A 288358-nucleotide genomic window follows, 5' to 3' on the forward strand; every position below is an offset into this window, starting at 1 on the left:
AGACGGAGAAACTAGAGAGAATTTTGACTTACGCGAGTTCTCAATATCCACCTACCTTAGGTTCCGGGCCCTCGGCGGGGACCCAAGGTAGTACAAACCAAGACCCAAACATAGCGGCTAGTGACTCTTCCTCTGACTACGACGTCATGGAGGGTTTCCCAATGCCTAATCCTGATAGCTCAAGCCAAGACATGCATGCCATGGGTCCACGGTCCGGGCCGGGCGTGCTTAGCCACGTGAAGGAAACCTTTAGTAGAGCCACTCGCTCCAAACATGGAGCTAATGATGTAAATGAGGGGGGTGGGGAAGTAAATTCTCCATTCATGACCAACGTAGACCCTATGCCCTTAGAGAATATGCATGTGAATACTTCATTCACTGCACCTCCTGATTCTTCAGAGCTATTCCCGTCCGAGGTCATATTAACCGATGGTAGAAGCCTTGCCGAAGTGCAAGAGGTTGAGCGATATATCATTGTGGCTAGGGAAAAGGAAGTCGAGAGCTTACACAAGGCGGAGCAACGAAGAGAGTTAAAAGAAAAAGCCCCTACGTCAATATCCTTGCTAAGAGAGAAATCGAGTGCTCCTGACTTAGCAACCGCTAAGGGCCAACCCCTAGAAAGCAACATTGCATCTAGCTCAAAGGACATCCCTAGCACCTCAATCCTAGATGGAGCGTTCCTAAATGAGAACTGGGAGTACGAACTACAAAAGGAAACTCTAACCGACCTATACACAGGTCACACCTATCACGTGGGTTGGTTAGATGTCCTACAACCCACAATGGGTGCTACTAGTGTGGAGGATCAACAACCAAGAGTTTGTGAGGTCATCCATAGGGTCATTGAGTTAGAGAGATAGAACAAGGGGATCAACATGCCTTCAACGGGTCTCATGAGATTCTTGGATACAAGAAAGGCTAAACAACCGACCTTATCACAAATGGAGACTCCCTCGGTAAGTCCGATGGATCCTCCATATGTTGTTTCTCCAAGGGTTTCAGTGCAATCTGAGCCCACAAGTGATAGCTTTACCTTTCCAAGTCTAGCTCATCTTTCCCTTAATGACACCACGGCTACCATGCCTACCCCAATTATGGGCATGCCGAGAAACACGTCATGGACCTCATTTGTTAGTAAAGCACCACTACATGGTAGCTCAATGTCTGCAACAGTACCTACAAGTGTGTACCAATCGTATATAGATCCTCGTACTCATGTAGTCCCTACCCCTCCCATTGTTTCAACTACCTATGCTCCACAACCACAACACACAAGTTCTTATTTCCATGGGACTATACTGGCTAGCATTAGCATGTCACATACGACGTCTGCTATGCCTAGGGCCACACATATGAACTTTGGGCTGCCACATGGCACAACACCGTACCCAACGTGGAACCCAAGGGCTTCCTATGCGCCAAACCCAATGCCAATACCTACACCGCATGTAGTCTCTGGAGCGCCTTCACCCACGGTGCCTGCTCACTTAGGTGACTTGGCAACATTTGCTCAAGCTATTGGTCGATCTATTGCTGAGAATATGCATAACACGCATGATAGTAAGAGAGCCTAGAAGAGACAGGGATGTGAGAAAGCATATCGAAGTATTTGAACAAATATGTGATTCTCTAGGAGAACACAATGACCTGCATAAGAGTAATGCTTTAAGCCTAACCTTAAGTGGGAAGTCAGGGGATTGGTATAGAACCCTAAGGGTGGAAGAAAAAACGATTTACCCTACTCTTAGGAGACTATTCTTGAAAGAATACATACGAGAGGGAGTGCTTTGGGGAGTAGCCTCTCAACTCTAGAAAGCCCAATGAGAGGAAGGAGAGTCGGTGAGAGACTTTATTAGTCGCTTGAAGCATTTGAATTCTCGTCTTAATGCAAATGAGCGTTTCAATAATAACCAATTTCTTGATAGATTCATTAGGGGATTACGACTTGAGGATATCTACAATGGCCTAATCATTAGAGGTATCATCACTTGGGAAGCAGTCACCACCAATGCGATCCAATTGGAGGATAATTTAATGATTCAAGGAGAAAGAGTGTCTGTTGAGCTTAAATCTATTAGCTCGCAAGCATCAAGGCATCAGCCAATGACCCTAAAGCCTATTGCTAAGGAGCCAAAGATATCTAAGATGACTTTAGCAGATCTCACCAAGGCTATTCAAGAGAGTCTTAGAGACAATCGTGCTCCGCAAAACAATCATATGTATCCAAGAAGGGAGCAACAATGGTGCTCAGTATGCTATGGACCGCATAGTATCAGTGAATGCCCTACTTTTAGAGTCAAATTCAATGGTAACTGCAATGCCTGTGGAAGGTATGGTTATCAAGCTAAGGGTTGCATAGTATTTAAGCGTGTAATGGCCAATAGATCAACCTTAGCATGGACAGACACACCTCGAGTGCTTGCATTGATGCAGGCCCCACCTCTTGAACAAACGTCACAACACATGGTCCCTAGGGCCCAAAATGTTGTTCAAACAATACCCTTACCACCTCCAGTGCAAGAGGCCAAAATATCAATTACACTGCTAAGAGACCACCTCTTCAATGCTATGAGTGTGGAGGTCCACATCGTGTAGCCGAGTGTCCTATTAGGCTACAAAAGAATGCCACACTAATACAAACCAATCAAGCGAGAACGTCTACAATGCTGATACTCATGTGTAATCGATGTGGCATAGATCATTCGATTGCCCAATGTCCAAATAATCCAAATGCACCGAAGATCACTCCATTAAACTTGATTGAAGTTACCGAGGAGCCATCACAAAGTACACCTGTGGTACCAGTAAACATACTCACACAATCGATGCTCCAAAAAAAAAAATTATATTCTGGAGGAAAAAGACACGGCATCAATTGCCCAATCTTCAAAAAAGAAGAAAACACAATGGAAGAGATTGCAAAAAGCAGCGCAGTCAGACCCCAGTTCAAAGACCAACATAGGGACTGGTGACGACCCCGTATATATGAACGACACTGAAGAGGATTTTGATTCAGGTGAAACCATGGAGACCAAAATGACCACTAAGATAGAAACCAACAAGGAAGATCTTCATGAGCCACAAAGGCCAAGATCCAAAAAGAAGATAGGAACTTATCCAAACCCTATAGAGGAGATCGAGCGAGTCAAGCAATTAAGGAGTTTGGTAGAAAATACCCAAAGGGATCTAGAACCACCACCTAGGCAGATCCAGATTACAGACACTGTGTTCTCTACGCAACAACAACCTCACCAAGTCCATAGACCCTTAGCCATACCTAGTGCCATCCAAGAAGAAAGTGACTTAAAGTCATGGGAAAGTGGGCGTACTCACTTCTTGATGGAAAGAATGTTTACAGAGGGACTACCTGATCCTATCGAAGAAATGGAGATCCCATATTCCCACATCAAGGGACTAAAGTCCAAAAGGTGCCGTTAAACATTGCCAAATTGATGGATTTCATGTCTTCAGAAGTTAGAACCACCATCATGTCCAAACTATATAAAGAACCTGAGCTAGTCTCAGCTCTTTGAGCCTTCCTCAATGGAAAACTAAAGTGTGGGCTACGACAATTTGCACAGATGGATGGAGCTGGGGAGATGCCAACAGAGGAGGAACACTTAGATCCACAACCCAACGTCCTAGATGAGAACCTTCTTATAGAAATACCTGTTAACAAGTTGGGACAATACTTTGAGGGTGATGAATCCAATGCGGCCATACCAATCACTACTAAGGGATTAACTATGAAGGGAATCCTTGATGGTGGCATTGGGGTTAGCATTGTGACTAAAAATTGCTGGGAAACTATGGGAAGACCTCACCTTGCGACCACAACCATAGTAGTGAAGATGGCCAATGGGTCTATTGTTAAACCTATTGGGATGCTAGAAGATCTCAAGATCAAGGTATTTGGACATAAAATAAGAGTTACCTTCATTGTTATGGATTTCTCCAAGCACACTATGGCATCGGAGATGATCTTAGGATGTCCTTTCATGAGGGAAGCAAAAATGGTGCACGAATTGTCTAAAAACCATGTCTACCTGCAGTTCCAAGATTCTGTCATTAGAGTGGATCTTGTAACTGGTCGAGCACATCCTCTAGGAAACAGGTTTATAATTGATCATAGATCTGACACCACAGTTCACTCGGCCCCATTGCAGTATTGTTGTAAAGCGGACATGGATGTTGGGGAAGATTCTCCTTATATGGATGTACTACCTGGGATGACTGAGTCGGACAATGTGGATTGGGTCAACCATAGACACTTGGTAAAACAGGGGGACGACCTGGGTAACACCTGAGGGGGATGAAATGCCACCACTCATGCCCTTAAATATGCTACAGGCAATGCATATAGCTTATGACAAAACTCATCCTAATATAACAAAGAAAACATACAAGTGGGCCCCTAAAGCTTCTTTAGCGACCATAGCTAGTGCTAAAAAACAGAGGCTTGTAAGAAATGTCCCACTCGCCCCAAGGAATGTAAGAAAAGGTTGCATTGGATTCCTAAACGACTATTGGAAGCCCAAGGCTACTATCAAGGAAATGATCAAATCTGGGTGCCAAAACATAGATTATGTTCTTACTTGTCACCTGACCCATGTGCACCCAATCTTGTAGCTCCAAAATGAATCAACGATCGCGGAAATAAAAAAAATCACAGAATGCTACACACCCGCTCCAGAGCTAGTTTGCGTACCGAAGAAAGAACGATTTGTTCCACCTAGCTCAGGAAGGGGGGAGTCCCATGAAGCTTCTAGCTCCTCATGTAATGCATCCATAGAGGTAAAATCTTCTCCATAGCCTCCACCTACAATAGTGGACCTCCATAAAGTTACAAAGGAATCCACACCTCCCAGTGTTCAAGAATCATTTGATGAACCACTTCAAGTTCGATTCTGGGAGAGTACCTTACCACCCTTGCAACTCGATGAGGCACCTAAGGTAATAGAAAAATACTGGAAAAAATCCTCACCTATTACCAACTGGAACAATTGGTTTCAAAGGGTGACGAGCACATTTCAAACAGTATGACCTACCCAAGGAAGGGGGGAGTGCTTGCTGACAGTCATCATTCACCCACTCCTCTCTCAACCTTCCTCCCTGACCTCTCAATCTCCCAATCTTAGGGAATGTATATATAAAGCCTTATACTAACAAAAACCAAAAATAATATAAAGAGCAAGAGCAATTAGCAAACTAGTATGCACAATAAAAGTCAAAACATTGACCATACCTACACATTCACATCCGCTACACTGAAACAGAAACTTATGTCATGAAACACCTTTGATCCTCATGACTCGAGTGATGGAGAGTAGGTAGGATAAGCACGATAGGAGTGTTTCTGTTTTAGAGTTTAGTGATCAGCAAAGTTCCTTCTTCCCACTGATGTGCCTCCTAGAGGTATTCTTTGTGTTTCCTAGTGTGTACAGGAACGTGTTGCTGTGGTTAGGATTTGGACCTTCATGGAATCTTTCTCTCGTTCACACTTCAAATCAAGTGTGACCATCAACACAAACAGGTGTTTCTTGTCCATTAGTATTGCCCCTTATCTTTTTGCACCCATGTTTGTCTAATTTAACTGTGATTGGTAGCATAATATCCAGCACATTTTCTTAGTATCAAACATTAGATTCAATGTAATTTTTTGTCATAATCACTTGTCTAAGTTTAAAAATCAAGCAGTCCGACTAAGCTAGTTTGACCAAGCTAGGCGTTAGAGATCTTCTCTTAATACCATGGGGAATGCCTTCCTAATCATCAATGGTTACTTAGGTTCTTAATCCGATTTAGGCAGCATTGTGTGAATTGTACTAGGGCTTTCTAGTGGGCGTAGTCCCTATTGACCTTTACCTTAAGTGTTATAAAGGGAGTTTACTAATGTGATGAGCGTGGGGAGGGTAACAGTGATATATGACCCCCCAAAGTTACAAAATTAAAATGTTGAAGACGTACAAAAAATAAAAAATAAAAATAAAGTGCCACAATGTAAAATCTTAAGCTGGAAGAGAAATCTCAACTTGATTTGGTACTTCACTCACATGTATCGCCTATGGTACTAGAGCCCTAGAAGTTCCCAGTGTGGGCGCTTTTCCTTGAAAAGCAAAAAATCCAAGGCATACAAAATAAGCACACACATCAAACTTGAATCACTGTGAAAAGACTTTGGGGAGTCAAAGAAAAGGAAATCAGTCAGGCGATGATTTCATGAGAAATTTCTTTTATCATAGCTTAACTACAAGGTCTTCTAGGTATAGCCTCTAGTCAGCCCTCGGACATAAAATACTTGGCTCTCGCGATTAAACAACTTAATTGACCAGAGAAAATTGAGAAGCTTATCCATGGTATTAATAGTCGATCTTTACTACCTTTCGACCATTAAATTAGTGACCCCATACTTGTTTAATTTTTTATCTTTACAACTATTTATGCATTTGATTACATTGCAATTTAATGTTTATTGCTGACAAATGGTTTAAAATTCTGTTACCAATCAAAATCTCTGCCTACAGCTGCATATGCTTTTTAATTGTATATGAGAATGCAATTACTGTGTCAATGTTGTATGATTTTGCAATGATTGAAGAAGGTTAAGGACATTCATCTCAAACGCTCTTCCACCTCGACGAATGAGCTTCAACTCAATAGCTTCCGAGGATGGAATCTACATCAGGAAGGGGGTCATGTTAATCCTCACGGCTCACAGACACCCTATCACCTACGACAGACATTGTATCATTTACTTGGTAGAGTCAGGTACCGGGCTTGTCGGTCCAATAGGAAAAGGGTAAGAGTGATCGCCGATGAGAGGTGCACTCTACCTGGAACATTCAAGGGATTAGTTGGCTAAGCATGGGCGCCCAAGTGTGAATGGGGCGAGCTCATATAAAAATCAACTAAACCTAAAATTCACTCATTCTCTCATTTGTGCAATTGAAGAGTGCGCTTGCTCCATCTCCATCTTCTTCTTCTTCATCTCCTTGTGTGTGTGTGTGTGTGTGTGTGCGTGAGAGAGAGAGAGAGAGAGAGAGAGAGAGAGAGAGAGAGAGAGAGAGAGAGAGAGAGAGAGAGAGTGGGTGCAATCAAGCATTGCGGTGGCACGACGGCGGTGGTGAGGCGGTTGAGCGCGGCATAACGGCGTCTCTTTCTTCTTCGCGGCGAGGAATCCTCCACAACAGCAAGCGTAGAGCAGTGAGTGACACACCATCGCCATCTTTGAGCTTACTAGTTTAGGCTTGTTGTCTGCTTGGAGCCATTTATGGCTCGCACACAGTGTATCGGCAAGTTCCTTGCATTGATAAGTGCGACATACGCGCACAGGTACACACTTGTAGGTATTGTTGCAGGCATTGAGCTACCATGTAGCGGTGCTTTACTAACAAATGAGGTCCATGGTGTGTTTTTTGGCATGCCCATCATTGGGGTAGGCATGGTAGCCGTGGTGTCATCAAGGGAAAGATGAGCTAGAATTGGAAAGGTAAAGCTATCACTTGTGGGCTCAGATTGCACTGAGACCCCTGGAGAAACAACATATGGAGGATACATCGGACTTACCGAGGGAGTCTCCAATTGCGATAAGGTCAGTTGTTTAGCCTTTCCTGTATCCAAGAATCTCATGAGACCCGTTAAAGACATGTTGATCCCCTTGTTCTGTCTCTCTAACTCAATGACCCTATGGATGACCTCACAAACTCTTTGTTGTTGATCCTCCACACTAGTAGCACCCATTGTGGATTGTAGGACATCTAACCAACCCACGTGATAGGTGTGACCTGTGTATAGGTCGGTTAGAGTTTCCGTTTGTAGTTCGTACTCTCAATTCTCATTTAAGAACGCTCCATCTAGGATTGAGGTGCTAGGGACGTCCTTTGAGCTAGATGCAATGTTGCTTTCTAGGGGTTGGCCCTTAGCGGTTGCTAAGTCAGGAGCACTCGATTTCTCTCTTAGCAAGGATATTGACATAGGAGCTTTCAATTTTAACTCTCTTCGTTGCTCCGCCTTGCGTAAGCTCTCAATTTCCTTTTCCCTTGCTGCAGGATTATACCGCTCAACCTCTTGCACTTCGGCAAGGCTTCTACCATCGGGTAATATGACCTCGGAGGGAAATAACTCTGAAGAGTCAGGAGGTGCAGTGAATGAAGTATTCACGTGCACATTCTCTAAGGGCATAGGGTCTATGTTGGTCATGAATGGAGAATTAACTTCCCCACCCCCCTCATTTACATCATTAGCTCCATGTTTGGAGCGAGTGGCTCTACTAAAGGTTTCTTTCAAGCGGCTAAGCACGCTTGGCACAGACCGCGGGACCATGGTAGGCATGTCTTGGCTTGAACTATTGGGATAGGCATTGGTAAACCCTCCATGATGTCATAGTCAGAGTAAGAGTCACTAGTCGCTATGTTCGGGTCTTGGTTTGTACTACCTTGGGTCCCTGCCGAGGGACGGAATGCAAGACAAGGGAAACTAGGGTATGAGAGTCCACCACCCAACCAACCTTTTAATAGGCAAGCCCCTGGCCCTTTGCCCTAGTTGGACTCCTTGTTCCACACTGCCTAGCCGGGCCCTGCCCTTGTCTAGTCCGGCCTTGCCGGTGTCCTGACATTACTCCCCCCTTAAGAAGAGTTTTCGTCCTTGAAAACAAAAGTGGGGAACTTCTTCTTAAGAACACTAATGTTTTCCCAAGTGGCATCCTTTATGGATCCAGTTGTTTGGTTGACCGGAAAAAGGTTCAGCAGGAGGTTCAATGAAGCCAAAAGTAATATCTTGATTTTTCACATTGTTGTCCATATGCAACCTTCTTGTGTTACCAATTCCTAGCCAATAGTGTGTAGAATCCATTTAGAACACACATGAGTATGCAGAAACGAGTTATCACACAAAGATGTACCCTAAAGAGTACCTCTTTTCACTTTCCATGAAAGTAACCTACTAACATGACCAAGTTTAAGTCCTTGACTTGTTTTCCAAGTTCCAGTAAATAACCCCACTATAACTAGTGTTCAAGGTTGAGAACTTGATTTAAACACAAAGAGACTACACCTAATCACAAACATGCTTAAACTGATGGTAAGCAAACTCCAAGTAGAGCGATAAATGCTTACTAATTGGATCATGTGGTGTTAACGTACGCACTTGCATATCCTTTAGCACAAGATTACACTTTGTAATCTGCATATCCCCTTGGACAAGTGACAGTACTGAAGTGTGTTTCCCTCACGGTTTACAGCCAGTCGTTCTAGATGGCTAGTAAACGGGGATCACAATATCGTACCACATTGCTGAGAAATCAACAATGGAATGAATAACCCTCATGGATAACTTGAAAAATCTACAAGACTCCAAACCGAGCCATGACCTCTATTGGTGATTGGTAGACCTAAAAAGTAATCTCATAGAGATATTGCACTTGGAGTGCAAAATGCTTCATAAGCAACAACTTGAGGAATATGCTTACCGTTCCAAATCAGCCTTTGCTAAACACTAGGACCCATAACACCTAGTGTGCATGCATTTAGCAAAAACAGATCCGAACCTATATATCCTTGATTATCCTTGCCAATACTTATGGAAAATGTGATGTGCGTAGCACACAATAAAGAGAAATGTAAATAGTTCCAAACAGAAACTAAATAGTTTCAGTGGTAATCAATTTCAAGCCTTGCTGAAATGTTTGAACCATAATAGAAGGTGAAACAATGATTACTTCTAGGTACAAACAATGAAACTTTTTCATTAAAAACTTAGAGCGTTGCTATATGTATAAACAACCATCTATAATGCTGTTTAGCAATACTTGTAGCTGAACAAGTCATAAGTATCCGACAATTTCTCGCCACTGAAATTGCTTCTGATACGTCGTGCTAAAAATGGTCTAGAATACAGATTTGACCAGCACTTAGGGACTTTGTCGTGAAACATATTGGAAATACTGGCGCCACTATTAGTCCAGAGACTCATATTCTCTACATGTGACGATGTGTAAAAAAGAACATCCTTTAAGTACAAGATGTACTTGTGTGTGGAGGTAACTCTAAACACTCTAGGACAAGAGTGAGAGAGACCCTCATTCAATGCTCCACACTAGCTAAACTGAACTCCTTGAGTCCCTAGACCATGTTGTATCCCACGTGACAACATGTGCCAAATTGAATCCTACAAGTGGATTCATAACAGCACAATGTCCATTGGACACTACAACCCAAAATACTTGTTTCGACATGCCCTTCGCTTGGCCCTAAAATATTCAAGCGTATTTAAACGACTTGAAAAAACCAAGCAATGTATACTAAAAACTGGAATAACACCAAATCAATAGATGCGTACTTGGAGATTGAACTGAATGTGCTCTTACTCGTATTCAAGTACAGAGGAACACGTCGTCCATGTGTGAAAAAACAAGCAACATTGCATTAGAAACCCTAGGTGTTGCCTTCGCAATCCAAACCCGTTGGGTAGAAGCTACGTAGTCAAACGCCTTTGTAAGACCCTTTGTAGAACTGTGCAACTAGCAGGTAACGGTAACCAACCTAGTTAACCGTGTACAGAATGATGAGAATCAGCTTAAAAAGTTGAATTTTTCCGCTACCGCTATCGTGTGGTAGATTGCAGAATTCTTTCCTTGAAAGTATAAAAGATCAAACTGTGATCCTCAATGCATATGGGGTGATTTAGTAATGAAAGTATAAAAGATCAAACTATGATCCCCAGTGCGTAGAGGGTGATTTAGTAAGCATTTGCTGGGTCGTACCCCAAAACTGTGATGCCATAGACAGTTGTAGTGCTATAGAGAGAGCAAGAAATCCACACAAGTGAGATGCCTAGCTCGTATCAACAACCATGCTCTCTCAATTGTTTGTTGCGTCTAGACTCCATGGTATAGATCAGCTGATGTAAGTGCAAGAGTATCAAAACTCAACTTGAGCGTCGCACTAGAAACATATAGTGCAAAAATGACACCCTAATCCTCCGAAATGACAAGACTCTTACTCGTCCATTAACGTCGATATGTTCGATGTGTACTCCACTGGGAAAATCTATTCGATCCTAAGAACAATCACCCAAGGAATGCCAATAGTTGGGTCTTACCCAAGATCTAACAATGGCTCCTAGCCAGCCTATGTGTGGCTCCGAGCTCTTATGATAATGAATGTTCAATCGATAGATCAATGAAAACTAATGTGAATGGAATCTTGGCCCATTTCTAGCTGAGAGTTAGAGCACCTTGGCTCATGCTGACTCCCAAACAAAACATGTATGAAAAGCTTCTTAGAAAGTTTCCATTATTCTTGAGAGAGAAAAAAGTGAGAGAAGAAGAGCATGCTGGGCTGAGGAACTTTCCTTAAATTTGTAGAGTGTGTGCTTAGAATGTGTGCTCTTAGACATCTTATTCCTGGATTGCAGCTTATCCTATAAGCATACCACAATATGCTGTATGACGCTCTCATCGAGAGAGGCAACAGAAAACACAAGTCAAGTCTTGACCATCTACCGTGTATGAGTCGTGACTGTATGAGGAGGACTTGAAAAGGGCACCTTGCCGGTTAATCTAATCAAAATTTTACATTCTTTTTAGTGTTGTTGAGTGTTGATAGCAACCAAAAATCATATTAAACAATCCATCCATAGTCTGTCCTTGACAGAGGTGCCAGTGTGTTAGCGGAAGCGTAATGCATGAAGCGGTAGAATTGAATCCACTTCACTAGCATGCCTCGCATGAAGAATTGTAAGCCCTTGCGGAGAGTGATGGCCTCAACCGTGAGAACCAAAACTATAAGTACCTTGCATAGTTTAGACTGGTAGGGATTCTGTGAGCTGATATTTCCTATTTTTCTATTTCCCTGAAGCTGTGCTTCCTATAAAATTACCAAAGCACTTTGCTTTGCACAATGACAGTAATTGCAAAGTAAAGTGTAAACAGGAAAAAACAAGAAAAACTTAAACTTGGCTAACCTGGTCGTTGCTGTAACCAGTTGGCCCGATATTCTGTGGAAGAAAACTTCGCTTAAAAATGGTGCATAGCCATATCTGCTGCACGAGTGTGATCTGTTTTTGTATCATACGCCCGTCTGTTTCTCCTGCTGGCATATTGTCAAGTCCGTCCCAAGTTTGTATGCTCATAAAGTCTTGTCTTTGCCTTATACTTTTTAGTAGACCCACTTTGGATGCTACCATGCCTCAGAGCTACAGATACTCTTTCTCATAGACAAATGTCCTAGTAAAAGAAAGTTGACTTTGCACCTGCTTGGCTTGATTACGGAGACGAATCCTTGTTCTAGTGAAAACAAGCCCTAACAATTTGCTTGACAGATTCCTGAAATGGTCGTTAATGGTTGGTCCTGTCTAGCACCTGCTGCCTCCTGTATCAAGATTAGCAACAGGCTGTGCTGATCGCCAAGAGATTCTCCAACACTACCATGCTCTAGCCTTTGCAAGGCTGGATAGAAGCCTTGTTGTGAAACTCAAGCAAAGATACTCCTGACTGTTTTGCAGGTTTGCAGGCTGTGACGAATGGTCGGCCATGCTGAGCACCTTTGCCTTACTGTAGTTAGAACACGTTCTAGGCATAGCCAGGAAATGGTCCTTGTCCTTGAAGAAAACGTGAATCGTTGATGGGCGTGCTCTATCCATGCACTCAGGAGAAGCCATGCTTCTGATTGAGACTGTGTGTATTCAAGCAATGCTTGATGCGGGCTTGCCACTAATAATTGGCCCTTGCCAATAATGTAGGGCAAATATATTTGAATGCTTCAAATAATTGTCACAAGCCGTGCTTGCTTGGAGTGCTTAATGTGTGCTCACTTTTGTTGCATGATATAACTATGCAGCATTTGAAACATTGACCAAACAAACGGAAGAATCTATGTATACCTTGTTAATCATGCGACTCGACTTGCCATGCCGTCGAAGGTTTGCATGATGCATGAGCATGCATGCTAAACTTTTCATCTCCGTGCAGATGTTCCTTGCCGTTGAGTCTTGAGTGGTGCTGACGGATATACCATGGTAGTTTGTAGCCTTGTCGATCAATGCTTCGATGATCCGTGAATCCATAACAATATTGTCCGTGCCGGTGCCAGGGTTGTGGAGTGGAGAGAGATGAGAAACTTGCTGCTTAAAACCCCAAACACCAAGTCGTCAACCCGCTGTGCCCGGCCCTGCCGTCGGATTTGACCCTTAACTGGGTGTGGGTACCCCAAAATTAGGGTGCCCAATTTTTATTTTTTTTGAATGACCTCCTGCAGCCATGGCAGCCGACTATGCAAGCAAGATCTTGATCATCTTCGCCTGTATGGTGATCTCACGGCTTTGCAGCAGGAGCGAAATTTGCTCCACAAGCCAGCGCGCATCCGTAGATGCTTTCCATGCAATGTATGATGCAGGTCGAAATTCGACCCTTCCTCCTGCTAAGCGACCGCTCCCACAGTAGTCGATCCCCCGGTTCCTCCTAGGGAGGCCGTGCTTCTCAAGGCTTTACTTCTCTGTCGAAATTGCCTTGCAAGAGGCCATGTGGAACTCACGTCGCAAGAGGCCATTCCCGTGCTACTCCAAGCTCGACAAGGAAGACAGATGTTGCCTTGTTCTTTGATAGAGAGAGAGAGAGAGAGAGAGAGAGAGAGAGAGAGAGAGAGAGAGAGAGAGAGAGCACCAGCATGCTTTCATGCAACCTTCCCCCCTCCTCCATGGCTCCTTCTCCCCTAGCTCTGATACCAGTGTAAGACAAGGGAAACTAGGGTATGAGAGTCCACCACCCAACCACCCTTTTAATAGGCAAGCCCTAGGCCCTTTGCCCTAGTTGGACTCCCCGTTCCACACTGCCTAGCCCGGCCCTGCCCTTATCTAGTCCGGCCTTGTCGGTGTCCTGACACGGAACCTAAAGTAGGTGGATATTGAGAACTCGCGTAAGTCGAAATTCTCTCTAGTTGCTCCGTCTCTAGGACACGACCAGATCCTAGATGCATGTGCCTTTGGCACGCTACAAGCGTCGGCGAATAACCTGGAAGGTTAACCACTTACTTTTTTAGGCGTCCGTTTTCACGCATTTTTTTATGCTTTTTCATGATCGGTTTTTTATTAAAGTGTATGATAGCTCAAAACGAGCGTATCACTCAGACGGTCGTGATGTGCTTTACAACACAACGTTCGGTCACTTGAAGCTCTGTTGGTCCTCAAAAAAGTCAATTTTTAGCTACGTGTGAAGCTAAAATACGTAATTTTAAAGGGCGGTTGAGGCCTGAGCCTGAGTGTGAGCTTGGGCTTGGGTCTGGGAGATATTCCCGATGCCGGTCCTACCTTTAAAAAAAATTTATTATTATTATTTTGGATAAGGTCACCACGGCCTGTGCGCAAGCACACACACACTCTACCTACCTACTTGCAACTAATACACCTACTGTTACACACTAACATACTTCATTAGCTCTCACAAATCTACTTCCTACTTACTGTACTTTACATTACACAGAACTAACAACCTTAATACTAAGACCTTATCACAGAGAAAACACAGTAACCTTTCAAAACTTCATTAACAAAGAAATACACAGTAGCAATACAAAATCCTTCTTTTCAACACACACACCTTCGTTCCCTAGAATTGAAATTGCACCACAAAAGAAGCACAGAGTGTCATTCAAGCTTAGTGTATGGCATTCCCCAGCAGCGGCGCCAAAAATGTGTGCGTCTGTCGCACGTGTCAATGCAAGGAACTTGTCGATACACTGTAGGCAAGCCACAAATGGCTCCAAGCACACAACAAGCCTAAACTAGTAAGCTCAAAGATGGTGATGGTGTGTCACTCACCGCTCTATGCTTGCTTTCGTGGAGGATTCCTCGCCGCGAAGAAGAGGGAGATGCCGCTACGCCGCGCTCAACCGCCTCACCGCTGTCGTGCCGCCACAATGCTCTCTCTCTCTCTCTCTCTCTCTCTCTCTCTCTCTCTCTCTCTCTCTCTCTCTCTCTCTCTCTCTCTCTCTCTCTCACGCACACACACACACACACACACACACACACACAAGGAGATGAAGAAGAAGAAGATGGAGATGGAGCAAGAGCACTCTTCAATTGCACAAATGAGAGAATGAGTGAATTTTAGGTTTAGTTGACTTTTATATGAGCTCGCCCCATTCACACTTGGGCGCCCATTCTTAGCCAACTAATTCCTTGAATGTTCCACTTAGAGTGCGCCTCTCATCGGCGATCACTCTTACCCTTTTCCTATTGAACCGACAAGCCCGGTACCTGACTCTACCAAATAAATAATACAGCGTCCGTCGTAGGTGATAGGAATGTGCGTGAGGGTTAACACCTTGGTAGCTCTTAGTCAGTCAGCTAGCATGATAGTATTGGTAGCTACCAGGCTGCACAATAGCTATTCTTGTTTTACTTAAACCTACTCTCCAAAATTCAAAAAAATATATCTTAGGTTTAGTATACAATCCAACATAGACAAAATCCTTGAAAAAATATGCTTTAAAAAACTTTACATTCAAGGAGAAGAAATATGCTAAATAGAAATCAAAACCAACTAGGAATGCAAAGGAGTGTTATTGTGAATAGCCTCATCTACTTTTGAGGGAAGTAAGAATTTTCTTTGACATCCCACTTTTTGCATTGGGAACTTAATATCATGTACAAGGTGGTATTGCAAGGCAGCTTCAGGCTTAGAAATCAATAGCTTGAACTCGTAGGGGTTTCCTTTTGCTTGTTTGTACCAAAATCCCTTGACAACAAATGAGCTAGCATTGCAAACATCCCCCCATTCATCTTTCAACAAAGTTTTAGTTCACTGCACATTTCAAGACATAGAAATCCACATTGTCATTAGGAGCTATAATAGTAAAATTCCACCAGCACAAAGTGCATCAGGTAATGCATTATGGTGCCCTTCATATAAAAACTCTTCAATCTCATCATCATCTGTAGGCTCAAGGATAACATGATCCCATGCAGGAACATGTGCTTTATTAGAGCACCTCCTCCAGCTGCCTTGCATATAAGCAATACAGAAGCATGAATTGCCTAGACATGAGAGCTTTTCCATTTGTCAAGGAGTAACCACTAACACAATGTAACCCACGTGCATTAGGAAAATGTTTACAATCCCAACGTTGGCTTCTATCCATGTCACTTTCCTTGACCTCCCAGAACGCTCAAGTAACTAGTCGTACCTGAGAAGAATACCTGGTTGTAGCCCCCATTGGACATGGTCTGTCTCAAAAACGGCACCACATCTATTGCACATTGTAATTTCATACATTGTGACTTTAGTTGCTCCTGGGTGAGATGTCTCCTAATAACAACACCTGCACCAGGAAAGTACGTTGAAAGGCAAGCGATTGTATTGTTGCTTTGTGGACTTTACGAAAGCCTTTGATATGATTTCACGTAACAATTTGTGGAGAAGGATGGAATAACTCCAAGTGCCAAGTGAGTTTGTGCTTGCCGTTTCTCAAATTTATGAGAAGGTGATGTGTCAATTGCGCATGGGAAGAGGAATTTCAAAAAAAATTGCAGACACTATTGGGGTTAAACAAGGATTGTCACCAACTCTCTTTGGTCTATGCATTGATCAATTGGAGAAAATGATACTTGAATTTATGCAAGAATAAGGCATTGAACACTATTTGAAATGCAGTAATCATGCTTTTGTTGTATGCGGATGATGTAGTGCTTCTAGCACACATTTTAGAGGATGCACAAAAGCTTATGGTTGTCCTTGAGATCTTTTGCTTGCATAGTAGGTTGATTGTGAATGAGTCCAAAAAAAAGGTTATGCTTGTGAAAACCAACCAAAAGAAGAGGCCATGCATTGTGTAATGCCAAAAATATCAAATGTTGGGTTCTCAAGAAGTACCTTTTTGACACATTAGTGACACCGGCTCTTCTTTATGGAGTTGAAATGTGGGGCGGAATCATCTCAAAGTCTACTTGGAAAGATTTTGAGAATGTCCAAAAGCATTTTAATTTCTCCAAGTTAAGACACACACACCATATATGCTCCTACTTCTTCAATCGAGATCTCTGCCAATTGGGGTTATGGGCATGGAAGGGGTTGCAGAGTACATGATAAAGATGCATCCAAACCCCTCAAATCGACTTCCTAAAATTGCATGGGAAGCAAGGAAAAAAGTTCAAAAGATGTATAAAAGCAAGACAAGATCATGAGCCAGAGATGGATGCAAGACATAAAGAAGTGGTTTGGGAGATGGGATGCATTACACTTGCAGGATCTATTATTAGGATGAGCTCTAGGAGGTAAAGGTTCCTTTTGGCCAAAGGAATAGTCTACTAATAGGATGTTTGATTTAATAATTAAGCTTGTCATTAAGTTTTTTTTTCACAAAGAGGAAGTAGTTCCATATATGAGTACCAGATTTGGTACTTATCAAGTGGATCAATTAACTTTGTGCAAGGTTAGAGAGAAAACATTGAAATTATTAATGAGAGTTATTTCATTGATGTTGTTGGACAAACACTCTCCTTTAAGGAGGATTAATGTCAAGACAAGGGTAGGACTAGCGGGGCATGCCCCCAAGGCCAACTAGGCATGCATTGTCAAGGGATCCTAAAGATGGGCTACAAAATTATAAGAGGAGATGGTTGGGTGGAAAAGTGCATGCCTCGGTCCCCTATCCTTTCATCCACATTAGACCTCTCCAATGTTGAGACACCAATGAAAAATCTGGTTGCTTGTAGCCATAGGGAGCCTCAATCTTAAGCCTCAAACACCCATTTTGTCTTATTTGTGGAGGCAACCAAAATAAAAAATCATCTTGGCAATCAAGCCAAGATTCTCAAGAAAGAACAAGAGGAAAGAGCTAAACTAAATGAGAAGATTGATGAATTGAAGTTAAAACTCCAAACAACGGGAGAGGAGATGGTTGCTAGAAATAGAGGTGCAGAAGAGTAAGCTTACCATGTCACCATGCAAGAAACAATGTGCAAGGTAGAAGAAGCTACAAGAGCAATCAATGAAGATATCAAATTGAACAAATGGAAGAAGCAAGGGAAAAGGGGGTTTAAGAAGCTAAGAGTTTGAGAAAGAGGTTGGAAGAGGACTAGTTTAAGGAAAGCTCACACATACAGGCTTTACAAATGGGGCCACAACCTTTGCTCATGGATTTTGATTTGGTCATTTTTTATGACACTAGTAAAACCCAGAAGAATCAAGACTGCCTTGGAATTTTTCTCTAAATGTCCTTTGATGCTCTACAAGCAACTCAAAAGAGACAAGTGGTACACCAAGCTTTTGGACACCATAAAAGATCTTTGTTTCTACCAATTGGATGATAATTCCACCTATCCTGTGACAATTCTAAAGAAGAAATTAAAGAGGGAATATGAGGACTTAAAAATCAAGCAAGCTACTCCAACATAGGGACAATATGACTTGCCTAATGATAGTGCAAAGATGTAACCAAAAGCTTCAACAAAAACTTGAGTGGAGGATGGAGTGAGAAGATTCCTAGGATTTTTCCAAGTCTACTATGACTCTATAGCCCATGGTTTACAAGTTAAGGGCGAGCAAGGTATGCCTTTTTGATCCAAATGACCTATTTGTGGAAGAGTACATCATGCGAGGATTCTTTGCAATGGTACAATTCTTCCCCAACCATTACCTTGTCACAGTCAAAGAAATAGTGCAAATATGGCTCTTTAAATGCTTTGGAACCCATGATTCTTTCAAAAGCAATGCCCATCCACTACATAGGTTAGAAGCTCCATGTCAAGCACTAGACGAAAGGCCAGCATACCTTGATTGGCAAGGAGATGCAAAAATAAGAAGGAGATCTAATGAAGTCATTCAATCCTTGGAAGCATTCAATCCTGAGAGAGTTCACTGGCCCAAATACAATTATACTTGCTTGCTAAGATCAAGGGACACATTGAGTACTTGTAGCAAGGTGATCTAGAAAAGTGAGACAAATGGTCTAGCAACAAGAGTGTCGCCAAACCACCTTTGAATTTGGCCACAATTGTATCCCAAATAAAAACAAGCCTAAAATGTAAAAGCCGCTAACCTAACCATCACCACCACTAATAAGGCCTCAAATTTCTATGGTTGACCCCCGTTTCTTTACTCTAGTCACCACATCATCAACGGAGAGGTAGCTAGACATGTGAAAGAAAGGGTAAAGCTCAAGATCCACCACATCTTCCTCCACCAAAGTAACATTTAAATGACCTCCAAAGATGGAGTGCCAACTCAACAGGGGGGAGTTTTCATGCCGAAAAGTTCTCACATGGTGGAAATATATGTTAAAGCCACAAAAAATTAGCTAAACCTTTGGACTGAAGAGGATGAGTGATTCCAAAGGAGTCACCATTTTAGTCAAAAAAATTTCTTGAAAGACACTATTTAAATAGAGTATGTACATCATATAGGTCTTATTTTTGTTTCCAACTAATGACATGAGCTCCAAAAGGAAAACTAGAAGGTCATATCAACAAGCCTTTGTCAAGTAATTCAATTAATTGTGTATGGATTTGAATGTAATTCTTCCTTTAGGTTGGCTACATGAATAAGGCCAATTCTATGATCCTTGGGTCTAAATGGAGATAGATGTGGAAGGTAGTTTGAAGGAAAAATTTCTTAATATTGTGAATGCTACAAATGATGTGATAAAGAAATTGGAGGAGAAGAACATTCAACCTCATTAACATAAACAAAGTATCAGTTCCTATGATTGCATAATGCACGACAAGCTTGTGTATTCTCCATATTTACACTTCTAGACTTATTACCCTTTTGTGTTCTATTAAATTTTTGCCTTGAAATGTAGTTTAACTTATATTGAGATGAAGAAGTACTCAATTTTGGATTATTAAAAAGCCATTGAGAAATGCAATAATGAGAACCTTCATCATCATGCAAAACAATGCTCATAGTTTCATTAATCAAATTAGGCATACAGAATAAAGAGTCTATGTTTTTAGAGTCTATGTTTTTAGGCTGTGGGTGTAGAGTTTCTTGAGGACATCCATACTTGCATGCATATAGTTTACAAAAGAAGCATAAAATTTGAAAGTGAGATTCTTTGTATAAGGTTTAGTGTGGCAATCAAGACTGATATGGCCACAAGGCTTACACTTGAAACAAATAGAACGAGTGTCTACTGAATGTGGATGTGGTTTTATACTATTGTGTCAAGATCAAGAATTTGGTCTAAGTTGGTCAAATTATATCTCTATACCAAGAGATCGTGTCACATTTAATCAAGGCAAAGTTACTCTAGGCAAGATAAGCATGAAGATGAAATCGTGAGGTAAAAAGGACTCCTTGACTTGAGCTTGGAATTTATTCTATCATAGCATATTTCTTTCAACAATGTAACTAGTTACACATGTAATCTTTTCATGCTCTAAAAGCATTTCTCCATAAAAGTGATCATCAAATTGACAAATCCAAGAAAATATATTTTCTTACCATCACACTTCTCGAAAGTAAGGGCAAAACTATTGATCTTTGAATTTTTGATAGTTTTTTAATGCTCAAAGCTTATGTGCAAGATCTTTACAATTCTTCAATCTTCATCATCATGGTTGGCACCACGTTGCTTGCCAAGAGTACCCTCTAAATCCGTACATCAATGTGGTGTCATCAATGACCCATTTGTTGTAAGACTATGGAGAGTTCTCCTATGCAATAAGTATAAAATAGCACATGAATTGTAGTCAATGGTGCCTCTGAGTGGTAGCGCTCTGTTAAGTCTATGCCTTGCTGATAAGACTTAAGAACACGTTTGCAAGGTTTATGGATCCACAATGATGAAGGAAATATTCCCATAGGCAGTTTGCTATTGTTGGCTTTCATTTACAACGAGCTTTAATACCCACTTATATGTGTGGCGATATGCAAGCACAATATGATCATACACAAAGATGATGTCATAAAATCTAATATCTGACCAAACCAAATGATTTTCTCATATTAAACTGATTACTTATTGTGGGAGAATAAATGAGAACAAGGGTTATAATATAGACATGTGTTTTCAGATCTATCTCAACACGGGGCCAATGGAAAAGGGGTTTAAATGAGAGATGGTCTGTCAAAGAGCAAGTTTAGCTAATGGAGCTTAAAGAGAGAGAGCTTAGGAGGCCTCTTAAAGAGACCCCCAAAAGAATACTCTCTCCCATACAAGAGGAGGAATCCAAAGAGCAAGAAAGTAATGAAACTTTAAGTTCCTCTGAAGATGTGGCTCCACGAAGACAGCGGTCTGGACGATCACCAACTCCTCCCAAGAAGGAACGTTCAACCCACAGTCCTTCTCCTCGTCACTCCAAAAGGGAAGAGAGGAAACAAAGGAAGAAAAGGGCAAGAAAGAGGTCACCCTCTTCTCCTTCTTCTTCACCCTCCTCCTCTTCCAGTGAAAGCTATGGCTATTCTTCAAGAGAATACAAGAGGGGAGGACATCGCAAATCATACCCTGCATGGCAAAGGTCACAAAACCTGAAGAAGTTCAAAGAGGGAGGAAATAGTATCTCTTTTCTCACCTCTGATGGCACCTTTGGTGCTATTGACAAAGCGTTGGCCTTCATCCAATAATTTGATGCGGCCTTTGGAGACGAGGGCTTCACGGAGTCCTCCAAGCTACAACATGTAGCTATGCACTTCCAAAAATCAGCTCGTCAATGGTGGGCTAGCCTTCGTGGCAATGGCAAAGCCCCAAAGACATAGAGAACTTTGCGAATTTCCATCATGAAGCAATTTCTTGCAAGCGATGCAAAGGAAAAAGTGCTTACCAAATGGCACAATTTGAAGCTTCTCTCCCATGAGTCTATCCACAAATACGTAGACAAGTTTTGGGACTTACATCTCAAGGCTATTGTGTTCCAAAAGATAGACTTTGTCGACCAAAAGCAACAGTTTTGTGCGGGATTACTTGAAGAGATGGTCGAGTATGTCAACTCTCAACGGCCTGGTTCTATCACCGAAGTAATCCACCACACCATGGTTGCTTCGCACATCAATTTCCAACAAGGGGCTAGACGGAATGTCAAGCCCATGGAAAACAAAGACAAAAATTATGCAAAGGGAAAAACCAATGCCCAAAATTCTTCCCAAGGCAATTCCAACAACAACAATAATAACAATCGATCCAAGGAGAAGGGAGTTTACAAAGGTAAAAACAAAATCTCTCCTGAAGAGCTTGAAGCTTTTCGCAAGGACCATAAGTGTTTTAAGTGTGAGGAGAAAGGACATGGCTATCGTTCTTGCCCCAAGAAAAATGCTCGCAATGAGACTCCTAGGGCTTCCACCATCAAAGCTCCAAAAGAGGATGTTCATTGCAAAGGTGCACCTCTCTCCTATGCTTGGGGAAAGGTAAGGGAGCATGATGCCTTCATCTGGTTTGACCTTGGCTCTACTCACAACTTCATATCAACAACAGAGTTGGCCACCAAGTTGGGCATTCAAGCTTTCGAGATTGGAGATGTTGTAATGGCCGACACTGCTTTCAAGGGAAAACGAGATTCCTTTACTCCCTTGATTGGGAAGTTGAAGCTTCATGTCCAAAGCTATGTCGACAAAGAAGACTTTTTCATCTCTCCTCTCCAACACGAGGATGCTATCCTAGGGGCACCATGGTTCAACCGCATGGCTGCCAACATGAAATTCCCTAAAAGGAGAATCTTCTTCACCTACAGGGGAAAGAACATGTATATATATATGCTAGTGAGTTTGGTCATACTATACCACTTGTAAATTCGTCTGCTTTTGATAAATCGATGAAGAGCTCAGTTTTTGCGTACATGATTTTTGTCAAAGAGTCCCTAAAAGGTCCTAATGTTTCATCAAATGTAAATGGTAGGAATCAAGAAGAGTTAGACTTGTCTAATTTTCTAAAAGGATTCTAAGATGTGTTCATCGATGATACTCCTATGGACTTACCTCCAGAACAAGGGGATGCTGACCATCGAATTGAGCTCCTACCAGGGAGCTCACTGCCTAACAAGCCTCCTTATCGAGTTTCCCAAGCTCAACAAGAGGAGATCATGAGGCAAGTACAAGAATTGGTTGACAAAGGGATGGTGAGGCCTATCTCCTCTCCCTTTTGTTCTCCAGTTCCTTTTATTACAAAAGAAAGATGGTACATACCGTATGTGTGTGGACTATCGAGCACTAAACCATATCATTATCAAAGAACAGATTTCCCATGGCTCGGATAGAAGATCTATTTGATAAGCTACAAGGCTGTACCTACTTCAATAGGATTGACCTTAAAAGTGGCTATCATCAAAAAAGGATAGGGGATGAAGATATCATAAAGACCAAGTTCCATACAACGTTTGGTCTTTATGAATATCTAGTCATGCCTTTTGGCTTGACTAATACACCATCCACGTTCAATCGTCTAATGGAGAAAATCTTTAGACCCTACCGCAAATTCACTAGAGTGTTCTTTGATTATATCATCTACTCCAAGTCTTTGGAGGAATATAAGCAACATCTCCGAGTGATTTTCAAGCATTGAGGGAGAACAAGCTTTTTCTCAACCAAAAGAAAAGCAAAAATTTTCTTCGAAAGATTCAATAGGTCATATTATCTCTCAAGATGGTATCCGTATGGATCCATCAAAGTTAGAGGTAATAAAGGCATGGCCTAATCCAAGGAATCTACATGAGCTAAGAAGTTTTATTGGTATGTGTGCATACTATAGACGCTTCATAGAAAAATTTTCTCAAATAGCAAGACCATTACATGACTTAACTAAGAAGAACGTTAAGTATTGATGGACTGCTAAGGAGAAAAATGCTTTTGACAAGCTCAAAGAGAAGCTTACCTCCCAACCAGTCCTCATGCTTCCGGATCTCTCAAAGCCATTTGAGGTCCAATGTGATGCTTGTGGTGATTGCCTTGGAGTAGTCTTGCTTCAACAAGGGCATGCCATAGCATATGAGGGCAGCAGGTTCAATACAGATGAACGTGTCTTAGGCATTTATGAGAAAGAGCTATTAGTTGTTCTACATGTCCTAGACACATGGATGCACTATTTATTGGGGACTCCATTTATTCTACGAACCGACTACCAAATTCTCAAGTATTTCATGACGCAAACCAAGGTTTCCAACAAACAAATGAGGTGGGAAAATTTTCTTTTGCAATTTAAGTTTCATATTACTCACATTTTTGTGGTAAGCACAATCAAGTGGCCGATGCACTTTCACGAAGACCAAAAGTTATCTATAGCAACTCACAATGATCTATCTTCTATGATAGATGAGTATGCTACTTACCCTGACTTTAGAGACATAATGTCAGCTCTTGCTTTGGGGAAGAAAGAGGAACCATTCACCTTGCAGGATGGTTATCTTCTCCACAGCAATAGGCTATGTGTTACCCACTCCCTTCGTGAGAAATTCATGTATGAATCACATGCTCCTCCCTATGCCGGGCATAGAGGCATTCAACCTACTCTTTGAGGAGTAGAAACGTACTTCTATTGGCCTACCATGAAAGTGGAGTATGTTTCATAATGTGTAGTATGCCAAAAGACCAAGTATGATAGAGGAAAGCAACCTGGATTACTCCAACCATTGCCTATCCCAAATTCACCATGGGAGAGTATATCCATGGATTTCATCTTTGGATTACCCAAGTCTATCCATGGGAATATAGGAATATGGACAATAGTCGACAGGTTTAGCAAGCAAGCACACTTTATTCTTGTCAAAAAGACTATTAAGGCACACCAAATGGCAACTCTCTTCATATCACAGATTTTCAAACACCATGGATTACCAACATCCATCGTGTCAGATAGAGATCCTAGAAAGACCATCAATTTTTGGAAAGGTCACTTTGAAAATCTACAAGCGGATGGCCAAAGTGAGATAAACAATTTTACGATACTCGATCTACTAAAGACTTATGTTACCGAAGTAGATCAACGCTCACAATGGGAAAAGTACTTACCTCTTGTAGAGTATGCCTACAATAATACTGCACATACTTCTACGGGAAAAACACCTTTTGAAATAATTGAGGGAAGACCTAAGAGTCCCTTGCTACTTAAAGTACATGGGAAGATCTTCGATGCCAATGAGTATAGCCGTGACCTACAAGAATCTTTTCAAAATATTAAGGAGGCTATATCCATCTTTCAACAAAGGCAAAAAGTTTGCTGACAAGCACAGAAGGAGCTTAACGTTCAAAAAAAATGATTGGGTCTTACTTAAGTTTCCTAAGGCTCGATTGAGGCAAACGACGGGCAAAAATCCTATGCTAAGCTAGCAAAAAGATACTATGGTACTTTCCAAATCTTGAAGCCCATCAATGAGATGGCTTATCAACTCAAGTTTCCCAACCATTGTCTCATACACAATGCTTTTCATGTGAGCCTAATTAAGCCCTACAAAGGAGAGCCACCAAGTGAACCAATTATTGAAGACCCTCCCGAAATCGAAGACCAAGAAGAGGTGCTACAACCCGAAGCTATCCTTCGGCATGAAAACAAGGTACTACGACATGGTAAGATTATCCGACGGTATCTTATTAAGTTCCAAAATTATCCTTTTGAAGATGATAGATGGATGCAAGGAATACAGCTTAAGGATAGCATGAACCTTGTCAATGCTTACAATGCTAAGCAAATGTACAAATTTTTTTCAAATGATCAATGTTTTTGTCTTATAAGACTAATTTTCGTGCACAAAGTTTAATAGTATGCATGCTTAGAATCATGTTTGTGATAACGACGTCTCTCAAACACCAGGTAGAATTTGTCACTCTACTTGGGAGAATGAAATGGACTAAAGAGCATACATGCTTGCGGTAGCTATGTCTCCCAAGCACCAAATGGATTAGTCATCCATCTTGGAAAGATGTCGGCTTAGCGAGCTCAAAAAATAAGAGGTACATTCTAATTGGGTTAAAACTAGCATCTACTTTACCTAAAACATGGTAAAAGAGAGGTTTGCAACAATGAGCTAAGAGCTGATTAGAGGTTATACCGAAGAGAAGATCACAGGAAGGGAATGAGTCTTTCTTGTTGTTGGCAACTACTCACGTGCAAGTCCACATTAATCACACATGACATCATAATTTTTTTAGCAAAATGTATGAGGTGGAATAAGAATAAAAACTAATTATTTAGTTCCTATTTTCATGACATTAGTGTGCTAGTCAAGCAAAACTATAGGATGCCTTTGAAGCACAAAGACAAGTGGAAGTCCACAACGTTGTGATGGTGACTTGCGTTTTATAGTGTGTAAAAAGTGAGTGTCAATAGAGTGTTTCAAAATTCACGCTTGAAACAAAAAAGGGATGAACGGTGAATGGGATACAATGTTCGGGAAAAATGTGTCTCAGCTTAATATCATGTTGTTTTCCATTTCAAAAATGCCGGTTGAGGGCAACTATGAGCACTAGTAGATTTGACCAATGACATCTTACCAAGTCTTTCCTTGTAAACTAGTTCTACAACACGTTTGTCCTTGAGATGGCTCATGCATGTACCACATATTTGTGTAGTCTTTTGACTGACCAAACATAAGTGTGTCCAAGCTGCATTGAATCAAGTATGTTGGCTATTGGACATTCTCAAAATATTAACTCTCTTTGTTTTAAGAAAGAGGTTTTTGAAACAAAGCTGATTTGTTATGTAAGAGGGGCTTCATCGAAAGTTATGCAAGCAAATTGTATTGTCCATCTCCCATGTATACCAAAATGACAAAGTTGAGGACTTAGGGAATTTTACACACCGAAGCGCCGCTTGCCATCCCAATTTGAAGATAGGTGGAAGGGCGTTACAGCAACCTAGTTGTTTATGCTTGAAGCTGTTGCATCATAAGAGTACAAGGAAAAACCTAGGTTTACTATATTATCACCTTCGAATTTTTAAGATTTACCTCTAAATTTTGAATTTGAAGGTGAGAAAGCCTAAGAAACTAGTACGGCCGTCCGCCTTTCTCTCTCCCACTTTTGGAATGTAGCCTTCACATGTAAAGGGACTCCCCTCCGCCATATTATGGTAAGTAGATTTAGTGTAATTTAGTATAATAAAAATCTTCAAACTTTAGTCAATTTATCGGTTTGGTATAGAAGATTTTGGGTAAAAGTGTCCGGAGCTTTGTAATAAAACCGAGGTCTGCTCGAGTTACAATCCACACGTCTGGACAACGTGTGTCTTTTCTAGTACGGCATATAGATGCTGAAGAGCAGCAGCAGCAGCAGCAGCAAAACTGCATGGGTGGAAACTTGCTAACGGTTTCTATCGACATTTCAACACCATGTGTAATTTGTAAGCATTCTCTTCTCTTCTTTGTCTCTCTGTGCACTCGTATGCATATTTTGTGTATATGCTTTTGTGGATTACAAGCGCACATCTCTTTCCTCTCTCTCTCTCTCTCTCTCTCTCTCTCTCTCTCTCTGTCTTGTTCTTCTCTGTGGGTACTCTTCCTTTTCTTCTTTTGCTCTTTTCCTTTTTGGGTCTCTTTCCATCTGTGCCCGTGTCCACTTTGTATATGCAGTTTATATGTGGTGTATATGTGTGCATATGGGTATATAATCTGGTCGCATGAGCACCGTAATCCCCAATTTCTGCAGCCTTTTGTCGTTTTCGCTTTGTGTCTCTTTCAAATCGATGCGCACATGTCTAATCTTGTATGTGTGTGTGCAATGAGTGTTTGCGTGTGTCTGTATGTAATTTGACTTCATGAGCCTATGATTTTTTCAGGATGAATTCTACAAGTCTTATTGGCAAAGGTTCAAGATTAAGCATACATAGCCTTTCAGTTCCACCTTGGAAGGTGCATCGTATATGAGAGAGGCCTACATGTAACAGTGTTTGAAGCTCCCTAGATGCATACACATAGAAATTGTAATGTTATGTATGCAAACTGAACAGAATACACGGCTCCACCTTTGGCTTACTTAACTGTAAAATCTATAGTTTGATAGGAGCAATCCATTGAAGCTATTTGATTGAAGAAGGAAAGCACATCAAAATGAAGGGCTTTCTGTTATAACCTCTGGGGTCCTTGTTTTGATGGATAGTGGCAAGAACAGAGTGCTACGGTTGCAGTGCGCTATTAAAAACTATGAATGGGGACAAAGAGGTCAAGAAAGTGCCGTTGGAAGGCTCTATGCCTTGCAATCTGAGGCCCCTCTCGATCCAGACAAACCATACGCAGAGCTTTGGATGGGGACGCATGGTTCGGGCCCCTCCTTTGTGGTCTTTGATGAGGAACATGATGTTGCTGGCACATGCAAAACAGTTGGAAAAATGAATGGCTCTTTATCTCATAATGCTAGGCATCATATTGGTGATCAAAATGTTTCCGGTGATGGAAATGATTGGCGCGCTAATGGTCCTTACAATGGTAATGAGCTACCACAGAGGTCTATGCTTCTCAAGGACTGGTTTTCAGAAAATCCCAAGGTGTTGGGCAACAAAGTCGTAGCAGAATGGGGAATTGATCTGCCATTTCTCTTCAAGGTGAGTATTTCTGTACAAGTTTCTCACCTTTATACTAGTCTTTTTCGTTCCGTATGAGAAATGGCAACGAGCGCTTGTCGCGCAAATTTTGCGCATACAGGTTCTCTCAGTCCGGAAGGCTTTGTCCATACAAGCACACCCCAATAAGCAACTAGCAGATTATTTGCATAGACTCCAACCCAGTATCTACAAGGATGCAAATCACAAGCCAGAGATGGCTTTTGCAATCACAGATTTTGAAGCGTTGTGTGGTTTTGTGAGCCCACAAGTAAGATTTATGATGTAAAATGTTGCATTCGTTGCCATTGGGAGCATTGAAAGAACTCATATCATTCTTGCATGCAGGAACTCCAAAGCATCGGAGAGACAGTTCCGGAGCTACAACGTGTGCTAGGAGCATCTCTTTTACGTGCTCTAATGGACGTGCCAAAGTCGTGCGAGAATGACGTCAAGACGACTTTGAAAGCAGCCTTTACTGCAATAATGTCTGCGAGTAAAGATGTGATCACAGAGGTGCTAACCCATCTTTTGAGAAGGCTTAGAAAAGCACAACAGGTGAGTATTGTGTCCCCTTTGGTTTGTGGATTGCTTTTGCTTTTCTTAAATCTGTAACGATTTTCATAGGAGCACAGCTTGACCCAGAAAGAGCTGCTTGTTCTACGTCTTGCGGAGCAATATCCTGGTGACGTTGGCATTTTGTCTGCACTTTTCCTCAATTATATACGGTTGAATCCAGGGCAGGCACTTTATCTTGATGCCAATGAGCCGCATGCGTATTTGTCTGGCGATTGCCTTGAATGTATGGCGACATCTGACAATGTGGTCAGGGCTGGACTCACACCCAAGTACATTGATATCAAGACTCTATGTGACATGCTTACATACAAGCAGGTAATAATCATGGTGTTCTACCTTAAAAGGATGAATATTCAACAGGCTAATTCTCTGTGTATGCGCAGGGAATGCCCGAGATTCTTTTGGGTGCTGACATCAATATATACACTAAACGGTATTCACCACCATTTGATGAGTTTGAGATGGACAGCTGTATGCTGCCGATTGGCCACTCTGTAGAGCTCTCATCCATTGAAGGGCCCTCTATTTTGTTAGTGCTTGAGGGCAGCGGAACCCTCTCAGAGCTACATGTGAAGCGTCCATCCACATTCAGATTACAGAGTGGGGACATTTTGTTTATATCGGCGGGTACCCATTTTGACGTGACAGTAAGTCCAACATCAAGGACAGGTCTGCGTTTCTACAGAGCTGGAGTGAACTCTAGATTTTTGTTAAAGAGCTAACCTAGCTTTGTGTTCGGGATGGTGTAAAGCTAAGGACGTTATCACTTGTATGTAGCCTTCTCACCCATTTTTTTACCTTCAATACAGCACCCCTCACATTTTGATACATTCTTATAAATCACCCTATGACCTTCACACATGTAACCATTGATCTATTAATGCACTCTCAAAAAGGAGCGATTGTACAGAAAATACACATTGATTAATTGTCAATTTGTGGCATTCTAGGCTGTGTTATTACATTGGACTATTACCTCTCAATGCGTTAGTCTATTCGGAACTGCACTTTTTGCATACTTCAAGAAAGATGATGCATGGTAACTCCGGATCGATTCCACAGAAAACCATATTGCATAGAAGATCTCAAGTAGGAAAGGAGAAAAGTTTCTATCATAATATGTATAATTAGAATACATTTGTGAATGTATTTGGTGCTTGATATAGTATGTAGTAATTTTTTCCCTTATATAAGACATATTCAATGCCTATGAGAGTATTGAAATTGACTAGCATAGCTTATGAGAGTATGGCATTCGATGCATCTTGGTAGACATAAGATAGACATCGACTTTATGTGACTGCCAATTTTTGGTGTTTGGAAAACCTAGGACAAATTCTTGGATCAGCCACAATAGAAGAGATTCCGGTAGGTTCCAAGTATGGGAAAATGGGAATTCTAGGAGATGGTCAGTTTTTTTTTTTTTTTTACAGTGAATCAAGAACGCACATAAAAACTTAAGTTTTGGAAATCAAGGATATGTGAGGTAGAGAGGATTTCCTTCTTCATATCCGTCAAGGTCGACAGTCGGGGGGCTGCAACTATGCACCGTCCATCTGACTGCTATTCCTCAACGTATTCTGTACCAACAGTCGTTTGATATCCGACACATCAGCACCCATCATATAAAAATAGCGTGCATCAACCTCCTTAGCTCAACCTGCAGCACGTCAGCAGTTGGAATTGCACCAGCGACGACCAACTCAGCTGTCGGAATGGATCTCTTTTGTGAGCATGCCACCTCAGCGCCCAGAACGGAGACAGTCTGCAGTCCGTGTGTGACCTGCTCTGTGCTGGCCCCCCTCATGCCGACTGTTGACGGGAGGGAAAGGTCCTTCTTGAGGACCTTTCCTCCATAATGCATGCTCCCAGCCTCCGCCGGTCGCCAGGTGGTCACATGCATTATGGAGAAATGTCCCTTGAGGACCTTTCCCTACAAAAGAACGTGGAGGTTAACTTGCATCGTGTTGTCTTCCCCTATCTTTTAAATTGATGGGAGGTCTTTTGGACTTGTGGGGAACATATCATTTCTAGCTAGGACCTTATAGCGAGAGGAAATAAAAAGTATATTTTAGGTGAGAGCCTAGGAGCAACTCTTGGTGGGACCCACACAAATAGTCTGCTAAAGTTGATAGCCTAGTGCTCAAGAATTACATCTCTTGGGCATTGCATTGACCTTGAGAAGATGCATTACTGTTTGTCACCATCCAAGGCAAGGAGGAATTTCCCTTGCTAGTCGCCCCTATATATTGGAGGGATTTGTCTCTCTCGTTCTTTCCACTTTTTGTTGGCTCTTTTTGGTGCCATGTTATTCCTTGTAAAACATAAACCAAAAGAATTTGAAGCTTACCTTGTATAATTGCCTAGTGAAAGAATCCGACAAATATTCAATGTACGCTTTGAGTGTAGACCCAAAATCACAATTTCAAGTGAAACTCTCAAGTGACTTGTCCAATTAAAATGCCAATGATGCACCGCATTTATAATGTATCTTACTCCAAAATTTGAGTAATCAATAAAACAACGCAATATATAAGTGTGCATCTCTAGATGATGGCATAAAGAGAGTGGCCTACTTTCCTTCAAATAACAAGTGTATTATGCTAATTGGCTCTCTATTGGCACATGTATATTGAACTAGATGCTACAACACATGCACTATCTTGTTTTGGGCGTCACTTGATTTAGACACAAGAAACACAAGAAACTGTGCACCACCCTTTGATGCAGTTCAAATCGGACAATTCTACTTGAAAATAGGGTAGATGTTAAGAGTTCTCATCCATTGAAAGCCCTCTATTTTGTTAATGCTTGAGAGGGAACTCTCTCAAAGTTGAACGGGAAGTGTCCATTCCCATTTCGGTTGTAGAGCAGACACACTTTGCTAATGACATGATGGGAAGTCTTTAACCAAAGACAACTCTATGTTTTTACATGGTTGAGGTGAACTCTGGATTTCTAATTTTTTAAAAACAAATCACTTACCAGCAAACTTCTCACTTATACGTATCGTTCTCATCCATGTTTTACCAATTTAATAAAACGTTCTGCACTTCCATTACACTGACCTTTCAACGTGTAACCATTGATTTTTTATATGCTTTGAAAACACACGTTATATCTCAATTTGTAGATTTCTGTGATGCATTACTAAGTCATGCTAACCTCTAAACGTGTTGTTAATCTATTTGGAAAAAAACTTTCTAAAAAGTCTTTTGAACATCTCCATACTTCAAGAAAAATGATGCAGGTAGACCACTGGTTAATTTTGAAACAAAAGTATTAGGTCTTTCCAATCTCGAAAAATAAAAATCCTTTCAAAGCATCTTAAGTGCGTAAGTGAAGACTTGAGTGTAGAAAATGAAAAGACCCACAAAGGTGGAAAGTCAGAAGACTTTTCGTGTCCGTATAAAGAGATTATAGACTTCATATTGGTACATTTGAGTTTTTATTCTCCTTTATTTTCCGTTTGGCGTTTTCTTCTCTTTAAAATATCTTGCACTATGTAAATAGTGATTTTTTTATTTTTTTTGAAGCCATTAGGAATACCTTTTATAAAACTATGTAACAAAAGAAGATCTCAAGTATGATAAGGACAAAAGTTCCTATCATAGAATATATGTGATAAGTATACATTTACAACAACAAAAAATTGCTCGTTATATTATACTTTAGTAATATTTTTTTGTGTCACAAATTCAATTTAGGTTCTTAATTAGATAATGGCTTGATTAAAATTGACTTGTATAGCCTACAATAGCATTGTATTTGATGCATTTCAGTGGACAAAGTGACACTAATTACAATTGTGATTGCAAACTCTCAGTGTTTAGCTATCTTTGGATGCATTCTTGCTATTCAACTACCACTGTAGGCCCATAGTTCTAAGGAACTTAAAGCCACAAAGCCTACTATTGGACTAAAACATGTTTTGATAGGTTCATACTATAGGTATTTGGAAATTCTAGTCTACTTTGAACTTTAAATTTTTTTCTCATTTCTTGCTAGGACATTATATATAAAGGAAGTAAAAGGTATAGTTACATTAAAGCCTAAGAGAAACTCGTGAGGACATTCACAAGAGTTTTGGTTTCTGCTAGAGTTGATAGATTTGTGTTTAAGAATAAGATCTCTCAGGCATTGCGGTAAGATGCATACCCATTTTTCACCATCCAAGGAGACGAAGAATTTCTCTTTCTAATTTCCCCTATGTGTCATACTAGTCTATAAAAAAAACAAGAAAAATGTTGGGGAATCATTTCCACCATCATTCAAATAGATTCATAAATTCTCAAAGTCCAATTTCATGTGATGACAATAAAAAATGTACGAGATGATATTATATTGGCAATGCCACTAGCCAAATAAGTTATAGAAGTACATTAGAACTCGAAGCTCGAACTTTTAACTACCTAGTGAAAAATAAGACAATTATAATCCAATCATCCATTCTCCTTAATAATTTAAGAAACATAAACCCAAATTCACAATTAAGAGCAATATCCCTATTCACGAACCGATTTGACTTGATGTTGATGGACCATATATTAATTTGGAATAATGTGTCATCCTAGCTACGTCAATCCCTTGTGCAATAAGGTGTCATGTTGTATTCCATCTTCGAAGGATATTAAGCCTCAAGCTCCACTTTACATTTCAAGTGGGCATGCGAGTGTGGTGAAGTGCAGTAGGAGACCAGATGCGGTGGAGCTCTCGGTGAGAATTACTCACCACTTCCTCTTCTTTTGTTATATCAAAAGAATAGAGGGTTAGTGGTTAGTGTTAGGAAATAAGACGTAGCTAAATAGATAATTGAGTAGATTACTTAATGGAGAGAGACAGATTTATATACACGAGATTATAGAGTAGAGAGAGAGAGAGAGAGAGAGAGAGAGAGAGAGAGAGAGAGAGTACACACGATATACGTGGTTCACCCAATGTGGGCTACGTCCACGGGAAAGCAGCCACTCAATGTCTTTAGTACTTCAAAATAAGAAGTAGTTTACAAAGGGACTATACCCTTAATGGAGCTCCCGCCATGCTTCACTCTCACCACCTCACACTCACCTTGTTGCATCAACTTCACACTATAAAATGTGTGTAGAAATGGCCTCCTTTTATAGGCCAAAAGGGCTGCCCTCTCTTATGAGAGACACCCATGTGTAGCCACCCTTGTGCGAATAAGTCCAAATCGGACCCTCCAATCCGCCCATGTGTGGCCGCCCTTGAGAAGACAAGTCTGCTTTTGAATTCGGCCACCGGCCACCGGCCATTGACTTCCGACTACCGGCCACCGGCCATTGACTTCCGACCACCGGCCATCGGCCATTGACTACCGGCCAACGGCCAACCGACCGGTTGTTTTCCGACCACTTTCCGGCCGCCGTCCGGCCATAATATTCCGGCGAAAAAAAAGTCTTTGGGGCCTCCGCCCCCGAGGCCTTTAAAGTTGCCCCTGATTCTTGTCCGTGAAAATTTTGGTTTCCGATGAGTGATTTTCCTTCACGCACGATGGCTTCTCCTCATAATGGGGGCCTTACAAATGTGCGCTTTTACCAGAGAAAATTACAAGGGTAAATCAGGCTCCATACTTAACAATCTCCCACTTGGAGACTGATCTCCAAACCAAACCTCTGACTGCTTTCCATTCTGGCTTCTTATCCTTGAATGCCGATTGAAGATGAGCAAAAGCTCAACTTCTCCTTGTTGACCACCTTTGTAAACATGTCTGCAGGATTTTCGCTTGTATGCACCTTTCCTAGCTTTAGTTGTCCCTCTTCCAAAAGAGTGCGTATGAAGTGATATCTCACCTCAATGTGCTTTGTCCTTGAATGAAAGGCTGAGTTCTTCGCAAGATGGATAGCGCTTTGGCTATCACTGTACAAGACACAGTTGTCTTGTTTGAATCCAAGCTCTTCTAAGAATCTGTGAAGCCACATAATTTCTTTGCTTGCCTCAGTCATTGATACATACTCTGCTTCTGTGGTAGAAAGTGAAACCATTTTTTGTAGCTTTGAAGCCCAGCTTACTGCTGTGCCTCCAACCGTGAACACATAGCCAGTAGTGCTCCTTCGAGTATCTTTGTCACCTGCCATATCTGCATCAGCATACCCTTCTAGAAAAATATCAGTTCCTCCAAAATACAAAGCATTTGTTGTTGTCCCTTTTAGATACCTAAGTATCCACTTCATAGCTTGCCAATTCTCTTTACCTGGGTTTTTCATGAACCTACTCACAACTCCCACTGCATGTGCAATGTCTGGCCTTGTCCAGACCATAGCATACATTAGAGAACCTACCGCTGCAGCATATGGAACTTTAGACATATATGCTATCTCCTCTTGTGTCTTTGGACACATATCCTTCGTTAGTTTAAAATGACCAGCTAAAGGTGTAGAAACTGGTTTTGCATTTTGCATTGCAAACCTTTCTAGTACCTTCTTGATGTAATCTTCTTGAGATAGCTTTATTGTCTTCTTCGTCCTGTCCCTTGATATTTTCATACCAAGTATCCTCTTTGCAGCACCTAAATCTTTCATTGAAAAAGATTTGGACAACTCCTCTTTTAGGTCTTTGATGTCTTGCATGTTAGCACTTGCAATCAACATGTCATCAACATACAACATTAGGATGATGAATTTCCTATCTCCCAAATTCTTCGTGTAGACGCAGTGATCCGAGTTGCATCTTGTGAATCCATGATCCAACATCCATCGATCAAACTTCAAGTACCATTGTCTTGATGCTTGCTTTAAACCATGCAAGCTCTTCTTTAATCTGCAAACCATTTTCTCCTTACCTTTTACTTCATACCCCTTTGGTTGAAGCATGTAGATTTCCTCCTCTAAGTCACCATGAGGGAATGCCGTATTTACATCCATTTGCTCGAGATTCAGATCATGAGCAGCCACAAGGCTTAAGACAAGCCTAATTGAGTTCATTTTTACAACAGGAGAAAATATTTCATTGAAGTCAATACCTTTCTTTTGAGAAAAACCTTTTACCACAAGCCTAAACTTGTACCTTTTCTTCCCACCTTCTTCTTCCTTTAGCTTGTATACCCATTTGTTTTGAAGTGCCCGCTTACCTTTAGGCAACTCAACCAACTCCCATGTTTGGTTGCGATGTAGTGAGTCCATCTCCACTTGCATGCTCTTCGTCCATTCTTCTTTGGATTCATGTTGCATAGCTTCTTCATATGATTCCGGCTCTCCAGAATCTGAGATCAAGAGATGGTTGAAGGAAGGAACAAACCTTTCTGGAGGTCTACTTGCTCTTGTAGATCTTCGGGGAATAGGTTGAGGCTCGTCATTTGGTTGACTTTGTTGCACATTGTCACCGTTTGCAGTCCTTGAGTCTTCATCGTCCTCAAGCTCCATGTACTCATCACCTGTTTCTTTTGTGTGTTTTCTTTCCAAGTAATCTTTGTACATATTTTGTTCGTTAAAAATTACATCCCTACTCCTTAAGATTTTACCATCTTCAGGATTCCATAGGCGATACCCAAAGTCTCCTTCTCCATAGCCAATGAAGAAACACTTTTTGGACTTTGCATCTAACTTTGATCTTAGGCTTCTATCTATGTGCATGAAAGCCTCACACCCAAACACTTTGAGAAATGCATAATTCACCGGTTTATCTGTCCATGCCTCTTCTGGAACTCCCCCATCCAATGCCGTTGAGGGTGACCGATTGATTAAGTACACATACGTACTTACAGCTTCCGCCCAAAGCTCAAGCGGTAGGCCTGCATGTAGCCGCATGCTTCGTGCTCGTTCCATGATTGTCCTGTTCATCCTTTCCGAAATCCCATTTTGTTGAGGTGTCCTTGGGGTTGTCCTTTGCCTCCGAATGCCATTGCTAACACAAAAGCTTTCAAAAGCTTGGCTGCAATATTCGCCTCCATTGTCGGATCTGAGGCATTTAACCTTGGTACCTGTTTCATTCTCCACAAAGGCTTTCCACCTTTGAAATATGGAAAATGCATCGGATTTATTCTTCATGACATAAATCCATGTTTTTCTAGTCGCATCGTCTATGAATGTTACATAGTACAATGAGCCACCAAGTGATGGTGTACTTGCAGGACCCCAAACATCAGAATGAACCAACTCAAGTTTTTTATTTTTTCTTTCATTTCTTGATTTTTGAAATTTTACCCTCTTTTGTTTACCATTAACACAATCTTCACAGAACTCTAAGTCCACTTCTTTCAAACCTGGTAGAAGCTTCTTTGTTTGAAGGATTTGCATTCCTTTGGCACTCATATACCCAAGTCGGTAGTGCCACACCGCACTGTCAACTTCTGTAGTTGCTGCACAAGTTGAAGGTTGCGTGCTAACAGTACACAAGTAAAGTGTACCGACTTTTTCACCCTTGGCAACCACCAAAGATCCCTTTGAGATCTTCCACCGTTTGTTTTTGAATGCAATGTTGTGACCTTCATCGTTCAATTGTCCTGTAGAGATCAAATTTTTGCGAAGAGAAGCAACATGCCTAACATCTTTAAGCTTCCATTCATTTCCGTTAGCAGTTTTGACAGAAACTGTACCTTTGCCGACAATCTCACAAGCTTCATCATCTCCCAAGTATACATATCCAAAATTACCTTTGGTGTAGTCTTGAAAATGTTGCTTGTGTGGTGTCGCATGGAATGAAGCCCCGGAATCTACTATCCAGGAATTAGACACATTGTCTAATGAGAGAATTAGAGCATCTTGCTCTACTTTACCTGCCACATTGGCCTCCGATGTTGGCTTGTTGTCTTGAGACTCTGTCTCCTTCTTCTTCTTGGACTAGCAATCCTTCTTGACGTGGCCCTTCTTTCCGCAGTTCCAACATTCAAGAACTGACTTTGTGCGTGACTTGCTCCGCCTTGAGCGATCACGACCCTTTTGGTTTTTGAACCTCTCCTTAAGTCTTCCTCTTGTTTCCACTGATAGTGCAGCACTTGATGATTCTCCTGTGCTTCTCCTTCACATTTCCTCGCTTAGGAGAACACCCACAACATCATCAAACTTAAGAGTATTTGTGCCAGAGATAGAATTACTTACAGCCATCACAAGGCTGGCCCAACTATCCGGTAGAGATGATAGTATAAGGAGAGCTCGCACTTCGTCATCGAAATTGATTTTCACTGATCGAAGTTGACTTATGTTTGTGTTAAAGTCATTTAGGTGTTCTGCAACTGAACCATTCTCTGTCATCTTTAGATTGAACAAGCGCTTCATAAGAAATACCTTATTGGATGCCGATGGTTTCTCGTATAAGTCGTCAAGTGACTTCATCAAGTCCTCCGTGGTCTTCATCTCCGAAACATTAAAGGCCACCGTTGACGCCAAGCTTAACCGGATTGTTCCCAGTGCCTTTCGATCAAGGACAATCCATGCTTCATCTGCCATTGTTGCGGGCTTCTTCGCAAGACCGCCTAGTGGCAAATAGAGGTCCTTCTGGTAGAGATAGTCTTCAATCTGCATCTTCCAATGTTGGTAATTTTTGCCGTTGAACTTCTCAATCTTGAGCTTCCCTTCCTCCGCCATAATTCCCACTCACTTCAAGGAATCCTTTCCTTGAGATAATTTAGCTACGAGCAAACTTTGCTCTGATACCAGTTGTTAGGAAATAAGACGTAGCTAAATAGATAATTGAGTAGATTACTTAATGGAGAGAGACAGATTTATATACACGAGATTATAGAGTAGAGAGAGAGAGAGAGAGTACACACGATATACGTGGTTCACCCAATGTGGGCTACGTCCACGGGAAAGCAGCCACTCAATGGCTTTAGTACTTCAAAATAAGAAGTAGTTTACAAAGGGATTATGCCCTTAATGGAGCTCCCACCTTGCTTCACTCTCACCACCTCACACTCACCTTGTTGCATCAACTTCACACTATGAAATGTGTGTAGAAATGGCCTCCTTTTATAGGCCAAAAGGGCTGCCCTCTCTTATGAGAGACACCCATGTGTAGCCACCATTGTGCGAATAAGTCCAAATCGGACCCTCCAATCCGCCCATGTGTGGCCGCTCTTGAGAAGACAAGTCCGCTTTTGAATTCGGCCACCGGCCATTGACTTCCGACTACCGGCCACCGGCCATTGACTTCCGACCACCGGCCATCGGCCATTGACTACCGGCCAACGGCCAACCGACCGGTTGTTTTCCGACCACTTTCCGGCCGCCGTCCGGCCATAATATTCCGGCGAAAAAGAATATTCCGGCAAAAAAAAAGTCTCGGGGGCCTCCACCCCCGAGGCCTTTAAAGTTGCCCTTGATTCTTGTCTGTGAAAATTTTGGTTTCCGGTGAGTGATTTTCCTTCACGCACAATGGCTTCTCCTCATAATGGGGGCCTTACAAATGTGCGCTTTTACCAGAGAAAATTACAAGGGTAAATCAGGCTCCATACTTAACAGTTAGTGATGGGAGATCGGCTAGTTGGCTTGAATCCTGACAATCTCCACTTGAAGGCCAACATGGCCTAAGTCGCTATAATTGTAATGGTTAGTATGTACAACTATACAAGTGTGAAGCATGACCATAGATTCACCCTATGTCCATCATCTCTATGCAATGTGCAAGCTAATTTGAAGATAAGCTCTTTGTTAAAGCATTTTTTGAGTTCTCATCCGTGTGGACTTTGGCAAACTCAATGTGTTTGCTAGCCAAAATATCTAGTATCACATGATACTTGACCTCGATGTGTTTTGACTTGGAATGAAACACGGGGGTCTTTGCTAAAACAATCGCACTCTAGCTATCAAATGTAACACTGGAGTTTGGTGTAGGTCTCCCATTAGACGAGATAACCACACAGCTTCCTTGTTGGCACTAAAAACTACAACATACTCAGCCTCAATGGTGGAAGATGAAGTACAATTTTGGAGACATAATCTCCAAGATACTGAAGCTCCAACAAACAAGAAAATAGTCAAATGTGGACCTACTAGTGTCCACACAACCACCACAATCAGAATCAGTTTATCTAACTATGGATGCATCACTCTTTTCAAAGCGTAAGCACTTTCTGGCTAAACCCTTGATGTATCTCAAGATATGCTTCACTGCTTCCCAATGCTTCATGCCCGGGTTTGTTATATACCTATTGACCACTCCCATTGCAAATGCAATGTCTAGCCGCATGCTAACCATGGCAAACATGAGACTTCCAAAGAACATGACACTTTTTCATCTCTACATTTTCAACATCCGATTTGGGGCAATATTTCTTGCTAAGTTTTACATATGCTGCCATTGGGGTACTCAATGATTTTTCCCCTTGCATGTTAAAATGTTGCAAGACCTTGTGAATATACTCTTCGTGTGATAGTTCAAGTATTCCATGCTTACAATCTCTCTTGATACGCATACCACGAAAATGATGTGCATCACCCAAATCTTTCATGGAAAACTGCTTGCTTAAGCCGTCTTTGAAAAGTGAAATCTCATCTTTTGACTTTTCGACTATAAGAATATCATCCACATACAAGATTAGAATGATGAAGGAACCATCATTCAACCTGCTTGTGTACAAGCACTGATTCTCTTGGCTCCGTACATAACCTTGGGATTGAATGTACTTATCAAACTTGACGTACCATTTTCTTGAGCCTTGCTTTAGTCCATACAAAGTTTTTTTGAGTCTACACACCATTTCCACCCTTGTCAACAACTGCTCTAGCTTACCTCAAAACCTTCTTGATACATCATGTAGAAATCTTCTTCACGACCCCCGTGAAGAAACGCCGTCTTCGCATCCATTTGAACCAATTCCATGTCATCTATGGCTTCTAAACCAAGCACAAGACGCAATGTAATCATCTTGACCACTGGGAAAAAGATCCCATCAAAATCGACGCGTTTATTTTGCTTTTCCTTTAGCAACCAATCTAGACTTATACTTAGGATTGGGATCTTCTGTCGTGTTTTTCTTTTTGTCAATTTTCAAATCTCATTGGCTAAGATCGAGTTATACTCAAGAGTGCATAGCCTGCTCCCACTTCACACTATCTTCCATTTAAATAGCTTCTTTATAAGAACTGGGCTCAACGCAGCCAATGAATAACAAATAGTCCAATCCTGCTTGAAAACACTCAACTACACAAGATACACTAGTAGATCTTTTAAGTGCTTGACTGCTTGATTCTGCTCTCTCTAGAGCAACATTTGTTTGTGTACTAGTGGAAGGTACATCACTAACATGTCCAACATTCTTCGTAATTGGTGGTGAGGCAACATCCTTAAATCTTACTTTGCGATATTCAATCTCTTTCACTGGCTTTCTATACATCTTAGATTCGTTGAATATCATATGTGAGCTGTGTATGATCCTCTTAGATTCTTGGTGCTAGAGACGATATCTCATCTCTCCATCCACCGATGAAGATGCACTTGTGTGATTTTGGGATCCAGCTTCTACCTAAGCTCTTTTGGCACATGTGAAAATGCCTCACACCCAAATACACATAACTTATCGTAATTAGGTTGTTTTCCCATCCACATCCCCTACAAAATTTTATACTTCAGTGGTGTATTAGGCGGCCGGTTTATCAAGAAAACAGTTGTCATAATAGTTTCACCCCAAAACTCATTAGTCCTATTCATCCTTTCTGCCACACCATTTCGAGCGGACATGTAAGGCGTTGTGAGTTGTCTTCCAATGCCTCATTTACTGCAAAAGTCCTTGAACTCAGACAAGATATACTCGTCTCCATCGTTAGTTCGCAAAGCTTTAAGCTTTCTACCTGATTGGTTTTTTACCATTGCTAAGAACTTCAGAAAGACATTAAAGACTTTTCTCTTCTACTTCAAGAGATAAACCCGCACTTTCCTGGTAGAGTCATCTATGAATATTAGGAAGTATAATGCCCCCCAAAGACTAAACATGCATAGGTCCGTATATGTTGCTATGAACAAGATCTAGAGAGCTTCCTAACTCCTTGTCTAAAGGCAATGAGGTCAACCTAATGTATTTTCCATAAATGCAGTGCTCACATAAAGAAAAATCACAGTAATCTAATATAGGGATATAACCAGAACGCTACAATACCTTCATTCCTTTCTGACTCATATGTCTCGGTTGGCTATATCACAACTCTGTAGATGGCAGCTCAACGACACAAATAGAATTATCTTTCACTGAAAGGACATAGAGTGAATACAATGAGCCATACTTCTGACCTTTAAGCATGACTAAGTTTCCTTGCGAAAATAGTAGTGTAACCCAAATCGTCCAATTTCCTACAAAAATCAAACCCTTTGTCGATTTGGGTACATGTCTGACACTGCAACATAAACTCAATGCCATTGCGCGTACAAAGCTTTATGTCCCCAATACCACATACATCAAGCTGATAGGAATTACCCAGCTTCATTGTACCATGTGTAACAGTATTTGTGGAGAACCACTCCTTATGAGGAGTCACATGAAAGCTAGCACCTGAGTCCACTATCCAATTCTAAACATAACACTCGTCAAGAGTTAACAATGTATCAGGGCTCACATCTGATGTAAAGATCAACACATCATTAGTTACATCAAGAATAGTCTTAACAGTTGGAGACTCAACAACATTAAGTTTTTCTATTTTGATTGTGCTCTTAGGTGTGTCACACTTCACATTTCCCTTGTCCTTTTCACTATCTAATGCATGTCAATCTTTCTTCAAGTGTCTCTTTTTATGGCAATGATAACATTCAGCATTCTTCATGTCTCTTCCACGACTCTTACTACGATTGTTCTTGGGATCCTAAGAACAATTGTGACTACGACTATGCTATTGCCTTGTCTTGTCATTGTTGCCACTAGCCATATATGCATCACCATGCCCACTCGCATCGAGAGACTAATGTCTAATTTCCTCACTGAGCGACGCGTTAGTAAGGTCACTGAACACTAGCTTCCGGTCGAGTACTGAGTTACTTATGGTTGTATTGAACCTATCCCATGACGATGGCAGTGAACATAGTAAGAAGATGGCCTTCATCTCATCATCAAAGTTAAGACCTTTGGAAGTAAGCTACAAAAAAAACATTGTTTAACTCATTCAAGTCAGAGATAGCACTGCTGCCTTCTTTCACGTTCATGTGCATAAGTTTTTTCATGAGAAAGACCTTATTCGAGGCACTTTTATTATCGCATGCTGCACATAAGGTATCCCATAAATTTTTGGCACTGGTCTCATCCATTATCGTGAGGTTAATGGATTCATCGAGGTGTAGGTGAATGGTCGCCATAGCACGCTCGTTCAAATCTTTCCATTGATCATGAGTGTATGCATTCCTTTTTCTCTCACGCAATGGCGCTATTCAACCTTTATTGATCAACACAACGCGCATACATTGCTTTCAGAATGCAAAGTTTGTGCCATCAAACTTATTAATGTGGTACTATCCTTGTCCAAACCACTACTAGCTGCCATAGTTCAAGAGAATGTAACCAAAAGACATATGAAAAAAATTCTGGGAGAATTTGGACAGAGTTTGTTATGTAACGAGAGAAAAATCTCAAAACAATATGCAGCAAAATCACTACGTGAACAATCAAGTCTGCCAAGAATGTGTATGGACGACTTGCGAGAAAAATTCTGCACAATCTTCTGTGTTTAGAGATCAAAATTGCAAGCGTGCTCGAGCTTCAAAAACCCTCATGCAATGACCCTCACAAAAAGTTATGCATACTCGATGCCTAGCCACAGTCTCAGAAAGGGCTCTTTCGCACCAAGTCTCAGAAACGGTAGGTAACTGTCAAAATATCAAACCAAAAATAGCTCCACAACGTCGTACAGTGATTATCTGCAACTCAACTTACATGTAACGATAATCACTGTTATTGTAGCAAGATCTGTGTTCAAACAGACGCCAAAAGATTGCAAACAGTTTGTACTGACCTCTCCCTACAAGGAGTGAAAACCGCTCTCAACAAAACACAGTAGCACGATAAGTGCTAATCGCGCATGAAGCTCCCACTAGGGCAAGAATTTGCCAATCATAGCCAACTAGGCTAAGCATGTAACCATAGATGCCATACACGTACCAAAACAAATATGGCAGTAACACTCTCTCTGGGAAAAGTGTGAAGCAAATAAACACATGTAAACATGTCTCCACATGTCTCTACGAACCGACACGGCTATACTAAAACTCAGAGAAAATCAATCTTTGAACAACAATAATCGTACATCAAGAAGTACTCATGTGTGTCAAAACACCGCTCGTTGATGTCGATTTCAATGCCGATTGCCGATGCCGAGAAAATGTGTGTGTAAGAAGAATATCGAGCAGATCTATGTAGATGATGTGGCCTGATTTGTGTGTGTTGTGGATAGCCTCGCTCCGCACACACCCGCTTTATACGCGATGCCGAGAGAGGGGCGGCTGAGAGCTTTCCTCTGTCTTCTCTCGCTTCTCCTTCGTTGCAGAGAGTGTGTATGTATAGTTGCACACAACTCGTTGGTGCCGGTTGCGTACACCCGAGAACTCACACTCTCTATCATATCTCTTCGCCCTCCTTGCCGTCTGTGTAGCACGACAATAAAAGAGAACTTCAACGCTATGCTTCCCTTGCAGAAATTCCAACGATTTGCTTCAAAATCACCAACGTTATCTTTTGCAAATTTCAACGCTATCTGGTGCAGCAAAATCCCAACGCTACTTTATTGCTCACTCAGCGTTACTGTGTAAGCTCTTGATTTAGAAACAAAGCTTAATTCTATTTGATTTGATGTTACACAATCCATTTTATTCACTTCGTTGTCAATCTTTGTTCCAATCCAATGCAAAGAGGTTTTAATTCAAGATGTCAGTTTATAAAAGGACTATAAAAGAAGCTACTCTCTCTCTCTCTCTCTCTCTCTCTCTCTCACTCATTCATTAAAATGGTGGCCTCTATCGTTTCTAAAACATAAAAGGCCAAAAGTGGCATTATAAAGTACAACCATAGCCAAATATCAAGATCCAACCACAGGCCAAAAAAACCCTCAGATCTGCAGGGATTTTGAAGCAGAGGGGAGAAAGTTAAGGATCAATGCAAGAATAAAAGATGCATGTAAATGAGGCAAAAGAGGAAGCTAAGAGACGAGGACCCGCATGTGAAACACATAGCTTCAACCAATGCACTGCTTTGAAGAATCATGAGCTCCCTAAACTAACCAATGGTTAAATCACCGGGGCAACTGGTTAAACATGAAGAGCAACCAATGCTGAAGGTCTTGGGAGTAGAGTGAAATAAATCTTTTGGTAAGCAACAAAAGCAGAAGCAAGTACACTCACAGAGGGGTCGACCCATGGAGAAGCGGGCATGCGGCATCAAGGATAGCTAGTTCATGTACAAAATGCAGGGAATTGCAAAGCAAATATACCTTCAAGCCTTAGCAATCCTCTCTCTCTCTCTCTCTCTCTCTCTCTCTCTCTCTCTCTCTCTCTCTCTCCCCCCTACTCTATTTGGTATGTATGTGGATGAGGTTGCTGACTACATTGAGAGAGAAGGTGATACAGGTGCACAACTGGCAGGGACATGGATTCCACTATTGTTATATGTTGATGATATTGTGACTCTCCGGAGGGGATGCAACGCCACTTGGATGCTTTGCATAGGTTTGCCCAGGAAAGTGGTTTGTCCGTCAACCTTGGTAAAACCAAGGTCATGGTATTTAATACCACCCCACAGTGGATCAGGAGGTCAGCGCCCGCATTCACTTACGGCCAGGAGACGGTGGAGTATACAGATGCCTACACTTACCTTGGAGTGGTTTTCAGTGGGCCAGCATTTTCATTGAGGAGAGCAGTAGAGACTAGATTGACCAGAGTCCATGCAGCATTGGGTAGATTGGAAAGGATGTGTTCGTAGGTTCAGTTTCAGGAGCCTCGAACAAAGCTATGGCTCTTTAACACTTTGGTGGCTTCTGCATTGCTTTATGGAGCTCAGATTTGGGAACCTTCATTGGATCATCACGGGAGGACAGGCCGCAGTGATGGATGGGGGGACATGGAGAAGCCTCTGGTCTCTATGATCTCGCGGCTCATTAGAGCCAAGGCTTCAGTACCACGTGCTATTGTACGAGCAGAGCTAGCTGCCCCCCCACTAGTGGTTGAGACGCTCACCAGATCTGTCTCCTTCATACACCGCATGTGGGAACTTCCCATAGACAGATATGCCCGCCTTGCGCTTGAGTCCTCTCGACAGTTAGCCATGTAGGAAGATACAGCATGCTGGTATGGGGAGATGACATCATGGTTTCAGGCGCATGGGTTCAACATAGACAGATTGCCTCCATTCCAATACTCACTGGATGCGAGATCACCAGGCTCATCCGCCAAGACTTGACTCAGCTAGACACCAAGAGGACATGGAATACAGCCAACACAGGAGCTGGGCACGAAGATGACTTTCTACAGAGAGCATCTCCTCCAGCTTACGGAGGATGGGTTTGTGACGAGTCCTAGATACATGGACATCCACTTGTCTCATGGGGTACGATGTGCTATTGGCCATATATGCACATCTTCACACCAGCTGCGGATCGAGACTAGGAGGTATAGTGGAGTACCGGCAGAGGCCAGGACATGCCCCTTGTGTGACATCGAGCCTGAGACAAAGTTGCACTACACATGCCACTGCCGCATCTACTACCAGATACGAGGCCGCTTCCATTGCTTGTTCAGAGAGGGCTTTGGACCATTCTCTAGAGTCATGCGGTACGATGATCAAAGATGCCTGGGCTTGTTTTTGCTTGAGTTGCGCAGACACAGAGAGAGCTTGATGAGAGGAGAGCCTAGCCAGTCTCAGAGACAAATCATAGACTTCTTTAGAGCTACCAACTGGACACCCGGAGGAGTTACTACCATAGCGGAGTGAGTCGCCTCACGCCAGAGGCACACTGATCGACCGAGCGACTAAATTTTGTCATTATGTCATTTTGTCATCTTGTTCCTCTAACTTTGTATCAGATCCACCACATTGTAACTTTCTGGTCTCCTAGGTCACTTTGGCCTTTTGAAGAAGTTCATATAACATTTCATTTCATTTCATTTCTCTCTTGAGTAACAAGTCTCGAGTTCAACTCTCCTCATCATGATTTTTAAGGTCTCTTGGGATAGTTTTCTACAACGTTAAAACAATCTTCTTCTCGGGTGTGTTGTGTGTGTGCGAGCTAACAAAAAGAGGAAAATGGTATAACCTTTCTATCACCCGTATGTCATTTCCCTCTTGAATAACAAGTCTTGAGTTCAACTCTCCTAGTCGGATAAATCTTTAAGGTCTCTTGGGATAGTTTCCTACGACGTTAAAACAATCTTCTACTTCTTCTTCTTCTTCTTCTTCTTCTTCTCTCTCTCTCTCTCTCTCTCTCTCTCTCTCACACACACACACACACACACACACGCACACGCACACGCACAAAAAAAAACAAAATAATAGTAGCGCTTGTACCCTTTATATTTACACAAGGACACAAAAGGATGGATCGAAGCAAGCAATGCCACCTGGCGCAATCCCAAGACCAACTAGTAGTTGTCTATTGTGAGAAGGTTAACCATTGGATAATGGCCTATGGTCATATAATTATTATGCTACTTTCATCTAGACATCAATTATCAGGATTGGCCTATGCCAAAACAGTTTTCAAAGAGATGGCCTAACTTGCTTATGACACAGTTTGTGCGCGAAAGATAGTGTTTTGACACTATTCAATCAATGCATCTTTCAATTTCGTACGGGTTTCTCTGTGGCATGAATACTGACCGTATGACATAACATAAACCCCATTTTTACATACACACAGTACCAATGGCCAAAGAAAACCGTGTGTAGCACATGGAGGGAAGGTCTCACACTGGCATCACTTCTTTACACCAAGGCAAGCAAGCATCCCTCTCTGGCGATGAGGGACCACAGCCTTGTGAGCAGTCACATGACCATAACCACCCTTCCAATTGAAGAGGGAGCGACCTTCAAAACAACTAATTCACCCACCCTCATAACAAGAACATGAGTCCATGGCTATACAAGGTCCCAGTGCACAATTTATATGAGAGTGCAAGCAAAAGGAGACACTTTCTAGTTGTATATCTCACATACAATGCCGTTTCAAGCATTAAGGCTAAAAGTGAAATGCCTTCAAACTCACATTCACAACCATTCAATTGTGGTCAAATCCAATGATAGGAGAAAAATCGTGCACCTGACCAGTCTCAACAGAGACATTCATAGTTGAGAAAGAGATTTTCAAAGCGATAAAAGCATCCTTTATAGTGCAAAAAGTAACTCTTAAAAAGCATAATTGACCAGAGTTAATGCCATGACGAAACCAATTGACATTTACAAGTTTAAAAGGTGTATATATATGTACACACACACACACACACACACACACGCCATGTATGTATGTATGGTTGGTTGTATTGTTATGTATACACCTAGATAAGCCTAGATTCACCTTTAAAGGAAAGTGCAAGGTATAGACTCTATTGTAATCCTCCACAAGACAAATCACCAGCTCCATCATGCATAGTATTGATAGATACGACGACATCCCAACTTATGGTGCCAAGTACATGGCAACAACCTGGAAGAAATTTGCATTCACACCTCAATCAACATGTAATCAGATGTAACTCTATTTTTAGTTGACACGATGAGCCATACCAATCGACGTGGTGCCCAATATTTTTTAAGTCCACCATTTTAAAACATCAACAGATCCCTCGCCATGTTACCGGAAAAACACAGAAGAAGAAGGCTAAGAATATCAACGTCGTAGAAAACAATCCCAAGAGCCCTTCAAGATCTATCCGACAAGTCTTGGTCTAGATACTCATGATGGAACCGGGATAGTCAATCTACCACACTTGGGCAAAGTAGATATATTAGCATGAAACAGGGCAAAAGCCATCAATAACAGTCCACAGCCCACAAACACCAGGAGTAGCCCATCATTCTGTGTATTAGGATTTCTCCAAATCCTGAAACTCTACCTTTGGAAGCCTAAGGCCAACTCTTTCTGCTGTATTCCTCATTCGTTCTTTTTGCTCTTCAGTCCGGTCAATTGCTATATTATATGAGAACAGCAATGCCTGCAGGACACAGTTCCCACATAAAATCTTTAGTCACTATTGAAGCCCTCAAAGAAGCACCTCTTAAGCACAATGACATCCACAGAGTTTCATCACCAAGGATAGACTAGCTAATTAATTGCTCTCATGATGCTGCATGTACTGAAACCCCTCTCATCAACAGGCGCCTTGTCACATAGCTGAACCCATTACAAACACTTTGCAACAACCTTGTTCAGTCGTTCCATAATTGAACAGTTTTTATTTGCATGCTTATCAAGTTTATCTGAGAAACAGCTGACGGCATGTTCTCAAATCCTGAGAAGAAGTTACGAAGGCAAGTGACTTGCATAAATGTATGTCTGACAATATCTGAGAAAAACGCCCTGGACGATTTTCACCTTGATGAAAATCATAAAAGGCCACATACTATTCTGCAAAACCACCTTGAACTAATCATTTGAAATAAACAGGCATCCCATGCTATTAAACTTGCGGTTCAACACAACCTAAGTTGCTGACCATAATACATATCTTTCCGAAGTTTCTATGAAGGGGAGAGCTTATGGCCTGAATATATAGACATCTTAGGGTATACAAGATTTTTTTTAAATTTATTTATTTTTAATGGATACAATCCCTGCTCTCAACCAGATTAGTTTGATTTTGGGTAGATCCTTTTTCATTGTTCATGCTCCCAAAAGATTTTGAGCTTGCTTTGGGTCTACCTTTGTTTCCTTCTTTTTTCGCATCCAATGTCTCACTGAAAATCACTCTTCCGAACATACAAGGAGTGACAACGGTTTGTGATCATTACTGCAAAGAGGCAAGAGCCTCTTGTACAGGTACCAGATTAGCTAACTGCTAATCCCCCACAGGTACAGATTGATTCGGAGAGATTTCATGCAAGAAATCTCGTCCAAATCAAAGGGCAAGTAGCCCTACACATGCAGGAGCTTGAGGGCTTGCTATAGATGTGATCGGCACCCGAAATGGAGCCCGAAACAGCAAATTACAGCCTGCTGTCTTTTTGCAGGATTAGGGTTTTGACCCTTTTTGTAGGTTTAGGGTTTTGACCCTTTTTTATCCCTAATATGTTGCACCACTCTGTTGCTTCATAGGTCTAGGTCATGCATGGGCTAGTGTGCCTCCGGGCTGGCCACCCTTTGCGTATGCATTTAGACTGCACTGTCCATCCACCCACTTCTGGGTCGGCTGTCCACCTTGTCCGGGCACCTTCATATTTCATTTATTTCTTGTTGGGTCGTGGGGGATTTTTCCAGGCTTTGCCCTACCTCCCCTTGGGCACCTATTAATGGGGCTAGGGGGGTACCCACTTCCACACATATACTGATTGTTTATTGGGTCTTCTTGCTCTGGTAGTCAGTGGGGGGCTGATCGCCCCCTCTTCACCATCTCTGCCGTTTGTGTTCTCCGTCTCTCTCTCTCTCCTCTCTCACGCTTCCGCACACGCGCACTCTTACATGGTATCAGCCGCCAGCATTGAGGACGCATCTCTGCATCAGGTTCTCCTCCCAAGGGCGGGATCACATCAGCCAGCAATCAGCAAAAACCAGGCAAGCGACGGAATCTAGAGCAGTTTTTGTCGCAAGAATCCACAATTTTTCACCTACGTTTTTGCTTCCTCCATTGGTGATCACCTGCTGGCTATCAACACTACCATTTCTGGACATCTTTGTCGTGGAAAACCCCTCCATATCCATTTGCGTTTTTTACCTTCATCTGCGTTTTTGGGTTTTCAGCCCATTTTCGGCGGTTTTATTGGTCACTTTGTGTCGTTGACACCTTCCACAAGTTGTTGGGCAGCTAGGGTACCCACCAAGCCTTTGTTTTTTCAGCAAAAATAAGTTTTTTGGTGACAACAAGTGCGGCAAAAGTGGATTGTAAATTGACCTACGTTTTTGCAGCAGGAGGGCAGCGCTCAGCTTCTGGACCCCGGATCTTGCCACCACCTACCCGGCCTTGGCATCCGATGCCTTGACGGTGAATTTCCTCTTCAAATCTACAGATTTCAGCAATTACCCCTTGCTGTTTTCTCTGTTTTCAGCCCATCTGGGGCAGTGACAGTGATTCACCACCCCTCCCTACACCCTTTGCACTGCTCCAGACCCTGCAGGGAGTGTACAAGCATGCTGGAAATCGCTCGACAGCAGCGTTTTCATCACCTTGCAGTTGTGTTTTTGGGTGGACAGCAGCCACATGGTTTGTGTTTTTCACAGAGGATGAAGTCACCTCCTGCTAGGACACCATCCGATGGTGGTCCGTGCGGTCTCTCAGTGACTGCTGCAGTACATGATATCTTCGACATCGGTTTGATCATCAATGGGCGTACGATGATTGGGAGATCCATTCATTCCAGCCATCATTCGGCGGTTGCATACTCCGAGGGGGTGGTGACTTGTGGTTTGCAATGGACACACCTATGCACTCATCTGAGGAGTTCACACGAGATATGGCCATGCTCATGGCATATGGGATTGAGACATTCCCAGAGAATACCACCATCTTGGGTGGACAGACACTTACCACTTGATCTCGACACGTCGGATCACTTGCTTACACAAGAGCATCTACATGGACTTAGGGAGATGATCTTGGACCTCTTCTTGGACAGGTTCATTGCTTGGATCTACAGACTGGAGTGGGACTTCAGTGCTTTGGACTCTCTTGGAGAGTTTACCCGCAAGATGCGGGGGATCAGGCATCATTATGCAACTACATCCAAAGTCACCCAAAGCTTGGCTTGGATGGTGGTGCAATTGCTCTTCTACACTCCTGATCATTTGGATTGCTACCTTCAGAGTTGCTTACACTCACCCTCGGTTACCTTACAGCGGACTAATCCCCCGACTTGGATAGTAGGCCACTCCCTGCTCATTCACATTGAGAGCCACACCGAGTTGTGGTTTGGTGGCGTTGTTGGCATGGATTCTATTTTGGTTGGCACCGGAGGATTGGAGGCAGGAGATACAGGCAAGACGGCGCAGACAGAAAGATCTAGCCTTTTCTCTTCTCAGAGGTCCTTCACAGTGCACACTGTTGAGTCTTGCTTTCCCCTCATCTTGGATTACCCTACCTATTGGTGGTGGTCCGTGCGGTCTATCGGAGACTGCAGCGCTTACGGTAGCTTCTACAGTGCAGACTGTGATGAGCGCGCGGCGGTGTGTGCAAGTGAAAGAGCACGCGAGGAAGTGCAGTGTGTGTGCAGAGAGGGGAGGCGCAGGCCAGCAGGAGAGGAAGCGCTAGCAGAAGAGAGAGGGCTCACGTTTTTAGGGAAAACTCAATAAGTGAGTTTTGGGTTTTCCCACTTTTATTATAAGTGACCTTTAAAAAATGTGTCCAGGTTCATATTGAACCTGGACAAAGTATAAAAATGTACAAAAAGGGGTTATTTAGGCCTTTAACCCAACAACAAAGTGATACCGCACATCAATATGCTTTGTGCGTGCATGAAACATGGCGTTCTTTGCCAGACATATAGCACTCTGGCTATCACAACCAAGCATAGGTGCCTTGGCAGGCAAGCCAAAATCACTGCATAGGCGTGCTAACCAAATAGCTTCTTTGGAAGCCTCAGTGGCTGAAATATATTCAGCCTCTGTAGTAGACAATGCAACAATCTTTTGCAATCTAGAACACCATGAAACAGCACCTCCTGCAAGAGTAAATATATAGCTACTTGTGGATTTCCGTGTATCCACATCACCAGCCATGTCAAAGTCACAAAATCCCTTCAACTCCATTGGTCCTTTACCATAGCAGAGGCATTTGTTTTTAGTCCCTTTCAAGCATCTCATAATGGACTTCACTGCATCCCAATGCAACCTGCTTGGATTAGCCATAAACCCGCTTACAACTCCCACTACATGGGCTATGTCAGACCTAGTAGCAACCATAGCATACATAAGTGAACCACAAGCTGAAGCATAAGGCACACTTTGCATGTCATTGGCTTCTTCCTTTGACTTGGGACAATCATCCTTGGAAATTTTAACATATGGCTGTAATGGTTCACCAAGAGGCTTTGCTTCAACCATGTTAAATCTGTCCAGCACCTTTTCAATGTACTTTTCTTGCGACAAATACAATAGGCGCTTGTCTCTTTGCCGTGTAACACGCACTCCAAGTATATGTTCAGCTGCCCCAAGGTCTTTCATTGAAAACGCAGATTTCAGCTACCCTTTAAGAGCATCTACAGTGCTTCTTTTCTTTGCAGCTATCAACATATCGTGTACATAGAGCACAAGAATGATCGGGCTACCATCCTCATCACGTTTGGTATACAAACAATGGTCTGCATGGCTTCTTTTGTAACCATGTTTAAGCATGAAGTGATCAAACTTCTTGTACCACTGTCTACATGATTGTTTCAGCCCATACAAGCTTCTATTGAGCATACATACCAAATGTTCCTTGCCAGGGATGACAAAACCCTCAGGTTGCTTCATGTAAAGCTCTTCTTCCACATCACCATGCAAGAAAGCGGTATGTACATCCATTTGGTCCATTTCCAAATCAAGAGCAGCCACAATGACAAACAATACACGCAAAGTGGTCGTCTTCACAACAGGAGAGAACACTTCTTGAAAGTCTATGCCCTTAGTTTGAAGATATCCCTTTGCCACAAGCCTTGCCTTATACTTGGGTTTTGCATCAACAATTTTGATTTTATACACCCATTTGTTAGGAATAGCCTTCCTTCCTTTGGGCAATTCAACCAAATCCCAAGTATGATTAGCATGCAAAGCTTTAATCTCTTCTTGCATAGCAAGCTCCCACTTGTCGCTGTGCTCACATGTCTTTGCCTCTTTGTACGTAAGAGGCTCTCCCTCATCTGTCAACATAATGTAATGCAAAGAGGGGTCATATCGACTCACAAGTTGTCTTTGACGAGTAGATCGCCTCAACCAATGATCCACATCATCCGGCAATGGGTTTACATCAGGTGGCACTACAAAATCATCAACAATGGGCTGCTGTACATCATTTTCAGCACCATTTTCAGCATTGTTTCTTGGCTGCAAATGCCCTTCAGGAGCCTCAATTTGTTGTCCAACATCATCTGGCTCAAACACCACTGGATCATCTACATTTTCAGCCATTTGTGGTGCATCCTGAGGGTCAAAAATAAGCCTAACAGGTGGCTGGTCATGCTGAAATTTCACCCTTTTATGGTCATGCTTTGAGACACAATTGTTTTGAAGCGGCCTTGCCTCATTAAAAACAACATCCCGGCTGCGTACAACCCTTTTGAGCTGAGGTAACCAAATCCTATAACCCATTTCGCCTTCTTCACCATATCCCATGAAGAGGCCTTTAATGGACTTCGCATCTAGTTTACTCCTCAACTCAGGTCTAACATGCACAAAAGCTTCGCAACCAAAAATACGTAAGTGATCACATGAAGCAGGCTTGCCAGACCAAACCTCTTCAGGGATGTCACCTTTCAAAGACATGTGAGGGAATCGATTACATATATGCACTGCAGTTTTCAAAGCTTCTCCCCAAAATCCATGAGAGAGATTAGCTATGGACAGCATGCATCTCACCCTCTCACAAAGTGTCCTATTGAATCTTTCAGCCACACCGTTAGAAGAGGGGCTGTATGGCACAGTAAGCTCCCTCTTAATGCCCAAATTTTCACAAAACTTGTTAAATTCAGCACTTGTGTACTCCCCCCCATTGTTTGTACGCAAGCATTTTAGCTTTCTACATGTTTGGGTGGTCACAAATATATGAAATCTCTTAAACGCAGCAAAGGCTTCATCCTTAGACTTAAGCAAATAAACCCAAATTTTCCTAGAATGATCATCAACAAAGGAGACAAAATAACATGCACCACCCATAGACTTAGTAGGCATGCTACATACATCGGAATGTACAAGATCAAGCACACAAGATTTACGAGAGACACCAGAGTAATAAGAACGCTTTACTTGCTTGCCATATTGACATTCATTACAAAAGTCAAGCTTTGTGCCTTTAGCATCAAGCTTGTTCAAAGTACAAAGCTTAGAAAGGCCCTTTTGGCTCATATGGCCAAGCCTCTTATGCCACAACTCCATGTGAGAGTTAATTTCAGCCAATGCAATAAACTTGTCCAACACGGCCTTTCCATGCATGCAGTAAAGTGTCCCTTTCTTTCTACCCTTTACAATCAGCCTTGAGCCTTTGGTCATTTTCCATGACTCTCTCAAACAAGATGTTGTAACCATGCATATCCATCTGACCAAAGAAAGCAGACTCTTCTTGATTCCCGGCACATATCGAACATCATGCAAGACAAGCTCATTTGTGCCATCTATGGAGAGATGCACAGTGCCAATACCCTCAATGGAATATGCATGATTGTTTCCAAGGTATACATGGCCACGCTTGCCCGCATCAAAAGTCGAGGAACACTCCTTGATAGGAGTCACATGAAATGAAGCACCGGAATCAACAATCCAAGTCTGGGACAATGCATCATTAACAGTCAACAAAGCATCAATAAGATCACTCTTGGTGATCTGCATGTCCTGTGAATGAACATTAAGAGAGGCATCATAGTCATAAGCATCATCATCTAACAAAGTGGCACACAAGATGTCCTCTACATCTGACAGCTCCTCAATCACGACACTAGCAGCCACATTGGCCTTCTCTTTGTCCTTTGAGCTATCCTTTGCATCTGCCTTGACTTCCTTCTTCTCTTTCTTTTTGTCTCCGCCATTCTTTTTCCTTTCTAACTCAGCTTTATAGTACCTGCAATCGGGTTTCTTGTGACCTTTCCTGCCACATTGATAGCAAGTCACATCACCCTTGCCTTTGCTCACATTTCCCCTTTCTCTACTCTTACTCTTACTCCTTTGTGCATAAGCATTCTTCTTTTCTGTCCTGCCTCTAACCATGTTGGCAGAGCTGCCTCCCTCTCTACTTGCTTTCCTCCTGATTTCTTCATTCAAGATAGAACCCCTAACACCATCAAAGGTCAAATTGGGGTTATTGGACAACGAAACCACCAAAGTTCCCATGACTCAGGTAAGGTCTTAAGCAAGAAGATAGCTTTCAGCTTATCATAAAAAGGGTCTAAGCCAGAATCCTGTAACTGCGACAAAGTACCTGCGAACAATGACAAGTGCTCTGCCGCGCTCTTGGACTCATCTAGTTGCATGCCAACAAGTTTTCGCATCAAGTGCACCTAGTTGACAGCCGTTGTATTTTCATACATTCCCTTTAACTTCTCCCACACATCAAAAGCAGTCGTGAGACCTTTCACATCAATGACGGTCTCATCTGTCATGGCCATTTTAATGTATGTAACGGCCTTCCTGTTCATGCTAACCCATGCTTTATCTGTCATATTTTGTGGCTTCACCTGTTCAAGTGTCCCTTCGCAATCCTTAAGAAATAGGATTCCCTGAATCCTGTCTTTCCAAAGATCAAAACATGTACCATCAAACCTCCTAATCTCGAAGAGGTTCTTCACATCCGAAGAAGATGAGGCCATAGTTGCACGAAATAAGAGGGATAATACGCTGAATTTTTGGACAAAATGCGCAAAAATCGGAGTATAGCCTCATAGAGATGTGCACTACAGCTCCAAATGGTCATAAAAGCAATTTGGGGCATACTAGGACGATTTGGGCACAAAATTCAATTTCTGAAATTTATGCGCAGGAAATTTCAGCGAGCGAATTTGTGCTCGAAAACAACGAATTTAGTTGTTTTTAGCCTCAGAAGACATACATAAGGATAATACACAGCTTTTAGAAGCATGTAAGCACAAAAGCCCCAAGTTGTAGCATCAAAATTGCATGAAATTGAGCCACAAATGGTCATACATCGACAAAATTTGTCAAATGTGCGTAGATTGCATCAATTTGCACTTTCCCAAATGTAATCGCACCATAAAAACACTTGCAAAAACCTGCATAAATCTGAAATTTGCTTGAAACACCTGTTTTACAGCTTGTCTTACGGCAATTTCAGGGTTTTCGGGTAGCGGGGACTTAGCAAAAGTATTCCCACACCTTAATACATCATTTGCAAAACCCGTATTTTGCTGTCATAACCTGTAATTTCCTGTTTTTGACCTAATTTCAGCCTGTTTTAGGTCAATTTTGGTTGCCGGGAGCTCTTTAGTGTTCGAGGACGAGTCCTTTGGCGACGAAATTGCAAAATCTCACGTGAAAGTTGACCTTCTTGGCTGAAATTCAACGTTTGCAGGTTTGGGGGCAAACCCTAATCAGGCTCTGATACCAATTGATGAGCGCGCGGCGGTGTGTGCAAGTGAAAGAGCACGCGAGGAAGTGCAGTGTGTGTGCAGAGAGGGGAGGCAAAGGCCAGCAGGAGAGGAAGCGCTAGCAGAAGAGAGAGGGCTCACGTTTTTGGGGAAAACTCAATAAGTGAGTTTTGGGTTTTCCCACTTTTATTATAAGTGACCTTTAAAAAATGTGTCCACGTTCAATATGAATGAACCTGGACAAAGTATAAAAATGTACAAAAAGGGGTTATTTAGGCCTTTAACCCAACACACTGCTTAGTCTAGCTTTTCTTGATTTGGAGGACATTTACGGTGCAGATTGCTACATCTGGCCTTCGTGGAGTTTTGCGCAGCTTGGCCACCTGACCACACTAGGTTACAGGTTCATGCATTAAGAGGCTTCCGTGTATTCTCATGACGGTTGTTGGGCTTCTCCATTTTCTCCAAACGGTTTGACTACAGACACCACAGATCCTATCAAGCACGACACTTACAGATCTATTGGCACTTCTTTTACGACAAGGAGTTGTTTTCACACTCAGTTTGGGACCTCCACGCAGTATCTTCACACTGTATCGGCGGAGTACAGCAGTTTGCTACACTGCTCGTGACGGCATCTTTCCACGGAGATTTCTTGGCAGTTGGAAACCCCAGATTGCTACAGATATCGCAGCAAACATATTCATCAATTGCCTCACATCTTCGGCTTCATGCGGTTTGTTCAGCATCCGGTGCTAAGAGGGGGTGTTAGACTTACACCACTCTGCTGCTTCACACGTCTAGGTGATGCATGTACGGCTGCTTCACAGGTCTAGGTCATGCATGTACCGCTAGTCTAAATGCATATGCATTTAGACTGCATTGTCCGGCCGCCCACTTCTGGGTCGGCTGTCCACCTTGTCCGAGAACCCTCATATTTCATTTATTTCTTGTTGGGTCGTGGGAGATTTCTCCAGGCTTTGCCCTACCTCCCCTTGGGCACCTATTTATGGGGCCAGGGGGGTACCCACTTCCACACATATACCGATTGTGTATTGGGTCTTCTTGCTCTGGTAGTCAATGGGGGGCAATCAGCCCCCTCTTCACCATCTATGGCGTTTGTGTTCTCTATCTCTCGCTCTCTCCTCTCTCACGCTTCCGCACACGCACACTCACATAATAGTCCCAGGAGCTTCCGCATGCTTCCTGGAAGAAGGTGCAGAGAATGAGCCCTTAGCACATATTTAAAGGCCCTTGGCCTATGAAAAGCAGTTTACATGAAAAGCCTTCAAACTCAAAAGCTTCTAGTCCAAAAGCGATGCCCAAAAGCTGCCAGCATAAATCACGGAAATCCGTACAATCTACTATATCAGCAATCAACGCAACACGCGGAAATCCATACGGTTTTACCACATCATCAATTCTCCACAGAGTCTTCTTTGTGTGAGGGTCCAGCTTTATTTTTTATGCCTTTATGTCACTTGGGCCCCATCGGACGGGGTCCCATAAGTTGGTAGGACTTCTTCTGCTGCTGTTGCTTGCTCTTCTTAGGGTTTAGGGGCCCTCGACCGTGATCTGAAGGTTTGCTATGTTCTTCACTGACTTGACACGTCAGCAGTTTGTGACACTCACTGGCATCCGCGTTTGGCCTATTGCCCACTATATCTGGCACTAAACCTGTCGTGGGTTTGGGCTTCTTCCCTTTCTTGTCCTCTGAGTCAATTGGCCTCTTCCTCTTTGGACCATCGGTAGCAAAATGATGAGACTAAAGCCTTCTTCTCTTCGAACGACTTGTGCACAAAAGGCTTCTTCTTTTGTTTCTTAACCTATCCTCCAGACGTCTCGACTGAGTCCTTAGCTTCCTCTATCACAAAGTGATGACGTGGCATGTCCGCCTAGACACATTCTAGAGGAACTAACTAGACTCATAAGTATAAGTTGTTCCAACTTATGGGGTCCCGTCCAATGGAGCCCACTGGACACTACCCATTAAAATAAAGCAAGAGGACAAATCGTGTGACCTACTGACATGGCAGGTTTGTACGGAATCCCGAAAATCTCTAAGCACGTAACTACGCCCCAGAGGACTGATACAACCAAACGCTCCCAAGACTGTAGTCTACATCGCTTGGAGGTTTCAAGCATAAAACGAAATGCTCCTTAGACATCCCGTCTGCGTCGTTCGGAGGTTTTCGAGCATACAATGAAACGCTCCCTAGACAGTCTACATCATTCCGAGGTTCAAACAATACCAAAACAACATTTCTCACTCATTCACTTGTCACAAACTGCTGATGTGTCAAACCACTGAAGAACGGAGTCAACCTGCACATCCCCGCCGAGGGGCCTAAACCCTAAGAAGCAGCAGCAGAAGAAGAAGAAGCATGATGACATGGCAGCAATATGGATTTCCGCGTTTTGCATTGACATGTGCTCACGTGGCAGTGTATGGAATCCCTTGTTTTTCGTTGGCAGCTTTTGGGCAAGATGCTTTTGGCATAGTTACAAGGGAACGGGATTCTAGGGCTGTGGAACGTCAGAACGCCGTTCGGCGGGTGGAGGATCACATGAAACGGCTCGGAACGGGGAACGGCCAGCCTGGCCAAACCAGAACGGGGCTGCCGGAATGGCTGAGCAGCAATAGAAAATGGTCAAAATTTGGGGGCAGAATTTTCAGCTCCCCATTATAAAATGCACCCCCCCCCATCCCTTACCCCCACAAATACAAGGTTGCCACTATGTATCTACTATCTCAAGCTCCCTCTCTCAAGTCTCAAGCTCTCATGTATCTCTCTCTCAGAGTCTCTCAAGCTCTCTACTTCCCTCTTCCTACCTGTCTTTCTCTCTCAAGCTCTTAAGGAGTCAAGCCCACATGAAACACATTTTCCATTGAAGATTCGAGAATCTTCCGAGTCGTCTCAACTTTCAAGTCTACGAGGCCCAAGGCTCAAGCTCTCTTCTTCTCCCTCTCCCCCTCTTTCTCACATAATCCATGGCCTCATACTACCTTTATTTAGACAAATAGAGCTAAAGATTGCATTATTTGGATGTTTTTTATGCCTCCTGTTCCGCGCCGTTCCCGTTCCGGACCCCTCGGGTTTCCCCGTTCCGCGGGGAACCGGTCACCGTTCCCATTCCACGTTCCGAGTAACTATGGCTTTTGGACCAGATTCTTTTGAGTTTATATCTTTTCATGTAATTGCTTTTGAGAGACCAAGGACCTTTAAATATGAGCCAAGGGCTCATTCTCTGGCAAGCTTCTGCGTGAAGGTGCAGAGGATGGAGTACCGGCAATGTACTGAGTTGAAGCAATATAAAGAAATACCAAAAGGGGCGCCAGGGTTTGGGACCAGTGCTCTTTAGGGACGGAACTCCGCCACTCCCCATCTCGTGTGCCGTGCACTCTCTCTCTCTCTCTTTCAATTCAGTTGCTATTTGATGTGCTTAAAGTTGATCAGTCTGTTCTTTTCCGTTGGCACGTGGTGCCCGTCCCCATTACAATTTATGCAAGAGGGTTTCAAATCCCAAAACCCCAATCTAATGAACTCGTCTAAACATGCAAGTTCCGCAAACAGGCTCACAAAATTGCCAGCACTAATCCTCCTAGGATTCTAGACACTCCTATCTAGGGATAGGTGCAAAATTGGCTCTTGGAGTCGATGAAGCATGTCCATGTGGCACACAAAGCCATGTGCACATGACATTTTTTGATACCTGTGGATGATTTCTCCAGCAAGATACAGGTATTTTTTCTTGCTAAGAAGTTTGACGCTGTCTCTAACTTTCAAAGTTGGATAAGTTGAAAACCTCATTCTAAAGTCTCTAGCTAGAGAACTTCTAATGGAGGCGAATTTATATCATTGATTCATTTCTTCTTTCTAAGGCATTCCAAGGCAAGCTTCTCTCCCTTACAACCCCTAAAAGGAGTGGTGTCATGGAGACAAAGTATAGGACACTGAAGGACATGCCTCATTTTTTTGGAGCATCATAATCACCTTCTAGGTGCTTTACTTCTTGCTTACAAGCTTTCTCGTCTCACGTGTACTAGCCCTTGGTTGTGGTTTGGTCACTTGTACACGAATAGGATTGAGATTTCAAGCACACTTGGGATTTGCACCTGCACTTTGCCCATTTCAAGCCTGTTTGGGCCATTTTTCCATGTTTAAAATGAATTTATTATTTTCGGTCGTGGTATTGGATAGAAATATTTGTGTGTCCTTACCAGAGTAATAGGGAGTGGGCAGAACGGGCCCCTCCCATTCCCCGAACACGTTTCCAAGCTGGGCAATTCATCGAAACCGGAACGAGAACAGAACGTCGTTCCCTTCCCAAGCATAACCGGAACGGAAAACGGAACGCGGAACGGCAACACTCAAAATGCTCAAGTTTGAAAACATGGCTATTTGGAACAGCTCTTTTGAACTTTTTTGGAGGGGGTGTCTTCCCATCCTCTCCTATATAAAGAAGGGCTTTAAACCCGCTCTCTCAAGCTCTCAACCTCACCCTCTTCCTCAAGGCTTCAAAGTTCAAGCCTCAAGGCTCAAAGCCTCAAGGCTCAAAGCCTCAAGCTCCATCACTCTCAAGCTCTCAACCTCGCTTTCTCCCTCCCTCAAAATCTCTCCCCCTCTCCCTCAGGCCTCAAGGCTCCAAGCCTTCCATGAAGTTCAAGCCTCAAGGCTCACTCTCAAGTCTTAAGCTCCATCTAGCATCCCTCCCTCGTGTAAGCCTTAAGCATTATTGAAAAGCATGTCTATATAGGATTCTACTTGGACTAATGTGTGTGTGTCTCTCTACTAACATATAGGTTGAATCCAGCTTAATTTAAGCATCTTTTAGGTTTTCCGTTCCAACCGCCCGAGGGCCCCCCCGTTCCGGAAACATTCCACAGCCCCCCGTTCCCGCTCCGTGTAACTTTGGTCCTTACCCTGGCTCATTATATATGTGGCCTAGGGGGGTATCTATCCTGTGCCTTATATCATTCTTAGAGTTTTTCTTCTAGAGTTATTGAGCTCAGTAGCCTCTCTCTCTCTCTCTCTCTCTCTCTCTCTCTCTCTCTCTCTCTCTCTCTCTCTCTCTCTCTCTCTCTCTCTCTCTCTTTTTTGGAAAAATCAGGGCTATATATTACTGAGTACAATATGATCCCCAACGGATGCCAAAATAGCCTGTCACATGGGGTGTACAAACTGAATGTAAGGGTGAGAGCCACTATAGTGACAACTCGGCTAGTACAATCTCATGGTGGTCTGTGTGATGAGTGGAGTAGAAACCACTGAGGGGGGGCATAATGCCATATAATCTGACCACCTGTACGTGTGAAAAAGAGTGGAGCTCGGGCCCAACGCCGAAGAAAGGCAAATCGTCGAGCCTCGGCTGCTCTAGATGTACCTGAGGAAGAATCCCACTGCCAAATCAAGGTGTGAATGATGTCCAGCCAAATGGCAGTAAGGATATCTTGAAGGAGCTGTGGAGCCGCACTGAGAATGTGAAGACAACGAGCTCTCCAAATATTCCATAGTGTAATACTAGTGATGTCTGAAAAAACTTCATCACGTGCCTGAGGATCCCCCTGTCATGCGATCTGTGGTAACATAGCCAAAGTTCCTCGCCGATAACCAGTCGAGGTAAGCATAAGAGCTGGATCTGTGTCTGAGCCCTCATAGAAAAGATGCGGTCCGGGCATCGGCATCAACCATGAGACAGAGCCCCAAGTGAGAAATCCATCCTGAACACCTGCTCTGCTAAGTAAAAAGCAAACTGGTAGCCACACTATATGAGAAGAGGAGCATGACCAAAGACAGTGAGCTGGTGACTCATGTAGTCGCAAAGGACATCGAGTGCATAACGGATCATGACCCATAGTAGCTAGCCAAGTCCCAACTGGAAGTCCTGCATGTGCAATCATCCACATGAAAAAAGAAATACGACGAGCCGCATGTAAATCCCAGATGGCTGACCAAAACTGCTGCAGATAGGCATGGGAGAGACCTGAATGTAACCAAAAACGCATACGAGTGGTCTGCCATGGGTGTTGTCTCATCAATGCTAATCTTCCAAGTCTGACAGTGTACTCAAAAAATGATACATGTGCACCGGTGGGGTTAGAGTGAGGCCAATGCCACTCTCCTGGGTCCCAATAAAGCTGAGATAAGGCATGACCCTCCCACACCCAAAGCCTCCAAAGGGCGGCATCAGCGGATGCGAAACGGGGGTCAACACAACGACGCTTTTCGCGAGAGCCAACTACTCGTATGGCCTCCCATCGAGCGCCGGGGTAGACAAGGTGCGGAGAGGTGGTAGCAAATGTCAATCTAGCATGAATCCCCTGAGAGGAGTCTGAATCAACTGTGAACAGCATGGTGTCTAAACGAACTAATAAGAGAGTGCTCTGAGCAAAGAGACCTTCCCAGTCACTATGTGGAGGCATCTGAACCGTGCCTCGCATGACTGCATCCCACTGTGAAGGAATGGCGGAGTCAATCTCAAGAAGTCTGTCTGTCACCTCGCGACCAATGTCATAATGTTCTGCTACAAAATCTGCATCCAGCATACGCGTCTCATGAAACAACCGCATAGAGGCAGCAGGGCCAGTGTCCCAAGCAGCCCAATCAATGTGAGTCCTCTCTCCAAGCTGACGGGGTGGGTTAACCGAAGAATCAAGAACTGCATCATTCCAAATGAGAGGCTGGCGCTCAATCTCCTCACGACATGAGGGAGGTGAGCGTATGAGAGCTCGTCGCATGGAAACCCAAATCTGAAGGAGTGATCGGATGAAGGGTGAGAGAGTGCTGGTGGACAAGGGGGCATCCGTAAAGAGAAAACGATACCCTATACGCCAAGTATGACCATCTTTAGTGCCGAGGCGTGGAGTTGCTGTGCAAATAGCGGCCTGAAGAAGCATCTTCCAAGGTTCTTGGCCGGGAAAAAGACCTCGAACAATAAGCTTGGTAAGAAGGGCGCGACTCTGTAATTCTGGATCAATAATGCCAAGGCCGCCCTCTGACCGAGTTCGAATAATCGTGGACCAGCGAACTCGAGCACGAGTATCAGTAGTCCCATTTGTGCCACTCCATAAAAAGTTCCGCACTAGTCTGCGGAGCTGAGCTATCACTCCAGAATGTAGCATCCAACAAGAGGCCGTGTACCATACTGTAGCCAGAATGACCTGGTTCACGACCAATGCACGACCAACCAACAACAGATGACGTGAAGACCAATGACATAGCTTCCTGCGAATAGACTGTAGAACGGGTGCAAACTGCTGCTGTGAGGAAACGTCAAATCCAACATGAAAGCCCAGATATCTGCATGTCTGACCCGGCTGCAGCCATGTGAAACCATCAGCTACCCCCCAAGTAGGTATGTCATCACTGCCAACCAGTAACCCATAGGATTTATGCCAGTTAATACGTGCACCACTGGCAATGCAAAAAACCGTCAAGGCCTCCCGCATGGCATCAAGAGCTGCTAGCAAATAGTGCAACATCAGCATAGTGTCATCAGCGAACTCCTGATCGATAAGGTCCGGAGCCGAATGTACTGGCATGGTCAAGACACGAAATGCATGACTCTGAGCACGAAGAAAATCTGACATAGTCTCTCCAACAAACAGATACAGATATGCTGCTAAAGGACATCCCTGTCGGACAGATCGAGAGAGCTCAAAACTGCGACTGACACGACCACCAATAGTAATAGCACTGCTGGCAGTCCTGAAGAGAGCGGAAATGCCTGCGATCCATCGCGAGGGGAAACCCATCCTGGCTAATGATCCTTCGAGAAAGTCCCACTCAACACGGTCGTATGCTTTCTCAAAGTCAAGAATGAAAAAAGCGAGAGGTTCAGAAGATGATCTGGCCCACTCTACTGCCTCATAAAAAGTGAAGATATTATCCAGTATGCATCGATCCATGACAAAGCCTTTCTGAGAAGTATGAATAATATCTGGTAAGAACGGTCGCAAGCGATGGCTGATCAGTAACGCTAATATCTTATAGACCGAAGGGAGTAGGGTAATAGGTCTCCACTGACGGAGCTGAGTTGTGTCACCCCCTTTCGGAATAAGAGATATGAGACCTGAGCAAAGATTCGGATGCATATATCCTGATGCAAAGATGTCATGACAACCACGAAGCAGTGGTATATGCAATACATCCCAATAAGTCAAAAAGAAAGCTCTAGTGAGGCCATCCTCTCCTGAGCAAGAGGATGGATCTAGACTCTCGATAGCAGCATGAAGCTCTGCAAGTGTGAAGGGTGCCAACAAGATCTCGGCCATAGTATCTGTACAACGGCGTCAAGTGTGATGCCAGATCTGCTCACGGGCAAGTAAAACCTCAGTAGTGCATACATCAACAGTGAACAATGCCTCAAAATAATCTGCAGACATATCAAGAATAACATCAGGATGCATATGAAGTGTCCCCTGAGCATCGCACAAAGTCCGAAGGGTGGTGCCAGGAGGGCGCTCTTTATGCACAGCGAAGAAGGCTTTATTCATTCGATCAGCTTTAGCTATCCAATGAGATACTGAAGCATGATGAGTGAACTCATACCTAGCCTCCCGTACGCGATGAATTTCCTCTATGAGCTCTGTCTGTCTAGCAGCGAGATAAGCATCCTGAGGCCACTCCTCAAGCAAGCGCTGTGTGGAACCAAGAGGAATGTGAAGATCAGACTCGCGTACTCTCAACTGTCGATGAATAATAGCAGTCTGATCACGGCAGTAAATACTAGACTGAGTAATGCAATGAGCAAGGAACTCTCCAGGGGGACCACAATAAGCACCCGTGGACCATAAGTCACGAATCTGTTGCTGCAAAACTTCAGTGGTGAGAACACTGTCAGGTATGCGGCAGCCCCGTCTCTGTGCAGAGGATCTAGTGAAGGAGATAAACAATGAGATGGGTAAGTGATCTGAGAGGCAGGTCCCTCTCCAAATAGTAGTAAATCCACCTAGAGCTGCTGCCCAAGGGCCAATGTAAAAACGATCAAGTCGCTCTAATAATCTCCCCTGCTGTCTCTGAAACCCCCACGAGTAATGAAGTGTAGCAGGGTGATGACCAAAAGAGGGTATGTGCCATGCATCAACACCTTGAATAGCTAGAAGAAATCGATCCCAATCTGACTGCTCATCGGGAGAGATGGATGATAGAACAGGAGGAGTGATGGATCGCCAATCAGAGTCGCTTTCGACATTGTTGAAGTCGCCTCCTACAACCCAAGAGTCTACAGCAGGTAGAACAGTAGCCAAAGAGGCCCAAAAGGTAGCCCTCTCCCGAGGAGTAGTGGGTGCGTAGACTGACATAAAACCAATGATAGAGTCCTGAATCTGAAGAGACACGTAGATTGCTCTGCCAGCGACAAGGGTGCCATGCTACTGAACTGAGGCCAAGTAACGTGGCCCCACTGAAATGCATAAACCACAACTCTGTCCATGAATGCCTAGAGTAGGCTCCCAAAAAGTGTGAGCGCCGGAGGGCATGAGATTACCAAAGGGGGTGGCAATCTTATGCTCCTGTACTAGTAATATATCCACAGTGCCTACTACATGAGCGTCTAAATCTCTGCGAAGTAAAAGCTTGCGGGAACCTCTTACCCAAGAAGTCTGTAAACCATTAGCATTCCAAGAAACTACATGTAAATCCATAGTCTGCATGAAAGAATTGGTAAAGCATCTGACTAACTGCGCATCTTCTTGGAGGCAGCTGAGCCATCCAAGGGGTGAGCTTCGAGCGGTAGGAAAGCAACCCGCAAGCCTTCTCTAAAATATGGCGTCTCATTACACCAACTGCGAACCTCAGCTAGTTTACATTGCATTACTGATTTTGTAGCTTTGACACCCCAAATGCGCATAGACATAGGAAGCACCACATCTGAGGATACATGAATGACCATAGGCAATGAATAGCAAGCATAAACATCACTCCATTCCATAGCACCAATACAGGAAGGGAAGTGTGGAGACAGTACATCCGGAGCGGAAGTAGACAACCATGAATGAAGCTGAGCCATAGATTGAGCATACACAAAATGTAGAACCTGATCCTCAGACCATTCCTGAGCTGCGAGGAATGGAAGGAAAAAGGAATGGGTGGGCTGAAAGCGACTGCCTATTAAAGAGGGAACACAACCTGGCTTGTGATGCATAGGGTAGAGCTGTACCCGCAATGGTCCTTCTGAGTCACCACACATTTCAGCCCGATGAATGCCCCAGGAAAGAGGACAGGAGCTGAGAAAACTGCGAGGGACGTAAGTATGAGCGGCTGAAGGAGGGGGAGGACCAGAAGGTGGAGGGGGGGGAGCAAGGGCGAGAGGGAGAGGAGAAAAAGGGAGAGGTAATAGCGGGGAATGATCCATCTGCATGGGAATAGGGATCTCGGGCAGAGGAGAAGGAGCGGGCGGGAGAACGGCAAGAGAAGGAGGAGCTGGTAGCAGAGGTAAGTGATCCTGTGCTGAAGAGGAAGAATGGCGAGGAGAAGCAGGGGGTAATGGGGTGGTGGAAACTTGAGAGGGAGCAGGAGAGGTAACAGTGGGGGCTGCATGCGGTGTAGGTTGCTGACGAGGACAGAATGAATGGTTACGACCCACTGTCTGCCATGCATTCTTAGTAGGAACTGAAGCGGAGGGAGGGACATGGAGGGTCGAAGCTCGAGGAGCACCTGCAGGCTGTCGAGGTGCTCGAGTAGTAGTAGGAGGAACCAGTTGTTGACGCTGACCACGTGACTGAGCATGAGTGCCAGGAGCTGGCTGTTGTTGTCGCCGATGGCGGGGCAGGGTGGGGCAATCTCGTGCCAAGTGTCCCATCTCGTGACAGCGTAAGCACTGCCCTGGGCGACCAGTGACTACCATTCGGCAAGAGTAGTCTCGATCGCGCACAACCACAGTAACTGTATCTGGTAATGAAGTATCCCCAAACACCAGGACCTGAATGCGAGGTGGACCAGAGGAGAAGATACAGGATCCTGGAACTACTGTGCCAAAATGAGCAGCAATCATCTGAAGGAGATGCTCATCAATAAAATGGAGAGGCATATCCGGGAAGGAGAGCGTCAGAGGGAATCTGGGAATAAGGTGTCGACTATCAAACTCCTTAGTAGTAAACTCGGGATACCACCTTGTCAAGTATATCATCCTGCGATCAGAGAGTATCGGAGACTGAGCCAGGAGAGCTGAGGCAGTGGCGGGATCTGAAAGATGTACCATGAATATGCCTCTGCCAAGAAACATAAGCTCCGAGACCCGTCCCTGAGTAGTGCCCAAAGCAGACTGACACCAATCACGTATGGAAGAGCGAGGTGGAGACTATCCAATCATCCGACCAACCAAGGCATGCTGTGCCAAGTGTTGTATTTTGGAGTCAATGAGTGTCAACAGGTCGACAGTACAGTCCACACGACAGGCAAGTGGGGATGGAGCGACGTGCGTAGCACTCGAGACCGGCAAAGCCGCCATGAAGAATGGGCTAGACTGTCGAACGGGAAAAGAAAGACCCGAAAGGAATCTTGGACGCTTTCTCTCTCTCTCTCGCTTTCTCTCTTTCTCTCTTTCTCTTGCAGGTGGTAGTCAGGGTTTGACGCTGAGGCAGGTATGGTGTACGGGATTAGGGTTTCAGGGAATTAGGGTTAACGGGATTAGGGTTTGCGGCGGAATTAGGGTTTGCAGAGGCAATTAGGGTTTGCAGCGGAATTAGGGTTTGCAGAGGCAATTAGGTTCGCGAGGCTGACAGGGTAGGGCTCGCACAGGCAGCAGAGCAGAAATTGGTGCACAGCAGGCAGTAGCAGGTTTCGCACGAACTGTGACAGGCAACAGTGCGCGTGACAGGGGGGCTTGTGTTGCGCGCGCAGACAGTGCAGCAAGTCTCGCGTCGCGGCAGGCAGTCCAGCAGGTCGCGCCGCAAGGTAGCAGCGGGTCTCTCTCTCTCTCTCTCTCTCTCTCTCTCTCTCTCTCTCTCTCTCTCTCTCTCTCTCTCCCCGCGCTGGGTCACGTCTAGCTCGCCCCCTACTAAGGGTGGCGCTGCATTGCGCCCTGCGGGGTAGCCTCAAGCCACGAGCTTACCCAGCTCTGCAAGGCCGTAAGCGGTTTCGGTATTACACAAGTGCAGGTCTTAACACAGCAGCTAGCAGGGCAGCGTCCTCTGCGTGACAGGTTGTGCACAACAGCAGGTAGCGGGCCAATCCCACAGAGGGGGTCGCGGACAACAGGGGATCGTTGCTCGACAGAGAGTAGTGCAGGACGCGAGGTTCTCCCACAGAGGGGGCCACATCAGGATTGAGTCAGCGCCTTGAGGGGGCTTACATCAGCAGCGAGCTGACCCTACTGGGGGCCGCGTACATTCTCTGCCATTACAGGTGCAGTTTGGGAGCAAGCCCCGCTGGGGCTGCGTCTTTTGCTTTCGACAGTGGTATATGCTGTGCCTAATTCAGAGCAGAGAATTTCATAAATTCACAAAATTTTATAAATTCAGAGCAGAAAATTCAAAAATTCACAGAAACTGCAAGGGGGGGAATTTGTATGCGAAATGTATGCTTGATGCAGGAGAAAATGTATGCATAAGTGTGGAAAGTTCTGGAAACAGCTGTGTGTTTAGTGTGGCAGGTCATGAGCGCAAACCCAACACTTCCCAAGAGCTCTAGCCCCTCCCCCTTGAGTGGTTTGCATGCAATGGCATCACCAGCAATGAAGAAATCAACTTTTATGGCTACCAGAAAGAGGTTAGCAAACATGGAAAAGGAGATGAAGGTGTACAAGACAGAGATGGAAGAGTGGAAGATGGAGAAGGCGGTCTTTCTTCAATGGAAAACAGTGAGGCCGAGCTTCGAACTGTGGAGAAAATGTAGCATCGGGCCGAAATTGAAGACCTCAAGAATCAGATTTCAGCCCTCAAGAGAGACCTAACCGAGGCAAGAGCCAATGGTGGACTGGAAGAGGGAGAAATCCAACCCTCAGTGATAGAAGAACTTAAGGTAATCAAAGAGAAAATGCAAGCCATTAAGGAAGAGGAGAAACAACAGGAAGCAAAAACGTCTTCATAGACAGATATGATTACCAAAACCAATAAGAAAGTGGAGGAAGCGGAGAAGTGAATTTCGGTCGCGAAGAAGGGCAAAGGCAAGGAGGTATCAATCCCCACTCCCACCATCATCAACATGACACTTGAGGAGGAACAACGAAGACGTATGAGGGCTTTGCATGTGAGGGTTACCGGCCTCAACGATCGGGACAAAATTGATGAAGAAGTACAGGAGCTCATGGTACTAATGGGGATGCAAAAAGCGACACACACAAGAGCATGGAGAGTTGGTAAGAAAAGTGGAGGCACGGGGGAAACATCGAGAGGAAGAGCTCTCATATTGCGCTTCCCCTCTATTGAGGAGAAGGAGGCCCACTCTCAAAAAGACTAGTATCTTCCTTGGTGACGATCTCACCGTCTCACAGCTTGCCCACATGCAACAAGTCATGCCAGAGATTAGGGCCGCAAGAGAAAAAGGGAAGGCAGCTCTTTACAGAGAAGGAAGAGTGGTCATTATGGAGAGACGCCCTACATGACGGTGCGAGACCTATGGGACCACACTGAAGATGGCTACTTGGAATTGTAATGGGTCTATGAGGTTGGATGTCGGGGCCTTTGAGACTAGTTTCAGAGACAGGGACATTGTTTTCTTCTCTGAGACTCACCAAGCGCCTGGACAGGTGATGCCACATGTGGGGGGATATAGATGGGAGACAGCCCACAGGACAGTCACGAGATCTGAGCATGGGAGTAGAGGTCCAGGAGGAGTAGCAGTGCTATTTAGAGAGGAGCTACAGCCACTACTACATATTGTACGGAGAGATGAGCATGCTAGATACATGTGGGTGAGGTTGAGAGCTGACACAGGTCGATTTCTATACATTGCCATATGTTACTTCCCTCCCAGTACGTCAGTATATGCTGCATCCAAAGGGCAGTCGCCTTTCTCTATACTGGACGATAATTTAAGGGAGTTTTCTAGGGATGGTGATATCATCCTCCTAGGGGACTTCGATGCCCGAACGGGCAACTCTTAGACAGTCTTCTACGACACTTCAGATGAGATGCTTAGAGAGCTGGATGTGGGGGAGTTAAGGCTTGACAAACGTCACATGACAGAGAGCAGACGGAGTATGAGAGATACCTCACATAGATGATGACTACACATGGGTTAGCCATACTTAACGGCTTACACCAATTTCCTGGAGCAGCCGGCTTCAGATGTTTTCCACACAATGGGGCCAGTACAATGGACTATGTTATGACACAGCCGAGCTTTATCCCTTGCATTCAGGATTTTACAATGGGAGCAAGGCAAATGGGAGTAGCAATAGATTATGCTCTCTTGACACTATCTGTTTCATTCCAGTATAGTACAGCCCAGACATCAGGAGGCAGGTCACACACTCGTTATACATTTACACCAAAGACTGATTTTGTTTATACAGAGGAGATCTGGGACCGTCTATGGAAAGGCACAATTGGCACAGATGGTACAGGCCTCTCAGTGGAGAAGTGCACCACTTTATTGACTAAGACACTGCATGGTGCTACATCAGTGGCATACCCACACACCCAACCGGGCTGGAGACCACATTCTGGGAGTGGATTTCCGCAAAGCATTTGGCATGGTACCGAGAGCTCGATTGATGAGCACACTACAGGAGATGGGGGTGCCCATAGAGTTGATCTGGGGGATTATGGCTTTGTATAGATCAGTGATGGGACACGTACGCACTCCGGAAGGGGTATCTGATCTAGCTTACTCTACTATTGGGGTGAAACAGGGCTGCCCATTGTCTCCTACTCTATTTGGTATGTATGTTGATGAGGTGTCTGATTACATTGACAGAGAGGGTGACAGAGGTGCCTAGCTGGCAGGGACGTGGATCCCATTGTTGTTATATGCTGATGATATTGTGTTGATATCTGACTCACCAGAGGGTATGCAGGGACATTTCGATGCACTACATAGTTTTTCAGAGGATAGTGGATTGTGTGTAAACCTTAATAAAACCAAGGTTATGGTGTTTAACACCACACCACAGTGGATCAAGAAGTCAGCACCTACTTTCACATATGGTCAGGATTTTGTGGAGTATACAGATGCGTACACTTACCTGGGGGTAGTCTTCATTGGGCCGAGATTTTCTTTGAGAAGAGCAGCAGAGACTAGACTGACTAGAGCTTATGCGGCTTTGGGAGGACTAGAGAGGATGTGTTCGCAGGTTCAATTTCAGAAACCTAGGACAAAGCTATGGCTCTTTGATACTTTGGTTGCATCTACTATGCTATATGGGGTGCAAGTTTGGGGACCTTCTGTAGGCCAGGATGGTTGGAGACGTATGGAGAGGCCCTTGGTATCTATGATCTCTCGGCTAATTAGAGCCAATGCGTCCGTACCACATCATATCATTCGAGCGGAGTTAGCTACCCCCCCTATGGAGATTGAGGCGCTTACCAGATCAGTCTCCTTTGTACACAACCTATGGGATACTACCAAAGACAGATATGCCAGGATGGCCCTAGAGTCCTCCAGACAGCTAGCTCTACAGGGGGATACATCATGCTGGTATGCACAGATGACATCATGGTTTCAAACACATGGCTTCACCATGGACAGGCTGCCTCCTTTTCAGTACTCTCTACAGGCACCCTTGATGTCTCTGACACGGGTGGAGATTACTAGAGTCATTCGTCAGGATCTGATCCAGCTGGACACGAGGAGGACATGGATAGAGCCGGTACAGGAGTTGGGCACAAAGATGGCTTTCTATAGAGAGCATCTTCTCCACCTCACAAGGGATGGGTTTGTGATTTGACCTAGCTATATGGACACACATCTTTCTCATGGCTTGTGTTGTGCCATTGGCCAGATACGCACATCCTCACATCAGCTCGAGATTGAGACTGGCACTGGCAGATTCAAAGGGATACCAGCAGATAGCAGGATCTGCCGCTTATGTCATCTAGAGCCAGAGACAGAGTTATATTACATATGTCATTGCACAGTGTACTATGAGATACGAGGCCGTTTTCATTGTCTATTCAGAGAGGGTTTTGGGCCTCTATCTAGGGTCATGAGCTATGACGATCAAAGATGTCTTGGACTATATCTACTTGAGTTACGCAGGCACAGAGACACTTTACTAAGGAGAGCTAGAGAGAGACGGTCCTAGAGACAGATTACAGATTGCTTTACACTAGATATTGGACCCCCAGAGGAGCAGCCAGAGGAGCAGACACCATTGCAGAGCTCTGTCCGCACTCATACTACCGCTACTGGCATTCTCATAGAACGAGCATTGGAGCTAGGGAGATCTAGACGCCCACGATTGAGGAGAGGAGCTACACAACATCGACGGAGACTACAACAGAGGATCCGAGCCATACTCTCTCGACGTCCAGAGTGCAGATGAGGATAGATCTCCACCATATCTCCCCCCTTCTTTCATTGTACAACACATTGTATTGTGTTTCAGTTCTTTTTGATTCCGGACATGGTATCAAATTCACTATGTTATAACGGCTAGGTCTCACACGTCATTTTGGCCTTTCGAAGACGTTAATATATCATTTCATTTCATTTCTCTCTCTCTCTCTCTCTCTCTCTCTCTCTCTCTCTCTCTCTCTCTCTCTCTCTCTCTCTCTCTCTCTCTCCCCCCCAATGATCAAGTCTACACAAATCTGCCAAAGCTCTGACCACCTTGCGCGATGTAGCAAAAACCATCAAGTCCAATGTTGTTGTCACGTGCATATGGCTCTATGTGCCACGTGGACATGCTTCCTCGACCTCTAGAGCCAATTTTCTAGTTTTGGAACCCTCTTGTATAATGGATTGTACACGCATTTTGACAGATGTTACACTACGGTGGGCATCTGCTGATATGACGTGCATATAGTTTTAGAAATCCAACAAGCCATTCCCCACGTCGATCGGATTCCTGGGTGGGAAGATATGCGACAATTTCACCCCGAATTGGCCCCTGGTCAAATTTATTAATAATTCATTTTTATGATTTATTTGTTGGGTTTGGTGGACAGTTTGCCCTATCTAGTTTTTTAGAAGATTTAGAAACTGAATTCCTAGCCTATAAAGGAAGCAAGAGCATTTTCCGTGACTTGCAGATTGCGCTAGCAAAGGGAGCAGCCAATAGCCAGCGTTTTTGCTCAAATCAGCCTGGAGTTTTCTGAACAGCCTCCAACCCTAGAGTTTTGGCCTTGCATCGCCAGATCAGCCCTAGCACTAGCACCAGCAGTAGATCAGCCTCAGCGTTTTCAAATTTCAGCCCTTCCCCTCGCCGGAAAGCGGCTCGTATCTGCCCTTGCGAGTTCCCCGTTGCCGTCCATTCCTTCGGTAGGACATTCCCTCGCCGGCATTGAGTGCTTCATTGCTATCCATCATCATCATCGTCAAGATCTGCGTTTTCAGCCCTTCATTCCTCTCACATCGGGAGCACAATTCAGCCCTAGATCTACCCCTTGGTGGCCACCCGCAATCCCACATCGAGAAGAATCCAAAGGTGCATCAAATCATCCCCAGAGATGTCTCGTCTTGAGGAGTTACCGCGACGACAGTCATCATTCAAGTCAGTAAAGTCTGCACATTGCATTGTGTGTGCATTCCATTTACGCAATCTAGAGCAAATACGTACACATCGGCACCGGTGTAAGGGGCTCTTGAGAGGGTTGGTCAGGACCCCACCGGGTGTCATTCTCCTCTTCTCTCTCTTTCTCACTCCCTATACACATCTCTACCACACTCTCCCATTCCCTCCCTTCAAGGAAAAGTAAAACGATCGCTCATTCAAGTTCAAAGGAATCACTAACACAAGGAAAGACAGAAAAGGACTTGTGGAAGTGTAAAACGTAGATCTTCACCATTTCAATTCCATTGTACTTGACATTGGTATCAAAGCTTTGTGATTCTTTTATTGGCCTAAAATGCGAAAAGATGTGTTTCGTTATGTCACACAGTGCACTATTTGTCAAAAGGTAAAAGCTCCTCGAGGTACGCAGCAAGGCCTCTTGCTTCCGCTGCCTATTCTCGATGGACCTTTTCAAGATATTTCCATGGATTTTGTGACTAATCTTCCACGTAGTTTGCATTCAACGAACACTCAATTTTTGACAATTATTGATCGTTTCAGCAAGTTTTGCATATTCATTCCTTTTAAGACCACAATCACCGCACTAGATGTGGCACGATTGTTCATAAAGCATTGGTACCCCCTCTGTGGTTTGCCAAAATCGATTGTTTCTGATAGAGATGTTAAGTTCACGTCTCGCTCACTCTTTGAAAATTTTGGCATTAAGTTGAATTTTTCATCGGCTTTTCATCCACGGTCAGAAGGTCACACAGAGATTTATTACAATCAATTGGCTTTTGATGTTTTATAGTCATGTCTCTTTTTCCTCTGCCATTGGTTGAACTCCGTATGAGGGACCTTTTGGCCGTCCGTTCCAGTCACTTTTGACTCACTCAACAATCAAATGCCTGATGCCAATGCTGAAAGTCAGTCGTTGGATGAGATTTCTGAGAGTGTGAAGCTTCGACTAAGCAAGGCTCAGGAGTCTTACTCATGCCATGCTAACAAGCATCGTCACGATGTTTCGATCAAGGAAGGGGATTGGATGTATTTAAGAATCATGAAGCAACGTCTTAAGCAAGTTGGAAAGAAGTGTCCAAAGTTGTCTTTCAGAATGTATGGTACATTTCCTATCATTAAAAAGATAAATAAGGTTTCGATGAAATTGCAATTACCTAACTCATGGTCAATGCACAACGTTTTCCATGTTTCTTGGTTGAAAGTGTTTCAAGGAACACCTCCACAGGACATTTCCTAAGAAGTAGAGCCGGAGAGAGAGCCGGAGATCATCAATGAAGCGGAAGTCACGGAGCCGGAGCAAGTGTTGTTGCATCGGTTTCGCCATGGTTCAAAGAAGCAAGTGTGAGACAGTACTTTTTGAAGTTCAAGGATCAAGGAACTCAAGAAGCAGTGTGGGTTGATGAAGAATTTTTCAAAGATTTTCCCGAAATGTTGGCAGCCTACAAGGCAGCGATGCAAATCGGTACCATTACCTCACTTTAAAAAGGAGGGGATGTCACGTGCACATCTAACCCTATGTGCATGTGGACAAGCTACTTCATGACAAGGGTCAGTCAGCGTAGCTTAGGAAGTGTTTTGGCACTTCTGTGAGTCTGTTCGCAGACCGTGCATGCCCAGACACTTGAAGTAGATGCATATCCTCTGGTTGCACACAGCATGATCATCAACATTACCATCAGAATCGGTCAGGAGCATTTTACAGGGCACAGAATCTATTTTCCCTATTTTAGCCATTTTTCACTTATTATTTTTTTTTTTCCGAGAAAAAGATCCTTCTATTAGTTAATGAAGACTGCCCATAGGGCTACATCCACCTCTGCAAGAGAGGGCTACAACAAGCATGATGGGGAGACTCTCCCAATGAAAAAACAGCATATATACAATGGGGCTAAATCAAGAGATGGGAGGAGGGAAAAGCCACACAGGTGGACAGTAGTGCCATCTGAGCTCCCCCTGGACAATGGTGTAGAAAGGCCCAGGGCGCCAGAGTCGAAGGAAAGCCTCGCGGCGCTCCCGGATGCGGTCGGAGCTGCCCTGTAGTCCCTCAAGCTGTCCTCTGAGAGTATGGATCAGCTCCAGCCATAAGTCACGAACAGTCTCTCCTCGTGGCACAGGGCGAGCCTCAAAGATGCGGAAACAACGAGCCCGCCAGATGAACCAGAGAGCTAGGCCGCTGATGAGCTCCCAACACTCATCTCTCTCACTGCACCACTCCTGTGGAGTAAGGTCTGTAGCAGGCTGGAGCGTAGGTCGCCCCCCCTTATCACTATCATCCTGCTGGTGGAAGATAACTCAAACTAAAGTGCCGGGCCCGTGAGGGTGGACCAAGCCGCTGTCCCCCAAGTGTACTGTCGAGCCGTGGAGATAGCAGGCATCAGCCGAAGAACTCGTAGCCACACCTGCTGGGCCGAGGGACAGTCCCAAAGACAGTGTCGCTGACTCTCCACCAACTGGTCACAGGCTGTACATACGGCCGAGAGACCACTATGCACAAGCCAGCTCCCTACTGCTGTGGCTCTGTGTGCAACCAACCACTGGAACAAAGTGACGCGCCTCGGCTGTCTGGAGTCCCACAGCCTCTGCCAAAAAGCTGCCAAGAACTCAACTATGAGGCCCTCCTCCTGCCAATGACGTGCTGCAACGGGGCGGGCCTCTCTCTGTGCTGCAAGTATATGACGTCCAAGCCGAACAGTGTACTGAAAGAAAGGGACTCCTGGGCGGTCTGCAGAAGAGAATGGGTCCCTCCATAGCCACTCACCAGGATCCCATTGTACTCGTGCCAGTGGACAGCACTCCCAAGCCCATAGCCTCCAGTGTCCTGTCTCAAGAGCTGCTGGGACAGGGTCTATGACGCAAGTCCTCCAACAGATGCCCACAACTCGGATCCTCTGGAAACAACAGATCGCCCGGAAGAAGTCCTCTGACGACGAACTTCCCAAGAAGGGCTCTGCTCTGCTGTGCTGGATCAATGATCCCAAGCCCTCCCTGAGAACAAGGAAGTGTGATGACCGACCAAGCCACCTTGGCTCGGGCAATCTGAGTGTCGCGACCTGACCAAAGGAAGTTCCTGATCAGCCTCTCTACCTGGCTGATGCAAGAACTCGAGAAGATCCAGCAAGAAGTGATGTACCACATGGTCGCCAACAACACCTGGTTGGCAACTACTACTCTACCAGCCAGCGATAGTCGTGCTGAGCTCCAATGTACCAACTTTCTCTTGATGGACAGGAGAAGAGGAGCAATCTGCTGCTCGGGGGACAAATCCAAACCAACCTGACAACCCAAGTACCGAACTGCAGTCCCTGGAGGAATCCAACTGAAACCCTCTCCTGGCATCCAATCTCGCACAGGAGCTATGCCAATCGAGAAAGCTACTGTCTTTCTCCAGTTGATCAGTGCGCCCAATGCACAGCAGAAGGTCGCCAAAGCCTGCTCACATCTGTGTAGATTGGCCTCCTGGCCCTCTAAGTACAAGGCTGAGTCGTCGGCAAACTCAGCGTTCAGCAGCTCATCTCCCCGTATAGGTAGTGCAAGGCCCCTCATACCAACCTGCTGAGACGCCAAAAATCTGCTCATCGCCTCCGCATAGAATAGAAAGAGAAAGGGGGCAAGAGGACAACCCTGTCTGACCGATCGTGTGAGCATGAAGCGCTCACCTCTACCTCCTGCCAAGAGCACCTGACTGTGAGCCTGTCTGTACAAAGCTGACACCCCTCTGATCCAAGCATATGAGAAGCCCATCCTACGTAGAGTGCCCTCTAGAAAGTCCCAGTCAACTCTGTCGTATGCCTTCTCAAAATCGAGAAGAAGAATCACAAGGTCCTCCCCACGGAGCCGTGCCAGGGCAGAAGCCTCCCAGAAAGTGAAGATGTTGTCAAGGATACTGCGTTCCTCGACAAAACCTGTCTGAGTCCCATGTATAAGACTCTCCAAAAGTGGCTGAATCCTCAAACTCAGAGCCTTGGCAAGAATTTTGTAGGCTGAGTTGAGGATGGTGATGGGGCGCCACTGTCGAATCTCATCCAAGGATCCACCCTCGTTCGGAATGAGGTAAATCAGGCCCTCGCTCATGCTATCCGGCATCACTCCTGTGTGCAGGATGTACTAAAAGGCACTACAAAGATCTGGGCCAAGCAGGTCCCAGTACTCCAAGAAGAAGCTGGGGGTCAGCCCATCCTCACCTGGAAAGCTACCACGAGGAAGGGCCCTTAGAGCCGTGTGTAGCTCCTCAAGCTGAAGAGGTAGCTCTAGCCTCTGGCGCATCTCCTCAGTCACAAGGCAAGGCATCTGCGCCCAAACCTGCTCCCTGCATGCATCCTATCTCTCTCACTGGGGCTCAGCCGGCAGTAGCTCACGGTAAAATTCAGTAGCAACTGCACGCATATCCTCGAGCTCACAAGCAACTGACCCATCAGGTCTCCTCAGCTGATTGACCTTGGCATGCGAGTGCCGAGGTTCCACTGTCTCAAGAGAAGCACCTGTCACTCTGTCACCCACCTGAGTCCACTGAGATGCCTGTCGGTGAAAGGCAAACTCATGGCGCCTCTCCTCTGTGCAAGCAAGCTCCTGTCGAGCCTGCTGTAACTGCTCCTCCAACCATGGACTGTCTGGATGCTACTCCTGCATCCTCTGTAGTGAAGCAATGCCTCGTCTGAGACGCTGCTCCTCCTCTCTCTCTGCAGCCCGTCGAGCCAAACACTCCTGGAGAAAAAAGTGGCTAAGCTGAGCTAGGCATAAGGCCACTCTGCCTGCAGGTAGAGCCTGCCTGTCCATGCCCTCTGTCCAGAGAGCCTCTACCCTCTCTCTGAGTGCTGAGTCCAACAAGACCCGCTCTGGGATGCGAAGCATCGTGCTCCCACTCCTCTGCCTGTCTGCCACTGTGAGGATCACTGGTGCATGGTCCGAAAAGGATGTCCCTGCCAGAAAGCCCATTGATCCCCCCAAGTCACTGAAGTGGTCACTAGTGTAGAGGCGATCTATCCACGATAGATTCACTCCTCCCACTCTGCGGTCCGATCTAGAGAAGACAAGACTCTCTGGAGGCCTCACAAAGCTAGAATTCTGCCATGTATCCGAGACCCTCAAAAGTCATACACAACCTCTCCCAAGCTGCTAACTCGACTCCATGTACAGTAGCATGGCTGCCTCCGATCCAGTCAGAGGGGTCCTCCAACATGTTGAAGTCCCCTCCTACACACCAATGGTCAACCTGTGGCAAAGACTCAACAATCTCTGACCAAACTCTGCACGAGCACTCGCCACATTGGGCGCATAGATGTTCAGGAAGCCCACAAGGCCACCCTGAACCTGCAAAGTAATCCACTGAGCCCTTCTTGGCACAATAATCCCTCTGCCCACAATGGCATGCTGCAAAGAGTCCGCAATAGTCATACACACCCCACCCTGGATGCTTCCAGGTCCAAAAGCAGCTGACCAAAAGGTATCATAACGTCCACGCAAAATCTGACCACGTCGCCGAATGCGGCTCTCAGACAAATGGTGCTCCTGAAGCATAAGGAGATCAATCTCTCCTCCCACAAGGCAACGCTGAAGCTCCTGACGCAATCGGCCCCGCTGTCGCTGAAACTGGGGCCCACCTAATCCCTGCATGTTCCACGAGACGACCCTCATGGGGAGCGAGAGAGAACAGATGCTGCCGCAGCAGCAAGACGGGCTATCTTCGAGGCAGGCTTGGATGGGGAGTAATCCGCATCCGAGCGTCCTCTAGATAGGCGAGCCTGTAGTGAGTGCCTGGCCCAAGCCCATGCAGAGCGAGCCGTGCGTAAAGCAACCTTCTCTGTCCAGGAGTCCTCATGAATGTATACATAGCAAGGCAAACACTGCGTATCAGCAAAAAAGTACACCACAATGTGCCTACATCCTACAGAGTCTGGGGGTGTCACCGCAAACTTGGCCAGTGGCCACAAAGTCTGCAGCAAATCTGTAACTCCAAGCTCTCCCATGTGGTGAGAGAACTCGAGAACCTGTGTATGCAACCATCCCACCACTGAGTCTAGGGACCACTCTGTCTCGGTCCGACCACAGAGAGGAAAAGAGAAACCAACTGCTGAGTCCAAGGCCTCTGTCCCCCTAGCGGCGAGGAACAGAGCGTGGACCCTGAAGCAGGCTGCCTCGTGGTATGCTGCGGAATCGCCGAGAAAGCGAGTGAATCCGTAATCGAAGAAATCCCAACGGCGTCGGAGGTCAATGCTCGTCAGACCGCGAGGGATAGCTACAAGGGAAGATGTCTGAATCTACAGAGGGGGCCGCAAGAAGGGCCGACCCTCTATCGCTAGGCAACTCGTGGCAAAGGCGCTGCCAAGAGATCTCCTAGCCGCCGGCGAGGGACCAGTCTCCTGAGTCGACTGAGGCACTGAAGCAGGAGGAGGGGGAGAAGGAGCTGGGGGAGGCGGAGGAGAAGCGAAGCGGGGTGGGGCGACAAAGACAGGGGGGCGAGGTGGGGAGTGGGCGGGAGCAAAGGGCGGGGGAGGGGATGAGGAGGAAGAGGGGAGATCTGAAGGTGGGGTGGCTGGCGAGGGTGAAGCGGAAGTGGAGGCTGGCGTAGGGGGCTCCTCCTGCTCAAGAGGACCAACGCGTTTCCCCATGGGAATCCACTGCTGCTGAGTAGGCACCTAAGGGCCACTCTGAGTGCCTGGCTGCCACTGTGGCCCCTGGCGTGGACGGCCACGGGCCTGCTGCCATCCCTCCTCCGCTGGAGCCCCAGGCTCGGAGGGTGGCTCAGAATCTGTGCGTTGTGCCGCTGGTTGTGGCTGCGGCCCAGCCTTGGCAGGCTAGGGCTGAGGCTGAGGTGCAAGTCGTGGCCTCCTCCGTGGACAGGCCTTCGCTAGATGGCCCATCTGTCTGCAAATGAAGCACTGGTTCGGGAGACCCGAGTACTCCACACTGTCTAAACCAACCCCCACTCACCCAAGGCAGAAGGATGACCTTCGGGAGCGTGTGGGTATCTCTAACCAAAACTCGAATTGAAGGGATGCCAGCCGCCTTGGCAGCTACTGATGCTGTTGTACGAGGTGTCTCCAGGACAGTCCCGATGGCGGAGCCAATCCTGGAGAGAAGTGGAAGGTACTCCCTCCGTAAACCCGGAAAGCAGACTGAGATGGGGATGTCTACCTCCTCTACTAGCACATCCGAAGTCGGGTCAAAACCATGTCGCCACTGTCGAAAGTGGGCACGTGATGCTCGGATGGCCAGTGGACTCATAGCTATGACCTTGGAGCATAGTTACCCGGAACGCGGAACGGGAACGGGAACGGGATCCCCGCGGAACGGGGAAACGGCTAGGGGTCCGGAACGGGAACGTCGCGGAACGGGAGGTATAAAAAACACCCAAATAGTGCAATTTTTAGCTCCTTGGGTTTAAATACAAGGAGTATTAGAGTGCTTTCACTCTAATACTCACAAAAAACTTGTTTTGAAGACCATTCAACCTTGCTATGACTAGATGATGAGAGAGAGAGAGAGAGAGAGAGTGAGATGGAGAGGGAGAGATTTGAGAGAGTGGGAGGGAGAGGAAGAGAGCTTGAAGGCTTGAAGCCTTGAGCCTTGAGAAAGTGAGTCTTGAGATGGAGAGATCTTGAGAGTGAGAGGGAGAGAGCTTGAGCCTTGAGGATTAGCTTGTGAAGAGAAAGGGGGAGGGGGGTGCATTTTATGAGTCCTTGAGGCCTTGCACACTTTCAAAAGAAGCCCAAACATTTACTTCAATTTTTTCAATTTTTGCCAAATTTGTTTGTAGCCGTTGGCCGTTCCAGGGGCATTCCGGAACGGTCCGGGGGCGTTTCGGAACGTTCCGGAACGGCCGTTCCGGTTTGCATCGGCCACCCGGAACGTCAGACATTCCGGGACGTTCCGGAACGTTCGGGAAGGGAACTGCCCCCCGGAACGCCGGAACGAAGGCTAGGGGGAGTTCCCCGGTAACTATGCCTTGGAGGCCATCTCGAAAGTCTCAAACTCGATCTGGTAGTACCCTCGTCCGAGGATCTGGACATCCAAAATCTTACCCACCTCTGCGAGAAGGCGGGCCTGGAGAAGGTCTCGCAACTCTCCTCTGCTAGGACGGGTGCCGAGAACCTTGCAGATGACAAAAGTCGCCTGCAAGCGCTCTACCTCTGGGGCAAGGCTCGCTTGCTCTTTCGGCGAAAGAGCAAGTCGAATGGTGGGCTCAGCGGGGTCGGGCGAGGGGGCTTCGGATGAGTCCCTCTGACGGAGTTGGAGCCTCTATCTGTGTCTACTGCTGTGGCGAAGAAGCGGTCGGTGAAGGCACTCTGCAACCGAGCACTCCGAGCACTGCTTGAAGTAACAGAGATGCAGAGCCAAATGCAGGTCCTTCAGGAATGTCGAAAACCGGGGGGGGGGGAGAGAAAAAAAAAAAGGCAGCAAAGCAAGGAAAAAGGGGGGAGCGGGGGGGGGGGGGGGGAGAGGGGGGGGGGGGGGGGGGGGGGGGGGGGGTTGGATGGCGGCGTGAGAAGGGGGGGGCGCTGCGGGCATGCGGGGAGGCAGCGGGAGGCGAGGCAGCAGGCGGCTGCAAGAAGGGTTAGGAGGGGCGGGCTGGAGACGGTGGCGCGCGCGAGCGGGTGGGCAGGCAGGGCGGCAATGCGAGGGGCAGGCAGGGGACGGGAGGCAGCAGGGGGGCGGGGGGGGGGGGGGGGGGGATGGTCTAGAGGGGGAGGGGGGCGAGCAGCAGTAGCAAGCAACCCGTAGTCACAAACACAATCAACTTTTTCACTTATTATTATTAAGTGACTGTTGGGAAACTGGGTAGTACAAATTTGCTAAGTTAATATAAAAGAAAATTGGTAGTCACTCACTAGACCAAAAGAAGAAAGGGGAGCACAGGAAACCTCTTGCAACAGGCCCTCTAGCGCGGCTTCTCAAGCAAGAACCTTCCACAAAGGCTTGGCGTTTTAAGAACCTCCCACTTCAGCCACAAACTCAAGCAAGTACCCCACTGCAACGTTTGGGATCATTCAACTAACACCAACAAAATAGCAAGATTCAGCCAACGTTTTGTTTTCAGATCACTGCAGATTCAGCCCCAAGATTAGCTAGCGATAACCCTTGTTGCAGATCCCTACCGCAACGGTGTCCTCGCAAAGAAACCTCAGCACTCCTAGCATGTTTACAGCCTGTTGTCCAGCAATTTCATCCATAAAAAGCAACGTTTCTTTCAGCCATCAACTTAGCAGATCAGCCCCCGACTTGGTGCAACAGTTACCGAATCGCAGCGCATTCAGTTCTCAGCCTTAGCATTGTCATTGTCGTCCTCACCGTTGACATCGTCATAGCATCATTTAGGACTCACAACATCAGCACCTTGTATCAGATTTGTGCAATCAACAGTGTCATAAACAAGAGCGCATAACAATATAAACTACATTCGGATAAATAGAATTTATCACTTATTACTGAAGCCAAAGGATATAGAGAGATAGATAGAGAGAGAGATAGAGAGTGAGAAGATCGACACAATACTGGGGACCAGAAGATGCGCTGGTCCCCCCCCGTAATAGTATCTTTATTACTGACGACAAGTCTATACAAGCACTTGAACCGAACGTATTACCACGTTCGTTCTAGAATAAGACTTGATGGTTCCCGCAAGCCTCGGCTTCCGATTCCTAGGGCAAAACCCTATTCCAAGGAACTTCCGTTCCTTATTCCAAATCCTCGAGAATCAAGGTTCTCGCCTCTGGATCTCACCTTCCAGACACAAAGCATGGCATCCCTGCAACTCTTTTCTAACTCTATTTCCAGAGTCCTCTTCTCGAAGAACAACTCTGCTTTCCCGGACGCAAGGTCCTTACTTGGGAATCTCAACTTCCGGATCACAACTCGAGAGACTACCTCTCTCCGATCGGTGGATCTACTTCCCAAACTTGGGTACGAAACCCTTGGGCTGATCTGGCTCTAGTTCCTCATAGCACTTTCTCCTTTATAGAGGCTCATGCCTTCCTCTGCTCCTACTCCCTCACGTAGAGGAAGTACACTTGCAATCAAATACTCAGAGAAAGTTTTTTTTTTCGTTGTTCTGCCAGAAAAAGAGAGAGAGAAAACGTTGGCTAATCTATGGCCTTATTTATCAGATGGCTGCCCACTTATTAAATGGGCGGCCGACGTATTTTAAAAATAGTCTGAATATGCCCAAAAACTCAATAAAACCTTATAAGTTAAAAACAATGCTTTAATAGCACTTCCTAGGCGTCCCTGGATGCAATCACACGCACAGTTGCAATGCAGACATAGACTTTCTCGCGGGAAAGCATCTGCTTTCCCGAAAAGCAATCCCGCTTACTCAGAAAGCATCTGTTTTTCCTCAAAGTTTCCTCTGAACCCATCTTCATTCAAGTGCTTGCTTTTCCTTGTGCACAATTCTAACATCATTCGGAATTTCCTCTTGACTATGGATATTCCCTTTCTGATGCACCTGTCACCCACCTTGTGACGCATCAGGAATACCCATCACCTAATCCTTTCCTACCGAACTTACAGTACAATCTCCTTCACGATGCTCTATGTCACCCATCCTATGACACATCAGAGATGCCCGTTCCCGGATGGTTGGAAACTTCTTTCCGATGCTCCCTGTCACCCATCCGATGTGACGCATCAAAAGTACCCGTTCTTGGTGGCCTTACAAATATTCCCGTTCTCAATGCTCCCGTCATTACTTTGAATGATGCACTAGGAATACTCTGTACTCGGATGTCTCCAATGAGAAAAACCCTCTCACTTAAAATTCCAGTAATTCATTTGGAATTATTTTTCCTCGTGTTCCAAGCCAGAAAACCCTCTCACTTATAAATCCAATAATTCATTTAGAATTATTTTTATGTCAGATAAAGCCAATTTAGCAACATCCCTCTTACTTATAAACAGTTTTCCTCAACTGTAGAGGTCTAACTGAACTGCCGGGGAGAAGCCGGGAAAATTCCAAATCTTGCTCAATGGTGAGTTGAGCTAGTCCTTTCTCAATACAGAACTTAAAATGTAAATTAAACAAAAATTTCATAATTCAATACTTACCTTACTCGTTCATGTCGTTCCTCTAGTACCTCGAGGATATCCTTCACCATTCATCAAACTAACGAGCCACGTAAGAACTCATCATTCACGTCTTTCCGAGAATCTGTTAACTTGATTCCGTCTTCTCAAATTCAAGAAGAATAATCTTTCTAGAAATCAATCTAGGTATCTGTCCTTGCGCATAATCCTGCGTTGGTAGTCCAGAGGGTATTAAACCTCTTGTGTCCTCCCACATAAGGAATGTCCTCCCACATAAGGAATGCCCAAGTCATAGTGCATTAAGCTCGATGTTTTTCTTTCACAAACAAAGTTTGCGATCACCTTAAAGAAGGTTCTTGTTCCGGGCCGTCGCTCAACGTAGACGGACGGTTCCAATCCAAAGATTCCTTGTGCACGGCGGCACTTTCTTCCAATCTTTTCCTCCTGCGAGTTATTATCACCATCAATGTTTTCCAGACGCCCATTAGTACAGAATCATAAAAAATGATTCACCTTGCAAGCATCAATGACGCCTTGCAAAATCTCAGGCAGATAGGATTCTAGCCATAGCATTTCTGAGCGTACGTTCAAACCCGGTTCACAATAGAGCGAACCCTCTTTGATTCTCAGGGATGTTCTCCCATATGTAATTCTTACCATTTTGAAACGGTTGGCGAATTATATTCTTACGAACAGAATAGTTCGAATTTATACCAGCAGCGTGTAAATGCTACTTGACCTGCTCATGGAGAAACATATATCACAACCAAAAGTTGCTATTGTGATGGTAAAAGCACATAGCGTACTCAATGATCAACGACCATCAGAAAACCTCTTCTCCGTAGAGAAACTCAAATTCCTTCTACCGACCACATCTCAAATAGAGATTCTCGTGTCGGAATATCCTTGCGCGCAAAAAGGCGCTCAAAAGAGTATAACAAACTCTCGTCCAGTTCCTTGGCATAGGTCTGCATCTTTGTGTGTTATCCATGTACTCAAAAATGTACATAATTCTTAAGCTGTGTTAGAGTTTCAATGAACCTGGGAAATTACCTTCCCTTCGTAAGATCCTTAGAGCAAAGACGCTAAACTTGACGATCCCTTGGCTCGATCTTAGAGAAAAACCCGCTCATCAAATAATCTAGGATTTCAATCCTTGGATTCCGAGCACAAGCCGTAGTCGTTGCTTGTTCCTTCCCTCATAAAGAGTGTTCATTCACTTGTGCGTAAAGCACTACCATATCTTCCCTTACCGGTTAGGGGGTGTGGGCTTAAAGAGTATTCAACTTAATGAAAGCTTTTCTTTGCTGGAAAGCTCAGAATGGTTCCTTCATAATTTCCTACCCGCATTAGCAAGTAATCTATTCGAGAATAACCGGATACCAGATCAATAGTTGACCTTCCGGCTAGTTAAGCAAACCAATTCATCTCAGGAAACAATGTTTCAATTTGATCCTGCTCTCATAAACACTCGAGAGTGAATAGTCCCGGTTAGACATAACCATACCTCGTGCAAAAGATCAAACAAGCACAATGCACTTTATGATGTAACGTTGATTAAAAACCTGTCCTCTCACTTAAAGTTCGAGGGTCTTCTATTCAAGAACTCAGGAGTTAGATTGAATTCCCTTACTCCAAACTTTTTCCGGATAGCAATGTATCCTTCGAGGATAGGTAAAAAAAATTCGTTGTTTCTGTGTTCAATGGTTTTCGTCCCACTACAGGGATTGTATTCTATGTACACTAAGGTGTACACTTTCAGCTTTTATTGCTGACTCCACCATCTGCTGCAAAGTATCTTGCAGATGCGTTTACAAACTTCCGGCAAAAAGAACGCGCTCGCTACTGCTGCTGCCCCCCCCCCCCCCGCTGCGCCATCGCTGACCCCCCCCCCCCCCGCTGCGCCATCGCTGACCCCCCCCCCCCGGCTGCCCCTGCGCTGCCTCCACTCCCGCCTACCCCAACGCGCTGCCCTACCATTCCCGCCGCTCTTGGGCACTGCCCCACAGCCACCCGCTGCCCCCCTCTTGGTATCGCGCAGCCCTGCGGGCCGCCTGCGCGTTGCCATACTCCCCCCCCCTTCTTTTTTGTTCCTGAATTTTGGCTCGTTTAGCATTTGTCCTTTTGGGTAGGTTCTCGGCGCTCGTCTACAGACCTTCTCCACCGCTCGTTCGTTTCGCCACAGCAGTAGACACAGATGGAGGCTCCAGCTCCGCCCCAGAGAGACTCGCCCGAAGCCCCCTCGCCCGACCCCGCTGAGCTCACCATCCGACTTGCTCTTTCGCCGACAGAGCAAGCGAGCCTTGCCGCAGAGGTAGAGCGATTGCAAGCGACTTCTGTCATCTGCAAGATTCTCGGCACCCGACCTAGCAGAGGAGAGCTGCGTGACCTTCTCCAGGCTCGCCTTCTCGCAGAGATGGGCAAGATCCTGGACGTGCAGATACTCGGACGATGCTACTACCAGGTCGAGTTTGAGACCTCTGAGATGGCGTCCAAGTTCATCGCCATGAGTTGACCATCCGAGCAGCACGTGCCCACTTTCGAGAGGTAAGACATGGTTTCGACCCTGCTTCGAATGTTCTAGTACAGGAGGCAGACATCCCCATCTCGGTCTGCTTTCCGGGTTTGCGGAGGCAGTACTTACCACTTCTATCCAGGATCGGCTCAGCCATTGGGACTGTCCTGAAGACACCTCGTACAGCAGCATCAGTAGCTGCCAAGGCGGCTGGTATTCCCTCAGTTCGAGTTTTGGTCAGAGACACTCACACGCTCCCGAAGGTTATTCTTTTGCCTCGCGTGAGTGGGGGTTGGTTTAGACAGAGAGTGGAGTATTCGGGCCTCCCGAACCAGTGCTTCATTTGTCGACAGATGGGCCATCTAGGGAAGGCCTATCCACGGAGGAGGCCTCGACCTACACCACAGCCTCAGCCCCAGCCTGCCAGGGCTGGCCCGCAACCACAGACAGAGACACAGCGCACACATGCAGAGCCACCCTCCGAGCCTGGGGCTCCAGCGGAGGAGGGATGGCAGCAGGCTAGTGGTAGACGACGACAAGGGCGACAGCATCAGCCTGGCACTCAAGCGCCTACTCAGCAGCAGTGGGTTCCCACGGGGAACCGCTTTGGTCCTCTTGAGCAGGAGGAGGTCCCTACTCCAGCCCCCACCCCAGCTTCACCCTCGACAGCCTCTCCCCCCCCAAAGTCCCCCCCTCTTCCTCATCCTCACCCCCGCCTTCTACTCCCTCCGCCTCTTCACCTCGCCCCTCTACCTCTGTCGCCCCCTCCCGCCCCTCTTCTCCACCGCTTCCCCCAGCTCCTTCTCCCCCCCCTCCTACTCCAACTCCACAATCGACCCAGGGGGCAGGGCCTTCTCCGGCGGCTAGGAGATCTCTTGGCAGCGCCTTTGCCACGAGTCACCTAGCGAGAGAGGTTCAGCCTTTCTTACGGCCCCCTCTGCAGGTACAGACATCTTCCCTTGCAACTACCCCTCGTGGTCTGACGAGCATTGACATCCGGTGCCGTTTGGACTTCTTCGACTACGGCTTCACTCGTTTTCTCGGCGATCCCTCAACAGACCATGAGGCAGCCTGCTTCAGGGTCCATGCTCTGTTCCTTGCCGCTAGAGGGACAGAGGCCTTGGACTCAGCAGTTGGTTTCTCCTTCCCACTTTGCGGCAAGGCCCAGACAGAGTGGACTCTCGACTCAATATTGGGATGGTTGCATACACAGGTCCTAGAGTTCTCTCACCACATGGGAGAACTAGGAGTTACAGACATGCTACAGACTTTGTGGCCATTGGCCAAGTTTGCGGTGACACCCCCAGACTCAGCAGGATGTAGGCACATTGTGGTTTACTTCTTTGCTAATACACAGTGTTTGCCATGCTATGTGTATACATTCATGAGGACTCCTGGACAGAGGAGGTTGCTTTACGCACGGCTCACTCTGCTTTGGGCTTGGGCTAGGCACTCATTGCAGTCACGCCTATCTAGAGGACGCTCGGATGCGGATTACTCCCCATCCAAGCCAGCCTCGAAGATAGCCCATCTAGCTGCTGCGGCAGCATCTGTTCTCTCTCGCTCCCCATGAGGATCGTCTCATGGAACGTGCAGGGCCTAGGTGGGCCCCAGTTTCAGCGTCAACAAGGCCGATTGCGTCAGGAGCTTCAGCGTTGCCTTGTGGGAGGAGAGATTGATCTCCTTATGCTTCAAGAGCACCATCTGTGTGAGAGCCGCATTCGACGATGTAGTCAGCTTTTGCGTGGACGATATGATACTTTTTCGTCAGCTGCTTTTGGACCTGGAGGCATCCAGGGTGCTTCTCAGATGCTTGGATCAGAGGGGTGTCAGCCTTGTACAGACACCCTAGGGTCACAGTCAAGTACTTTTGGCAGGAGGTAGAGGTGATCGCTTCATGCTTACACGCTCGGTCAGACAGGGCTGTCCTCTTGCCCCCTTCCTCTTTCTGTTCTATGCGGAGGCGATGAGCAGGTTTTTCGTGTCACAGCAGGTTGGTCTACGGGGCTTAGCACTCCCTATTCGGGGAGATGAGCTACTGGACGCTGAGTTTGCCGACGTCTCAGCCTTGTACTTAGATGGCCAGGAGGCCAACCTTCACAGATGTGAGCAAGCTTTGGAGACCTTCTGTTGTGCATCGGGCGCACTGATCAACTGGAGAAAGACAGTGGCTTTCTCGGTTGGTAGTGCTCCTGTGCCAGATTGGATGCCAGGAGAGGGTTTCAAGTGGATTCCCCCAGGGACTGCACTTCGGTACTTGGGTTGTCAGGTTGGTTTGGGCTTGTCTCCCAAGCAGCAGATTGCTCCCCTTCTCCTGTCTATCAAGAGAAAGTGGTGTTGTAAGTTGTTACATTGGAGGACAACACCACTTTCTCTGGCTGGCAGAGTAGTAGTTGCCAACCAGGTGTTGTTGGCGACTATGTGGTACATCACTTCCTGCTGGATCTTCTGGAGTTCTTGTATCAGCCAGGTAGAGAGGCTGATCAGGAACTTCCTTTGGTCAGGACGTGACACTCAGAGAGCCCGGGCCAAGGTGGCTTGGCAGGTCATCACGCTTCCTTGTTCTCACGGAGGGTTTGGGATCATTGATCCGGGACAGCAGAGCAGAGCCCTTCTTGGGAAGTTCATCGTCAGAGGACTTCTTCCAGGTGAGGAGCCCTGGAAGGAGTTCTTGCTATAGCGGCTTCGTGCCAGGGTGCCTCAGTCAGGAGGCCCTTCGCAACCTTCGACCAGATGGATCTTCACAGAGATACGCAGAGTTGGTTTGAGCAGGAGACTGGAGGACCGCTTCACTGTGAGTTTGCTTCGATCTTGGGAGCTCTTACGGCGTGGTCTGGAGCAGAGACAGCCGACGTGCACGGAGGAGCGCCTACGGCAGCCCCTCGTCTGGAACCCCATGGTTAGCACTGAGAGTGGCCACTTGGTTGGTAGTCGGCCTCATGTTTCCTGGGGTCCCATGGCAGCATGTCCAGCGCGCTCTATAGGTGACTGGCTAGAGTTCACAAGTTTGTCAGAGGAGGTGCAGGGGCTCTAGCTACAGGGCATGAGAGGGGTGCAGAGCATGTCATTCCAGCTGAGTGGCTCACGCCTCTCGAGCCAGTAGCACCCCAGTGGATGGGAGCCTTACACACGACTGGAGGTTCTCATCTCAGTCAGGGCCTGCTCAAAGACTGTCCCAACCTTGTTCTTCGAGCTTCAGGGTGGGGGACGACTACAGCGAGTTGCAGTAGAGGCCCCGCAGGTAGCAGAGTGCTGTTTTCAGAGGATCCGAGTAGTGGGCATCTGTGAGAGGACTTGCGTCATAGACCCTGACCCAGCAGCTCTTGAGATTGGACACTGGAGGCTGTGGGCTTGGGAGTGTTGTCCACTGGCACGAGTACAATGGGATCCTGGTGAGTGGCTATGGAGGGACCCCTTCTCTTCTGCAGACCACCCAGGAGTCCCGTTCTTTCAGTACACTGTTCGACTGGGACGTCATATACTAGCAGCACAGAGAGAGACCCGCCCCGCTGCAGCACGTCATTAGCAGGAGGAGGGTCTCACAGTCGAGTTCTTGGCAGCCTTTTAGGAGAGGTTGTGGGACTCCAGACAGCCGAGGAGAGTCACCTTGTTTAAGTGGTTGGTCGCACACAGAGCTACAGCAGTAGGGAGCTGGCTAGTGCATAGTGGTCTCTCGGCCGCATGTGCAGCTTGTGACCATTTGGTAGAGAGTCAGCGTCACTGTCTTTGGGACTGTCCCTCGACCCAGCAGGTATGGCTACGAGTTCTTCGACTGATGCCTGCTCTCTCCACGGCTCGACAGTACACTTGGGGGGCAACGGCTTGGTCCACCCTCACGGGACCGGCACTTCAGTTTGAGCTATATTCCACCAGCAGGATGATAGTGATGCAAGAGGGGCGACCTACACTCCAGCCTGCTACAGAGCTTACTCCACAGGAGTGGTGCAGTGAGAGAGAGGAGTGTTGGGAGCTCATCAGTGGCCTAACACTTTGGTTCATCTGGCGGGCCCGCTGTTTCCATATCTTTGAGGCTTGCCCTGTGCCACCAGCAGAGACTGTTCGTGACTTTTGGCTAGAGCTGATCCATACTCTCAGAGGACAGCTTGAGGGACTACAGGGCAGCTCCGACCGCATGCGGGAGCGTCGAGAGGCTTTCCTTCGACTCTAGCGCCCTGGGCCTTTCTACACCATAGTCCAGGGTGTGCTCAGATGGCACTACCGTCCACCTGTGTGGCTCTTCCCTCCTCCCATCTCTTGATTTAGCCTCATTGTATATATGCTGTTTTTTCATTGGGAGAGTCTCTCCATCATGTTTGTTGTAGCCCTCTCTTGCAGAGGTGGTTGTAGCCCTAAAGGCAATTTTCATTAACTAATAGGAGGATCTTTTTCTCGGAAAAAAAAAATTCGGGCAAAGGTCCTTTGCTGAATATGTTAATCTTTCCTTCCTCAGAGAGGATAAAGAATGGAGCTACCTTGGCAAAAGTGAACCACTACTTGCTTTGACTCGCTCATGTTCCTATTGGGCAAACCAATCCCAATCTTCTTGAATGCCTTCCTCAAAGCGTAGAGGAAAAAAAATTCAGCCTTGAATTGTTGTTGTAAGTTCCTTGCAAAGATTTGGTATACCACCAAGTACTTCCAATCCCCCTTGAGGTGTTTGGTCACATGCCTCACCTTCGACACTTCTCAGAAATTGCCGTTTGCAAAGGCAACTTCAAATTGTGGAATGAAAGTAGTAGCTTTCAGGACATCTTCCCTTTCGTCAAAAGTATCAAACTTGACTGGAATGTTCCTAGGTCTAGAGACCTTCTTTATATCCTCCCCGAGATGACGGGATTTCTTGGCTATGGTTCTGGATTGATGTTCATGGATATCTTTTGGGTTCTGAACGATCTTGAGGATTCCGCTCCTTGGATTCTCTAGGTTCTTGAGCATCATGCTCTTGTCGCCTTCTCAAAGAATCCCAAGTCTTGTGTCGACTTCTTGCACAGAGAAAATTTTTTCCCAACTCTACAAGCTTTTCCTGCAGGGCTTAGGGTTCCGCCTGCTTACTTCTCTCTTGGCTTGTCATGGCTTCTTCCCGTATCTTCCCAGAGTCGTCCTCCTTAACAAAAAAAGAGAGGAGACCATGCTCTGATACCACTGTCACAAACGGGAGCATATAACAATATAAAATACATTCGGAAAAATAGAATTTATCACTTATTACTGAAGCCAAAGGATATAGAGAGAAATAGATAGAGAGAGAGATAGAGAGTGAGAAGATCGACACAATACTGGGGACCAGAAGATGGGTTGGCCCCCCCCGTAATAGTATCTTTATTACTGACGACAAATCTATACAAGCACTTGAACCGAACGTATTACCACGTTCGTTCTAGAATAAGACTTGATGGTTCCCGCAAGCCTTGGCTTCCGATTCCTAGGGCAAAACCCTATTCCAAGGAACTTCCGTTCCTTATTCCAAATCCTCGAGAATCAAGGTTCTCGCCTCTGGATCTCACCTTCCAGACCCAAGGCATGGCATCCCTGCAACTCTTTTCTAACTGTATTTCCAGAGTCCTCTTCTCGCAGAACAACGCTGCTTTCCCGGTCGCAAAGTCCTTACTTGGGAATCTCAACTTCCGGATCACAACTCGAGAGACTACCTCTCTCCGATCCGTGGATCTACTTCCCAAACTTGGATACGAAACCCTTGGGTTGATCTGGCTCTAGTTCCTCAGAGCGCTTTCTCTTGTACAAAGGCTCATGCCTTCCTCTGCTCCTACTCCCTCACGAAGAGGAAGTACACTTGCAATCAAATACTGAGAGATCATAACATGAAAATCGTTACCTTCAAAGTCTCGACGCTCGAACCGCAACTCGGTTCTCGAAAAGCAATTCCCCGGAAGAGATCTCTACATAGAAAATCCTCTCTTCCAATCCTACACACAAAAGAGGTGTGTTCTCGGGTTCCTTCTCGTAAATCAGCCTTGTCTATGACGTTTATGGGCTGAAAACAGAGAAAAACAGCAGCTTGTCGGGATGGAAACACGCTCCGTAGGCACTTCTTCCCGAGGGAGCTCGCGCACTTGGTCTTGGCGACATCCGGTACGCTTGGGACAATCATGGGCATGACCGGCAAACGTCTTTTTTGTGGGTGAACTTTGCAGCAGCATCTCCTTCTTGCAAAAACTGATCCTCCCCCTTGAGAGAGGGCATGCGATGCTTTTATAGCTCCTAGCCACAGGCATGAATAGCTACTGGCGTAAGAAAAAGAGAGAGAAAACACTGGCTGATCTGTGGCCTTATTTATCAGATGGCTGCCCACTTATTAAATGGGCGGCCGACGTATTTTAAAAATAGTCTGTCTGAATATGCCCAAAAACTCAATAAAACCTTATAAGTTAAAAACAATGCTTTAATAGCACTTCCTAGGTGTCCCTGGATGCAATCACACGCACAGTTGCAATGCAGACATAGACTTTCTCACGGGAAAGCATCTGCTTTCCCGAAAAGCAATCCCGCTTACTCAGAAAGCATCTGTTTTTCCTCAAAGTTTCCTCTGAACCCATCTTCATTCAAGTGCTTGCTTTCCCTTGTGCACAATTCTAACATCATTCGGAATTTCCTCTTGACTATGGATATTCCCTTTCTGATGCACCTGTCACCCACCTTGTGACGCATCAGGAATACCCATCACCTAGTCCTTTCCTACCGAACTTACAGTACAATCTCCTTCACGATGCTCTATGTCACCCATCCTATGACACATCAGAGATGCCCGTTCCCGGATGGTTGGAAACTTCTTTCCGATGCTCCCTGTCACCCATCCGATGTGACGCATCAAAAGTACCCGTTCTTGGTGGCCTTACAAATATTCCTGTTCTCAATGCTCCCGTCATTACTTTGAATGATGCACTAGGAATACTCTGTACTCGGATGTCTCCAATGAGAAAAACCCTCTCACTTAAAATTCCAGTAATTCATTTGGAATTATTTTTCCTCGTGTTCCAAGCGAGAAAACCCTCTCACTTATAAATCCAATAATTCATTTAGAATTATTTTTATGTCAGATAAAGCCAATTTAGCAACAAATAGCAATAGACCGCTCTTGCCATAGAGAGTGGGGCCTTCGGAGGAGGGTTTAACAACATTCTGGTGTCGTATTCTTCTCTCTCTATCTCTCGGTCTCAGCACCTTCATTTACAATGTTTACCCACTTTGTTTGTGATCACTTGCACTCTCTCACTAAAGGAACGGAAGGCTCTCCCTTGAGCACAGTTTGGACCACTCATCTTGAGCAAGTTCAACATTCACTTCCGTTGCACCTAACATTGGTATCAGAGCTTTGGCAGTGTTTTTGTATCACTCAAGGAAAGAACCACAGAAATGTTTTTGCTTGTTGCGGTCGCACGTAACCCAAGTCCACTTGGGTCGTGTCGATTCCTAATTGTGTTTTTGAGGAGTGACAGGAAACTCAAGAAAAAAGGGCTTGTCTAGCCTCCCCTTGTGCCTCTTTTTACTTATTGAGAGCGGACCGTGCACTTAGTGGCCGGCTAATTGACGTGAGGTGGGAAAAAGCAACCTTGGTGTGAGCGCAAGGCCGCCAAGGGGTGCGCCCGCAAGAAAGAGTAGAACTCAAGTAAGAGAAGATCCTTCTCTAACACAGATTGCAAGCTAAAGAAAGAACCTCAAGAACATCAAGCACTCAAGAACCCAAGAACCTCAAGACCCCAAGTCCATCGTGAACTTACGAACCCAAGATCTCAGTGTATGGTCGTCACCCGAAGCGGAATGGATTGGATACTTTGCATGAAGGTGATGAGCATGAGGGTGGTGAAGAAGAACTTTCCCCACCAAGAGGTTTTTCCAACCCTCCCCCTTCCCCATCTACGCCACGGTTTGCACCAAATCCAATGGAGGCTTTGGTCAAGTCGATGATGGACATGATGCTACAACAAGAGGCCCAAGTTGCAACGCGCCACCTTTGATCGCGAACGCGAGCAAGCACGCTTAGCGGCCGAAGAAAGACGGTTAGCAAGCGTTGGAGCAAGCGAGTGCGCTTGGCGGCCGAAGACAAAAGGGTAGCCTTGGAGCATGAGCGTAGGCAAGCGCGCTTGCCGGCCGAAGACAAAAGAGTAGCCTTGGAGCGTGAGCGTGAGCAAGCGCGCTTGGCGGCCGAAGAAAGACAAGCAGCCTTCGAGTTAGAGCGTGAGTCACAGAGAGACCAACGCATGCAAGAGTTGGTCCTAGAGGTACTCACCTCGAAGTCCGATCCGGTCAAAGAAATTGGTAGATCAAGTAGCACAAGCAGAGATTCAGACTCCAACAACCTCGTCACAAAGAAGCTGACGTTCAGTAAGTATGACGGTAAGATGGATGCTACTATTATTCATTCTTGGTTGCATCAATTTAATGCTTACTTTGCGACAACTAAGAAGACAGGGAATAGCAAAGTTTTGACAACAGCCATGTACCTTGCCGGTGATGCCATTAATTGGTACCACGCATAGCAAGAGGCAAAGTTAGCCGCGCACCTAAAGGCAGCCGACGAAGACGCGTCCCTTTCCTTCAATTGGGTCGACTCCCAAGACAAGCTCAAGGCGCAGTTTATGCCACCCCAATACCTAGGACGATTGGCACTGTCTCAAGCAAAATGGTATGCCCGTTATGTCTTTCTCTAATCCTGTTTTGCAGCTCGGCACCCAATTACGCAAATCCGATGTTGAGCACAAGGAGGCATTCCTTTATGGATTGGACGAGTATATCAAGTATGATGTCGAGGTACTCGATCCAATCGATCTCAACAAAGCGGTAGCGATTGCTCTCGCTATAAAGTGCAGCGGAAGTGAATGTTGAACTTTGCTCCGAACTGTGCTCAAGGGTTCCTTTTACTTACGGAAGGGAGAGCCTTCCGTTCCTTTAGTGAGAGAGTCCAAATGATCACAAACAAAGTGGTAAACATTGTGCATGAAGGTGTTGAGACTGAGAGATAGAGAGAGAAGAATACGACACCAGAATGTTGTCAAACCCTCCTCCAAAGGCCCCACTCTCTATGGCGAGAGCAATCTACTATTGATTGCACAAATCTCTACAATGCAATGGACTTGCCGCCGATGTCGACGCCGATGAGGACGACGACGAGACGGGCTGAAATCTGCAAATCTTGTATCTGCTGAATTCTGACTCTATGTCGATGCCGACGGCGATGACGGCGGTGTGACGACAACGCGCTGAAAACACAGATGCTGAAATCTGCGAATAGCCGGCTGGATCTGCAAACGCTCGCTGACTGACCGTGCGGCGAGGATCTACTGCAGGAAGGTGAGTCTGCGAGGTTCGGGGGCTGTTATGCGGAGTCTAAGTGCTGAAAACTGAAAATGCTAATGCTAGGGCTGATCCTGTTGCCGGGAATCTGCAAAACGCTGAGGATGATCTGCTGTTTGCAAAAACGCTAGGCTGATCTGTGGTCTGCTGCAAAACGCTAGGGAGTTTGCTGCAAACTGCTAACGCCAAGCTGATCTGCAACTGCAAAACGATGGGGCTGATCTGCAATGGCTCAAAACGCTGGCTTTTCTTGATGGCTGAAAACACTAAGTTGTCCGCCAGGGGTGCTTTCTGAGAAGGTGCACTGTCGAACATTGAGTCCCTGCTGCCTCTTCTGCCAGAAAGTGCTAGCGCTAGCTTTTCTTATATAGTTCCTTGGTCATTTTTCCCTACCCAGTTTCCCAACAAAGTCACTTATTAATAATAAGTGAAAAATGGCTAAAATAGGGAAAATAGGTCTGTGCACTGTAAAAATGCTCTTGATGGGTTCTGATGGTAATGTGATGATCATGTTGTGTGCAACCAGAGGATATGCATCTACTCTAAGTGCCTGGACATGCACGGTCTGGGAACAGACTCACAAAAGTGCCAGAACACTTCCTAAGCTAGGCTAACTGAACCCTTGCCATAAAGTAGCTTGTCCACGTACACATAGGGTTAGATGTGCACGTGACACTCGCACAGGAGATGAAGCACAATAAGGGAAAGCCTAAGGAGAACAAGACTTCTCAAAGTACCTCTCAAAACCCTCAGAACGGTAAGAATAGTAACTCTTCTAGCCAATCTTCCTCTAATCCTTCAGAAAAGAACTCACAAAATGAATCTAAGGGTAAAGCTAAAACACCTGCTAAACCTAAGCTAACCCCGAATGAAAAAGCCGCAAAAGGAATTATGGGAGGATACATAATGGCAGAAGAACAAGTCGTTTATGCTAAGGAAGGTCGTTGTTATCAATGTCACGTCAAGGGTCACATTAAAGCAGCTTGTCCTAAGACAGCAACCCCACCTAAAGAACCTAAAGAATCCACAGCTACCACAAGCACTTTAATGAATCAATTTGAGTCTTCACATGTCTCTGACACACACATTGATGAGTCTCTCATGAAGTGTTATGGTCATGTAAAGGGTCAACGTTTTGTCATTGTTTGATCCAGGTAGTATGCATGATGTGATTAGTGTCTCTCTTGTAGAGAAAGCCCGCCTAGAGGTTAGTCAAACATCTCCTCTCGAAGTGTCTGGCTTCGCTCCTGATATGGACTCTCTCATCACGCAAGAGTGTTGTGATGTGTTGTTTACGGTTCAACAAGCTGCCTTCCGTAGGAAATTTGTCGTGTCTCCTCTTTCAAGATGTGATGTGCGTTTGGGCATTCGATGGTTTCGTGAGCATAACCCTCTCATTGATTGGGAGGACAATACTCTCATATTAAATGCCAAAAGTGACTCTCCCATGATCATTCATGTTGAGGAGGGTCTGCATTCTTTGCCTCTCATTTCTCATGTACAGGCAAAGCGTGAATTACGACGAGGAGCATTCATTTATGCCGCTCCAGTTACCCAGAGCATTCAGGCTTCAAACAGGTATTCAGCTTTGTTTACCAAGTTTAAGCATCTCTTTTTGCAAGATGATCTTCCATCCCGTCTCCCACCCGAGCAGTCGGAGGACCATCGCATCGAGCTTACGGAGGGGGCATAGCCTATCAGTAAGGCTCCCTACCGTTTGAACAAGACTCGGGAAGAAGAGTTAGAACGGCAACTCACGGAGTTGGTGGCCAAAGAATTCATACGTCCTAGTGTAAGTCCTTTTGCCGCTCCTGTTTTGTTTGTCCGCAAGAAGGATGGTTCGTCTTGTTTGTGTGTTGATTACAGGGCATTGAACAAGATGACGGTCAAGAACAAGTTTCTGATGCCTCGCATTGAGTATATCCTCAATAGGCTCAATGGGGCAAAGGTCTTCAGTAAGGTTGATCTCAAAAATGGATATCATCAGGTAAGGGTATTCAAAGGCGACATCTTCAAGACCGCTTTTCGCACAGAGCGAGGGCAATGGGAATATGTAGTCATGCCTTTTGGATTAACAAGTGCCATGGATACATTCAATCGTCTCATGGTAGGCCGTTTTGGCGATATGGTTGGTATATGTGTATTCATCTTTCTTGATAATACTCTCATTTTTTCTACATCGTGGGAACAACATGAAAAGGATGTAGAAAGGATACTGACCCGTTTGGATGAGTGTCAGCTTTACATTGCAGCTAAGAAATCTGAGTTTTTTCTCACTGAAGTTACTTATCTGGGTTATATCATTTCTGCAGAAGGCGTCAAGCTAGACCCCGCAAAGGTGGAATAGGCACATAATTGGGATTTGCCCAAAACTGCATATGGTGTGCGTTCTTTTCTTGGATTATGTCAAGCAAATAGTTCGCACATAGAGAATTTTGCACGCATTGCCGCTCCCATGACTAATGTTTTGAAAGGGGTAAAGACTCGCTGACAGCACGTGAATTTACCCGAGGCAGCCATTGAGGCTTTCGAAGCTCTCAAGGTTGCAGTGCAGAAGCGCCGTGTTTTATCCTTGCCTCTTGGGATGACCCCTTTGAGGTATAGACGGATGCGAGCAATGTCGCCATAGGTGCTGTGCTTCAGCAGCATGCTCGTCCAGTAGCTTTCCTTAGTCGGAAGCTCAATAGTGCAGAAAAGAACTAATCAATTTATGATAAAGAACTTTTGTCTGTCATTCACTCTCTTAAGCATTGGAAGCATTTTCTGTATGGTAGAGAGTTCACAGTTCGCATAGTGGCTCCAATCTATGGCTAGTGCACATTCGAGTGATCGTCAAGCACGGTGGTCACAATTTTTTGAGCAATTTGAAGATTTGATTGAGTATGTGCCTGGAAAAGCTAACCCTATTGCAGATGCATTAAGTTGCAAAGGACAAATTTTGGCTCTTGAGTCGAGATCCACAGTTTTTCTTCAGGGTGTGTCTTTCAACACCATGAAGAACCAATATGCGGATTCCGAGTATGGTAAGCAATGGTTGCAAGCTCTTGCTTCCCAAGGACCAAGCAACTATATCATTCGTGATGGTTTGTTGTATTTTCATCAACGTCTATGTGTGTTTCCCTCTCTCAGGCCCCAATCATATTGCATGATGCACATGACTCTCTCACAGATGGGCACAAGGGAATGAACACGACTCTGGAAAAAATAGAAAGATTCTTTTATTGGCCTAAAATGCGAAAAGATGTATTTCGTTATGTCACACAGTGCATATTTTTCAAAAGGTAAACGCTCCTCGAGGTAAGCAGCAAGGCCTCTTGCTTCCGCTACCTATTCCCGATGGACCTTTTCAAGATATTTCCATGGATTTTGTGACTAACCTTCCACCTAGTTTGCATTCAAGGAACACTCAATGTTTGACAATTGTTGATCATTTTAGCAAGTTTTGCATCTTGAATCCTTGTAAGACCACAATCACCGCACAAGATGTGGCACGATTGTTCATAAAGCATTGATACCCCTTCTGTGGTTTGCCAAAATCGATTGTTTCAAATAGGGATGTTAAGTTCACGTCTAATTTTTGGCACGCACTCTTTGAAAATTTTGGCACTAAGTTGAATTTTTCGTCGGCTTTTCATCCACAGTCAGATGGTCACACAGAGATTTACAATCAGTTGGCTTTTAATGTTTTAAAGTCATATGTCTCTTTTTCCTCTACCATTGGCTGAGAGGCAGCTTTTGGCCGTCCGTTCCAGTCACTTTTGACTCGCTCCGTCAGTCAAATGCTTGATGCCAATACTGTAAGTCAGTCGTTGGATGAGATTTCTGAGAGTGTGAAGCTTCGGCTAAGCAAGGCTCCAGGAGTCTTACTCACGCCAAGCTAACAAGCGTCGTCAGGATGTTTCGATCAAGGAAGGGGATTGGGTGTATTTAAGAATCATGAAGCAACGTCTTAAGCAAGTTGGAAAGAAGTGTCCAAGGTTGTCTTTCAGAATGTATGGTCTATTTCCTATCATTAAAAAGATAAATGAGGTTTCGATGAAATTGCAATTACCTAACTCGTGGTCAATGCACAAAGTTTTCCATGTTTCTTGGTTGAAAGTATTTCAAGGAACACCTCCAAAGGACATATTTCCAAAGAAGAAGAGCCGGAGATCATCGATGAAGCGGAAGTCATGGAGCCGGAGAAAGTGTTGTTGCATCCGTTTCGCCATGGTTCAAAGAAGCAAGTGTGAGACAGTACTTTTTGAAGTTCAAGGATCAAGGAACCCACGAAGCATTGTGGGTTAATGAAGAAATTTTTCAAAGATTATCCCGAAATGTTGGCAGCCCACAAGGCAGCCATGCAGATCGGTACCAGTATCTCACTTTAAAAAGGAGGGGATGTCACGTGCACATCTAACCCTATGTGCATGTGAACAAGCTACTTCATGACAAGGGTTCAGTCAACCTAGCTTAGGAAGTGTTCTGGCACTTTTGTGAGTCTGTTCGCAGACCGTGCATACCCAGACACTTACAGTAGATGCATATCCTCTGGTTGCACACAGCATGATCATCAGCATTACCATCAATTCCATCAGGAGCATTTTACAAGGCACAGAATCTATTTTCCCTATTTTACCATTTTTCACTTATTATTAATAAGTGACTTTGTTGGGAAACTGGGTAGGGCAAATTTGCTAAGTTAATATAAAAGAAAACCGATAGTCACTCACTAGAGCAAAAGAAGGAAGGAGATCACAGGCAACCTCTTGCAGCAGGCCCTCTAGCGCGACTTCTCAAGCAAGAACCTTCCACAAAGACTTGGCGTTTTCTACAAACAGCCCTCAGCTTGGCATTTTTGGAACCTCCCACTTCAGCCAGCAAACTCAAGCAAGTACCCTGCTGCAAGATTCAGCCAGCGTTTTGTTTTCAGATCACTACAGATTCAGCCCCAAGATTAGCTAGCGATAACCCTTGTTGCAGATCCCTACCGCAACGGTGTCCTCGCAAAGAAACCTCAGCACTCCTAGCGTTTTTACAACCTGCTGTCCAGCGTTTTCAGCCATAAGAAGCAGCGTTTTTTTCAGCCATCAAGTTAGCAAATCAACCCCCGACTTGGTGCAACAGTTACCGATTCGCAGCATTCAGTTTTCAGCCTTAGCATCGTCATCGTCGTCCTCACCGTCGACATCGACATAGCATCATTTAGGACTCACAACATCAGCACCTTGTATCAGATTTGTGCAATCAATAGCAAGAGACTACTCTCGCCATAGAGAGTGGGGCCTTCGGAGGAGGGTTTGACAACATTCTGGTGTTGTATTCTTCTCTCTCTATCTCTCAGTCTCAGCACCTTCGTTCATAGTGTTTACCCACTTTGTTTGTGATCACTTGCACTCTCTCACTAAAGGAACGGAAGGCTCTCCCTTAAATAAGTAAAAGGAATAATTGTGACAGGGCCTCCTCGCTCGCTGCTGATGTCCCGTCCCCACCCCCTACGTTGCCTCGCGCTACCCCCCCGCGCGTTCCAACCCCGCCCTGCGCTGCTCCCTCGCCCTCTCCCCTCCTCGCTACCCCTCCCGCTGGCTGCCTCCCTGCCCGCCCGCCCGCCCTCAGCCCCCGCTGCCCCTGCCCCTGCCCGCCCGCCCCCAACCCTCGCTGCCCCTCAATCCGCTCCCCTCACCCCCGCTCGCTGCGCTGCCTATCCCGCCCTCCCCCGCCTCTCTGCATTCACTGAACCCCCCCCCCCCGCCCGCGGCTCTTTTCGTTTTTCTTTTCGCACGTCGGGATTTCTCCTGTCGATTGGCTCTCGCAGTGCTAGTTCTTTGACAATGCCTGCCGGGATCCCTTTGCAGAAGATTTGCTTTACCCACTCTTTCTCCGCCTCAGCAGTAGACACAGATGGAGGCTCAAGCTCCACCACAAAAGGACTCCACTGAAGCCCCTTCACCCGACGCCGCTGAGCCCACCATTCGACTTCCTCTATCACCGACAGAGCAAGCGAGCCTAGCCGCAGAGGTAGAGCGCCTGTAGGTGACTTTTGTCATCTGCAAGATCCTCGGTACCAGACCCAGCAGAGAAGAGCTACGTGATCTTCTCCATGCCCGCCTTCTCGCAAAGGTGGGCAAGATCTTGGACGTTCAGATCCTCGGACGAGGCTACTACCAGACCGAGTTCGAGACCCCCGAGATGGCGTCCAAGGTCATCGCCATGAGTCCATTGACCATCCGAGCAGCTCGAGCCCACTTTCGACAGTGGAGACAGGGTTTTGACCCTGCTTCGGATGTTCTGGTAGAGGAGGCAGAAATCCCCATCTCCGTCTGCTTTCCTCGTTTACGGAGGGAGTACCTACCACTTTTGTCCACGATAGGCTCAGCGATTGGGACTGTCCTGGAGACACCTCGCACAGTAGCCTCAGTAGCTGCCAAGGCGGCCGGCATTCCCTCAGTTCGCGTTCTGGTCACGGACACTCACACTCTCCCGAAGGTCATTCTTCTGCCTCGGGTGAGTGGGGGTTGGTTTCGACAAAGCGTGGAGTATTCGGGCCTCTCGAACCAGTGCTTCATTTGTCGACAGATGGGCCATCTTGCGAAGGCCTGTCCACAGAGGAGGCCTCGACCTACACCACAGACTCAGCCCCAGCTTGCAAGGACTGGCCAGCAGCCACAAACAGACACACAGAGCACACATGCAGAGCCACCTTCCGAGCCTGGGGCTCCATATGAGGGATGGCAGCAGGTTCGTGGTCGACGACGGCAGGGGCCACAGCGACAGCCTGGCACTCAAAGTGGTCCTCAGGCGCCTGCCCAGCAGCAATGGGTTCCCACAGAGAACCATTTCAGTCCTCTTGAGCAGGATGAGGTCCCTGCTCCAGCCCCCACCTCAGCTTCACCCTCGACAGCCCCTCCTGCCCCAAAGTTCTCATCCTCCTCATCATCCCCCCCCCCCCGCCTCTTGCTCGCGCCGCCTCTCCCCCTCGCCCCTCTACCTCTGCCGCTCCTGCCCCTCTTCTCCCCCTCTTCCCCCTGCTCCTACACCCTCCCCTCCCGCTCCAGTTCCACGGTCGACCCAGGGGGCAGGGCCATCTCCGGCTGCTAGGAGATCTCTTGGCAGCGCCTTTGCCATGAGTCGCTTGGCGAGAGAGGGACAACCTTTCTTGCGACCCCCTCTACAGGTACAGACGTCTCCCTTTGCAGCAGTCCCTCATGGTCTGACGAGCTTCGACATCCGGTGCCTATGGGACTACGACTTTACTCGTTTTCCCCTGCCCCTCTTCCCCCTGCTCCTACACCCCCCCCTCCTGCTCCAGTTCCACGGTCGACCCAGGGGGCAGGGCCATCTCCGGCTGCTAGGAGATCTCTTGGCAGCGCCTTTGCCATGAGTCGCTTGGCGAGAGAGGGACAACCTTTCTTGCGACCCCCTCTACAGGACAGACGTCTCCCTTTGCAGCAGTCCCTCATGGTCTGACGAGCTTCGACATCCGGTGCCGATGGGACTACGACTTTACTCGTTTTCTCGGCGACCCCTCAGCAGACCATGAGGCAGCCTACTTCAGGGTTCATGTTCTGTTCCTTGCAGCTAGGGGGATAGAGGCCCTGGACTCAGTGGTTGGCTTCTCTTTTCCCCTTTGCGGCAGGGACCAGGCTGAGTGGACTCTCGACTCAGTGTTGGAGTGGTCCTAGAGTTCTCTCACCACATCGGAGACCTGGGAGTCACAGACATGCTTCAAAATTTGTGGCCATTGGCCAAGTTTGCGGTGACCCCTCCAGATACAGCATGATGTAGACACATTGTGGTTCACTTCTTTGCTGATACGCAGTGCTTGCGCTATGTACAGATTCATGAGGACTCCTGGACAGAGGAGGTTGCTTTACGTACCACTCGATCTACTTGGGCTTGGGCCAGGCACTCGTTGCAGTCACGCCTATCTAGAGGACGCTCGGATGCGGATTACTCCCCATCCAAGCTCCCGTTGAGGATCGTCTCAAGGAACGTGCAGGGACTTGGTGGGCCCCAGTTTCAGCGTCAGAGGGGCCGAACTGTGTCAGGAGCTTCAGCGTTGCCTTGTGGGAGGAGAGATTGATATCCTTATGCTACAGGAGCATCATCTGTGTGAGAGCCACATTAGACGTTGTGGTCCGCTCTTGCATGGACGATGTGATACTTTTTGGTCGGCTACTTTTGGACCTAGAGGCATCCAGGGTGGGGTATGTATGACTATTGCGGATTCTTTGCAGCAGGCCATTGTGGGCAGAGGGATTATTATGTCAGGCAAGGCTCAGTGGATCACTATGCAGGTTCAGGGTTGCCTGCTGGGCTTCCTGAACATATATGCGTGGTGCATAGGGGGTGACTTCAACATGTTGGAGGATCCTTCTAACAGGATTGGTGGTAGCCATGCTACTGTGCACGGAGTTGAGCTGGCAGCTTGGGAGAGGTTTTGTATGACTCTGAGAGTCTCGGATGTGTGGTAGCACTCTAGTTTTGTGAGGCCACCAGACAGCTTGGCCTTCTCTCGTTCGGACCGCAGAGTGGGAGGAGTGAATCTATCGCGGATAGATCGCTTCTACACTAGTGACCATTTCAGTGACTTGGGTGGGACAATTGGCATCCTGGCAGGGACTTCCTTCTCGGACCATGCACCAGTGATGCTCACAATGGCAGACAGACAGAGGAGGGGGAGCACGATGCTACACATCCCTGAGAGTGTCTTGTTGGACTCTACACATAGAGAGCGAGTAGAGTCTCTCTGGACAGAGAGCTTGGACATGCAGGATTCTCCTGCTGACAGAGTGGCCTTAGGACTAGCTCAGATTAGTCGTTTCTTTCTCCAGGAGTCTTTGGCTCGCCTAGCTGCAACGAGAGAGGAGGAGAGGCGTCTCAGACGGGGCGTTGCTTCCTTGCAGAGGATGCAGGAGCAGCATCGAGACAGTCCTTGGTTGGAGGAGCAGTTACAGCAGGCTCGCCAAGAGCTTGTTAGCACAGAGAAGCGGCACCATGAGTTCACTTTCCATCGACAGGCATCTCGGTGGACACAGGTGGGTGACAGAGTGACTGGTGCTTTCTTCGAGGCAGTGGGACCTCAGCATGCGCATGCTAAGGTCAGTCAGTTGAGAAGGCTCGACGGGTCAATTGCTTCTGAGCCAGAGCCCAGAGGACATGCGTACAGTTGCTACTAACTTTTACCGTGAGTTACTGTCAGCAGAGCATCAGGATGCATGTAGGGAGCAGGTGTGGGCACAAATGCCTTGCCTTGTGACTGAGGAGATGCGTCAGAGGCTTGAGCTGTCACTTCAGCTTGAGGAGTTGCACACGGCTCTTAGTGCACTCCCCCGTGGTAGCTGTCCAGGTGAGGATGGCTCAACTCCCAGTTTTTTCTTGGAGTACTGGGACTTGCTTGGCCCAGATCTCTGTAGTGCTTTCCAGTACATCTTGCACATAGGAGAGTTGCCTGACAGCTTGAGTGAGGGTCTGATCTACCTTATTCCCAAGGAGGGTGGCTCCTTGGATGAGATTCGAAAGTGGCGCCCCATCACCATCCTCAACTCAGCCTACAAAATTCTTGCCAAGGCTCTAAGTTTGAGGATCCAGCAACTTCTAGAGAGCCTTATGCATGGGACTCAGACAGGTTTTGTCAACGAGCGCAGTATCCTTGACAACATATTTACTTTTTGGGAGGCTTCTGCCTTAGCGCGGCTCCGTGGTGAGGATCTGGTGATTCTTCTTCTCGATTTTGAGAAGGCCTACGACAGAGTTGACTAGGACTTTCTGGAGGGCACTCTACGCAGGATGGGCTTCTCAGATGCTTGGATCAGAGAGGTGTCAGCTTTGTACAGACGAGCACACAATCAGGTACTTTTGTCAGTAGGTAGAGGTGATCGTTTCATGCTCACACATTCGGTCAAACAGGGCTGCCCTCTTGCCCCCTTCCTCTTTCTGTTCTATGCTGAAGCGATGAGCAGATTTGTGGTGTCGCAGCAGGTTGGTTTACGGGGCTTAGCACTCCCTATTCGAGGGGACGTGCTACAGGACGCTGAGTTTGTTGACGACTCAGCCTTGTACTTGAATGGCCAGGAGGCCAACCTTCACAGGTGTGAGCAGGCTCTAGAGACCTTCTGTTGTGCATCTGACGCACTGATCAACTCGAGAAAGACAATGGCTTTCTCAGTTGGTAGTGCTCCTGTGCCCGATTGGATGCCAGGTGAGGGTTTCAGGTGGATTCCCCCAGGGGTTGCAGTTCGGTACTTGGGCTGTCAGGTTGGTTTGGACTTGTCTCCCGAGCAGCAGATTGCTCCCCTCCTCCTATCTATCAGGAGGAAGTTGTTACATTGGAGCTCCCCAGGACTGACTTTGGCTGGCAGAGTTGTAGTGGCCAACCAGGTGATGTTGGCTACTATGTGGTACATCACTTCTTGCTGCATCTTCTTGAGTTCTTGTATCAGCCAGGTAGAGCGGCTGATCAGGAATTTCCTTTGGTCACGGCGAGACACACTGACAACCCGGGCCAAAGTGGCTTGGTAGGTCATCACTCTTCCTTGTTCACAGGGAGGGCTAGGGATCATAGACCCAGCACAGCAGAGCAGGAAGTTCATCGTCCGAGGTCTTCTTCCAGGTGAGGAGCCCTGGCAGGAGTTCTTGTTACAGCGGCTTCGTGCTAGGGTGAAACAGTAAATTTAGCATGCTGTATTTAGGGTGGAGTTCTTGTTTTCGGCTTTCGTGCCCGAAAACAGTAAATTCAGCATGCTGTATTTACTGGTTTTTGCCCTGTTTTCAGCCCTAAACGGTCCCCTAACTCTCCTCTGCCAGTGGGGCACTATTCCCAATAGTTTTGGCATCCGTATGGCTGAAACATAGTCAATTTTCTGCACATACACAGCACTGAATACGCACCTGTACGGTCAGGTTACGACCCTCACCGGTGCCTGCTTTGGAGTAGCAATTAGCTACCCCTGTTCCTGCTCAAGGAGGCTCTTGCCTCAACACAAAAGCATGAACCTACACAGTTGTACATCAGTCAAGTGAAGAGCCCTCTTGTGGGGCATTACATAACTGCACGTAGGGGAGAGAGAAAGCAATGTGTAGCGTGCAGGCCATCACTCCTGGCACCACACTGTACATAAGAGGGAAAGAAAGCACTCCATAGCTCTTAACCTGTGACAAGTTCTCAATGAAGCATCCCCCCAGCATAAATCGAGCGCCCCCTCTTCTGCCCTTGACCTGTAATGCATCTGTGAACAAATAGATGCAAAAAGGGGAAGATTTCCATGGCTGCCAAAGCCTGTATATCGCTGAAAACGCAGAAAAACAGCCCTGTAAACACGCATCTGATGCCTTCCAATGCTGAAAATGAGCTCCTTGGACCTACGCAAAGTCATGGGAAGCTCAAAAGTGGAGAGAAATGGCTCCAAAAAGTCAGTTACGAGTTCTGTTCTCCCAAACTAGGTAGATTGGCAAAAAGTGCCACTTGGCACTCATGCATGCAATTTCCCCGCATTGGGCTTCCTGCTTAAAAATCTCTCAACTGGTGCATCAGTTGACTTTGCAGCAGAGTAATAAAATGTTGCCCTGGTCATACCGAAGGTACTGACGCAAACACATTTCACGGCCCAAAATAGCAGTTCCCTACATTTTAGGAGATGCTTCCGTTGGGCTCCCACTGGTCATCTGACCATCTATCCTCATTGGGACCGCATCCAAAAGTGCAATGTGGCCCAACTATCGGATACTTTCCTTAGGTGATCCCACCTTGACTTTATGCCTTTATTGAGTTTATTTCCTAGTATCCACCAACTTGCTAAGTGCGACGGGGGGACCTACATGATCTTGAACTGAGCCTAGACATCCTTTTACTTTACGAGTTCCAGTGCCGACCACCTTCCCGTCTGCGGGTGAAACTACCGTTCACATTGGCCATACAATGTCCGACCATTTGCAACTTCAAAAAGAGGGTCTCAAAAATTAAACAAAAATCATTGGAAAGAAACCAACAACTAAGGTTAACAATTGCCACGTCCTCGTGACAACCCCCCCTCTTGAAATCGCAAACGTCCTCGATTGCATACCATAAATACATGCCATTCATGATCTTGTGTTGTTAGCACTCTTTTATCATCGCATGTATCCGCAAGAAAGACTTTCAAAACATGTGTACAAATGACTTAATGAGACCTTCACACTTTTGTCAAACTGTACACTGTTGTTGCACTGAATCCATGAGTACATTTGATGTGCTAGCTCTATCATTATCCCTCCTCTGCAGACATTGGGTTGGGGCATACGTAGGCTGTAACCCAAAGGCCTAAAGGTAAAGCTGCAATACAATTGGTGACTCTAACAGTTCATGCTTTTCCATCCACTTTACATTCATGGGTGGATAGTTCTTGAACTTCACCAAGTAGCATCTTTGCAACCTACCCCTTAACTTTTACCTGTGTAAGAGGCTCTTGCCTCTGCAAACCAGCATAATTCCACAATACTGTGACGTACCACCCACGACCAAGCAAGCTCAAATTTCAAGATGATTTACCAATGCGTCATAGAATCCAAGCAATCGCCTCAGAGAATCGGCAAGCAGAGTGTCACCTGGCAAACCCACATCACTCCCGCAGGAAATCTAGTGGCCAATCTACCACCGTGAGACCTCTTCCTATCTCATCTTGGTTCATACTTACAAACCCTAAAACGCAGCAAAAAATCAGCCTTAATTTGACCATTGTTTGGCAGGGCGAACATGCAAAATTTCCTGTTTGTCCTGTGAAGAGGAACCCTCTTTCATAATGCCCTTCCCTTTGTCGGCCATAGTGTAATCCCGCTTTCCTGTACTCTGTGTCTTTACCCAAAACAACCAAGGCTCACTTCTTGAGGAAATAGTGATTGATATCCCGTCAATGGAACCTTGAAACAAGCCCATGGTGGGGCGGTAGGCGTTGGCTTTCACCCGAAATTCTTTACTTTAGACACACACACAGAGCACTTTGCAAAGGAAACCTGCGACGGGAATTAACACTTCATCACACACACAGATCGGAAGCTAGAATGCTCCAAGCGGATGCCGACAACCTGTAGGCCCCAAAATTGGCGCCCCTTTCGGTATTTCTTTATATACTTTGAGAGGGTAAATTTACAAAGTAGAGTCCTCGGAATCCTTTGTCTATATCCAACTAGATACCACTTGATTTGGACAAATTTCGGTAACATAACAACCCCAAAACTTTCACGAAACCAATTCCCTTGCTCGAACTCACTTCCACTGGCATAAACCCTCTGATTCTTGCCCAAAAACAGTAAATTCAGCACGCTGTATTTACTGGTTTTTGCCCTGTTTTCAGCCCCAAACAGTCCCCTAACTCTCCTCTGCCAGTGGGGCACTATTCCCAATGGTTCTGGCATCCGTATGGCTGAAAAACAGTCAATTTTCTGCGCATACACAGCGCTGAATACGCACCTGTACGGTCAGGTTATGACCCTCAACGGTGCCTGCTTTGGAGTAGCAGTTAGCTACCCCTGTTCCTGCTCAAGGAGGCTCTTGCCTCAGCACAAAAGCATAAACCTACACAGCTGTACATCAGTCAAATGAAGAGCCCTCTTGTGGGGCATCACATAACTGCACGTAGGGGAGAGAGAGCAATGGGTAGCGTGCAGGCCATCACTCCTGGCACCACACTATACATAAGAGGGAAAGAAAGCACTCCATAGCTCTTAACCTGTGTGACAGGTTCTCAATGAAGCATCCCCCCAGCATAAATCAAGCGCCCCCTCTTCTGCCTTTGACCTGTAATGCATCTGTGAACAAATAGATGCAAAAAGGGGAAGATTTCCATGGCTGCCAAAACCTGCGTATCACTGAAAACGCAGCAAAACAGCCCTGTAAACACGCATCTGATGCCTTCCAATGCTGAAAATGAGCTCCTTGGACCTAGGCAAAGTCATGGGAAGCTCAAAAATGGAGAGAAATGGCTGCAAATCACAATTAACAGCCTCCAAAAGTGCTCCAAAAATTTAGTTACGAGTTTTGTTCTCCCAAACTTGGTAGATTGGCAAAAAGTGCCACTTGGCACTCATGCATGCAATTTCTCGGCATTGGGCTTCCTGCTTAAAAATCTCTCAACTGGTGCATCAGTTGACTTTGCAGCAGAGTAATAAAATGTTCCCCTGGTCATACCGAAGGTAATGACACGAACACATTTCACGGCCCAAAATAGCAGTTCCCTACATTTTAGGAGATGCTTCCGTTGGGCTCCTACTGGTCATCTGACCATCTATCCTCATTGGGACCGCATCCAAAAGTGCAATGTGGCCCAACTATCGGATACTTTCCTTAGGTGATCCCACCTTGACTTTACGCCTTTATTGAGTTCACTTCCTAGTATCCACCAACTTGCTAAGTGCGACGGGGGGACCTACATGATCTTGAATTGAGCCTAGACATCCTTTTACTTTACGAGTTCGAGTGCCGGCCAACTTCCCGTCTGCGGGTGAAACTACCGTTCACATTGGCCATACAATGTCCGACCATTTGCAACTTCAAAAAGAGGGTCTCAAAAATTAAACAAAAATCATTGGAAAGAAACCAACAACTAAGGTTAGCAGTTGCCACGTCCTCATGACAAGGGTGCCTCAGGCAGGAGGCCCGTGGCAACCTTCGACCAGATGGATCTTCACAGAGATGCGCAGAGTTGGTTTGAGCAGGAGACTAGAGGATCGCTGTGGGGTTGCTTTGATCTTGGGAGCACCTACGGCGAGGAGTGGAGCAGCGTCAGTCTACTTGCACGGAGGAGCGCCTGCGACAGTCCCTTGTTTGGAACCCCATGGTTTGCACTCAGAGAGGTCACTTGGTTGGTAGTCAACCTCATGTTTCCTGGGGTTCCATGGCAGCGGGTCCAGCACGCTTTTAGGTGACTGGTTACAGTTTTTAGGCCTGTCAGAGGAGCTACAAGGCTTTCAGCTACAGGGCATGAGAGGGGTGAAGAGCATGTGCCAGGACATCTCAGAGGCAGTATGTTATGTCCCGCTCACAGGAGAGGGATTGTCAAGAGGACGTGGCAGTTATTAACCATGTCACAGAGATGTGGCAACTGCTAACCTTGGTTGTTGGTTTCTTTCCAATGGGGTTTATTTTATTTGTTTAAGACCCTCTTCTTGAAGTAGCAAACGATCGGACATTGTATGGCCAATGTGAACGGTAGATTCACCCGCAGACGGGAAGTGGTTGGCACTGGAATTCGTATGGTAAGAGGATGTCTAGGCTCAGAGCAAGATCATATAGGTCCCCCCGTCGCACTTAGCAAGTTGGTGGATACTAGGAAGTGAACTCAATTAAGGTGTAAAGTCAAGGTGGGACTTCCAACAAAAAGTATCCGACAGTTGGGCCACATTGCACTTTTGGATGCGGTCCCAATGAGGATAGGTGGTCAGACGACCAGTGGGAGCCCAACGGAAGCATCTCCTAAAATTTAGGGAACTGCTATTTTGGGCCGCGAAATGTGTTCGCGTCATTACCTTCGGTATGACTAGGGGAACACTTCACGACTCTGCCGCGAAGTCAACTGACGCACCAGTTGAGATATTTTTAGCAGGGAAAGCCCAAACTCGGAAACTGGGCGACGTGTCAGCTTGTGAGCGATTCTACCACTCTGGGAGGCAAAAACGAGCTGCATATCATCAAAGGGGGCGCCATTTTCAGCCACAGGCGGATTGTAACAGGTACAGAAGCTATGGAATGCTTACCTTGCCCTCTATGCACATTATGGTGACGGGAGTGATGCCCCGCACGCTACATACTGCTCTCTTTCTCCCCTACGTGCAGTTATGTGATGCCCCACAAGAGGGCTACTCATTTGACTGATGTACAGTTGTGTGGGTTCATGCTTTTGTGCTGAGGCAAGAGCCTCCTTGAGCAGGAACAGGGGTAGCTAACTGCTGCTCCAAAGCAGGCACTGGTGAGGGTCATAACCTCACCGTACAGGTGCAAAATCAGCGCTGTGTATGCGCTGTAATTTGACTGTTTTTCAGCCATACGGACGCCAGGATCATTGGGAATCGTGCCCCACTGGCAAAGGACAGTTAGGGGACTGTTTGGGGCTGAAAACAGGGCAAAAACCAGTAAATACAGCGTGCTGAATTTACTGTTTTTGGACAGGAATCAGAGGGTATACGACAATGCAAGCGAGTTCCAACAGGGGAATTGGTTTCGCGCAAGTTTTGGGGCTGTTATGCTGCCGAAATTTGGCCAAATCAAATGGTATCTAGGTGGATACACGTGAAAGATTCCCAGGACCTTACCTTGTAATTTACCCTCCTAAAGAATAAAGAAATACCGAAAGGGGCGCCAATTTTGGGGCCTACAGGTTGTCGGCGTCTGCTCGGAGCATTCTAGCTTCCGAGCCGTGTGTGTGTTTAAGTGTTAACTCCCGTCGCAGGTTCTCTTTGCAAAGTGCTCTGTGTGTGTGTATAAAGTAAAGAATTTCGAGTGAAAGCCAATGCCTACCGCCCTACGGGCCGGTTACATGGTTCCATTGCCGGGACATCAATCACTTTTTCCTCAAAGAGTGAGCCTGGATTGTTCAGGGTAAAGACACACAGTGCAAGAACGCGGGGATTACACTATGGCCGACAAGGGGAAGGGAATTATGGAAGAGGGTTCCTCTCCAAAGGACAGGCAGGAGATCCCTATGGTTTTTGAGATTGGCGAGAGCTCACGGCCACGTCAGTCTATACCTCCTGTCAACGTGAATGTCCCTCCAGTAGTACAGGGCTTTATGACAGGGCAACTTGAGGATGATGCGTTTAAGACTCAGTTAGTTGCCGCGGTGAATGTCTTTTCGCAGCTGGTGCAGAATCCGAGGTTTATGGAATTCTTGCAAGCGCCACCAGTGCAACATCAAAATAGGCAACCTACGCCGCGTACAGAGCTTGTTGAAGCTCAAGCCCAGGTACTTCATGAGGCGCAGGAGGAAAGGGAACACTCGCATGTTGCGGAGTCGGGGGCTCCAAAGCAGGTTCCTCCCGTGCTTGAACAGGTGGCTAGAACGCCTATTCCACAGGTTATGCCAGTTCAGCCCGCCACCTTTCAGAGCCAGCATGCTGTCTTGAATGGACAGGGAGCTGGATACCAAGCTATGCACTCAGTTTTTCCACCACCCACGGTACATCCTGGGTATTTCGGGGGTGGATCAGTGTTCCAAAGTATGGCTGGTTATGCGTCTGGAAGTCAGCCGTACATGCCAGGAACAGTGTTCGGGGGTATGCAAGGCATCATGCCAAACCCCATGTATGGTACTATCGGCATGCAGCAAGGTTTCCACGGCAACAAGGGCCAGTTTGGGGTGCCACAGGGTCATTTTGGCATGGCTGGTTTTTCTGGACAGCAGCCAGATATCGCACCTCTTACGCAAAATGTGAATGGCCAAGGCGTGCCGATCATGCCTAGTACAGTGCCCATGTTGCAGACCATTCCGTATGACAACTTGGGGGCACTAGAGAAGCCGAAGGCTTACAAAGAAGGTGGTGCAGCGGTAAAGTTCAGTACCTTCAGTGGTTTCGAGGACAAGACCAAGGCACTCACTTTCCTCCAGCAGTTTGATACAGCTTATGCGGGAGGGAATTTTACAGAGGCCTCAAAGGTCAGGAAAGCTGCCACTTTCTTAAAGGACAATGCGCTTACATGGTGGACGACATTGTTAATGCAAGGACAGGCACCCGCCACTTGGGTTTACTTCAAGCAAATGTTTGCATCTGCTTGGCTATCAAATGAATTTGAAGCCGATGTCTTGACAGATTGGCACCAGCTTACGGCAGCTTCGTGCAAGAGCTTGCTGGAGTACAATAGGAGGTTTTGTAAAGCATTACTCTCAGTGACCTCCTACAGATTTGTGCCACTGACAGAGCAGATAGAGAAGTATTGTTGTGGGTTGCCTAAAGGGCTTCGCGATTACTGTACAAAGAATAGAGTGGCTACCCTTACTCAGCTCATGGAAGTTGCGAACACTGGTCTTGCCCTGTTGAAAGGAGAGGACAGTGGATTTCCGAGCAGTGACAAAGGAGGGCAGCAAAAGAAAAATTCAGCGAAGAAGCCCTTTGTGAAGACGGCTCCTGATGCGTCACAGGGGTCAGAACAGGCCACCAAGGACAAGGATTCAGCTGGGACTTCTGGAGCGCAGGCAAAGAAACAGAAAAGGAAGCCTTTTGTGCGCAAGTCGCTCGAGGAAAAGAAGGTCCTAATGGCTGAAAACAAATGCTTTATATGCGAGCAGCCTGGTCATATTTCTATCCATTGTCCACAAAGGAAAAGGCCAGCTGACTCAGAGGATAAAGAAGACCAGAAAGGCAAGAAGCCTAAACCCACGGTAGGTTTAGTGCCAGACATGGTGGGTGACAGGCCCAGCACAGATGCCAGTGAGTTATGCAGGGCATGGGGTAAAGTTAGGGATCAGACGGCACTCATCTTCTTTGATCCAGGTGCCAAAGCCAACTTTATCTCACCAGAGTTAGCTATGAAGCTCGGCATCAAAGCTGAAGAGATGGGGTACACCGCAGAGGCAGGGTTGGCATGTCCTGGCCACTCAGAGTGTGTTACTCCCATCATTGGAAAACTGCGTCTGCATATTCAGTCGTATGTGGACACTGAAGAGTTTTACATCATGCCGCTGGAAGGTTGTGACGCCTTGTTGGGGATCCCGTGGATGTTCCGAGTGCATGGAGTCTTGGATGCCTACAACAAAAAGATCACTGTACAGCATAGGGGCAAAACTCACATCTTGGATGTAAAGCTTAAAGGAGAGTCAGTCCCTATTGTATCTGCTTCTGCTATCACTTCTGTAATAAAGAATCATCTTTCTGTGTACTTGATTTTTGCACGTGATGTCTCAGATAGGGATCAGTCAAATTTATCTGTGTTAGATAAAGAAAGGTCAGCATTTTTGCAAAAGTTTAGTGACTGTTTTTCTGATTCATTACCGTCGCAATTGCCACCAGAGAGACCTGAGGACCATCGGATAGATTTGGTGCCAGGGTGTAGCCCACCAAATAGACCTCCCTACAGGGTTAGTGCGGCGCAGCAGAAAGAGATTATGGGCCAGGTTGAGGAGTTATTAGAGAAGGGGCTGATTCAGCCTAGTTCTTCACCCTTTTGCTCCCCAGTGCTCTTAGTGCAGAAGAAGGATGGCTCATGGCGCATGTGTATTGATTACCGTGCATTGAATAAGAATACCATCAAGAATAGGTTTCCTATTCCTCGCATTGATGATATTCTCGATCGTTTAGAGGGTGCTGCAATTTTCAGCAGGATAGACCTGAAGAGTGGGTACCATCAGATTCGTATAACCCCAGAGGATGTGCACAAGACTGCGTTTAGAACGACATTTGGTCTTTATGAGTTTCTAGTGATGCCGTTTGGGCTAACAAATGCTCCTGCCACGTTCAACAGAATGATGGACCGGATTTTCCGCTCGCATCAACAGTTTGTTGGAACATTCTTCGATGACATGATTGTGTATTCGAAGAATGAAGAGGAGCATAGGCGTCACTTGACCATTGTGTTCGAAGAGCTGTGCAGTCACAGGTTACTTGTCAATCCTAAGAAAAGTGAATTCTTCCTTGAAGAGATCCACTTTCTGGGCCACATAGTCTCAAAGGATGGTGTTAGAATGGATCCCGCAAAGGTCGAAGCTATCAAGACATGGCCAGACTTGAAGACTGTGCACAATGTCAGAAGCTTCTTGGGATTGTGTTCCTACTATAGAAGGTTTATCAGAAATTTTGCAGAGATAGCATGGCCTCTTCACGCATTGCAAAAGAAAGAGGTCACTTTCAGATGGACCCAAAAAGAGATTTCAGCTTTTAGTCTCTTAAAGGAAAAGTTGACTTCAGATCCAGTTATTGTTTTGCCAGATCTCAGGAAGTCATTTGTGGTCCAGTGTGACGCGTGTGGCAGTAGCATCGGAGCAGTGCTAATGCAAGATGGACAGGTAGTAGCCTATGAAAGCCGAATTTTGCAAGGGCCAGAGAGGACTATGCAAGTCTATGAGAAAGAACTCTTGGCCGTTATTCATGCGCTTTCTAGCTGGAAGCACTACCTCTTAGGTGCTGATTTTGTTGTCCAAACAGATCATCAGACCTTGCGATACTTCTTGACACAGTCAAAGTTATCCGAAAAGCATATGCGATGGGCAAACATTCTTTCCATGTTCCACTTCCACATTATGCATGTGGAAGGCAAGAAGAATGTTGTGGCTGATGCGTTATCAAGAAAGCCACAAATTTCAGCTGTGTCAATTCCTTATCATCATGAGTTAGATGACATGAAGGAACAGTATACTGCTGATGAAGATTTTGCAAGGATCTTTGAACAGTTACAAGAGGGGCAACATCACGAGCACTACCTCCTCAGAGATGGTTTTATGATGATGCATGGCAGACTTTGTGTCACTAGGCCACTGCGACATAAGGTCATGGAAGAGAGTCATGTCCCACCGTATGCAGGGCATCGTGGCATTGATGCAACAGTTAAAGCGGTAGAGACGTTCTTCTATTGGCCTACCTTGAGGAGAGATGTGGATGCCTTTGTGCGAGCATGCATAGTTTGCCAAAAGGTCAAGTTTGACAGGCAAAAGGCACCAGGGTTGTTACAACCACTGCCGATTCCGGATAAGCCATGGGAAAGCATTGCTATGGACTTTATCTTTGATCTTCCAAGGACGCCAACAGGGAATGATGGTATATGGACCATTATCTGCAGGTTCAGCAAGCAGGCCCATTTTATCCCTGTCAGGAAGAAGATAAAATCTGATCAAATGGCACGCTTGTTCATGTACAATGTGTTTAAGTACCATGGTATGCCACAATCGATTATCAGTGATCGTGATCCTCGCATGACCAGTTTATTCTGGAGAGGATTGTTTGAGAACATGGGTACTACGCTCAAGTTCTCGTCTTCGTTTCATCCACAAACTGATGGACAGTCAGAAGAGGCCAATTCTACTGTCTTAGATCTGCTGAAATGCTATGTGTCAGATAATAAGGGCAAGTGGGAACAGTATTTGCCTATGCTTGAGTATGCGTACAATAATACAGTGCATTCGTCTACTGGCAAAGCACCTTTTGAAATTGTTGAAGGCGGCAAAAAGGTTCCTCCCATTTTGCATACAAAGGACAAGATCTTTGAGGCAGATCGATATGTTGAGAACTTGGATGAGATGTATAAGAAGATTAAAGTTGCCTTGGAGAAGACTCACGCAAAACAGAAAAAGGCTGCTGATCGTCACCGTCGTGAATTGCTACTATCACCTGGTGATTGGGTTCTCTTAAGGTTCGAAAAGGCAAGGTTAAAGAAGATGAAGGATAAGGAACGGCTGTTTCCTAAGCTCAGCATGCGTTACTATGGGCCTTTTCAAGTGCTTGACAAGATCAGTGATGTGGCTTACAGGCTGAAATTGCCTGATGCATGGAAGATTCATAATGCGTTTCACGTGAGTCTTCTAAGACCCTTCGTGGGTGATGTGCCAGAAGATATGCCAGTTGAGGATCAGCCAGAAGTTGAGGAACTTGATGAGATCCTGGTACTTGAGCAAGTTTTGGCACATAAGGACAGAAAAGTTAAAGGACAAGTTGCAAGACGCTATTTGGTGAAGTTCAAGAACTATCCGCCTATGGATGCAAAGTGGATGGAAGAGCATGAACTGTCAGAGTCACCAAATGTATTGCAGCTTTACCTTGAAGCCTTTGGGTTACAGCCTACTTATGCCCCAACCCAACGTGTGCAAAGGAGGGGTAATGATAGAGCTAGTACATCAAATGTACATATGAATTCAGTGCCATAGATGGAAATGGCAAAAGTATGAAGGCCTCATTAAGTCATTTGTATCTATGTATGTTACGACCTTTCTTGCGGATACATGCGATGATAAAAGAGTGTTAATAGCACAAGATCATCAGTGGCGTGTATTTATGGTATGCAATCGAGGACGTTTGCGATTTCAAGAGGGGGGTATGTCACGAGGACGTGGCAGTTATTAACCATGTCACAGAGATGTGGCAACTGCTAACCTTGGTTGTTGGTTTCTTTCCAATGGGGTTTATTTTATTTGTTTAAGACCCTCTTCTTGAAGTAGCAAACGGTCGGACATTGTATGGCCAATGTGAACGGTAGATTCACCCGCAGACGGGAAGTGGTTGGCACTGGAATTCGTATGGTAAGAGGATGTCTAGGCTCAGAGCAAGATCATATAGGTCCCCCCGTCGCACTTAGCAAGTTGGTGGATACTAGGAAGTGAACTCAATTAAGGCGTAAAGTCAAGGTGGGACTTCCAACAAAAAGTATCCGACAGTTGGGCCACATTGCACTTTTGGATGCGGTCCCAATGAGGATAGGTGGTCAGAAGACCAGTGGGAGCCCAACGGAAGCATCTCCTAAAATTTAGGGAACTGCTATTTTGGGCCGCGAAATGTGTTCGCGTCATTACCTTCGGTATGACTAGGGGAACACTTCACGACTCTGCCGCGAAGTCAACTGACGCACCAGTTGAGATATTTTTAGCAGGGAAAGCCCAAACTCGGAAACTGGGCGACGTGTCAGCTTGTGAGCGATTCTGCCACTCTGGGAGGCAAAAACGAGCTGCATATCATCAAAGGGGGCGCCATTTTCAGCCACAGGCGGATTGTAACAGGTACAGAAGCTATGGAATGCTTACCTTGCCCTCTATGCACATTATGGTGACGGGAGTGATGCCCCGCACGCTACATACTTCTCTCTTTCTCCCCTACGTGCAGTTATGTGATGCCCCACAAGAGGGCTACTCATTTGACTGATGTACAGTTGTGTGGGTTCATGCTTTTGTGCTGAGGCAAGAGCCTCCTTGAGCAGGAACAGGGGTAGCTAACTGCTGCTCCAAAGCAGGCACTGGTGAGGGTCATAACCTCACCGTACAGGTGCAAAATCAGCGCTGTGTATGCGCTGTAATTTGACTGTTTTTCAGCCATACGGACGCCAGGATCATTGGGAATCGTGCCCCACTGGCAAAGGACAGTTAGGGGACTGTTTGGGGCTGAAAACAGGGCAAAAACCAGTAAATACAGCGTGCTGAATTTACTGTTTTTGGACAGGAATCAGAGGGTATACGACAGTGCAAGCGAGTTCCAACAGGGGAATTGGTTTCGCGCAAGTTTTGGGGCTGTTATGCTGCCGAAATTTGGCCAAATCAAATGGTATCTAGGTGGATACACGTGAAAGATTCCCAGGACCTTACCTTGTAATTTACCCTCCTAAAGAATAAAGAAATACCGAAAGGGGCGCCAATTTTGGGGCCTACAGGTTGTCGGCGTCTGCTCGGAGCATTCTAGCTTCCGAGCCGTGTGTGTGTTTAAGTGTTAACTCCCGTCGCAGGTTCTCTTTGCAAAGTGCTCTGTGTGTGTGTATAAAGTAAAGAATTTCGAGTGAAAGCCAACGCCTACCGCTCTACGGGCCGGTTACAGGGATGTAGCCCAGATGCCGTCAAGATTGGTGTCCAATGTCCGGGCGGACGTAGTGTGAAACCGGCCAGTGTGGCCGGCCATTATTATAAAAGGGAGACCAAGGCCTCATTTGCAGTTATCGACCCCCACTGGCAGAGTGCCAGTGGTTAGCCTGCGAGGCTAGGAGTGCGCGAGGTCACCTAGAGGAGGTGAGGCCGGGTGGTATGGGACGCTCTGTCTTACAGGTGCACGCCTACGTCCTCGAATGTTGGCCCCAACACGGGGGAGCTGCCGGATGGTGGCTATGGTCGGGTGGTTTGTCCGACGTGTATCTTTAGGCAGTTTGTGTAGCCGGGAGATCCTATCTCCTCGTTTGTTTCATGGTATCAGAGCCGGCTTGGCTGCACGAAGGACTGTGTGCACACCTACAGACTGATTTAAGTCGGATAATATCTGTTTCATGCAATTTTTGATAAATTGGTTATTTAATTAATCATTTTTCTTCTCATGAGTGTGCGTGCAGGTGAAAATTAATGTTTCTTTGCTGTTTTTGATAAAATTCGGCAATCTGACATGCGGGAATGCTGAAAATCACGGAGTTCTTTGTCAATTTACTGATTTATGATTAAAATTCAGCATATGATATGTTTTCAAATCTCTCTGTAAATCCCTCTCTGTAAGTCTCTCAGTGCGAAGCATAGAGAGAGAGAGAGAGAGAGAGAGAGAGAGAGAGAGAGAGAGAGAGAGAGCGTTACCTCTCTCTGTGCGGGTCTTGAGTCTACAGTGGAAGTTGCGTACCCTTTTTTTTCCAACGTGGTGCCCAATTGGCAGCCTAGCGTGTGCCAAACTCATGCGAGCGCAAGCTGCCCATATTCACGCGCATGTGCTCTCTCCCACGCTCCACACGGCACCTATTGGCAGATCAGCGAACGTTTTTTTTAATTCAGCGCTGGAGGTTTTTTTTCTATGTCACTAAAGCCTGGTTTATTTAAATCAAGTGGCCTTTTATTTTTTTATAAATGGCCATGACTTTTTAAGTATAGTTTGAAACCTATGTTTTATTAAAAAACTCACTTACACAGACCTGTAAGTTACAGAGAATTGAGTTTTTAGACACTCCTGCTTCTCTCCCGAGCCTGCTCTCTCTCACCTGCTCGCGCTCCCGCCATCACCTGCTCACCTTCAGATGTTCACGCGGACGTTGGAGCTCCTCGAACTTCACTTTTTCGCGACCGAAAAGTGCTGAAAAGGCCCGGTTTCGCGTGAAACTTCCAATTTTTCACGCACTTCGCCATGGATTCCTCCAACTCAGATGTGCAGCGTTGTAGCGCGGATAATGTGTCGTGCTCTCTACAGTGGGTGGTCCTCAGTGCAATGTGCATGACAATCTCACTCAAACAGACTGAATCTCCCTCAAACAGATGAACAGAAAGGAAACAATAGACGTCAACAGAGCTCTCAAAGACACAACAGCAGACCAGAACATATGACTCGACTATCTCAAAGAATGATACAGACTCTGGCGTGGCAGCACACTCAGCTCCAGCCCAGGACTCTCAGGTACAATGGGGGTGTCGAGGCTCAGATGTGCCGCGATGGTGCAGACGTGCTCTGTGTAAAAGATCCACACTAGACGACTACTACGTACAAGATAATGCCACTGGCCCAGAACGACTACTCATATGTATCACCATAAAGAGCCACCAACGGCTCATAAATGTCAACCATGTGGTGACATGGCCACGAGGTCCACTAGACCACCGTCGGTAGGTACCTACCACGTGTCACTCCCAGACCAGAGGGTCCGTCCAGTGTGAACCAGACCAAGTGTAACCAACTGTCCAACTGTCTGTCCTGTGAAGTGACACTGTAGCCCTGCTACAGGTTACCCGCCACAAGACCGCTCACCGTCTCGGTGAGAGGAATACTGAGAAAGCTGTGAAGGAAAACCACTAGGTACTGCTTCCGTAGATCTTTCTTGAAGTAGGTGTTAGGCCCATGACCATACATACCTCAAAAGTGGAGTTAAAAACACTACACTGCTTGCAATCGCCTTAAGCCTAACCCACCATCCTGCCACGTGTCTCTGCCCAAGTGGAACCGACCAGATCAAAGACCAACTGACCAAAGCCCAACTGCAAACTACTGTTGTGTGAAAGTGAAAGTGACACTGTAGCAGGCTACACTTTTTTTTTTTACTTTTTTTTTTTTTTTTTTTTTTAGGGCGAGGGCGAGGGACTAGGGACGAGGGACGAGGGGCGAGGGGCTAGGGACTAGAAACAAGGGACGAGGGGCTAGGGGAGAGGGACTAGGGGTTAGGGGCGAGGGACTAGGGGCTAGGGACTAGGGACTAGGGACTAGAGACTAGGGACGAGGGACTAGGGACTAGGGGCTAGGGGCGAGGGACTAGGGACTAGGGGCGAGGGACTAGGGGCTAGGGGCAAGGGGCAAGGGGACTATGGGCTAGGGGCTAGGGGCGAGGGGCTAGAGACTAGGGGCTAGGGCCTAGGGGACAAGGGGAGGCAAGGGCGAGGGGGGGGCTAGGGCGAGGGGGAGGAGGTAGGTAGGAGGGCTAGGGCGAGGGGGTAGGTAGGTGGGAGGGGGAGGGCGAGGGCGAGGGCGAGGGCGAGGGGGTAGGTAGGTGAGAGGGGCAGGGCGAGGGCGAGGGGGTAGGTAGGTGAGAGGGGGAGGGCGAGGGCGAGGGGGTAGGTAGGGGGCTAGGGCGAGGGGTAGGTAGGTGAGAGGGGGAAGGGGAGGGCGAGGGCGAGGGGGTAGGTAGGTGGGAGGGCGAGGGCGAGGGACTAGGGCGAGGGGGTGAGGGGTAGGGTAAGGCGAGGGGTAGTGAGGGGGAGAGGGGGATAGGGTAGATAGGTGCACATAATGAGCACGCAATTACCATGAGCAATACAGCGATCATGATCTTAGAATTCATCTTGCAAGACGAGCTCTGTGAAGGGAGTTTGCTATACACAAAGGAGAGCTTTGTTCTGGTCGGAGAAGCAGACACCAAAGGTGTTTGTAGAGGAGATTTCTTATTGCTTCTATACTTCTTCATAGGCTCCGATGGCTCATTTGGTGTAGTTACTGTGGCACCATTTGAAGAGGGTGTACCTTCATGCAAAGAGTGAATAGAGACTCCATAACAAGGCATAGATTTGGTAGCCTCCAACCACTCCAGCAGATCTTCATCTGACCCTTCAGGTGTAGTAGGCTGTTCTTGTTCAGGTTTGGTTTCCATTGACAAAGAAACTTGCTGCACCACGGGATCCATACCACCTTCTAAGAGAATGGGTTGCATCGAGGAGCCAGAAGTATGTATCCACATTGGGTCGTTTCCCCAATCATGAAGTGCTTTAGTGTGTTGCAGCCATGGTCTTCCAATGAGCAAAGGAAATCCGCCCTCAACCTGGGGAAGACGAACCACAACAAAATCCAAGTTAAAAGTAAAATCTTGTACCTGTAGAGGCACATTGCCCACTATGCCCACTAGGTAGACTGTCCTTTGGTCGGCCAATGTAGCTGTGAATGGAGCAGGGCGAGTAGGTTGTAGACCTAGAGCTAACATAGTGAACTCGGGCATCAGGTTGATGCCAGATCCACCATCCACTATCACTCCTGAGAATTTTCGACCCAAAACGGACACTGTCAGGCGAGGGCTTCTATAATCAGTGAGTGGAGCAGCAGGATTCGATATCATATAGGACTCTGATGGTCGCACTGGGAGGTGCCCGCCACTAGGACCTGCTCCAGGATAAAGTGACTGAATAACAGCAAGGGTGTCACTTCTAAAACTTGCATCTAGCCGCAGCATATCATAGAGGGACACATTTTGGAAGGTGTTCTTCAAGACTGTCTCTACTGTAAGCTTTTCCTGTTCTACCTGTTGTTCCTCTGGTACCTTGATCTTCTGTAGATCGGAAACGGCTTCCAAGAAGGCTTCATCAATATCTGAGAGCAAGGATTTGGATTCCTTCATGGCACTGGGGGATGGCTTGTTTACAGCTGCAGGCAGGGTTTCCACGGGTGTGAGAATGTGTGGGGGAGTTGAACTTGATGGAATGCTAAGACCGAGAGCGGCTCTCTGGGCCCGGGTGAGGACGCCCGATGGCTCCTCTGCCAACTGTGGCGGCTTATCTTTAGGGGTAACCACGTGGGTAGAAGGGGGCGGCTGAGAAACATTGCTAACTGCTATCAAATTGAGCTTGGGAAAGGCAAACTCAGTCTGGCTTTGACTTGGGTTCGAAGCCGTAGATGCACGAATTTTAGGGCATTCCTTACTGTAGTGATCCTTCATATCAGGGCAATGACGGCAGGGAGGAGACCCTTCGGGCAGAGGGCATTTGCTTTGGTAATGACCATATTCCCCGCATCTGTAGCACAAAATGGGCCGATTCACTGGACGAGTCGAAGGACGAGGTGGTCCTTGCTCCATGGAGTTGGAGGTGGAGGCATAGAAGCTGTGAGGTGGTGAGGGAGCATGGGTATGATAAAAGCTCTGAGAGGGAAAAGTGCTCTGCATACCTTGCATGGGAGGGGCTGTCAGCAAAGGTGGCATATGGTGTGGATGGCCACAGGGAGAAACCATGTTGGATGCAGGTGCTGGCCCTTGCTGAAGAGAAGGACCAAGACTTTGCTGTATTTATCGCAATCCCTTGAGGTAGTAACAATCCTTGTCCTCATGTCCAGATTTTTCACAGAAGTGGCAGTAAACCCGAAGGGGGCATTCCTGTGGAGGGTGCCCTGGAGAGCGGCATGAGCTACACCAAACCGTAGCCTTAGTCTCTTGCTGACACTTGAGCTCTTCTAGCTCGCGCTTAATCTGTTCTAATGCCTCATGATGTGGAGGCTTCTCTTGTCTACAAGAGAAGGACCTCTCCTCTTGAAGAGCTCGCTGTAACTTTAGGGCTTCCAGTTCCCTGCGTAAAGAAGATAAAGGATCAGAGGCCCGCTACTGCTGCTCGCCCCCCCCCCCTTTGCTGTTGCGCCATCGCTCTCCTCCCCCCCCCCTCCCTCCCCCCGCTGCCGCCCCTTCGCTGCCCCCCCACCCCCTTCAGCCCCTGCGCACTGCCTCTCAACCCACCCGCTGCCCCCCCCTATCTGCGCGCGCTGCCCCATTAGCTGCCGCAGCCCGCTGCCCCCCCCTGTCTGCGCGCTGCCCCTTAGCTGCTGCAGCCCGCTGCCCTCCTCTCGCTCTGCCTTCCCCGCTCCATCCCCCCCACTCGCTGCTGCTTGTGCACCCGCACATTGCACGGCTGCCCTCTTCGCCCTCGCTGTCTCCTCATCACCCCCCCCCCCCCCAAAAGGCCCTCTGCACCTGGCTCGGCAGCACTTTCTCTTCGGAAAAGTGCCTGGCTGACTTGTTTGCAGGTTTCTTCTTCGCCGCCCGCTTCTTCGACTCAGCAATAGACACAGATGGAGGCTCCAGCTTCACCTCAGAGGGACTCGCCTGAAGCCCCCTCGCCCGACCCCGCTGAGCCCACCATTCGACTTGCTCTTACGCCAGCAGAGCAAGCGATCCTTGCCACAGAGGTAGAACGCTTGCATTCGACTTCTGCCATCTGCAAGGTTCTCGGCACTCGTCCCAGCAGAGGAGAGCTACGAGACCTTCTCCAGGCCCGCCTCCTCGCAGAGGTGGGCAAGATCTTGGATGTCCAGATTCTCGGACGGGGGTACTACCAGATTGAGTTCGAGACTTCCGAGATGGCCTCCAAGGTCATAGCTATGAGTCCATTGGCCATCCGAGCATCACGCGCCCACTTTCGACAGTGGCGACATGGTTTTGACCCGTCTTCGGATGTGCTAGTAGAGGAGGCGGACATCCCCATCTCAGTCTGCTTTCCGGGTTTACGGAGGGAGTACCTTCCACTTCTCTCCAGGATTGGCTCCGCCATCGGAACTGTCCTAGAGACACCTCGTACGGCAGCATCAGTAGCTGCCAAGGCGGCTGGCATCCCTTCAGTTCGAGTTTTGGTCAGAGATACCCACACGCTCCCGAAGGTCATCCTTCTGCCTCGGGTGAGTGGGGGTTGGTTTAGACAGAGTGTGGAGTACTCGGGTCTCCCGACCCAGTGCTTCATTTGCAGACAGATGGGCCACCTAGCGAAGGCCTGCCTACGGAGGAGACCACGACCCGCACCCCAGCCTCAGCCCCAGCCTGCCAAGGCTGGGCCGCAGCCACAGCCAGCGACAGAGCACAGATTCAGCGCCACCCTCCGAGCCTGGGGCTCCAGCGGAGGAGGGGTGGCAGCAAGCCCGTGGCCGTCGACGCCAGGGGCCACAGCGACAGCCTGGCACTCAGAGTGGCCCCTAGGTGCCTACGCAGCAGCAGTGGGTTCCCACGGGAAACCGCTTTGGTCCTCTTGAGCAGGAGGAGCCCCCTACGCCAGCCACCACCTCCGCTTCACCCTCGCCAGCCGCTCCGCCTTCCGATCTCCCCTCCTCCTCCTCATGCCCTCCCCCGCCCTCTGCTACCGCTCACTCCCCACCTTGCCCCCCCCATGTCTCTGCCGCCCTACCCCGCTTCTCCTCTCCCCCACCCCCCCCCAGCCCCTTCTCCCCCTCCTCCTACTTCAGTACCACAGTCGGCTCAGGAGACTGGACCCTCGCCGGCGGCTAGGAGATCTCTTGGCAACGCCTTCGCCACGAGTCGCCTAGCGAGAGAGGGTCAGCCCTTCATGCGGCCCCCTCTGCAGATTCAGACATCTCCTCTTGCAGCTATCCCTCGTGGTTTGACGAGCATTGACCTCCGACGCCGCTGGGATTTCTTCAATTACGGGTTTACTCGTTTTCTTGGCGATTCCGCAGCAGACCACGAGGCAGCCTGCTTCAGAGTCCACGCGTTGTTCCTCGCCGCTAGGGGGACAGAGGCCTTGGACTCAGCAGTTGGATTCTCCTTCCCCCTCTGTGGCAGGACTGAGACAGAGTGGTCCCTCGACTCAGTGGTGGGATGGTTGCATACACAGGTTCTCGAGTTCTCTCACCACATGGGAGAACTTGGCGTTACAGATTTGCTGCAGACTTTGTGGCCACTGGCCAAGTTTGCGGTGACACCCCCAGATTCAGCAGGATGTAGACACATTGTGGTGTACTTTTTTGCTGATACGCAGTGTTTGCCTTGCTATGTATTCATTCATGAGGACTCCTGGATAGAGGAGGTTGCTTTACGTACGGCTCGCTCTACTTGGGCTTGGTGGACCAGGCACTCACTGCAGTCTCGCCTATCTAGAGGACGCTCGGATGCGGATTACTCCCCATCCAAGCCTGCTTCGAAGATAGCTCGTCTTGCTGCTGCGGCAGCATCTGTTCTCTCGCGCTCCCCATGAGGATTGTCTCGTGGAACGTGCAGGGACTAGGTGGGCCCCAATTTCAGCGACAGCGGGGCCGATTGCGTCAGGAGCTTCAGCATTGCCTTGTGGGAGGAGAGATTGATCTCCTTATGCTTCAGGAGCACCATTTGTCTGAGAGCCGCATTCGGCGATGTGGTCAGATTTTGCGTGGACGCTATGATACCTTTTGGTCAGCTGCTTTTGGACCTCGAGGCATCCAGGGTGGGGTATGTATGACCATTGCGGACTCATTACAGCAGGCCATTGTGGGCAGAGGGATTATTGTACCAGGCAGGGCTCAGTGGATTACTATGCAGGTTCAGGGTAGCCTTGTGGGTTTCCTGAACATCTATGCGCCCAATGTGGCGAGTGCTCGTGCAAAGTTTTGGTCACAGATTGTTGAGTCTTTACCACAGGTTGACCAGTGGTGTGTAGGAGGGGACTTCAACATGTTGGAGGACCCTTCTGACAGGATCGGAGGCAGCCATGCTACTTTGCATGGAGTCGAGTTAGCAGCTTGGGAGAGGTTTTGTATGACGTTGAGGGTCTCGGATACATGGCAGCATTCTAGCTTTGTGAGGCCTCCAGAGAGTCTTGCCTTCTCTAGATCGGACCGCAGAGTGGGAGGAGTGAATCTATCGCGCATAGATCGCTTCTACACTAGTGACCACTTCAGTGACTTGGGGGGATCAGTGGGCATCCTGGCAAGGACATCCTTCTCGGACCATGCACCAGTGATCCTCACAGTGGCAGACAGGCAGAGGAGTGGGAGCACGATGCTTCGCATCCCAGAGCAGGTCTTGTTGGACTCAGCACTCAGAGAGAGGGTCGAGGCTCTATGGACAGAGGGCATGGACAACCAGGCTCCACCTGCAGACAGAGTGGCCTCGGGCCTAGCTCGGCTTAGCCACTTCTTTCTCCAGGAGTCTCTGGCTCGAAGGGCTGCAGCGAGAGGAGGAGCAGCGTCTCAGACGAGGAATTGCTTCACTACAGAGGATGCAGGAGCAGCATCCAGACAGTCCATGGTTGGAGGAGCAGTTACAGCAGGCTCGACAGGAGCTTGCTTGCACAGAGGAGTGGCGCCATGAGTTTGCCTTTCACCGACAGGCATCTCAGTGGACTCAGGTGGGTGACAGAGTGACAGGTGTTTTTTTTGAGACAGTGGGACCTCGGCACTCGCATGCCAAGGTCAATCAGTTGAGGAGACCCGATGGGTCAGTGGTTTGTGAGCCAGAGGATATGCGTGCAGTTGCTACTGACTTTTACCGTGAGCTACTGTTGGCTGGAGCCCGAGTCAGAGAGACAGGATGCATGCAAGGAGCAGGTTTGGGCACAGATGCCTTGTCTTGTGACTGAGGAGATGCGGCAGAGGCTTGAGTTACCTCTTCAGCTTGAGGAGCTGCACACGGCTCTTAGGGCCCTCCCTCGTGGTAGCTGTCCAGGTGAGGATGGGCTGACGTTCAGCTTCTTCTTGGAGTACTGGGACCTGCTTGGCCCAGATCTTTGTAGTGCCTTTCAGTACATTCTGCACACAGGAGTGATGCCGGATAGCATGAGTGAGGGCCTGATTTACCTCATTCCAAAGGACGGTGGCTCCTTGGATGAGATTCGACAGTGGCGCCCCATCACCATTCTCAACTCATCCTACAAAATTCTTGCCAAGGCTCTGAGTTTGAGGATTCAGCCACTTTTGGAGAGCCTTATATATGGGACTCAGACAGGTTTTGTCAAGGAACGCAGTATCCTTGACAACATCTTCACTTTTTGGGAGGCTTCTGCCCTTGCACGGCTCCGTGGGGAGGACCTTGTGATTCTTCTTCTCGATTTTGAGAAGGCATACGACAGAGTTGACTGGGACTTTCTAGAGGGCACGCTACGCAGGATGGGCTTCTCAGAGGCTTGGATCAGCGGGGTGTCAGCTTTGTACAGACAGGCTCACAGTCAGGTGCTTTTGGCAGGAGGTAGAGGTGAGCGCTTCATGCTCACACGATCGGTCAGACAGGGTTGTCCTCTTGCCCCCTTTCTCTTTCTGTTCTATGCGGAGGCGATGAGCAGATTTTTGGTGTCACAGCAGGTTGGTTTGAGGGGCTTAGCACTCCCTATACGGGGAGATGAGCTTCTGGACGCTGCGTTTGCCGACAACTCAGCCTTGTACTTAGAGGGCCAGGAGGCCAATTTACACACATGTGGGCAGGGTTTGGAGACCGTCTGCTGTGCATCGGGCGCACTGATCAACTGGAGAAAGACAGTGGCTTTCTCAGTTGGTAGTGCTCCTGTGCCAGATTGGATGCCAGGAGAGGGTTTCAGGTGGATTCCTCCAGGGACTGCAGTTCGGTACTTGGGTTGTCAGGTTGGTTTGGATTTGTCCCCCGAGCAGCAGATTGCTCCTCTTCTCCTGTCCATCAGGAGAAAGCTGTTACATTGGAGCTCAGCACGACTTTCGTTGGCTGGTAGAGTAGTAGTTGCGAACCAGGTGTTGTTGGCAACTATGTGGTACATCACTTCTTGCTGGATCTTCTCGAGTTCTTGCATCAGCCAGGTAGAGAGGCTGATCAGGAACTTCCTTTGGTCAGGTCGCGACACTCAGATTGCCCGAGCCAAGGTGGCTTGGTCGGTCATCACACTTCCTTGTTCTCAGGGAGGGCTTGGGATCATTGATCCAGCACAGCAGAGCAGAGCCCTTCTTGGGAAGTTCGTCGTCAGAGGACTTCTTCCAGGCGAGGAGCCCTGGAAGGAGTTCTTGTTGCAGAGGCTTCGTGCCAGGGTGCCTCAGTCAGGAGGCCCTTGGCAACCTTCGACCAGATGGATCTTTACAGAGTTGCGCCGAGTTGGTTTGAGCAGGAGACTGGAGGACCGATTCGCTGTGAGTTTGCTTCGTTCTTGGGAGCTATTGCGGCGTGGCCTAGAGCAGCGACAGTCAACGTGCACGGAGGAGCGCCTACGACAGCCCCTCGTCTGGAACCCCATGGTTAGCACTCAGAGAGGTCACTTGGTTGGGAGTAGGCCTCATGTTTCTTGGGGTCCCATGGCAGCAGGTCCAGCGCGCTCTCTAGGTGACTGGCTAGAGTTCACAGGTTTGTCAGAGGAGGTGCAGTTTGTCCAGCTACAGGGCATGAGAGGGGTTCAGAGCATGTGTCAGGACATCTCAGAGTCAGTTCCAGCTGATTGGCTCACGCCTCTCAAGCCAGTAGCACCCCGGTGGATGGGAGCCTTCACACGACTGGAGGTTCTCATTTCAGTCACGGCTTGCTCAAAGACTGTCCCAGCCCTGTTCTTCGAGCTTCAAGGTGGGGGACGATTACAGAGTTGCAGTAGAGGCCCCGCAGGTAGCAGTGTTGTTTCCAGAGGATCCGAGTTGTGGGCATCTGTGGGAGGACTTGCGTCATAGACCCTGTCCCAGCAGCTCTTGAGACAGGACACTGGAGGCTATGGGCTTGGGAGTGCTGTCCACTGGCACGAGTACAGTGGGATCCTGGTGAGTGGCTATGGAGGGACCCATTCTCTTCTGCAGACCGCCCAGGAGTCCCTTTCTTTCAGTACACTGTTCGGCTTGGACGTCATATACTTGCAGCACAGAGAGAGGCCCGCCCCCCTGCAGCACGTCATTGGCAGGAGGAGGGTCTCACAGTTGAGTTCTTGGCAGCTTTTTGGCAGAGGCTGTGGGACTCCAGACAGCCGAGGCGCGTCACCTTGTTCCAGTGGTTGGTTGCACACAGAGCCACAGCAGTAGGAAGCTGGCTTGTACATAGTGGTCTCTCGGCCGCATGTACAGCCTGTGACCAGTTGGTGGAGAGTCAGCGACACTGTCTTTGGGACTGTCCCTCGGCCCAGCAGGTGTGGCTACGAGTTCTTCAGCTGATGCCTGCCTTCTCCACGGCTCGACAGTACACTTGGGGGGCGGCGGCTTGGTCCACCCTCATGGGCCCGGCACTTCAGTTTGAGCTATCTTCCACCAGCAGGATGATAGTGATACAGGGGGGTCGACCTACACTCCAGCCTGCTACAAACCTTACTCCACAGAAGTGGAGCAGTGAGAGAGCGGAGTGTTGGGAGCTGATCAGCGGCCTAGCTCTCTGGTTCATCTGGCGGGCCCGTTGTTTCCGCATCTTTGAGGCTCGCCTTGTACCACCAGCAGAGACTGTTCGTGACTTTTGGCTAGAGCTGATCCATACTCTCAGAGGACAGCTTGAGGGACTACAGGGCAGCTCCGACCGCATGCGGGAGCGCCGCAAGGCTTTCCTTCGACTCTGGCGCCCTGGGCCGTTTTACTCCATGGTCCAGGGGGTGCTCAGATGGCACTACTGTCCACCTGTGTGGCTTTTCCCTCCTCCCATCTCTTGATTTAGCCCCATTGTATATATGCTGTTTTTTCATTGGGAGAGTCTCCCCATCATGCTTGTTGTAGCCCTCTCTTGCAGAGGTGGATGTAGCCCTATGGGCAGCTTTCATTAACTAATAGAAGAATCTTTTTCTCGGAAAAAAAAAAAGATTAACTAATAGAAGGATCTTTTTCTCGGAAAAAAAAAAAAGATTAAGGATCAGAAGGACTGTCCAAAAACACAGAGGGGGTCTCTATGTGAGGGGGGCTGGTGAACAGCTTCCTAGCCCCCTCTATCCTCGTAGCAGCGGCGATGAATTCCTCCAGAGTGGCGTCGGGTCGGAGGCTCTCCCGGAGTTTTTGTTGAGAGGTTTTGTGAAGAGCATTCTCCACCCACTTCTTAACCATGAATTCACCTAGTTGCTGGGGAAGCTTGGCAACCAGAGACTTGGTTTTGGTCATAAGCTCTGCAAAAGTCTCCTCTGGTTGGAGCACCATGTTGGCCAACTCATCCAACACTTTCTCTTGGTAGTCGCCCGGCCTAAAAGCTGCACAGAACTGTTGTCTTAAGTCTGCCCAAGTTGAAAAATGATTCTCTGCAAACTAGTTGTACCATTTGTCTGCTAAGCCATCCAAGGTTGATGGGAAAAGTACCAGATAAGCATCTTCCCTGTTAAGACCACGTCCTCTACAGAGAGATACGAACCTCCGTGCATGGTCGTCCGCATCTTCCTAGGAGAGTCCTTTGAAGGTGGGGAACTTGATGTTTACCTTGGCCAACACACTAGCCAATGCCTCCATGGCCCCTTGTTGAGCCTGTTGCTCAATAGCTTCCTGTAGCCGAATAGGAGAGAGCTTTGCTGGAGAAGGTGATCTGGAAGATGTGGAACCGGATGAAGGAATGGGGGATGTCGTATGTGGAGGTATGGTTGATGAGGTTAATGGACTTCTACTAGATACCACAGGGCGTCTTCTGTTATAGTGCTTCAGAGGGCTCAGTAGTGCGCTTTGACGCTCAACTGACCGCCTTGTATGTGTCATGCAGTGAACAACACAGGTCTAAAACCGAACAAGTGAGGATAGTGACTAGACCACCTGGTCCAGGACCAATGACTAGACCACCTAGCTGGCAGGACGAGGAGGGCTGGACCAGGGCGAGGACTAGACCAGGACCAAGGACCAAGGACCAAGGACCAGGACCAGGACCAGGACCGAGGACCGAGGACCAGGACGAGGAGGGCTGGACCAAGGCGAGGACTAGACCAGGACCAAGGACCAAGGACCATGACGAGGAGGGCTGGACCAGGGCGAGGACTAGACCAGGACCAAGGACCAAGGACCAGGGACCAAGGACGAGGAAGGCCTAGACCAGGACGAGCACTGGGTGGACCACTGCGAGAGAGGACCAGACCAACAAGGCGAGAGACTAGACCAGCTAGATTAAGCTGAACCAAACCAAACCAGACCAACAGGCTGCACAGGCGAGGCAAAGAAACCAACTACTCAACAGAGTGAGACTTCAGTTGAGGTCCCACCGTGATCGCCAAAATGAGAGCACTTGTAGCACGGATAATGTGTCGTGCTCTCTACAGTGGGTGGTCCTCAGTGCAATGTGCGTGACAATCTCACTCAAACAGACTGAATCTCCCTCAAACAGATGAACAGAAAGGAAACAATAGACGTCAACAGAGCTCTCAAAGACACAACAGCAGACCAGAACATATGACTCGACTATCTCAAAGACTGATACAGACTCTAGCGTGGCAGCACACTCAGCTCCAACCCAGGACTCTCAGGTACAATGGGGGTGTCGAGGCTCAGATGTGCCGGGATGGTGCAAACGTGCTCTGTGTAAAAGATCCACACTAGACGACTACTACGTACAAGATAATGCCACTGGCCCAGAACGACTACTCATATGTATCACCATAAAGAGCCACCAACGGCTCATAAATGTCAACCATGTGGTGACCTGGCCACGAGGTCCACTAGACCACCGTCGGTAGGTACCTGCCACGTGTCACTCCCAGACCAGAGGGTCCGTCCAGTGTGAACCAGACCAAGTGTAACCAACTGTCTGTCCTGTGAAGTGACACTGTAGCCCTGCTACAAGCGTGACGACGCGCCAGGTAACATCCAAATTCCATTCACGCATGCTCTCTACACATGGATTACAAGCACTTTCCAGAGTTTCGACCAACGTGTTACCGCTCTGGAAAACGCGAATGTTCAGACGAACCTTCGCTTAGCCTCTCTCGAAGGGGTTGTGCAGGGGCTCAGTTCTCGACTCTCTACTCTCGAAAATATGGCTCAGTCGACGACTACACGTATTTCCGAGGGCGAAACCCATCTCCAGCAATTGTGGATGCAGATTGCTGCTTTTGGGCGTTCGCAGGATGGTCCGACTGCCACGATTCCCTACAAAACTACGAATTTCTGAGGCGAAGAGAAGGAGTGTACGGAACTAGCCGTAAATAACTAGCTGCACCAATGAACCACATACTTTGATCTCCATGGAGAGCATGATGAACGGAGGATTCAAACGATTCCTCTCTATCTGCGCAGTAAGGCGCTTACCTGGTGGCGCGACATGACAGAGAAGCCTACGACGTGGGCTGACTTTTGTGTAAAATTCAAAAGGGATTTCGCCAAAATGGACCCTTTGAAAGCTTATGCCAAACTGCAGAGTCTCTCGATGAAAACTCTGTCTTTTGATAAATATATGACAGCTTTCAAAGAGGCGCTCACCTTCTGCAAGGTGGATTCTACGCACGCTGTGCACGTGTCTGCTTGGATTGCATGAGGATTACCGTTGGGCCTTAATTAAAGATAAAGCCTCGACTCATGTCGAGGATGCAGTGGCAAAGGCCACGACGTTCCATTTGATAAATGGAGCGAATTATGAGAAGAAAAGAACTGCAGACCATCAATCCGGTGAGGGTGCTTCGAGGAAGCGACCCCGATTCCAGCATAAGTCCAAATCCCCGCCAAGATCTTCTCAGGAGAAGAAGAAAGCCAGAAATGCTTTAGTTGTTGATGCAGTGAAGAAGTGGGCTTGCTTCAGATGTGGCCAGACGGGTCACCAAATCAAGGATTGCCCAAGAAGAAGAAGACGCAAAAACCGCAAGGTCGTCCTTCGGTTCAGATTCACGAGATCTCAGGTAACTCTGATATTATTCAAGTTGAAATCCATCATTTAGCGCACAGTTCATGCACTAATTGTACTTTTAGCACCAAAGTGTTTGATAAGCACGATCTTCTCCGTTTCCCCGGGAAGATCAATGGTCACGACGTGACCGTACTCCTTGATAATGGAAGCTCACACAATTTTGTGGATGCAAAATTGGTGCAGAAACTGAGCATATGGACGCGGGATAGTGACCATGAGTATCGCGTGAAGATGGCTCATGGCGTGGATACGGATGTATGGAATCGGATGGTTCCAGACTTGTCGCTCGAGCTAGTTGATTACAAAGAGAACCTGGATTTCCACATCATGCGCCTGGACAAAGCAGATGTTATTTTAGGAATTCCATGGTTTTATGATAAACAAGACTCATTGTATATAGACTATGTACATCACTCTCTTGTTTTTGTTAAGCAGAACATGCCTCATGTATCTGTGTCGCTTTGTAATCAGAAGTCTGTAAATAATGGTTTTGCAATACCAGTTGTTACTGCTTTGGAAATGTATAAAGAAATAAGTCTTTTGATGTTGACTTTTATCAATGTGTACCATCGGCTTGGTTTGATTCATTAGTGCTTGGTACTTCTGTCATTGAATTTCGTAAAAATGTTTCATGTTCTTCTATTGAACTTGGGGATTCAGACGAATCCAACCTTATCCGAGAAATCATGACTGATTTCAAAGATGTTTTTCCTGATGATCTACCTCCTGGCTTGCCGCCTTCGATGATATCTTGATCTATAGCCGAAGTTTGTCTGAGCACCTAGTGCATATACGCACTGTTCTTGAAGTACTGAGAACTGAGAAGCTTTACGCTAAAGCTTCTAAGTGTGAATTCTTTAAGAAACAACTTCTGTACTTGGGTCACATCATTACTCGCGATGGAATTCGCGTTGACCCTGAAAAGTTGGATAAAGTGCGAAATTGGCCCATTCTGAAGAATGTACGCCAAGTAAAGTCCTTTTTAGGCTTTACTGGATTCTTTCGCAAGTTTATCAAGGATTACTCTAAAGTTGTTGCTCCACTTACGCAACTTTTAAAAGGAGGGGTGAAAGGGCCGAAGACTTCGGGTCCTCGTCGTAAAGGTAATCCCCCTATTGTCTGGAATGAGCGTCTCGACAAGAGCTTTCGGACACTAAAGCACTTGGTGACTACTGCGCCAATATTACACATTGTGGATCCTAGCAAACCGTTTGTGGTTCAAACGGATTCTAGTGATTATGCTATTGGTGCGGCATTATATCAGGATGGACGTCCTGTCGCGTTTGAAAGTAAGAAGCTTTCTGACGCTGAGATGCGTTATCCAACGTATGAAAAGGAGCTTTACGCCGTAGTCCACGCCCTGAGAAAATGGCGACATGTATGAGGAAATGGCGGCACTACTCGTATGGCTCTACGTTTGTTGCATGGACAAATCATCATTCCTTGCGCTATGTCTGTGATTAGGGTGATCTCATAGGCCGGAAGGCTAGATGGGTTGAGCTTATGCAAGAGTTTGACTTTGAGATCCGTTATAGAAAAGGATCCAGCAATCGAGTTGCCGATGCACTCAGCAGGATTCCTGAGGTTAATGCCTTGTCTATGGCTGAAATCTCGACGGATTTCTCTCTCTCTCCGAGGGCTATGTTGTTCCAATGGCCATTTTGGCAGGATATGGAACGAGGTCAAAGCGGGGCATGACTCGCATACAGGCTTGGGTGGTCCGGAGACCCAAGTGAGTCGTGCTGGAGAGACGAGACAGCGACAATATTCCATTAGAGGTGGACTATTGTTTAGAAATGGTAAAGTCTGCGTGCCGGAAATCGATGAGATTTGACAAAGGATTTTGTGCGAATGCCACAATGTTCCTAGCGCTGGGCACCCAAGCATCCAAAGAACTTTGGCTTTGGTCAAACAATATTTCTATTGGCCAAGAATGGCTCTTACATAGAGAGCTATGTGAAGAGATGCGCTCAGTGTCAAGTCAATAAGGAAGAGCACCTTAGGAAAGCTAGCCTGCTACACCCATTGGAAATCCCAGATGCCAAGTGGCAAAGTATTTCCATGGACTTTATCGTTGGTTTGCCAAATACTAGTCGGAGCAATGATGCTATTTGGGTTGTGGTCAATAGACTTACAAAAATGGCGAAGTTTATACCAACGAAGTCGACAGTAAAAAGCCATGAGTTGGCGGTTTTATTTGTCGATCAGCTTTATAAGCTGTATGGTCTCCCAGAAGATATCGTAAGTGATCAAGATACTAAGTGCACTGGCCGATTTTGGCGAGATGTGTTTACTCATCTTCAGACGAAGTTGAGTATGTCGTCTTCTGACCATCCTAAGTTCGACGGACAAACTGAGAGGATGAATCAGACGTTAGAGGACATGTTGAGAGCCTATGTCTCTCACACGCAGTCTGACTGGGAAAGGTATCTTCCACAGTTAGAGTTTGCCTATAATAGTAGCAAGCATTTTGCTACTGGATTTAGCCCGTTCATGCTTATGTATGGATTCGAGCCTAAATCCCCGATTGCTATTGGCTTAGAGAAAGACAAGGAACGCCAAGCTTGTGATTTCCTATATGACATGCAAGAAATGCTCGAATTGGCTAAGGACAGTATAAGAACGGCTCGTGATCGAGTCACTACTTATGCTAATCAAAAGAGGTCTCCAAGGCCTCTAGATGTGGGACAATGGGTCTATGTGGGACTCCAGGTGGAAAGGTACGGAGTGTACGGTACGTAATCAGTACGTAAGGTACGTACTTCTGTACGGATCGGCCTTTAAGGTACGTGACCAGTACGTAACATTTGTAACAACAAAAAGAATAGTGATTTTAGCCTTTTTCAGCCTATACATACTAGGAACTACATAGAGTCTAGACATAGATACTACTTCAAACATCCATTAAAGACTTCTTCAATCTGGTTCCTAAAAACAATCTCAATGACTGGGTAACGCACAACAACGTTTTCTTCATCAAGTAGCCATCCCGAATGGAATATCCCGCTACTATCTCCCCATTCTGTATTCGATTGAATACGCCTAAAATCTAGATACTAATGGCAAGATGTCCCTAAAAAAAAAACAAAAAACAAAAAACCCAAATTTAAAAAAAATTTGTGGGGAAAAAAAAAAAAAAAAACGTACACTACCTATCCGTACGTACGGAACCGTACCGTATGGCTGTACCGTACTGTACGGATCCGTACGTACGTACGGATGCAACCTTGGTGGGACTTGGGAACCTGTTAGGCTCAGTATCCCCACTTCATTGATGAGGACATCAATGGTTCTTAAGGGGGGAAGTATGTTATGTCCCGCTCACAGGAGAGGGGATCTAGCCCAGATGCCATCGGGATGGGCGTCCAGTGTCCGGGCGGACGTAGTGTGAAACCGGCCAATGTGGCTGGCCATTATTATAAAAGGGAGGCCAAGGCCTCATTTGCAGTTATCGACCCCCACTAGCACTCTGCCAGTGGTTAGCTCGCGAGGCTAGGAGTGTGCGAGGTCACCTCGAGGAGGTGAGGCGGGGTGGTATGGGACGCTCGGTCTTACAGGTGCATGCCTACGTCCTCGGACGCTGGCCCCAGCACGGGGGAGCTGCCGGATGGTAGCTATGGTCAGGTGGTTTGTCCGACGTGTATCTTAGGCAGTCTGTGTAGCCGGGAGATCCTATCTCCTCGTTCGTTTCACAGTACCAACTGAGTGGCTCACACCTCTCGAGTCAACAGCGCCCAGATGGATGGGAGCCTTCACGCGACTGGAGGTTCTCATCTCTGTTCGAGCTTGCTCAGAGACTGTTCCTTCCCTGTTTTTCGAGCTACAAGGTGAGGGACGCTTACAACGAGTTGCAATAGAGGCCCCGTAGGTGGTAGAGTGTTGTTTTCAGAGGATCCGAGTGGTGGGCATCTGTGGGAGGACTTGTGTCATCGATCCTGTCCCAGCTGCTCTTCAGACTGGACATTGGAGACTGTGGGCTTGAGAGTGCTGTCCACTGGCACAAGTACAGTGGGATCCTGGAAAGTGGCTTTGGAGGGACCCCGTCTCTTCTGTAGACCACCCAGGCGTCCCTTTCTTTCAGTACACCTGTTCGATTGGGACGTCACATACTGGCAGCACAAAGAGAGGCTCGCCCTGCTACAGCACCTCGTTGGCAAGAGGAGGGTCTCACAGCTGAGTTCTTGGCAGCTTTTTGGGAGAGGTTGTGGGACTCCAGACTGCCGAGTCCAGTCACTTTGTTTCAGTGGCTGGTCGCACACAGAGCTACAGCAGTTGGGAGCTGGCTTGTGCATAGTGGTCTCTCGTCCGCATGCACAGCTTGTGACCATCTTGTGGAGAGTCAGCGTCACTGTCTTTGGGACTGTCCCTTGGCACAGCAGGTGTGGCTGCGTGTTCTTCGGCTGATGCCCGCCCTTTCCACGGCTCGGCAGTACACTTGGGGGGCAACTGCTTGGTCCACTCTCACAGGCCCGGCACTTCAGTTTGAGCTATCATCCACCAACACGATGATAGTGATGCAGGGGGGGCGACCTACACTCCAACCTACCACAGAGCTTACTCCACAACAGTGGTGCAGTGAGAGAGAGGTGTGTTGGGAGCTCATCAGTGGCCTGACACTCTGGTTCATCTGGCGGGCCCGTTGCTTCCGCATCTTCGAGGCTCGCCCTGTACCACCAGCAGCAGAGACTGTTTGGGACCTTTGGCTTGAGCTGGTCCATACTCTCAGAGGACAGTTCGAGAGACTCCAGGGTAGTTCCGATCGCATGAGGAAGCGCAGAGAGGCTTTCCTTCGACTTTGGCATCCTGGGCCATTTTTCACCATGGTCCATGGTGTGCTCAGATGGCACTACCGTCCACCTGTGTGGCTCTTCCCTCCTCCCATCCCTTGATCTAGCCTCATTGTACATATGTTGTTTTTTCATTGGGAGAGTCTCCCCGACATGATTGTTGTAGTCCTCTCTTGTAGAGGAGGTTGTAGCCCCATGGGCAGTTTCATTAACTAATAGAAGGATCTTTTTCTCGGGGAAAAAAAAAGGTAAAAGGAACCCTTGAGCACAGTTCGGAGCACTCATCTTGAGCAAAGTTCAACATTCACTTCCGTTGCACCTAACATTGGAATTAGGGTTGCAGGAAAACACACAGAGCTTAGAGCAGATGAAGAAGCTCAAGGCACACAATAGAGAGTATATTGCTTAGTGCACAATGGAAAGATAAGTTAGCCCTAGAGTGATGACAATTCTAGTAAGGGAAAAAATGCCTCGATGGTCCTAAGTGTGTTCAACGGGGGGTTAAACGTCCTAGTAAGGGAAAAAATGCCTCGATGGTCCTAAGTGTGTTCACACTTATCACTACCATATATATGGTAACAAATCTCCCTTGGGAGTGATGTTGTGAACGAGAGCTGGCACATAGTGTATAAGAATTTGCCATGCCTTGAGGACATGATCAATCCACAAAGGAAAGCAAGCCCAAAGCTTTGCGGAAAGCTCAAACTTCTCACGAGGCAATGCCTTCGTGAAAAACTTTGCAAGTTGTCTTGTGTCGGCACATAAGCAATGTGACATAAAACATGTTTCGGCCCTTTGAAACCCCCGAAACGGCGGAACGGGCGAAATAAGTTGATTTTTTTTTCCCCTCCCTTTTGACAAGTTGATCTCAAACCACCCGTTTGGGGATTTTTTAAGCCATGTACAAAGGCCGCCTCAAAAAATCAATAGATTTTTTGACCCTCACGCACATCGAATAATTTCTCTCTTTGAACCTTACTAATCAGCTTGGGCCCCTCGTCTTTACCTATACGTTGGTGCAACTGGCTGCCAGCTGAACGCAGGTTGGCACTTTCTCTGTCCCTCTTGCCTGACACACACAATTCGAGCTTCAACCCTCTCTCCTCTCCTCTACAGGTTCTCTCTCTCTCTCTCTCTCTCTCTCTCTCTCTCTCTCTCTCTCTCTCTCTCTCCCCCCCCCCCCCCCACACACACACACACACACACACAAACATCTTCTCTCACGACTCAAGTCTCATATCTAGATTTTGGTATTTCACATGTCTTGATAGGTGAATTTGTATGTATATTCAGTGTATAATTATAGGTACATACATGTAAAACAAAATCTGTGTTTCGCTTTCTTTGAGCTCCGAAACGAAACATTTCAGAAACCTTGAAACCCCAAAATGTTTCATGTCACGCTACACATAAGCCAAGCTGATCTTGTCAAAGTCGACGATGCAAAAGCGTAGAGACCAAGGGGAGTGAGCACGAGTGAGAGAGAGAGAGAGAGAGAGAGAGAGAGAGAGAGAGAGAGAGAGAGAGAGTCTCTTGAACCAATCAACCTTGGCAATGAATAACTGAATGTGTATACAATGGAGGCAAGGGGTTGCTTATATAGCAATCCTAGTAAATTGCCCTACCCAAGACTTTGAAAAATGAGTAAAATAAATCCTCAAAAGCCAAACTAAATAATGGGATCACATTGGGCAGTTCACTTGAGATGCCTAAACTTTAACACCCTCTCTGCAGCTCATAGTGGACATCAATAGTGAGACCAAGTCGATGAAGAAGCTACCATGGACACCCCAGTAGTGCCCACCAACTTGGATACACCTCGGTGTTGCTCTCCTCAACTTTGTACCTGAAAGTAATGCCATCTTGAGCATCGGTTGCCTTTGTAGAAACATTGAACTGTAGCGCATACTACATCCAATAAACTCCATTCGAGAACTATGAACACATCATGTTCAAAATATAAAAATCCAAGATAATGAACTGTTGGAACACATCCTGTCCATAATCTGACCAACAACAATGAATTGACGCGCCCATCCATAGCGTTTTAGACGTCTGATTGGTTCCCTGCCAGATGCATGTGCATTGAACTCCGACCTACGGGTCCAAACACCAATAACTTGAACTCCAACACAAGGGTCCAAATTAAATATAGGGAGTGGTTGCCCCTCTCTGCCACTCACAAGCCTCTCTCTGGCTGAAGCTAGTGGTGACACCGATCTTCATGTGACTAGAAGGCGGGAGTCCATGCCAGTGTAGTCACCACCACACCAGCAACCTCCTTGTTGTCCTTCCTTGAGTCACTATCACTGCTTTCCTCCTGTTGCTTGCTTTTACCTTTGTCCATTGTATAATCTCTGTCTTTGCCTTTGGATTTGCAATCCTTGGCCAAATGACCATGCTTTCCACTTTTGTAACAACGATACTTTGTCCTCTTTCTAGAATCCAAAGCAGCAAAAGCTTCACCATGTGCTTCCACACTCTCAGAAATCTGAATCTTGCCTTGAGTTACCAACACGGCTTCCTTTTCATGAGAAAAGACCTGAGATCATCAAATTCCAGCTTTTCCTTCGTGACTTGTAGCCGTAGTGTCCTAGCCATTGTTTCATACTCTTGAGGCAACTTTGTGAGAGCCAAAGCAACTAATTGGGTACTCGTCAGTGCACTCTTCATAGCTGATAGTTATCATGAATAACTTTAGTCTTCATAAGAAATGATTGCATGGAACTTCCTCGGGGAAAGTGGATGGCGAACAACTGTCCAAGAAGGGTAATTGCTCGCATCGTAGAATCCCGATCAAGCATACCTACGAGCTTGAATCACATTTCGTTGGCAGTCTTCAAGGTCTGAATAACTGGAGAAAAGTCCTTTGTAAGAGATTTCGCAATGGCTGACATTGCCTTAGCATTAGCCGCATCCCAATCAACACATGATTTGAGATATTCGTCATCTGAAGGCGGGTGTACCTGTTGTGGGAATCCCGTGTAGAACGAAGCTCCGAGCCGTCGACAACATCCCATAAACCTTGCCGCGAGAACCAGAGTCGCATAAATGAGCATAGTTATTCCGGTTCAATTTATCGATGGCGCTTGAGCAAGGGGGAGCCATCATGAAGCTTGCAAAATCGGTACTCGTACTGTCTCACACTCCGTAGTTGTGGCTGCACGTGATCCCGAGCCGCTCCACAGATCCCTCGACGCTCCACAACTTCCCTCTTTACCGTACCACGGCTGCCGTAAAGCCTCACACCTCCTCCGCACTTGCCACACTCGCGCCTTTGCACTCTGCACTCCAATTTCCCGCCCCTTAAGCTCCGTCCCAGCCGCTCTCCAAGAGTCCTCCGAAGCGCCTTTGAAGCCCGGCTTCTACTTCAACTCAAACCTCAAAGCTTGCTTGAAGCGTTTCAAAACGCTGAGGCATAAGAGGAAAAAACTGTTTCTGTCGCCATGCTAGGCTACTGGCCCAACGTTTCAAAACGCTGGCCACTATGCCTTTGAAGCCGGCAGGTAGGGAGCAAGGCTGTGCTGGGTGAAATGTCTCAAAACGCGGGGGCGGGCCGGGGGGGGGGGGCGCTTTGCCTAGCTAGGCGTCTCAAAACGCACGATGCACCCTCCCGTTTCCTAGCCGCTGCAGGGCAGCGTTTTAAAACGTGAATTGGCACAGGTGATGGGGCAACGCCGGCACGACAGCGGTGGGGGCGAGTGTGAGTGGCCTTGCGGCCAACATTTCGAAACGCTACTTCTCCGCTCCTCCAAGAACCGCTCCTTACTGCCTTCAACGGAGACTTCGCTCTGATACCGTGTCAAAGTCGACGATGCGGAAGCGTAGAGACCAAGGGGAGTGAGCACGAGAGAAAAGAAAGAAAGAAAGAAAGAAAGAAAGAAAGATATATTAACGTCCTGTCGAGGCAAAGCTGACCCATAGGACAGATCAGAATACATCTTTTGTTACATTGTCTTCCATCATGGCAAAATGAAAATAAAATAAAACTACCTCAGTAGCTCAGAGCTCCATGGTCATGAGCTTACCATTACAACATGTATTACCCATGCTTTCTACATATAAAGAAAAGAAAAGAAAGATGTGCAATCAAGTTTCTTTAGTCTCCTATTCTTGAGGTGATTTGTTGACAAAGTCTCTAACGATGGCTCTTCCTCCTCTATCCTCGCTTCTCTTACTTTTTCTAGTTCTGCTGATCTGTTCTTTAGTTGGGTAGGTGTCAGCTCATCCGATATCCAAACGGATGTACCTTTTAATGACCTTGTCTCTTCATGACTGCTATCTTTTCTTTCAGATCATAGTAGAAAACCTTTGCCTGTTTCCCTTTTACTTCCACATGCATTGGCTCTCCCAAATCGATGAAGGGGACCACCCGAGACAATCGTTTAGTCAGTGTATTTGTCTCTACTGTGTATTCAGATTCATCTTGTTCGTCTTCATGCCTTAGCGTGTCCCACCCATCAGGAAGACCTCCAATTCGAATATGTCTTTCTATGCTCTGTACTCTCTCTTTTTCTTTAATAACAGACAAAACTTCATCAAAAAAGCTTTGTGGAGTTACCTTAGCTGTAGATTGGTCTTCTTCAACCTTTGATGGGAATTCTTCCATTGCTGTTTGCTTTGTTGTCAATTCTTGTACTTTTGTTTGAAGGTTTGCTATGTGTTCCTCTTTCTTCTGTAGCTCTTGTTTGACATGACTGAGTTCATTCTGAAGTTTCTTCATTTCTTGTAGTAGGTAAGATTCCCATCCTGTTGGTTTTATGATTGGTGGAGGGATGCGATCTGGTTGTGTCAGGATGTCAGCAAAAGTCTTCTTCTGCTTCCCTGTCATGGTGCGGGTGTGTATGTAGAAGAAGGGGGGGGGGGGGGGGGGGGGGGGTTAGAGAGCTACCCGCCAAAGGGGGGATCCCCCCCTCAACCCCCTTGGGGGGGCTACTCCCTTACCTCAAGGCGCTAAACGGTTTGCGGCTGCCCTGTGTCGCGCAAGGGAGAGAAGATCAGAAGATCAGGGCTGCCCCTACTGTATCGCGTGAGCCCCCCCCCCCCGGCTGAGACCAACAACCACGACCTGCTGTTGTGCCGCGAGAGACCTGTTGCTGTGCAGAGAGAGAGAGAGTCTCCTGAACCAATCACCTTGGCAATGAATAACTGAATGTGTATACAATGGAGGCAAGAGGTTGCTTATAAAGCAATCCTAGTAAATTGCCCTACCCAAGACTTTGACAAGTAAGTAAAATAAATACCTAAAAGCCAAACTAAATAATGGGATCACATTGAGCACTTCACTTGAGATGCCTAAACTTTAACAGATCTCTCTTGTTGAGAGTCTCTCTCTCACATAGTGATAATGCACCTCAATGTGCTTTGTACAAGCATGAAAAATTGGGTTCCTCGCAACTGCCAATGTGCTTTGACTGTAAATGTAGATGTTGGCAGTGTCCTATCCAACATCCAAATCAGCCATAAGGCGTCTAAGCCATACACACTCAATCGTAGGTGTGAAGATTTCCCTGTACTCAACTTCACAACTGGACCTGGCCACAATAGGTTGCTTCTTGCTCAACCATGATATGCATGAACAGCCGAGCATGAAACAAAAACCAACAATCGGCTCAATCTGAGTCCAGAAAATCATATAAATCTGGCGGCAATGATCCCTCCTTGGGATAAAACAAGCCAAGTTGTAAAGTGTCACTCAACTAGCGAAAAATCCTCTTAATAGCCTGCCAATGCTAAGACCCTGGGCTATGCATAAATCTGCTAACCTGTGAGACTGCAAAGTGAATATCTGGCTTCGAATTGCATACATAAATAAGGAATCCAACAGCAGTTTGGTAAAGAGTGACATTGACAGGATCACCAGCATCATGAAGACTTAATTTCAAACCTGTTTCCATTGGAGTAGCAATAGGTTTGCAATCCTCAAGGCCAAACTTACATAGTAATGTCTCTACGTAGCTTGTTTGACACAAGGCAATACCACCATCACACTGCAAAAGCCCCAAGTCTTTCATCTTAAAAGTAGCATTTAAATCAGCCTTGAATTTAGCAATGTCTGCCTCATTCGAACCAATAATCAACGAATCATCTGCATATAGAACGACGATGAGAAATACATCACCCCTCACGCTTTACATACAAAGTGTTTTTTGTTGGACTACTACAAAAGCCTCGTTTAACCAATGAGTGTCAGCTTTCTCATACAAGCACGGGGAGATTGCTTCAACCATACAAAGCTTTCTTACAATTGCACACTTTATCTTCTTGTCCTTTCTTGACAAAACTACGAGGTTGTGTTACATAAACTTCCTCAAATATATCACCCTTCAAGAAAGCAGTAACAATGTCTGATTGATGTACATCCCATCCAAAATGAGTTGCCAATACACATAGAAAACGAACAGTAGTCGTACGACAAGTGAGAGCGAAATGGCTTACGTTTCAACTTGTAAACCCACTTCATACCAACGGCCTTTTTGCCAAGAGGCAAATCACATAAATTCCATGTCTCATTTTCTATGAGTGCATCATATTCTGATTGCATGGCAGCTATCCAATTTTCTCAATTTTGTGCTTCATCAAAAGAGAGAGGTTCCTCCTCATCACATAAACTAAACACAGCCAAAGCATAACGATTTGACGCATAAGATGCATGGTGAGAACCTGAACGAGTATGACTAGACATAGATGCATCCAATTTACTGTCACACAAAGTATGCATTAGCCATTGTGGCATACCTCTAGTCTCCTCATTCTCAACCTTTTCCACATCAAGTACATCATGTACATCTGCATCAGTGATAGGCTGATCCATAGCATTTTCGGAAATCCCCATACGCTGTACATTTGCCTCAATGGAATTACATTCAAGTTTCCACCATTAAAAGAGGCAACAAAGTGTCATAAATGTCTTGTGAGCTTACATTATTGTCTCTGGTACATGATAACAAAGGCTGAACATAATCTTCCACTCGTGAAACCAAGATATGTTTTGTTTGCGGATGGTATAAGATGCCTTTGCTTTCACTGCTGTAACCAACAAAAATGCATTTAACAGCCTTATCATCTAATTTTCTGCGCTGCGTTTGTGGCACCAAACCATAAGCTAAACAGTCAAAAACACAGTGTTATCAATAGTCGGCTTCTTATCATGTCATGCTTCATAAGGAGTCATAGACTGCAAAGCTTTCGTAGGACACCTGTTAAGTACGTTGATAGCCTTGAGCCAAAACGAATGTGGCAAAGCTTGACTCTTGACCATACATTGTGTCATCTCCGGAAGCAACCTCTTTTTCCTTTCAGCAACACCATTTTGTTGAGGTGTATACGGCATTGTACATTGGTGTTTTATCCCACGATTAGCCAGAAATGCATTAAATCTGAATGAAGTGTGTCCATAGTACATTTGAAGACATTTTCAATCATAGCCAGAAATTGCTTGAAGCACATGAACACTTCGGACTTAGCTTTAAGCAGATACACCCATGCATGCCTGGAGTAATCATCAATAAAAGTCACAAAGTATAGGTGATTGCCTAAGGACAGAGTTTGCATAGGCCCACAAATATCATTATGCACAAGTTGCAATTTGCATGTAGCCCTTACTGAACCATACTTTGGAAACTTCGAACGTTGCATCTTACCCAAAATACAACCTTCACAAACATGCTTCGAAGGTGCTTCAAGAGGCACTAAAGAAGCAACCGTATCAAATTTTTGCAAACACAACAAACTGGCAAAATTCAGATGCCCAGAACGTGCATGACAAAGTTTTGCATCTAAAATTGCCTTTGAATCCACAACTGCATTTGCAAAATTCTGCCCCATGCAACCGGGAGCGTTAACTCCCTTGCTTTATACCATAATCTTACGGTTGCAGATTTTCTCAGCAAACTTCAAGGGGGGAGATGAGATGATCTTTTGTAAGGTGCAACGGAATGAATGTTTGAACTTTGCTCAAGATGAGTGCTCCAAACTGTGCTCAAGGTTACTTTTGTTCTTATGGAAGGGAGAGCCTTTCGTTCTTAATGAGAGTGCAATGATCACAAACAAAGTGAATGGACACTGTGTGTGCAAGTGTATGAGACTGAGAGATAGAGAGAGAAGAGAATACGACACCAGAGACGTAAAACCCTCCTCCGAAGGCCTCACTCTCTATGGCGAGAGCGGTCTACTTATGATTGCACAATCTCTACAATGCTTGGACTTGCCGACGATGTCAACGACGATGAGGACGACAACGAGACGGCTGAAATCTGAAAACTCTAAGGGCTGAAATCTGCAAATCTCTATCTGCTGAATTCTGACTCTATGTCGATGGCGACGATGCGACGACGACGCACTGAAAACGCAGATTTCAGCATCTGCGTTTTCCGGGCTGAAACTGTAAACCTTGAGGAAACTGACCGTGCAACGAGGAACTGCTGCGAGAAGGTGAGATCTGCGAGGTTCGGGACTTGATCTGCTGTGTCTAAGGGCTGAAAACTGAAAACGCTGGGGTTTCTTGAAGTTCCGTCACGGAGAATTTGCAAAACGCTAGGATGTGATGCAGATGCAAAAACGCTAGGGCTGAAAATCTGCTCTGCTGTCGCCGGTTGTCTTGCTAGGCAAAACGCTAGGCTGATCTGTTGTTGCTAGGTCGCTTCAATGCAAAAACGTTGGACTTCTTCTGCTGAAAACGCTACGTATTGGATGCCGACAACGCCCAGCTGGCTGCTCCAAAAACGCTAGGTCTCTTGGGGGGTTCTGCTGAGAAGGTGCCTGTTGAGCGTATGCTCCTACTGCCTCTTCTGCCAATTAGTGCTAGTCTAGGTTTGCTTATATACAAACTTACTCAATTTGCCCTACCTACTTTCCAACAAAAGTCACTTAAAAATAATAAGTGAAAAATGTCAAAAATAGAGAAAATAGGCTAAATGCACTGGAAAATTCCCCTGAAGGATTCTGATGGATTCTGATGGGAATGCTTATGATCATGATGTGTACAACCAGAGGATATACATCTACACTAAGTGCCTGGACGTGCATGATCTGCGAACAGACTCACAAAAGTGCCAGATCACCTCTAAATCTAGACTGACTGGACTGATTGAACCCTTGTCGTGTTGTAGCTTGTCCACGGACACATAGGGTTGGATGTGTCACGTGACATCCCCTCCTTTTCAAAGTGAGGTACTGGTACCCAACTGTATGGCGTCGAGGGAGATCGCCAATAGCATCCGGAATCCTGGAAGGGACTCTTCGCCGGCCCACTCTAATGTGTACGTCGTGCGGTACTTGAACTTCATAAAGGTCTGCAACGCTTGCTTCTTTGGGCCGCGCCGAAAGCGACACAAAGTCTCTTGTGGCTCCTTCGATGCTTCAACTTCATCTAGAGTCATGCTTCTTTCTCCTTCAAGAATCTCCATGGCTGAAAATTCCTGAAACCATTTCCAACACAAAACCATGAACATACATATTCCATGTAAAGTGACTGGTAAAATCTTGTCTTCCTCAAAGACTGTGCATGCAATGTAGATGAACAAAGAGACGGAGTGCCAAACCGTTCACCACACACGCGCAAACAATGAGATCGAATCTTTCTCTTATGATCTAAAGCAATCAACTGTGGCAATTCACAACGGAAATGCCCATGCTTGGTGCTCATACTTTCATGTGCTCTTTCTACAAATGTGTCATGCCAAGGAAGAAACATGGAATGTGACTTCCTTACATACATATTTTTCAGCTTTTCATGCACAATCCGCATACATTCATGCTCATTCATGAGTGAAACGTGCTCAACGTACAATATGTCATGCCTAGTAAAAGGGATCACATAAAGACGCTGACTAAAATACAGAAACGATCACGAACGAAACACTCGAACAATGCGTGCGTATGAATCATGCGAACACATGATACTTCCTGTGAGGGTTCTTTGGACCTAGGCTCGAGAGCCAAGATCGCTTCTTCTTGAGGAGGTTCTTTGGACCTAGGCTCGATGGCCAAGATCGATCCTTCGTGATTGATCAAATTTGCAACGAGGTTAGCTACGCTAGAAAAAGCATCCACTAACACATCATCCTTGTGAACAATCACATCATCTTCATGCTCGTGAGAAATCACATCTTGATCATGCAAATCATCATGCTTGTCATTGTCATCCAAATCATCATGCAAATCTTGTGTGTCATGCTTGGAAGAAGAAGAGACTGAGAGAGTCTCCTTTTCCCGAATCTCTTGCATCTGTGCCTGAACTTGAGAAAAGAGTCGCAAGAATTCCTTCATTTGTTGGTCGCTCTTTTCTTTGATGGCTTTGTTCTCGCGATCAAATTCTGCTTGTCTTGCTTTGTTCTCTGCTTGTCTTTCTGCGCGCTCACGATCCAATTTGGCTTGTCGTTCTTTGGCTTCCAAGCGTGCTTGCTCGCGCTCAAGCGCTATGGCTGCCATTCTTTCTTGGTGTTCACGCTCCATTTCTGCTTTTCTTTCTGCTCTTCTTGCTTCGCGTTCTAACTTCCTTTCCATAAACATCTGCTCCAACTCCTCCATAGGAGTTAGTGCAATCCTGGACGTAGATGGGGAAGGGGGAGGGTCGGAAAAACCTCCTCGTGGGGAAAATTCTTCTTCGCCTCTCTCATGCTCATCACCTCCAAGCGAAGTATCCATTCCGCTTCAAGTGATGACCATTCTGAAGTCGTGGGTTCTTGTGGGTTCTTGTGGTCTTGGGTTCTTAAGTTCACGAGGAACTTGGGTTCTTGTGGGTCTTGGGTTCTTGTGTTCTTGGGGATCTTGAGTTCTTGAGGTTCTTGAGGGTCTTGAGGTTCTTGAGATTCTTCTTACACTTGCAATTTGTGTTAGAGAAGGATCTTCTCTTCACCCGAGTTCTGCTCTTTTCCGCAGGCGCACCCCTTGCCGGCCTTGCGCTCACACCAAGGTTGCTTATGTCGATTGGCCGGCCGCTAAGTGCACGGTCCGCTCTCAGTGAGTAAAAAGAGGCACAAGGGGAGGCTGGACAAGCCCTTCTTTCTTGGGATTCCTGTCACTCTTCAAAAACACGATTAGGAATCGACATGCCCAAGCGAACTTGGGTTCGTGCGACCGCAACAAGCAAAAAAAAGAAATCTTGTGATTCTTGTGGTTCTTTCCTTGAGTGTCACAAGCACGAGCCATTACAAGCAACAAGGGTAGCCTTGGGACAAGTGTCCCCCTTTCCCCTTTGAGAGAGAGGACTTGATAAATGTAAAATCAATTAATTAAATATCCTAAATTATCATTGGACCCCTTGGGTGGCCAACCAATAGGCTTCAGGCACACCATGAGGGCAACATGAGGAGGAACTTGACAAGTGTCCTTGCTGCCTCTTCAAGCTGGGGCTTCCCTTGTGTGTGTGAGTGTGTTCTCTCTCATCCCCCCCCTTGTAGGCTCGCCCCCCTCCTTGTAGGGATCTTTTTGACTTTGGATGAGCAAGCCCCTTAGTCATCAAGCATGACAAAGCACTTGAAGTAGGGGGTGTTCCCACAAGCATCTCAGGTAAGCATCTCAGGCAAGCTTCTCATACAGAACACTGCCAAAGCTCTGATACCAATGTTAGGTGCAGCGGAATGAATGTTTAAACTTTGCTCAAGATGAGTCCTCCGAACTGTGCTCAAGGTTCCTTTTGTTCTTATGGAAGGGAGAGCCTTCCGTTCTTAATGAGAGAGTGCAATGATCACAAACAAAGTGAATGGACACTATGCGTGCAAGTGTATGAGACTGAGAGATAGAGAGAGAAGAGAATACGACACCAGAGACGTTGTAAAACCCTCCTCCGAAGGCCCTACTCTCTATGGCGAGAGCGGTCTACTTATGATTGCACAATCTCTACAATGCTTGGACTTGCCGACGATGTCGACGACGATGAGGACGACGACGAGACGGTTGAAATCTGAAAACTCTTAAGGGCTGAAATCTGCAAATCTCTATCTGCTGAATTCTGACTCTATGTCGATGATGATGTCGATGGCGACGATGCGACGACGACGCACTGAAAACGCAGATTTCAGCATCTGCGTTTTCCGGGCTGAAACTGTAAACCTTGAGGAAACTGACCGTGCAACGAGGAACTGCTGCGAGAAGGCGAGATCTGCGAGGTTCGGGACTTGATCTGCGGTGTCTAAGGGCTGAAAACTGAAAACGCTGGGGTTTCTTGAAGTTCCGTCGCGGAGAATCTGCAAAACGCTAGGGTGTGATGCAGATGTAAAAACGCTAGGGCTGAAAATCTGCTCTGCTGTCGCCGGTTGTCTTGCTAGGCAAAATGCTAGGCTGATCTATTGTTGCCAGGTCGCTTCAATGCAAAAACATTGGACTTCTTCTGCTGAAAACGCTAGGTATTGGATGCCGACAACGCCTGGCTGGCTGCTCCAAAAACGCTAGGTCTCTTGGGGGGTTCTGCTGAGAAGGTGCTTGTTGAGCGTGTGCTCCTGCTGCCTCTTCTGCCAATTAGTGCTAGTCTAGGTTTGCTTATATACAAACTTACTCAATTTGCCCTACCTACTTTCCAACAAAAGTCGCTTAAAAATAATAAGTGAAAAATGTCAAAAATAGGGAAAATAGACTAAATCCACTGGAAAATTCCCTTGAAGGATTCTGAAGGATTCTGATGGGAATGCTTATGATCATGATGTGTGCAACCAGAGGATATGCATCTACACTAAGTGTCTGGACGTGCACGGTCTACGAACAGACTCACAAAAGTGCCAGATCACCTCTAAATCTAGACTGACTGGACTAAATGAACACTTGTCGTGCTGTAGCTTGTCCACGGACACATAGGGTTGGATGTGTCACGTGACATCTTCGAATTCTGGAAATGACACTTGTCATACAAAGTGAGCTTATACAACCCACGGCACAAAATGCAAGATGCAACAATTTTATTGTCACGTGCACATCTAACCCTATGTGCATGTGGACAAGCTACTTCAGGTCTAGGGTTCAGATCAGCTTAGGAATGTTCTGGCACCTTTGTGAGCCTGTGCGCAGGCCGTGCATGTCCAGGCACTTAAGAGTAGTTGCATATCCCCTGGTTGCATATCCCCTGGTTGCACATAGCATGATCATCAACATGATAGTGAGTACCCATCATAAGCATTTTACAGTGCACAGAATCCATTTTCCCTATTTTATCCATATTTCACTTATTATTAATAAGTGACTTTGCTGGGAAACTGGGTAGGGCAATTTTGCTAAGTTACTTTAAAAGAAACCTAGCGCTAGCACTTTCTGGCAGAAGAGGCAGAAGAAGTACCTACACTTGCAGTGCACCTTCTCACCAAGACCGGCAGATTTCCTTAGCGTTTTCAGCCATCAAGACCAACCAGCATTTTTCTACAGCAAATCAACCTTGGCGTTTCTGCAACAGATTGCCTGGCGTTAGCAGATCACAGAATCAACCTGGCGTTTTTGCAGTTTACAGATCACTCTAGTGTTTTGCAGATTCCCGACAACAAAACCAGCCCTAGCTTCAGCGTTTTAAGATTTCAGCACTTAGACTCCACAAGATCAGCCCCAAACCTTGCAGATCTCACCTTCCCGCAGCAGATCCTCGCCGCGCGGTTAGATCAGCTAGCATCTTCAGTTTCAGTCCGCTGTTCGCAGATTTCAGCATCTGCGTTTTTAGTGCATCGTCGTGGCGTCGCCGCCCTCGCCGACACAATTGCAGAATTTAGGAGATTTTCAGATTTCAGCCCCTAGCGTTTTCAGTTTTCAGCTCGTCTCGTCGTCGTCATCATTGTCGTCGACATCAGCAAGTCCATTGCATCTAAACCATTGTACCAGATTTTTGCAATCGATAGCATAGACCTCTCTCGCCATAGAGAGTGAGGCCCTTGGAGGAGGGTTTGACAACATTCTGGTGTCGAATTTTTTTCTCTCTCAGAGTCTCAGTACCTTCATTCACAGTGTCATTCACTTTGTTTGTGATCATTTGCACTCTCTCACTAAAGGAACAGAAGGCTCTCCCTTCCGTAAGTAAAAGGAACCCTTGAGCACAGCTCGCAGCACTCATCTTGAGCAAAGTTCAACATTCACTTCCGCTACACCTTACATTCATCACCAAAACTGAGATCATGAATTGTACATCTATCATACACAAATTTGACAACAAGACGAAGTCTAGCAAGTGCACATACAGACAAAAGGTTCTTTTTGATCCCACGTAAATAAAGTGTATAAAAAAGTGTGAAAGAACTTCCATTCGCAGCAATCAACGCAATATTTCCAACTCCCTTGCCGCATAAGAGGCATTGTTGGCACAAGTGACCATATTTCCTTGAGGGACAAACTTGAGAGATGTAAAACAAGTCACGATGTGAAGTAATGTGCTTTGTAGCACCACTATCTGAATCTGCAGCAACTAACATATATGTATCATGGACAGAAGGATCATAAGTGCACTCTGTACTAAATAATAAATACCCACTCTGCATCTACATCACCATCAAAATCTCCTTTCACAGAAGATTCTACAATAGTTGCACTTGTAGTGGAACGAGACTCTTTCTTCTTGGCCTCTTTTGCCTTCAATTTAAGACTGCTTTATCAAGTGATCATTAGCCTTGCAATAATGGCAACACATCTTCTTTTTTCCTTTTTCACCAGAATTCCCAAACGAGGTGTTGCCAGTAGAAGCATTAGGAACAGGTGATTTGCTACTCACCAAAAAACCATGAGAAGTGTCTACATTGCTGTGACCACCTTTCCTTTGAGCAGCAACAAAAAAATGTTCAATTACACGTTGTTTAGCTCTGTTCTTTCTTGAACATGACTCTTGCAACAACAGTGTGCATAATGCATCAAACTTGACAGCTTAAGGGTTTCCCTAGGTCATAAGTCTCGAAGTACTAGCAAAATTCTGGTAAGAATCTGGCAATGCATCAAAAGCAGTCTGCACAAGTGAACTGTCAGAAGTGACTTCGCCTGTAGAAATGAGATGCTCATTCATATCCTTGATACCAGCAAGAAAAGTATCCATGTCATATTCCTCTTGCATAATCTACAACTCCAGCTCTTTACGCAGCAATGCAATTTTAGCCTCATTGCGACTTGCATAAAGACCAGCCAGAATATCCCAAGCCTGTTATGCTGATGTAGCTGAGAGCGAATGTGAGGAGTAATAGTACGCTTCACAGATAATGCAATCAATGCATGAGCCTACGCACCTCTACATCCCAACGAGACTGCTCAGTCATAGGCAAAACAACTCTAGCAGCAACAAACCTGCCACTAGAACTTGCAACATCCTCAACATAGCCTGGATCCACAGAAGGCGGACGTACATCAATGCCCTGCACAACATTCCAAACGCCCTTTGACACAAGAACATGTGTCATCATGTAAGCTCACATTGGGTGGTTGTCCCTATCCAATTTATCCTTAGCAGCAAACATCTTGAAAACATCTGTGTTGTTGTCAGCCATGGTGAGTGACTGCACCTGATGCGAAAACTGCCCGGAAAGAGGAAAAACGAAGTAAGACCAACATGTGCTATATAACACAACCCATTGAAGACTGTAAGGGACCTGTTCTGTAGAAAATTGTAATGACAAGTATTTTAGAACAAAAGGACGAACCTACAAAGTACTGCTTATAGTGGAAAGTTGGAAACGGAGGCCGAAATGAGCCCGAAGTATTTGTCGACCTACTGACACTCACCAAAGCTCACCCAAATCAGAGAAAGTGAGCAGGCGAGTGCTGGCGACGCTGGAGACCATGTCCGGGAGGATGCAACCTACTCTCATACCAAGTGTTGGAATTAGGGTTGCAGGAAAACACACACAGCTTGGAGAAGATAAAAAAGCTCAAGGCACACAACAAGAGAATATTGCTTAGTGCACAATGGAAAGATTAGTTAGCCTAGAGTGATGGGCGTATACACAATGCACGGGGAAAAAACGTCCTAGTCAGGGAAAAAATGCCATGGCGGTCCTAAGTGTGTTCACACACATCACTACTATATATATAGTAGCACTAGAGCCAATTTTTCAATTCTGGAACCCTCTTGTATAATGGATCGTACACGCGTTTTGACAGATGTTACACTACGGTGGGCATCTGGCATAACGTGCATATAGTTCTAGGTTAGACGAGCCATTCCCCACGTTGATCGAATTCCCAGGTGGGCAGATATGCGATAGTTTCATCCAGAAATTGACCCCTGTCAAATTTATTAATAATTCATTTTTATGATTTATTTATTGGGTTTGATGAACAATTTTCCCTACCTGGCTCATAGCAGATTTATAACCAAATTCCTAGCTATAGAGGCAGTAAGGAGCCTAGCGTTTTCAATGACTTGCAGATAGCGCTAGCAAAGGGAGCAGCCAGCAGCGAGCACTTTTGCTCAGATCAGCCTGGCATTTTCTGCAACAGCCTCGAGCCCAAGCATTTAGGCCTTGCACCGCCAAATCAGCCCCAATGCTAGCACCAGCAGCAGATCAGCCTCAGCGTTTTCAGATTTCAGCCATTCTCCTCGCCAGAAAGCGGCTCCAATCTGCCCTCATGAGTTCCCCGTTACAGTCCGGTCCTTTGGCAGCCCATCGAGCCTCCCCTCGGCCATTCCCTCGCCGGCATCGAGTGCCCCATTGTTGTCCATCATCGGCATCGTCGAGATCTACGTTTTCAGCCCTTCATTCCTCAATCCAGCCCCAGATCTACCCCTTGGTGGCCATCCGCAACCCCACATCAAGAAGGATCCAAAGGTGCATCAAATCAGCCCCAGAGGTGCCTCGTCTTAAGAAGTTACCGCCACGACAATCATCATTTGAGTCAGTAGAGTCTGCACTTGAGGCATCGCATTGTGTGTACATTCCATTTGCATGATCTAAAGAAAATACCACGTCAACAACGGTGTGGGGAGCCCTTGAGAGGGTTGGTTGGGTGTCATTCTCCTCTTCTCTCTCTCTCTCTCTCTCTCTCTCTCTCTCTCTCTCTCTCTCTCTACACATCCCACACCGAGAAGGATCCAAAGGTGCATCAAATCAACCCCGGAGGTGCCTCATCTTGAGAAGTTCCGCGACGACAGTCATCATTCCAGTCTGCACTTAAGGTATCGCATTGTGTGTACATTCCATTTACATGATATAAAGCAAATACCACGTCAGCAACGATGTGGGGGGCCCTTGAGAGGGTTGGTTGGGACCCCATGGGGGTGTCATTTTCCTCTTCTCTCTTTCTCTCTCCCTCTACACATCAGTGTGACATGAAACGTTTTGGGGGTTTCGTGCGTTTCGGGGTTTCGGGGTTTCTGAAACGTTTCATTTCGAAGCTCAGAGAAAGCGAAACACGGGTTTCATTTTAGATGTATGTACTTATAATTATACATTGAATATATATATACAAATTCACCTGTCAAGACATGTGAAAGACCAAAATCTAGATGTGAGACTTGAGTCACGAGTGAACAAGGTAAGAGCTGAAATTGAAATACCTAGCCAAGCCAAAACCATGATAAATTACAACGGCAAAACAAATAACAATGTCTAAACTCATGTTCTCATAACAAGAATCACGACTCAAATCACACCAGCAGTTCCTAATACAGGATCTGAATCTTGAGTCCTGATCAAAAGACCAATAATACATGAGTTGAGTTTAGGCCATACTACATAAAATGCCCAAATATCAGTAAGAAACTAGCTAGAGTCCTCCTCATAAGGCTTTGTGATGGGTTTAAAAATCCTAAAACACCCATTTTGGGTCAATTTCAATTCCACTACACGTGAGAGTTGCTTATTTGACTAATATAAAGCACCCACTACAAAAAACCTCCTGTAGCAGCTCACAAAATCCAAGGGACTGTGAAACCCCTAGACGTGCCTCCAAAATGATCCGCATCCATTCTAACATTTCCTGATGATGAACTCCAAAAAAGGATGCGGATCTACGGCACAACCAAACTATAAAAGAGGCAAGGGGAGACCCACTCACTGTCCACCTCAAAAGCCAAGGGAAGGTACCAAGATGCACATCTCTCTGACCAAATCAACTTCTGCCTCTTTGAAACTGACTCTCAAACAAATCCAACCATCGTTTGCTCCTATAAGATATCATAGACAGCCTCCCTTGTCCAAGAGTCACCATGTAAGACCTATACTCTAAATCTGATCATGAGTGGCCCTCTCTCTCTCTCTCTCTCTCTCTCTCTCTCTCTCTCTCTCTCTCTCTCTCTTTTGTTGCATCCTCCTCCGACATGGTATTAAAGCTCCTTGACTCTCATCACAAGATTGTGCCATTGCTCAGCAACGCCTCACGCCTAGCACTTGCTCCTCACCTTGATCACTCAGTCTACTACCTACGTCAACGTTTTCATAAAGTCAACATTAAAAAATCTTACACAACTTTGGCCCAGCGTTAAAAAAATTTGCAACTTAGAGTTTTATTTACAAGACACTACCAGCGTTCTTTTTAGCCTTGGTTTCTGTGGCATATATCATGGCCTGCGATCCTCCCACCTTTGGGCAACGCTTCCTCTGTGGATCAGTGATCAAACGTCTCCATTGCCTTGCAGCCAAGAGCTTCCATCCCCCTCTCATGCAAGTTCTCCGAACCTTGGCGCCAATTCCTGATCCATTCCAGCTAGCTCTTCCCCCGTGGGCTCAACACCACTTTCCAGATTCCCTGTGTTTGACTATTTTAGCTGGTACTTTTTGTTCCATCGCCCTTTGACAGCATTTGGTCTGGGGTTGGTGCTAGCACAGGCTACTGACATGGTATCTAGACCCCTCTCCTGCTGCATTTTGGTGTGGACAACCGGGAAGTTTTGCCCCATCTACAGGTACTCAGTGGTTTTCTGGTCACTTTCGCACTATTCGCATTCGTTTAGGTGCTTCCTTGGGAGCACCTTTCAGATTTCCTTCAACCCTTCTTCTACGACTTGAGATATCTGGGTCGCCCCAGTTTTTTGGACCATTTTGCCATTGCACCATAACAAAGTGCTATATTGCATTAGCACATAATCATGTTGTCCGTGGGCGAACCAAACACATTGATGTTCATTGACACTTTTTTTGGGATTGCATCGAAGATGGTCACAGGGGGTGGTTACTCTCTACTATGCAACAGCTTAAAGCTACCTGAGTATAAATTGGTACAGTGTTGTGCAATTTCATGAAGCTACACTGAAGTAACGGTGGGCTCGTGTATACAATGTTCTTTAAGAGTGTCTTTCTTTATTTGGTTTGTATGCTCAGTCTGACTGTCTTTCTGTGGGTGATAGTGATAAAAGCTAGTTGGGTTCTTTTATCATGCAGACGTAGAATGGTCATCAGTGTCGCACGACCTGAGCACTCCCAAAGAAAGGCATTATAATAGCCCTGAACATGGCCAAGTTAGGGCTACAAAGGTTTCCAAAAAACCACCATTACACCCCGACAGGAAAACAAGTGGAATTACGGAGAGATCCTCCTAATCATGATTCCCCAAGGAGATGCACGACTCACATGTGAAGACAGTTGTCGCCTTCAACCCACAACCAACGCAGCAAAAATCTTGAGAAACAGAAATATAGGTGCATTTCAATACATAGAATAATGAAAAACACCCAGCACCTTGTGATGGTGGACGCTTTGGACAAGGCCCGCATAGTCTTCGGCAAGCTGTAGGCGCTTCTTGATCAGGTCCTTGTCTGTTAAACCAGCATTCTTTCGGAACTCTTGTGCAATATAGTCTCTGAAATCTGTCTTTGTAGACCCTTTCCCCACATGGGTTCTCAACGTCTTCAGCAGATTCCTGTAGACTGAACGAGTTTCCATGACTACAGCACGGAGAGAGAGAGAGAGAGAGAGAGAGAGAGAAGCGAGACAATTTGAAATATATTTAAATTTCAAATTTCAAATTAGGGAAAATTACCAAAATACCCTTATAATTTGTGAAAATTCCCAAATATTTTGTCTAAATTCCCAAAATGCACTTCAAAGTTTTCCAAAATTCCCAAAATACCCCTGGTTGTGAGATTGAATTTCTCAAAAAAAGTGTAGCTTTTCATAAGAAGATTGATTGTCTATCAATACAAGATGCTAAAACTAAAATTTGAGTTGGTTATGTAGGCTTTGGAGATGAACCGCTTCATTATTTTTAAAGATAATCACCTTTTTTTTGCAAGGTAATTTTTGATAAATCACATGCTAAGCACTCAAAACGGATCTCAATTGTCAAAAGGAATAAAGATTATAAAATCTTGAACAATCCGATGGAAATAGATACAAGGTGTTTGGGAATTTTTGAAATTTGAGGGGTATTTTGAGAATTTTCACAAATTAGAGGAGTATTTTGATCATTTTCCCTTCGAATGAATAGGTAAGAAACCTATAAACATTGGAACTTGCTTGGTTGGCCTTGTCATGACAATTTATTCTCTAAAGATATAGTAAAGTACTATTAGAGAAAAAAAATTAGCAAATAATATATCAAGATAAACATAAAAGATTTTACGAAACATATTTATTGTAATTCTTACATTACAATCAAATACTGTTTTTTTCGACGGCCCATATGGGGGAGGTGCTTATCCCTTCTCCAAATATTAGCCATGAAACATGGTCGGGCAAGGGCCACGTACCATCAGGCAAGAGCCACGCATAGGCATCAACCATGGCCACCTAATTGATGAACCACGTGTTGGGAATGACGGAGAGAACTCGTAGCAACCACCTACGAACCTCTCCTTGGGTGACCACCCCAGGAGGAGGATGCACTCGCGTGTCCAAGGGCAAGAGCCCTAGCAACGTGAACACTAGGTGAGAACAAGGTATCCCTCTAGAGGTGACCCCAACGGGGGATGTGAACCCACAACGCGTAGGTTGAGAGGCCAAAGCCTTACCGTTGGACCAACTCTTTGGGGACAAATACTCTTATTTTTGTGTAAAGTAACTAAAGCAATGTATACGCCTTATTTGTAGTGGTTTCACTTGAACAAATACGCACTTCAAAAAGCTTGCCTTTGATGAACTACAAACAAAAGTAGAACAGCAATTAAACTTTACCATGAAAAATTTAAATTTTTTTAAAAGTAGATAGTGCACGGTCTACAACAATTCCATACACAAGTATGTGGAGAGTTGCCATTGTGTCTCTCCAAAATTTATAAGAAATGGAAGCCGTGCCCTACCTTGTAGTCGTTTCCTACTACATAGTCATGGTATTCAAGAACGAGATAACCAACCTAAATTTATTTTTCATAATTTGATATTCAAGCCCATGCCACAGTCAAGTAAATTTGTCTCTTGAAATTTCGTATTCAAGTCCTTGTCACAACAATATTAGGCAAATCATGTAATCAAGATGTTTCCAGAGACTACATTTTGGATAAAAAGCTCGTCAAGAACTTCAGTAAACATTGAACCAACTTTAGTTCATGTGGTTGATGCCATTTTGAAGAGCCAAGGTTTCTATCATCTCCATCTCTCATGCTTCTGTCTTTGCTTTCATCATCATTGTCACAACCAGCATATCCATTATATGTATCCTTGCAATAATGATGCTCTACGCGAGTCATTTGTTTGCTACATCCCCGTGACGTATAATCCTGTTTATATCAAATTTCATCCTATTTGCTTCTCTCATGTCGATCATGGCTACCCTGATCTCCATCATCGTGAAGATCATGTCTATATTGCAATCTCCATCATCATCTCCTTTGCAACTTCTGCCCTCGTGTCAACTATCATGTCACTTTTGCTATCATGTCTACCATAACCACTGCTTTTGTGTTGTTCCTCTTCTTTCAGCTTAGCCTCATACTCAAGCTCCTTTTGCACATCATTGATTCTCCCTCTCTCATCAAGGACAGAAAATGTGGCTTTTTGCTTGTCTACGGTCTTGCTTTTAGGTGGAACAATAGCATGAACTATTGCTGAGCAAACTTTTGAGGAAGTACTCAATATGCTCAACATCTCGTGACAACATCTTTTGTATTAGAAAGCATACGTGTGGCGATTTGCAACACATGCATAATCCCTTTCCTTTCAATCACGAAAGCCCACAACCTGCACAAAGCAGCTGTTCGATAACACGTAAAACCCAATCTCAATAAATAATGAATAGATGAGGTTCATGTGGTCAATACCCTTTTGAAGAGCTAGGGTTTCTATCACCTTGATCCCTCTTGCTCTAGTCTTTGCATTCATCATCATTATCGCTGCTAGCATATCCATTGTATATATCCATGGGAACATCATGCTCTCTATGAGTCCTTCAATCACTGCATCCTTGTGACTAGGATCCCTTCTATATTCATCCTCTTTGTCATGGTCTCCTTGTCGTTCATAATTTCTCTCATGTTGATCATGTTCTACCCCGATCTCCATCATCATTCAACTTCTACACATGTGTCGACTCCCACATTTACTTCTACTATCACATCTATCAGCACCATTGCTTGCTTCCTTTTGGCCTCAACGCCATGTTCAACTCCCACATTTACTTCTACTATCACATCTACCAGCACCACTGCTTGCTTCCTTTTGGCCTCAACGTGACAAGCACGTTTGGTATGCTAGTGGTTTGATTCGAAGCCTCTCAATGTGGGCGCCAGAGTTCGATCCCTATCTATGAATAAATTGAAATGTTTAATCAATTTTGTCGATTGAACATATCGCCCTTTTGTCCAATGAGGAGCCTTGTGAAAAAATTAAGTGCCGAAAAGTGACCTACTGCACCGACCCAGCAGGTCAACACTATCGCCACTTGGACGACTCTCAAGGGTGCCACATCCTTGAGAGTCTGTTATTTAGAGAGAGCCATGCTGAACTCTGCTAACATGTTTCTTCCAGCTCTATGGAGACCTTCGATATTGCTCGTGTATATTACATGAGCCCAAGGCATTTCCCCGAATCTCTAGACCATCATTGTCCATTGCGCTCCCATGATCAGCTCTAATACGCCTACCTTATCTTACCTCTAGCCTCTTCAATGTGGTGGAGATCCTTGCCATAGTTGGTGGATTGGCAGCCTTGTGTGCTCCGCTTTTATTGACGCTCCGCCTTCCATTTGAATGACGAAAAGAAAAAGGCGAGGTAGAGTTGCACATAGTGAACATTTGACAATGTAGCAAGAAAAGTGTGTCGTGCTCTCTACTGTGGGTGCTCCTCAGTGCAATATGCATGAAACCTCACTCCAACAGAAAGAAAACACAACATACCTATGGAGCAAACAACTCAAAGGAACAACAACAAACTCAAAACTCATTGGAACTCGATAAACTCATGGAACTAGTACAAACTCTCGCTTGCAGCACACTCAACTCCAAGCCTAAGGACAACAAATACAATGGGGGTATCAAGGCTCCAATGTGCAGGGAGAGTGAAGATGTGCAGTGTTGGACACAAGACACAAGACTCAAGACGGTAGACCATATACAGTAGATGATGTGTACGATGACTAGAACCAATCACACATATATACAATCATAAAGAGCCACAGACCACTAGCAAAATATCCCAGTCTATCTATGTCTATCTCCAAATTGTGGTGGTGGTGATCTGGCCACGGTGTCCAATAGACCACCACCCATATCACTGCCACATGTCGCTTCCCAGGCGAGAGTCCCTTTATTGTGAATTACATACCAACTATAACTAACTTGCTTGTCTTATGCAAGTGACAATGTAGCCCTGCTCTACAGGTTACCCACCACAAGACCACTCACTGTCTCGGTGAGAGAAAACAATAAAAGTTGTGAAAAGAAATTGTATGTACTAAGTAAGCTGAAAAAAGAAGTGCATATACTCACACAATGATGTTGAGCTATGCTCTCTCGATCATGTCAACCTAGAGAGAGTGTCATCACTATTATCGCCATTGTAGCACCCAAAGAGTCTGCCTTCGGAGGTGGGGGCACTTGGTCGCATATATGGCTAAGCGGCATTGGTGAGTAGTAGTCAACCACTCTGCTCCTAGCTCAATGGTAGCAATAGCATTTTTTGACTCTTGCAAGATCTCCTCACAGTCGGAATAGCGAAGTAGTCTATCACAATTGAAGATCTAGCAATATTGCCCAGGGGTGTAGGGCTCTCAAGAGTCACTGCACGTGAGCTAGTAACATGCATAGTGGGTGATTCTAAGAAAGGGAGAGATGGTGAGGTAGCTGCAGGTGGTGTGTGGGAAATAAGTCACTATGGCAAGAGTGAAGATGGGAGAAGTAGGTAGAGGCGCATGTGAGGGAGAGGCCAAAGATGTAACATGAAATGGTGGATTGGGAATGGTAGAGCATATCACCAACATAATAGAACTAGGGCCGGGGTAGAAGTAGAAGGAGAGCATCCTAGAATTGACATCACCCTAGTCTCGCTCTCTGAGAATGGTAAAAGCAGTGGTGACTCCGCCGTGTCTTTCACCACTTTGGCCTTGTTCTTGTTCTTCTTCTTCTTCTATGGTTGATCTACAATGATATTTTCTCTTTGTTTTTGAATTCATCTGTCACGTATCATCATCCACGTCTATAGGGATGACATGGATGTTGATGACCCATTGTTACCACCAAGCAACCACCTTTTATGTAGCCATCGTCCGGGGGCTTGTCGGACCCACTAGTAGTGTATAATGTTATTGGTCGGGCTTGTCGATCAGGTAGGAATGGTTAAGAGTGATCGCCAATGAGAGGCGCACTCTAAAACTGGAACCTATAATGTTTGGGTAAGATTGGCTAAGTGTGGGCACCCAAATGTGAACAGGCAAGCCCATATAAAAGTCAATCTAAACCTAAAATAGGTCATTCTCTCATTTGTGCAATGCAAGAAGAGTGCTCTTGCTCCATCTCCTTCTCCGTCTCCTTTATGTACTAGTGTGTGTGTGCTTGAGAGAGAGAGAGAGAGAGAGAGAGAGAGAGAAAGAGAGAGAGAGATCGAGCATTGCGGCCTCACGACAACAACAAGGTAGTTGAGCGCGGCACAGTGGCGGCTCCTTCTTCTTCGTGGCGAGGAATCCTCCACGATAGCAAGCGTAGAGCGGTGAGTGACACACCATTGTCATCTTTGAGCTAACTAGTTTAGGCTAGTTGCGTGCTTGGAGCCATCTGTGGCTTGCACACAGTGTTAGGCAAGTACCTAGCTTCGATACGTGTGGTAGAAGCCCACATTTTTGCTGCCGCTATTGGGGAATCGCCCCTACACTAAGCTCAAGAGGCACTCTGTGCTTCTTCTGTGAGTGTTTGTGTTAGGAAGGAAGAGGAAGAAGAAGAAGTTATTTTCTGCAAGTTTTTATTTCTTACATAATCTCTGTTTTCTGCCAATGTCTGCTTGCACATAATCTTTTACACAGTTAGTAGTTAGTGTGTTAGTAGTGAATGAGTAAGTAGATAAGGCAGTGAGCTTGTTTTCTGCCAATGTCTGCTTTTACACAGTTTTTATTTGCACAGTTAGTAGTTAGTGTGTTAGCTAGTGAATGAGTAAGCAGTTAGCAGAGTAGGTAGCTTCACTGTCAGTTAGTAGTCAGCAAAGTAGTAGCAGAGTAGTTAGATGTAGAGGAGATAAATTTAGGTTAGTTAGGAGAGTAGGTAAAGGTTTAGTGTGTGTGTGTGTCCCAAAAAGGCCACTGAAACTGCGCGCGACCGTATGCGGTATTGTTTATTTTATATATATTTTTTAAAAAAAGCGCTTGGGATATTTGGGACCAAAAAGAAATTCGGGAATTAGAATAAAAAAATTTATTATCCTAAAAGGAAGGGATCGGGATCATTCCCAAGCCCAAGCCAGGCCTCAGTCCTCAATCTTATGATATACTACTTACACTATCTTATATATAAAGACTAGGATCTCAAGTGAAGGAAGGGCATGTGGGACAAGTTCCTCAAGTCCTCCACCATCCCCCTTCACACTCACCCTTTGGACTTACTAATTCTAGCTCTCTCCCCACCTAGGAAAAGACTAGTTTTAGGATTCCGAGGGCTGTACGTAACCGAATTGGGGGTTGTAAAGCAAAACACATCCCTCTAGCCAAGACACTTGTTTTGAGCTATTGCATGCCATATTCTGTGGCTCGGTTTAAAAAAAAGGGACAAAAAATACAAACAATTGGGTTGTAAACACCTTAAAAAACTAGGTCAGCTGCCTTCACGGACACTCAACAACACCTCTAGAGTATCGAGGTCACATGCACCTACACTCTGGTTGTGTGCTAGAGGACGACCACATTGAGAGTGTCTCCGTTTACGTTGGCACTCATTATTCCTCTACCTTAGGCTCTAGGCCCTCAGCGGGAACCCAAGGTAGTACCACTCAGGACCCACATATTGCGTCTAGTGATTCTTCCTCTGACTAAGACGTCATGGAGGATTACCTGATACCTAATCCAGATAGCTCAAGCCAAGACATGCATGCCATGGGCCCACGGTCTGGGCTAAGCGTGCTTAGCCGCTTGAAGGAAATATTTAGTAGAGCCACTCGCTCTGAACATGGGGCTAATGATGTAAACGAGGGGGGTGGGGAAGTAAATTCGCCATTCATAACCAACGCAGACCCCATGATCCTGGAGAGTGTGCACATGCATACTCCATTCACTACACCCCCTGACTCTTTAGAGCTATTCCCCTCCGAGGTTATATTACCTGATGGTAGAAGCCTTGCCGAAGTACAAGAAGTTGAGCGGTATATCATTGCGGCTAGGGAAAAAGAAATCGAGAGCTTCCGCAAGGCGGAGCAATGAAGAGAGTTAAAAGCGAAAGCCCCGATGTCAATATCATTGCTAGGAGAGCAATCGAGTGCTCCTAAATTAGCGATCACTAAGGGTCAACCCATAGAGAGCCACATTGCATCTAGTTCAAAGGACACCCCTAGCACCTCAATCCTAGATGAGCGTTCCTAAATGAGAACTGAGAGTACGAACTACAAACGAAAACTCCAACCGACCTATACACAGGTCACACCTATCACGTGGGTTGGTTAGATGTCCTACAATCCACAACGGGTGCTACTAGTGTGGAGGATCAACAACAAAGAGTTTGTGAGGTCATCCATAGGGTTATTGAGCTAGAGAGACAGAACAAGGGGATCCACATGCCTTCAATGGGTCTCATGAGATTCTTGGATACAGGAAAGGCTAAACAACCAACCTTATCGCAAACGGAGACTCCCTCGGTAAGTCCGATGGATCCTCCATATGTTGTTTTGCCAGGGGTCTCAGGGGTGCAATATGAGCCCACAAGTGATAGCTTTACTTTTCCTAGTCTAGCTCATCTTTCCCTTGATGACACCACGGCTACCATGCCTACCCCAATGATGGGCATGCCAAGAAACATGCCATGGACCTCATTTGTTAGTAAAGCACAAGTACATGGTATAAGCTCAATGCCGACAACAACCCCTACAAGTGTGTATCAATCGTATGCACCTATGGGCCCTCATGCTCATGTACCTCCTACCCCTCCCATTGTTCAACAACTTATGCTCCACAACCACAACATCCAAGCTCTTATTTCCATGGGACCATACTGGCTAGCATTAGCATGTCACATCCGACGCCTGCTATGCCTAGGGCCACACATATGAACTTTGGGCTGCCACATGGCACAACACCGTACTAAACGTGGAACCCAAGGGCTTCTAATGCACCAAGCCCAATGCCAATACCTACTCCACATGTAGTCTCTGGAGCGCCTTCACCCACGGTGCCTGATCACCTAGGTGCCTGATCACCTAGGTGACCTGACAACATTTGCTCAAGCTATCGATCGATCTATTGTTGAGAATATGCGTAACACGCTTGATAGAGAACCTAAAAGTAAGGCATTACAAATAGCCAATCTCACACAAAAATTTAATGGAGACGGGGATGTGAGAAATCATATCGAAGTGTTTGAACAAATATGCGATTCTCTATGAGAACAAAATAACTTGCATAAGAGTAATGCTTTAAGCCTAACCTTAAGTGGAAAGGTAGGGGATTGGTATAGAACCCTAAGGCTGGAAGAAAAAACAATTTACCCTACTCTTAGGAGACTGTTCTTGAAAGAATACATACAAGAGGGAGTGCTTTGGGGTGTAGCCTCTCAGCTCCAGAAAGCCCAACGAGAGGAAGAAGAGTCGGTGAGAGACTTTATTAGTCGCTTAAAGCATTTAAATTCTTGTTGTAATTCAAATGAGCGCTTAATATCAATTGCTTGATAGATTCATTAGAGGATTATGACATGAGGATATCTACAATGGTCTAGTCATTAGAAGTATCACCACTTGGGAAGCAGTCACCACCAATGCGATCCAATTGGAGGATAATTTAATGATTCAAGGAGAAAGAGTGTCTATTGAGCCTAAATATACTAGCTCGCAATCATTGGGGCATCAGTCAATGACCCTAAAGCCTATTGCTAAGGAGCCAAAGATATATGAGATGACTTTAACAGATCTCACCGAGGCCATTCAAGAGAGTCTTAGGACAATCGTGCTCCGCAAAACAATCATATGTATCCAATAAGGGAACAACAATGGTGCTCAGTATGCTATGGTCCACATAGTACTAGTGAGTGCCCTACTTTTAGAATAAAATTCAATGGGAATTGCAATGCCTGTGGGAGGTATGGTCATCAAGCTAGGGATTGCATAGTATTTAAGCGTGCGATGGCCAATAGACCAACCTTAGCATGGACAGACACACCTCGAGTGCCTTCATTGATGCCGGCTCTAGCTCTTGAACAAACGTCACAACACATGGTCCCTAGGGCCCAAAATGTTGTTCAAACAACACCCTTACCACCTCCAATGCTAGGACCGCAACCACCACATCCGAGAATCACTTCTGTGCATCAAGTGGGTTGTGAGCCATCTATTGCTTGTTTGGAAGGCTGTGAGGAAGATATAGACCCTAATATTGCATCTGGGATGGATTCCCTTGAAGAAAGTCCACAATACTACATGGAGGACTATTGGGGACAAGTCAAACCTATCTATCAAGTAGATGCTCTTGCTGCAAGAGGCCAAAATATCAATTACACTGCTAAGAGACCACCTTTTCAATACTATGAGTTTGGAGGTCCACATCGTATGGCCGAGTGTCCTATTAGGCTACAAAAGAATGCCACACTAATTCAAACCAATCAAGCGAGCACGTCTACAATGCCGATACTCATGTGTAATCGATGTGGCATAGGTCATTTGATTGCCCAATGTTTGAATAATCCAAATGCGCCAAAGATCACGCCATTAAACTTGATTGAGGTTACAGAGGAGCCATCACAAAGCATGACTGTGGTACGAGTAAACGTACTCACACGATTGATGCTCCAAAAATAAAACTATATTCTTGAGGAAAGAGACACGGTATCAATTGACCAATCTTAGAATAAGAAGAAAACACAAAGGAAGAGATCACAAAAAGCAGCGAAGTCAGACCCCAATTCAAAGACCAACATAGGGACTGGTGACGACCCCGTGTATATGAACGACACTGAAGAGGATTCTGATTCAGGTGAAACCGCGGAGACCAAAACAACCACTAAGAAAGAAACCAGCAAGGAAGATCGTCATGAGCCACAATGGCCAGGATCCAAGAAGAAGATAGGATCTTATCCAAACCCTACAGAGGAGATCGAGCAGGTCAAGCAATTAAGGAGTTTGGTAGAAGATACCCAAAGGTATCTAGAGCCAGCACCTAGGCAGATCCAGATTACAGACACAGTGTTCCCTACGCAACAACAAGCTCAAAAAGTCCATAGACACCTAGCCATACCTAGTGTCATCCAAGAAGAAAGTGACTTAAAGTCATGGGAAAGTGGGTGTACTCACTTCTTGTTGGAAAGAATGTTTATAGAGGGACTACCTGACTCTCTTGAAGAAATGGAGATCCCATTTTCCCCATGTCAAGGGACTGAAGCCCAAAAGGTGCCGTTAAATATTGCCAAATTGATGGATTTCATGGCTTCAGAGGTTAGAACCACTATCATGTCCAAACTATATGGAGACCTTAAGCTATTCTTAGCTTTTGAGCTTTCCTCAATGGAGAACTGAAGGTCGGGCTACCACAATTTGCACAGATGGATGGAGTTAGGGAGATGCCAATAGAGGAGGAACACTTAGATCCACAACCCAACCTAGATGAGAACCCTATTGTAGAAATACCTGTTAACAAGTTGGGACAATACTTTGAGGGAGATGAATCTAATGCAACCATACCAATCACTACCAAGGTATTAACTGTGAAGGGAATCCTTGATGGTGGCCCTGGGGTTAGCATTGTGACTAAAAATTGCTCGGAAACTATGGAAAGACCTCACTTGGAACCACAACCATAGTAGTACAGATGGCCAATGGGTCTATTGTTAAACCTATTGGGATGCTAGAAGATCTCAAGATCAAGGTCTTTGTACATAAAATAAGAATTACCTTCATTGTTATGGATTTCTCCAAGCACACTATGGCATCTGAGATGATCTTAGGACGTCCTTTCATGAGGGAAGCAAAAATGGTGCATGATTGGTCTAAAAACCATGTCTACTTGCAATTTCAAGATTCTATCATTTGAGTGGATCTTAAAACTGGTTGAGCACATCCTCTAGGAAACAGGCTTATAATTGATCATAGATCTGACACCACAATTCACTCGGTCCCATTGCAGTATTGTTACACGTATAAAGCGGACACTAATGTTGGGGAAGATTCTCCTTATATGGATGAACTACCTGGGATGTGTGAGTTAGACAATGTGGATTGGGTCCGCCTAGCAGCAACCATAGACACTAGGGGAAATAGGGGGACGGCATGGGTAACACCTGAGGGGGATGAAATGCCACCACTCGTACCCTTAAATATGCTAGAATCAATGCATATAGCTTCTGATGACCTACAAGATGAAGGTCTGACTGGCATTGGAACCAGTAGCGTCTCACAAGACTATAGCCCACATTATTTGGAGTCAGAATCATCAATTGAAATTGACTCTGAAGACAAAGAATCTGAGTTAAATCTTAGTGCAAGTGTGGGGACAAACCATTCAGGGCCCAGTGGTACCCTAGATGACAAACTATCCAAGGGAGCAGAAGACACAAGTAGCGATTCATCTAGTGACTCTTCACTAGAGATTGATCGTAATCGAAAATTAGACAAGAAGAGTAAGAGATAGAAGAGGCGACAATATTGAGCAAATGTGCGTGCTAGAATAAAGAAAAAGAAATCTACCGCAGAATGGCTTAATTATATAGGGATATATGATGCTCATCGGAAGTTGGTAGATAGCTAGGGTGGATACCTTCAAAGCGTTATGTGGTGTAGTCCACAATCCATTGACATCACACAAGTAGAGGCTACAGAGAAGCCAAAGTTGAGCCTACTATAAGGAGACGACAAAATCGAGAGTTAGCTCAACAACAAAAGGAATTGGAAGTGAAATCACAGTCCACAGAACAACAAAACCCCACAGACTTACACCCTCCACCTGAACATTTCAAATCCTACACCACAGAGGAACGTAAAGTTGTGTATACAAAGCCTCAAAGAAAACCTATCAATGGAAGAAATGGAGTTTATGACGGTCCTGCAATAGTTAAGGAAATAGAGTTAGCAGACACAGGAGAAGAGTCCAAACCTGTCTTCATTGCCCTAGATCTGACAGAGACTGAGAAGTGTGTACTTAAAGAACTTCTCAAGGAATTTAGGGATATATGTGCTTGGACATATCATGATATGAAAGGTGTTCCACCTTCCGTGGTGCATCACACAATCCCCATGAATAGCATGGCTAAACCAGTTCAACAACAACCCTACCCAATGAATCCTAAATATGCAAAGATCGTTCAAGAAGAGATTGAAAAGCTTGTGTAATGCGGATTCATATACCCTATTGAGCACTCAGAATGGGTGTCTCCAATAGTGATTGTACAGAAAAAGAATGAGAAACTCAGAGTGTGCGGTGGATCTCAAGAAGGTCAATGCCGCCACTAGGAGGGGCCACTACCCCTTGCCATATTCAAAACATGTGCTTGAAAGAGTTGCAGGAAAGGAAGCTTATAGCTTTTTAGATGGGTACTTTGGATACAATCAAACCACAATTGCGCTAGAAGACAAGCTAAAACAACCTTTATAACCGAATTTGGAGTGTTCACATTTCGTGTTATGGCTTTTGGCTTAACCAATGCCTCTGCTACCTTCAAAGATTAATAAACACTGCTTTTAGTGAGGGAGTTTTGTGAAGCTTTCTTAGATGACCTTTGTATTTATTCCTCTTGGAAAGAACATCTATCATGCTTATGAAAAGTGTTTGAGAAGTGCAAATTGTATCGCATCTCCTTAAACCCTTTCAAATGCCAATTTTGGGTTAAACATGGAGTCATTTTAGGGCATATAGTGTCCAAAAATGGGATTTCCACAAATGAGAGCGAAATTAACGCCATTGTTGAATTGCCACCACCTAAAAACTATAAAGGAGTTCAAAGTTCATGGGCCATGTTGGTTATTACCGACGGTTTATTTTAAACTTTGCAGAGATAGCTCGTCCGTTGTAGAAGATTCTTATTGAGTTGCACTGGACCACGGAGTGTGACCATGCTTATGAGTCATTTAAAAAGACCTTGACAAGCGCTCCCATTTTACGAATGCCCGATTGGAATATAATTTTCCATGTGCATATTGATGCATCGAACTTTGCTATTGGGTGCGGTCTAGCTCAACCAGGAGAACATAAATTGGACTACCCCATTAGCTTTGCAAGTCGTCAATTGAATGATGCCGAGAGAAACTACGTGACTACGGAGCGAAAAGGTTTAGCTATGATTTATGCAAAGAAGAAATTTTGCTACTACCTTCTTGCCAACAAGTTTGTTTTCTATGTGGATCATCAAGCCTTGTTGTATCTAGTAAATAAACCTTGTTCCACGGGAAGAATTACATGATGGTTGTTTAATTCTCCTTGAGTTTGATTTACCGTTGTGGTGAGACCTGGTAAAAGACATGTCATGGAGGATCATTTGTCTTGCGTACCCAATGGTGAAGCCCCTATGGAGTCGATGATGAATTGCCCAATACTTCTCTATTCCTAGTCAAAACCATACCTGAATGGAGTGAGAATATTGTGAACTTTCTAGTTAATGGTTTTCCACCCAAAGATCTTCATAAGGACATAGCTTGAAAACTGTTAAAAGAATGTGAACCTTATTCTCTCATTGTAGGAACTCTCTAGAGGATAGGGAAGGATGATATTCTTAGACGTTGTGCCCGTGAAGATGAGTATTTATACATACTACAAGAAGCCCACATGGGTATATCCGGATGACATTCTCAGGGGAACTAACAGCTAGAAAGGTGTTGCAATCAGGCTATTGGTGGCCTACCTTATTCAAAGATGCATAACTTTTTGCAAAAGGATGTGATGAATGCCAACGTTACAAGATCACACAACGAAAGGATAAGATGCCCTTACATCCTATTAAAGTGACTCAACCATTTGAAAAATGGGGGTTGGACTTTGTAGGCCCAATTAGTCCGGTAGCTCGTAGCACTCAATCTCGATATATTATCGTTGCCACTGACTATGTGACAAAGTGGGCAGCGTGACACGTAAGGCTGATGCAAGGTCAGCTGCCAAGTTTCTCTTTGAGAACATTATTACAAGATTTGGTTGTCCCTTTGAGATTGTGAGTGACAATGGCACTCATTTTATAAATGGAGTGATAAAAGAACTCACTGCCAACTTCATGATAGCTTACAATAAGTCCACACCTTATTATCCACAAGCAAATGGGCAAGCTAAGAGCACCAACAAGACCTTAATCTTTATCTTGACCAAAGCGGTGGAAGCTCATCGCATAGATTGGGATTTGAAGCCGACTTCAGCCCTATGGGCTTATTGTACTTCTTACAAGGTGGCTATTAATTGTACACCATTCAAAATGGTATATGGCCAAGAAGCATTTATGCCATGGGAGTTTGTAATTTCTAGTCTGCATGTAGCTTCACAAGAAGGTTGGGATGGTAACCCTTTAGTTGAGCGCTACATATCCTTGAAAGGTTAGATGAAGAAAAGCAATTGGCTGTGCAAAATGCACTTGTGGAGAAAGATAGGAGGAAGAAATGGTTTGACCGTCATCTAAAGAACAAGGATATCAATGTTGGTGATAAAGTCCTTATGTATGGAGTGCGTAACAAAAAGAAACAATTGAAATATGTGGAAAAAGGAGCATATAGAGTATGTGAAATCACCCTACAAGGGACCATTTGTATGGAGAATCTTGATGGAGTTGAAACCATTGGATTCCTCAATGGGAGCAAATATACTATGATCCTAAGCCAAGAGGAACTATAAGCCATCCATAAAAAAAAGGCAGCCAAGGCACAAACAAAATTGAAGAAGATACAAGCTCAAGCTGAGTCTAAGGAGTGACACCAACGCATAAGACGCCAACTAGAGGCTAACCTTGGAGTTACACATGCATTCCAAGTTGAAACCGACGAGGATTGGTTGGACTCCGATACACCTCTACGATACCCTATTGAGCTAAAAAGCACCTATGGAAAAGTACTATATAACGCCTTATTCGAAACGGGTGCTAAGTGTAATTTGCTATCATATGGGGTGTGGTGTCAGTTAGGAAAGCCATCTCTATCTGAGAGTATTATCCAAGTCAAGGGTGTCAACAAGAAAAAAACCACAATTTTTGGTATCTGGCACACTTCTGTCAGTTATGACAATGGGGGTTGTAGCTCAAGAATTTTTGGGCATGCCTATTGGAACTATGGAGGGCAACATAAACCTTGGACGCACGTGGATGTTGGCAGCCAAATGCATTATTGATTGGGATACTGGTAGTGTCACGACACGACCACCAACTCTTACCCCTATCATTGAAGCAAAGTCACCTACATTGCAGACTCTAGTGAAGTTGCAGGATAGCCAAGATTCACAAACCAAAGTGGTTAACTCATCCTTGTCGGTTGCCCATGAACCTGGCACTTCAACACTTGTAGTTGCAGCAAGCAGTAATATTGCAAGTACTCAACCTGCACAACCTAAGAGTACATATCAATGGGTCCCCAAGACCTTACTTCTAGAGACCTCAACCCTTCCACCCATTTCAAGAAAAACTTCTCATGGAAAACCAAGAGCGCGCTCTAAAAGAGTCAAGATCAAATCACGATGGATTCCAAAATGACTATTAGAAGCCCAAGGCTATTATGATGGAAATGATCAAATTGGGTACCTAAATGTAAAATGTGTCTTTCCCTATCACCTAAAAAACCATGTGAATCAATCAATGTAACTCCAAAGCCAATGGAAGACCGTGGAAAGGGAAAGATCAGAGAATGCTATACACCTATTCCAGAGCTAGTTTGGGTTCCAAGGCCAAACCAAATTATTCTACCTAGCTCAGGAAGGGGTGAGTCCCATGAAGCTTCTAGCTCCTCATGTAATGCATCCATAGAGGTAAAAGCTTCTCCATAGCCTCCACCTACAATAGTGGACCTCCATGAAGATATAAAGGAATCCACACCTCCCAGTGTTCAACAATCACCTGATGAACCACTTCAAGTTCGATCGTGGGAGAGTACCTTACCACCCTTGCAACTCGATGAGGCAGCTAAGGTAATAGAAAACTAATGGCAAAAATCCTCACCTATTACCAACTGGAACAATTGGTTTCAAAGGGTGACGAGCACATTTCAAATAGTATGACCTACCCAAGGAAGGGGGGAGTCCTCACTCACGTCAATATTTTGGATCCCCATCCTCTTAAATTTTCTTCCTTGACATCTGAACTCTGCAAGTGAGGGATTGTATATACATAGCCTTATACTAGTTCTAGCAAAAAAAAAAAGTAAAATAGCAAGAGCGACTAGCAAACGAGAGAGCACCCTATCAGATCCTACACATAAGTCCAAATTCACCATGTCACATCAAGAAGCACACGAAAATAACTCTTATGTTTTAAAGACCTAACCAAATCTATATGTATTCTCAGAGATGGCTAGTTCACTAGAGGCATGCGCTTCTATTTTTTATATGAAAGGTACCCTTTTTATTTTTCTCAAGTGTTTCACATCTACTACCCTGTACTTTCTTGCGAATGGGATTTGATAGAGAGACTTGCACGTGAGAGAATTTTTGAGGAGTTAGAATGACTGATACGTCTATGGATAACTAGTGATCCCTACCCAGTAGTGAATGTTTCTCCAATGGCACATGCTTATTCTTTTGCACAAGATGAGTATCCACGCATAGCAAGGTTCTTGATTAACACGCTTGAGCAAGAGGATGATGAAGAAGAAATAATAGAGACTGAGGAAGACTATGCCCACACGGGAAATGATTTTGTTTATGTAGATGATGAGGATAGAGGCCTAACCTTAGGGATGCCACTTGGTTTATATAATATCCTCTTTCCTTGATTCTAAAAGGGATGACATATAGGTAGGTTAGGGGTCTGGATCGTGTTTTGAGTTTGTTTTCTAGGAGTTTTAAATTTTTCACACTGACAAGCCTCCTAGAGGTATAGTGCCTTGTTGTTTGATATTGTTATGTAGGACTTATATGGATCTCCATCCACATGGCTGAGGACATCTGCTTCGATGAAATGAGCAACTCCATACCTCTAGGTGTACTACTTTCCATGATTCATGTTGGTGAATATGTATAATTGCTAATTGTGGTTTTTCATGGTTTGTTTGAGTGCAATAGTTATGTTTGTTATCTGCCATTATAGATGTATAAATTTGTCTTTGCTTGAGTTGATTGAACTAGAGTTTAATCTTATAGATGAGCCTTGAGATTAGGAGACCGTGACTTTAGGTTCACTCATTTACTTGACCACTAGTCCTAGTCGATAAAATTATCTGAGTGTTTGAGACCTTAGGAATGTTTTAGGCATAGAGAAGCTTTCTCACTTAAACAACAAAAGACACTAGTGAGAATACCAAGGAAATGGAAGCGAAAAGCATAAGTGCCACAAATGAAAAATCTTATGCTGGAAGAGAAATCCCGGCTTGATTTGGTACTTCACTCACATGTATTATCTATGGTACTAGAGCCCTAGAGTTTCCTAGTGTGGGAGCTTTTCCTTGAGAAGCAAAAAGCTCCGGACATACAAAATAAGCACACACGTCAAATGATTGTGAACCAAAGTAAAAGAGAAAAGAAAAAAAAAGACATTTAAAAGACTTTCATCGAGCTTACAATTAAAATTTCAAGCTTTTGTTTGGAGTTGTGAGAGCTAGTTCGCTAATCAAAGCTGAAAAGCACAATTAGGGAATCTTGCATTTAGATAATCTTCTTAGCTTAGCTAGTACTAGAGTAGTTTTTTAAACCTTAGTCATAGCTAACTAATTGATAAACTCACCCATAAGCCCAAAACTCTTGATTAATTAATTTCATCAAAGTGCAATTTATTTGTCCTTAATGGTAGTCTACCATTTCATAAATCTTGCATTTACTCATTTTCACATGTACTTTACATTCCTCTCATGATTTATTGCCATATAATTCCGCTTGCATAAAACAATGACTTTGCCTTGCAGATTTAAATCCAGATGCTCTACAACATGGACAAAACGGGATTTCTCTCACTAGCATTCGAGGGTGGAATCTACATAAGGAAGGGGAGAATGTTACCACCAAGCAACCACCATTTATGTAGCCATGGGCCGGGCTTGTCGGACCCGCTAGTAGTGTATTATGTTATTGGTCGGGCTTGTCGGTCAGGTAGGAATGGTTAAGAGTGATCGCCAATGAGAGGCGCACTCTAAAATTGAAACCTATAATGTTTGGGTAAGATTGGCTAAGTGTGTGCATCCAAATGTGAACGGGCAAGCCCATATAAAATTCAATCTAAACCTAAAATAGGTCATTCTCTTATTTGTGCAATGCAAGAAGAGTGCTCTTGCTCCATCTCCTTCTCCGTCTCCTTTGTGTACTAGTGTGTGTGTGTGTGCTTGAGAGAGAGAGAGAGAGAGAGAGAGAGAGAGAGAGAGAGAGAGAGAGAGAGAGAGAGAGAGAGAGAGAGAGAGCATTGCGGCGGCATGACGACAGTGAGGCGGTTGAGCGTCGCGTAGCGGCGGCTCCCTCTTCTTCGCGGCGGCGAGGAATCCTCCACGACAGCAAGCGTAGAGTGGTGAGTGACACACCATTGTCATCTTTGAGCTTACTAGTTTAGGCTAGTTGCATGCTTGGAGCCATTTGTGGCTCGCACACAGTGTTAGGCAAGTCCCTTGCGGCAGAAGCCCACACCCATGCCAACATGGGGGTTGCAATATATTGTAAGCTTGATTAAATGGATTGCATTTGGACTCTAAATCTTCTGATCCTCAACTCCAATGATGTATATAGTATCTGATGTAAACCACACGGTATAGTGTGCATTAGTAGAGACCATCATAGTGTGGAAAATGAGTGGGGACAACACATCTTCCTTTGGCTCTTTGGCATCCTTGACCAGAAAGTAATATTTGAAGATTGACACGAAAGAGTACATCGCAAAGAAATGGATTAAGGGATATCATTGAAAATTTAAGGAGAATTTTGTGTGACTTTTGGTTTTTATAGGCTCTCTGATCTCATTGCTTACTAATTGATTATTATTATTCTTCTTACATGTAGGGCTTCTTCTTGGACACTAGAGTGGTGTAATTCTGAGCTTGAATCCAAATCCAAATTTTGTGCAGATGCCCTATAAATTTTGTCACTAGGGGCACTCAAAGTCATGTTTGTAATGCCATGGCTTCTGTGGTCAGATTCTTGTTCATCTGTAAAACTAAAATGCCTTTCAGCAAGGGCATGCCTTTTCCTCAAGGCTTCCTTGTATGAATGTATGCTTCCTTCTACCATATGGACATGGAGCCATTGCAGATTGTAGTCCACTATAAACCAATTGTAAAATTGATGTACAATAGTGTACGTTCTAATAATAAGGAAGCACTCACAATAACAGGATATTGCATTATAATAATAGGGAAGTGCTCATAATACCACAAAAGTATACATACAACACTATCACTATCAGATGTTGTTAAAACCCCACATCATCATACATGAGAGCTTTACAACTTCTGTTGTCATGCTCCAAAATCCTGTACAAGACGTGCTCTAGAGAAGCCTAGAGAATTGTGTGCGGAACCTGCTTGGGTGAAAAATGCTAGTAACTCATCAAAGAAAGTTGATAACCTGCAGAAAGCCTCTTTTGGAGAACATTAGAGAATCCTAATAGGAACATTGATAACTAACACATATTTAAGAATTTTGGGAATTATTCAAGTCCCACTTTTAATAATGTTGCTCAAAAACTTAGTCTTTTTGTGTAGTTTCAACTACCATCTATTTGAAGACACACTAAATTTAATTCATTCTTTTTTGGTCTATATAGCACCTACATTTTGACCTTAGCTATTTGAAGAGGCTCATCACTTAATAATATTCTCTAGACGATGTAATGTACTCTACTCTAGTTATAACATAATAAGGAGTTTAGGGTGCTTGGAGGTCAATTAGAACGAGCTCATTGCTTGTTAATGAGTTCAATTTAGGGCACTTGGAGGTTTGATACCTATTATCTTTAAAAAAAATCCTCTTTAAATCTAATACAAAGTTGAAAATTTGTTAAAACTAGTGCCCGTTTTAAAGAAAAAGGACATATATTTGATTCTAATTAGACATGAAAAAATGACTTTATACATGAAAACCAAGCTACCTCGCATGAAGATTTTAGATATGATAAGAACTTTCTAAAGTACCAAGCCTCTATCATGCCATATACAAAAGCATGTGCAGGTTCGAACTTAAGTTTGAGCCTCCACACTTGGCGCGAACTTAAGTCCGAGCCTCTACCCTACTAGGTACAAAACTGGTAGAGGATAAACCCCTACTAGGTAGAATAACGTGTGTAGGCTTGAACGTTGGTTGAGCCTCTACCCTTGGTAGATAAAAAATAGACAAAAATATGACATATATGTGTGTGTGTGTGTGTGTGTGTGTGTGTGTGTGTGTGAGAGAGAGAGAGAGAGAGAGAGAGAGAGAGAGAGAGAGAGAGAGAGAGAGAGAGAGAGAGAGAGCATGTGTAGGCTTGAACTTAAGTTCAAGCCTCTACCCTTGGTAAATATAAAGAGGAAAATATGAAATAGAAGAAAGAGAGCCAGATAGATATATGATAATAGAGAGAAATATCTTGCTAGCATTGTGCCTGCCGAATGCTTTGACCCTCTACAATGTTTTCTGGTAGAAGATTGTATTAGATGGGGAAATTTTCTAATGTCACCATGAGAAATAGTGTGACTCAAGAGGGCTTATAGTGTGATCTTCAACACATGACTCTCCTCTAGCTGAGCATAGATCTGCTATGCTATTAGTGATGAGCAAGCAATAGACCTATACATAAGGTTTCATCTTTTATGAGCGCTCTTAGCATGACATGATTTTATAGCTCAGCACAATAGACTTGTACGATAGGTTTTGATAGCTTAGTGCGATAGGATTTTGTAAAGTGATAGCTCAATACGGCCTGGAAAATTGTGGTAATCGATGCTGTTTTGTTAGGAGATGCTTCAACTACCCATTATCAACTTTACCAGATTTGTCACCAGGTTTAAGATTAAACTAAATCATTTCCTTTGACTACCAAGAAAACGAGAACTAATATAATAACTAATGCAAGGAGAGAGAGAGAGAGAGAGAGAGAGAGAGAGAGAGAGAGAGAGAGAGAGAGAGAGAGAGAGAGAGAGAGAGAGCAAGTCAAGCCATGCGTAACTAGAATACTACAATATTAACAACCTTGGTATTAACCTACACAAAATGAAAGAGCAAAGTGGTGTCACGCACAAAGAGGAAGAGCTCGAGTGCAATTGGCACCCTCCATGAACAAGAAGGGCAAGTGATGTCACATACAGGCTTTGATAAATTAACATGACATGCTTTGATAGAGCTCAACACTATAGGCTTTTGTGGAATGACCTTTTTAGCCCATACAAATGACTAATCATCAGTGAACTCAAAACCTTAGGACATGGAAGAAAGTGGATAGAGAAGTAGAAATGGGAGCTCTTATTGCACAAGGCTATGGCATTGCATAGAACATTCCAACTACCCTGCACAAAAAATTACCGGAGTATGTATGGTTTGAGCAAGCTATTGAGAGGGGGAAGTGCAAAACAGACCCGGTGGCCTCTACACCAAGACTATGCACGATGGCCTCATTATGAGAGGTACACAATAGGGGCACCACCTAGCACGATATATGGCTAGGACGCACACATATACATAATCAAACATGCCATGGAAAACAATTTCAAGATCCACGCCCAAGTGTGGGATGAGGTGATAGGAAAACAAGATGAGAGGAATGGTGAGTGAGTAAGAATGGGCTTGCTACTCATGCATGAAGGGTAAACACATGTTGCTCTCACTCTCTACTTAGCCGTGCGAGAACACTACCTAGAACTCTCTAGAACTCCACCTCAAACCTACATAAGAGGACCTCCTCTCATGCTTGTAACCAATTTCCATTTTTCTCATAATCTAAGCTCTGTAGCTCTATTTACTCATACGTGTATTTTTCTCTCTCTTACTAGTCTTCATGCAATGAATGGTTCTAGTGTGTATCCACCCTAGAAATCCCTACAACTGGTATCAGAGCCATAGGATCAAGGCCAATCTAAATCCTCATCATTAGATCTAAGAGTAGGTGGCCTCCTTTCTCTCTCTCTCTCTCTCTACCTTTAGTGACTCCACTAGTCAAGTAAGGAGGTGGCCTCCTTTCTTTCTCTCTCTTCACCCACTTTACCTCTTCTTCCTTGGCTGAGAATAAGCCTCAAAACAGATCGTGGGCTGCTCTAGAATCTCTCCATTGCTGCACTTCATCCTCTCCATTGTCTCTCAACCCTCTCTACACACTCTACTAGCATCTTTACTAGCTAGCGACCCCATCTCTTGCATCCGTGAGCTACATCATTGAAGAAATCTCAAATCTGGAATTTCTGTACTGTTGCGGACCAGCAAGCTTTCCATTAAATCTTGAGGTCATTCATTGCCTCCCAAGCCCTCATATGCACTAGGAAGCCATTGGCAACGGACTAGCTGGTATTACTAGCTATTTGCCTTGTTCCATTGAGCCTTCTCGAGCCATTCTCAAGGTCACTTTCATTTTCAGATCTGGAATTTCAGCAAGCCAACCTTGGAGTTTTGAGGCCATAGCTCATCAAGAAAGGTGTTTTTTAACACCTTCGGCAAGCTCTCTACTACTAGCAGCTAGTCTACATCAAGGAAGGAGCTATTTGAGGAGCAAATACACCATTGAAGGACTGATTTGCAGAGATTTTTCAGCACTCGAGAAGGCAAGGAAGCTTCAAATCAAGAGGGAGCTTCAACTCAAAAAAACCAAGCTCACTACACAAGGCATTCAAGACGGGTAACTTTGCTATCATTCTCCATTGTCGCATTGCCATTTGCTTCGTTGTAAAGGGTTAGACACCATCAAGAGAGTCTCTTGCTAGGACCTCCCTTGCATTACAAGTTCATTGCCACACACATCATGGGCAAAGACGGCATATGCATGTTTCATGGTGTAGGTTTTCATACATGCCAATTCAAGGTGAAAGGTTATCTAATGAGAAAGGGCTTATGGAATGTAATCACCAAAGAGGGGGAAGATGAAACTCAACTCACTCGTGCACAAAAAAGGGAATTGCAAATTAAAGATGAAAAGGCATTGGGCATTCTCCTCACTAGTGTAGCGGATGATATCATACACCATCTAGATCAAGCTACCTCTTCTAGAGATGCATGGGAGATTTTAGAGAGAACCTTTGGTGCTAAATCAAAGCATTCAAAAATATCTCTAAAAATGCAATATATGGGCTTACTATGCAAAATGATGAGAGCCTATCAAGCCTAGTAAATAGGCTTAAGAGCATTTGCACTCAACTTTCATATATCCAATGCAACATAGAAGAAGAAGATAAGATAGCCGTATTACTTAAATCACTCCCATTGCATTATGATAATATTGTAACGGTGCTTAAAGAAAAGGAGCCCATTCCTTCTCTTGAAAGCATAGTACATTCACTTCAAGAAGAAGAAAAGAAGCACACAAATCAAGAGGTAATTGCTAATAATGCACTTTATGTATCATCTACCAAGCACACCTCTCCATGCAAGCATTGTGGCAAGAAAAACCATTTGTCCCCCAATTGCTACAAAGTCAAGAAGTGCACCAAGTGTGGAAAAACGGGGCATGCACCTCAATTTTGCAACACCAACACTCGAGTCCCCAACACCAACAATACCTCCAACGTCAACCAAAGAGGTAAAAGCATTCCCAACAATCTCCACTACACAAATAGTGGTGGTGATGATGAAAGTGATGGCGACTATTGTGATGAAGGTGAACAAGTCAACTTTATTGCTCCCGTATCTACTTCTACTTCCGCATCCTCTTCTCCAACCATCTCTATTGCTTCTACTTCTAATAAAAAACATGCTAGAGGGAGTTCCAAACATGGCTCATTGAAAGTCTTTGAATATGATGACATTTTGTAGTTTCCCAACTCCTATGTTGGATCCTTGTATTGAAGTCTTAATCTTTTGTGAACCATCATGTTGTATCAATGTAGATCATAGATGTTGTATCCATTGAGAACCATCATCACATTTGAAGCTTGATCTTGTATCCAATCTTTTGTATCAATGTTGGTCATAGGTGTTGTATCCATTGAGAACCACAATGAACCGCATTTCTTCTTGCAAGTGAACCTTAAGAAGTTCAAGCATGTGTTTAAGAGGGAGATTGAAGGGTAAACACATGTTGCTCTCACTCTCTACTTAGCCGTGCGAGAACACTACCTAGAACTCTCTAGAACTCCACCTCAAACCTACATAAGAGGACCTCCTCTCATGCTTGTAACCAATTTCCATTTTTCTCATAATCTAAGCTCTGTAGCTCTATTTACTCATACGTGTATTTTTCTCTCTCTTACTAGTCTTCATGCAATGAATGGTTCTAGTGTGTATCCACCCTAGAAATCCCTACAATGCATGTAGTAAGGAAGATAATGAGGTAAGGGAAACATGCAAGTATGCTCACTTCTCATACCAGAGGTGGAGAATCCGCACACATTAAGATGCAAATAGCAAGATGATAGGAATATGAGAGGGAGAGAGACAGAGAGTGTGTGTATGGTGGCGAATCCGCACACCTCAAGTTATAAGCAAAATGGAAGGAAACAAGCATAAACCATACTCATAATGAAGTATATCCAAAACGACACAAGGTATGGCACCAAGATGAAGTGTGTTGATTGCTTGCAAAGATGAATACAATAGGTAGCATAGGGCAAGAAGATGAGAAGGGAACAAGATCGCAGGATACATAATGGAGGGATGGGAGTTGATGGTGAGGAATATCATGAGTGTAGCCATCATTCTTCTTCTTGAAATCGCGCCTTCAATCCTTCATTACAAGTGTGTGGAGACGTGGTGCTCATTTTGTGCATGGTGACGGTGATGGTGATGTGTTGCCATTATGTGATTAGGGTTCATGCTCTAGCATGTAGCACAAGGGTGTGTATATGTAGGTGTGTGGGTATGTGGGTATGGGATAATGTGCATATGGGGTAGTGTGTGTGTGTGTGTGTGTGTAGTGTGTGTATGTAGTGTCTGTTTACAAAAGAGGAGGCCTCCTTTTATAGGCCAAGAGAGTGATTAGGGAAGAGATATGAGCAAAAGGAGTTATTACAAATTAAACTCAGTTAGAGGCCTTCCTCCACTGAGAGAGCTCCGTGTGCCCTGCTTATTGACCAATTTCCTCCTAATCGCCTTCATCATGGCGAGCTTTGTCTCCATACCACCTTCCATAGCTTGAGTTTAAGAGCTTCCTTATGATATTTGAGAGATTCTTGATAAAATAAGAGAAAATCAAGCAATAATAGAGAGAAACCTATAAAAAATTATGTGTGTGGAGTTGGATAATCATGACTTCTTCCCATGTGGACAAATAGTCTCCACCATTTCGGCCATATATCCTAACCCGTACCTCCAAAAGTTATTAAAAAAATAGGAGGAGAAAGATGAGCTCCACGTCTACAACTTTGCTGTTGGAAACTTTTTCCAATTTGGAATGAAAAATATAGAGAAAATTCCCACAAAAATATGTGTCTGTCTTTCCCCTTCCAAAAGTCTTCCAGGTGGTCCTCTCTTGACTTCATGTGCAAGCCTTGTGTCCACAAGTGAATTAGGCTTGAATTTGATAATATTTTGTTGACTCCAACTCCATAATGCATAAGATTCTCTTCCTTTTCACTATTGACTTTTATTCTTCACTTGTAGTGACCGTTGGGTAGGATCGGCATCCACTGATTTTTTTATATTTTTTCTTTTCATAGGTTTTGTTCCTACTCTCCTTATTTCCAAGATCCAAATGTGTCAAAACCATAGCTATGTACAAAATAAATACATAGATTTTTTTGGTGATTTTCATGCATCAAGTCCTTCCTCCTCTTAGGGTCCTTGAAGCCTTGCCACCAAGTGCATATTGAGAGAGAGGTGGAGCAAAATTTGAAAAGCGGCCCTCACTATCATATAATATACAAGGAGCTCTTGCTATGCAAGGTTCTGGGTAAGGCTCTGGTATTGCACAAAAATAGCAAACAAGTCTTTCATGCATGCAAATTAAATCCACACCCTCCATAAGCAGAAAGAGCTTGCTTGCAAGCAGAACTTAACATCTTTCATTCCCAACCTTGCCGACCTGCATCGCCTTTCACCAGTGCTTTGTAGGTCGCAAGGTACCAATGATGGCATGCCCCACTCCTAGCCGTCATCTTTGATGCCTGCCATGTTTTAAATTCAAATTAAAGTGAAGTTCCACTTGCAATCAATAAATCAAAGTGAACATAAAGCCTTGGAAGCGAACCTTGGATGAGCCTCAAGTTCGAATGGGCAAGTGTTTGAAGCATGCTAAAAGCGACTTAAAGCCTTGGAAGCAATAAGCCTTGTATTGCCTCAACTATGAATGAGCAAGATGTGCAAGCATGCTAAAAGGTATCAAACCCTAAGCCCTTGAAGCAAGAATTGGATGGGCCTCAAGTTTTAATGGGCAAGCCTTGCAAGCATGCAAAAAGCGATTCAACCCTAAAGCCTTGAAAGCAAGACAACTTTGAATGAGCAAGCCTTGCAAGAATGCTAAAAGCTATCAAACCACAAGGCCTTGAAAGCAAGCTTTGGATCAACCTCAAGTTCAAATGAGCAAGCCTTGTAAGAATGCTAAAAGGTATCAAACCACAAGGCCTTGAAAACAAGCTTTGGATCAGCCTCAAGTTCAAATGAGCAAGCCTTGTTAGCATGCAACTTTGATTTCCTCAACTTTGAATGAGCAAGCCTTGCAAGAATGCTAAAAGGTATCAAACCACAAGGCATTGAAAGCAAGCTTTGGATCAGCCTCAAGTTCAAATGAGCAAGCCTTGTAAGCATGCTAAAAGGGATCAACCTTAAGTTCAAATGAGCAATCCTTTGGAAGCATGCTTTGGCATTTGTATTGTGAGAGACTTTGAATGAGCAATCCTTGCAAGCATGCTAAAAGGTATTGAACCCTAGGGCCTTGGATTGGACTCAAGTTCAAATGAGCAAGCCTGGAAAGCACACTAAAAGCAATCAACCGCAAGCTGGAATGAGAAACCCTTGGATTGGACTCAAGTTCAAATGAGCAAGCCTTGCAAGCACACCAAAAGCAATCAACAAGCTAGAATGAGAAACCCTTGGAAGCATGCATTGGCATTTGAACTTTGAGAGAATTCAAATGAGAAAGCCTTGCAAGCATCATACTAAAAGGAATCGAGTCCTAAGGCCTAGGAAGAAAGACTTGGATTGGCCTCAAGTTCTTATGAGCAAGCCTTGCAAAGCATGCCAAAACTTAAGGGATCAAATTAGTCAAGTTCAAATGCGTAACCATTGGAAGCATGCTTTGGCATTTTGACTCTGAGAGTATCATTTGGTTGTTGGTAGAATTTGGGAAAATTCTCTGGCCTTGGAAGCATTCTTTTTTAGTTTTCATCGATGAATTGTTACTTGTCACTAGGCTACAATGTGTAGAAGATAATCCCAAAGGCTGCGTATTGTAACACTTCTTATTGTCTTTGTCATCAATAGAAAGAGGATGACTACCATGTACTTTTGATAAGGCTCAACCTAGAGTGGGCTTCAATGTTAAGTATGGAGCTTGATTTACCCTTGTAATTTTCTGTGGTAAAAGCGCACATTTGTAAGGCCCCCATTATGAGGAGAAGCCATCGTGCGTGAAGGAAAATCACTCGCCAGAAACCAAAATTTTCATGGCCAAAAATCAGGAATATTCCTTTTCGCCGGAATATTATGGCCGTACGGCGGTCGGAAAGTGGTCGGAAAACAACCGTCGGTTGGCCGGTGTTCGGAAGTCAATGGCCGGTGGCTGGTGGCCGAATTCAAAAGCGGACTTGTCTTTTCAAGGGCGGCCACACATGGGTGGATTGAAGGGTCCGATTTGGACTTATCTACACAAGGGCGGCTACACATAGCCGCCTCTAATGAGAGAGGGCAGCCCTTTTGGCCTATAAAAGAAGGCCATTTCTACACACATTTGATAGAGTGTGAAGTTGATGCAACAAGGTGAGTGTGAGGTGGTGAGAGTGAAGCAAGGCGGGAGCTCCATGAAGGGTATAATCCCTTTGTAAACTACTTCTTGTTTTGAAGTACTAAAGCCATTGAGTGGCTGCTTTCCCGTGGACGTAGCCCACATTGGGTGAACCACGTATATCGTGTGTACTCTCTCTCTCTCTCTCTACTCTATAATCTCGTGTATGTAAATCTGTCTCTCTCCATTAAGTAATCTACTCAATTATCTATTTAGCTACGTCTTATTTCCTAACATTCAAGTTGTGTTTTGACACAATGCCTACTCCTAAAGAATCATGAGAGAATTCATTTTGGAACAAGCTTGTAGTCCATGCAAACCACTAAAAACCTCCTCTCAAGAAATAGAGAACAAGAATCATTGTCCCATTTTTGCGCATTTTTCCCATAATTCCTAAATATGTGCTAACTCGAAAATGCTGAAGAAATTGATACGGCCAGGTGGTGGCATGGTTAGGGGCGAGGGGGCTATATAGGGTCGAGAGAGTGAAAGGGAATGGGCAAAGGCAAGAGGGGGGTGGGTAGAGAGAGAGAGAGAGAGAGAGAGAGAGAGAGAGAGAGAGAGAGAGAGAGAGAGAGAGAGAGAGAGAGAGAGAGAGAGAGAGGTGGTAGATATGAGGTGGATTGCTTCTAGAGAGATAAAATATGCTCATGCACAAAACAAGAGATCAAATTTGTAGCTCTTCAGTGCTCAGTGCTCACAAGGTACTCAAAACTTTATAGTGTCTTTTGAAAAATGCACGGACAACTTGTGGATGTTGTTTTTTACAAGATAATCTTCTGCAGAATCTATGCTTAACTTTGCTAACAATTTGAAATATCGTAATGTTATCTCATGGGAAGGGTAAAGTAAATTGTGTTATCTCATGGGAAGGGTAGAATAGATTGTGGTGTGCAGAGGTAGCTAAAGAATGGAATTGTGGTCACACTAGATGGAGACTTGATGGTGGATGAATGCATGAACAATAAAAACTAACATAAGTGAAGATAAGATTCATGAAAGAGGAAGTTTGGATAGTTTTTTGAAGTCAGAGATTGGATCTAGGTTTAAGAAAGATTATACATGAAATTTGAAAGGTCGATACAAGAGCTCATAAAACCAATGCACATTATCAACAGAGTAGTGGAAATCAGATAGGTGCAAAAAATGAATATGCACTATCACTAATATCAATCAGGGGGATACAAGAAATAATAAAGCAGAACACTTTGATTACATATGATCATAGATGAAAGCCAATATAATAATTTTTGGTGACAAAAGGATGGACACATGGATTAGCTACCAGAGAACAAATTGAACTGGAAAGATGAGGATGCTACAAATTTAAAGTTCCATATGGGAAGCAGAATATCCTAGCATATGCCTTAGTTTGAGTGATAATAGCACTTTACCCTAGATCCATTTACAAGCGACAAAGGAACAATGCTCATAATGGTTAATTGCATTGTTCCTTGTGGTAAAATCTCTTGCACTTTGTATGGGCCTTGCAAGGCAGGGTGATATACCAACACCAAGAACACTTGCATGATTTTTGGTGTGCAAAGATGGTGATCATGCCACGCTTTGCAATGGAGCTACTTTTCCTAAAGAGTAATGGAAGCTAACAATCTACTTTCTTCAAGCATGGAGAGAGGAGAGATATAGAAAGAATCCACACATGAAAATTGCCTACCATAGGAGAGCCTGAGTGAAATTTGAAAGGGGCAATGGCTTCTAGTTCAAAGGCTAGTCGAAAAGGGTGTGATTGGTTTTTGTTTTGAAACAATTGTGAGATGCCTAGAGAGTGATGAGTATTGATTGAGCCCATGAAGTTGGATGCAAATGGCACACTTTCTGGAGGAGTGCAATTAGAACATTGTTAGTGCTCTTTGGTTGCCCATTTGCCCATAGGCAGTGTAAGCAAGACTTGTGATGGAAGATCTTGTAGTTGGTGAGAAGTGTTGAGATAAGATCATTGACAAAGTGACTACCTTGATTGACACTGGTGATCTCAAGGGGGCATTCAAACGTGCAAAATATATTCTCATACAAAAACTTGCCCATAGGAATACCTGTGCAATTAGTGGTAACCTGTACGTGCCCATTTGGTGGCATAATATGTAGCTACCATGAGATACTTGTGATTGTCTAGTTGGGCAAGGGGAGAAATTGGACCAACAAAATGTAAACCGCACCATTCAAATGAAAACCATGCCATTGAAGCCTGTAAAGGACGATTGAAAAGCCTATTGGGTTTAGGTGAACAACCATGAGACACATCACAAGCCTTCACATAAGCAATTGCATCCCCAGACACATGTAGCCACCATAAATTATTCTAAATAATTTTTTGTGATGTGATGTGACCAAGGTAATGATCCCCAATTGGACCATTGTGGGTATCCTCTAAAATATGTTCGACTTCATGAGGGGAGACACAGCGATGCAAAACACCATTTGGTCTAGATTTGTAGAGCTGATCTCCAATTAGAGTGATTGGTATAGACTTTAGCAATAGTCTTCTTTTTTTCAAGGAAGATCCATTCTTTGTGTGCAAGCCAATGGACATCAAATACAACATATTGGCAAACCATTCCGAGGTTGTGTCCACTTGCTATCTGGGAAGTCATCATGAACACCTATAGCGGTCATGTTTGTAAGGCCATGGCTTCTGTGGTCAGATTCTTCCTAAGATGCCTTTCAACAAGGGCATGCCTTTTCCTCAAGGCTTCCCTGCATGAATGTATGCTTCTTTCTACCATATGGACATGGAGGCATTGCAGATTGTAGTCCACTTTAGACCAATTGTAAAATTGATGTACAATAGACTACATTCCAATAATAAGGAAGCACTCACAATAACACGATATTGCGTTGTAATAATAGGGAAGTGCTCATAATACCACAAAAGTCTACATACAGCACTATCAGTATCAGATGTTGTTAAAACCCCACAACATCATACATGAATTATACATGAGAGCTTTACAACTTTTGTAGTCATGCTCCAAAATCCTGTAGAGGATGTGCTCTAGAGAAGCCTAGAGAATTGTGTGCAGAACCTGCTTGGGGGGAAAATACTAGAAATTGATCAAAGAACATTGATAACCCACAAAAAGCCTTTTTTGGAGAACATTAGAGAATCCTAATAGGAACATTAGAGAATCCTAATAAGAACATTAGAGAATCCTAATAGGAACATTGATGACTGGAAAATCGTGGAGAAACTGATAGGGTGAGGTGGTGGCATGGTTAGGGGCGAGGAGGCTATATAGGGTCGAGAGAGTGAGAGGGAATGGGCAAAGGCAACAGGGGGGTGGGTAGGGGTAAGGAGGTGAGAGGGGGTGGGTAGGTGTGTGTGTGTGTGTGTGTGTGTGTGTGTGTGAGAGAGAGAGAGAGAGAGAGAGAGAGAGAGAGAGAGAGAGAGAGAGAGAGAGAGAGAGAGAGAGAGAGAGAGAGGTGGGTAGATATGAGGTGGATTGCTTCTAGAGAGATAAAATATGCTCATGCACAAAACAAGAGATCAAATTTGCAGATCTTCAGTGCTCACAAGGTACTCAAAACTTTATAGTGTCTTTTGAAAAATGCACGAACAACATCTGGATGTTGTTTTTTACTACAAGATAATCTTTTGCAAAATCTATGCTTGTCTTTGCTAACAATTTGAAATATCGTAGTGTTATCTCCCATGGGAAGGGTAAAGTAAAATGTGTTATATCCTGGGAAGGGTAGACTAAATTGTGGTGTGTAGAGGTAGCTAAAGAATGGAATTGTGGTCACACTAGATGGATACTCGATGGTGGATGAATGCATGAAGAATAAAAACTAGCATGAGTGAAGATGAGATTCATGAAAGAGGAAGTTTGGATAGTTTTTTGAAGTCAGAGATTGGATCTTAGGTTTAAGAAAGATTATACATGAAAATTGAATGGTAAATACAAAAGATCATAAAACCAATGCACACTATCAACAGAGTAGTGGAAATCAGATAGGTGCAAAAAAATGAATGTGCACTATCACCAATATCAATCAGGGGGATACAAGAACTAATAAAGCAGAACACTTTGATTACATATGATCATAGATGAAAGCAAAGAGAATAATTCTTGGTGACAAAAGAATGGACACATGGATTAGCTACCGGAGAACAGACTGAACTAGGAGGATCAGGATGCTACATATTTAAAGTTCCATCTGGGGAGTAGAATATCCTAGCATATGCCTCAGTTTGAGTGATAATAGCACTTTACCCTAGATCCATTTACAAGCGACAAAGGAACACTGCCCATAGTGGTTAATTGCATTGTTCCTTGTGGTAAAATTTCTTGCACTTTGTATGGCCCTTGCAAGGCGGGATGATAGCAACATCAAGAACTCTTGCATGATTTTTGGTGTGCAAAGATGGTGATCATGCCACGCTTTGCAATGGAGCTACTCTGCCTAAAGAGCACTGGAAGCTAACAATCTACTTTCTTCAAGCATAGAGAGATGAGAGATATAGAAAGACTCCACACATGAAATTGCCTACCATAGGAGAGCTTGAGTTGAATTTTAAAGGGGCAATGGCTTCCAATTCGAAGGCTAGTTGAAAAGGGGTGTGATTCGTTGTTGTTTTGAAAGAAATGTGATATGCCTAGAGAGTGATGAGGATTGATAAGCCCATGAAGTTGGATGCAAATGGCACACTTTCTGGAGTTACTGCTGTTTGCTTGCCCATTTGTCCATAGGTAGTATGAGCAAGACTTGCGATGGAAGATCTTGTAGTTGGTGAGAAGTGTTGAGATAAGATCATTGAAAAAGTGACTACCTTGATTGACACTAATGATCTCAAGAGGGCATCCAAACTTGCAAAATAAAAACTTGGCCATAGGGATACGTGCACAATCAGTGGTAGCCAGTATTTCTGCATTTGGTCGCATAATCTGTAGCTACCATGAGATACTTGTGATTGCCTAATTGGGCAAGGGGAAAAATTGGACCAACAAAATGTAAATCGCACCATTCAAACGGAAACCATGCCATTGAAACCTGTAAAGGATGATTGGAAAGCCTATTGGGTTTAGGTGAACAACAATGAGACACATCACAAGCCTTCACATAAGCAATTGCATCCCTAGACACATCTAGCGACCATAAATTATTCTGGATAATTTTTTGTGATGTGATGTGACCAAGGTAATGATCCCCAATTGGACCATTGTGGGTATCCTCTAAAATATGTTCGACTTCATGAGGGGAGACACAACAATGAAAAACACCATTTGGTCTAGATTTGTAGAGCTGATCTCCAATCATAGTGATTAGTATAGACTTTAGCAATAGTCTTCTTTTTTGCAAGGAAGATGCATTTTTTGTGTGCAAGCCAATGGACAATAAATACAACATATGGCCATACCATTCAAAGGTTGTGTCCACTTTAAAGAGATTGCTATCTGGGAAGTCATCATGAACACCTATAGCTTTAGGGTCATGTTTGTAGTGCCATGGCTTCTGTGGTCAGATTCTTATTTATCTGTAAAAGATGCCTTTTAGCAAGGGCATGCCTTTTCCTCAAGGCTTCCCTGCATGAATGTATGCTTCTTTCTACCATATGGACATGGAGCCATTGTAGATTGTAGTTCACCGTAGACCAATTGTAAAATTGATGTACAATAGACTATGTTCTAATAATAAGGAAGCACTCACAATAACAGGATATTGCATTGTAATAAGAGGGAAGTGCTCGTAATACCACAAAAGTCTACATACAACACTATCACTATCAGATGTTGTTAAAACCCCACATCATCATACATGAATTATACACGAGAGCTTTACAACTTCTGTAGTCATGCTCCAAAATCCTCTACAGGACGTGCTCTAGAGAAGCCTAGATAATTGTGTGCAGAACCCGCTTGGGGGAAAAATGCTAGGAACTGATCAAAGAAAGTTGATAACCTGCAGAAAGCCTCTTTTGGAGAACATTAGAGAATCCTAATAGGAACATTGATAATTGGAAAATGCTGGAGAAACTGATAGGGCAAGGTGGTCGCGTAGTTAGGGAGATAGGGCTACATAGGGTTGAGAGAGTCAGAGGGAATTGGCAAAGACAAGAGGGGGGTGGGTAGGGGCGAGGAGGTGAGAGGGGGTGGGTAGGGGTGAGAGAGAGAGAGAGAGAGAGAGAGAGAGAGAGAGAGAGAGAGAGAGAGAGAGAGAGAGAGAGAGAGAGAGAGAGAGAGAGAGAGAGAGAGAGAGAGAGAGAGGGGTGGGTAGATATGAGGTGGATTGCTTCTAGAGAGAGAAAATATGCTCATGCACAAAACAAGAGATCAAATTTGCAGCTCTTCAGTGCTCAGTTCTCAGTGCTCACAAGGTACTCAAAACTTTATAGTCTCTTTTGAAAAATGCACGGACAACTTGTGGATGTTTTTTTTTACAAGATAATCTTTTGCAAAATCTATGCTTGACTTTGGTAACAATTTGAAATGTCATAGTGTTATCTCATGGGAAGGGTAAGGTAAATTGTGTTATCTCATGGGAAGCGTAGACTAAATTGTGGTGTGTAGAGGTAGCTAAAGAATTGAATTGTGGTCACACTAGATGGAGACTCGATGGTGGATGAATGCATGATGAATAAAAACTAGCATGAGTGAAGATGAGATTCATGAAAAAGGAAGTTTGGATAGTTTTCTGAAATTAGAGATTGGATCTTAGGTTTAAGAAAGATTATACATGAAAATTGAAAGGTAAATACAAGAACTCATAAAACCAATGCACATTATCAACAGAGTAGTGGAAGTCAGATAGGTGCAAAAAATGAATGTGCACTATCACCAATATCAATCAGGGGGATACAAGAACTAATAAAGCAGAACACTTTGATTACATATGATCATAGATGAAAGCGAAGAGAATAATTCTTGGTGAGAAAACGATGGACACATGGATTAGCTACCGGAGAACAGATTGAACTGGGAGGATGGGGATGCTACAAATTTAAAGTTCCATCTGGGGAATAGAATATCCTAGCATATGCCTCAGTTTGAGTGATACTAGCACTTTAGCATAGATCCATTTACAAGCGACAAAGGAACACTACCCATAGTGGTTTATTGCATCGTTCCTTGTGATAAAATTTCTTGCACTTTGTATGGCCCTTGCAAAGCGGGGTGATATAGCAACACCAAGAACACTTGCATGATTTTTGATGTGCAAAGATGGTGATCATGCCATGCTTTGGAATGGAGCTACTCTGCCTAAAGAGCACTGGAAGCTAACAATCTACTTTCTTCAACCATGGAGAGACGAGAGATACAGAAAGACTCCACACATGAAAATTGCCTACCATAGGAGAGCTACTTGCCTAAAGAGCACTGGAAGCTAACAATCTACTTTATTCAAGCATGGAGAGACGAGAGATATAGAAAGACTCCACACATGAAAATTGCCTACCATAGTAGAGCTCGAGTTGAATTTGAAAGGGGCAATGGCTTCCAGTTCGAAGGCTAGTTGAAAAGGGGTGTGATTGGTTGTTGTTTTGAAAGAAATGTGATATGCCTAGAGAGTGATGAGGATTGATTGAGCCCATGAAGTTGGATGCAAATGGCACACTTTTTGGAGCAATTAGAACATTGTTAGTGCTCTGTGCCTGCCCATTTGCCCATAGGCAGTATGAGCAAAACTTGCGATGGAAGATCTTGTAGTTGGTGAGAAGTGTTGAGATAAGATCATTGACAAAGTGACTACCTTGATCAACACTGGTGATCTCAAGGGGGCACCCAAACCTGCAAAATATATTCTCATACAAAAACTTGGCCATAGGGAGACCTGTGCAATTAGTGGTAGCCTGTACCTGCCCATTTGGTGGCATAATCTGTAGCTACCACGAGATACTGGTGATTGCTTGGTTGGGCAAGGGGAGAAATTGGACCAATAAAATGTAAACCGCACCATTCAAACGAAAACCATGCCATTGAAACCTGTAAAGTGATGGGGAGGAGCTGGGAGCACAACGGAAGAAGAATACGCACGCACACACTCACACACACACCACCATAGCCACACACAGGTTGAAGGGGGAGAGCCAACGTACTGTGTACCCCCTTTCTTTCTTCTCTTATCTTATGCACTAAGGCACAATACACATTGTACTTAGTGTTAGTGGCTGACACAAGTGTATATTTGTACAGTTAGGGTTAGTGGCAGTTAGTGATGGACGGTCGGCCACATGGCCATTAAACCTAACATTCTCCCACTTGATGGCCAATGTGGGAGACTATAAAAATGGAAGAGAACCACTCTTCACCCAATGCCCATCAACTCACGACAGTATTGAAACTGATGGCTGGAGAGACTTTTAGTGAGTGCATCCGCTGTGTTCTCTGACGTAGGAATCTTCACTAAATCAAGGCTCTTGTTTGCTAGGCATTCACGACTGAAGTGATAACGCACATCAATGTGTTTCTTTCTCGAATGAAACTCTGGATTGTTAGCCAAGGAAATAGCACTCTGACTGTCACAATGAATCCAACCTGTTGCTGATTTATGACTGTCAACACAGCCTTTATAGTCACTGTCTACAAATCCCTGAATGGATGACTCTCCACGACCATAGCATAACTGTCTATCTGCAGTGCCACTCAAGTATCTGAGAATCGACTTGACAACATCCCAATGCTTTTTACTAGGGTTAGACACAAATCTGCAACTCCCATTGCATCCCAATGCTTTTTACCACGGTTAGACACAAATCTGCTAACAACTCCCAATGCTTTTTACCAGGGTTAGACACAAATCTGTTGTTGAAAGCACCCCAATGCTTTTTACCAGGGTTAGACACAAATCTGCTGACAACTCCCACTGCATGTGAAATATCAGGTCTTGTAGCCACCATGGCATACATGAGACTACCACAAGCTGAAGCATAAGGAACCTTAGCCATTGCAGCTTTTTCCTCAGCAGATTTGGGACCATCGTTCTTGCTAAGTTTCAAATATGGAGGCAATGGAGTACTCAAGGCCTTTCCCTTTTGCATGTTGAAACGATCAAGAACCTTGTGCACATAGTCTTTTTGAGAAAGGTACAAAAACCTCTTCTTACGATCACGAGTAATGCGCATACCCAAAATGTAATTGGCTTCACCCAAATCTTTCATGTCAAATTGACTTTTCAGCTTGTTTTTGAAGTCAGCAATGTCCTTCTTAGAATGACCAGCAATAAGCATGTCATCTACATAAAGGATAAGCATAATAAGCTGTCCATTCGGTTGTCTTTTCACGTAAAGACATGGATCCTCATTACTACGCTTATAGCCTAGGGAATGCATAAATGCATCAAACTTTTGATACCATTGTCTGGACGATTGCTTCAAGCCATAGAGACTTTTCAGAAGCTTACAAACCAAATGTTCCTTGCCCTTGAGCACAAACCCTTCAGGTTGCTGCATATAAATCTCTTCCTTGAGATCACCATGTAAGAAAGCTGTAATGACATCCATTTGATCAAGCTCCATATCTTCAATGGCAACCAAAGCAAGCAACATTCTTAGTGTCGTCATCTTGACCACTAGAGAAAAGATTTCATGGAAATCTACACCATATTCTTGCTTGAAACCTTTGGCCACTAAACGAGCTTTGTAATTCTCAACATTGGATGAAATCTTCTTCTTGTAAACCCATTTACAAGGCAAAGCTTTCCTACCTTTTGGCAATGGAACAAGTTCCCATGTTTTGTTTTTTGCAATACTGGATAGCTCCCTCTTCATAGCATGTTCCCACTGAACCTTATCATTGGCTAGCATAGCCTCTTTGTAACAAGAAGGCTCACCACTATCTGTCAACAACACAAAGTCCACGCCTGGAACAAACCGTTCTCGCGGATGTGAGACTCTTTGAGATCTCCTTGGCTGATCAGAGCTTGTACTAGCCTCTGTAGTAATTGGCTCCGGAGCTATATGTGCAGGAGGTGATACATCGAAAAACGTCACTTTCCAGAATTCAACCTCTTTCGTTGGCTGCCTATGCATCTTGGTCTCATTGAAGACAACATCACTGCTACGGATTACTGATCGACTTTCCGGATCCCATAAACGATAGCCAAATTGACCATCTGCACCATAGCCAATAAAGATGCATTTCCTGGACTTAGGATCAAGCTTAGCACGCAACTCCTTGGGTACATGTACATAAGCTTCGCAGCCAAATGTATGAATTTTTTCATAAGACAACTTATGTCCTGACCACAATTCCAAAGGTACACGAAACTGTAATGAAGCATGTGGTGATCTATTGATCAAATACACAACAATGTATAATGCTTCAGCCCAAAATGCTTGCGGTAAATTAGCCTGTGATAGCATAGACATAATCCTCTCTTGGATGGTCCTATTCATTCATTCGGCAACACCATTTTGTGCAAGGGTATAAGGAGCTGTAAACTCGCACTTAATTCCCCTACTTGAACATAAGTTTGCAAACTCTTTGGAGACATATTCTCCACCATTGTTTGAGCGTAAAGCTTTCAACTTATGTTCAGACCGAGTTTCCACACTAGATAAGAACTTTTTGAAACAAGAAAAAGTCTCATCTTTAGACTTCATGGCATAAACCCAAACATGTCGTGTTGCATCGTCAATGAATGTAACATAATAAGATGCACCGCCATGGGATTTAGAAGGCACAGGCCCACATAAATCACTATGCACAAGCTCTAAGGGCTTTCTTTCTTTGTCAAAAGACTGTGTACGATGTGCTCGTGTTTGCTTACCATATTGACAGTGTTCACAAAAGGGAAAATAAGAAAATGATAAAGACGGTAAGTAGCCCAAACGAGAAAGAGTTTCCATTCCCTTCTTTGACATATGACCTAACCGGCTATGCCACAAAGCAATAGTTGGCAACTCGGTTACAAAAAGAACACTGTTCTTGTCAGATACATAAAGAGGATAAAGCGTACCAACTTTAGAGCCATGGGCTAAAATAAGATGACCTTTCGCAATACGCTAAGACTTCTGATGAAAAGTGACTGTGTAACCCAAGTCATCAAGACGTCCAACCGAAATCAAATTTCGTGTCAAAGCTGGAACATGACGCACATTATGTATGGTAAACCTCACCCCATTTGCCATAACCATAGCAATATCACCTATGCCCACAATGTCACAAGAGTAGCTGTCACCTAGCATAATAGTGTCAATGGTTTCCTCATATGTAGTAAACCAATGCCTATGCGGTGTGACATGCAACCAAGAGCCCGAATCAAGAATCCATGTATGGGACACTTCACCACTAACAAGTAGCTCTGTTGGCATAGAAATATGCAAAGATAGAGTTTCTTGTGCATCATAAAATACATAATTATTTTCAGTCAACATATTGATGTCTTGTGCATCACAATCATCTTGCACTATGTTCAGTTCTTCAATCTTAACCGAACTCTTTGGTTTCTCTTCTTTATCATCATTGTCTTTGCCTTTGCCTTTACCTTTGTCACACTTCCAAGCATAACAATCCTTCTTTATGTGACCAAACTTATCACAATAATGGCATTGAACATTGCGACGACCAGGAGACATTGATCTACCCTTTGAAGCATCTCTATTGTCCTCTTTCTTGGATTCACGATTCCAAGAACGACCTTTACATTGTTTTCCATCCTTTTGCACATAATGAGCTTTGCCATGATGCGAGCTATCCATAGCCTTGTGGCGCATTTCCTCTGGAAAAAGAGAATTAGTGACATCAATGTACACTAGCGTACCATTAGGAGCAGAGTTACTGACAACTGTGCAAAAGATATCCCATGAGGGTGGCAACGAACAAAGCAAGAAGATTGCTTTCATCTTATCATCAATATTGATCCGTTGTGCACGAATCTGAGCAAATAGAGAATCAAGGTCATTAATATGACTTTCAACACCGGCTGACTCCTTCATGCAAAGGTTAAACAGTTTTCGCATCATGAAAACCTTATTACTTGCCGTATCCTTTTCATAAGTGTTGCATAACTTTTGCCATAAAGCATAGGTAGATTCACATTCTAGCACTGAAAAGTACACTGACTCAGCAAGGTGCAATCTAATAGTAGATCTGCATAGCTCATCAAGCTCCTCCCACTGAAACTGAGTCAAATTCATATCTTCACTCCGTGTCGCATAAATAATAGGCATATTCTTTTTTTTTTGGACAAGCACATCTTGCATCTGATTCTTCCAAAGCTGAAAATTAGTGCCATCAAAATTCTTTATGTCATAAATGTCACGGTCTTTGCTAGTAGACATGGTGACAAAACTACCAAAAGATTATGGGAAAATCTCAACAGAGTCTCCTTTGTATTTGGGACTCTGTCAACCAAAATATGAGACAAAATGACCAAGTGTGTCACCCACAAAGCATAAAAGAGAGCAATGCCTCTCAAAAGCACACTGTATAGAGACAAACTGAGGTGCATAAACTGTCAAACTGACCATAGACCACCAACTCGGCGTCAAAAGCACCTATACCACTCTATACATGTCCTATGGTGAGGCCTCGTAAGGGATGCTCCAGCTACCTATATCACCGAAGGTATCTCCACATTTGAGAATACCCTAGCTCAATGAAAACCTCACGCTATCGACCCTCAACAACGTAGGTTATGCAGAAAAAACGTATAGCCAAGTCTCAGAAATGGCTATCTTCCGGACCAAGTCTTAGAAATGGTCGGGACTGTTGTACTAGCCAAAAGATGGCTCCACAAAAGTGTACAATGGTAGTATCCACAAGTAGACGCTCAAACACAAAGACGTACAAGTTTGTCAAGATGCTCAAACAAGCCTCAAAAGCATGCACATGCAACTAAACATCCCTGTGGGGAGTCAATCCGCTCTCAAAAGAGCTCAAACACTGTCAAAAGTGTCAACATATGTATGTACGCATAAACAACTGCTCCCACTGGAACCATAATATCGCAAGCACTGAAACCTGTAGCCTGTGAGTCGATGCCAATGTCGTAAGTCTGAAGCCAAAAGCGAGGTCAAGAAGCACAAAGAAAGCTAACCAAGCTGCTCTATGTACCTGTACCTGTACCTGTATCTATACCTGTAATCGAAGAAGACAATGCTGTCAAGCTCCCACTTTATGTGTGTGTATGAGGCCACTCTGAAAGAGGCTACACACTCTCAAATGAGCCGTGGGCTCTCTAAATGGAAGAGGCTGCAACAATGGTACCTGTATAACTGGCTATGGAAGCACCGCAACACAAACTACCACAAGAGGGCTGAAAATTTCAACTCTCGAACCGTAGCTTGAATGGGGTTTTTGATGGCTCGAATGGCTCCGAAAGGGGGGAAAACCTTAGGACGCTTGGTAGAAACGCTCTCGGGAAGCTGAACTTGCCAATGGAAAAATCAGAATCCTATTTGCACTCTTGAAAGTGCGCGCGCGCACGAAAACGATTTCGAGAATGAAACCGCTCTGATACCAGATGATTGGGAGGAGCTGGGAGCACAATGGAAGAAGAATATGCACGCACACACTCACACACACACACACACACACACACACACACACCACCATAGCCACAGACACAGGTTGAAGGGGAGAGCCAATGTACTATGTGCCCCCTTTCTTTCTTCTCTTATCTTATGCACTAAGGCACAATACACATTGCACTTAGCGTTAGTGGCTCACACAAGTGTATATCTATACACTTAGAGTTAGTGGCAGTTAGTGATGGGCGGTCGTCCACATGGATATTCAACCTAACATAAAGGACGATTGGAAAGCCTATTGGGTTTAGGTGAACAACGATGACACACATCACAAGCCTTCACATAAGCAATTGCATCCCCAGACACATCCAACCACAATAAATTATTCTGAATCATTTTTTGTGATCTGATGTGACCAATGTAATGATTCCCAATTTGACCATTGTGGGTATCCTCTAAAATATGTTTGACTTCATGAGGGGAGACACAACGATGCAAAACACCATTTGGTCTAGATTTGTAGAGCTGATCTCCAATCAGAGTGATTGGTATAGACTTAGCAATAGTCTTTTTTTTTTCAAGGAAGATGCATTCTTTGTGTGCAAGCCAATGGACATCAAATACAACATATCACCAAACCATTCCGAGGGTGTGTCCACTTTAAAGAGATTGCTATCTAGGAAGTCATCATGAACACCTATAGCTACTTCATCTATTTGTATGCGACAAATCTATTCAGCCAGGATGTGACGCTTGCTTGGACAAAGGACCACTTCAAAATCAAACTCCTGGAATACAAGCATCCACCACCAAACCTGGCCTACAACTTGTGGCTTATTCAATAGATAACGTAGAGCATGATGATCAATAAAAATGGTGAAGTGAACACCTAATAAATAATGTTGAAAATTTTGCAAGGCATATACAATAGCCAAAACTTCTCTCTTTGTTGTGTTGTAGTTGCACTTAGCTTTAGTGAGCATGGGAATTGCATAGTGGATAAGGCGATCCAAGTTGAACTCTTTTCAGGTTGAGTGAGAACAACACCCATAGTGGTTTGACTAGCATCGGTATGCACATGAAAAGTGAGAGATCAATTTGGAGCAACTAAAGGTGGCACCTTAGTCAGGCATTCTTTTTTGTAAGGGAAATCTTGGGCCTCAACCTTGGACCACTGAAACGGTACAACAACTCTAGTCACAAGCGGGTTAGGGGTTCGGCAATATCATCTTACATACAAATGAACCTACAATGATACCCTGTGTTGCCTACAAAGTTGTGAACACCCTTGGGGTTGATTTGGAGAGGTAACCTCAAAATGGCCACAATTTTATTAGGGCCAGGAGCTAAACCTTTAACAGACACTACATGACCCAAAAGCATACCTTGTGTGATCAGAAAGTGGCATTTGTTGGGATTGAGATTAAGGCGTGCCTGCCGACACTTGAAGAAGACTACAAAGAGCTGAGCTAGACACTGTTGAAAATTTTTCAAGGCATAAACAATAGCCAAAACTTCTCTCTCTGTAGTGTTGTAGTTGCACTCAACTTTAGTGAGCATGGGACTTGCATAGTGGATAAGGAAATCCAAGTTGAAATCTTTGTTAGGTTGAGTCAGAACAACAACCATAGTAGTTTGACTAGCATCGGGATGCACATGAAAAGTGAGAGATCAATTTAGGGCAACTAAAGGTGGCGCCTTAGTTAGACATTCTTTATTGTAAGAAAAATCTTGGGCCTCAACCTTGGAACACTAAAACGGTACAACAACTCTAGTCACAATCGGGTTAGGGGTTGGGCAACATTGTCTTACATACAAATGAACCTACAATGATACCATTTGTTGCCTACAAAGATGTGAACACCCTTGGGGTTGATTTGGGGGGGGTAATCTCAGAATGGCCACAATTTTATTAGGGTCAAGAGCTAAACCTTTAAAGACACCACATGACCCAAAAGCATACCTTGCGTGATCAGAAAGTGGCATTTGTTGGGATTGAGATTAAGGTTTGCTTGCTGGCACTTGAGGAACACTACAAAGAGCTGAGATAGACACTCCTCCAAATTTTCCAATGGGGTGGAACATTGAGCACTGGAGAATGTCAAAAAATCATCCATAAAGATTCAAAGATGATCAACGAAGCAGAGGGTAAAATATGATATAGACTGTACGATTGAAAGAACCTTTTTTCAACCCAAAAGATGTTCTTGTATAAATGAATATATCCCATGGAGTCACAAATGCGGTCATGATCTAGTATGTAGGATGAATGCCCAATTGATTGTAGTCACTAAGCCCATCCATGAAACTGTAAAGTATGTGCCCAGCCACATCTTCGATACGTTTGGTGAAATTTGTTGGAAAACCATCAAGGATTATCACCTTGTTCAGAGCATGGCAGTCGATGCATACACAAATTTTATTGGATTACTTCTTAGGCACCATGACCGTGCATGACAGCCACTTGGAGTGCTCCATAGTCACAATGATCCCTGCTTCTTGCATTTTCTCTACCTCCAATTTGATAGCTTGTGCATAATTGGGGTTGAGTTTGTAAGCACAACTGGTAACTAGCTTAGCCCTCTCAACAAGAGTGATAGTGTACACTGTAGACTCACTGTAGACAAACATTTTTGGTGGAATTCCTTCCAAATCCTTCTAACATCACGCTAAAAGAGTGCATAAAAGAAATTACATATTCAAGTAGTAAAGAGTGATCCCACAACCAAGCGATGAAAAGAATGGATCGAGGGTTGTTAGGGTCACCAAGGTTGACTTCCTTGAATCAACATATTCTTCTTGTAACCTAGGTTGGATAGTCAGACACCGAGGAGGTTGAGAGTTGAGAAATGCTTGTGAAAGAGACTTCTCACCTCTTCTATGGTATTTGATAGGCTCACCAAGCCTATAGGCCTCAATAGTAGGAGCATCTAAGCCAAAAACTTCCTTGACCTCAAAACCTACTTCTAGGCCGAGTTCTAGGCTAGACAACACATTGGGCCCGACTACTATAAGGACCGGGATAGATGGGTATCCTTGGGCAAAGATTGAATAAAAACCACATAACAAGGCATGGACTTCATAGCTTCCAGCCACTCCAACAAGTCTTCCTCTGGCCCATTAGGTGGGGTTGGCTATTCCAGTTCAGGGTTGGACTCCACTGACAAAGAACTATGATGCACCATTGGATCCATGCCTCCTTCTCGAGGGGTACACCTTTAAGAAACTATTCATATAACGTGCATTGAAAGGGTATTAAAAAAAAACCTTTTACATACATGCTTAAGGTAATAAAATGATCCCTTTTTCTTCAAAAATTTATGGATTTTTCTTGAAAATCAATTTAAAAACTCCTTCTGTTAACATAATTAACATTTTGGCAATTAAAAAACCTATTTATTTGAACTCACGTGATAACTTACATGTCTAAGAGTTGAACCCCCCGAGGCCTTCTTCAAGGAAAATGGGTTTCATTGGGGAACCAAGAGTATGTATCCACATGGCATCATTGCCCCAATCATGTAAAGCTTTAGTGTGCTACAACCATGGTCGATTGATGAGCAAGGGAAAGTTTCCCTCGACTTGGGGAAGGCAAACCACGACAAAATTTGAGTTGAATGTGAAGTCTTGTACCTATAGAGACACCTTGTCTACTATGCCCAAGGGGTAGACAATCCTTTGGTCAGCCAAAGTCAATGGGAATGGGGCATTCCTAGTAGTCTAGAGACCTAATGCCAACATAGTTAAGTTAGGCATCAAGTTGATGCTAGATCCCCCATCCATGATTACACATGAGAATTGATCCCCTAGAGTAGACACAATGAGATGAGGAATCCTGTAATCAATGAAAGGAGTAGTGGAATAGGATATCATGTGGGACTCTAAGGGTTGCACTGAAAGGTGCCCGTCCTATAAGACCCGACACCGGGGTACAAAGATTGAATGACTGCAAGGGTGTCACTGTGAAGTTTTGCACCTAGCCGGAGCATGTCATAGAGTGACACTTGTTGAAAGGTTTTATTCAAGATATTCTCTACTGTAGGGTTTTCTCTTTGGATCACAATGTTGTCTTGTACCTATCAATATCAGAGAGTACAGAGGTAGGTCTGCCTTTGGCACTAGTGGGTAGCTTGTCAGCTACTAAAGGTGGACTAGGTTGTGAAACTCGGGAGTGAAGAGTTGGAACTTTTGGAAGACTTAGGCCAAGGGCTACCATCATTGCCCAAGTGAGGACACCAACGGGATCCTCTATTTGTTGTATTTTTTCTATAGGGGAAACCATATAGGTAACATGTGACGAGTGAGGGATGGAGCTCACGCTATTAGGGAGATCTTTGGAAATGTGAAATGTAGTTGGTTCTGACTTGGGTTTGAATATGTGGATGCCCATTATTTGGGATGATCCTTATTATTGTAGTGATCCTTAGCCTCATGACAGTGACAACAAGGAGGAGACCCTTCGGGAAGAAGGGGACATTTGCTTTGGTAATTCCCATATTGATGGGATCGAATTGCACTCTCCAAGCTTGATGGTAAGCTAGAAAGCTATGGTGGATGGAGCCTTAGCTTAGACATAGTGCTAGGGTTAGGGTTAGAGCAATAGGATTAGGGTTAGAGTTGCTTAGAGAAAGAGCATGAAGCTATAGTGTCGACACGATGATAAGATGCAAAGGGCAAAGAATCATTAGAAAAGATCCTCCAAATAGGCTTGGTGCTTTACAATCATTGTCTAGTGCTATTGCATCCTCTTGGTATTGGACTATGTCATTATTTCAAACTTTCTAGGTGTCTAGCTGGCTTTCCCATAAAGGCCACAAGTTGGGCTTACCCAGCAATGGCCCCCTTAAGTGAAAATTGGGGCTTTAAAAATATTTCATGTTCTATGGTGTCACAGTGCCTAGGTCTCTTGTTGGATACATCTACTCATGGTGGTTCTCACTAGATTTAATAGTTCACATTTCATAATTGGATACATTGTGGTGATTCTCATCGGATTTAGCAACCATGGTTCAATAAGATAAAACATGTAGGGTCTCATGAGATCTTAACACTAGGTTGGTAATGGGACACTTTTATGTCCTGTTAAGTGACCATTTTCCTTGAATTATGTCAAGAGTTTCAAAATGGATTTTGAGGTGCTATCTGTCTAAAAAGTTGTCTCATGAGCTGAAAAAACCTTGACATTTTTTTGGAATATCAATTCCATCTTTAACCTTGTCCTTGCACAACATTTCACAACCTAAACTGTGTGAAAAAACGGGTCCTGTTTTTGGCTTTTTTCAACTTTTTGCAACTATACCACTCTATAATTCATGTTTGTGAGGTCTATAATGCTAGAGAACTATCTTTAGTAGTCCTCAACATGTCTTGATGCTTCTAGGGAGAAATAAATGTTAAAGTTGTAAGTTATGACCAAATTACAAAAATTGTCAAATCCTGTTTTTTAGCCAATTTTAGCTCTTCTATGATTTTTTTGGTGGCTTTCATGATATCCAAATGCAGTTTTGATTTTCTATGTCCCATATTGTAACATAAAGCTAATATTCCTTGAGTTTTGGGGCACCTAATACCCTATTTTGCATAGTAGACAACGATGGTTGATTTTTCCAATTATAGAAGAAAACAAAACATTCTAGTATATCAAGCATAGCTTTTTCAATATTGTTAGTTTCTTATGACAACTACATGCATTTTGTAGTTAGTAACCATATCTAGTCATAAGAATCAAATCTGGCTAGATACTGAATACTTTCTATGGGATTCTACAACTCATAATGTTGAACCGAGTTTTTTCATGTTTGCTGTATTTAGCACTTCATCTTTGTCCCCAAGATTCCCCTTGGTAAGAGATGTATTATTCTTTTGACATGCTCCATGGATCCTTATGAACCTAAAGGACAATACGGAACTAAGAAAACATGCATATATTATTTGTATTGAGTGTGGCTATAGAAACTTTGATGATAGGTCTGCAGAATGGTAAAAATTCAACTTTTTTGTACCTATTTCTTTTGGCAAAACCAAAAATAGTGAGTGAGAAGCAATCATATGTTCTGATCACCAACCCATTGAAGTTAACTAGGGAATTTATCTCAAGCCCTACAAAAATCCGTAATCTTATTTTTATGCAACAAAATGTAAGAAATGACTGTTTTGATGAAAATGTAGTAGTCCATCAACTTTGGAGGCTTGGTGTGACCAAAAGATGAGAAATTTTACAAGTTTCTTATTTTTTCCATGTGTAGTAGGCCTTGAACTATAACCTCATGAAAGGATTTTACAAAATGAGTGGATCTACTATGGTTTTGGAGGTTTTTTTCAAAACCCTGAAAGGACACTTTTATGTCCTGTTAGGTTACCAACCTAGTGTTAAGGCTCATACCGAATCTCATATAAAAAACAAATTCATGTGAAGAGGGAAGTGTCACCTCTTCTTGTGTATCATGTTTTTTGTGAAGGTGATGTTATTGTATTTGGGGATATGAATGCTCACACAAAAACATTGCAACATGATACTCAACAATTTGATATGCCATACATTTCAAAGGATTTGGAGGAAGTTCACTCGTATGAGCGTACTTCAATGGATGAGAAAGAGCCGGATCACTATAAAAAGTTACTTTTACACATGTGTAATAGCACGGGTATAATCATTGCCAATGGTGTATCTTTGTGGAGTGGAACCAATGGATTTACATGTAGGAGACATAATGGGGACAATGTGATTGACTATATGCTACTCTCTGAAGCCATCATGTATCACATAAGAAGTTTTATGTTTGGCCAATGGACCCCGGAATCCAACGATCGCACCTTATGTATTGACCTTTCATGTGGAGAAGCAACTAAGCATGATAATCTCAGCCAAAGAAAAGAGAAATTATCACTATGTATGGATTTCAAATAGGCACCAATGTACATTGAAATGGTTGAGCAAAAATTATGGATGACAAAGCTTCAATATGATGCACCATTGGAAACTAAATGGAAAGCTTTCACGAAAGTTATTTGTTCTTGTGCCGAAGAATGCTTCGCCATAAAGTATCTCCATGGTATACAAAGATAGATCACACAAAAGGTGTTTTGATAAAGAATGTTAAGATGCTCGAAAGTCCTTGATAAAGCTTGATGCAATTATGGACAAAGACAACTATCAAAGTCATTTGCATACATACAAGCATACATACAAGGCATTGATTCAAAAGAAGAGGAGAAGATGGGAAGTAAAGCAACAACTTTTTCAAGTCCAAGAAAAGGCACATGCATGTGGAAGAATTTGGAGAAACTTGAGGGGCAAGCGGGTTCAGAATTTTGGTAACATACATACAAGCATACATACAAGACATTGATTCAAAAGAAGAGAAGAAGATGGGAAGTAAAGCAACAAATTTTTCAAGTCCAAGAAAAGGCACATGCATGTGGAAGATTTTGGAGAAACTTAAGGGGCAAGCGAGTTGAGAATTTTGGTAACTTGAGTCTTGTGGATATGTACACACATTTTAGGCAATTATATGAGCAAGCAAATTCTAAAAAAATACCATTTTATGGTTCACTCCCATGTATGTCCTCTTTTTTTACTATTGAGAATGTATGCGGTGGGCTTGAAAAGTTGGCAACTCGTAAAGCGGGAGATCTTCAAGGTATCAAGCCGGAGATGATTAAATGGACATGAGACTTTACCCATTTCACCCATGAGAGATGTGTGATATGTTCAACCTTGCACTTCAACATGGTATGCCTTATGATTGGAGTACTAATTGGGTTAAGCCTTTGCACAAAGGAGGGGATGTAAAGAATGTAAATAACTACCGGACTATAATGATTGGGTCTCTTATGGAAAAGTTGTTTGGGTGCATAATGGAGATGAAATTGAGTGATTGGGATGAAGCGAATGACAAGCGTGCAAAGGCTTTCCCCAACCCTCTTTGGGCTACTCATTGATGAATTGGAATGCATGGTTCTTGATTTTAAGCAACAAGAAGGCATAGAAGAGGTTTAGATCGAAAATGTGGTGATCATGCTTCTGCTTTATGCTGATGATGTAGTGCTCTTGGCACATACCTTAGAAGATGCATAAAAGCTTATGAGTGTCTTGGAACGCTTTTGCCTACATAACGGGCTGAACATGAATATATCCAAAACCAAGGTTATGCTTGTAAAGACCTCAATGACAAAAATCCATGCATTGTATACAACAATGAGCAACTTGAAAAGGTAGATAGCTTCAAGCATCTTGGCCTTGAGGTTCCATCCAATCATAAATGGAAGGATTGAGCAATGTGTCGCTTGGAAGCCGGAAAGAGGGCTTATTATGCATTTGAGAACATATGCAATGCTGGAGAGATCATGTGTTGGGCTCTCAAAAAGTACCTCTTTGACACATTGGTGACACCGATGTTTCTTTATGGAGTGGAGGTGTGGGGTGGTAATCGGGAAGTCTACTTGGAAAGAGTTTGAGAATGTCCAAAAGGGTTTTCTCACCAACTTTCTTCAAATCAAGACTCCCAAGTTAATGCAGCCTTCTTACAACACCAATGTATCATGGCTTGGGAGAAATCTGGAGGTTCTTGCTTTAGCCATTACACCACACACATTTCCCCAAACTACAAATCTCTCTTCTTATCCGAACGTGGTGAGGCGGTCCAGGGCGGGCAACAAGAAGAGCGGCCTCTAAACACCCTTCGAGGCTTCCGTGCTGCTCAATTGGGACTGGGACAAGAATCAGAGACAACAACAACCCATAGCCAAAAACCAAACAAGAAAAGGGGCACCACCTAGTTGTAGATGCGAACTAGGACGCGCGTGATATCTCCTTGTACTCAAACGCACAAAGAGAGGGGAATGCAAGATAGCCACACACACCAAACACAAACATTCACCATGCCAGAGAGAGGTAAAGAGCACAAATCAACTTGAGCAACTCAGTCTTAGCCTTAAAGACTAGATGCACACAAAGCTTGATGAGAAATAGAGAGACAACACAAAACTTGACCTTGTTGCCAATACACAAATTGTCTTGGGTCACGGGAGCCCTCTCACCGAGCACCCTCTTACAATTGACCTTTTAGGCAAAAAATTCAACAAGCCCTCAAACCACCAAGCATGAAATGGCACAACAAACTTCAAGGACAATATACCTTCAACCACCTAATTAGCCAACTTATCAAGTCAATTTGGAGAGAAGAGTCGTAGTTGCAACATACAATTGCACCCAAAACTATAAATCTTATTTATGCACAAGAGTAGGCTACAAGTGTGGTGAAGAGTATGGCATACACTCCACTCCTCTAGATGGCATAACTAACTTCAAGCTTCTCCATGCACCTATGTGTAATGATGGAATAGAGCACTCACGATGCACACCCTCTACACAACTAGGCTTGAAGAGTGGTGTGTTATGTGTTGAGAATGGTGTGGTGTAGTGTGATCATGTGATGATTTACAAGGGAGAGAAGAGCTCTATTTATAGATTTTAGAAGCCCCGATTAGGATTAAGCCTAATCAAGTTTATTTGAAGGAATAAAAGATTATGCATATATATATATATTTTTAATGAGGGTGGGTCTCTCTTGTCCTTTGAGTCACATGGATGTGGGCTCAAGGGAAGAGAATTATTGAGGATGAAAGGAGAGAGGGATTGAGTGAATAATTTGGGAGTGCCTACCCTAGTAGAGGGTGCATTTTACAATAAGTTAGTGGTTAGAAGTTAGTAATTATCACTACAAAATATTTACAAAATCATTCACCAAATGGTGAGATATACGATGAGAAAATTTAGAGAAGGGATGAGCTTGTAAAGAGAGGTTGAAGCTTTGGAGAAGTTGACATTCACCTCTTTACAGCACCGGAAGAAGAAGCAATCAGCATGGCGAAGTAGCGCGTGTCGATGAAGCTATGTTATCTTCAAACCTTGGAAAATTCATGATAAAAGCCTTCATTTGCAGAGGTTATCCTTGGATTTTTGCTGATTTTTTGAAGTTCTTTACAAAGCTGAAGAGAGTATGGTAATATGGACATATATGTAGAGAGAAAGGGGGACACATAGGGTGTAGAAATGTAGGATGAAGGCTATGGGGGGGGGACACATAGGGTGTAGAAATGTGGCAATGGTGAAGAGGGTGAATTAGGACATGGGAGTTACAGGTTTGGGAGTGGGAAGGAGAGGGAGGAGTGTGTATGAAAGAGGAAAATGATAAAGTGGAAGAGGGAGTGTGGTTGCATAGCATGGGCAAACTGGGGTCTACCAATAAAATCATAGCTCACAGCTCGTAGCTCAAAAAAATATGAAAAAATTTGAGGTAAAAGTTCAGCTCACGAGCTACAACTTTTGTTTGTATCACCTTTTCAAATTCGGGGAGCATGTGATCTTTAAAAATTCAGCAAGACTGACTGTTTTTTCCACTGCACAAAGTCCTTGTGAGGTCCTTCTTTGGATGATTCTTTTGAATACCTCCAAGAGTGAGCTCCCCATGGTGCATGCATGCATGTCACATACCCTTGACTTTATTTGGTAGGTCTATAATTGAAGATATTATTGAGATCATGATATAAGTGAATAGTACAACTAAGAAAATCAAATATTGAGAGGTTTAAAAAAATATGTACATGTCAAATATAAATAATATAGGTGGAAAAAATATAAAGGGGTCAAAATAAATCTCTCTCATTATAAGTCTACCATAAAAAGATGAATATTTTTGGTGGTCTAATTTATGAGAGTAATAGAGAATAGATGTAGGAAGGAAAAAATGACAATAGCGAAAAAATATACACATAAATAAACTAGTTTTTTTGGATTTTTGTTGGGATGGAGTTACACAAAAAATAAGAGAGGCTTGCATGAAATTATTTTTATATGGAATAAAGAGTATGCAAAATGGTAAGAAAAAATATGGTAATGGTGAGTCAATGTACATAGCATAAATAACACACCATAGGTAGAAATATTTAAATAAATACTAAAATAATTATGAAAAATCCTTTTATTTAGGCCCTATATACAATGAAATATTTACACACAAATGGGCCATAATATACTTATAATTTTTATTATTTTTTATTTTTTTGACTCAACTAGCCTAGTGACTAGCTAATTGAGGGTTTTTAAGAAGATATGGGAAAAGTCCCCTAACTCACACACACCTATATACAATGAAATGGTAGGGATAACCAAAATGTTTGAGTAATTTGATAGGGTGAGCTAGCTTACTATGGCAATTATGGAAAGCCGAAAAACGGCTATCAATGGTAACCGAATGCATTCCTATATCCTTGAGTTCATCCCATTGAGTGTGATCCTCACCATTGCCTCCATTCATCTTAACTCCCATTCTCTATGCTGCGAGACAGGACGTTGGAGGCACTGGCGAAGAGTCGCTTGGCACCTTATGCCCTCATCAAATGTGAGAGAGTGAGTACCACAAACTACTTGAGTGCTCAGCTTTTGACGACATTCGGTCCTCTTTTCCCTATATATTCAGCCATGAGCTCTCCCTACATACCTTCCTCTCCCAACCACGATGTGGACTCTATATTGCGACGTTGATTTCAGCCATTCTTGAGCATCGACAGTCACTTATGACCTCCACTCACACCACGTGACATGTTCATTTGGTTCCATAGGTCATATTTGACCTCAAGGACGATAATAGAACTATCTCTCTCTCTCTCTCTCTCTCTCTCTCTCACACACACACACACACACACACACACACACACACACACACACACACACATGCACATGCTAGCATCTCTCTCTCTCTCTCTCTCTCTCTCTCACACACACACACACACACACACACACACACACACACAGTAGAGTAGCAACGGAGCTCTCTCTCTCTCTCTCTCTCTCTCTCTCTCTCTCTCAGCCATTTTTTGACCTAGTAGACAACAGTTCACTCTTGTGATCATAAGTTCTTTATTTGAACTCCGATTTAGGTGATCTATAGCCTCAATCGAAGAGCACAAAGCCCTCTACGTATTGATGTCAAGAAATAATTTGTCTGAGCAATGGAAGGCTTTGTTGTAACAACATCTCAGAACTGAAAAACTATCAAAACTTTGCGTTTTTCTTGCCGACTTGAAGGCAATGTCGAACAAAACTCGCAAGGATGGAAAATCCACACTAGCCATGGAGAATGATGCAAAATCTCCAAGGAATTTGTATGCTAATCCATCCACATCATCTACAACAACGGAAGCAGTGATCATGGCTTACTTGATCTCATTACAAGAAACCGTCAACAAGCAAGGTGAAGAGTTGCGTGCACTTGCAATGGAGAATGGTACTTTAAGAGTTCTTGTTGTGGAGAATGAGCACCTCAAGAAGGTTCTTGAAATGCAAACAACAAGCTTGGTGCATCTTAAGAATGAAGTTCAAGAATGTAAGTTCTCTCTTGTGGACATGAATGTATTGAAAGAGCGTTTGAGCAAAGTTGAGAGTGATCATGTATTGAAAGAGGAAACGATAGATACAATACGACATGATGTATGTGAGATGAGAAATGCATCCAAATCATGGGATGATATATGTAAGGATAATGTGGTTTCTACATCTCCTATCACACAAGTTGTTGTCCAAGCAAAGAATGTAGAGAATGTGGACACTCAAGAATTGCAAGAACGACAAAAATGCTCAAAGAACATCGTCATTCATGGAATCAAGGAGGAAAGCATGGAAACACCCCAATCTCTTGCGGTTGCTATTGAAGTTTTTTGCTACACACTTTGGCATGTCTAGAATCATGGCTTATGGTGCACATCGAGTTGGAAAGCAAGGAGTCCCTCGCTCGGGAGAAAGACCTATTGTATGTACCATGGCTGATGAGGTAAAAAGAAAGATCATCCTTGACAATAGTTGGATCTACCTCACAGAAAAGGGTTGTAATGTATATGAGGATCGCACTCTTATGAAACAAAATGTACGTTGCAAAGCATATGAGGAAAGAACCAAGAAGGTCAAGGTGTCATCTCAAGAAGAAAAGTCACTTGAGGAGGATGCAAGTCCACCCAACAAATAGGGACACATGATCTATGAGACCAACTCACGCTTGTGAATAAGCTTTTGGAATTAGAACGGCTATCCATGGAATGGGGGAATTGGAATTGATGATCTTACCAATGACTCCGATGTGATACTTCTTGTCGAAACATGGGAGCATGATGCGCAAGTAATTCTTGGATTTGACAAATATAATGTGCATTCTTTGATGTGGACCAAAAATGCAAAGCAACGTAGAGGCCAAGGAGGTGTAGCATGTATGATCAAAAGGGTTTGAAAGATGTTTTCATTGTCAAAGAAGATAAGTATAAATGCTACTTATGGCTAAAAATCAGCCCACCCAATGGTCAAGTCATGTTTGTGGTTGGTTGCTACATTCCGCACTGTGACTGCAACTTTTCTGCTCGCTTGGATATGGATAGAGATCAGCCCTTTGTTGAACTAGAGGAAGACATTTCTCATTACAAGGACTAAGGTGAAGTCATTGTCTTTGAAGACATGAATGCTCGCACAAATACGTTACAACACGACACACAACAAGTGGACATACCTCATGTCTCAAGAAGAATGGATGACTCATACATGTATAATAGAAGTTCTAATGATGCAAAAGAATTGGATCACTATGGAATTTCACTTCTACATATGTGCAATAGTACTGGAATGATCATTGCAAATGGTGTATCTTTATGGCAAGGCACCAATGACTTTACATGTAGAAAGCATAATGGTGATAGTGTGATCGACTATATGTTGTTTTCGGAAGCCACTCTAGAATCCATACAAAGCTTTACACTTGGTGAATGGAATCCGGAATCCGATCATAGGATGCTATGTATTGACCTCAAGTGTGGTAAAAGAGGCGAGCTTGTAACCTCCAATCATGATGTGAATCATTTGTACCTACGTCTAGACTTCAAACGAGCACTTATATATGTTGATATGGTGGATCAAATGTTAAGCACGACAGAGCATCAAGAGAGCCCAAAATTAGAATGCAAGTGGAATGTTTTCAAAGAAGTAATTTGCTCTTGTACGAGGGAATGCTTTTCGGTGAAACACATGTCTTGCAAAAGATCTAAGAAGGGTAGCATCAAGAAGAAATGGTTCGACATGGAATGTAGTCAAGCCCGAAAACACTTGATAAGGTTGGATGCAAGCAAAGACAAGAAAAGTTACTTGGAACATTCACACACATACAAAGCACTTGTTCAAAAAAAGAGGAGAAGGTGGGAAGTCAAAAAACAACTTCTTTTAGCGCAAGAGAAAGCACATGCATGTGGCAAGTTTTGGAAAAATCTAAAAGGCAAGCGTGTTGAGAGCTTTGGTGACTTGACTCTTGAGGATATGTATATGCATTGCAAGAATCTCTATGAGCAACCCAATGTTGATTAGATGGAATGTTGTAGCTCCCTTCTGTTTATGCCTCCCTTCTTTACCAATGAAGATGTATGTTGCGTGCTTGAGAAACTTGCTACCCGCAAGGCAGGGGACCTTCAATGTGTCAAGGCTGAAATGATTAAATGGACAAGCAAGAAAAGATGATATTGGATATGCGATATGTTTAACTTTGCACTTCAGCATGTCATGCCTCATGATTGGAGTGAAAATTGGATCAAACCTTTGCACAAAGGAGGAGATGTAAACAATGTGAATAACTATCACATTATAATGGTTGGTTCTTTGATGGAAAAGTTATTTGCATGTATTATGGAGATGAAGATAAGTGAATGGGCTGAAAAGGATGGCAAATGTGCACTAGGTCAAGTAGGTTTTTGAAAGCATGATCACCTTGTCACTCTTTGAGTTCTTATGGAAGCATCTTGATTGAACGGAAAAAAGTTGTATTGTTGCTTTGTAGATTTCAAGAAAGCTTTTGACATGGTACCGCGAGGAAATTTTTGGAGACGTATGCAAAGCCTTCAAGTACTGAGATAATTTATACATGCAATCTTTTGCATCTACCAAAAAGTGATATGTCGACTACATATGGGAGATGGATTTTCAGAATTTTTTGCAAGCACCATTGGTGTCAAAAAAGGATGCCCACTTTTCCCAACCCTCTTTGGGCTACTCATTGATGAATTGGAATGCGTGGTTCTTGATTTTATGCAACAAGAAGGCATAGAAGAGGTTAAGATTGGAAATGCGGTGATCATGCTTTTGCTTTATGCCGATTATGTAGTGCTCTTGGCACATACCTTAGAAGATGCACAAAAGCTTATGAGTGTCTTGGAACGCTTTTGCGTACATAGCGGGCTGATTGTGAATGGATCCAAAACCAAGGTTATGCTTGTAAAGACCCTCAATGATGAAAATCCATGCATTGTATACAACAATGAGCAACTTGAAGTGGTAGATAGCTTCAAGTACCTTAGCCTTGAGGTTCCATCCAATCATAGATGGAAGGATTGCGCAATGCGTCGCTTGGAAGCCATAAAGAGGGCTGATTATGCATTTGAGAACATGTGCAATGCTGGAGAGATCAAGTGTTGGGCTCTCAAAAAGTACCTCTTTGACACATTGGTGACATTGGTGCTTCTTTATGGAGTGGAGGTGTGGGGTGGTAGCATCGGGAAGTCTACTTGGAAAGAGTTTGAGAATGTCCAAAAGCGTTTTCTCACCAACTTTCTCCAAGTCAAGACACAAACACCCTACATGCTCTTACTTCTTGAGTCCGGGTTGCTTCCCATTGAGGTCTTGGGCATGAAAAGGGTTGTGGAGTACATGTTTAAAACACAACGTAGCCCTTTGTATCGACTTGCTAGAATCGCATATGAAGCAAGTCAAAATGTCCAAAAGACATGCAAGAGCAAAATACTAAGTTCGGGGTGGATGATTGACATGAAGAAATGGTTTGGAAGATGGGATGCATGTCACTTGGTCAAGGATGAGTCGATTGACTCCCAAGTTAATGAGGCCTTCTTACAACGCCAATGTATCACTGCTTGGGAGAAATCCGGAGGCTCTTGCTTCAAGCATTACACCACACACATTGCCCCAGACTACAAATCTCTCTTCTTCTCTGAATGCGATAACCAAACCCATCCCTACATCCTTGACCCCATGCCATTCAGTGCAATCCTCACCATTGCCTCCATTTGTCTTAGCTCCCATTCTCTACGCTACTAGATAGGACGTTGGGGCACTGGTGAGGAGTCTTATCAACTTTGCAACTTATGCCCTCGTCAAGTGCGAGAGAGTGAGTACCACACACTACTTGAGTGCTCAGCTTTTGACCACATTAGGTCCTCTTTTCCCCATATATTCAGCCATGAGCTCTCCCTACATACCTTCCTCTCCCAACCATGATGTGGACTCTCTATTGCGACGCTCATTTCAACCATTTTTGAGCATCGAGAGTCACTTATGACCTCCATTCACACCACGTGACATGTTCATTTGGTACCATAGGTCATATTTGACCCATGAGGATGATAATAGAACTATCTATCTATCTATCTCTCTCTCTCTCTCTCTCACACACACACATACACACACACACACACACACACACAGATACACATCCAGTAGCAGTAACAACCCTCTCTCTCTCTCTCTCTCTATCTCTCTCTCAATTCAGAAAGATGCACGCATGGTAAGAAGTGGAGAAACACGTCTCTCTGTCCCTCAACAATGCAGTTTATTATTAGGACAAAGTGGAGGAGGAGAGCTAGATCTTGAACGAAGGCGAGCTGCAGAAGCTGCAAAGGGCGATATTTCTTGCTCAAGCAACTGATGATGAAGACAACGACAATCCCTCAAATCCTTGCAACGGCACTATAAATAATTTAATGAGTAACCTGCCACTCTACTAAGCCAAGGTGCCCATTACAAATAATCTAATGAGTAATCTTGTCACTGCTAAGCCAAGCCACCCAGTACAACCGTCTCTCTCTCTCTCTCTTACACATGCACACACACACACACACACACACACACACACACACACACACACACACACACACACACACACACACACACACACACACACACACACACACACACACACACACACACACTCACACACACACACACACACACACACACACACGAACTTTGAAGTGCAAGAGTCGATAGAATTACCTTGGCAAACGGAATGGCAAAAGCCATAGGATAGAGCTTTGGATAGATCTCTCTCTCTCTCTCTCTCTCCTCTCTCTCTCTCTCTCTCTCTCTCTCTCTCTCTCTCTCACACACACACACACACACACGCACACACACACACACACACACACACAACTCTGGATAGAAAAATCTGTCTCACACATTGGCACACACATAAAGCTGTGAATAGCGCTCTCTCTCTCTCTCTCTCTCTCTCTCTCTCTCACACACACACACACACACACACACACACACACACACACACACACACACACACACACACACACACACACACACACACACACACACACACACACACAAAAAACTTCATGTGTCTTGTCTCTTACTTCGCCACTTTATTTAAGATGGAAAAGCCTGATTTCTAGAAAGAAAAAACCCCCTTTTTTTGTTTTTTTCTCCCATACATATCAAGTAAACCTTCCATTACATGATCGCACAAACAACTATCGCAGTAATAGCAGGTGTTTGGACGCTCAGCCAGAGGTAGGATACGGATTGTCAAGACCACACATACTCCTTAGTGCGGGGAGTGCAATTAAAATACCCTCGTAGTGGCTGCCGGCCATATCCACGATACAAAAAAATCTTTTGTGGAGGAAGAAACTGTGCTGGTAGATATAACCGTTCAGAAAAACCTTGCTTCATTGAATGTTCTACATAATAGTATTGTGCCCCTGGGCCCATTTCTTCTACCACCATAGCCAGACAGATATTATTCTTAAAATGCTCTCGACCCCAAAGAGTCACCTGCGTCACTCTATCCCTATATCTCCACCACTTAGTCTAAGCAACTGATGTTTCGAACTACGGAAATAAATGACGTTCATAACGGAGTAGTGCGGTCCTCTTTGTAGACTCATTGGACTGTTGGAGATGGGCAATGGATATTGCTAAAACCTGATCATCACTAGAAGTCATAGCATATGGTGGATGAAAAAACTCTCAGAAAGCTACTCAAGGCAGATTTTGTGCACTCACCCTTTTAAAAAAGATTGCCCGTCTTTTATAGACCTACACTAATACCTATACTCAATGTATATTGCTTCAAAATTCCCAAAATTATTTAATCCCTCACTTTATTTCACTTTGTAGTGACTGGCAAAATGTCTACTCTCTTAATGTGTCTAATTTATATGGCTTTCTAATTATAGTTGCATTAGAAATATCGGTGTGTACAGATGGTCTTTTCACCCATTGAGGTGAACAATTGTGTGTTTAGTAACTTTGTCTACCGGGCTTTTCGACCACTCGAAAGCCGGTAAGAATACTTGGCTATCTACCAACTTGGTTAATAAAGCATATTTGGCTCATTTTTTTTGGGTATGCCTTTTAACTTATTGATTGTTTTATCCTCAGTTACCTTAGGGTAATTTATCCCTTGATGCTCAAATCGGTGTGATGTGTGTAAATATCTTTGCAGAAATGTGCTCTGTAGGTTACTGCCGCACGACTTTGTTTGCATAATAAGAGTGGCTGAGTGTTTGTATATTGTGTGGAAGGATCTTGCGTTGGCCGCTTGCATTCGGATCCTGTGCTATATATAATCCCTATATAGGGGGTCTTCAATGCCGACCTCGTTGGGCTGCAATACCTACTTGATTCTGGCCCCTTCTACTATGGAGTAGCTTCATCTCCTATAAATACCCTGGAAGGTGAGTCTTTATGCTCACTTTGCATTGGGTTCTGTAACCACTGTTGTGCGATCATTTCTGGTTTGCTGTGGTGTCCTCATCATGCCAAAAAAACTGATAAAGTGGTGATGGATTCATCGTCTCCAAATCTACAGGTTAATTGATGTTTTCTTAAATGCCTCAAGCATTGTCGTAAGCTGGACTGTTTTTTGCTAATATTAGGATGGAGAATCTAATGGCTGATATGCATTTAGTATAATGACGCTCAATATGACTGTTTTTTTTGGTTAAAGTTATGGGAAGAAGGCTTAAACTGATTTTCTTGATAGAATTTGGGAACCGCATCTTGACGTTTTGCTGCCAGATCTTGAGTTGATAAATACTTGACCATGATTGGGAAAATTTTGCAGATTGTTTCTGTGCATAATAGGATGTCTATTAAAAGACTTGAAACTTATAAGAATATATTTTTTAGGCGTAGTACGTACAGTGGACTTATTGCCTAATTTCGGTTTTGTTACTTTAGTCTCGACTTCCTAAACTTAGCTATGTTGATTGTCCTTTTACCTACTATCCTCGGACAAAATCATTGGAGTATTACATGAATGTTGTTTTGAGAAAAAAATTTGAAATGTTTCCCCACGCTTACTATAAAGACTATCAATGAGAATCATTTATGTGTGACCTTGTCACTGAACCGTTGGAAATCTCGATGTTTTTTTTGGGTTATTTATCTTTGGCTGGGTAACTTGTCCTGGATAATAGACATTCCATTTAGATCTTATGGAATTTAACTTAAGACTTACTCATTAAAAGGATGTGGCAAAAATCTGGTCTTTTCTGTCCTATACGATTATGACTTCTATTAAACCATGCTCTTTTTGACCTGGCTCACCGTACTGATGGCTTCATAAACTAGTCGACTAGCTAACATGGTTTTCAACTTTCTTGAAATCCTAAAAACAATATATGTTGGTATGGTTGACCTAAATCGATGGCATCAATAGTAGATCGACTGGTATACTAAATGAAATTGGTGCACTTTGACTGTAGCCATTTGCTACCTATGCTCGAGACTTAAAAATGATGTCTCTACTATGATTATGCCAGGTAGTATAAAAAATTGCTATGAATGTTGATACTGTTCTTATCCATATAATATAGTGATTTCCGTTTAGATGCTTGAATCTTGAAAATAAATTTTACAGACTTAGTTTTGCCTGGTTACTTTCTTACAGGAGATAACTTAAAGGATATTGCCCTAAATATGATGATCACTTACTGAAGGAAGTCCTAAAGCATGACTTGTTTTGAGCTTGATCTTTGTTATATACATGGTAATATGGTTGCATACTTGCATAAATGGAAGGTTATTGAATGAACTTTTTTCAGCATTATCTGTAGTCTTTGATTAAAACATTGAATGTAAAATTTCCTTCTCTTGCTTTAAAACCAAGGAAGGTCTCGGTGTGTCGTTGGGCTGGTTATTGTTTCCGTGGATTAGACCTCCCTTACAGGTCTTAATGAGATTGACTCTGATCATACTCGAAGGGGTTACTCATAAAAAAGAGTCAACATAGTTCAAGCTCTTTATAGTGCGTACGGTCTTTGTTATTATGCTGCCTATGACCTGACCTACTGGTTTGCTTCAGCTCCTGATCTACTGGGTAATTAGGGTTTCGGATACCTGTAGGCTTTGAAATCATTACAAATAGAATGATTTGGCTAATTAAAAAAAAGCTTTAAATTGTTAATTAGATTGGTATTCTATGAAAAATAACTCCTTTATTCTGAGGTTATGATTCCAGCTGGTTGTTTTGGGACTATTTTCTGATGCTATGAGATGCAAAATCTCAAAACTAATTCACTTGTTGGTTGATGTGGGACAGCCAGATTTGGGAAACTTGGTTGGAAGGTTATGAGCATTTGATTAGTAGGAGTCGATTTAAAACAAAAATAAGAAAGTTGTCTTGCCTGCTGATGTTTGTTACACCCCTCAAAGGGTATAACTTGTTGAATAATCGATGCATCTTGTTTTTTTTCTTTTTAAAGATGGGTCTCCAGCTTTAAAATTCCTTAACATGAAAGTTTCTTAAAAGTAACATCACTTACGCTATCAGTACATGATGGAATGACCCCACACTTGCATAATGATATATGGAAGAATGTCTCCAACATAAATATGTAAACTATAAAGGAAGACCAATGAAAAATTACTTATTCAAGAGTAAGTGCTGGTCCGGTTTCTAGCTTGTACTGGTCTTGTCGCCTACTTTTAGCTGATTGCCTATGCCACGTTTGTAGACCTTCCCAACTCGACTGACTGTAACTGGACTATCATTTAGTGAGCAAAACTTTGATTATATGGCACTTCGGATTAGAGTTGTTGCTGGGCCTATTTTGCGACTTTATGGGATACTGGTTTTTTGAAGAATATGTCGATTATGGCATAATATGTGACTCAGATGATGATAGGGCATATGGTTTGGTTTTTATAATTTTTTTTTATAGCCTTGAGAGGAGGCTCACTCCTAAAAAAAAGGGGTATTCTTAGTATAACTCTATTTTTTAACATATTGAAGAACGATTTGTTTTTTCATTGTGACATGGATAACAATTGGGATGCCCAGCATCACCTGTGTACAGCCACGTGCTAACGATCTGTTTTCTTGTGGCTATGGATGCACGGTGAGGGCTACCTTCATTGATAAAAACATTTTGTTCTTTGTGGTAGACGACTGGGGGTTGTTCGCTTACCTTGAAGCAACTTCACGCCAGAGTCTGGGATGACTATTTCCCAAGCTTTACTTGTTATCTTTACTACCCTGTACAAAATTTATTTTCAAATGCAAATAAATTATTGTACTAAACCTTTGTATTTGCCTAGAATTATTGGTCTGTGAACTGTATAGTTCGTTTGCGTATGTATTTGTATATATTTAGAACTGCTACACACACAATAAACGCATAAGAGATATTGACTTGTATGTCTTTGTCTCTCAGAACTTAGTTCTAGATTTAAGCACCTATTATTATATAATTTATTATATGATAATAGGTAGGGGTGCTATCACACAGTCTCAATGGTCCCCCTTGACCTGACTGGTTAAAGGTTGCTAGCACAACCATTCCAAACTGTACTCTCACTTTCTAGATTTTCCCTTTTGGTTCATGTCATTTCACTAGTTTATTACTTCTGTCTACCAGGTTACTGGAAAACTCGCTGCAAGAATTAAAGTCTGTTTTGACCCTGTCAAAAGAAATCTGATTTCAAAGAAATTATGACTTGCTAAAGAAATAGAAAGCACCTTTCCTTATATCTCTCTTAGGATTCGGCCTTATCTGCATAGGGCTGTAAAATTCAAAAAACAATTACACTCTGTATAAGATTTTCAAGTCTACTCAACCCTTCCAAAAGGATGTAATCTAACTCCTGTTCTTGAAATCTATGCAGATTGTATCCCTTTCCCAAGGGCTCAAGCTTCTGATGGAACCCCTTTCCATTGCTTCGTTACTTGTGTTAAAGTGTATTTAGGATAGCGAGGCTTCAACCTTAATTTTTGATGCCTCGAAGGATTCTAGTCTGTCTCTTGTCCAGCTTATCTCTTTTGACCAATGGATGAAGGTTCTGGCTCTCCTTGTTAAGAATAAATCTCATGGTATCAACCTACTTCGAGAATTTACCTCTAATTTGGCGATTATTTCCAAAACCCATTTACAGGACTTAGCTTCCTTCTCGTCTAAAGGCTCTGAACTTTCCAATCTCCTCAGAAAATTTTGCGGGCTTAGTCCCATCTTTATTACTGCTCCCTCTACACCTATAGTTCCTCCGCCAAACAGCCTCTTTTGTAGGGATGCCGCTGCTTTGGAAGCTGTAAAAGAATTTCAGAAGGACCTATGTTGACTTAGTGAAGCTTCCCTATTAGATATGGTGCCGAAGGTATCTAGGGCCTTTCCTTTTCTACCATCACGACAGATTGAAGTAGAATCCCTGGGTGTAGAGCACAAACTTTGGTTGTTCCCAAATAAAGGATTTCTTGCACCCATTTATATGGAAACTTGGGTCTTCCTGGCCAACCTAGCACCTGCCACTATTGAAGAATGCAAACTTAAAGTTCTTAACATTGGAATGGTAACAAGACACTTTTATGTCCTTGGACACTTTTGTGTCCTGTTAAGTGACCATTTTGCTTGAATTATTGAAGAGTATGAAAATGAATTTCTAGGTGCTATATATCCACAAAGTTGCCTTATGAGCTGAAAAAAACTTAGCATTTATTTTGGAGTATCGATCTCACCATTAACCTTATTGTTGCACAACATTTTTGAACCTAACCCATGTGAAAAAACGGGTCCTGTTTTTGGCTTTTTTTCAATTTTTGGCAACTATACCACTCTAAACTTCATGTTTGTAAGGTTTAGATGGCTAGAGGTTAGGCCCTCATAGTTCTCAGCATGTTTTGATGCTTGTAGGGAGAGATAAGTGTTAAAATGGAAAGTTATGACCAATTTACAAGAATTGCATAATCCTGTTTTTTGGCCAAAATTAGCACTTTTATGAATTTTTTGGTGGCTTTCTCGATATCCAAATTCAATTTTGATTGTGTAAGTGTAATGTATAACATATAGCTAATCTTCCTTGAGTTTTGGGGGACCTAATATGCTATATAGCATAGTATATGATGACGGTTGAGTTTTTTGATTGCTGAAGAATACGATACATTTTAGAGTAGCAAGTATAACTTTCTCAATATTGCTAGTTTCTTAGGCCAATTGTGTGTATTTTGTAGGTAGTAACCATATCTAATCATAAACTACAAACTTGGCTAGATATTGAGTAGTTTCTATGGGTTTCTAGAGGTCATAATGCTAAACCCAGTTTTTTCATGTTTGGTGTATTTAGCACTTTATCATTGCCCCCAAGGTTCCAATTGTAAGAGATCCATTATCCTTTTGACATGCTGTAACATTTAATGGCCTAAAATCTTATGTGTAGCGGAAATTAGCATGAATATAGTGGGCATTTCATTAGAATAGATTCCTAATGAGAATTACAAGAGTGCTTGGGTGGAGAGAGCAACAAAAAGCATAACACCTAGTTAGATAGCATCGACAATACTTTCAAAAGGGAGAGCAATTAAGCTATTGACAACAGTTGAGGACCGGATTTGCATGGAGCCGGTCCCCCCTCCAAAAGGCTTTGTATTATGGTTTCTCCCATCAAGAGAGACATTGTACAATACAATTCTTTGTGTTCCTTCAAGACTAGCTAGTGCAATGAAGATGGAAGCTTCATACACCAAGCAAAACACTTAATCAAACACAACTTGAATTATCCCCGTTCTCAGACCCAAGACCTCACACACCTTCGAAGATGGTGAGAGCTAGCAGGGTATGAGAGTAGATTGAGAAGAAAAAGAAGTATCTTACGAGAAAGATGTACATCTCCTCACATAATCACTCATATTAGCATAGCTTAGTAATTAGCTTGGTAGAGAAGATGAGCATGCATTGAAGCTTGGCTCTTGGTTGGATTTGCATCCATATGCCAAGAGAGTGTTGATGTAGGCTTCTATCTCACAAGCTTGGAGTAGGTGATGAGCTCTCCATTAAAGCTTGGGAGGAGATAGAGTATTCTTCCTTCACACATGGTCAAGTGTGAGTGTGTGTGTGTCAATGCCAAGCAAAAATCAGCCCCCCCTCTCTCTTGGGCGAGCCCTAGCTGCTAATTAGGTCTGGCTTTTGCCTCATTGGACCTCCCCAGGTCAAGCCAATAGGAATTAAGCAGCATAAGTGATAGCCTTCTGACATGTGTCCCCCTTTCCCCTTTTGTGAGAGCTTTAGGTAATTAAATAATTAAACTAAACTCTCATTGGACCCCTTTGCCTCCTGGCCAATAGGAATCAGGCAAGCCATGGGGCTCCTGAATGCTCATTGGACCCCTTGGGAGACTGCCCAATAGTCTTCTAGGAGACTTAATTCTCATTGGTTTCTTTTATTAAATGTTTTTAAATTAATTAAACTAGATTTACTCTAGCTTAATTCTCATTGGTCCACTTCAAGGGTCTTCCAATAGGAATTGGGCACACCTTGTGGGCATCTGGCCTAGGGAGCTGACATGTGTCCCTCATTCCCTTTGTGTAAAGGGAGCCTGTGTGTGTGTGTGTGTGGCTTTCTCTCTCATCCCCTAGCTTTGGGGCTCGCCCCCTCCCATGTAGGGATGTGCAAAGACTTTTTAGGGCACACACTAAGCATCCAATTTTCCCTAGGGTTGACCTTTGGACACAACCTTTGAATTTTGGAACCTTAGCATTTTGGAAGTCTTAATGGGCTGAACCTTAGGGTCTTTTTGGCCCATTGTTTCACATGGCTCTTTTGCAGATGGCCCCCCCTTTGGATCCCTATTTTCCCTCCTTTGGATCCCTACTGTGGCCGGTCTGCTAGCTTAACCAATATTCTAGCTTTTTCTCCCTTGGCACTTCCCCACATTAAATGATCAGTTTAATATGAGAAAATCATTTAGGAGAATTAGATATTGATTATTATGACATTACCTCTCTCTTGAAATCATAGTCGTCCTCGACTATGGTGTAGAGAAGATAAAGCATATGCATGAGTCCTTTTCTTTAGCGGGTAGAGGATCCCTATGTTACCCTACGACATCATTCCATAATGGATGACTAGTCCATTTGGCGCTTGAGAGCCTGAGGCTGCCGCAAGCATGTCTGCACATTAGTCCTATCAGTCTTCCATAGTAGAGTGACAAGCTCTACTTGGTGTTCGGGAGACGTCGTCTCCGCAAACTTGATCTAAGCATGCATACTACTTCATTTTTGTGCACAAATAAAGAAAAAGAGAGTCTTATAAGACAAAAATTTTTGTTCATTTTTAACATTTTGTACATTTGCTTACTCTTGGGAAGCATTGTAAGCATTGACAAGGTTTAGGTTATCCTTTAATTGTATGCCTTGCATCCATCTAGCATCTTCAAAAGGATAATTCTTAAACTTAATAAGATATCGTCGGATAGTCTTACCGCCTCTTAATACCTTGTCTTCATGTCGGAGAATGGACTCGGGCTGCAGCACCTCCTCGTGGTCCTCGATCTCCGGTGGATCTTCAATAGTTGGTTCTTGAGGTGGCTCTCCTTTGTAAGGCTTTAATAGGCTCACATGAAAAGCATTGTGTATGAGCCAATGATTGGGCAACTTAAGTTGATAGGCCATCTCATTGATTGGCCTAAGAATCTGGAAGGGACCATAATACCTTTTTGCTAGTTTAGCATAGTACTTTTGGTGGCCCGTAGGATTCTTGCCCGTCATGTGCCTTAATCGAGCCTTGGGAAACTTTAACAAGACCCAATCGTTTTCTTTAAAGGCTTGGGCTCTTCTGTGCTTGTCAGCAGCAGCCTTTTGCCTTTGCTGTGAGATAGAGATAGCATCCTTAATCTTTTGGAAAGATTCTTGTAGGTCTCGGCTATACTCATCTGCAGCGAAGATCTTCCCATGTACCTTAAGTAGCAAGGGACTTTTTGATCTTCCCTCAATTACCTCGAAAGGTGCTTTTCCTGTGGAAGTATGTACAGTGTTATTGTAAGCATACTCTACTAAGGGTAAGTACTTCTCCCATTGGGATCTTTGATCTACTTCCGTTACATAGGCTTTTAGTAGATCGAGAATGGTTAGGTTAGCTATTTCACTTTGGCCATCAGTTTGTGGATGATAGGCCGAAGAGAAGTTTAGCCTTGTTCCTAAATTCTCAAAGAGACCCTTCCAGAAATTACTGGTCATTCTAGGATCTCTATCCGACACTATGGACATTGGCAAGCCATGGTACTTGAAAATTTGTGAAATGAAGAGGGTTGCCATTTGATGGGCTTTGATAGTCTTTTTGACAGGTATAAAATGAGCTTGTTTACTGAACCTGTCTACTATCGTCCATATTCCCGTATTCCCATGGATAGACTTAGGCAATCCAAAGATAAAATCCATGGATATGCTCTCCCACGGTGAATTAGGGATTGGCAAGGGTTGAAGCAATCCAAGTTGCTTCCCTCTATCAAATTTTGTCTTTTGACATACCACACATTTGGAAACATACTCGTGTATGTTCACTTTCATGGTAGGCCAATAGAAATATGTTTCAATTCCCTTTAGGGTAGACTGAATCCCTCTATGCCCCGCATATGGGGGAGCATGAGATTCATACATTACTTTCTCACGTAGTGAGTTAGTAACGCATAGTCTATTGCCATAGAGAAGATAACCATCTTGTAAAGTAAATGGTTCTTCTTTCTTCCCTAATGCAAGGGCTGAAATCACATCTCTAAAATCGGGATCAATAGCATACTCATCTATCATTGAAGATAGATCATTGTGAGTTGCTATGGAAACCGCATTCACTCTCGGTCGTCTTGAGAGTGCATCGGCTACTTGATTATGCTTGCCAGCAATGTGAGCAATATGAAAATGAAATTGCGAAAGGAAATTTGCCCACCTCATTTGTTTGTCGGAGAGCTTGGTCTGCGTCATGAAGTACTTAAGACTTTGGTGATCCGTTCGCAGAATGAAAGGAGTCCCCAATAAATAGTGCTTCCATGAGTCTAAGGCATGTAGAACTGCAAGGAGTTCTTTTTCGTATATGCCTAGAGCTTGCTCAACAGGGTCGAGCCTTCGACTCTCATAGCCTATGGCGTGCCCTTCTTGGAGCAAAACAGCCCCAAGGCAATCACCACAAGCATCACATTGGACCTCAAATGGTTTTGAGAGATCCGGTAGTGTAAGCACAGGTTGAGAGATAAGCTTTTCTTTAAGCTTTTCGAAAGCATTGTTCTCCTTAGCAGACCACGTATACCTAACATTTTTCTTTGTTAGGTCATGTAATGGTCCCGCAATTTGTGAGAACTTTTCTATGAAGCGTCTATAGTATGCACACATACCTATAAAGCTTCTTAGTTCATGAAGATTCCTTGGTTTAGGCCATCCTTTTATTACCTCTAACTTGGATGGATCCATTTGGATTCCATCTTGAGAGATAATGTGACCTAAATATTGAATCTCTTGCAAGAAAAATTCACTTTTCTTTCGATTAACATAAAGTTTATTCTCTCTTAAAACTTGAAATATTACCTGGAGGTGTTGCTTGTGTTCCTCCAATGAATTAGAGTAGATGATAATATCATCAAAGAACACTCCAGTGAAGGTTCGATGAGGCCTGAACAGCTTCTCCATCAAGCGGTTAAATGTGGCTGGTGCATTAGTCAAGCCAAAAGGCATGACAATGTATTCGTAAAGACCAAATGTAGTACGAAATGCGGTCTTTACAATGTCTTGATCAACTATCCTTATTTGATGATAGCCACTTTTTAGGTCAATCCTACTGAAGTAGGTCGATCCTTGTAGCTTATCAAATAGGTCTTCTACCCGTGGAACGGGAAACCTATTCTTGATAGTGATCCTATTTAGTGCTCTATAGTCGACACACATACGATATGTGCCGTCTTTCTTTTGCACTAATAGCACAGGTGAGCAAAATGGAGATGAGCTAGGCCTAACCATGCCCTTCTCAACTAACTCATGCACTTGCCGCATAATCTCCTCTTGTTGAGCTTGAGAAACTCTATAAGGAGGTTTGTTAGGCGGTGAACTTCCTGGAAGAAGTTCAATTGCATGGTCGTCATTACCTCGTTTAGGAGGTAGCTCACAAGGGATGTCGTCAATAAAGACATCTTGAAACCCCTTGAGAAAATTGGATAACTCTAATTCCTTTTGGTTGCTTTTATTTTCTTTTGCTAAAGCATTAGGTTCATTTTGAGAATCTTTAACAAAAATCATGTACACGGAAATAGAGCTCTTTATTGACTTGTTGAAAGCTGGTGTATGTACAATGGGGATGGTGTTACCCATCTCCTTAGCATCTATATACATGTCCTTTTCCCTGAACTTAAAGGAGATTCTCCTTTCAGGAAATTTAACATGGGCAGCCAGGCGGTCAAACCATGGTGCCCCTAGGATTACATCCTCATGCTTGAGAGGAGAGATAAAGAAGTCCTCTTTGTCCACATAGCCTTGGACATGAAGCCTCAATTTCCCGATTAAGGGAGTGACTGAAGCTTCTTGCCCCTTGAAGGCACTGTCTGCGGGTAGGATATCTCCCATCTCGTAGGATTGTATGCCTAGCTTGGTGGCTAACTCCATAGATATGAAATTGTGAGTAGAACCAGGGTCAAAGAGAATAAAAGCATCATGTTCTCTTACCTTTCCCCAAGCATGGCATAGAGGAGATCCTTTGTGGTGAGTTTGGTGAATCTCCTCCTCTTGGATTTCAACCAAAGAAGCTCTAGGAGGATCTTGGCGGTTGTTCTTTTGGGGACAAGCGCGGTACGCATGCCCTTGTTCGCCGCACTTGAAACACCGGTTATCTTTACGATAACGCTCAAGCTCTTCAGGAGAGAGTTTATTCTTTCCTTTGTAAACTCCCTTCTCTTTAGCTTTGTTGGAAGTGCCCTTAGGAGACTTTTGGACATTGTCCTTCCCCTTAGGCTCATTGGAACCCTTGTTTTCCGGGGGCTTATTATTTCTTTTACCCCCCGTTTGGAAATTGATTCGCGAGGCCACCATAGTATGGTGTATTACCGCCGATATGGTACGTGGCCTTTGGGAGTTGACATACTCCGCCATTTCTTCGGTTAAGCCCGCACAAAATTGTTGCTTTTGCTCTCCAAAATCCAACTTTTTGAAGACAGTGGCTTTGAGTTGTAGGTCCCAAAACTTGTCTACATATTTGTGGATGGATTCATTGGGAGAGAGCTTTAAGCTTCGCCATTCGGTGAGTACTTTGTCTTTGGCATCGGTGGCCAAAAACTGCTTCATAATGGAAGCTCTTAAAGCCTTCCATGTTCGTGGAGCTTCACCGTTGGCTCGTAGGCTAGACCACCATTGTCTGGCGGACTTTTGAAAGTGCATAGCTACATGGCGTAGCTTAGAGGACTCCGTGAAGCCCTCATCTCCAAACGCCGCATCGAATTGCTGGATAAAGGCCAAAACTTTGTCTGTAGCACCGAAGGTGCCATCATAGGTAAGGAAAGAGATGCTCTTCCCTCCCTCTTTGAATTTCTTCAGCTTGGACGACCTCTTCCATGCGGCATAGGATTTCCTATGGCCTCTTCTTTTTGATGGTTCAAAAGTTGCACCATCACTTTCTTCAGAAGATGAAGAATTTGAAGAAGGTGGAGAAGAGGGTGACCTCTTTCTCGCCTTTTTCTTGTCTTGATCTTTGTCGTCTTCACCATAGCTTTCATAAGAGGAAGAGGATGAAGAAGATGGAGAAGAGGGTGTCCTCTTTCTCGCCTTTTTCTTCTCTTGCTTTTTATCATCCCTCTTTGAATTATGGCGTGGAGAAGAGTGTGATGGTCTTCTCCGCTTTGGTGGTGATGGAGAGCGTTTAGCCCGCCGTCTTCGTGGAGCCATCTCCGCCGAGGTGGCGGGAGACTCGCTTCTTTCTCGTTCCTTCGGTGGAGGCTCTTGAGTTCTCCTTTGGGAAGGAGATGCATCATCAAGAAGTAAGTTCTTGAGCCCTTCATATGGATTCTCTTCTTCTTCCGAATCGGAGAGAGACCTCTTTTGGTAGTCTCACAAGGAGGCTTCCTAGGTGTTCTCTCGTCATGGTGATGAGCTTGGAGAATCCCGTGAGCACGGAGCTGCCGTTGCACTTCACTTTGGAGAGATGGATTGCCCATGGCTTGTTGAAGCCTAGAAACAAGATAGTTAACAAGCATTGAAGCATCATTAGTAGCTTGCTCATGAGCAAAATCAAAGTTATCAACATTAATTTCACTCTCTTTACTATTGTCAGCCATTCTAACAACTTTTAGGTGTAAACTTTTTAGGTGTACTTTGGCACTTCAAGCCCTAGTTGCTACTCCTCTTTACCCCTTTAGAAAAAGCACTCAAGCTACTGTACCCGCGGCTCGAATACCATTAATTGCAAGGAATAGAAGAGAGGGTCTTTCGACACCAAAACAGCACCGGCTCCTGTCAAGCTTCTAATAGCTCAATAGTGGTTAAGCCGTAGGCAAGCCCCGTAGGACTCCACTATTAAGACCATAGCTCTCGACGGTGATGCCCCGTTAACTGCACAAAGGCAGGCGCACTGCAAGGCTGAAAAATCCCTATTCTACTTACTCACAGGCAATTAATAATACCAACCATTTGTAGCTAGCTTGAGGACCTCCCTTCTTGAGCAAGAAAAGAGAAACCTTGAGCTCTGATACCAATGTAACATTTAATGGCCTAAAATCTTATGTGTAGCGGAAATTAGCATGAACATAGTGGGCATTTCATTAGAATAGATTCCTAATGAGAATTACAAGAGTGCTTGGGTGGAGAGAGCAACAAAAAGCATAACACCTAGTTAGATAGCATCGACAATACTTTCAAAAGAGAGAGCAATTAAGCTATTGACAACAGTTGAGGACCGGATTTGCATGGAGCCGGTCCCCCCTCCAAAAGGCTTTGTATTATGGTTTCTCCCATCAAGAGAGACATTGTACAATACAATTCTTTGTGTTCCTTCAAGACTAGCTAGTGCAATGAAGATGGAAGCTTCATACACCAAGCAAAACACTTAATCAAACACAACTTGAATTATCCCCGTTCTCAGACCCAAGACCTCACACACCTTCGAAGATGGTGAGAGCTAGCAGGGTATGAGAGTAGATTGAGAGAAAAAGAAGTATCTTACGAGAAAGATGTACATCTCCTCACATAATCACTCATATTAGCATAGCTTAGTAATTAGCTTGGTAGAGAAGATGAGCATGCATTGAAGCTTGGCTCTTGGTTGGATTTGCATCCACATGCCAAGAGAGTGTTGATGTAGGCTTCTATCTCACAAGCTTGGAGTAGGTGATGAGCTCTCCATTAAAGCTTGGGAGGAGATAGAGTATTCTTCCTTCACACATGGTCAAGTGTGAGTGTGTGTGTGTCAATGCCAAGCAAAAATCAGCCCCCCCTCTCTCTTGGGCGAGCCCTAGCTGCTAATTAGGTCTGGCTTTTGCCTCATTGGACCTCCCCAGGTCAAGCCAATAGGAATTAAGCAGCATAAGTGATAGCCTTCTGACATGTGTCCCCTTTCCCCTTTTGTGAGAGCTTTAGGTAATTAAATAATTAAACTAAACTCTCATTGGACCCCTTTGCCTCCTGGCCAATAGGAATCAGGCAAGCCATGGGGCTCCTGAATGCTCATTGGACCCCTTGGGAGACTGCCCAATAGTCTTCTAGGAGACTTAATTCTCATTGGTTTCTTTTATTAAATGTTTTTAAATTAATTAAACTAGATTTACTCTAGCTTAATTCTCATTGGTCCACTTCAAGGGTCTTCCAATAGGAATTGGGCACACCTTGTGGGCATCTGGCCTAGGGAGCTGACATGTGTCCCTCATTCCCTTTGTGTAAAGGGAGCCTGTGTGTGTGTATGTGTGGCTTTCTCTCTCATCCCCTAGCTTTGGGGCTCGCCCCCTCCCATGTAGGGATGTGCAAAGACTTTTTAGGGCACACACTAAGCATCCAATTTTCCCTAGGGTTGACCTTTGGACACAACCTTTGAATTTTGGAACCTTAGCATTTTGGAAGTCTTAATGGGCTGAACCTTAGGGTCTTTTTGGCCCATTGTTTCACATGGCTCTTTTGCAGATGGCCCCCCCTTTGGATCCCTATTTTCCCTCCTTTGGATCCCTACTGTGGCCGGTCTGCTAGCTTAACCAATATTCTAGCTTTTTCTCCCTTGGCACTTCCCCACATTAAATGATCAGTTTAATATGAGAAAATCATTTAGGAGAATTAGATATTGATTATTATGACACATGCTCCATGGCTCCTTTTGAATCCAAAGGCCCAAAGGGAACTAAGAAAACATGTATATAGTATCTGTATTGAGCGTGACTATAGAAACTTTGATGATAGGTCCGTAGAATGGCAAAAATGCAACTTTTTTGTACCTTTTTTTTGCCCAAAAAAAAATTAGTGAGGTAAAAGAAACCATATGTTTTGGTCACCAACCCATTGAGGTTAACGGGGCATTTTATCTCATGTCCTACAAAAATCCCCACTCTTATTTATATGCAATCAACCGTAAGAAATTGTTGTTTTGGGCAAAATGCACTGGTCCATCAACTTTGGAGGCTTGTAGTGACCAAGGGATGAGAAAAATTACAAGTTTCTCATTTTTCCCATATGTAGTAGTTATTGAACTATAAGCTCATGAAAGGATTTTTCAAAATGAGTGGATCTACTATGGTTTTGGAAATTTTTCCCAAAACCCTGAAAGGACACTTTTATGTCCTGTTAGGTTACCATTCTAGTGTTAAAGGAATTCAACTCTTGGATAAAGGTGATCTGATTAAAGCTCCGTTCAATATGAACTTCCTTGATGACAAAAAATGCAGTTCGAATACATGTCTATATGTAAGAACAAAAGGTTGATGACCTTCAGTGAAAATAATGCTGACTATTACACTGAAACAATGTGGAATGTGTTCAAACCTTACCTTAAGTGTGCTTGCAGATTTTTAGATCCTAAAGCTACTTGCGAGTCGAGCATCATTTGGTTTGCCCATGCCATTTGGTATGCCCTCAATAATCTGCCTAGTATCTTTCCTGACAAAGCAGAAGAATTTCATCTCTCCCTCTTTTGATCATGGCTTGGTGGACAAGCTAAAGAGCTGGTCTTGGCTCAAATCGCCTTTATTCAGTACAGATCAATTATGCGTTGTCGTGCTGTGACACGTATATAGTGGTAACGCATGCTACAAGATCTATCTTGTAACTTTTTAGATACATAATTACATTTCCTATAATGTACATATGCATATTTAAGTATAATAATAAGCCTTGTATCTCATCCTATTATTTTTCTCAAGGGTAACCTATCCTTACTTTACCATCAGAAAATACTATGGGAAAAGCTCAATAGCTCCGCCTCTTTAACTTGGGGCAAAAAGCATTGATTCTTTATTTCTACTATCTCATTATCATCTCACACACTAGCTAGATCCTATATCTAGGGTAAACTCCAATATATATATATATATATTCTATGTATTTTTTATACTTTTCTTATATTTCTTTTTAAATAGCTACTAGGAGGGAATCAAATCCTAGTGGGACACTAGGTGGCATGATTTCAAAGATACACTTATTTTAATGCATTATTGCAAGCATGATTACAAAACTTTGTCAAGGAGCAATGTCATGCTTTCATATGGCATGAACTGTCCTTTGGAATTAAATGAAAGTCTAGGCTAAGGGGACCATGGGAAGACTTTTGCTGCCAGAAATGGACCCTATTTTGATGAATTTTTTATACAAGGTTCCAATCCGAATTGGAAAATGATTTTAAAATGAAAATCGTAGCTAATAAGCTGAAGTTTCTGCCCATATTTTTACTTTTTTATTTGGAACCACGGTTGAGGAGATATGATCAAAATACTGGACCCCAGTCTGCCCACATCATGCAGGGACAACTCATTTCCAACTTTTCCAATTCCTATTCACACTGGCTCCTCTCTTCTTGTGTAAACCCTTGGGGGTTCCCTTCACCTATAAAAGGGGACCTCTTCTTCCTTGAAAAAGAACTCAAGCATTCAAGCCATTGATGAGAGGAATTCTTGAGGGAGTGAGTAGTAATGCCTAATTGTACTTAGCCCCATTAACATAAGCCCAAGCCTACACTTTCTCCTAGAGGAAGACTAGCCATTCTTGTACGCTATCCTTGGAAGATCAACTCTAATCAAAGAAGGTGTTGTACTTGGCGCATCAATCAAAGTGGAGTGCTCCCCTCTTCTTCTCTCTCTATCAATAATGGTGCCAAAGGGTTTGTCAAGTAAGATGTGTTCTACATTGATGTTTTCTTGATTTCTTGTTGTTTTCTTTTTCATCTCTAATCCGATATATATATATATATATATATATATATATGTATGTATCTAATCTCATCTCCTTAACCAAACATATCTCTCTCATTCTTAGTAATTCATCCTCTCTGCAAATTCTAGGTTCTCTTTTCTACAGGTACATCTCTCCCCGCAGTATCCTTATTGCCTACGAGCAAGAATAGGGCTTGGGAGGAAAACTTCTCATCTCTTCACTTCTCTCATATCTACATTTCTCACATACTATCCTAAATGAATAACCCACATGATGATCATTTCTATCGCTTTCACTCTGTACGATCTATTAGAATTAACGTATGGATTAGCCGAAAAATACACTTTCAACAACGTATAGTGTTTCTCTTTGGCCCAGAAAGGCTTAATGAAATACTTCTATCACCGGATCCCATCATACTACCTCTCATAGACTATAACTTTTCTTTTGACGTAAGCGTAGTTATCTTGCTATGAACCAAGAGGATTTGTACACACAATTAATCCCAATCACTAGACAAAATATATATATTATGGTAAGCACAAAACTACAATTCCAAAGAACAATTCGTAGCCTATTTGGTCAGTCAAGATTGAATGCCATTAACTCATCTATTAACCCTTTCATATTACCCATGATACGATATGACCATAGCCTTGATGTTTTCATCTTCGTATTGTTTTGACATTCTCTTTTGTGTTCTTTCTTTGTGTGTGTGAGTGCAAGAGAGAAAGAGTGAGTCTTCTTTGATTGCACTTCTTTTCAAACCCTAGTCTTCATGGCATCTATGGTTTAAGTCCTTCATATAGTTTTTGTTGAGTTCTCTCACAAACTCTCATAGCCATAAGCCCGGTGCTTTCCTGGCAAGACCGCAAATTTCTCGACAGCGTGACACTCTCCAGGAACTTGGTTCTGATGAGTGCGTCACACTACTAACCACATATGGAGGATACAAAGGAATCAAAAGCATGGTTGGGCAAATCAATCCTAATATTGATGATGAAGAATCTCGAGTTTCAAAATGCCCCAACACTCTTGTCTCTCTGTCTACGTCTTACACCTCTTTCTTGATTCCCTCCTCGAGTGATTCCGTTTTTGGGAGGGGGAGAGGTAGAAGTTATGTTAGAGGCCGTGGTAGAAACCTACCAATCAGAAATCTTTTGGATATGTAATGTGCAGGTACTGAGGAATGCCTGTGTGGTAGCCTTTACCTACCTTCGAAGGATGAAGCGTGTAATCGAATTTTTGTACATTGCTTGTTTACCAGCAAGATTTTGGATTTCTTTACTCCCTAAGCTATCTTTACAGAATGCCTTAGACATGTTTTTGGATCTAATATATTTCTAAAGGATGTGATGTTTGGTTGGAAATACTTGCCACCTATCAAGAATCTATTTTATTCAAATAAGTTCCACGATATGGATGAGGTTCCTATTTGTTCTTGTCACCTATTTCTGAAGTTTTGTAAGACTTTCACTGATTTTGGCTCACATGTATGTACGTCTAACACTGAAATTATATCGAATACTTTGGTTAGGAACCTCTTGAATAAAGGCTTGAATCATATTCCTCCTTTTCCACTTAATCCTCAACTTGCCTTAGTGGCTCTACTTGAATGCCTGGCCAACTTGGCCTTAAAAATCCAGCTGGAGTCGGATGCTTACATTCTACTGATCTCAACCCTCAAAGAACTTTTTGGAAAAGGATCAGTCTTATGCCGCAAGTATGGCTAAGTACTGATACTACCTGGCTTACGCCTAATATGAAGAAGTCCATTTCTGATGTTAAAGAGAAATGGTTTATTATAGGCCTTGATAAAGCATCGAATACTGCTTCCTTTATATGTAAAAAGTTAGCATTTGAGTCTGCATTTGCTAGACTCAATGGCTTGGATTTTTTTAAAATTGATACCTCTCCGATTTGTACTGCTACACTCGTAAATGAAGAGCTATCAGAATTAGGATATTGTCCTAACACTTTGAAAATTCCTATACTCTTTCCAACGTATAAAAATCATAAACATAAATTTAGATGGATTTCTGACGCATCCAATTGCCTTTTTTCCTTGATTACGAATGACATCACCTGCTGCTTAAATTATATTCTGCTTGAATTAGAAGAAATTTGCACCATCAAGCGTAATGATCTTAAACTATTCAGAAATATAGATTGTTGCCCGTTTTGGATCATAAAAAATGCGGCGGAGTTGACTATTAACCTCTCAGAAAATATTTTTTCTATTTTTACCGCAGACATAACACAATTTTATGAGAATATTCCTCTAAAAGGACTCGATGGTCTGCTTAATACACTTTCTACTCTTATTAAGTTGGCCTTTTCTCACAGAGAGAGATTAGGATATACATGTATCTCAACTAAAAGGCCTATAGGTTGGTTAAAAAAGTCTAATAAATCCTCACCTTTCATCTTCAAAGAAGAAGATTTATATAAATATGTGTCTTGGCTCTTTAACAACACTTGTATCCAAGTAGGAGCTACCTGCTACTACAAGCAGATCTTAGGGATCCCAATGGGTTTTTCGTGCTCTCCGATTATGTGTAATCTCTATCTGTGTCACTTCGAATGCCAATGGCTCTTGAAAATGTTTAGCAACCCAGCCAATACTACGTCACTCTCACACTTTTGTCATTCATTTAGGTTTATGGATGACTTGCGTAGCCTTCACAATCCATTGTTCTTGGAAACACTTAAAGATATTTATCCACCATGTCTTAACATTGAATCGACCTTCTCAGATAGAGTAATATGGCTTGACAAATGGGTCATTTCCAAGACGCACTTTCTGAATATTGAGATTACTCTGACCTCCCAATTCATGGGTAATTTTTATACTCATTTCTTTTGGAAAAGAGAAAATCTCAATCTCATATCTTGTGAATTCACAAAAAGGAAAAGCAATAGACCCTTCAAAAACTCATTACACACCTGTCTAGGTATGCTTTTTCTTATTATGTATGCCTCATCAGAGAGCTTTATTGCTTTTGAAGAAATCATGACTCTTGTCACCAAATTCATTAATAACGTGTTTTCTAAAAGAGACCTTATTGCTTGTATCTGTAATTCCCTAAAAAAACACAACTGGTCTGGACTTAAGTTTGACTTGCAGAATTTGATTAGCCTTCTTGAACCACAATAAGAGGATTAAAAGACTCTAATTTATACTTAAGGTAGTAGGCCCATATTCTATGGGTCTACTACCTATTAGAATATGGTGCCTGGGAAAGGGTGGGCACACACACACACACACACACACACACACACACACACACACACACACACACACACACACACACACACACACACACACACACACACACACACACACACACACACACACACACACACACACACACACAAAACTTCATGTGTCTTGTCTCTTACTTCGCCACTTTATTTAAGATGGAAAAGCCTGATTTCTAGAAAGAAAAAACCCCCTTTTTTTGTTTTTTTCTCCCATACATATCAAGTAAACCTTCCATTACATGATCGCACAAACAACTATCGCAGTAATAGCAGGTGTTTGGACGCTCAGCCAGAGGTAGGATACGGATTGTCAAGACCACACCATACTCTTAGTGCGGGGAGTGCAATTAAAATACCCTCGTAGTGGCTGCCGGCCATATCCACGATACAAAAAATCTTTTGTGGAGGAAGAAACTGTGCTAGCAGATATAATCGTTCAGAAAAACCTTGCTTCTTTGAATGTTCTACATAATAGTATTGTGCCCCTAGGCCCATTCCTTCTGCCGCCATAGCCAGACGGATATTATTCTTAAAATGCTCTCGACCCCAAAGAGTCACCCGCGTCACTCCATCCCTATATGTCCACCACTTAGTCTGAGCAACTGATGTTCCTAATTGCGGAAATAAATGATGTTCATAACGGAGTAGTGTGGTTCTCTTAGTAGACTCATTCGACTGCTAGAGATGGGCAATGGATATTGCTAAAATCTGATAATCACTAGAAGTCATAGCATATGGTGGATGAAAAAACTCTCAGAAGGCTACTCAAGGCCAATTTTGTGCACTCACCCTTTTCAAAAAGATTTCCCGTCTTTTATAGACCTACACTGATACCTATACTCAATGTATATTGCTTCAAAATTCCCAAAATTATTTACTCCCTCACTTTCTCTCACTTGGTAGTGACTGGCAAAATGTCTACTCTCTTAATGTGTCTAATTTACATGGCTTTCTAATTATAGTTGCATTAGAAATATCGGTGTGTACAGATGGTCTTTTCACCCATTGATGTGAACAGTTGTGTGTTTAGTAAATTTGTCTACTGGGCTTTTCGACCACTCGACAGCCGGTAAGAATACTTGGCTATCTACCAACTTGGTTAATAAAGCATATTTGGCTCATTTTTTTTGGGTATGCCTTTTAACTTATTGATTGTTTTATCCTCAGTTACCTTAGGGTAATTTATCCCTTGATGCTCAAATCGGTGTGATGTGTGTAAATATCTCTGCAAAAATGTTCTCTGTAGGTTACTGCCGCATGGCTTTGTCTACATAATAAGAGTGGCTGAGTGTGCATATATTGTGTGGAAGGATCCTACGCTGGTCACTTGCATCCGGATCCTGTGCTGTATATAATCCCTATATAGGGGGTCTTCAATGCCGACCTCGTTGGGCTGTAGTACCTGCTTGATTCTGGCCCATTGTGCTATGGAGTAGCTTCATCTCCTATAAATACCCTGGAAGGTGAGTCTTTATGCTCATTTTTGAAAATTGGGCATATGCACATTTACAAAAAAACTGAATCTAGGCATAATTGTTTCTTGGAACTTGTATACACTACATGAGTATTGAACCTCACTGCAAACTTGAAAAACTTGTTGAGAACCTCACTGAAAAGAATTATAAGTTGAGAACTCACACTTGTGGGGGTTGAACAGTTATGTGTTTAGATTTTGATAAATGCCTTTCTATATTAACCTTGATTACCATAAAGTGCCTTGAAACCTCCCGTGAAGGGCTCTAATAAGCTGGCTTACGTTTGAGTACTTGAAATATCACTGAAAGAAGGGTAAATTCTGTCAATTTTTTGCAATCGTAAGAGTATCTTAATGGTTTCTTTTAAAATGAAAAGAGATTTTAAACCGTGTTGCTTACCTTTGTTGGACACAAAAATACCTCGACTTGCTATAAGGGCTGACAATATTTATTGAACATTATATTGAGCCTCTGCTAAACCAGGTTTGGCTTGATGGTTTTTTAACTTTAAAGTTGTTTACAATTTTTACTTGTGAATATTTTATCTTTAATTGGTTGCTAGAGCCTTAAACCTCATGTGAGGGTCTCAACAGAGATGGCATGGATTGGATAATTGAAAAATTGTCCGTTTTCCAAAGGAGATGCTGCCCAAATTTTTATGTTTCAGAGATTAGTAAACTAGAAGATGGAATAATATGTAAATTCTGGACATTCGCCTGTTGTGGGGATCTTGGCTTACAAGGGTACCTCATAACATAGAAGTAAGAAGATTTTCACTGTGTTCGAGTAGGAATTGATAAACATACACGGTCTTAAAAAAATATATCCAAAATGCGGTTCATTTTATCTTATCATATATCTAATCTCTACTTAGCTGTTAGTTTTTTTGTAATTTTGGACACCGATAACAAGGGGAAGGAGTCATTGACACCTGTCTTCCCAAGTAATGCCAATACTGACATACTTGTGTGCTTGGATGGTGCAGGTAAGAGGCTCCTTCCTTGGGATTACGAAAAAAATTGCAGTAATAGTTGGAGATTATCCAGTGTTTGGTTTTATTTTTAACAATGTATAGATGGTACTTGTAAACACATCTTTGATAAGTATATATATGCGTAATGTGTACAATTGTTATCAATACATCCAGTCTAAATGTTGTCAATTTTACATTCTTGTCTTTGTTATTTTTTTTTACTATAAAGACATATTTGTATGTATTTATGTAACCCTTGTCTGTTCTCTAATCCCATTGTATGGTTCAATAGTTTGTTAAATCAAACTGTTGTTAGATAATCAATCATTAAAAAAAAAAAAAAACACACACACACACACACACACACACAAGTTTTGCATTGAGTAAGTCGGTGAATTTAGTTGCACTTGAGCCGCGGTTGTACACGCGTGAGGTGACAAAGTTGGCAAAAATGCGGCTACACGTTCAAAGGCAAGCAGCTTGTCCACGTGTGGAAGTGTCCAACGTTAGAGAAATTTTTAAGCCCAATAATAAAGTAGTATAGATGTATTGCATTGACGTTTATCAATGATGGTCAATCTTGTGTCCAAATTGAGTTCTAATTTATCTCTCTCCTTTTACTTCTATTTTTGTTTATGGATTGTCCGACTGTGGTATTGAGGTTTTGGAGTTTTATTTTTATTTTTTGTTTTGGGGGGGGGGGGGGGGGGGGGGGAATAACTTGCCCTCCAATGCTCATATGAGGGGGAGTCTTTGGAGAAAATCTCTCCTAGCCCCCCCCCCCCCCTTAGAGTTCACAGATGCCCCTCGGGGTAACTCGCAACCAATTACCAACCGCTGCAAGCATTTGTGGTGGTGGCAGGGGCATCTGGAAACTCAAGTGGCCATTTGGGGGGCCTAGGAGACATTGTCTCCAGAGCCCTGTTCTCATATGAGCATAGGAGGACAAGGTTCCCCCACCATTTCATTATGGGATGGGTTCCCGAGAGAGCGAGAGAGAGAGAGAGAGAGAGAGAGAGAGAGAGAGAGAGAGAGAGAGAGGAGGAGGGGGGGGGAGTAATAACTTGCCCTTCAGTGCTCATATGAGGGGGATCCGTTGGAGAAAATCTCTCCTAGGAGCCCCCCTAGAGTTCACAGATGCCCCTAGGGGTAACTTGCAACCAATTACTAACCCCTGTAAGCATCTGTGGTAGGGGCATCTGGCAACTTGAGAGGTCACTTGGAGGGCCTAGGAGACATTGTCTCCAGAGTCCTGTTCTCATAAGAGCACGGGAGTGCAAGATCCCCCTGCCATTTCATTATGGGATGGTTTCCCTTGAGAGAGAGGGAAAAGGGGGAGGGGGGGGGGGGGGGGGGGGGGGGGGCGGGGCGGGGTAAGTAATAACTTGCCCTCACATGCCCAAAGGAGGGGGAGCCTTTGGAGAAAATCTCTCCTAGGACCACCCCCCCCCCCCCCCCCCCCCCCCCCTAAAGTTCACAGATGCCCCTAGGGGTAACTTGCAACCAATTATCAACCCTCGCAAGCATTTGTGGCAAGGGCATCTGACAACTCGAGAGGCCATTTGGGGGGCCTAGGAGACATTGTCTCCAGAGGCTTGTCCTCATATGAGCATGGGAGGGCAAGGTTCCCCCACCGTGTCACTATGGGATGGGTTCCCTCTTGAGAGGAGATCTATGGCCCAAATAGGCATCACGGAGTGGCTTTGGTCTACGTTGTTTGATCAAATTAGTGAATTGGGGGTGGGGGGGGGGGAGTAAACTAAGGTAGTGTACATCCATTGTGCCATCATAGACACCTACACACAATAGCATGGTGGTAGCGTACTAAGGTAGTGTACACCCATTGTGCCATCATAGACACCTGCACGCAATAGCATGGTGCTAAGGCATTCGTGGGGAAACCATGAGACCTTGCGTGGTGATGCAAGGGTAAAAAACTAGGAGTGTGAACTAGGGCCACCATTTTTGAGCCATAGTTCACTCCTAGTTCACTAATGCGATAAGATTATAGAGAACAAAGCCACATTGCATGGCCTAATCTAGGCCCTAATCCCCCCAAAACACACCACGCACTCCATAGTACAAGAAGCACAATTGTGAGACAATTTGAAGACTAAAATGAAAGTACAAGATAATTTTTAAATTCCACGTTTGAAATTACAAGAGAATTTAGGCTTGGTCAAGGCTTGGCACGTCACCCCTCACGTGAACATCCTCCAAGCCAGTAGCCTGCATAACTCTTACACTAAGGCTATGGTCACGTGAGGCTTAGTTTTCGGTTCTTTTTGCCGACCATATCTGACGTTTGCTAGCTTTTGATAGTTGTTGACCGGCTTTGTTCTCTAACTATGCCTAAAAAGGTATAGTCACAAAACTCTTCCCGATCACTACCGATCAACACCAAGTTTCTCTCTCCTGCTTGCACATATTCTTCATCTCTCTACCTGTTGTTGACGGTGGATGTTCTGAGCTCTTGTCAGAGACTTCCGAGGCTTAGTTCTAACTAAGCCTCGCGTGACCATGCCCTAAACAATACCTGACCACAAAAGTGAGTCATAAAAGTCAAAGTAGCAAGTGTTCTATGTAGAAGGTATACAATCTAGGAGGCTTGTGAAATTGTGGATAAGTTGAGGATGCGGCTCATAGACTTCAAAAAGGAGACACCAAAGGCCCCCACAAGGAGTGAAGTCCTTGTGAATTATGGCCATGGAATGAACGTGCCGCTTTCCAAGATCCCTAGCGACAATTGTCATCCAATATAGTGACCGACAACTACACAAAAAGCATTGGAGCCTCTTTAAGAAAATGGTTGATTTCCCTTGTGTAAGTAGCAGAGTACGTCACATGGCACCCACAACGATTGTGGTGCGGCGGAATCAACACTCTATGCTTGTCAATATATGTGCTAATGTAGTCAAGGATTGGTTGATTGACAGCGGAACTGAAACTAATTGTAACATTGCTGTCAAGGTGGTGAGAAAACTACCCTCAAACCCCTCCCCCCCCCCCCCTCTCTCTCTCTCTCTCTCTCTCTCTCTGTGCATTGTTCCTCAGTCAGCCCCTCAGTTGCATGAATCCTACGCCTATCAACATCACACGTATGTTTTGTGGTGCCTACAATTCAAGTGCGAATCACCAACTTCTAGCCTCTAGTATGTATCAATTGAAGCATGAGGGTGTCTCTCAAATGCAAGAGCGCACACAAAGAGAGAGAGAGAGAGAGAGAGAGAGAGAGAGAGAGAGAGAGAGAGAGACCATCACAGATTCGCAACCATGTGTGACCTTAGTTCTTCTAAGAAACTGAGCAATGAAATGTAGGGCTCTAGTGCATAGAGGAGCTTGTGACCTACACTCTCTTCGGTGGCAGGGTTCTTATCATAAAAAATGACTATACTCTATACTCTCTCTCTCTCTCTCTCTCTCTCTCTCTCTCTCTCCCCCCCCCCCCCCCCCCCCCCCCCCCCCCCCCCCCCCCCCCCCCCCACCCCACCCACTCCGGCACAATATCATGGGCTGGGAGTGTTTTATTTGTAGATCGAGAGACACAGAGAGGGGGCACTATAGGAGCTGACAACATAAAGGGGATTACAAATGAGATAGATAATGGATTTCTTTTAGAGATTCACCCCACCACTTACTACCACACAACACAACTCACACTGAAAAGAGCCAAGAGCCTAAGAGATAGCTAGAGAAAGATAGTGCACTCGTTTTCAAGAGCCAATACTCCACCATAGAGAAGTGGTAGAGATCACACATCGATACCACCGAGAGATGGAGGCAAGGATCACCAAACTTTGAGTGGGCCTTGATAGAGTATTTAGGGAATTCTTCGCCCCAACTTCACTTTATCCCCCATCGACACACAATGAAGATAGCTGCATATGTTCCTTGTACATACCCGATGCATGTAGTGATGCATTACTTCTAGTGAGCAAGCTCCATCTCGCCTCATTTCCCCACCATACCTTTGTTGTAGTTATACCATTGTACACCATGGATTGTACCACCTCTCACAGTCGCTTCTAGCTCCCCTAGCTAGTAGTTAGAAGTTTTCTTGCCTTTTCAAGTTCACTATTCATTTGATGTTGTTTTTGATAGTGAGCTCCTCAAGCGTAGGTAATTGCATATCGAGGAATTCCCTCACTCCACATCTCTAGAAACAAATCACAGCTTCCTCCCCTACCCTCTTGGACATATGCCATGATCAATGTGTCCCAAGGGAAAATGCTTCGGATAGGGAGTTCTCAAGCATAGGTGAAGGTGATTGCATTTGAAGGGATGCCCTCACTTTGTATATGCTAAAGAAAATCCAAAGCCTCCTCGTCTTGCGCCTCTTGTGCTCATGCCACAATTAATGCAATTTAGGAGAGGAAATTCTGGATGTAAGGCTCCTACGTGAAGTGCACGTGCGAGAGCGTGTGTGTGTGTGTGTGCAGCAATGGAGAAGAGAGGAGACACAGGTTTGGGTGGACTCCAAACACAATAGTGTTAGGGTTATGAGTCCTTATTCTTTTATGTAGAATGAATGGTTAGTGTTAGTTCCCGGGAGTCTTTGGCCGCCCAACACTTAGGCGCGGCACATTGGGCTTTACCACCCCAACAACCTCCCACTTAAAGGACAATGTGCCTTTAAGCTGGGGTGACAATGTATATAGACATACAATACAGGTAGACAATGACCATGATCATCTACCCAATGCCGATGAGTGCGCGACAATGTGCAAAACTCTCTGAAGGTAAGCCCTTTGTGAGCAAATTAGCAAGATTCTAAGTGGTGTGAATCTTGGCAAGCTGCAATCACTTGTCCTCAAGTACCTCATGAATGAAGTGATACTTCACATCCACATGCTTTGTCTTTGCATGAAACACTAGATTCTTTGCCAATTGTATAGCACTTTGGTTATCACAATGTAACACATGCATCTCAACATTGATTCCCAAGTCTCCCACTAGCCAACCTAGCCATATAGCTTCCTTGCAAGCTTCTGAAGCTGCAACATATTCAGCCTCTGTAGTAGACAAGGTAGCACAATCTTGCAAACGAGATCGCCATGAAACTGCACCTCCAGTGAATTCAAAAACATAGCTTGAAGAGGACCTTCTCTTGTCCAAGTCTTCTACATAATGTGCATCCGTGTAACCCATTACACATGCTTCCTTTCTTCCAAAGCAAATGCACATGTCTTTTGTACCATTCAAATATCACATAACCCCTTTCACTACCTCCCAATGTTTCTTGCATGGATTTGCGAGTACAACATAGTAAGGGGGAGAACTTAGAGCTGAGAAAACTGCCTCTTTCTCACTCTTAGGTCTCTCGCTCTAATTGACTCCCGCTCCTTCTTGACCATGTATGCCCAAGAGCCCGTAGCGACATTATGCCATCATAACATTGGTATGAGAGATTCGTTCGATTTTAGGGGTAGCCGAGCACGTGAAGCGGGCTCGGTGCACCTTAGCTCTATTTGTTATTATCTAGAAGGTGTGGATAAGTCTGGCGTATGGAGCTAAGAGGACAAGTAATCTCCGGCTATGAGGAAGAAGAGGGGAGCTCAGGAGCTCCATAGCTTAGGTTTGGAAAAGGGGGCTTGCTCTTTATCTATTTTCTTTCTTGCACTCTAGGAAATCCTTGATTCACACCCATAATCTCTCTCTCTCTCTCTCTCTCTCTCTCTCTCTCTCTCTCTCTTGAATAACAGGTCTTGAGTTCAACTCTCCTCGTCGAATAGGTCGTTAAGGTCTGTTGGAATAGTTTTCTACGACGTTAAAATTCTCTTCTTCATCTTCTTTTCTCTCTCTCTCTCTCTCTCTCTCTCTCTCTCTCTCTCTCTCATAGACAATGGAGAGCGAGTACAACATAGTAAGGGGGAGAACTTAGAGCCTAGACAACTGCCTCTTTCTCACTCCCGCTCTAAGATCCCGCTCCTTCTTGACCATGTGTGCCCAAGAGCCATTGGCTGCTCGTTGCCACTATCTCCCCCACTGAATTGGTAGCTCCTCCAATACCCTGTAGCATAGCAAGATGTCAGCCATGGTAGCACCCAGACACCATTCAACTCTTGTTGCACCTGTTGTGGTGCAGCACCCAACCACCATTTTTTGTCCCGTCCAACACCGCCCAGTGCTTCTTGCCGCCATCGCAGTTGTGTGGTCTGCACTCACCGCGCCTACCTGTAGGAACTTGCTAGCACCACCCTAAACCTCTGGCAGTGGAGGAGGAGAAACGTTAACATCCATGGAAGCTGAGGTGCCATGCACTATGGGACAATCCTGCCCCTGTACTTGGCTATCTACTTGACTGCCAGCTACACCATGTCGAAGTGCTTTAAAGGGGGTTTGCAGCAGCTACCGTTGTCATTTGACAGTGCATAGTTGGACGGACAAAAGTTGATGGCCGAGATGATGATGGATTTTCCACCAAGAAAGCACCACTCTGACTGAATATCGCTCCCGCATGCCAGCTCAAAACATCCCCTGCATGTGCCACCCCCATTGAAGAGCATTGTGCTCAATGCTATCGTGTTGGTGTCGTAGCCCTGACTGTATAGATTGCCATACCCACACGCTCCAACTGCGACACAATGTTCACCACGACATTAATCACAACCCCATTCACATGTTTACCAGCCTGCAGGTGTATATCAATATCAACAAATACTGCTGCTTACCCATTGTGCCCAATGTGTTGCTGCCTCCATAGAACGTGGCGTGTACCTCCTGCCAAGCGTCAAGCCCACAAGAGATCCACTGAGCTACCACCCAACATACCAAGCTGACCACCACGGTCCTTAGGTTGTCGAGAGACCTTCTCTGATGCATCGTTCACGCGAGCTTCTCAGCTCAAACAAAATGGCGCAACCAGTTTTGTAGCCAAGGCAATTCAGATCATGGCAATTGTGGGTGCTCCTCACCGAAAAGAGAGAGAGAGACATGTACGTGCGCAGGTCAAGGAAATATAACTAACTCACTCACTCACTCACTCACAGCGACACAAAGCAATGGCCTCGTTGTCACCTTCGGCCACCAGCACTGCAGGCCGTGCGAAACTCTCGAAGGCTGCACCGTCGCACGTTTTCTTTGATGATAATAAAGCATCCCTCTCACTCTGAGAACCAGCGCACTCTATTCTAATTTCTCCCTCTCTTCAATCTGCACGGTGCCTCGCTCTGTTTGCGCAGGGCACACTGGTGACTACTTGAAGGTGCCGACACACGGGGGCTGTTGCCTCGCTGGGTGGCCGAGGACTGCAAGGCGCACAGACCGGAACACTCCTGGAGTCCTCGGATCAAGCAAATTGCACCATGCGGAAAAAAGGATGACCCCCCCTTTTATTATAGTATAGATATAGATAATAAAGCATCCCTCTCACTCTCTGAGAACCAGCGCACTCTATTCTAATTTCTCCCTCTCTTCAATCTGCACGGTGCCTCGCTCTGTTTGCGCAGGGCACACTGGTGACTACTTGAAGGTGCTGACACACGGGGGTTGTTGCCTCGCTGGGTGGCCGAGGACTGCAGGGTGCACAGATCGGAACACTCCTGGAGTCCTCGGATCAAGCAAATTGCACCATGTGGCAAAAGGGGGAGGGATTCTATTATAGTATAGATATAATGGTTATGATAACCTCAATTTGCTACAGTGTCTCCAAGTGGTTTTTTGGACATTATCTTTTATGTTTTTGAAATATATTGTAGTGTAGATAGTTTATTGTAATAATTTTTTTAAGAAACATAATAACTTATTATGATAACAAATGTTTAAAAAAATTTAGTCACTTTCTTGTTTTCTCTCACAAAAAAACCTTTTATTATTAAATTCTTATGATAGCCTTATGTAGGCCATAGTGAGATTTCACCTTGTTTCTTCATTATTTGGAGAAAGCATTTGGTCTCCGACTCAGTGAGTGTGCTTTGTGCCACTACCAATGCTGCGCTAATCAATCCCGCCTCACACCCTCTTGATATCACGCTTCTATCACTCGGTGAATCCCTTAGGGATACCGTGGCACTTCACTAGGAGGTGAAGATTAAAGTTGAGCATCCCACACCGCTTCCACGACCTGCTATAACCACACTCGGCCCTACCTCTTCCATCCTCCTTGACGAAAAGATGCACAACGCTGAAGATGACCACAAGAAGGAGGTACTTTTTTAGTTGTGATTAGGGTTTGGCTGTTATTCTCATGAATAAATCTTCTTACATATCTTCTTATGCATGTGGTGGAGTTGGAAGAGTGTGTAGGAGAAGGTGGTGACGATAGGATTGCTGACATTGGGTGACAGTTGTCATTGGGGCACTTCCTTGGAAAGCTGCTCGTCGATGCCATGGCCATAATCCACAACGACTACACTCCTTGTGGGTATTTTGTTGCCTCCTTTTTGAAGTCTATGAGCCACATCCTGTGTTTATCCACAATTTCACAAGCCTCCCAAATTGCATACCTTGTACATAGAACACTTTCTACTTTGACTTTTACGACTCACTCTCGTGGTCGTGTATTGTGTGGTGTAGGAGTTAGTTAAGCTATTGGCTTGGAGGATGTTCACCAAGTTGCCCAAAGCATCCGAAAGAAAGAGCTCCCAAATGCTGAGGGGCAACGTGCTAAGGCCTAGCTTCTCTTGTAATTTCAAACATGGAATAAAAAAAATCTCTGTACTTTCAATTTAGTCTTCAAATTGTGTCACAAATTTGTACTCATTTTCTTCTTGTACTCGCCTATGGAGTGCACCGTATGTTTTGTTGGTGGTGGGGAGGGGACTTGTTGCTATATATCACAAGGTCCCACAACGGGGATCGATCAGGCGATGCAGTGTGGCTTTGTTCTTTGTCATCTTATTGTATTACACTACAAGAGGCTCTTCATATTAGCGACGCTCACACAGCGACGCTCAAAAAAAAAAATTCCCGGCGTCGTTATGAGCGTCGCTATAAGCGTCGCTATGAGCGTCGCAAATTTACAAAGAAATTTGCGACGCTCATAGCGACGCTTATAGCGACGCTCATAGCGACGCCAGCTGGGGTAAAAAAAATAACCGAGCGCGCCCAAAAACTCAGATCTCAGATCTGAGTTTTTCGGCGCCCTCAAGCAAAGAGCAGGTAACGCTCTCCCTCACTCTCTCTCTCTCTCTCTCTCTCTCTCTCTTTTTCTTTTACGCACACACACACACACACACACGAGGAGAGGAAGGAGAGCCAGGTATGCTCCTTCCCTCTCCTCATTCTCATGTTCCCTTCCCCTCTTTCTCTCTCCCTCTCTCTCTCTCTCACACACACACACATACACACACACACATAGTGTTTTTGAGAGAGAGAGAGAGAGAGAGAGAGAGAGAGAGCGAGAGAGAGTGCAAAAACGCACACACATACATAAACAAAGAATGCACACACACATTGAGAGAGAAAGAGAGAGAGAGAGAGAGCATGCATAAACAAAAAACGCACGCATTGAGAGAGGAAAAGAGAGAGAGAACATGCATAAACAAAAAACGCACACATTGAGAGAGGAAAAGAGAAAGAAAACATGCATACGATCCAAAAAAACGCACACACATTGAGAGAGAAAGAAAGAGAAACTAAGGGAGCGTCGTAGGAAACTAATTAAAATTAAAAGACCTAAAGATCTAGCCGACGAGGAGTTGAACTGAAGACCTATTATTCAAGAGAGAAATGGCATAATCAATCTATCATACTTGGCATGGGTGATAGAAAGGTTATACCATTTATCTCTTTTTATTGGCACACACATCCACACACGCGCACACACACAGGAAGAAGAGAGTTATAACGTCGTAGGAAACTATCTTAAAAGACGTTAAAGATTAGGTTATATGTAGACTTACATTAAATTAAATTTAGGTTTATTTTTAACTAGATTTACGTTTATTTAAGCTAGATTTAGATTTACGTTATATTAGATTAGATGCGGGTCTCCATAGACTACGATGCCTGCATGAAGCGGGTGAAGACAGCCCTCAATGGAATATAGGGTATTGCTGCCTTCACTCATGGTGGGCTCCGTCGATCCAAAAGTACTGGTGAAATGTCTTCAGAAGATAGGGAAGAAGGTGGATCTTCAGGGCGGCAAGAGTCACTACATCCCCGACACAATGACCATCTAAACAACCTCTAGTCATTAGACTTACGTTAAATTAGATTTAGCTTTATTTTTAGTTAGATTTACGTTTATTTAGATTTACGCTTATTTACGTTAGATCGAGTCCACGCAAGAATTACTTACGGTTTAGGGTTTAGAGTTAGACGAACAGTGAAAAGATCTACTGTGAAAAGATGTTAAGATGAAGTGAAGTGCTACAGCTAGAGAAGAGGCAAAGGGATTTTGTCCACTACATGCAGTATCATGTAGACGTGGGTGTCTAGATTTCTTGTACCCACAAATATAGGTATTGACCAATAAAGACGAGATTATAACCCGGTGGTTCTGATCTCCGTGCACCTCTAGACCGAGGTGTGCGGGGATTGGACATGACTAGAGAATGTGAGGTAAAGAGAGAGAGAGAGAGAGAGAGAGAGAGAGAGAGAGAGAGAGAGAGAGAGAGAGAGAGAGAGAGATAAGACGAAGAATGCCAATAGAATATTAAATTTGTTGTCCAGGTTATAAGTTTTTTATCCTCATTATGAGTAGCGACGAGGATGTGGGACCGTCCAACCGAAACACCTATCTCTCAACGAGGGTCTTATGTCCTTGTAATCAATGCAAGCATGCTGTGCGACGGACAAGACGTGTTTCTTTGCAGCACGTTCGCGAATTTGGCGAGTTCGATCCATCTATTATAGATCGAGTTGTTGCCAATTATAACTCGTCGGTCTCTGACGCTGGCCAACAAGCAACAATCTTGCAACCCAATAGACGTATTCGCAGGCGCTTTGGTCAAGCAGCATATGTGAGGCCACAAGATGTAGCCTCTGACAGCTCGGGGGATGATCATGCAGAGCACATTCCCAACGAGGCAATGTTTGAGCCCGAGATTGATGAAATGATCGAGACGATCATGGATTCAGAAAGGCTTATCTATGATGATATGAAAAGTGAAGCCGATACATCATTGTATAATGGAGCACGTATGTCTAGATTGAAAGCACTCCTGGTTCTTCTCAACATGCAGGCAAAGTTTGGATGGAGTGACACTAGCGTCACAACGCTTTTCAGGTGATCTATTACAATTAGTTTACTTTAATAGAACTCTAAATGTATAATGATCTGATAGATTTTTACACGACTGTATCATATTTTTATGTTGTGTAGATTGCTGAAAGAGCACATTCTACCAGCTGACAATGTGATGCCAGATTCCCGAGATGAAGCAAGAAAGATTTTGCGAAACTTGGGGATGGATTACAATTCTATCCACGCTTGTCCTAATGACTGCATTCTTTTCAGAGGGGAATACACAGACATGGAGAAGTGTCCGAAATGTGATTCCGAAAGATATCGAGTAGATCTCCACGGGACAAAAATTCCACAAAAGGTTTTGCGACATTTTCCTTTGCTTCCTCGCATCAAGCATTTCTTCGAATGTAAGTCCATGGCCGCCCTAGCATCATGGCATGAGGAGAATAAATCTTCGGATGGTGTGCTACGAATTCCTGCAGATTGCGCAGCCTGGAAACATATAGATGGAACATGGTCGGATTTTGCCAGGGAAGCTCGAAATTTGCGCTTAGGCCTGGCTATGGATGGCGTAAATCCATTTGGTCAAAGATCAACATCTTACAGTGTATGGCCCGTTGTCATCGTCAACTACAACATTCCCCCGTGGTTGACTACGAAGAAGGGGCACCTATGGCTAAGCTTGATTGTGCCAGGGCGATATAAAGTGGGGAATATGGATGTGTATCTTCGTCCACTATTGGAAGAGCTACAACAATTGTGGATTGGCATAGAGGTGGTGGATATGAGCCGACACACAGGACGACGGAATGCTTTGATCAGAGGTATTCTAATGTGGACCATGCATGACTATCCCGGGCTAACAGAATGCTCAGGTGATCTATTGACACTCCTCTCTCAGACACTGTAAATCTTGTTTTTCCCCATTGTTGATCTATTATCATGTGTATACATGCAGGGCTTCAAACAAGCGGATACAGAGCATGTGTCACATGTGGACCTAGACTGAATGCACGTAGGGCACCCTCACTGAAGAAGCAAATCTACGAAGGTCATCAAGCGTATCTTCCGGAGAATCATGTGTTACGCGACGGCTTTTTGGGAAGAGAGCCACCAAGGATGTCTGCACAAGCATGGTTAGAGCAGAAGGAGATGTGCGATGACGGATTGCCTCCAGGGATGAAGAGACTATCTCTATGGTACGAGTTACCATACTGGCCCCGACTCGTGATCAATCACTTGCTCGATCCAATGCACATATTCAAGAATGTGGGTAATCTACTATGGGACCATTTGACCGGCAAGAAAGATACTTTGGGAGCCAGAGGTTACCTTAGAAATGTGGATCGTATGGAGCAATATTGGCCGCAAACAGCGTCTGATGGATCGATAAAACTTCCTAAAGCACCATGGATTTTCACAAGAGCCCAAGAACGCAAAGTAAAAGAGGCCATTCGATCTTTGCGGACCCCCACTGGCGTAATGCACTCGCTCCGAACGTGTTTTACTAAAGAAGGAAAGCTTACCGGTTTGAAGTCACACGATTGGCATAAAATGTGTCAGGTACGTTCATAGTGGACTTTAATATCATTGCATAAAATGTGGACTTTAATGTCATTGCTGCACATACTTTACAGTTTATTTTACCGGTTGCCATTGAGGGATGTTTGTCTCTCGACATCCGTAACACAATCTACAAACTTGCAAAGCTGGTGCAATGGATCTCACAAAAGGAGATCGACGTAGACTCCATACCATTCGCCAAACTAAATGCTGCGGAGCTTGTGTGCATGTTTGAGAAACATTTTCCTACTACAATACTAACCATTCAGGTGCATCTTCTTATTCACATAGTTGATGAGGTGGAAATAGTTGGCACAGTTCATTCCAGATGGATGTTCTTCTTAGAGCGTTTCATGAAAACGCTTAAGGGATATGTGCGTCAAAAGGCACGTCCGGAGGGTAGCATGGCAGAAGGTTGGTTGGTATCAGAGTCCCTAGTGTACATTGGAGAGTGGCTAGACGGATTTGATAAATCCCGGGACACGCTATGGCGAACCATAGATGATGAGCGCATATCTGGGATTGTCATGTGCAATCTCGGTGTTGAGAAGAAGATGACGGAAGATCTAGAGGCTAAAATCAACCGATTTTGCATGCTTCACAATCCAGTGATGCAAAAGTGGATTTCACAATATGAGGATGCAAAGCAAGAGCGACAAAGGGCACGAATCGAGTGGAGACGGGGAAGACGACCACCGATGCACTATCCAGCGGTTCTGGAGAGCCTACCAACCTTCATGAGCTTAAGATGGTTGCACAACCAATTGAAAAGCGCACAACAATGCGGTGACGAAGTGACTGAAGAAGAGTGGGAGTACTCTCGGGGTTGCGCGACCAAGGTAAGTTTGCAATGTATGACTAGCAAGTGACTTTATTTATAAACGTTTGAACGGCCACTCATAATCTTTGTTCGTTGTAGTATAAGTCATACACAGCAGCATGGTGTAAAGGTCGACATTTTAGGGTGGAACGAATCGACAAAAAGCGTTTTACTCAAGATTGTGGAATCATGGCAAAATTTGAACAGTCTAGTCGACGACGTTCCTCTGATGCAGATCCCGTGGTGGCGGAACTCACTTACTTCGGCACGCTGCAAGAGATTTTGAGGATCGATTACAGAGGATTTTTTGTCGACTTGTTCGACGTGCAATGGTTCAAGATAATCATGGAGGGTCGAAACGCTACTGTGCGTAGAGGAGAGTCTGGTTTTCTTGAGGTGGATTCTACTAAGAAATGGACTGACCTAAGAGACACTTTCGTACTACCCGAGCATTGTGAACAAGTAAGTATATAAATAGTTAACATCCCCCTTTTACAAGTTATGTGCTTGAAAGCTCTCATGTAAGTTATGTGGCTCTGGCAGGTAGTATTTCATCCTACAAAGTCTACATCAAACTGGTGGTATGTCATAGAGGTAGCCCCTCGTAGTGCAAGGACGTATGAAGGCTACCATGTGCCAATCACAACGACATCAATGGAGGAGATCAGAGAAGATGCTCAATCAGAAGCCGCTGCGGTGGTGCCAGACGAGCATCAAGATGCTACTACTCTATATGGGGTGCATGCAGAGGAGCTACAAAATGAAACAGAGGATATGTGTTTAAACGGAGAGCTCTATATAGATATAGGAAGTTATGCTGAGTTATGCGAGGATGAGAGAGAGATCTCTTAAAGCCACAAATATTGTATTTGAACAATTTTGCTCCGTGCTGTAAAAGCTCTAGCTCTCTAAGTAGCTTCCATGGTGTATAACGCTCTTTTCTACTCGCGCTCACATCTTTTGATTGAAAATTCTGAGTTTTCGACTTGCCTCTTCTATCACTCGATTCATTGCGTCATTGTATTTATATGCGTCATTACGTCATTGTATTTAATGGTCTTTGCGTCATTGTCTACTCTATTCATTCAATATTAAGTTTAAATATTCGTGTGTTTAATGCAGGTATGGATGATGAGGAGTTTCTTTCTTCTTTGTCACCGCAGCAGAGACAGTGGTACGTGGAGCGTCATCGCTCTGGCGCATCATCGCGCATTCCTACACCATCCGCATCTCCCTCTCTTTCGGAGCATTCGGCGCGCTCCGAAGCTTCGGCGTCGACGAGACGAGCGTCACACTCGTCTAGACACCGGCGCTCTAGTGGTGGCGGTGGCGGTTGTTGTGGGGATTCCGCCACCGATGCCTCCACACCGCCTCGTGTTCGACGAGGCTCTTTACCCTCCCCTTCTTTGCCCGCCCCCACACCAGCCACAGCATCGCCGTCTACGCCAGGTTTTGCACGGCTGACTGTTCCTAGAAGCTACACACCTCTACCTACTCCGCCAGGAGCCACCCCACTCGACACTCCTCGCTTCGGCGCCCAGACGCCGATGGAGACACCTGACGTCCGTACCCCCATCGACACGCCGCTAGAGACCCCTGCCGGGACACCCAGGTTCACGCGTCACCGGCCAGAGGGCTTGCCTTACTCCGTCGACATCAGCGGCGGCATCATCATGGATGATGACGGCAAGAAGGTGATCTCGCGCATGCGTGGTCTTTGCTCTCAGCTGTTTAGACACTATATACTAAACAAATGGAGTGAAGTACCAAGTGATTTAAAAAACAGAGTCATCAGCATACTTCATGATGAGTTTCCCGTTCCAACACGGGATCAGCGCTTCAATGAAGACCTGATGAAGATTCGAATGCGCGAATACTGCAAACACAAGCGTTCCGAAGTGCAAAAAGCAATCAAGAATGGGTGGAATAGGCCAGATTGGCTGGCCAAAGAAGATTGGAAGAATGCGAAGAAAGCAGCGCGCGAGAATCCCGACAAGTGGAAGCAACAAAAGGATGCAACCAGAGCGCGAGTAGAGGCAGGGAGCTCGCACCACTTGGGGAGCGGTGGATGGGCATCATTTGAGGCCGATTTTGTAAGTCTTTTCACATTGCTCTTTATGCATGTTCGATAGTTTAGGGTTTATGAGTTTTTTAGTTCTAACATAATGAAATCTTTGTATGTTTTGACAGTGGTCGATGACAGGACGTGATCCCACACCGTACGAGCGCGAGTACGCAGGCAGGAAGGGCTTAAACGCCCTGATGGACATTCTCAGTTCTCGCGGCGGCATGGTTAGTATTAGGGTTTACTCTTTTTTATTTTTTGTATTGTTTTATAAATGTCGTTATATGTTTATATTTACTGAAAACTGTCTTATTGTCTTTTTTTGCAGAATCCGACAGATACGCCGCTTGGACGCGATGAGACGTCTGATTAGACGACGTCAGTTTAGCCGTAGCTAGATAGCATTAGTTTAGGGTTTCTCATAGCTTATGTATCATGAGACGGATTTTAAACGTCTTTTTGAACCATGTATATTATTACATTTGTCACCGCAATTCCTTTTGCCAATCAATTCTTTATGCCTATGATGTTGTACAATTGTCATTATTACATTTGCCAATCAATTCAGTTTGTCTATGATGTGTACAATTGTCAATTTTGCAAACAATGCGTCTTGTGGGTGACTATTTTGGGTCTATTATTTACCTTTGCACTTTTTTTAAAAAGTGAATCAAGTACAATATGGTTGATGGGTGGCAGGGCATTCAATGCCCTGCCACCAAAAAAATATTCTCTCAGGCGTCGCTATAAGCGTCGCTATTTATGGCTCTGTAGCGTCGCTATACTCTTCTGTGAGAGCGTCGCTATCTGCGTCGCTATAGGCGTCGCTATGAGCGTCGCTATATAGCGACGCCTATAGCGACGCAGATAGCGACGCTCTCGTAGCGACGCTTTTAGCGACGCCGGGGGTTATAAAAACCCAGTGTATTTCCGTCGCTAAGAGCGTCACAAGAGCACACAACCTCTTGTAGTGTTAGTGAACTAAGGTTCATAAATTGTAGCCCCTATTTCACTCCTATCGTATTACCCTCTGACCATGTGACGTTGAAACCAAGACCTCATGGTTCCCACACGAATGCCTTATCAGCATCTTGAGTAAGTGTCTCAGATACAGAATTCAATTATGTTCACCCTTTAGGCGATGTTCTAGATGAATGTCCTTGGCCATGATTGTTACATGTTTTCCATGAATTGCACAAACATTGCCTTTGTCACCTCATGTATAGCTTCCATAGAGACACTCTTGCACACAAAATTTGGAACGATATTACATTAGTGCCACCCTACGATTAACCTTGGAGTTCCATCCTAACTTTAGGAGAGACAATGCAGGAGACACACATTTATCATAAATGTATGGATAAACATGTGAGTATGTGTTTGAGGCCAGATCATCCAAGAAAGACATATTGAGCACTATGTTTTCACTCTACAAATAAAACATGCACAAACATACCAACAAATTTGACACAATGATAGAACCTTTGCCTATACAAACACCCAATAAAGAATAATACTTTCACTGGCACATGATGAGGGGATCTCATTTTACAAGAACTACACGCAGCAGGGTGCCACTCTTGTGAGATCCACAAACTTTTTTTATTTAGAAAAAGAAACTCACAATAATGAGTGTGTATGTATATTAAGAAACCACAAAAGTTACATTCTAAGCCATGCTCCTATCGAGCCATGGCATCAACAACCGACTAAGAGCCGGGTCCAAATACATTGTTACATTGGCTGATATAGGGTGCCGCCCTAACAACATACAACTAGGATTGGCTTGGGGTTTGCACCAAAGAGAGGGCTCTGCCACAACACTCCTGTATACCTCAAGCCAAAACCAGATGCTGGATGTATTATTTTCTTCTTGCCATTCTTTTACCAAGCTTATAGTTGTAGTTGAAGAGTGTGACCTAGTCTTAGCCATATGACTAAAGAGATCTAGTTTTGGCAACTGCAGTTCCACCTCCTTAGTTACTAGCTCTAATTTGTCATGTACCTCCATTGACGGGCATTTTGTTTCTTCACCACTCCCGCCAAGGTTGCTGGTCTTTGTGCTTATCGTCTCTGGCTTATTTTGAACCTTTTCAATCAAGCATTTTGTCTCTATGCTTATTGATTCTGTCTTATTTTGGTCTTCTTCAGCCCGATATTCTGTCTCTTTGCTCACCTCTCTCTAATGCATCTCATTGTCCCCGGCCCCTTGTGAAGGCAGGTTGGATTTTTAAGGAGGCACTGTCTCCCTAGACACCCGTCTCCAAGTCATTTTGACCACCGGGTTGCGAGCAGTAATTTCCTCAAGACAATTTCTAGCATAATGTCCAATTCTTCGACACTTGTAACACGCATTGGGGAAAAAGGCAAAGGACAGCTCTTACGATAAGCACCAAAATCTCCCATGCTTAGATCCAAGTATTTTGGTATGGGCTTGCTCATGTTCCATAGAATACATACTTTAACATCTAAGCCCGGTTTGATACGTTGCATTTTGGGAATGAACAACAATCGGCTCATCAGCTTAACAATATAATCCACATGGCTTAGAAGCCAAAGCAGGAGGTTCTTAAGTGTGACCCACACTGGACAAAAACTCATAATCTCTTCATTCGACCAAAATTCTAGCACCCAAGGCATGGAGTACACAAAGAATGAAGCTCCTCAGATGCCTCCTCTAGTAACAAGGTCCTGCATTGTATGCTCGGATAGACACTCGGCCACATAGAAGCCTTTGCCAAGAGCTCTGAAGTGGCATATGGAATCTCTATTGTTAGTGACAGCTTTGCTGCCCAATCCCATCATTCTTTGGCAGACATCCACCAGCCCATAAAGTACATGACCACCAAGTGGAAGCAACATGCCTCTAGGCTCTATAAAGCTGGCTAGTGGTTGAAGTTAACTTGCATCACAAAGCCATCATCAACCTTGTTGAAGCTAAGCATATTCACCCCGTGTAGAATTTTTGTCGTCAGGGTACGCTCACCAAAAGTTTTTGGCTTCATAACCTTCTCAGGCCCAAAAGCGTTGGCATCACTTGCTCTCTTTCTTCCTTTCACAGAAAACATGAAGTCCCTGCCGACAGACCTACCCTCACCGTCCGGGTTTTCGGCCCTTCCCCCGAACAACTTCCTCCACTGTCAAGGTCCATATTCCCAGAGCAAGTGCTGGTGAGATCACTCCCTAAGGGCTGTGTATCAAAGTGTGCTTTGCCTTTAAAAAAAAAAAGGGGATCGTCATCTGTGGACTAGAGCAAGGATCGCGATTGAAGTGTAAGCACTACTTGTAATGGAATTGGCCTATTAACTTGAGAGTAGTGGAAATTAATGAGAGTACTTTTGAGAAATTACTTTGTGAGCATAGAGGGTGAACATAATTGATACTAGTAACATTAACATAGCATTTAGTTAACTTGGCATCAACAATACTTTTGCAAGAGCTAGAGAGAATTTAGAGAACATGACAACAATTGAGGACCGGATTTATGTGGAGCCGATCCCCCCTCCAATAGGCATTTGTATTATAATTTATCCCATTAAGAGAGACTTGTTACAATACAATCTTTGTGTTCTTTGTGATCTAGGTGATGCAATGAAGATGCAAAGCTTCATGCATCACAAGCATAACATAAACTTTGAAGAAAGCTTTAATTATCCCAAGCCTCAGTCCCAGGGCGTCAAACACCTTTGAAGGTGGAGAGAGCTCGCAGGGAATGAGGGTAGGGGAGAGGAAGAAGACACATTTCATAGGAGAAAGAATTAGTTCCTCACTTATCATAACTCTTCTTACTAGCATACATAATAGTATAGTAATGAAGATGGAGAAGATGTCAAGTTTAAGCATTGAAGCATGGCTCTTGGTTGGATTTGCACTCCATAGCCAAGAGTGTTGGTGTAGGCTTTGAACCTCTACTTGCTTGGAGAAGGAGAGGAAGCTCTTGCACTTTGCACAATGCATAATGAGAGTGTGTGTGGGAGAGTATACCCCCTAAGCAACCCCTAGCTTGCTTTGGTCGACCCCCCCTTGTAGCTCATGCTTGAAGCTCATTGGACCCCTCCAGGCCTAGGCAATCACAAGCAGGAGGCATTACAAGAAACAAGGGTAGACTTGGGACAAGTGTCCCCCTTTACCCTTTGAGAGAGAGGACTTGATAAATGCAAATAAAATTAATTAATTCTCCTAAATTATCATTGGACCCCTTGGGTGGCCAACCAGTAGGCTTCAGGCACACCATGAGGGAAACATGAGGAGGAACTTGACAAGTGTCCCCTTTGCTTTCTTTGTACTAGGCATGCCTTGTGTGAGTGTGTGTGTTTCTCTCTGATCCCCCCTCATGTAGGGCTTGCCCCCTCCTTGTAGGGATTAGATTTGAGTTTTGCAATCCACTCAACCTTGGCCTTGATTCCCACCACAAGCTTGGCCCTTAAGCACTTTAAGCTTGGACTGGGTTCTCACCTCAAGTACAACCCTAGCATCTCAAGCATGACAAGCTCCATTGGTTAACCTTGCTCTTTGATAGACCATCTCTCAGTTGGGCCCCTTTACCATTGGCCCCGTGTTGAGATAGATCTATAAGCACATGTCTATATCTTAACCCTTGTTCCCGTTTATTCTCCCACATTAAATGATCAGTTTAATATGAGAAAATTATTTGGGTTGGTTAGATATTAGGTTTTATGACCTTACCTCTCTCTTGAAATCATAGTCGTCCTCGACTATGAGGTAGAAGAGATAAAGCCTTAGTCATCAGTCAATCTTACTTAGCGGGTAGAGGATCCATTTTTACCCTAGAACATCTTTCCAAGATGGATGACTAATTCATTTGGTGCTTGGGAGGCATAGCTGTCGTAAGCATGTCTGCTCTTTAGTCCATTTCATTCTCCCAAGTAGAGTGACAAATTCTACTTGGTATTTGAGAGACGTCGTCATCACAAACATGATTCAAAGCATGCATACTATTTAAATTTGTGCACAAATAAAAAGAGAACTAATCTTATAAGACAAAAACGTGGGTCATTTAAAAGAAATTTGTACATTTGCTTACTCTAATCTAGCATTGTAAGCATTGACAAGTTTCATACTATCCTTAAGATGTATTCCTTGAACCCATCTAGCATCTTCAAAAGGATAATTTTTGAACTTAATAAGATACCATCGGATAATCTTACCATGTCTAAGTACCCTATCTTCACGCCAAAGGATAGCTTCGGGTTGTAGCACCTCTTCTTGGTCTTCAACTTCGGGAGGGTCTTCGATAATTGGTTCACTTGGTGGCTCTCCTTTGTAGGGCTTAAGTAGGATCACATGAAAGGCATTGTGTATGAGCCAATGGTGGGCAACTTGAGTTGGTAAGCCGTCTCATTGATGGGCTTCAAGATTTGGAGAGGACCGTAGCATCTTTTTGCTAGCTTAGCATAATACTTTTGATGGCCCGTAGGAGTGACTCAATCATTTTCTTTGAATGTTAAGGACCTTCTGTGCGTGTAAGCAACAACTTTTTGCCTTTGTTGAGAGATGGATATAGCCTCCTTAATCTTTTGAAAAGATTCTCGTAGGTCACGACTATACTCATCGGCAAAGAAGATCTTCCCATGTAATTTGACTTTTTGGTCTTCCCTCAATTATCTCAAAAGGTGCTTTTCCCGCAGAAGTATGTATAGTATTATTGTAGGCATACTCTACAAGAGGTAAGTACTTTTCCCATTGTGAGCGTTGATCTACTTCGGCAACATAAGTCTTGAGTAGATTGAGTATTATAAGATTGGCTATCTCACTTTGGCCATCCGTTTGTGAGTGAGAGGCCAAAGATAAATTCAATCTTGTTTCTAGATTTTCAAAACTATCCACAGATAAAGAGAGAGTTATGGGGTATGGTTACAACCTTGAAAAGTGGGAAAGAGTACCTAATTGGTGCATGTGTGGTTGTAGAAACAGATTGTCTACCACTTCTTGGGATGATTACTAGCTGCTCAATGCCAGACATTGCTATGTTGCGGTGGATTGCCTACATTAAGTCATTAAATCCTGAGTTTAAGCACATTGCAAGTAAAGACAATACAGTGGCAGATATGCTATCAAGGGCAAGGTATGAAGATGAGTCACAAATGATTGATGAGGGAGATGATGTAGGTACAAAGTTCTATTCTATCTCTCATGTCAAAGGTAACAATGTCTGCATGACTAATTCACTTGAATTGTTCTTGAAAGATCTTTATGAAGGTGATTGGATTTCTATTGGAAGCTACTTGAGTACTCTAACAAAACAGGATGATTGGTCTGAAAAAGAATTCAAGAGGATACGTAGGAAATCATATGGGTACTTTTTGAGGGATGGTTACTTGTGGAAGCATCCTAAACAAAAAGGGTGCTACACCACAACGGGTTATATGTAAAAAAGAGACTCAAGTAAAGCTCATGCAAGAGTTTCATGAGAGTCTATGGGCTGGACACAGGGGTGTGTGGGCAACCTTCTCCAAGTTGAAAGAAAAATACTGGTGGAAGGATATGTATAAAGATGTATCTCAGTTTGTAGAGTCATGTGTAACTTGTCAAATGTATTCAAATGTTCGACATCGTGATGGATTGCACCCTACATATCCACTAGCCATGCACTATAAATGGCTTGTGGATCTAGTCACAATGCCTTTAGGACTCTGGCAGATGAGATACTTGGTTCTTGCACGAGAGGACCTAACTAATCAGGTTGAAGGAAGAGCATTAAGAGCTAAAACCACAGAAGCTGTGTGCAAATTCCTTCTTGATGAGGTGATTTGCCGTTATGGTTGTGTGGGAAAGATCACTGCAGATAGAGGTGAGCTGGATGCCGAAGAAGCAAGGGAGTTCTTTTCTAGATTAGGAATCAAGCTTTCTCTTACTACAGCTTACAACCCTGAAGGCAATGGAAAGAGTGAAAGAGGGCATCCTACTATCATTAAATCTTTGGCCAAGGCTTGTGAAGGAAGAGTTGGTGAGTGGCCAAAATTGTTACCATATGCTTTATGGGCTGATCGTACAACACATAGTTCAGTAACTGGCTACATGCCTGCGGAGCTAATGTATGGTCAAAAACCAGTGATGCCGATTGAAGATACAATTCCCACATGGAATGTACTACCTTGGCAAGAGGGGCTTAACAGGGAAGATCTCCTTGCACTGTGTATAAGGAACCTAGAGAGAAGACCTGGAGACATTGAAGCTACAAAAGAAAGACTCAAAAATGCAAGGTTGAAAAACAAGGACTACTTTGATAAGAGACATCGACTTAGGAGGAAAGCAATTGACAAAGATGACTGGGTTTTAGTGTATGATAGTAGCCTTGATAACCAGCACACAGTCATGCGCAAGTTCTCAAAAAGATGGTTTGGACCGTATGTTGTAAAGCATGTGCATGAAAATTCTACTTACAGCTTGTCTGAACTAGATAGTACATAAGTAAAGATTCCCATTGCGGGAAAGGATTAAAATGTCTAAGAGAAGAGGAGACAATGATCTAGAAGATGTTGATGAGGAAGAAGAGCAAAACACAGGTGAAGATGAAAGTGAACATGAAGCTCTGGAATCATCCAGTGAAGAAGAAAGCAAGGAAGATGTACAAGAGGTCTGATCTTACAAAGAGACAACGTGGCACATACCTGAGGATGTGCAGGTTTAGAGGGGGTGGATGTCGTGCTGTGGTACGTATATAGTGGGAATGGGCATTAAACAATTTATCTTGTGACTTTTTGATGCATCAGTATACTTCATATAATACTCATATGCATAAATAAAAGCTTTGTACCATACCTTAGTATTACCTTTGAAGTAATATAAATGTACATTACTATTAGAAAGTACTGCAAGAGAAGTATCAATGATTGTGCCTCTTTTTGTCTGGGGGAAAAGCATTTGTATATTTCTTCTAATATCTCAGCTATACCCTACCATATATAAATTATTTTCTTCTTTTCACATTTATTTAATAATATAACCCTTCAATAATGCATACCTTCTTGGATACATACAAGAGGGAAGGGCCTACTAGAAGACTTTATGAAAAGGAAGATCCAAAGCTTCTTGGACCATCCCAATTTGAAAATCCCGACCTAAGGGCATGGAGAAAAGGCCAAAACCAAGTCAAGCTCTTTTAGTAGGCCAATTTTTCCTTTTGAAGCATGTCAATCCGAGTTACAGGTCAAAAGTTACAGGGAAACCAGTGAACAACCCTCTCACAACTACACTGCAAGAAGAGATGGTAAACAAGTGAATCAAGTGAAAAGAGGTAATCTTGGTCTTTTTCCATAAAATAAGATATTTGGAGGATAAAAGACACAAGCATGTGAATGTGACACCTCAAAGATGACTTGAAGGACAAGACACACAAGTTGGGACCCCCAGCTGGAGCCACACACAAGATGCCTAGGTGGGGCCCACATACATCATGCACCCACATGGAGCCTTAACGACCAAAAATGCTGAATTTCATGATATTTTGAGTCCTAATATTGTCCATTTTAAGAAATATCCAAAGAACATTTGATTTGGGCTAACTCTTTAGCCTAATCAAGTGATTATGTAAAACATGGCTCCCTCACCTATAAAAAGGACAACCTTCTCTTCATTGGGGGGAAAGTTATGAGTGAGTGAGAATAGCTCAATTCCATAGTGACACACTCGTCTTAGTGCCACACTTTCTCTTGAAGAAAGGCTGAAGTCTTGCCTCATCTTCTCTCTCCATTAAGGTGGTGGCGATTGCTCTCATGTAAGATATATGTTGCTAGTTTTTCTTTCATTTGCATATCTAGTCCAATACTTGTCTTTAAATCCTTCTCTATCTCTCATTATTTATCTTTAATACCACCACCACACTTAGATCTATCTCTAATTCTATCTTTACTCCTCTTTTCATCTCTCTTGTTGTGTCCTAATTGTTTCATTGGAAGGTATTCAAGCAGCAATCTTGTCAATGTAACGGGCACAACCTTCTTGCGAGAAACAATTATGTGCACAAGGTTAGTAACCATATCTTCATCTTTCACAAGCACCTCTCTCTCTTAAGATTCTCATTCTCTTCCACAAACTCTAGAATCTCCTTGCTATAGGTACTTCTCTCGCCGCAGTATCCTTATTGCCTGAGGGCAACAATAGGGCTTGGGAGAGAAACTCTCTTCTTCTTCTCCTTTCACTTCTTTCACACCTTTATCTTTGAACATACTAAGTATATCATCGATGAATAGCCATAATCCACATAGAGGCGATTTCTTTCATTTCCATTCAGTGCAATCTATTAGGGTCAACATTTGGATTAGTCGAAAGATTCACTTTCAGCAACGCATGGTGTTTCTATTTGGTCCTGAAAAGCTCAATGAAATACTTCTCTCACCAGATCCCATCATACTACCTATTATTGACTACAAATTCTCTTTTGATGTGAGTGTGGTTATTTTATTACGAATCAAGAGGATTTGTACTCACAACTAATCCCCATCGCTAGACAAAACATATACATTATAGTAAGCACAAAGCTACAGTTCCAAAGAGCAATCCGTAGCTTATTTGGACAACAAAGATTAAATATCATTAACTCATCCATTAACCCTTTTATCCTACCCATGATACGATATGATCGTAATCTCGATGTTTTCATTTTTGTTTTGTTCTAACTATCTTTCATGAGTTCTCTCCATCACGTGTGTGTTTGTAAGGAAAAGTGAGCGGCTTCTTTGGCTACATTTCTTCTTTAGCTCTAGAAGCTATGTTATCTACATCTTAGCTCTTTCTCATAACCCTTGAGCTTCCTCACAAACTCTCACAGCAAGAGTCCCGGTGCCTTCCTGGCAAGACCGCCTACTTCTTGACAACGTGGTCTTTACGATATCTTCATCCACGATCCTTATTTGATGATAGCCACTTTTAAGGTCAATCCTACTGACGTAGGTAGAGCCTTGTAGCTTATCAAATAGATCTTCTACCCGAGGCACGGGAAATCTGTTTTTGATAGTGATATGGTTTAGTGCTCAATAGTCCACACACATACGGTATGTATCATCTTTCTTTTGCACTAAAAGGACTGGAGAACAAAAGGGAGGGGAACTAGGCCTCGCCATCCCTTTGTCTACGTATTCCTGTACTTACCTCATGATCTTCTCTTGCTAAGCTCGAGAGACTCAATAAGGAGGTTTGTTAGGTGGTGAGTGTCTTGGAAGGAGCTCAATACGATGGTCATCATCCCCTCGCTTTGGAGGTAAGTCCATAGGGATATCATCGATGAAAACATCTTGGAATCATTTTAGAAAATTAGACAAGTCTAACTCTTCTTGATTCCTACCATTTACATTTGATGAAACATTGGGATATTTTAGAGACTCTTTGACAAAAATCATGTACAGAAACTGAGCTCTTCATTGACTTATCAAAAGCAGGAGGATTTACAAGTGGAATAGTGCGACCACGTTCACTTACATGTTCTTTGCCCTGTAGATGAAGTAGTTTCTCCTTTCAGGGAACTTCATATTGGCAGCCATGCAATCGAACCATGGTGCCCCTAGGATAGCACCCTCATATTGGAGAGGAGAGATTAAAAAGTCTTCTTTGTTGACATAGCTTTGGACATGAAGCCTCAACTTCCCAATCAAGGGAGTAACGGAGGCTTGCTATCTCTTGAAAGCTGTGTCAGCCATTACCATATCTGCCATCTCGAAAGCTTGAATGCTCAACTTGGTGGCCAACTCCATTGATATGAGTTGTGAGTAGAGCCAGGGTCAAACAAGATGAACGCATCATGCTCTCTTACCTTTCCCCAAGCATAGGAAAGTGATGATCCTTTGCAAATGAACATCCTCTTTTGGACCTTCGATGGTGGAAGCCCTAGGAGTCTCATTGCAAGCATTCTTTTTGGGGCAAGAACGATAGCCATGTCCTTGCTCCCCACACTTGAAACACTTATGGTCCTTGCAAAAAGATACAAGCTCTTCAAGAGAGAGTTTGTTTTTGCCTTTGTAAACTTCCTTCTCCTTGGACCGATTGTTGTTGTTGTTGGAAGTGCCTTGGGAAGAATCTTGAGCATTGGTTTTCCCCTTTGCATAATTTTTGTCTTTTTTTTTCCATGGGCTTGACATTTCGTCTAGCCCCTTGATGGAAATTGATGTGTGAAGCAACCATGGTTGATGGATTACTTCGCTAATAGAACCAGGCTGTTGAGAGTTGATGTATTCGGCCATCTCTTCAGGTAATCCCACACAAAATTGTTTCCTTTACTCGGCAAAGTTTATCTTTTGAAAGACAGTAGCCTTGAGATGTAAACCCCAAAACTTGTCCACATACTTGTGGATAGACTCATGAGAGAAAAGCTTCAAGCTGCGCCATTTGGTAAGCACTTTGTCCTTTGCATCGCTTTGCAAGGAATTGCTTCATGATTGAAACTCGTAGAGTTTTCCATGTCTTTGGGGCTTTGCTGTTGCCACGGAGGCTAGCCCACCATTGACGAGCTTATTTTTGAAAGTGAATAGCTACATGGCATGGCTTGGAGGACTCCATGAAGCCCTCATCTCCAAAGGCCGCATCATATTGTTGGATGAAGGCCAACACTTTGTCGGTAGCACCAAAGATGCCATCATAGGTGAGAAAAGAGATACTCTTTCCTCCCTCCTTGAACTTCTTGAGCTTTTGGGACCTTCGCCATGCAAGGTATGATTTGCGATGTCCTCCCCTCCTGTATTCTCTAGGAGAATAGCCATAGCTTTTTGGAAAGAGGAGGAAGGTGAAGAAGAAGGAGAAGAGGGTGACCTCTTCCTAGCCCTTTTCTTTCTTTGTTTCCTCTCTTCTCATTTGGAATGGCGAGGAGAGGGACTGTGTGTTGATCTCTTTATGTAACTTTTCTAACATAAGGCAATACCACCATCACATTGTTTAAACTACATACCCAAGTAATGATGCAACAGCCCCAAATCTTTCATCTTGAAAGTAGCATTCAAATCAGCCTTTAATTTAGAAATATGTCTCTCATTTGGTCCAGTGATCAGCAAATCATCCACATAGAGAACGACAATGAGAAGTACGTCACCCTCACGCTCTACATACAATGTGCTTTTTCTCTTGGGAGGAGTGGGCGATTGTCTAGACCGCCGTCTTTGTGGAGCCACATCTTCAAAGGAACTTATAGCTTCATTGATTTCTTGCTCTTTGGATTCCTCCTCTCGAATGAGAGAGAGTCTTGTTTTGGGGGTCTCTTCAAGAGGCCTCCTAAGCCAAAAGGGAAATTCCATAAGCACGAAGTTTTTGAGTAACTTTGGCTTGCAAAGCAGGGTTGCCCATAGCTTGCTGCAAACTAGTAACGAGATAATTTACGAACATGGGGGCATCATCATTAGCGCCTTCATGTGCAAAATCAAAGCTATCAATGTTCATTCTACTCTCTTGATTATTGTCAGCCATCTTAACAAAATTTATGTATGTACTTAGTGTATGCTTTGGCAATTCAAAACCTTAGTTGCCACTCCTCTTAGCCTTTGAAAATTGGCTCTTAAGTATTTACACCCACGGATCAAAGTGGTTAATTATAGACAGTAGTGGAGTAGGTCTAACATAGAAGAGTTGCCAAGGGCTAGCTCCTTTTGGACTTCTTATGGCTCAATAATGGTAAAGCTGTAGGCAAGTCTAAAAAGACTCCATTATTAAGTCCAAAGCTCCTGAGGTGTGCACCATATCCCACATAGTGGGCTCAACAAAACCGATAATAGATCCCAGTTCCACTTACCCTAATATAATTAACAACATCAACCATTTATAGGCTACTTAAGGACCTCTCTTCTTAAGAAAGAAAAGAGAAACCAAATGCTCTGATACCAATGTAATGGAATTGGCCTATTAACTTGAAAGTAGTGTAAATTAAGGAGAGTACTTTTGAGAAATTACTTGTGAGCATAGCGGGTGAACATAATTGATAGTAGTAACATTAACATAGCATTTAGTTAACTTGGCATGAACAATACTTTTGCAAGAGAGAGAATTTAGAGAACATGACAACAGGTGAGGACCGGATTTATGTGGAGCTGGTCCCCCCTCCAATAGGCATTTGTATTATGATTTCTCCCATTAAGAGAGACTTGTTACAATACAATCTTTGTGCTCCTTGCTAGGTGATGCAATGAAGTTGGAAAGCTTCATGCATCACAAGAATAACATGAACTTTGAAGAAAGCTTTAACTTATATCCCAAGCCTCACTCCTAAGACCTCACATACCTTCGAAGGTGGAGAGAGCTAGTAGGGAATGAGGGTAGGGAAGGTGAAGAAGAAACATTTTATAGGAGAAAGAATTAGTTCTGTACTTATCATAACTCTTCTTGCTAGAATACATAATAGTATAGTAATGAAGATGGAGAAGATGGCAAGCTTAAGCATTGAAGCATGAATCTTGGTTGGATTTGCACTCCATAGCCAAGAGTGTTGGTGTAGGCTCTGAACCTCTACTTGCTTGGAGAAATAGAGGGAGCTCTTGCACTTTTCACAATGCATAATGAGAGTGTGTGTGGGAGATTATACCCCCTAAGAAACCCCTAGCTTGCTTTGCTTTGGTCAACCCCCCCTTGTAGCTCATGCTTGAAGCTCATTGGACCCCTCCAGGCCTAGCCAATCACAAGCAGGAGGCATTACAAGCAACAAGGGTAGCCTTGGGACAAGTGTTCCCCTTTCCCCTTTGAGAGAGGGGACTTGATAAATGCAAATACAATTAATTAATTCTCCTAAATTATCATTGGACCCCTTGGGTGGCCAACCAATAGGCTTCAGGCACACCATGAGGGCAACATGAGGAGGAACTTGACAAGTGTCCCCTTTGCTTTCTTTGTACTAGGCATGCCTTGTGTGAGTGTGTGTGTGTGTTGTGTCTCATCCCCCCTCATGTAGGGCTTGCCCCCTCCTTGTAGGGTTTATATTTGACTTTTGCAATCCACTCAACCTTGGCCTTGATTCCCACCACAAGCTTGGCCCTTAAGCACATCAAGCTTGGGCTGGGTTCTCACCTCAAGTACAACCCTAGCATCTCAAGCATGACAAGAACCTCAAGCATCTCAATCATCAAGCACCTCAAGAATCTCAAGCACCTTAGTGATCAAGCACCTCAAGCATCTTAAGCTTGGGATGGGTTCCCACCTCAAGCACCTCAAGCTTGGGCCGGGTTCCCACCACAAGCTCAACCCTAGCTTACCTAAGGTCAAAGGACTTTTACACTAAGTATTGGAGGTCTTCAATGAAGCTAACCCTAAGGTCTTATGCTCCATTGGTTAGCCTTGCTCTTTGATAGACCATGTCTCATTTGGGCCCCTTTACCATTGGCCCCATGTTGAGATAGATCTATAAGCACATGTCTTTATCTTAACCCTTCCCGTTTATTCTCCCACATTAAATGATCAGTTTAATATGAGAAAATCATTTGGGTTGGTGTGATATTAGATTCATGACACCACCTTACTGTGAAGCCTATGTAGGATTCTGATCCTTGGGCATCCCTCAACTAGTGCGCAGTAGAGTCTTGCCCTTGATACCTAAGTACGGCCCTAGGCAAGACACAATGCAGTAGCCAAAAAACGGCACTCGGGTGAGCCTAGATGGATCATGATCCAGTGGATTGATCGTGATCGATGACTCCAACTCCACTTCACGTAGATTGATCCCAACAAGCAACTCAACAAGAGCACTGAATTCACCTCACCAACCACCGAAACAACAATGGGAAGGTGAAAGCAAGCTGTCCAAGCTCCCCAGCCCCAACCTAGTGAAACGCTCAAACGCTGAATAGCACTAGGTTCAAAACGACTTTACAAAATATCATGTTGTACCACTAAGATATGCACAATCCTAGAGGTGTCATGGATCGGCACTAGCATGGCAAGAATATGTAATGTTTTGTAGTTGTCAATATACTCTACTTAAAATAAAAAATAAAAAAAATCCACAATGCTACACCATGAATATCCACAATAAATGCAAACACTAGAATGATTAGAATGACAAGAGGAGGCCCTCAGCTTCAAAGGCCTCATCATCAGCCTGGAAAAAGACTTGAATCTAAGGGTGCGATTTGTTCTAGTCTCTCCATTGCTACCTCTTGGAATGGGAGAAGAGAGAAGTAGAACCTCTTATTGCTTCACCATAGCACCAAAAGCCGTGAAAGGGGGGCGGGGGGGGGGGGGGGGGGGGGGGGGGGTTGGGTTTGGGCTTGCAACCTCCTATTATCGCTCAGAGCATGGAATGAGAGCCATCACGCATTTGAGATGCATGTCCAGGATTATCTCAGAGTAGTCTAGATGTTTATATTACTACTTAAGTCCATGTATAATCCATCAAAAGTTAAAAATTTAGCCAAATATTTTAAAATGTGTTTTTATTCATTATCAGACGCGTCAAATTCTTTTCCCCTAAACTTAAACTCTTCTTTGTTACCATGTATGCAAGACGTGCTTGTCACCACAATATGTAAGATGCCCTACACTTGCAATCTACCACTGACCACCAGTAGTCTAGAAAAGACTCGAGGCTGAGTGTGTAAGTTTTTAACATCTTGCATTGTAGCCCTCTTGGAAGGGAGGGAAAGAGAGAAGTAAAACCTCTTGGAGAGAGAGAGAGAGAGAGAGAGAGAGAGAGACACTGGACAAGCAAAAACCTCATGCCATCATGTAGAGTATGGAATGAGAGACATCTCCCATCTCAACTGCGCTACCCTCTTGAAGTGCATTGCCAAAAATGCATGCAGTTATTCTTGAAGAGAAAAATACAAGCAAACTTCTTAGCTAGTCCTTGTCATCGTCAATGCCAACAAAAACTATGAAGCAATCGAGGTACTTCAAGGTATTTAACAATACTGCAAGGTCTTCCGCTGTGTTATGGAAATTTGGAGGATTCACGGTGAGTTGATTATCTCTGGAGTTGAGTATTCTTCAAAACTTCAAAAGGCCCCGACTTTGGACTTGGGCTGCTGCTCCACCATATTTAGCATAATGCAAGAATCATGAGATGGAAGACACAAAACTTCTAGCTGAGTTTGTAACGGAGCACCTTGCAAACTCGGATCTCTTGGGCCTAAGAATCCCAATGCTCACAATGCCAATGAGTTGCTCCATTTAAGCCAAGTAGCTGCCCTTCCATTCATTGAGATGGTCGTTGAATAGGGTCACAACTTCACTCGCAAAGCAGAGAGAATCTGCTCCACTTGTACCTAGCTTTTGCTAATCCACTTTGCTTGAAATCTGTGAGCAACATCCAAAAGTAGTGAATGTACGAGTCTAACAACATTAAAGGCTTGCAACACGAGAGGGACACGAGAAGACGAGAGAGGCTAGAGCTCAAGTTGATCTCAATCTTCAACCTTGCATGACCGGTCAATCCTAGGTTTATGGGGCAACACACAATCATTGCTTGGGCCCTCCGATCGGTAGCATAGGGGTTTCCACAAAAAAACAAAATTTGAGCAAAAAGCATAGGGGTTTCCACGAAAAAAAAAAATTGAGCAAAAAGCATAGGGGTTTCCACCAAAAAAAAAAATGAAAACGAGGCTTAAAACAACGCTACAGCCTGCCTCAAGTTTGGCGGGAAGTCTTGACTTCTTGACTCTGACAATTAAGATGAGACAAGTGATGCGATGGACTTCTAGCCTACCAATTGCAAAACATCTAACACCATCCATTGGGTGTGCATATAAAAAGCCAAGTTTATGAGAGGATGGTGACAAACATCATAGTGCATATCCGCCTGTCTTGTAGAGTAGAGTCGGCATACATGCTGATGCAAGCCCTCTTGCACCTACACAAATCATTGTCAACCATTCACCTCACTTATCATCCTCCTCCTCACTTTCCCCCGGTTCTTGTCCTCCCTAGACAGGAACTTCTAGCCTACCAATTGCAAAACATTTACCACCATCCATTGGGCGTGCATATAAAAAGCCAAGTTTATGAGAGGATGGTGACAAACATCATAGTGCATATCCGCCTGTCTTGTAGAGTAGAGTCGGCATACATGCTGATGCAAGCCCTCTTGCACCTACACAAATCATTGTCAACCATGTCACCTCACAGTGATGCGATGGACTTCTAGCCTACCAATTGCAAAACATCTACCACCATCCATTGGGTGTGCAAAACATCTACCACCATCCATTGGGTGTGCATATAAAAAGCCAAGTTTATGAGAGGATGGTGACAAACATCATAGTGCATATCCTTCTGTCTTGTAGAGTAGAGTCGGCATACATGCTGATGCAAGCCCTCTTGCACCTACACAAATCATTGTCAACCATGTCACCTCACTTATCATCCTCCTCCTCACTTTCCCCCGGTTCCTATCCTCCCTAGACACTTGCACAAAGCCACACCATAGCCAGCCAAAAGGCATGTACATGGATCTGAAAAAAAGACAGTGTTTTTGCACAACCAAAGCAGCAACATGGGTAGCTAGTCTGACATAGCAGGGCATTGAAGGGCGGCGTATTGACGATTGAGGTCTTTAAGACATCATCAAGGCTCACAACTATATAAGAGATCAATCAATACAACTCTTTAAGTGTCACAAGCTCCCATGTTCATGATTTTTTCGATATCCTAGTGCGTAATGAATGTTCACTACCTCTATCCATCGATAAAATAATAATAATAACTTTGGATTTTTTTAAATTAAAAATTAGCAAAATGGGGAGGCATCACTAAAGCCTCACCCCTTTCAGGTAGGCCAAAAATAGGCTCGTTGTCTAAAGATTTGTTAACCTTGTGTAAAATGGGATTCATTTAGCAAATATGTTGTTTTTGGTCAAATTGAGCACTCTTTTGGCTTTGAGAGCTTCCATGACCCTAAAGTCAAGGATTGAGTTGTGAGTGTTTCTTATTTTTTCCACATAAAGTGTGGTGTTAGCTTTGAGGTACCAAGTTGTGTAAAATGGGGTTCATCTAGGAAATACGATGTTTCTGTCAAATTGGCACCATGTAAAATGGGGTTCATGTAGCAAATATGTTGTCTTTGTTAAATTTAGCACTCTTTTGGCTTTGAGATCTCCATGACCGTACAATCAAGAGTTGTGACGAGTGTTTCTTATTTTTTCCACATAAAGTGTGGTGTTACGTATGAGTTAAATTAAGAGTTGTGATGAGGGTTTCTTATTTTTCCCACATAAAGTGTGGTGTTAGCTTTGAGTTAAATTAAGGACATCTACAAACATATACATATGCTATGCTAAGAGGATTTGATTTTTTTTGAGGACCCGAAAGGAAACTTTTATGTTATGCTAGGTTACCATAGTGGTGTTAATAAGGAGTTAAGGATTTTTCTTAAGAAGCTAATGTAGGGGCATTCCAAGCGAGATATATATGTATATGTATATGTGTGTATATATATATATATATATATATATATATATATATATATATATATATGTGTGTGTGTGAATTTGAACTTCAAACAAAAATGAAAACCTGAAATTGGTAAGGAAAAAGCATGTCATATGACATATGTATGGAAAGCTCTTGTTGTGTAGATTTAAGATCTACCTTCTCTGCAAAATTTTAAGCATAGATGCAAAAGTTGTTACCCACCCTTTTGGTAGGCCAAAGTACACCAAGTACCCCCTCTTACAAACCAAACACTATTTCACACATGGCATGTAACCATTTTCCCCTTCATTAAATACCCCAATTAGGCCTTCCCAAGATAAGTGGCCCTCGTACACTCCATCCTTTCCCTAATGTTGGACTGAGAGATTGCCTTAGGTGCACTGATTGAAAATCATTTTCATAGTTTCTTTAATTGGTGCAAATTGAATCAACAAATGTAGGTGCAAACTTGTTGTTTGCAATGATCGTGTAATAGAGCTAGCATTAGTGATGTCGTTGAGTGCCATGGTGTGTGTATGAGAGAGAGAGAGAGAGATAGAAGAGAGAAGCAATTTGTCTAAAAGGAGAAAAAATATTTGTTTATAAATAAATAAATAAATAAAATATGGATTAAAGGTGTACCATGAGCTGAGGTGCATCGCAGTACCACATCCATTAACTAGTGAGTCTCCTTACCTTTTGCGACGTTTGGCCTCCCTCTTTGGATGGTTCACGTATTTTATTTATTTGTTTATTTCCATGTATGACTCTACATTTCAAATAGATTCTCACTATTTTTTAATAATTTTTTTTCTCCCCCAAATTCTAGCATGGGCTCTTGCATCTTCTATTCTAATAATTCTTTTTGTCACCATTAAAAATATTTTACCACTGAAAAATTATCTACAACCATTGCCAAAACAGTTTCATTTCATTTGACTCGTTTGTACAATAAGGCATTAATGGATGCGACTCAACCATGGATAATGATGCCTACAACTAAGAATCATGGCACTTTGGTGGGATCTTAATGGAGTGTCGGGATGATATAGGTATTCTTTGAACATAACTCATTATTATAACTCAACTACATTCTTCTACCTTGCAAGTTGTTTAATTTCACATAAATTATTATGTTCTCAGACTTCAAATCACCAAGAGGGGAATCATTGCTTAATTGCGGCGATAAGTATACACTTACCCTAGAATTTCTACCAAGCATGAAAATTCGTTTTAAATCACCAAGATGTAAATTATTGCTCAATTGTGGTGACAAGTATACACTTACCCTATGATTTTTTTACCAAGCATGCAATTTTTTTATATTACAGATTGATATATCAATGGAACTTCATGTTGGAATTAGGGTTGCAGAGAAACGCACACAGCCTGGAGAAGACGAAGGAACCTCAAGGCACACAATAGAGAGTGTGTTACTTAGTGTGCAATGGAAAGATAGATAGCCCTAGAGTGATGGGAGTATATACAATGCACGGGGGAAAAAACCTCCTAAAGAGGGAAAAAATGCCCCGGAGGTCCTAGTGTGTTCACACATCACTACCACATTATATGGTAACAAATCCCCCCTGGAGTGATGCGGTGAACGAGAGCTGGCACATGAGTAAAGGGAAGTGCCATGCCCTAAGGACATGATGAGTCCACAAAGGGGAGTAAGCCCAAAGCTTTGCGGAAAGCTTCAAGCTTCTCACGAGACAATGCCTTTGTGAAAAGATCTGCAAGGTTGTCCTATGTTGGCACATAAGCCAAGCTAATCTCTCCTGATGAGAGCCTCTCCCTGACATAGTGGTAATGCACCTCAATGTGCTTTGTGTGAGCATGAAAAACTGGGTTCCTCGCAACTGCCAATGCGCTCTGAGTGTCAGTGTAGATAGTGTTGGCAGTGTCCTGTCCAACACCCAAATCAGCCATAAGGTGTCTGAGCCATACACACTCAATCATAGTTGTGAAGACTGCCCTGTACTCAGCCTCACAACTCGAAGTGGCCACAGTAGGTTGCTTCTTGCTTAACCATGATATACATGAACTGCCAAGCATGAAACAAAAACGACTTGTGGACACTCGCGTGTCAAAACAACCAGCCCAATCCGAGTCCGAAAAAGCATGTAAGTTTGGCGGCAATGATCCCCCCTTGGGATAAAACAAGCCAAGATGTAAAGTGCCACTAAGGTAGCGGAAAATTCTCTTGACAGCCTCCCAATGCTTAGACCCTGGGCTATGCATAAATCTGCTGACCCGTGAGACTACAAACTGAATATCTGGCCTCGTGTTGCATACATAAATGAGGGAACCAACAACAGTTTGGTAAAGAGTGACATCAGCAGGATCGCCAGCATCATGTAGACTCAACTTCAAACCTGTTTCCATGGGAGTGGCAATAGGTTTGCAATCCTCAAGTCCAAACTTACATAGCAATGTCTCTATGTAACTTTTCTGACACAACCATCACACTGCTTAAACTGTATACCCAAGTAATACCCAAGTAATGATGCAACATCCCAAAATCTTTCATCTTGAAGTAGCATTCAAATCAGCCTTAAATTCAGCAATATGTCTCTCATTTGGTCCAGTGATCAGCAAATCATCGACATAAAGAACCACAATGAGAAGTACATCACCCTCACGCTTTACATACAATGTGCTTTCTGTTGGACTGTTACAAAAGCCTCGTTTAACCAAATGAGTGTCAGCTTTCTCATACCAAGCACGAGGAGATTACTTCAACCCATACAAAGCCTTCTTACATCTGCACACTTGGTCCTCTTGTCCTTTTATGACAAAACCGCGAGGCTGCCTTACATAAACTTCCTCAAATATGTCACCATTCAAAAAAGCAGTAACAATGTCTGATTGATGTACATCCCAACTGTTAACCCTCACGGCACACGGACACCCTATCACCTACGATGGACGTGTATTATGTATTTGGTAGAGTCAGGTACCGGGCTTGTCGGACCAATAGGGAAAGGTAGAGTGATCGCCGATGAGAGGCGCACTTTAACTTGGACATTCAAGGGATTAGTTGGTTAAGCATGGGCGCCCAAGTGTGAATGGGGTGAGCTCCTATAAAAGCCAACTAAACCTAATTTTTACTCATTCTCTCATTTGTGCAATTGAAGAGTGCTCTTGCTCCATCTCCATCTTCTTCTTCTTCACCTCCTTGTGTGTGTGTGTGTGAGAGAGAGAGAGAGAGGGAGAGTGTGTGTGCGATCGAGCATTACGAAGGCACGACGGCGGCGAAGCGGTTGAGCGCGGCACGACTGCAGCTTCTTCTTCATCGCGGCGAGGAATCCACCACGAAGGCGAGCGTAGAGCGGTGAGTGACACACCCTTTGTTTTCTTGAGCTTGCTAGTTTAGGCTTGTTGTGTGCTTGGAGCCGTTTGTGGCTCGCATACGGTGTATTGGCAAGTCCCTTGCTTCGACAGTGCGGCAAGGAGCGCACATTTTTGGCGCCGTTGCCGGGGATATGCCCTACACTAAGCTCGGTTAGCACTTTACGCTTCCTTGTGGTGCAATTTCTATCATAGGAAAGGCAGGGAAGGAGTGTGTGGAGATTTCTGTTTTTTGCGTTTTCTGCAATTGCTGTCAAGTTTCAATTTCTGCTATTGTCTGTGTTTTTTCAATTTCTGCAATTTCTGCATTTTCAAGTTCGGCGTTTTCAATTTCTGCAATTTTCTGCAATTTCTGCGTTTTTGCTGCATTTTCTGCAATTTCTGCGTTTTTTTGCATTTTCTGTCAATTCTGCAATTTTCTGCATTTCTGTCAACTCGCTGCAATTTTTGCGTTTTTTCTGCATTTTCTGCAATTTCTGCAATTTCTGCGTTTTTTTCAATTTCTGCGTTTTTCTGCATTTTAAAAAAAAAAAAAAAAAAAAAAATTTTGGGGAAAAAAAGTTTTTGAGAAAAAAAAATAGTGAAAATTTTTTTTTTAAAAAAAAAAAAAGGAAAAAAATTCGGAAATTAAAAACGCGAGCGAGCGGGCGGCGAAATTTTTTCGAAAATAAAAAACGTGTCTCTTAAAACGGACGGGTTGGAAATTTTTTCGAAAATAAAAAACGTGTCTCTTAAAACGGACGGGTTGGTTTGTATAAAAGATAGATTGGGATCGGGATCATTTTCCCAAGCCCAGGCCCAGGCCCAGGCCCCAGTCCTCAGTCCTCTGATATATACTAGACTCACTCTTATATATATACCCTACTCCCTCAAGAGAGAATGAGGGCATGTGGGACAAGTCCTCCACTCTCCTCCTTTCTCTTCCCACTTGCACCCTTAGACTTTCTAGTTTGGGCCTAGTTCCCTACTGAAAATTGACAGTTTTAGGGATTCCGAGGGCATAGAGTGACCAAACGGAGGGCTGTAAAGCACGGCACGACCCTCTGACCGATACGCTCGTTTCGAGCCATCACACGGCCCATTCCACGACACGCTCTAAAAATTCTAGCAAAAAAACAAACAAAAAACACGCTAAAAACTAGTCACAAGGCCTCCTAGAGCAGCTTTTTGACACCTTAGGGTATCAAAAGCACATGCACTTACGCTCTGGGCGGGTGCTAGAACACGAGCATATTGAGGGTGCCTCTGTTCATACGGACACCCATTACCCATCCACGATAAGCTCTAGACCCTCAGCGGGGACACAAGGTAGCACCACCCAAGACCCTAAAATAGCCGCTAGTGATTCCTCCTCCGACTCAGAAATCATGGAAGCATACCCTACCCAAAACACTGAGAGAGAAGGCCATGCACCTCCCGAAGCTCCACAGCCTAGTACTAGTATGTTTAGCCGTTTCATGGAAACATTAGGTAGAGCTACTCGCTCGGAACCTGATGCAGATGAAGCACACGAAGGGGGTGGGGAAGTGGAATCTCCTTTCACATCGCACGTGGACCCCACACCCCCAAAGAGTGTCCATGTGGATATCCTACCAACTTCTTACCAAGAAGGCCCTGTTGAGCTGCCTCCTTCAGAAGTTCCCTCTAGAGTACCGTTGGTGACAAGTAAAACCATGGGGAGCAACATTGCTTCTACCTCACAAGAAACCGTTAACACGTCGACTCTAGAAGGATTGTTCATTAATGATCATTGGACATACGACCTCCACACTGAGGTGTTGACGGATCTACACTCTGGCCACGCCTACCATGTAGGATGGATAGAGATTGTACAATCCACCTCTAGTGCCACGAGCATCGAAGATCAACAGAAAATGATCTGTAATGTTATCCATGGCATTATTCAATCAGAAAGGCAAAACCGAGGGGTAAATATACTCTCAACTGGCCCCATGAGATTTCTGGATACGAGCAAGGCTCAACAGCCTACTCTATCACAAATGGAGACTCCTCTAATGAGTCCCATGGACCCATCTTACGTCATTTCACCTGGGGTCTCTATGCAATCTGAGCCTCCGAGCGAAAACTTTAGCTTCCCTAACTTGGCTCAACCCTCTATTAAGGAAAACACAGTGCTCACTCCAGGGATAAGCCTGACAGAGAATGTACCGATGACATCTACGGTTAGCGCAGTGCCACTACCTAGTGTTGTAGTACCTAATATGGGGCCTCGACTATATGTGCCTCTAGCCCCTTATGCACACATGGCCCCCACACCTCCAATTGTACCACTTGCTTATGCTCCTCGAGTGCCGCTCCCTAGCTCTTATCCGAGTGGACCTATGCCCGGTTATGTTCCATATCCGGCATCATCCACACATATGCCAAGACCGGTACCCGTTCCTCTCCCACATATGATTCCAAGAGTACCTCCACCGGCCCTGCCTCCTCACATAGGTGACTTGGCAGCGTTTGCTCAAACCATAGGTCGATCTATTGCGGAAAATATGCATCATGCATCTGATAGAGAGCCTAGAAGTAAGGCAGTACAAATTGCCAAACTCACGCAAAAATTCAATGGGGACGAAGATGCTAGAAAACACATTGAAGTGTTCGAACAAGTATGTGATTCCTTAGGGGAACGCAACGAACTACATAAGTGCAATGCCTTAAGCTTGACATTAAGTGGGAAGGCTGGAGATTGGTATAGAACCCTAAGGGTGGACGAGAAAACAATCTACCCTACCCTTCGAAGGTTGTTTCTAAAGGAGTACATACGAGAAGGTGTGCTTTGGGGTGTAGCATCTCAGCTACAGAAGGCCGAACGTAAGGAAGGAGAGTCAGTAAGGGACTTCATTAGTCGTCTAAAGCACTTAAACTCTCGTTGCCCTGTAAATGAGCGCTTCAACAATAACCAACTGCTTGATCGATTCATTCGAGGGTTGAGGAATGAAGGAATCTATAATGGACTAGTGATTAGAGGTATCACAACCTGGGAAGATGTCACTGCCAATGCAATCCAATTAGAGGACAACTTGATGATAGCAGGCATGAGGGTGTCTACTGACACGAAATCCACTAGCTCACAAGCCATTGAGTATGAACCCATGACTGCAAAGCCCATTGCCAATGAGCCAAAGGTATTTGAGACATTCTTGACAGACCTCACCAAGGCAATCCAAGAGTCTCTTAAGGATAATCGACCCCCTCAAAATAGTCACATGTATCCAAGAAGGGAGCAACAATGGTGTTCCATTTGCTTAGGTCCACATAGCACTAGTGAGTGCCCTACGTTTAGAGTAAAATTTAATGGAACTTGCAACGCATGTGGTAGGTATGGTCACCAAGCTAAGGATTGTTTAATGATCAAACGTATGATGGCAAATAGACCACCTGTAGCCTGGACGGATGCACCTCGAGCTCCTGTATTGATGCCTACTCCACCTGTTGAGCAACTACCGCAACACATGGTCCCTAGATCTCAAAATGTTGTACAAGCTACACCGTTACCACCTCCTGTGCTAGGACCGCAGCCCCCGCATCCAAGAGTCGCCCCTATGAACCAAGTGGGTTGCGAGCCATCTAATGCTTATGCAGATGGTTGTGAGGAGGAAATAGACACTAGTATTGCCTACGGACTTGATACATTGGAAGAGTGTCCTATATACTACATGGAAGATTGTTGGGGACAAGTCAAGCCGGTTTATCAAGCTGCTGCTCTCGCACCCAGAGGTCAAAATATCAACACCCAGGCTAGGAGGCCACCTCTTCAATGCTACGAGTGTGGTGGACCACATCGAGTAGCGGAGTGCCCTATTAGGCTGCAAAAGAATGCTGCACAGATGCAAATGAATCAAGGGAGCACGTCTGCAATGCCAATACTCACATGTAATCGTTGTGGCATAGATCACTTGATTGCCCAATGCCCCTATAACCCAAATGCGCCTAAAATCACACCCCTGAATTTGGTCGAAATTGCTAGTGTGACATCGCCAATACCACCCGTTGCACCCGCTTATGCGATTACACGGTCCATGCTTCAAGGGCCAGGACATATCCTCGAAGAGAGAGATACCGCGTCAGTTATCCAAGCAAAGAAAAAGAAGACACGAAGGAAGAAGTCGCAGAATACGGAAAATTCAAAGCCAAGTTCCAAAACAAACATAGGAACAGGAGATGACCCCGTGTATATGAATGACCTCGAGGATGATTCAGATTCAGTCGAGACAATGGAGACTAGAACCAATACCACAAAGAGAAAGACCGACAAAGAAAACCGTAACATGGAACCAAATGAAAACCGAATGAGAGAAAACCATAAAGAGCCTCTGAAAACACCACAAGTGTTTCCAAATCCAATCCAAGACCCCCAAGATAAACCGCAGGGGCAAAAAGGAAAAAATCGTAAAAAGAAGATTGGGACGTATCCAAACCCAGTAGACGAGATTGAGCAGGTGAAACATCTAAGAGGTTTAGTGGAGGAGACTAAAAGGAAACTAGAACCAGAACCCATGCAGGTCAAAATTCATGACACAGTGTTTCCCACGCAAGTTCATCCACCCCACATGAACCATAGACCGTTAGCCATATCTAGTATCATCCAAGAAGGGAGTGAGGACAGGACATCAGAAAGTGAGCATACACCCTTCTTGTTGGAAAGGATGTTTAACGAAGGAATACCTGATCCCATTGAGGAATATGAGATTCCATCCTCACCAGTTCCTAGTCAGGGACCTACACCCTGCAAAACGCCAATGAATGTTGCCAAACTAGTGGACTTCATGTCTTCTGAGGTCCGAACCACGATCATAGCAAAGTTGTATGGAGATCCTGAGTTATTCCTTGCACTTCGAGCATTCCTTAACGGAGAGCTACGAACAGGATTACCGCAGTTTGCGCAACCAAATAGGCCTGACTCGATTATGATTGATGAGGAAAATCATGTGCAATCACTTGACTTAGATGGACACGAGTCTGTGATCGAGGTACCCATTAACGAATTAGGGCAGTATTTTGAAGGCGACGAGTCTAATGCGACCCTACCCATCACTACCAAGGGATTAACTATAAAGGGAATTCTTGATGGTGGTGCGGGAGTTAGCATCGTTACAAAAGATTGTTGGGAATCCATGGGAAAACCCCGCCTCAGTGTTACTAACATTGTGGTAAAGATGGCAAATGGTACCATAGCCAAACCTATGGGATGCTCAAGGATCTTAAGATCAAAGTTCTAGGACACAAGGTACGACATACTTTCATTGTAATGGATTTCTCTAAACACCTTATGTCATATGAAATGATTTTAGGACGACCATTCATGAGGGAAGCACAAATGGTTCACGATTGGTCTAAAAATCATGTCTATCTGCAATTCCAAGACTCTGTCCTTAGAGTGGATTTGGTGACTGGTAAGGTACACCCCTTAGGGAGTAAAACCATTATTGATCATCGCTCTGACACCACAGTTCACTCGGCCCCACTACAATATTGTTACACTTGTAAGAAGGATACAGACATTGGCCAAGATTCTCCATGGATGTGTTACCGGGTATGACGGAATCAGACAATGTAGACTAGGTCCACCTAGCATCAACCATAGACACTTGGGGAAATAGGGGGACGACCTGGGTAACACCTGAGGGGGATGAAATGCGTATACCCTTAAATATGCTACAAGCAATGCATATCGCTTCTGACAAGACTCATCCTAATGTAACGAAGAAAACATACAAGTGGGTCCCTAAAACTTCTTTAGCGACCATAGCTAGTGCTAAAAAACAGAAGCCTTGTAAGAAACGTACCACTCGCTCCAAGAAAAGTAAGAAAATGTTGCGATGGATCCCTAAACGACTATTGGAAGCCCAAGGCTACTATCAAGGAAATGATCAAATCTGGGTGCCAAAACGTAGATTGTGCTCTTACCTATCACCTGACCCAAGTGAGCCCAATCCCGTAGCTCCAAAACAAATTGAAAATCGCGGAAAGAAAAAAATCACAGAATGTTACACACCCGCTCCCGAGCTAGTTTGGGTACCAAAGAAAGAACGATTTGTTCCACCTAGCTCAGGAAGGGGGGAGTCCCATGAAGATTCTAGCTCCTCATGTAATACATCCATAGAGGTAAAAGCTTCTACACCGCCTCCATCTATAGTAGTGGACCTCCATGAAGCTACAAAAGAATCCACACCTCCCAGTGTTCAAGAATCACCTGATGAACCACTTCAAGTTCGATCCTGGGAGAGTACCTTACCACCCTTGCAGCTTGACAAGGCACCTAGGGTAATAGAAAATTACTGGCAAAAATCCTCACCTATTACCAACTGGAACAATTGGTTTCAAAGGGTGACAAGCTCATTTCAAACGGTATGACCTACCCAAGGAAGGGGGGAGTGTTTGCTGACAGTCATCATTCATTTGTTTCCCTCTCAACCTTTTTCCCTGACCTCTCAATCACCAATCTTAGGGAATGTACATATAAAGCTTTATACTCACAAAAAACAAAAAAAAAGAGCAAGAGCAATTAGCAAACGAGTATGCACAATAAAAGTCAAAACATTGACTCAGACCTACACATGTCACATCTGGTACAGTGAAGCAGAAACCTATGCCATAAAACACCTTTGATCCTCATCACTTGAGTGATGGAGGGTAGGTAAGATTAGTACGATAGGAGTGTTTCTGTTTAGAGTTGAGAGATTAGCAAAGTTCTCTTTTCCCACTGATGTGCCTCCTGGAGGTATTCCTTTTGTTTCCTAGTGTGTACAGGAGCGTGTTTCTATTGATAGTATTTGGACCTTCATGGAACCTTCAAATCAAGCGCGACCATCAACACAAACAGGTGTTTCTTGTCCATTAGCATTGCCGTTATCTTTTTGCATCTATGATTGTCTGCTTTGATTGTGATTGGTAGCATAATATTCAGTGCATTTGCTTAGTATCAAACATTTAATTCAATGTAATGTTTTGTCATAATCACTTGTTTAGGGGTAAAAATCAAGCAGTCCGACTAAGCTAGTTTGACCAAGCTAGGTATTAGAGATCTTCTCTTAATACCATGGGGAATGCCTTCCTAATAAACAATGGTTACTTAGGTTCTTAATCCGATTTAGGCAGCATTGTATGAAATGTACTAGGGCTTTCTAGTGGGCTTAAACCTATTGACCTTTAGCTTAAGTATTATAAAGGGAGTTTACTAATGTGATGAGCATGGGGAATGTAACAATGTTATATGACCTCCCAAAGTTACAGAATTTAAATGCTGAAAATGAACAAACAAAAAATCAAAGTGCCACAATGTAAAATTTTAAGCTGGAAGAGAAATCTCAGCTTGATTTGGTACTTCACTCACATGTATTGCCTATGGTACTAGAGCCCTAGAGGTTCCCAGTGTGGGCGCTTTTCCTTGAAAAGCAAAAAACCCAAGGCATACAAAATAAGCACCCACTTCATAATTGAATCAATGTGAAAAGACCTTGGGGGGTCAAAGAAAAAGTAATCAGTCAGGCGATGATTTCATGAGAAATTCCTTTTATGGTAGCTTAACTACAAGGTTTTCTAGGTATAGCCTCTAGTCAGCCCTTGAACATGAATACTTGGCTCTCGCGATTAAACAACTTAATTGACCACAGAAAGTTAAGAAGCTTACCCATGGTATTAATATTCGATCTCTAGTGCTTTTCGACCGTCAAATTAGCGACCCCAGACTTGTTTAATTTTTTGCCTTTACATCTGTTTATGCACTTGATTACATTGCAATTTAATGTTCATTGCTAACAAATTGTTTGAAATTCTTTTACCAATCAATTTGTCTACCTAAAACTGCATATGCTTTTTAAGAGAATGCAATTACTGTGCCAATGTTGTTTGATTTTGCAGTGACTGAAGAAGGCTAAGGACATTCATCTCAAATGCTCTTCCACCTCGACGAACCAGCTTCAACTCAATAGCTTCCGAGGACGGAATCTACATCAGGAAGGGGGGCATGTTAACCCTCACGACACACGGACACCCTATCACCTACGATGGACGTGTATTATGTATTTGGTAGAGTCAGGTACCGGGCTTGTTGGACCAATAGGGAAAGGTAGAGTGATCGCCGATGAGAGGCGCACTTTAACTTGGACATTCAAGGGATTAGTTGGTTAAGCATGGGCGCCCAAGTGTGAATGGGGTGAGCTCCTATAAAAGCCAACTAAACCTAATTTTTACTCATTCTCTCATTTGTGCAATTGAAGAGTGCTCTTGCTCCATCTCCATCTTCTTCTTCTTCACCTCCTTGTGTGTGTGTGTGAGAGAGAGAGAGAGAGAGAGGGAGAGTGTGTGTGCGATCGAGCATTACGAAGGCACGACGGCGGCGAAGCGGTTGAGCGCGGCACGACTGCAGCTTCTTCTTCATCGCGACGAGGAATCCACCACGAAGGCGAGCGTAGAGCGGTGAGTGACACACCCTTTGTTTTCTTGAGCTTGCTAGTTTAGGCTTGTTGTGTGCTTGGAGCCGTTTGTGGCTCGCATACGGTGTATTGGCAAGTCCCTTGCTTCGACAGTGCGGCAAGGAGCGCACACCAACCAAAATGAGCTGCCAATGCACATAGAAAACGCACAGTAGTCATACGACAAGTGGGAGCAAAAGTCTCTTCATAATCTATGCCTTTTTGCTGTGCATAACCCTTTGCAACAAGTCAAGCCTTATGGAGATCGATATCACCATCCGGCTTGCTTTTCAACTTGTAAACCCACTTCGTACCAATGGCCTTTTTTCCAGGAGGCAAATCACATAAAGTCCATGTGTCATTTTCTATAAGTGCATCATATTCTGATTGCATGGCAGCCATCCAATTTTTTGAATTCTGTGCTTCATCAAAAGACAGAGGCTCCTCAACATCATGTAAGCTAGACACAGC

General features: G+C 44.3%; 2 protein-coding genes and 1 pseudogene across 3 annotated transcripts; 1 reads left to right on the forward strand and 2 right to left on the reverse strand.

Moving 5' to 3' along the window:
* The first annotated feature begins 27108 nt into the window (after positions 1-27108).
* LOC147443165 (mannose-6-phosphate isomerase 1-like) lies at positions 27109-29989 on the forward strand. Of its 2 annotated transcripts, XM_086529075.1 has the most exons (6): positions 27109-27254; positions 27690-28451; positions 28552-28719; positions 28797-29006; positions 29076-29342; positions 29411-29989. In XM_086529075.1, exons 2-6 carry the CDS (start codon positions 28002-28004, stop codon positions 29747-29749), a joined length of 1434 nt encoding a protein of 477 aa, XP_086385201.1. In that variant the 5' UTR covers positions 27109-27254; positions 27690-28001; the 3' UTR covers positions 29750-29989. The 2 variants fall into 2 exon arrangements, with proteins under 2 accessions (XP_086385201.1, XP_086385202.1); XM_086529076.1 differs by lacking the exon at positions 27109-27254 and having other exon boundaries at positions 27484-28451.
* A 14125-nt stretch (positions 29990-44114) lies between these two features.
* On the reverse strand, positions 44115-160621 carry LOC147443166 (complex 1 protein, LYR family protein). The gene is made up of 3 exons (XM_086529077.1): positions 160372-160621; positions 48999-49097; positions 44115-44543 (listed from the first exon to the last, which is right to left on the reverse strand). Exons 1-3 carry the CDS (start codon positions 160573-160575, stop codon positions 44376-44378), a joined length of 471 nt encoding a protein of 156 aa, XP_086385203.1. The 5' UTR covers positions 160576-160621; the 3' UTR covers positions 44115-44375.
* Positions 160622-248506: 87885 nt separating this feature from the next.
* Positions 248507-249020, reverse strand: LOC147443167 (expansin-A4 pseudogene; annotated as a pseudogene).
* Between the last annotated feature and the right edge of the window lie 39338 nt (positions 249021-288358).

Source organism: Adiantum capillus-veneris, chromosome 14 (genome assembly GCF_014529385.1).
Source record: "Adiantum capillus-veneris isolate H3 chromosome 14, ASM1452938v2, whole genome shotgun sequence".
Lineage (NCBI taxonomy): Eukaryota > Viridiplantae > Streptophyta > Polypodiopsida > Polypodiales > Pteridaceae > Adiantum > Adiantum capillus-veneris.

Bases quoted from the DNA above. Each gene is read 5' to 3' on its own strand.
- LOC147443165 (XM_086529075.1), top strand. From the start codon at position 28,002: ATGGATAGTGGCAAGAACAGAGTGCTACGGTTGCAGTGCGCTATTAAA. The intron at 28,720-28,796 runs GTAAGATTTATG...TCTTGCATGCAG, and splicing joins GTGGTTTTGTGAGCCCACAA to GAACTCCAAAGCATCGGAGA. The intron at 29,007-29,075 runs GTGAGTATTGTG...CGATTTTCATAG, and splicing joins GGCTTAGAAAAGCACAACAG to GAGCACAGCTTGACCCAGAA.
- LOC147443166 (XM_086529077.1), bottom strand. From the start codon at position 160,575: ATGGAAACTCGTTCAGTCTACAGGAATCTGCTGAAGACGTTGAGAACC. The intron at 49,098-160,371 runs GTGCTGGGTGTT...TGTGTCCTGCAG, and splicing joins AAAGCGTCCACCATCACAAG to GCATTGCTGTTCTCATATAA. The intron at 44,544-48,998 runs GTAGAGTTTCAG...CGTGCTACACAG, and splicing joins TTGGCCTTAGGCTTCCAAAG to ACGGCAAGGAGGGCGAAGAG.